This window comes from Rhineura floridana, chromosome 12 (genome assembly GCF_030035675.1).
Source record: "Rhineura floridana isolate rRhiFlo1 chromosome 12, rRhiFlo1.hap2, whole genome shotgun sequence".
NCBI lineage: Eukaryota > Metazoa > Chordata > Lepidosauria > Squamata > Rhineuridae > Rhineura > Rhineura floridana.
The window spans coordinates 11,591,421-11,863,091 of record NC_084491.1 but is presented as its reverse complement, the minus strand read 5'-3'; the positions used below and the strand labels follow the sequence as shown (position 1 = coordinate 11,863,091).

The 271,671-nt window shown below is 43.8% G+C and overlaps 2 protein-coding genes and 2 pseudogenes across 16 annotated transcripts; 2 read left to right on the top strand and 2 right to left on the bottom strand.

The window, feature by feature from the left end:
- The first annotated feature begins 14,789 nt into the window (after window positions 1–14,789).
- On the top strand, window positions 14,790–43,097 carry LETM2 (leucine zipper and EF-hand containing transmembrane protein 2). Of its 6 annotated transcripts, none has more exons than XM_061593105.1 (11): window positions 14,790–14,811; window positions 19,119–19,195; window positions 20,569–21,016; window positions 28,492–28,635; window positions 29,787–29,924; window positions 30,425–30,628; window positions 32,061–32,180; window positions 34,689–34,799; window positions 36,346–36,432; window positions 37,214–37,288; window positions 40,750–43,085. In XM_061593105.1, the coding sequence occupies exons 2-11, from the start codon at window positions 19,149–19,151 to the stop codon at window positions 40,798–40,800; spliced, it is 1,425 nt and encodes a 474-aa protein (XP_061449089.1). In that variant the 5' UTR covers window positions 14,790–14,811; window positions 19,119–19,148; the 3' UTR covers window positions 40,801–43,085. The 6 variants fall into 6 exon arrangements, with proteins under 6 accessions (XP_061449089.1, XP_061449091.1, XP_061449085.1 ...); XM_061593101.1 differs by lacking the exon at window positions 14,790–14,811 and adding an exon at window positions 14,847–14,983; XM_061593102.1 differs by lacking the exon at window positions 14,790–14,811 and adding an exon at window positions 14,991–15,081.
- A 35,117-nt stretch (window positions 43,098–78,214) lies between these two features.
- Window positions 78,215–78,333, top strand: LOC133368851 (5S ribosomal RNA; annotated as a pseudogene).
- Window positions 78,334–101,347: 23,014 nt separating this feature from the next.
- FGFR1 (fibroblast growth factor receptor 1) lies at window positions 101,348–227,387 on the bottom strand. 10 transcript variants are annotated; one of them, XM_061592556.1, is made up of 18 exons: window positions 227,367–227,387; window positions 193,339–193,561; window positions 157,138–157,401; window positions 152,622–152,705; window positions 151,228–151,403; window positions 143,838–143,961; window positions 133,991–134,181; window positions 130,771–130,921; window positions 125,952–126,154; window positions 123,832–123,977; window positions 121,119–121,240; window positions 119,042–119,152; window positions 118,244–118,434; window positions 115,480–115,602; window positions 111,313–111,383; window positions 107,978–108,115; window positions 103,200–103,305; window positions 101,348–102,657 (listed from the first exon to the last, which is right to left on the bottom strand). In XM_061592556.1, exons 2-18 carry the CDS (start codon window positions 193,427–193,429, stop codon window positions 102,481–102,483), a joined length of 2,469 nt encoding a protein of 822 aa, XP_061448540.1. In that variant the 5' UTR covers window positions 193,430–193,561; window positions 227,367–227,387; the 3' UTR covers window positions 101,348–102,480. The 10 variants fall into 10 exon arrangements, with proteins under 10 accessions (XP_061448540.1, XP_061448536.1, XP_061448541.1 ...); XM_061592552.1 differs by lacking the exon at window positions 227,367–227,387 and adding an exon at window positions 225,849–226,477; XM_061592557.1 differs by lacking the exon at window positions 227,367–227,387 and adding an exon at window positions 225,849–226,477 and having other exon boundaries at window positions 125,958–126,154.
- On the bottom strand, window positions 139,148–140,571 carry LOC133368494 (retinoblastoma-associated protein-like; annotated as a pseudogene).
- Window positions 227,388–271,671: the final 44,284 nt, after the last annotated feature.

The window sequence follows — 271,671 nt, the reverse complement described above, 5'->3', positions numbered from 1 at the left end:
TTTACCATCAAGACGTTTCTCCTAATGTTCTGCTAAAACTACCCTCCTGTAACTGAAGCCCATTAGATCTAGTCCTGCGCTCCATCTGGGGCAGCGGCAAAGAGCCTTTGCCCTTTTCTACTTGAAAGCTCTTCAGACATAGCAGGGATGGGGAACATTTCTTTGGCCCAAGGGCCACATTCCCTTCTGATCAACCTGGGGGGGGGATGTCAGTGGTGGGCAGGGATAGACAAAAGTAGGCAGAGCCATATATGTAAATTTTACATTTGTACAATAGGCTTGTGTCTGTTACATATCCACGCTCCTCACTGTCCTCCATCGAGGCAAAAATGCTTGAGGAGGGTGCGAAGCAGGGCCGGTGAGGCATGTAGCCTGGGGAGAGAGGGTTTGGCTTGGAGAGAGTCCTGAGGGCCACATAGAAAGGCCTGGAGGGCCACATTCAGCCCCCCCTAGTGTGAGATTCCCCATCCCTGAGATTTTGGAATACACTCTCATGTCTCACCTCAGGCTTCTCCAGCTAAACATACCCAGGATTTACTTTCCAAGCCAATGGCCATCTTCATGGCCTTTCTCTGAACCTGTTCCAATCTGTCTACATCGTTAAAGTGCAGCATAAGAATTGGACACAGTACTCCAGACGAAGGCAGACGAGTGCTGAATGAAGTGGAAATATAACCTCTCATGACTTGGAAATGATGCTTTTATTCATGGATCTTTTGCACCCCCATCAGACTTTTTACTTATGTTCAGCTTGTGATTGACTACAATCCCAAGATCATTTTCACATGTCCTACTGCTGAGTCGGACATTCCTCCATCCTATACCTGAGCATCTGATGTAAGTGCCTAAATGCAGAACTTTGCATTTTGGCTCAGCTGAATTTCATTTTATTAGTTTTCCATTCCAGCAAGGTATTCTTGATTTCCCCCCCCCCTTGTCTCCTGAGATGGTATGAGTGTATGTAGAAACAAATATAACATTTGCATTGAGCAGGGGGTTGGACTTAATGGCCTTATAGGCCCCTTCCAACTCTACTATTCTATGATTCTACGATTTACTTTAGTTGCTCTGCCCATTTTTGCCTCTGGCCCTTCTGCTGGCATTTTGGCCCTCAGTCGGTTGTTTGTAAGGGAATGTGGCCCTTGGGCTGAAAAAGGTTCCCTAGCCCTGCTCTGTGGTAGGGATGGAAGGATCTGTCAATTTTGGTTCACTGTCTTTCTCATTTTGCCAATCTTAAATTTGGTTCTCCGCATCTCTGCAGCAATTTGAATTTTTTTTAAAAAAAATTATATGCAGTTTTAACTTATGTACACATTTTTGCAAGCAATTTCTCCTAATGTAATGCATTTTTGTATGTTCACTAATACATGCATTTTTATGCACATTTAGCCCTAATATATGAATTTTTGCAAACATTGCTCAGTTGGAGAACTGCATCACAAAATTCAGATATATGCAAATTTCTGAAGATGGCTGAGTTTCGGTTCTCATCTTGTTTCAGAAAGTGTGAATTTGATAAACTGGGCTTTAAATGTGAACTGAATTGTATTTCTCTCCCATACTTACTCTGTTGCGTGAAAGTGGGGGAAAGTGAGAGTTCTTTAGATACAGGTCCAGAGTTGGAGGGTCATAGTATTAAGGATTGTTGAGATATAGGTGGACCTGTGCCTCCCCCAAATAAAAAGGGAAATTCAAGCAGTGGAAAAGAAGACCCTGCCTGTTTCTTAAGATCAGCTAGAGGCCTTACTCAAGTTCCCACAAATATGGTAATTAGGTTGGCAAGCACAAATGATAGGGCCTTCTCAGTGGTGGCTTTGTGGTTATGGAATTCACTTTTCTACAGAAGTGCAAAAGGCCCCCTTCAATATAGGTCTTAAAATGTTCCAATCTGCCTTTCTTTAACAATGTTATTGATGCCACCGATTCCCAAGACTTGATGCTTCCTTACAATTCTGGATTCTTACATTTTCTATTGTTCAAGCATATCTCAGTTTGATAGCATCCAGTTGTAAACCACCTTGTGAGGCAGCTTGTAAAATGCTTTTGTGTGTAAAGCTAGAAAACAGATAGTGGTTTTTCTTTTTCTAGTGTTTTGAAGGGTTTGATGTTTCACCATATGGAGGAAGGCAGGGACTGACTGAAGCAATCTTGGAATGTGAAGCAAAAGAAGCAAAATTGGGGGAGGGGCCTTAAGATTACTTCAGTGTGTTGGCATGTCATTTTAAAGATGTTTTTTAAAAATGTTTTAAAGATGTTTTGTATTTAAGATGTTTTCAAAAATGTTTTCAGTGTTTTATCACTTGTTTGCCATCCTAGGCTTCTTCTGGGAGGAAGGGTAGGGTAAACATTTAATAAATAAATAATATCCATTACAGAATGAGGTGTTAAGAGTCTGGGTGGTATAGTGGCGCAGCTCAGAAATTCTACAAACTCATTTTGTAAAGCACAGAAGGCTGTTCTAAATTCTCACGAATCAATTTACATTACAGCATCTTGTTCATTTTCTATCTCTACCTGATGGATGGCTGGCGGCTGGGTAGGAGACCCAAACTGCAGGCAGGGGTGTCATTTTTGAATGCTCGCACAGATACACAAATCCTTGCATGTAGACAACTATAGCACATCTGGCTGAAAGGCTGAGCTTAGCCCTCTGCAGAGACTTTTACATGAGGGGGTGCAGTAACGAGTTTTGTTGCTGTGGTTCCCATATGGTTCCTAGCATAGCATGAGAAAGGGGTCCTTTATTATTGGGAATGAGGGCAACAGGGGAACGACTGCGCTATACAATCCTGAATTGAGAGTAAGGAGAGATCTTTCAAACAGATAAGCCTGGGAGGAGATGGCAAGGAAAGTGAGGGGAAGGCTTTTCACAGTTTGTGTTTTCTGTGTTGGTTTCTGGTGTGTCTGTGATTAAATTACTGTAACCTGCTCAGGTTTGGAAAAGGCTACAAGTTTGTTTGGGATGAGCAAAGCAGTCAGTGGTAATGTCGAATCCATGCCATTTAGAAACAGAAATGAACAAATGGCTGAATGTATGAGTCAGATTTTTCTGACTCTGTTTTGCAGCTAACGTCAGAAATGCCTGCCTGCCGTATGATATAGAAAAGATGGGCAATGAAGACTTAAATTGGCCAATTTGTGGCACTTCTATTTACATTCTCTGTAAAAGAAAACACACACACACACACAGTGATATATGGAGGATGCCTTTTAATTACTAATAGATTGCACTTAATTACTAATGCATTGTCTGAGGCTATGATCTGAAGGCACATAAGGCCAGCTCACTGGTCTAGTCAGTGCCTGGATGGGAGACCCCCTGGGAACCATATGCAAGCCACTTTGGATTTCAATCATGAAAAGAAAGGCGGTGTATAAATGTAATACAGTAGGGCCCCACTTTACAGCGCTTCGCTTTACAGCGCTTTGCTAATACAGAGGTCTCAATTAGACGCAATTAGACTAAAGCCCCACTCATACAGTGCTTGTTTCGCTTTTACGGAGGCTTTTGGGCATCGTGCTCCATTCTATTCAATGAGTTCTGCTTTACAGCGGTTTTCGCTTTACAGCGGGGGTCCAGAACGTAACCCGCCATATGAGGCCTTACTGTAAATAAATGAATAATAATAAGAGGGAACAAGCAAGATTCTGGAGGACTGATTGCAACATCTGTCTCAGGTTCTGCTTTTAGCTGCTGGGGTTTGGCATCTGGACAAGAGACTAGGAATAAATACAATTGTTTTCTGCTATAGTTTTGGATGAAGATGCACAGGAAATCATCTGCAATTTATTCCATTCTTGCCCAAACCCAAAGCATTCAGAGCAGGCACATTTGGGAATGAAATTACTTGTATTTACGCCAAGAGGAAAGAGATGTGTTTGTGTTGCAGATAGCACCTGAACTGTATTTACATATAGGAAAGAAAGAAAGAAAGAAAGAAAGAAAGAAAGAAAGAAAGAAAGAAAGAAAGAAAGAAAGAAAGAAAGAAAGAAAGATGGGTGGGGGAGATATGAAAATAGTAATGCCTGTCATCAGGAAAAACCTAAAGTAGCAGGGAAGAGGAAATACATGTTCTGATGCAAGATGAAAGATTCTTATCAGTTGCTCAACAGAGGCTGAACGTGCATCTCCGCATTTCTCTTTTCCATAGCCACAAGCAAGTAAACAAGGTGTTTGTCTTATCAGAGTTCTTGGGTAAGCCAGACAATATCAAGATGTATTTGGAAGCAATTATTGTATTTAAAAATGGCAGGCCATCAAAAATGGAGGTGGCTTAGAAAAGACTTCCTTTGATCACCCCTTCCTTTCTTACCGATGGCCCCCGTTATTATAATTGGGTGGCCTCTTACATATCAACAGAAAAGAGAACACAGATTTGCATTAGCCACCTATGCAAAGTCAGGAGGTGTGAACCTCTTTAAGCCTGTGGGCTGCATTCCTTTATGAGCCACCTTCCGGGGGCCATGTACCAGCAGCGAGCAGGGCAACAGATGTGACTCTTACCTTTGCACGTCCACAGGAGCCCAGCGGTTTCTATGCATGCACCTCTTCATCCAAGCAAGCAAGAGGTATTATCACAGTTTAAGGACACATTCCAGCCAAGCGTGAAGTAGGCCCACTGAGGAGTGTGGCTGGAGGGAAGGTGTGTGCTGCAGAGAGTCCTGAGGGCCAGACTGAGATGCCTGGACAGTAGCATTGGCCTTCAGGCCTGAGGATCTCCATCCCAGTGATAGATGCAAATTTAGAAATAATTACTGTAATTTAAACAGAAATTACCAAAGCGGATGAGTCCAGGTGAGCTGTGTGCCTGCTCAGTCTGCTGTCTGCTAACAGTTCATGGGCATCTTCAAGGACCCTCCTGCTCTCTTACCTTTATTTTTAAACTGTAGTTGGACCTGATAGCCCATCGCATCAAAGAATGTCGTCTGTAAAGTAGGCCATGCAGCCACCCCACCATTACTTAATATTGCTGAAATGATCTTGCTTGCCAGGCAGTTGACTTGAGAAACAAAAAAGGGGTTGAAATATTTCCTTTTGGGGGCTTGTTATATTCCTTCATTTGTTTGATTTTTAGCCCGTCCTCCTTCATTTAATGATCCCAGGGCAGGTAGCCATGAAACTCAATACCATAAAACAAACATACACGCACACACAAGCAATTCAAACTACAAATACACATACAAAGATAGCACTACATCAGATAACCCCCCTCCCCCATTTATTCACCCCCTCCAAAAGGCCTAGGAGGTGAAACTTCAAGCAGTACAGAAAAATAAATAGTGTTGTCACCCAAGGGAGAAGAAGGGAGAGAACAGAGGAGCCAACACCGAGAAGACCTTATCCTATGTCACCACACTGTGAGCTTCCCTCTCTGGTGGGACCTTGAGAAGGGCCTCCCTGCAGATGTTAACTCACAGGCAGGTTGATCTAGGGATACACAATAATACAGAGAAAGAATATATGAGATTGCTTGGAATTTCCCCACCCTCCTTTGTCTCCCTTTCTTGGGGGCGAATCCCATAAAATTGGGTGGGACTTAATTCTCAGCAGCCATGCATCTGATTCAACTACATGCAGCAATAAGGGGTGGGTACTGATCCATAATAAGAATTTTTTTCTACTGCTGAATTTTTGCATGGAAAGTTTTCCACTTATAAAAATGTACTTTTTAATAAAATTAGTAACATAATGGAGAAGGACAGTGGCTCAGTGATGGAGCATCTGCTCTGCATGCAGAAGGTCCCAGGCAGCATCTCCAGGTAGGCTTGTGAGTGTACCCAGCCTGGAATACTGGAGAGCCACTGCCAGTCAGTGTAAACAGTACAGTACTGAGCTTGATGGACCAAAGGTCTGACTCAGTATAAGGCAGCTTCCTATGGTCCTATGCCAGTCAAATTGAGCAGTTTTAAAGTTGTAATTCACTTTTTTCCCAGGTGAGTATTCCTAGGAAGCATATATGATAAATAAAAATGCATAGCCCTTTGGGCATTGCTAAAATTAGCGTACTAAGTTTTTAACGTCTTCATGTTTTTTCTTGTAATTTTAAAAAAATATAAGGGAGTGTATTCTGTTGAGTAGCAAGGCCATCCAGGCTCAACCACTATAAATATGGTTGCACTATCTCTTTGCCACCACCTTTGACCATCTAGGGATGCTGTATGATCAATCTATATAGGTGGCCCCTGCAATGTGAGTGTTCCAACTATCTAAATCAGGGATAGGTAACCTTTGGTTCTCCAGATGTTGCTGAATTACAACTCTCATCATTATCCCTGACCATTGGCCACTGTTGCTGAGGCTGATGGGAATTGCATTGCAGCAACATCTGGAGGGCCAAAGGTTCCCCACATCTGCTCTAAGGGTGCTTTCACACTGCACTTGATTCCGTTATTCTGAAGATTTCTTACCAGGTAATTTGCGCATTATATTTTATCTTTCACACAACACACAAGCTAGCTCTGGAATTCTAGTGGAATGTAGTGCAAGTTTAGCGCAAATTTCCATGATAAATGATACCAGAAATAATCCATTAGCAAGGCTGGGAACCCAGATGAGTGCTGGAGTTTTTCGCTAGCTGCAGCTGCTCACATGACAGGCATCCCAGCATGCAGTGTGTTCCCGCCCTTTAGACACGTAGGGATTTTTTTTTTTTTGGCCTGACGAACGTTGTACCGGTATTCCGGCATTCCGGCATTGGCGCAGATAGCAGCAGCATTTCCCACACACACCCCTGTCTTGATACAACTAAAACAATTTAAAAAGTCAGATCCTAAAGGGAGAAGGCTTGCATGGCGATGGGATGAGATCTTAGACCTACACAGTGCGGAACAGTGCACATGTGTATAATGGGTGAGGGATGAAAACAAGCCGTATGAAAGACCATTGCGTGAAATGCTGGTATATCGGCTGAAAAAGCTGCTGTTCCTTAACACAACAGGTACTGCAGTGTGAAAGGGATTTTAGAAATTGGGACAGAAGCGTTACCTTTTTAATCCGTTAAATAATAATAATAATAATAAAATTTTATTTGTGAGTCGCCTATCTGGCCGAATAAACGGCCACTCTAGGCAACGTACAATATCATGATAAAATACAATATAACCAGAAATATAATAATTAAAATTAAACAGCATTAACAACATTAGAAACTGACCTATCCCCGGAGACCCCATAGGCCTGCCTGAATAGCCAGGTCTTTAAGGCCCGGCGAAAACCTGTCAGGGAGGGGGTGTGGCGAAGATCGAAAGGAAGGGAGTTCCAGAGGGTGGGGGCCACAATCGAAAATGCCCTCTCTCTGGTCCACACCAGCCTAGCTGTTTTAACTGATGGGACCGAGAGAAGGTCTTGTGTGGCTGATCTTGTCATGCGGCATAATTGGTGATGCTGGAGGCGCTCCTTCAGATAAACTGGGCCGGAACCGTATAGGGTTTTAAAGGTCAATACCAACACCTTGAATTGGGCCCGGTAAACAACTGGTAACCAGTGTAGATCCACTAACACCACGGTGATATGATCACGGCGATGGCTGTTCTTAATCAAGCGCGCCACCGCATTCTGTACCAGCTGTAATTTCCAGACCGTTTTCAAGGGTAACCCCACGTAGAGCGCATTACAGTAGTCTAAGCGAGAGAAGACCAGGGCATGTATCACCCATGGGAGCAGATGTACAGGAAGGCAGGGTTGTAGCCTCCGTATCAGATGTAGTTGATACCAAGCCACCCGGCTCACTGCCGAGACCTGAGCCTCCATAGACATCTGGGAGTCAAGAATGACCCCAAGGCTACGGACCTGGTCTTTCAGGGGTAATCTTACCCCATTAAACATCAGGTCTATATCCCCCAACCTTCTCTTGTCTCCCATGAGCAACACCTCAGTCTTATCGGGGTTCAGTTTCAGCCTATTCCTTCCCATCCATTCACTTACGGAATCCAGGCACTTCGTCATGGTATCCACAGCCAACTCTGGTGAAGACTTAAACGAGAGATAGAGCTGAGTGTCATCTGCATATTGGTGACACTGCAGCCCAAATCTCCTGATGATGGCTCCCAGCGGCTTTACATAGATATTGAATAGCATGGGGGAGAGGATAGATCCCTGTGGCACTCCGCAATTGAGAGGCCAGGGGTCTGAAACCTCATCCCCCAATGCCACCCGTTGATGTCTGTCTGAGAGATAGGAACGGAGCCACTGTAAAACAGTGCCCCCTATTCCCAGTCCCCCCAGGCGATCTAAAAGGATACCGTGGTCAACAGTATCGAAGGCCGCTGAGAGATCAAGAAGGACGAGGAAGGTATATTCTCCTCTATCCAATGCCCTCCTCATATCATCCACCAGGGCGACCAAGGCTGTTTCAGTTCCATGTCCAGTCCTGAAGCCCGATTGGAATGGGTCAAGATAATCTGCTTCATCCAAGTGTGTCTGTAACTGTTTGGCCACCACGCGCTCAATCACCTTGCCCAAGAATGGCAAATTAGAGACTGGGCGAAAGTTATTTAATTCTTGGGGATCCAAGGAGGACTTTTTCAAGATGGGTCTTATTACTGCCTCCTTGAGGGCTGTTGGCATTGCACCCTCTTCCAAGGATGCATTTACCACCACCCTGATCCCTTCGCTCAGCCTCTCTTTACAGCTCATAATGAGCCATGAGGGGCAAGGGTCTAGCAGACAAGTGGTTGGCTTCACAGTAGAGAGCACCTTGTCCACTTCCTCAGAAGGAAGAGGCTGAAACCGATCCCATCGGACCGGAATGCTACTGACCGCCTCTGGCTCACTTCCTGTCTCCACGGCGCACGGAATCATGCTCTTCAGTCGTTCGATTTTATCGGCAAAGTGTTTAGCAAATCTGTCACAGGAGGCTTTTGAATGCTCCATGGGTTCCTGAGCAACTGGACTGACCAGGCTACGGACCACTTGGAACAGCCTCCTGGGACAACACTCTGCAGACGCAATAGAGGCAGCAAAGAATTCTTTCTTTGTTGCCTTTGTTGCCACCTGGTAGGCAGCTATTGCTGCTCTAACCAGTGTCCCATTGTCTTCAGAGCAGGATTTCCGCCACCGGCGCTCTAGTCGTCTCACCTCCTGTCTCAGGCTCCGCAACCGTGGCGTATACCAGGGTGCTGTCTGAGCTCTGTTCAGGAGGAGAGGACATTTCGGGGCCACTCGGTCTATTGCCCTAGTGAGCTCCCTATTCCACTCCATCACCAGGGCTTCGACCGGGTGTCCTTCGGCAGGCTCCAAATCTCCCAGTGCATTCAGGAATCCTTTCGGATCCATCAGGCGCCTGGGGCGGACCATCCTAATAGGTCATTGTCCCCTGCGAAGGGTGTGTGGCATTGAGAGGTCTATATTCACCAGATAGTGATCTGACCATGACACGGGGTTAGACAAAATAGCCCCCATTTTCAGAGCACTTCCCTCCCCTCCCGAGACAAATACAAGGTCAAGAGCATGACCGGCTACATGGGTGGGCCCCATACTACTAAGGTGCAGTTCCCAGGAAGTCATGGTTTCCATGAAATTCCGAGGAGCTCCAGTGAGGACGGTCTCGGCATGCACGTTGAAGTCCCCCAAAACCAATAGGCTGGGGGCGAGCACCCGTACAGCCGAGACTACCTTGAGCACCTCGGTCAGTGAGTCTGCTGTGCAGCGGGGTGGGCTGTACACAATCAGAATCCCTAAACTGCCCTTTGGGCCCAACCTCCAGTACATGCAGTCAACAAACTTGGTCTCATGGAGAGGGGGTCTGGCGAAAACCAAGGACCCTCGATAGATGACTGCCACACCCCCTCCCCGCCTACCTACCCTCGGCTGCTGTGCGTAACAGAAACCGGCTGGGCACATGGCCTCAAGCGTAGGAGCTGAGGCCTCATCCAGCCATGTCTCTGTAATACACACCAGGTCAGCGTTCTCATCCAAGATCATATCATGGATAAGAGTTGTCTTTTGCACCACAGACCTGGCGTTACACAACAGCAGTCGAAGGTCGGAAGGAGTCCTGCTTCCCCCAGTTTTCTTCTGGTGATGGACAGGCCCGGAACAGGGGATGGATATCATGCATCTATCCCTTGTTCCCCTAAACCGGCGTGGCCTGCCATCCGTGCCTTTCCAGGATCTGCCGCCTAGCCTTTTTATATCATGGCTAAACTAACACAATCAGCCCCATGTGTGAAAGCAGCCTAAACAGTCTTATGTAGAATATCTAGCATCTCCAGCCTTTTCTTGTAGTACTGTCCTGCTTTTAGATCCTATTCTCAATTATATATATAATTAAGAATAGGATCTAAAAGCAGGACAGTACTTATATATTTCTTCTTAGGCACAAGTATGTAGTGTAACTCCAAGCAGCTTAGATAGTGGAGGTAACTATATAGTTACCTCCACTATCTAAGCTGCTTGGAGTTACACTACATACTTGTGCCTAAGAAGAAATACAAGGAAAACAAATTGCCCTATGTTGTGGAAATCAGGGGGATCCAGCTGGTTGCTACCTTGCACAGACAAATATCTGGCTCACAGCTATGACTCTCCTCCCTGGCTAGAGTTAAGGGGAAATGAAGGTGGTGGCAAAAACCTACTAAAAAGATAGAGTTGTATTATATAACTAGGTAATGCTCGGGATAGGCCCATTGAAATGAATGGGCCTAAGTTAGTCATGCTCATTCTTTTCAATTGGTCTGTTCTAAGTAGGACTAACATTACTTACACCCCATAGAATTGTGACACAACCGACCCACCTCACAAGGCAGTTGTGGGCACAGCTTCGTTTGCAAGGATATATTTGAAAGATTTGATTTATTTACAAGTGGGCAAGCAGAACCTATTGGAAGCAGTCTCCTTACAAAGTCATCAGATCTGCTAACTTTGTATCAGATCCCCAGAGAGGGCTGTGGGACCCCCTGAACCTCCTTTATTTCTGACTGAATTATTTAGGAGGATAGCAAGTAGAAGATTCACAGAGTTAGGGGCTTGCAAGAGAAAATAAAAAGCTGGATTTGCAACGTGCCTTCCGAGGCACTTCAAACTCCCAGCTCTCTCTTAGCTCATTTTTATTCTCCTGGGTACCAAAATAGCATGGAAATTGTAAGTTAAGGTAACCACCTTCTGCACTACATAAGCAGTAACCACATTTAACAGTCTCAGAGGAGACTTTGCTGGCAATGCTGCAACCTGCAGCTTGCCATCTAGTGGCAATACTGAAGTGGGCCTTCTCTGTGGTGGCCCCTGTTCTCTGGAATAGTCCCCCTGCCATCTGAGAGGCTTCATCTGTAGCCTATGTCAGATGCTTACTGAAGATGTACCATTTTGTACTGGTATTTCCATTGCTAGATCATAGTGCTTATTATTTCTAGTATTTTATCATCTGAGTATTATTATTATTATTATTATTGGGCTATTTATATTATCTGTATATGTGTACGGTTGTATGTTTTAGAGCCTTTGACTCTTTATTGTAACATATTTTACATAAAGCAAGCAGTCTATACATTGACCAAATAAACATTATGCTCAACTTAGCCTTTGCACAACCACACTTTCCTCTGGTGTTTCCTCAGTTCTTTTCATACTGGGGAAAGCCTAAAGCTCAGGACATTGCATACACACAGACAGAGGGGGGGGGGCAGTGGCACATGGTGCTCTGGTCTCCTATGTGCTTCCCATTTTGGTTAAGTCGGAATTGTTAGTCCCTGAACGTGGCCCTTCAGGTCTCTCTGCCTGGCCCTTGAGACTCTCCCCAGTCCACACCTCCTCTCTCCAGACCATACCCTTCACCGGCCCTGCTTCGCACCCTCCTCAAGTATTTCTGCCTGGCTGGAATGCACCCTTTAACTCTGATAATGCCTTTTGCTTGCCTGGATGGTGGATAAAGAGGTGTGTGTAGAAATTAGCCTACTGGACAAAGGTAAAATTGACATTCATTGCTCCACCCACTGCCTGTGGCCCCACCCACTACTGGCAGGTAGCCTCTGGAAAGAAATGCAGCCCTTGGGCTGAAAAAGGTTCGCCAAAAGATGTTTTGTTTTAATATATTTTAAGTCTGCATTTATGATATTTTACAGTGTTTTGTTTCCCGCCCTGGGCTCCAACCGGAAGGAAGGGCGGGATATAAATTATTGTTGTTGTTGTTGTTGTAAGAATAATAAGAATAATGATGATGATAAAAGCCAAATAGCAATGTCAGTGGAGGCGGGTGGCTCCAATGTCAGTGGGGCAGTGAATCCGCTCCAGGTTTTAGTCCGAACTTTCAAGTTGTCCAAGGATTCACTGCCCCACTGACATCAAAGCTGCCAGCCTCCACTGCATGTTGTGAAGCAAATCGAACACTTGCTTCATCGTGCATCCAGCTCACTGTTCAACCTACAATTACCCAGAAACTGTTGAAATGGGTTAAACAGTGGCACACATGAAGTGTGGGTGGCACACAAAGAGATGATGGGGTAAAACAACACACAATCACTTTGTTTCATGCTGGAGGCATCATGTCAGTCAGCCCTCCCATTTGGCAATGTAAGGACTGCTTCACACATCAAAAATTCCTGTATACACATCAGAAGCCACCTCTCTGCAGACATTAACACTTGCATGTGTGGGACACAACCACAAAACATGGGATCACCCTCAACTGTTTCTAAAATATCATGTGTACATCTGGCTGAGATCTAGGGCTGCAAACTAGCAGGAATATTCCTGGCCTGGCTAGAACTCCATTGTCGTCACTTATTCATCTCCCTTCCTCCTTTTCCAGTCTCCATGACAACCTTCAATGTGCCATACTAAACAAGGAGGCAAATGGGAGTGTAGCAAAGCAGAGTGTCATCACACTTATATTCCCCTCTTAGAGGAAATTATCACCATCTCGCAACACAAACATGAAAAGAGCAGAATAGCCTAGTTTGTACAACTGTCAGCAGGGTAACTGGGTTAGTCTGTTGCAGCAAAAACAACAACAAAGAGTCATGTGGCACCAAAAGGAACACATTTATTATGGCAGAAGCCTATGGTTCCCAAACTTTGTTCCCCCACGGACCACTTGAAAATTGCTGATGGTCTTGGTTGACCACTTAGCAGTTTTTCTGCCTGTTGTCACAATTGTAACATGGTTTGCTAGATGCTGTATGATCTTTACTTGTAGTTGTTGTTTTATATATATATATATTGTATTACAATTGGTATTCCACAGAATTTCAACTGTAATACATAAAACACAATACGAGGAATAAAAGCAGCAGTAAAATGAAAAGCAATTACTTTTTAAGCTGTTTTTTAAAAAGATGTTTTTAAAGATATTTTGTTTTAACTTATTTTAAGGTATTTTGTTTTTAAGATGTTTTAGAGTATTTTTAGTGCTTTTGTTTGTTGCCCTGGGCTCCTTCTGGGAGGAAGGGCAGGATATAAATTTAATTAATAAAAATACAATTAAAATCAATATGAATATTTAATATGGACATGCCATGGACCACCTGAATGAAGCGCACAGACCACCGTTTGGAAACTCCTGGCATAAACTTTTCTGGACTAAAACCTATTTCATCCAGTGCCAACCTGCATGTAACATTGTGTGTGTGTTTGTGCCAGTAGTGGGTGGGCTTTCTCCCAATGCTAACAGCAACTTCTGGGGAGTGATTATTGTCAGGATCAAAGCAAGGGAGGAAAGAGACAAACCTCCTCCCTTACTGCTGCAATCCTGATAATTATCAGTCTCTTCTGTAGTTGCTGCTACTGGCATTAAAAGAAATCTGCATCTAAAGTGCAAAGAGTCACATCTAACTGCTTGGCCCTCGAAAATTCAAACATAAGGGTGTAACAGAAAGGAAAAGCACCTGTAAACTCGGATTAAATGGAAATTAAATGCGAAATTTAACAATTAGACTAGGGTTACCAGGCTCAAGGCCTGAGAATGATTCTGTATCTTTAAGAGAAGAGAAAATTCCGCCAAGTGCAGGTTTTCTTGCAACACTGTCATGGGAAAAACCATTTCACCTTGTGGTTTTTCCCATGACACTGTTGCAACCTGCAAGAAACCTGCACTTGGCTGAATTTTCTCTTGTCTTAAAGATACAGAATCATTCTCAGGCCCTGAGCCTGGCAACCCTAAATTAGACTAAGGGACCATTTGCAGCAGAAGTAATTGGCGATAACGCTATTATCATAGCATTGCTAAGTAATAAGGAAAGACCAGGTTTTACATCAGAAGCCTGAAAAATATTTTTATGTAGTAGGTGTTTGGCTGGAAATTCAAACAAGCCCTGACCCCCAACTCTTACCTGCAATATTAGCAATAGACTACATTGCAAGGCTGTTTGTACGGCACACTCTCACAGCCACAGCCCCAACATAAAATATGGGGATAATGAATTGTATTTTCATTGAGATTGGCAAAGCAAGAACACATTTTCCGCACGAAATATTACCTGAATTAAAAAGAGCATGAACTGCTGTTTTTAGTGTTATCTTTATTTTCTGGTTGAGCACGCTGATCCTCAATCTAGATGACTAGATAAAATCTTGGATTTCTCCATTGATTTCTTTAGGCACCTTTCACTTCCTCCCTTTAAAAAAAAATAAAAATGTATATGGATCCGGAAGTCGAGTCCTTGTGCATCAGTCTACCATTCAGTCTAGGCCACAGGCTAGTCTCCGCCCGCCCAATGAGACTTCTCGCACCTTTCTCTCTCTCTCTCTCTCTCTCTCTCTCTCTCTCTCTTTCATCCTCCTCTCATCTATCGCTCGCGTTCCTATTGGTTGCATCTCAAAAAGGCCAACCCCCAACAATCACACGCGATGACCAAGGCGTAGACAGAGAGCGATAGTAGGTGGGAAGTAAGCATAGATAGATAGAGAATGTTTAGCGCTAGAGCGGTCGCGGCACCCTATTTCCGGGGGGGGTTGCGCGAGGACTGATGGGAATATCCATCTGTCCAGGAAGAGTCTGGGGCTGAAGTGGCCCGGCGCAGGGGGGAGGGGGAGCCCAGCCCTGGGCAGGAGGTGAGAAAGAGAAAGAGAGCAAAAAAAAAGTATCTTCTTTTTTGACATTTATTTCTTAAGAATGATATGCACACTGTGTGTATGTATATATATGAAAAGTAAGTGCAGTATGAAATAGAGATGTATCTGAAACTATTGGCATCCCAAATGTACTATTGGAGAAGGTGGAACATTGAACAGCTTCGGATATGTCTCTTGTTTTGTCATTCATTCATTTAATTTTCACATATAACTGTTTAGTTGTTTGACCAGTATCCTTTCAGGATATGGAGCCTACTTGTTTTCAGTGATGCTTGGTTGCTTTTAAGGTAGATTTGTAAATTAGAGGGGAGGGGGAGGCTAATCTCTCTCTCTAGGGCAGATTTTCCAACTGTCAGAGGATGGAAATTGGAGAAGGTGTGGGAGAAGAGAAATGGGGCATAATGTAATTGAGTAAGGAAACTGGTGAGACAATGGTATCTTAATTGTGAGGTGAAAGACTGAGAATTTCACAGAGAAATGTAAGCAACAATGGCTAAATGGAGCCTCCATGTACAGAGACAGTGTAGCAGATTATTTTAGGAACAAAGAACAAGGGAAGGATACCATCAGCTTTACGCCTTGGTTGAGAGTTTGCCAGAGGGATCTAACTGACCGCTTTATGGTTTGACATAACAACAACAATAAATACGTTTGTATAGTACTGTCAAGTGTCCAAAATACTTCACATGCATTTGTCTAGTTGTAATCATAACAATCCTATAAGTCGGTATTATTATTCCCTGTATCCTAGAGAATTGGCAAAAGAAAAAAAATAGCAATTGGGTCTGTTTTTGAGTGTGGTGTTCACTGAATTCTGTAGAGTTCCAGATATAGTTGTAACATGGCAGGAATAAAACTAACCAGTGATTTTAATACAGATATATTTGTGACTTTGTACTACCATCATCCTTAAGCAAACTCTGCCGTAGGTCCTTGCATAGTATTAAAAAAAGGCTGTTCTAATGTTGAGTTTGTCTTTAAAACTCTGTCCTATTTCTGTCTCTGGGGTTTCATCTTTTGGGGGTTTCCGTATTCTTATTTATTAAAAAAATTCTTACTTCATCAGTCTCAAGGTGGTGTACAACAAATTTTAAAAATACAGTACATTAAAATCAATACAGATAAAAAGAATAATACAGCTGATAGGCCAGGGCAGAGTTAAAACATAACAAGCTGCTGGAATTAAACACCCATCAAAGGGCAGCTTATGTGGGGTAATCTTTTGTATTCAGCTACTGTGCAGCATGTTCATATACTGTAGATTGGGGGCAGCCAACATTGGTGCCCTCCAGATATTGTTGGACTACAGCTCGCATCAGCCCTGACTATTGGCCATGCTAGATGGGACTGATGGGAAGGTGTCCAAAATATCTGGAGGGCCATAGGTTCCCTGCCCTGATCTAGATTAATCTTTTAGGTCTGATTCAGCAAATCAGTTATGATTCTTGTGTGTTAAAGACAACTCCTGTGTAGGGTTGCACAATCCTATCCTATTTATAACAGTTTTTCTCAAGAGTTTTGCTACCATGAGACCCTTGGGTTAGGTAGCTTTTTTTTAAGGGGTTGTCAGAATTAATGGGGAGTAAATTTATTAACAGCTATTAACCATGGTAGCTAATTGGAACATCTATGGTCAGATTCAGCAAAGCTCTGAATATTAGACAGGATAAGAAATATGGACAGGTGCTATAGCTCTGGTAGTAAGAATGGCTCGTATGCAGGTTCTGTGTTTTATTTTCTGTGTTTTTGGATAGGAAGGAAGGGAAAGACCCTGCTTGAGAACTTGAAGAGCCACTAACAGTAGGTGGTACTGGGCTTGATGCACCAATGAACTCACAGCTCCATATTTATGCATAATGAGCAAGGTCCATCGCCTTCATGTTCTGCTTGTACTTCCCAAGGCATCCGGTTGACTGTTGGATGAAATAAACATTGGTTAGATATAGCGATGCCCCCTTTCTGCTACTCAAAGCGATGGGGGAAAGTTGCACTTGCTGAAATATTCCGTCATACAGATATTAAAGATATAGCTGACTAGAACAGAATATGGCAATTCTGTATAATGGTGATAGCATCAAACTGGGGAACAAGTCTTTTCCCCGGCTACTCAGTGTTTTTTTTTGGGGGGGGGGTTGTAGCACTTCAAGAAGATCACACTTTTCTTCTGCAAGTAAATCTGTTGAGAATAACTGCCCTCATCTGCACCCCAGCTCTGTAGTAATTACTAATGGAAACTATAAAGTCTCTACTTTGCCAATACATGCCTACTGGAAGAGTTGGAGAAAACCCTTTATCACTTGCTGACCACTCAAATTATCTGGGGTCATAGTGCTTATTAAATATAATCCCAAATAGGGTCAAAGAAGAAAAAAAGAGACTTCTGTGGATTTTTAAATGCTGTGTAAGCTTAGTAAATTTAGTAGGGAATAAGATCTCATGATGGCCATGCCTCTTTCTTGAGGAACAGAACTATGGCAAGAATGGGTAGCTTGTGGACCTTCAGATGCTGTTGGACTGCAGCTCCCATTTTCTCTGACCTTTGGCCATACTGGCTGAGGCTGATGGGAGCTGCAATCCTAACAACATCTGGACAGCCGCTGGTTCTCTATCTGCTCTATTGGATTTATATACAGTGCAGTCAACAGGGTCTTAGAATTATCTGGTCTGGATGCTAGGGAAAGTGCATCAACCAAACAGGACACTCATTAGAAAATATAAATCCTGTGTTAAGGATTAGCTAATTATATAAGCAATCTAAGGCTCTTCTGTGTGAAGTCACAAACTGGTCTTTATATAGCAGAATATCTTTTTCTGCCTTCATAGTAGCTTGCTTAGGGATGCTTCACTTGGCTTTTTAAATTATGTGTACGCCTAACAGTTTAATGTGCACATAAAATATATTTTCAACCACAGCTATTAATAGACTTACATATGTGCACACCAGAGAGCATGGATTGGTGATGGTTCCCTACTGTATGGCCAAGACATGGAGAAAACACATTTGATGCTGTGCAATCCCTGAAACAGCCCTTAATCCCACGCATTTGGCTGCAAAGATGGTCTGTTCCAGATGGAAGCCATGCTTGTGAGCTTGTTTTTATTTTTTTTAAAAAAATTGTTTTTAAATTTGTATATTTGTTTGGGGTTTTTTTGAGAGCCAGTGTGGTGTAGTAGTTAAGGCTATAACCTGGGAGACCAGGGTCCAAATCCCCACATAGCCATGAAGCTCACTGGGTGACATTGGGCCAGTCACTGCCTCTCAGCCTCATGAAAACCCTATTTATAGGGTCGCCATAAGTCGGAATCGATTTGAAAGCAGTACATTTACATTTTATATTTGTTTTTGATGTTTTTAATTGCTGTGAACCGCCCAGAGAGCTTCAGCTATGGGGCGGTAAAGGTAAAGGTGTCCCCACACTTGTAGTGTGAGTCGTTTCCGACTCTTAGGGTGACGTCTTGTGACATTTACTAGGGAGACCGTATATATGGGGTGGGATTGCCAGTTCCTTTCCCGGCCTTTCTTTCCCCCCAGCATATTCCGGGTACTCATTTTACCGACCACGGATGGATGGAAGGCTGAGTGGACCTCGACCCCTTTTACTGGAGATTCAACTTCCTCCTTCCATTGGAATCGAACTCCAGCCATGAGCAGAGCTTTTGGCTGCGTTACCGCCGCTTACCACTCTGCGCCACAGAGGATCTTTATGGGGCAGTATATAAATGTAATAAATAAATAAATAGAATGCTTGCTTACCTATTGTGGTATCTGTTGTTGAAGACTAAATAACAGGTTGTGCTAAGTCGCAGTCTTATCAGTGCAAGGATTTCTGCTTGCACAACAGGACTTCCTCTCCTTTTACCCCTGTGCACCTTCTAAACCTGATCCCTCAACTCTCTGGAGCAGGTTTTGGTAGGGCTCGCAGGAGAAGAGAGGGGGGAAGTCCTTTTGCGCAAGTGAAAATTCTTGCGCTTGACAGGATGCGTTAGGTGAATACTGCCCAAAGTATTTGCCCGTTTAATGAATTTCCATTTTAAGTTGTTGATTGCTATGTTAGTTGAGTGAGTTCCCTTTTTGAGGCAACGGTCAGCTTAAAATGCTGTTTTTCATTCTTAGGCCATAGACAAAACAGACTAAACAGTGAACATGGCCTTCTACAGCTGTAACATATTCCTTGCAGTGGCTCGGTCCAGGTAAGAAATGATGCCTTTTTGTGGATTATAGTACATCAGTGTTTCAGTTGCTTAAAGCTTGGAAGAAGTGCATCATCATTGCGCTTTTGGGTTATCTTGCAATATCTGACTTTGGAGGACAACCTGGAAATGGTTACCTGCTTACTGACCTCAGTCAGAATGTGTTTACTAGCATCATGCTGTACATTTTTCACACCACTTTCCCATGTTGGAATGGTACAAGTGGATTTGGATTGTTGCTCTATTGACTAAGCTTATTTATGATAAGAGAATCGAAGAAGGAATGTCAGTAGACAGATTTAGTGAGAGGTGGGTTTTGTTAATCACCGTAACAATAATTCTCATTATTCACTCATGTACATTGTTTTCTATTCTGTAAAAATCACATTTATGGTTTAATAATAAAAAGTAACATTTCTCCAGATGTCCAGGGCTTTTATTATTAATATAATGAGAAACAGCGCCATAACTAGTGCTACAGGAGGCTAAAGCAAATAGAATTTCCGCCCAGTAAACACAATGGGTTTCAGGAATGTTAAATTGAATAGTTGGGGCCAAGAAATATATTTGCCACATCACCAGTGCTGCTCATACATGATCTTGTGCTGAGCTTGAGTGGTATTCAGGTGCGTTAAGAAGTTTAGTATACCTCTGAGGCCCAGTATAATTATATAGATTTCCAGATAAGGGCATGATCTTATCTGTGCTGTTGCAACAGACTTCAGAGATACCCAGAAGTAGCACAATTTCTCTTCTTCTGAGTGCCGTGGAAGCCCAGCATGACATCATAGACAAGACCCCATTCCCTTTGTTAAGAGAGGAGGGGGCAGTATCAGCAGCGATTACAAGATTTTATTTATTTATTATCATATTTCTACCCTGGCCTTTCTCCCGTACAAGCCCAGTCTACAACACAGTCAAAATTATAATCAACTGCAAACAAATTAAAACATTTTTAAAATAACCATACAAAATAATATCAGGCAGGAAAAATTTAAACAGTACAGCAGATAAAGAATCCTGGGCCGTTAAGCCCCAATCACCCTTCTCTAAAGGCCTGGAACAACTGTAGCACAGGGTAGAATATCTTTTGCATGCAGAAGGTCCCAGGTTCAATCCTTGCCTTATCCAGGTAGGGCTGGGAATGCCCCCTGCCTGAAACCCTTGAGAGCTGCTGCCTGTCACTATAGACAGTACAGTATAGACAGATGGACCAATGGTCTGACTTAGTAAAAGGCAGCTTCCTATGGACAGATGAGTGCATCTTTAATTGATGCTGAAGGCCTGCCAACATTTGGGCGGTACCAACATCTCTGGCTGTACCCTTGGTATTTTGTTACAGCAATGATGCTTTTGTCTCTTACCTGTTTTAGGGGACCTCATCTGCTTGTACACTCCAGCTGCTTCCCATTCTCCCCATCAGTTATATTTGCCCAGTTGGTGGATCCCCACCTTAACCGAGCATCCCTGAAGGACTCTGAGAGCCAGCAGCTACTCCACAGTGCACAGCAGGGAATCGGCTTATCTCACTTGCTAACTAAGCCCATGCGGAGGCTTCACACATCGGCTTACTGGCACCAAGAGCTTCAGGACAAACCTCCACCTAATCAAAGTACTGTAACAAAGGACACTGAGCTGGCCAAGGTTCCAGCGGACCCAGCTACAGAGACTGCCAGGAGATCATTACGCCAGAGGATTCTAGATGAACTGACGCATTATTACAATGGATTCCATTTGCTTTGGATTGACACAAAAGTTGCTGCTAGGATGATGTGGAGGCTGTTACATGGGCAAGTCCTCACTCGGAGGGAAAGGCGAAGGGTGAGCACTCAATGGACAGTTCTTGGCAGTGAGCTCCTGCCCACCAGACAAAGCAAACAAACGAACTTGTAGAGCTGTCTGGCCATAACCCTCCAAGTTTTTTGGCTCTTTCCTAATTCTTCTCCACTAGTCTGATAAGAACATAACACTTGCTTTGCTGGATCAGGTCATCTAGCCCAGCAATCTGTTTCCAACAGTGGCCTAATCTGATGCATCTTTTGAGTTCGCATGTAGAGCATGATGGTGATTGTTATCGCTGGTCTGTTTCCAGAATGTGATGCTAGGTCATAGGTGCCACATTTCCCCTTGTGCAAATGTAACCCCTCTCTTCCACACAGGTCTGAGCAAAATGCCTGTTTAGGCATGACATTTGAGAGATGGGCAGTCTCTCTGATCAGCTGGTTTCTCAGATACACTTCAGAACGGTTGATGCTACTTTTGAGGGCTGGGAGGAAAGACACAACTACATTCATAATCCTGAGATCATGTTGTTGTCCTCTTTCCACACAAAATAAAATAAGTCTGTTGAGGTTGTGCTTTTCATTCAGCCTGGCCATATAACTCTGTCCACAGTGTGCTATGATACCATTGCATCACGTGGTAAAGGAGGGGAGGGTGCAGGTACAAAGGACAGTGTGTAAACCAAAGGAATGATCTACCAAACAACCCTCCTTCCAAGGGAAGGGTTTTATTGATCTTATGTAAGCTGCCCTGGGAGCATTTTTTGGCTGAAGAGGAGGCTAAAATGCCCTAAATCAGGGATAACCAACTTGGTCCCCTCCAGCTGTTTTTGGACTACAGCCCCATCATCCTCAGCCACCATGACCATTGGTTAGGGATGTTGGGAGTTGCTGTCCAATAATATCTGGAGGACACTACATTGGCTTTCCTGGTTCTAATAAATACATTTCCATTCACTGTGCAATCCCCTAATCCCCCCGTGGTGGATGTAAGTATCCAAAAGGGATAAAGAAAAAAATTATTTTTGTGCCCTCAAACAGAACAACAAAAAGCATTATACTTTGGAATGAACCATGAAACTGGTCTAGTGTGTATCTGAGCAGCAGCAAGTCTTAGGCAAGGAGGAGGAGACTGGAAGCAATCGCTTCTGCTTTTAAAGTCACTAAAGTTTCTTTTTGCATGTGAACTGAGGAAACACTAGTCAGTTTAAATAAGTGGGAGAGAACCTTCCTCCCCTCCAACATTTTTGTATGATACCTTCCATTATCCCTAACCATTGGATGATGCTAGCTGAGACTGATGGGGACTGGAGACCTAACAGCATACTGGAAGACCACAGGTTTCCCAGCCCTGGTTTAAACAACACAGGAAAGGAGGGGGAAGACTGTGAGGTGGAAGACCCATGTACATAACATTAAAAGTTATAACATCGTTTAGCATTGCCTCCAAACCAGGCCTGAGAGCTGTTACGTCTGCAGAGATAAGTATGAATTGAAACCATTATACTAATGTATAGAGCAGTTCTGTTTGCAGTTTCTTGTCATGCATAAATTACATATTTGGTTTACTTTGATGAAATGCTAGTTTCAAAAAATGTATTAAATATTGTGTACTATCAAAGCAAATTCCTCTACAATGGAGTCCTCCAGATGTTGCTGGACTCCAACTCCCGTCAGCTGTGCCACTGGCGTCAGTAATCAAGCATGATGAGAGTTGTAGTCCAGCAACAGTAGGAGGCCCACAGGTTCCCCATCCCTACTCTACATAATTCAGTTTTAACTGCTTCTCTACGTTACATCATACATATCCGAATTTCTCTCTATTGAGATGCGTAGCAAAGTTGCGTAGCGCTGCAGAATGGAGTATTGAGCAAGCTGTGTGTGTGTGCTTGAATCTTTGCTAAGATTCTACCTTCCCTGCAAATTGGTCAGACAGAGACTTTAAGCTTTAAAATAAGAAACAACTACTTTATTCTGGAAGTACATGCTTGATAGGAAAGAGTTCTATAACTAGCTACCTAGCTATGCTGGAGCAACGAGCACTGGTCCCAGTACTCGCCCTCATCCTGGTTGAGAGGAGAGACAAAGAGAAGATGTCTGCTTCCCTCTCGAGAGAAAGAGAACACAGAGAGAGGTGGGAAGGAACTGGGATCAACATTCCTTTGCTTATCAGTCTAGCAGGAAGGGGAGAGACGGCAGGATCAAAGGGATAGGTATAGCCTCAACCAGCAAGAGGTCTAGCTCTCTAGCTACCCTTATTAACCCCATGCAGCCTCAACCCACCAAGTTGGAGTTGAACCTCATACATTCCAACACCCCTTCTCAACGAGAACTTGGTTCATTCTACAAGGTGCATCTTGCCTCGTAGTTTCTGGTGTTGGACTTTGCCCAATGGTTTGGTCAAAGCATCAGCTGTCATCTCTTCTGTTGGACAGTAGGTCATCTCTAGAAGTCCTTTCTCCCTTATGTCCTTGAGGTAGTGGAACTTTACATCAATGTGCTTCATGCGAGAACTTTGCCCTTCTGATTCTGCGAGTCTTATGCAGGCTTGATTGTCCTCAAGTATTCTGATAGGCTCCGGTTAAGATATGCCCAAGTCTCCTAGAAGCTTGCGTAGCCACAGCATTTCCTTGCATGCCTCATCAGCTGATACATATTCAGCCTCAGTAGATGAGTGTGCTACAGTCTCTTGCTTTCGACTTGTCCAGCAGATAAGTGACTGTCCATAGTAGAACAAGTTTCCACTGGTTGACTTATGATCTTTGGTGTCTCCAGCCCAGTCAGCATCAGCATATCCTAGAAGTTTAGGATCTCGAGTAGCTGATAGCTTTAGTTTCAAGTTTGCAGTGCCTTTCAGGTATCTTGCCACTCTCTTGACTGCTTCCCAGTCTTTCTTGTTTGGCAAGCTGGTTTTTCTACAAAGGTATCCCACTGCTACCGCCACGTCTGGTCTGGTTATTGTGCTGATGTACAGGAGTTTCCCTATAGCTTGTCTGTACCTTTCGTTGTCTTCCCAGGGTTGATTGTTCTGGTCTGGTTTCAAGCATCCTACTTCCATTGGTGTAGGTGCTGGATGTGCATCCTTCAGTCCTAGACTCTCAAGTAGGTCTTGAATCTTTTGTTTTTGGTTTAGAAGAAAGGATCCATCATCCTCTCTTTCAATTTGTATTCCAAGATAGTATGTGATGTCGCCTAGACATTTCACTTCAACTTCCTTGCTTAGATTATTTACTAACTCTTGCTTGTCTTGTGGATTCTCATAAGCCAATAGTAAATCATCTACATAAATCAAAATATAAGTCCATTTGTTGTTCTTGAATCTGCTATAGAGGCATTGGTCTGCTTCGCCTCTTTTATAGCCGTGTTTCAAGAGCATTTGGTTCAGTTTGTCATTCCATGCTCTTGCAGCTTGTTTCAGTCCATAGATGCTCTTTTGCAGTTTGCATACTAGGGTTTCCTTTCCTTGTATTTCAAAGCCTGGCGGTTGTTGCATGTAGATTTCCTCTTCTATTTCCCCATGCAAGAACGCAGTTTTTATATCCATGTGTTCCACCTGCATTTTCTTGTTAGCAGCAACACGAGAGTTCTGATTGTTGTATGTTTGACTACAGGAGCAAAGGTTTCATAGTAGTCTTGTCCATACTTTTGAGAGTATCCTTTGGCCACTAGTCTTGCCTTGTATCTCTCAATGTATCTCTCTGGACAGCTGTCTGCGGGAGATGCTCTAGCTGTGGATTTCCTGCTGTGAGCAGGGGGTTGGACTCAGTGGCCTACAAGTCCCCTTCCAACTCTATGATTCTATGATTCTATTCTAATGTTCCCTTCAGCATCTGGCTTTTTCTTGAATACCCACTTGCAACCTACAGCTTTCCTTCCTTGAGGAAGCTTGGTAAGTGTCCAAGTTTTGTTCTTGTGTAGAGCTTCCAGCTCTTCCTTGGCTGCCTGCCTCCACCTCTCAACTTCAGCTTTGGGTAAGGCTTCAATATCTTTCCAGGTCTCAGGCTCTGGAAGTTCATCAGCTCTCGCCAGGTAGGACAGTCTCAGTGGAGGTACACCTCTGTTGGTGCGGTTAGAGCGTCTTGGTACAGGACTCTCTGCTGCCCCTTCTGGCTGTACAGGTTCCCCTTCTTGCTCTGATTCCTCACTGTCCTCCAGTGCTGGCATGTTGCTGTAATCTGTAGTGCTGTATGGTATTTCTACTTCATCTTCTTCACTGTTGTGGTCTTGGGATGGTGCCCCTTCTGGTTGGAATGCACCTTGACCTTCATCAAAGTAGACAGCTCTTTGGATTTCAATCCTTTCTGTTTTGGGATTTAGGATTCTGTATCCCTTTTGCTTTGAAGAATATCCAGCAAAGATTCCTTCCTTTGTAGTGTTGTCCAATTTGGTTCTCTTCTGGTGTGGAATGTGACCATACACTTTTGATCCAAACACCTTTATATGAGCCAAACTGGGTATGTGCCCATACCATAATTCGAATGGAGTCTTGTTGCCATTCACCTTTGTTGGCAAACGATTTTGTAGATAGGTGGCAGTATACACTGCCTCTCCTCAGTGGTTCTGTGGGAGATTGGCATCTTCCAGCATGGATCTCACCATCTTAATAAGGGTTCTGAATTTTCTCTCTGAGACTCCGTTCTGCTCTGGGTTGTGGGGTACAATGGTTTGATGCTCAATCCTATTTTCAAGCAGAAACTGCTCGGTAGCATGTGACATGTACTCCCCTCTATTATCAGAACGTAGAATCTGTGGTTTTCTCTGAAATTTAGTGGTCACCGTTGCCACATATTCTTTGAGTTTCTGAAGCATTTGCCCCCTCCTTCAACATATATATCACAGTGAATCTTGAATAATCATCAATAAAGCTCACAATATATTTGTTTCCACCAGATGAAGTGATTGGCATTTCACAAATGTCGCTGTGAATCAACTCTAGGGGGTGCTTAGTCTTCCTTTCACTCTGCTCAGGAAAACTGGGTCTCGTCCCTTTCGCGTTAACACAGCAAGTACTTCTCCCCTTTTCTTGGCAGTGTTCAACTTTCATGCCTCTTACTAAATTATTATTTTGAAGGGTATTTATCTTTGCAATGTCTCTATGCCCTAATCTCTGATGCCATAAATGTAAACAAGACTTGTTACAGCATTCTTTCACAACATGAGCTTGTGGACCTTCCTGATCCACTTCATACATGCCTTTTCGCTTGGTAGCTGTGCATAAAATTTCACCATCTCTAGAAATTATGGAAGAATCTTGTTCAAATAGCACTTTGCATCCATTGTTTGTAGCTTCACTAACAGACACTAGGTTGTTTGAGATCCCTGGGGTCCAGAGCGCATTCCTGAGATAAATTTCCTCAGTGCCGCTTGGAGTCTGGCAAAACAGCTTAACATCTCCTTGCGCTTTTATGGGCACCCCCCTCGAATCCGCCACTGTGACGGATCCTCCACATGGGGTTAATTCCTCAGACAAATGTTTTTCTTTTATTAAATGAGCACTTGCTCCACTGTCAATATAGAATTTATTTTTATTGTAACATTTTTCAACATGGGTTACTTGAAAGCCTTTTTCATTTTTCCTTTCTGTCCCTTTAAATCCTTGTCTTTGTCCTTCAGACCTCTCTCTCTTATCACACTGGTCTTTAAGGTGTTTTTCTGAATTTGGATTCCCTTTGTTCCCGAAATCTGCATCTGACTGCCTGTCCAGCAGCTTCTTTGCTAGCTTCTTTACTTAGGAAAGAGGAGAGCTGTCCTTTTTCCGTAGCTGCTTTCAGAGAGAACTGCTCTCTCACTTCTGAAATAATCTCGTTTAGAGTTTTGTTTTGTTGTTGCATTATAAGTACAAACCTCTCCATATATTTTGGAAGAGAATCCAGGAATAAAGCAATCTGTACATTTTGGTCCAGCTGCGCTCCCGCTTCTTCTATTCCTTGGATTAACACCATAAATTTAGTAAGATGTTCCTCAAAAGAATCATCCTTCATTTGCAAATTAATAAGACTTCTTAACATTGCAATCAGATGTCCCTGGCTTTTCAGATTATGATGGGATTCAAGAGGTTTCCACATCTCTCTGCATTTTTAGAATTCATAATAAAAGGAATCTGCGAATTACTCACGGATTTAGTGATAAGATCCTGTGCTGTTTCATCTTTCTCCTTCCAAACTGTTTGCACTTCCCGAGAAGCACCTTCTCTTGGATCTGATCCTGTAATTACTTCCAACAGTTTCTGCAGAGTTTGGAAAAGTTACTTTTTTTGAACTACAACTCCCATCAGCCCAATCCAGTGGCCATGATGGCTGGGGCTGATGGGAGTTGTAGTTTAAAAAAGTAACTTTTCCAAGCTCTGAGTTTCTGTTGCCTCAGATGTTTCTTCATGCGAAATTCCCAAAGTTTCCACTCTCCGGGCTTGAGTTTCTCCATCATGCTGGCCATCCTGAAGTAAAAGCCTCAACTCTTCACTGACTAAAACTCTGAAGGTCTCTAATTTTAGCTTCCTTGATTCAAACACAATAGCTCCTTTAATTGCTCAAATCTCCATTTGCATGGCTGGGCCCATAACTTGTCGGAATTTCTCTCTATTGAGATGCGTAGCAAAGTTGCGTAGCGCGGAACAGAGAGTATTGAGCGAGCTGTGTGTGTGTGTTTGAATCTTTGCTAAGATTCTACCTTCCCTGCAAATTAGTCAGACAGAGACTTTAAGCTTTAAAATAAGAAACAACTACTTTATTCTGGAAGTACATGCTTGATAGGAAAGAGTCCTTACATCTAGCTAACTAACTATGTTGGAGCAGTCTGCACTGGTCCCAGTGCAGTTCTCATCCTGGTTGAGAGGAGAGACAAAGAGAAGATGTCTGCTTCCCTCTTGAGAGAAAGAGAAAACAGAGAGGCGGGAAGGAACTGAGATCAACATTCCTTTGCTTATCAGCCTAGTAGGAAGGGAAGAGACAGCAGGATCAAAGGGATAGGTATAGCCTCAACCAGCAAGAGGTCTAGCTCTCTAGCTACCCTTATTAACCCCCATGCAGCCTCAACCCACCAAGTTGGAGTTGAACCTCATACATTCCAACAATACAAGAGGGAGATATTGTTTTTTCCATTCTATGCTTTCAAGATTTTGTGCAAACGTCTATTTAAATGGAGATGCTGTGTGAGACACCATCTTCTTAGAATGGTTAGGTGAGCCTTAATCAATCTGAAATCAGGGTAGTTTCCAATGTTTAAATCATATCAGCATAGTTTTAGTAGAATGAAAAATAGTGGCACAATCAAGAAGTGGACACTAACTTAAATGTCCTCCAGCCATGTAGAAGATTGAAAACCCATCTAACCAAAATTATTTGAATGACTTCTTAAAAACAAGCAGGGCTGTGCACTGCTAAGCTTCCCTGGGGATGAAATTCCAGATTACCGAAGCCACTTCTGTAAAGGCCTTAGTCTTGCTGATGTCACTACCCTCCCTTAACTAGCTTCATGGGTGGAAGGAGATTGAAATATTTTGCTTTGTGTCTTCTGCAGCTGATGAGAACGTCTGCTGATCTCTTCCGGCTGGTTCCCTTTTTGGTGTTCATCATTGTGCCCTTCATGGAATTTCTGTTACCTGTATTTCTGAAACTGTTTCCTGAGATGCTGCCTTCAACCTTTGAAACCGAATCTAAAAAGGTCAGTATTAATTACAGCTCAGCCTTCAGCTCTTCATGGGGACTAGCCATGGCTTTTTACCCCAGAATCCTATGTGTAACCTGATACACGTGCCACCTGGCACAAACTTACTTAGCCTGCAATGTCCATCTTGGAACCAAGTCTAAAATGGAACAGACTTCATCTTGGAATGGAGTCCTTGTGGCTGCAACAGCCAGCCAGGCTTCCCCCCCCCTCCTCCTTTTTGTAACATCTAGCTGATGTTCTAGAATGCCTGAAAGCTTGCTCACATTTTTGTAACAGTTTATTTGTTCTTAGCTAAGGTATTGCCCAACTATGGTTTTTACAATGAAATAATAGAATAAAATAGAAGGGAACAAGAGGAACGGTCACCTTGGTGTAACTAGTAGTTCAAACAGCAGGCAGGCAAAACTGTACTTCAGTATCTCCCAGGCAACTGTAGTTGTTACATGCCTTCAAGTCGATTACAACTTATGTCAACCCTATGAATCAGCGACCTCCAACAGCATCTGTCATGAACCACCCTGTTAAAATCTTGTAAGTTCAGGTCTGTGGCTTCCTTTATGGAATCTATCCATCTCTTGTTTGGTCTTCCTCTTTTTCTACTCCCTTCTGTTTTTCCCAGCATTATTGTCTTTTCTAGTGAATCATGTCTTCGCATTATGTGTCCAAAGTATGATAACCTCAGTTTCATCATTTTAGCTTCTAGTGACAGTTATGGTTTAATTTTAACACCCAATTATTTGTCTTTTTCACAATCCATGCTAATAAAGTAGTGCCTCTTGGATGTCCCTGTCCTTTCTATCTTCTATAAATTAAAGCCATGAAAAATAACCTTCACTATAGAAACAGTCGAGCAGAAATTGACTATGTGTGAGCAAAAGGATAACACTGGCATGCCTTACAACAGGGGTAAGCTAACCTATGGCCCTCCTGCTATTATTGGACTATACCTCCCATCATCCTTGGCCATTGGCTATGGTGGCTGGGACTGATGAGAGCTGGAATCCAACAGGATCTGCAGGGCCCCAGGTTATAAGCCCTTCCTCCCTGGTGCAGCATGACAGGGTTATTGTAAGGTTTGCTGAAAAGGACTTTGAACATTCTAAAGTATTAGATAATTGCTTATTTTTATTTGTATTTGTATTAAGGAAGAAAAACAGAGAAAGAAGCTGAGTGCAAAGTTGGAACTAGCCAAATTCCTGCAGGAGACCATTGCAGAGCTGGCCAGAAGGAACAAAGCCAGTACAGGAGAAGCCACCAAGCAATTCTCTTCTTATGTTCAACAGGTACAGATTTCTGAGTAACTGTTCTAGGGGAATGTATTTGAATCCCTTCATTACAATGATGTAGGTAGGTATTGGAGACCACCTGGAAGTTATATCTTTCTATACAGGCATAGAGAAATCTTCCCTCTTCCCATTTTTAAAAAAGTTTTTACTAAGGGGTTTGTGCACTATATCAGTTGCAGTTATAGTCAATACCAAGACATGGACCCCAAATCTGGTATCAATCTATAGCAGCACATTCCTAAGCGTATACTCCCAACAGCGTTTAGAGATGTAGCAGTCCCGATGCACCCATAGAATGTACATTTTGGTCTTGCCAAGCTTCAAGACTTTTTGACAAGAGATTTCCTGCTATATTCACCTTGTCCTGAATATTATGTGCACTAAGGAAAGAATTCCCTAATTTGGGGATCACCACAAAAAAGGCCATCCCTCTTCCTTGTGGAACAGGTAGAGTAAGGGCATGTTTTTGCTAGAATCTTATCCATTGCTTTGTACAGGTTCGGCATAGTGGCCAACAGCCCAGCACCCAGGAGATTGTGCGGTTTTCCAAGCTCTTTGAGGATGAGCTAACCCTGGAACACTTGGAACGGCCGCAGCTGGTAGTCCTCTGCAAACTGCTTGAACTGCAGCCCATTGGCACCAATAACCTCCTCCGCTTCCAGCTTTTGATGAAGCTCAGGTCTATCAAAGCAGATGACGAAGTAAGAGACCGCATTGGTGAACATGGTTAACATCTCTCTGCCAGTCACTTCTCTCTTCTGACCTGCCATTTACTACCTAAGTCTACAAGGTACAGATGTGCCCAAGTATCAGGGATAGAAACATGCTGCTTTGAGCTGACAGAGTATGTGTTCCACAACCCTGTCTCTGTTATTAAACACAAAGTGGTGTGCCTGAACTCCCAAGAACCTTCATGTACTAGAAGCAGTGTTTTCTTTTTCTCCGTCAGAAGGCTCCAGTATATCTGTTGGTCTCTACATAACCTCTGGTATTCAGACAAGCTTAATGCAAGTTGCTCATGGATGTTGGAATTTAATTTTGAGGTCTTCAAGGCCCCCTCTAGTGGATAATGCAATGTGGTACTGTGCCATAACATCTCTAGTCCAACTACCCACCAAGGCCTATTTAAGTAGTTGACTGCCCACCCCTCTAACATTAGAACAATTCAACCAATGGCAGTGACAGGAGACATGAAGCCACCCCACTCCAACCAATACACTGTGAGATTGGAGCAGCTCAGCCAATGGCATTAAGAGTCAAAGCAGACACAGAGGTTTAAGATCTAGAGAAAGATTACAGAAGAGGTCAGATGGTAAAGAGGAATGTTTTTTACAGAAGAATTTAAAAGTTAGCCCATTATACTCCAGGTCTTTTAGCCTAGGTGATCAGGGACATGGTTTGTCTGAAAACTGACTCAGTGCTGTTGCACTGAATGGGCTAAAGTAAGTAACACTTTCCCTCTCACTATGGCCATTCAAGTAATCTGTAAACTTGCATTGATTTTGTGTACATACCAGCAGCTTTGAGATACTAAAACTAGGACTTTTAACCAAATAGGGAATTTTTAGTTGAACGAACTGAACTGAATGGAGAAGAGCCGTAGTGCAGTGATGGGTCCCCAGTTCAGTTCCCAGCACCTCCAGACTCTCCAGAAAAGATTCCCTTTCTGAAACCCTGGTGACCCAACTGCTAGCCGGTGGACCAATGATATCACACAGTGTAAAGCAGTTCCTATAATCATCTGCATTTTAAGGAAATCAGTTGTTAATTGATTGATCATCTGCATTTTAAGCAATATGTTTATTTTAAACTTGCACTTTGCTAAAACTTCAATATAGGTAGGTGTCTTTGGAGATATTGATGACAGCATGAGGAATTAATAAACCAAAGCTATGATTTGTTATTAGGAGGAAAGGCCAACTTTAATATTCTTTTTCTTTTAAAAAAAATAGAGTTTAAGCATCAGCATTGCCAAGCAAAGGCTGTTTGCTGTACTCTTAGTGCTTCTGTTTATATAATGTGACTGAGAGAAAAAGATTTTTCTTCTGAGTGTACCACTTTCTGAATGGGATGTGGGCTTGATTTCCAAAAGAACGAGGTGATGTTAATTTGATCTGCCTTTGCTGTGTGTAGATGATTGCCAAGGAAGGTGTTAACGGCTTGAGCGTGTCTGAGCTGCAAAGCGCGTGCAGGGCAAGAGGAATGAGGTCGCTGGGCCTCACAGAAGAGCAGCTGAAAGACCAACTCAAACAGGCATGTTGGAGAGGAGGGAGGGAGGGAGGGAGGGGGCGGGCTCCAAGAAGAAAATTGTTGCTGTTATTATTAATTAGCAATTGTTGATTACATTTCTGTTCCACCCTTCCTCCTAAAAGGAGCCCAGGGCAGCAAGCAACAAAGTAGTAAAACAACTCAATTAAAACAAAATAAAACATTAAGAACATCTAAAGAACGTGCAGCAGCTGTGAAAAAAGGCAAATTCCATGTTAGGGATCATTAGGAAAGATATTGAAAATAAAACTGCTGATCTCATATAATGATGTTACATAAATCTATGGTGCGGCCACATTTGGAATACCGTGTACAGTTCTGGTTGTCTCACCTCAAAAAGGATACTGTAGAGTTGGAAAAGGTTCAGAAAAGGGTAACCAAAATGATCAAGGGGATGGAGAGACCCCCTATGTGGACAGATTGCAGCATTTGGGGCTTTTTAGGTTAGAGAAAAGGCAAGTAAGAACTGACATGATAGAAGTGTATAAAATTATGTATGGTATGAAGAAAGTGGATAGAGAAAAGTTTTTCTCCCTTTCTCATAACACTAGAACTCGTGGACATTCAATTTTATTTATTTTTATTTATTGAATTTATTAGTCGCCCATCTGGCTGGCTGCCCAATGAAGCTGAATGTTGGAAGATTCAGGACAGACAAAAGAAAGTCTTTTTTCACACAGCGCATAGTTAAACTATGGAATTGCTCCCACAATAGGCAGTGATGGCCACCAACTTGGATGGCTTTAAAAGAGGATTAGATAAATCCATGGAGGAAAAGGCTATCAGTGGCCTCTAGCCATGATGGCTATGCTCTGCCTCCATAGTCAGAGGCAGGATGCTTCCAAATAGCAGTTGCTGGAAACTGCAGGAGAGGAGAGTGCTCTTGTGCTCAGGTCCTGTATGTCGGCTTCCCACAGGCATCTATCTGGTTTGCCACTGTGAGAACAGGATGCTGGACTAGATGGGCCATTGGCCTGATCCAGCAGAGCTCTTCTTATGTTCTTATTTGAACACTGTCACATACCCTCACAACTAGTAGTTTCTGTGTTACTGGGAATAGCATCATTACCCTGGAGAATTTGCCCATTTCATCTCCTAAATGTGCATGAAAGATATTAAAAACTTAAGCCTAAGTTTGTATTCCTCTTTCCTGTCTTTAAAGGGGACTGCACTGATTTATGGAGGAGAGAGATGGATATGTGCAGCCTCCAGGTTCAGAGACAGTTGCTGGGAAGAAATGGCGGTTGAGGGCTATTTCCTCCATGTGCTGTTTTTGGACTTCCTAGAGCTGGCCACGGTGGGAAGCAGGATGGTGGACTTTCCATTGCCAGAGGCAGTATGCCTGTATATAGGGATTGCAGGAGGAGAGAGTGCTGTTGGGCTTAGGCCCTGCTTATGGGCTTCCCACTGGGGCATCTGGTCGGCAACTATGAGAACAGGATGCTGGACTAGATGGGCCTTTGGCCTGACCTAGCAGGGCTGTTCTTATATTCTTTTGACTTAACAGATGTTTGCAACAGGACCGTTATGCTCTCTAATGGAAAGCAGCTCTAGGTCTGTGGCCAAATCCTAATTGGGCCAACTTTGGTTGCATTGGTAAACCTATCTCAATTGACTGGAACATTCATTTTTCCATTTTGAAACTCTTTAGTTTTACATATTTAAACATCATGTTCTGACTGAGCTGAGAGCCCAGGACCACCAAGCAAATCCTGAACAAATATTTGCTGAATTGGGTATCAACTGGCATGAGTCAGCAGATATCAGTGGAAGGTTCCACATGTTAGGATTAAGTCACGTTCTGAAGGATCTGAGTGCTCTCTAGCAAGACAAACAGTGCTTCAGCTTCTGAGCAACTAAATAGCAAAGTAGGCTCTCAAACCCCATCTGTTAGTTGAGAGCTAGCAGGAACTTACATAGTTTGGAACTGTGCATTCCAGCATCACTAGGTGGCCTCTAGGTGTTCCTGCTGTCTTCTCTGCCAGGAGCTTAGAGGAAAGCAAGGGGGCTCGGGTAGATGCTGAAATGGTGGAGCTCCATGTTTCAGTGTCACTTAGAGACCTTTGAGAGAATCGGGCATCTTCTTCAGCTGAGTGGTCTGCTGGGTACTTTGCTGGGACTGGACCTCAGGCTAGCATGAGTCTTTAGGATGCTGGGTGCAAGTTCCAGTAGAGCCATCTCTGTAGAGGCCCCCTTTGCCTTGGATTCTTTTTCCAAGACATCTTGGGAAAGGAACATAAGAATGAAGTATGATGTGTTTTTCAGTTTAAAAGCAAGAATGATAAGGATAGGGCAGAAGATAAAGCAGGACTGGGCAAATTGCTGAGCCACAGCCCAGGCAAAGGCCTCTGTCCAAGCAACTGTGTCAAGAAAGGCTAACCGGGATGTTGACCAATGCTCCAACACTTGTGTCCAGATTTGTCAGAGTCACTAAAACATATTTCCCTGCTACAGTTAAGTCAACATTTCTCCTTACTTCTCTTTGCTACATAGTGGCTAGATCTGCATCTAAAAGAAAACGTTCCTCCTTCTCTGTTGCTGCTTTCCCGTGCCTTATATTTGACCGACGTGAAGCCCCCACCAGTTCCTGTGAATCCAGTTGAGGTGAGTAGGCTTGACAGCAGTGGCTTTCAAAAATGGACCTAATAAGCATCCTGATGAGGAAGTTTTGCAAGGCTGACACGGATGTATTAGAACCACTGCAGCAGGTTTCTGCAAGAGGGGCAGACCCATTGTCAGGGTTGGGCAGCTGTTCCTTCCCCAGTTTTCGATCACACGTGATTATTTCTCAGGAGCAGTTCCTGCTTTAAAAAAGTATAAAGAACTAAATAAAACAAATGTTTAATACGCACCATGTTGGATCCAGCCAGGCAGAGCAATCCAAATGCCAGGGAGCCAGCCAAAGGGGGATGGGCGGAGGAGGAGCCGGCAGAAAGCTCTGCAGGATCCTCCTCCTACTTGGGAGCCATGGCCACAGCCTTGTGCTCTGGCCATGTTGGGAGCCACGCACGTGAGCCAGCATGGAAGCACCAGCTCCCACAAACAGGCCTCTTGGGGAGTAAGCATTGCCGTAGGCCCCAATGAAACTCTATTTACTCTGCCGGCCTTTTGACTGGTAAAGTTTCTGGGTGAAGAGGGACCCGGGGGAGGACTCTGACTGCGAGGGGGATCTCACGTAAGTCCCCCTTGTGGCTCCTCCCCTGCCATGCCCCCAGAATGCCCCTTCGGGGTTTCCGCTGGCTTCTGCTGGCCCTCCGTCCACCAGGGTGGCTGTTCCTGGCGGGCTTTTGGTGCCGCTGGCAGGCTCCTGCTGCAGTGGAGGGCTGTTACCAGTGGAGTCCAGCACAGTTGGGAGCCTGCTGGAGCAGCCAGGGATCCACTGCATCCAACGCACCCCAGCCCAGTGGGAAGGTGAGTTGGATTGTGCCCTCGTTAGTTGAACTTGGGTCCCATTGAAACCAATGGGACAAATTAGTCATGCCTTTTTGGTTCCCAGTGAAATAATTGGGACTTTAAGTCCAACTAACTTGCAGCAGAATCCTAAACCTATCCACACAGAAGTCCCATTGAGTCTCAGTTGGGTTTGCTTCCAAGTAAGTGTAGATAGGATTGCAAGCATAATCATAAATATATCAGCAAAGGTCAAAAGCTTGCTCTTTGCTAATCTCACTCACACCTGAAAATTGAAATGGCACCCCTGAGTGTGTTATTTAAAGATTCTCCCAGTGGCCTCTACCTGGTATTCCCAGGCAGTCTCATCCAAGTGTTGCCCAGATGATCCTGCTTCACTTCCAAGATTGGGATTGTTCAGGGTGGTATGGCTATCAATGACTGGTCTCCACCAATAAAGAGCCCCTTACAGATATGTGCAGCGTTAACTGCTTCCTTCATGACTGCTCCCAAGAATCTGATCCGAGTGCGTAAAGTCTTCCATATATTTCTTCCTTCCTGATGGCATCTGCTCATAACCCCGAGCAACACCCTTCCTTCCTTGTCTGTCCAAGTCCCCAGTATGATGTTGCAAACTCACATTAGCATTGCTGAAATGCTTTAACATTTTCCCTGAATGGATGATTGGGTTGAAGGCAGTCTTGCTTCACTGAGACCTAGGAAGCAAACAGTGACACCAAGCTTTCTGTTTTTACGTTAGCCTCTGAAGAATGAGGGTGATGTGGAAATAGATGAAGAGGATCATGAGACCTTGTTGGATTCTGCACCCGTAGTACAGGAAAGAAAGGTGATAAATTGGGAGGGGAGGATGTCCATGTTTTTTTAAACTTAGTTCTATAAGACTTTGGCTTGTAGAAAGGTTCTGGTTGTGATAACGGATGGTATTTAGATCCCAGGCTATGGTCTGAAGGCACATAAGGCCAGCTCCCTGCTGAAGCTAAGCAGGGTCAGGTCTGGTCAGTGCCTGGATGGGAGACCGCCTGGGAACCATATGTAAGCCGCCTTGGGTTTCTATCATGAAAAGAAAGGCAGGGTATAAATAAATAAATAAATATTTACTTCCAGTCCTACTCAGAGTAGACTAGTTGAAGGTAATGGACATGACTGACTTGGGTCCATTCATTTCGATGGGTCATGAGCTACTGAATTCACTAGATCAGGGGTTCCCAAACTGTGGTCATGGACCTTCAGTAGTCCACCAGCAGACCGCAACATATCTGTAAAAATAGAATTAAAAATCATGCTACATCTAGCACGGCGCATCACCGTTGTTACATCAGGCAGAAAAATTGTTAAGTGGTCCAGCAAGACCCTCAGAAATTTTCAAGTGGACCATGAGGAAAAAAGTTTGGGAACCAGTGCACTAGATAGGAGGTAACATGAACAACACTGTGGCAAAAGGATCTCTGTCCTGGCAGATGCCCCTGACAATGTGCTGACATCTCTCTCTTGAGGAATGCAGATACTCCAGCTCATCACTGCTTCCTCTCCTTCTGAATCTTTGATAAAAGCTTACAGATTTCATTTCACTGACCTCATTTCTCTCTGTGTCTGTTTCTTCCTGTAAGAGTGAAGAATTTATATTGCAACCGGCAGAGAAAATGCCAGTACCTGAGGTGTCAGTCAAGCCTCCTGCAGGAGAGGTGAGTTTTACTTCCAGATCATGGGTAATATCCAGTGCTAGTCCTACTCAGAGTAGACCCATTGAAGTTAATGGACATGGCTAACTTAGGTCCATTAATTTCAGTGGGTCTACTCTGAGTAGGACTTAGTTGAATATTGCCTAATACCTCTTATAACACATTAGGTAAATAAATTTTGAGCTGACATAACTTATGACTAGTAACCTACCAAAGAGATTTGGTTTAATTATCTGCTTCTTATCCAAACCGAACAGTTATTTAAATGACTAAGTTTGCACATTAATTATTGAGTTTTTGTTTTGTTTTGACACACTGAAGGAGATGTGAGATGGTAACGTAACATTTTATAAACAAATACTCACTTCTAGTTAGAAGAAAGTTTTTCTGTAATTTCTTTTTAATTTCACATTACCTTTTAGTAATATGAACAACTGCAAAGAAGTGCTCACTGGTGAAAATTGGCTTATTCCAATTTTAATATTAAACCTTTAGTCTCAATTCAGATATAATGTCAATCTATTGCAAAATAATCAAAAAGGCAGCTGAGAACCATGGTTTGTCTATACATTTGGAAGCTTAGACCATAGTTCATGTTCTAAACTATGGTTAGCATAAATCATGGGTTTGGCTTGAAGCCTGAACTGAGCCTTAGTTGATTTACTGATTTAAGGTTTGCAATCCTACAACAAAGTCCTACAACAGAGGACAACAAAAAGGGAAGAACAAGAGCCCTATTCCAAAAGATTAGAAAAATGGAAGGGAAATTTAAACCACGAGTAGAGATATTGAATAATCAACAGGGGAACACACTGACTGACTGAGATGAAATAAAAGGAAGATGGAAGCAATACACTGAAGAACTCTATAAAAGAAATGCAAGGATGACAGATTCATTCACGGAAGAACCATATGATGAAGAACCAGAAATTTTAGAATGTGAGGTAAAAGCTGCTCTTAAAATACTTGGAAGAAACAAATCACCAGGAACAGATGGCATACCAATAGAATTGCTACAAGCTACTGAGACTGAATCTGTCCAAATTTTGACTAAAATTTGTCAAGAAATATGGAAAACTCAAACATTGGCCACAGACTGGAAGCGTTCAATATACATCCCAATTCCAAAGAAAGGGGATCCCAGGGAATGCTGTAATTATCGAACTATTGCCGTAATATCCCATGCAAGTAAAGTAATGCTCAAGATTCTACAACAAAGGATCTTAACATATATGGAGCGAGAATTGCAGATGTCCAAGCTGGATTTAGAAAGGGAAGAGGCACCAGAGATCATATTGCAAACATATGTTGGATGATGGAACAGACCAAGGAATTTCAGAAGAAACTCACCCTGTGCTTTATAGATTACAGCAAAGCCTTTGACTGTGTTGTAGATCATGAAAAACTATGGAATGCTTTAACAGAAATGAGGTGCCACAGCATCTGATTGTCCTAATGCGCAACCAATACTCTGGACAAGAGGCTACTGTAAGAACAGAATATGGAGAAACTGATTGGTTCCCCATTGGAAAGGGTGTGAGACAGGGGTGTATTTTATCACCCTATTTGTTTAATCTGTACGCAGAACATACCATACAGAAAGCGGGATTGGACCAAGATGAAGGAGATGTGAAAATTGGAGGGAGAAATATCAATTTAAGATATGCAGACAATACCATACTATTAGCAGAAACCAGTAATGATTTGAAACGAATGCTGATGAAAGTTAAAGAGGAAAGCACAAAAGCAGGACTACAGCTGAACGTCAAAAAGACTAAAGTAATGACAACAGAAGATTTATGTAACTTTAAAGTTGACAATGAGGACATTGAACTTGTCAAGGATTATCAATACCTCAGCACAGTCATTAACCAAAATGGAGACCATAGTAAAGCAATCAGAAGAAGGCTAGGACTGGGTAGGGTAGCTGTGAGAGAACTAGAAAAGGTCCTCAAATGCAAAGATGTATCACTGATCACTAAAGTCAGGATCATTCAGGCCATGGTATTCCCAATCTCTATGTATGGATGTGAAAGTTGGACAGTGAAAAAGGCGGATAAGAGAAAAATCAACATTTGAAATGTGGTGCTGGAGGAGAGCTTTGTGGATACCATGGACTGCGAAAAAGACAAATAATTGGGTGTTAAAATTAAACCAGAACTGTCACTAGAAGCTAAAATGATGAAACTGAGGTTATCATACTTTGGACACATAATGAAATGACATGATTCACTAGAAAAGAGAATAATGCTGGAAAAAACAGAAGGGAGTAGAAAAAGAGGAAGACCAAACAAGAGATGGATTGATTCCATAAAGGAAGTCACAGACCTGAACTTACAAGATCTGAACAGGGTGGTTCATGACAGATGCTCTTGGAGGCCACTGATTCATAGGGTCGTCATAAGTCGTAATCGACTTGAAGGCAAATAACAACAACAAAGTCCTGCAAGGAGGTGTTTTATCTTGTTAGGTCCCCCCCGTAGTCCAATTAAAGCTATGCTTCTTGGCAAACATTGTGAATTTCCAAATAACTTTGCTGTTCATTTGCATGAACAAGAATCCTGGTGATTTCCCCTATTCCCTCGGCTGGGTTGTACATGCACTTGAGTGTTCTTAAACACAAAAGGGCCTGGAGCATGAGTTCTATGGTTTATAAACATGAGTTTAATGTTGCAGCGCAAACAATAGTTTTGCCTTTCAACAGCTAAAGTGGTGCCCTGCATTTGGCAAATGGGGATGTGGGAAGGAAGACTTCTATCCCAGTCCCATTGATTATAATGGCAATTTCTCCAAAGGAAAGAGTGCCACAGTTCTGCATTCTGTAACACCACAGTGGTGATGATTTTTATTTGTGAACACTCCTTCCCTGCTTAGGAAATAGGCTGAAGAATCTTAAGAATCTACTGCCAGAAGCTAGGCATGGAACTGTCAGTACAATAGCACCAGGGCCGGGTTTGCTTCTTGCACCACTGTAAAGACCCTCTCTCAGCACTGCAACTCACAGAACTAGATCATGGCTGTGAGCAGGCACCCGGGGTGGGATTAGTAAGACTTGATCACTTGCCAACAGAAAGAGATTGCTCTTGATTAGAAAATGCAGTTGCAGGCTAAAATGTACTGCCTGTAGACAGTGGTGATGCTAGAAAGCTCTTCAGATGATAAATGGGCATTTTCAGCTGCCAAAAACTGAACCACCATGAAATCAGTAGCATGCAATATTATGGCTGAACTTCAAAAGAACTGCTGCCGTTTTAGGCACAGTATAGCCATAAGTCTCCCTGGCATATGCACAGTCCTGAGCACACTTGCTTGGACGGAAGCAAGGCCTGTTGAAATAAAATGGAACTGAGCTCTTAGGTGCATTGTGCTTGGTATCAGGATGCAACCATTTACACAATTATTCCAAAACTGTATATCAACAACACTCCCTTGGTTACTCAGAATTGCCTCTTGCTCTTTTCTAGACAAAAATAGAAGCCTCTCGGAGCAGCAAAGCCAGCGCTAATGGAGTCTAGCTGTTCTCCAGCAAAGATTTGGGCATTCCAGGAAGAAAAACTCCATTCTCTGAACTTGGCAGTTTTATAGACTGGCTCCATCTGATGCACAGTCCCTGCCCCCCTCCCTTTGATCTGATCCGGGTGATTTTTCTTTGCCTCTAGGCCAGGCAAAAAAGGACCTTGCATATAGCACCAGCCTCTCATTCATTCTATCCTCTGTGGTTTAACTTATTTTGCTGTAAATGTGTACATAAACTATGACTGGGACAAGCTGTAACTTATGCAACATTGTCAGATGTTAAGATTTGTATTTCTTAAAATTTTAGTAAAGCAGTGATTTATTACTACTTTTTCCCAAACAGCTGACTAGCATCAAAGGGGTGGAACAAATGCTTTTTTGGGTGGACATTGTAGAATTCTGGCCATTCCAATACCGAAGCTGGCATACTTGGACTTTAGACTGACTTACAGCCTGATCCTAAACATGTTTACTTAAAGAAAGTAAGCTCTGGATGATTCTCTTCCAAATAAGCAAGGTTAGGATTGCGGCTCTAGCCTCACTGAAATCATTGGGATGAGTAACTTGATCAGGTGCTGCTGCAATGGCATCAGTGATCCCCTTTAATACACGTTGTGTGGGCCCCTTAAAAGTTCTGTCCCATTTGTCACAGCAATGCATACAGAACGGGGTCGGCAGCATAGTGCCTTCCAAATGTTGCTGAACTCCAAATCCCAACAGCCCCAGCCAGCACAGCCAATGGCCAAGGATGATGGGAGCTGTAGTAGTCCAACATCATTTGGAGGGCACCACATTGCCTACCCCTGATACAGAGCCTTGCTACTTTCCCTCACCACTACAATTTGTGAGAAAAGCGTCACTCCAACAACTTCTAACATGTTGCACAAGGGGCCAACATCACAGTAGGCACAGGACCGGGACATAAATTGGTTTAAATAGTAAGAATTTCAGCTAAAGTATGGATTAAGTTGTAAATATAAGACGAGCCAATAACTATTAGTAGTAATTTTGTTATCTACTTTAATTGAATTTTGGGAGTTGGGTTAACCTACGAGATATGGATATCAGACTTGACTTCTAGAAAGCAGAGAAGAGTTTGAAAACTCTTTTCTGATCAGTCTAAGAAAGGTCTGCATGCTTCTCCTAGGTGTGCCCAGCGTTAAGGGTAAGTTAAAGGTACTGTAGTCCAAAAAAGGTCAGTTTAGCATGTTTTCCAGCATAGCTGCAGCTGGGCAACCAGGCAGCCTCTAGCTAAGTAGCAAACAACCAAAATCTGAGATTTCACTTCTCAAGTACCCCAAAACAAATATTCTATTTTAATATTTATTAAGTTTCTATGTTTGTCCTTGAAATATACCCTCCTGATAGATGTGCTAGAGGACAAGAGGACATAAGCTTTTCTCTTCTGTATTTTTCAGATTCCTGAGTTATTTTCCGTGAAAAAAAAACTTTTCTCTGGGCATATTTTATTTGACTTTGTTGTTGTAACATGATTTATCTGTTTGCACAGAAAGGACTAGTTTTGTAAGCCAGACAAATCTCATGGAGCAGTCAGTTAGCTGGTGAGAGCCCAGGCAATCCTTTGAGCTTACAGCTCCAGCCTCTTTTTTCTTTTTTTTAAACAAAGCACAAGAGTGTAGCGAAAGACCATTCTGTTCTCATTTAGAGATTTCATCTGTTTGGTGTGCTGCACATGTTAACATTCATTCATCATACCTGAAGAGTCTTGCTGGAGGGCTCTGCTTGGACAGTCGTCCAATAAACAGCCGTGCTGCTCCATTGCGTGTCCTGATTTTGTTTAATTGAACAAGGGCAGCCTTCCCCAACCCAATGCCAGCTGGGTAATTTGGACTACAATTACCATCGACCCCAACCAACATGGCTGGGCTGATGGTCCAGTGCCCTCAGTGACTGGCTGATGTGCTGGGCCAGCATCTACATAGCCTGCTTCTACCTGATAACATAAGAGTGTCATTAGGGAAAGGGTATAAAAAGAAGCATTGTTCTCCATAGTGTACAAAAATTCCTTTTGTCTCTGTTATCCCTTCATAAACAAGTTTAAAAAAAGCACAACAAAAACCTGCAGGCTACAATGGTTCTTGTATACCACCAATAATAAACATAGGCTCACAGCCCACACAAACACTGCTATGCATAATGTAATGCTTAATACAGGTTAGAACAGTGGTTCCCATGGATCACTTGAAAAGTTGCTGAGGTCTGAGCAGATTGCTTAATGTTTTTTCTGCCTATAGTAGCAATTGTATCATCATCATCATCATCATCATCATCATCATCATCATCATCATCATCATCATCATCATCATCATCATCATCATCATCATCATCATCATCATCATCATCATCATCATCATCATCATCATCATCATCATCATCATCATCATCATCATCATCATCATCATCATCATCATCATCATCATCATCATCATCATCATCATCATCATCATCATCATCATCATCATCATCATCATCATCATCATCATTTATTTATACCCTGCCTTTCAACCAAAGGCCCTGAAGGTGGCTTACAAAGAAAAATAAACACAGGTATAAAAATACAATAAAAACAATACAATTTACAAAAATTAAATAACAAATAACATTATTGTTAATTAAAATTGTAAAGCACTGTGCTAAATGCTATATGGTTTCTAGTATTTTTATTGCTTCTTTTATTTCTCATATTACAGTTTAAATTCCATAGAATTCCAATGCAATGAAAGAAATAAAAGAAACAATACAAATGCAATAATGTGATGGATATGTCCTCTCCTGTCTTCAGCCACAAATCCACAGACATGCCATGGGCCATCTGAATGAAGCTTGTGGATCACTGGCGGGCCATAGACCACAGTTTAGGAACCCCTGGATTAGAAGAAACATAATAGTTCATGGTATAAAATATTAAATCATTTAATCTATAATTGCATATAAATTTGGAAAAAACACACAGGGACAGAGAATGTACTACTGGGGAATGTGGCTAATAACTGCCAGCAACAACCTAAAGAGACACCTCATATACTACTTTCAACTCCCAGTAACGCTTATTGCCTGTCTCCAAGGAAGGTAGCTGCTGTTTCTATGACCATTTTGTAGTGGCTATATGGTACAGGCTATAGCACCTGCCTTGGAAGTCTCAGTAGCTCTTCAAGGTCATGCCCAGTTAGCAGAAATGCATGTATCCCACTCCAGGGGAGAGTTGGTGAAATCCTAATAGTGAACTTGTTCACTGAGTACTGATCCTTATGTAGCCAAAACAGAACCATCCATGCTCAAATGCATTTTTAACAATGTTTTCGTGGAGTGTTCCTATTAAGAGTGCTTGCCTGCTGTCCAGTCATGCCCTTTTACATGAGATGCCATTCCCTTCCCAAAGTCAGTTGGTCAACATTCTCTAGCTACTGGGCATGCTCAGTCCTCACTGAAAAATTTGGACTCCTCCCTCTCTTTAAACTTTTTGATCTGAAGTGGGGGGGGGGTTGTTTGTACTACTGCAAACTTTGGGCCCCACTAAAGGCATGACTCCTTAGAAATGCAGAATGAACATTGTGTGGCACTTGCAGAAGTACAAGCCCTGCAGGTGAAAGTGATGGAGTCAGGATGCCTGGGGTAAGGCAATCCCTTAAGCAGACTGGCATCCTATATATAGTGCACCCATATTTGAATACTTTATGTGTTGGGTGCCACAGAAGAGTGAACAGAGAGAAAGTATTCTTCTCAAAAGATCAGTATCATCAAATGAAACTAGCAGTATATTCAGGATGAATAAGGGAAAGTATTTAATCAGCATCACATACATCATTAGTGGAATTTGTTGTTGCAGTGTGAAGTGCTCCTGTTTAGGATACTCCATTCCATTGTCCCTCCCTCCAGCTTTTCCATTCCCCCCAAGCAAATCAGCATTCAGTAGCCATTAAGCACACTCCATTCTCATTAAGCTGTTTGAGGGGTTCTCTCCCCCCAACCGCCCAATTTTTTTTAAAGACTTCTGCAAACTTTGGGGTTCCCCAAAGCCTGTTGATACCTTCCTCATACTAGATAATATGCAGTGGCTCTTGCCTCTGAACTTCGGAAGCCCAGGGAGTGATTATTATACAAACTAACATTCAGTTGGTCTATTGGTTGCAGTTAACCATAGCAACTACAATGAAGCTTCCATATTCAGAGACAGTATAGCTCTGAGTAACAGGTACAAGGGACTGGCCAATTAGCTACCAGCCTAAATTCAGGGTGGTATATAAACTTGGGACCAGGTTACCTGAAAGGTCGTCTCACTCCTTATATACCCAGTGGAACACTGCAATTTGCAGGTGAGGGCCTCCTGCAGATACCATCTCATCAGGAGGTCCGTTCCACACAAGATAGGAATTGGGCCTACCAAGCAGCCACTGTCTCTGCTGTCTTTTCAGCACTTATTGAAGACCTTCATGCAGAAGGTCTGGCATCTCTAGCTAAGGCTGGGAGAAATCCCGTGCTTGAATCCTTGGAGAGTCGCTGCCAGTTAGTGTAGACAATACTGACCTAGATGGACCAATAGACTTACTTGGTATAAGGCAGATTCCCATGTTTCTCTTCCAAAACGCCTTTTAGGAAGAGCTCTTGTCCAGTCCGTACTGAAACTATTTTAGGTGTTTTAATTGTTTTGTATGTTTGCTACCCTGGGCTCCTTTGGGAGGATGGGCAGGATATAAATTTAATAATAATTAAATGTAATAATAACAAACAAACAAACAGAAGAGGGGCAGTCACCATCATGAACCCTGTTTGTGAGCTTCCTGGAGGCACTTGCAGAATGGCAGGCTAGATTTTCATATATTTATCTATGAAAATATCTGTGTCCTGCCTTTTTCTCTTATGAAGTAGGACCTCTCTCTCTCTTTCACACACACACACGGCAGCTAACAGAATTTAAAGCACAAGAAAAAACACCAGGAAGTGAAATGAAAAATAATTAAAAACAAAACATCAGCAGCAAACCAGTACAGTGTCAATGATGCACACAAGGAATCCTGATAGAGATCATGCCCCCCCGCCTGCCAGTTCTTATGTTCTTATTATACATTGTGTGCTTCTGTTCAGCAACTCTGACTTTCAAAGCTAAAAAAAATATTGAACTCATACCAGCTTACAGCACTCACACATTTTACAAACTTAGGGTGGTATCCAATGTCAGTCCTATTCAAAGCACATCCACTGAAGTTAAGACAAGGAGCATTAGAAGGCCCATGGTAGCCAGTCAGACATTCCTGGATGGCTGCATTTAGGCCCCTGGCTAGAGGTGCACCACCTCTGTCCTAAAAACCTTTCTGGATAGCCAGAGAGGCCCTTCCCCAAACAATGTGGAAAGGCTGGTGGAAGGGCCCCAAATAAGGATCAGGTCCTAAGATGAATTAAGGAAGTGAACAAGAGAAAACTTTTCTGTTCTTTCCCTTCCCCAGTAGCTGGCCACCCCATTTCACATTGTTCAGCAGGGCTCCATGACCCTCCAGAGTGCCTTTTTGGGGGTCACAGGTAGCTGCAGTAGGGGAGGAGGGGTGGCAAACTTTCCTTCCTTAAGTAGTTTCTTAGGATCCAAGCCATAGGGCGGTATCCAATGCTAGTCCTAGTCAAGAGTAGCCCCATAAATAAATCCCTTCCTTTGCTAGTAATGGAATGCAACTGCTAACTGGAGGAAATTCCAAATGCAGTTTTAAACAGTCATTCCTACTCAGTACCCCTAGAGAGCAGCAAAATACAGCATTTCTCCAAGCAGTCATTCTTGCAAATCAGCAGGAATTTCTGGAAAAAGATTATTTCTTACATGTAAGAATAGTGATGTGTCACTGAAGGTAGTGAAAACAAACATTGAATCCCAAGGTACTAGATGCAAGAGAGAAATTATGCATCTATAAATGAAGCTCTAACACTCCAACCCCTTACCTAGGAGTAGGGATGGCAGGCTCTGCCCATTTTGTTTTCTCAGGTTCTCATTCTTTCAGTCTTCAGTTCAGTTCTCCACATTTCCATAGCAATTTTTAAAACAAAAAGTCTACATTAAAATTCTTCAGCATTGTAATGCAAATTTCTCCTACAAAATACATTTTTGTATGCAGTTCTGACTAATGTACACATTTTTGCAAGCAATTTCTCTTAATATGCATTTTTGTAAGTTACTTTCAGTAATATATTCATATTTATGCACACTTCCCCTAATATATGCATTTTTATAAACATTCTTTAGCTGGAGAACTGTATCACAAAATTCAGATAAGTGCACATGTGAAAGGATGGCTGTGTTTTGTTTCTCATATTGTTCCGGAAAGTGCTAATTTGATAGATTCAGCTTCAAATGCGAACTAAATAGAATTTCTCCCCCATCCCTATCTGAGCTTGCCTGTGCCTTCAGTCCTTTTTTAAACCTGTTTTGCATGCATATGGGAATCTTTTCCATCCTCAGCATTCTAAAGGCAATCAATCTCCTTGGCTCCTGAAACCTGTTTTGAAAACAAATAATTCAGTGTTACTGATGAAGGGAAAATACAGCATGTCTAATTTTAAGTTGGTTTTGTCAGTCACTTAAGAACATATGACTACAGGAAGAGTTCGGCTGGATCAGAGGAGACCAAATGACCATCTAATCCAGCATCCTGTTTTCAAAGTGGCCAACCAGATACCTGTGGGATGCCTGCAAGCAGGACCGGAGTACAGCAGCAGCAGTCTCCCCACTTGTGATTCCCAGCAACTGGCATTCAGAGGGATACTGCCTCCGACAGTGGAAGCAGAGCATAGTCATGAGGGCTAGTAGTCACTGCTAGCCTTCTCCTCCATGAGTTTGTCTAATCCCATTTTAAAGCCAACCAAGTTGGTGACCATCACTACACTTGTGGTAGTGAATTCCATAGTTTAACTAAGCACTCTGTGAATCTCCCACTATTTGGCTTCATTGGATGCCCTTACTGGGTTCTACTCTTATGAGAGAAGGAGAAAAACATCTCTCTATTTACTTTCTTCACATCATGCATAATTTTATACATCTCTGTCATGCCCCCTTTTACTTACCTCTTATCTGAACTAAACAGCCCCAAATATTTTAGCTTCTGCTCATAAGGGAGTTGATCATTTTGGTTGCCTTTTTCTGTAACTTTTCCAGCTTTACAACATCCTTTTTGAAGTGTGGCAACCAGAACCATACACAATATTCAACTGCAGTTGCACCTTAGATTTGTACAAAGATGTTATGATACTGACAGTTTTATTTTTAACCCCTTTCCTAATGATCCCTAACATGTTTGCCTTTTTGACAGCTGCCACACGCTGGACCAACATTTTCATCGAGCTGTCCAAGATCTCTTTCCTGGTCAATCACTGTCAGGCCCTATTAGTGTACATGTGCAGTAAGAATTTTCGTGCCCCGGTGTGCATTAATTTACATTTGCTTACATTGAATCACATCACCATTTTAATGCCCATTCACCCAGTTTAGGGAGAGATTGGAGCTCCTTGCAATCCCTTTTTGTTCTTACCACCTTGAACAATTCATCAGCAATGTCATCAGCAAACTTGGCCACCTCACTGTTCATCCCTAACTCCATGTCTTTTATGAACAAGTTTAAAACCACAGGTCCCATTGTAAGAACTGCTCATTTATTCCTGCTCTCTGCTTCTTGCCCTTTAACCTGTTATTGATCCATATCAGGACCTGTCCTCTTGTCTCATGACTGCTGTATTCAGGAGGAATATTTGGTGAGGAATTTGTCTTCATAGGAAGCTTTTTGAAAGTGTAAATACACAAGAGTTCACTGGATCTCCCCTGTCTACACTCACACTCTCAAACAGGCTAGTTAAGACAAGGCTTACACTTGTGGAAGCCATGGTGGTACAGCAAAATTTGTTCTTCTATATGTTTGGTATTTTAACTTCAACAATTTTCCTGGACTAGATGCTAAGCTAACCAGCCTGTAATTTCCTGGATCTATCCTAGATCTCCTTTTTAAAAATTGTGTAATGTTGGATACTTTCCAGTCCTTGGATATGGAGGCTAATCTCAGGGACAAGTTAAATACATTTATTAGAAGACCAGCAATTTCACATTTGAGTTTTTAAAGCACTCTTAGGTAGATGCTGTCCAGATATGGCAATTTATTTTTTATTTGTCAATAAGGCTTCAAACTTAGTCTTTTGTCACCCCTAATTTGTCTCCATTTCTCAGGTTGCCTTCCTGTGGAAGTTAGTTCAGGCACAGGGATCTCCCCTACATCTTCTGCTGTGAAGACAGATGCAAAGAATTCATTCAGCTCTCTGCAATCTCATTTTTCTCCTTTAGCACACCTTTGACTCCTTTGCCATCCAAAGCTCCAACTGCTATCCTAGCTAGTCTCCTGCTACTAAAGTATTAACAGATTTGTTTTATTTATTTATTATTTTGCTGCTGTTTTTTATAGGAGGTATCTGTCAGGATCCCACCTCAGACCACCACCTGTCAGGTCCCACCAGTCAGGATCCTGGGTTTTATTTGTTCTCTCACCAGCTCTAGCACAGATCTCGCAAGATCCCACTGCTAGGCAGCACCACCAGCCACTCCCTATTTCACAATATTGCCATAGGACTTTGCCTTAGTCCCCTTCTGGTTTATTGTTATTTTGTGTCTGGGTGCACTTGCAGGCCACAACCTCCCTGTATCTTTGTGCCTTTAAAGCATACAGCCCTGGGTTGCCCTGGATACTTCATGATACACTATCTCTTCACCGCTGCCACCATTTGATACAGTTTCTCCGCCTCGGTAAATACCCTGCCCACTCTTCTGGTCTGTGCAAGCCTCAGCCAAGGATCAGGCTTTTGGTAAACCAAGAAAATATTTATTTTTAAACACCAGGAAATAAAATTACTTATGGGATATTTAACAAGCGTATGGTTTCATATATTGTGTTACTCTTTATGTTTGTAGTCACATATAATCTGCCTCAATACCAGCCTAATACAATCCAGCCCACAACCAACAGAACTCCAATCATCAACCAACCAACCGACCCTTCTCTCAACTGTCATCCTCTCATTTATACCTCAGCCACTCAGACGCTCAGCCAATCATCATGTAGCATTCTCCAGCATTCTAGCCCATGTACTCCCCCCTCTCACTCAATCCACTTACCATATATTCTTTAATAAACCTGCACTTACCATATTTACAGTTATCAAAATACAGGGGCATCACAGTATCCAGTGTTGGTCCTACACAGAACAGACCCACTGAAATTAATAGACATGACTTACAGTCATTACTTTCAATAGGTCTACAACCCTATGTTTTTAGCAAAGTGCTTCTGAAATTCTCTTTTTTGCATCCCTTGTCTACTTGTATTTCTTTTGCCAACGTTTGTGTTACTTTTTATTCTCATTTGGACAAGACTTCCATTTCCTGAAGGAAGCCCTCTTGCTTCCTTGACTTTGCTTGTAGACATTAACAATGCTGGCATCTACTTGGTCTTGGTGGGTACCTTTCTACATTTCAGTAGAGCATTTATTGTAGTTTTGTATAAACCCCAAGTATTCAAGGAGAGACTTGACCTTTTTGACTTTCCCTTTTAATTTCCTTTTTTTTAAAAAACCAAACATTTACATCTCACACACCTGGGCACCACTTAAGATTTAGTCCAAGGTCATCTCCCCTCTGGTCAGTTTCATGACCAACTATTCTAGGGCACTGTCATTTAGGGTATATTTGTTTTGACTAGAACATGCATTTATTCAGTCTGTGCAGTGGTAATTGAAGTCACCCATTACTTCAACATTTCCACCTTTGGATGCCTCCCTAATTTTATTCTCCATCTCAAGATCACCTGGGCAGTTTGATCTATGGGTGTAATAGTACATTCCAAATACTAAATTACTCTTATGCCTGGTATTGCCCCCCACCCCAGCAATACTGGTAGTCTCTGTGTTCTTTGAAATAAAGTGGGACCATCTCCAGTACAGTGTTTCTTGTCCTCCTTATACAGTTTGTATCAAGAGATAACAGATTCTCACTTGTTCTCTCCATTTCATCAGGCTTCTGTCATGTCCACCATCAATCAATCAATCTTTATTGCGGCCAAAGGCCCATATGACAGGATTAATTACAAAAAGAAGGGTTATAAAATACATATTTGGAATTCCGACATACTAGGACCTTAAAAATCTTCAAGATTAAAATGCATAACAAACGTGAAGTTATGTCTCACATAGTACTTTTCCCGCTGGCTATATTTCATAATCATATGGAGAAAGGGGGTCCTTCATCATGATAAATGTGGGATTAGGGCTAAACCCAGGGCTGGGTTAAATAATAAGCTGTTTGTTTTAGTGGTTACGTCTAAGAGGAATCATAATGTGGAGTGATGATATGAATTATTGGAGTTAATGTACTAACATTGGAGGATACTCCAGTAGCTTGTATTGAACCTGGGGAAGGATTTAATTTTATCGTTTGGCTTTTAGTTGGGGAACCCAATTCTTCAGGATATAGATAACGCATCGCGAGCCAAGAGGCACTGGTTGTTTGCTTAGCTGTACCCGGAATCGGGTCGTAATTTTGGGGTCTAAGTAGCTCGCTTTCCTTAGCATCAGTTATAGACCTGTTTTTATTACATGGGAGGGGGTCAGCTCTGTTCGGATCAGAGGGGGAGGGGGAGGTCTTCGTAGTCTGGAGCCTCCGACCCGCAAGACTGAAATTGGGCTTGGGCCAGGGGGCTAGTAGGGGTGGAGTATTTCTGGTTACTCTTTCTACAGGTGTATGACTGAGATCGAAATCTATCTTTCTTTGAATGTGAAGAGGGATGATTAAGGGATGAATTAGAAGAGGCCTTATTTACTTGAGTCTAGCGGGGGATAGCTGAGACCGGGATGTTTCTTTCCTTAATTGTGAAAAGGAATGGTTAAAAAGTGAATTAGGGGAAGCCTTATTTACAAAATAGCATTGTATCCAGATACCATGAGTGTAAAAGTCTTCCCTGATTTTGTAAATCCACTCAGCAATGTGTGTTGATTGAAAGGTAATGATGGTGCGTCTTTCCGGAAAATGTGAATAGAAGTGAGACACATGCTTGACGCAGTTGTTAGATGAGATGTTCGGGAGATAAAGTTTAAGGTAAGATTCAAAAAGTTGTTTTATTGATGTAGTTGACCTCTGCTCCAACGACGAAGTTAGAAAGGTTACTGCTAGTTTGTCTCTTGTGAGTTGTAAATTCCAATTTGAAAAGTTACAGTGGTTGTCCGAAAGTCTGTGAGCGCCTAGGGGTTTGTTAATATCCGGGCTCCTGATTCCATATTTGGACTTTTCAGAACAAGGCTCTCTTAGAAAATTTGCATTCCCCAGTAAGGGGCTAGACTTATTTAAATGGAGAGAAGTATTTTTTTGTAACTGTTTTTGTTTTACAATCTTGCGGGAGGGAATGCTGAGATTTAGTTGAAGCGTCTAGTAGCTTATATAAGGGGTTAAAATTCATTTTCTTTGTTAGGGCAGGCTTTAAGTTCTTTATGTTCTTTGTTTTCTTCATTTTGTTAACTCTCCGAGCAGTCTGGTGTGATGAGTTAATGTTTTTAACTTTCGATTTTGGTTTCCTTATCGAGTTTCGAGAATCTTGGGTGACTGAGGTGGAGTTGGGGGAGATTTGTTTCTCCGTCAGGAATAGTCCCATAGATTTAGTCAGAGTGGTAAGTAGACTGTTCGTTTCGGTTATGTAAGCTTTTATCAAATTAAGTTCTTCTGTTACAGCTATTCCCCATCCTAACGACAGCAAGTTCAAGCCTTCCAGGCTCTGCTGTGTTGAAGGATTAATTTTGGGGTAGTTCTCTGAAGAGGCAGTCCTGGAATCTTGTGGCACATTAGTGTCATCTATAGTTAAAATTTCAGAGGGAAGCTCTTCGTCCTTCTGTGTTGGGATGCAGCCAAAGCCTGCATCCTGAAGTTCTTCAGCGAGGCTTTTAGTGCCGATATCCTCCTTAAGTGGGTTGATGGTTAATTGGTGGTCTAATGACCAGTCATGAAGGTTAGTCGGCTGTGGATGGTCATTTGAGTTATTTATTGATATATCCGGAGGGTAAGGAGAAGTAGAATTTGGTAGGCAAGGTTGGATTATTTTGGGTTGAGCTGGTTCAGGGGGGATTTTCCCTTCCCCCAAGGAGATGCCTAACTCCTGGCATTTTTTCCTGGTAAAGATCATTGTGCAATCATCAGCATAAGCCTTAAAATGGATGGCAGTAGCACAGTTCGGTCCGTTTGGATGGCTGCATTAATCACAAGGGAGGTAAATAAACTTTCCACTCTGCTAGTAAAGGGGTTTATGAATTAGTCCTAAGTATATAGCATTTATTTAGATGTTCTAAGGCATGGACATAGATATTTCACTTCAGTGTCCCATTTTTCATGCTCCTTAGCTATACGTTCTGCTTAAGGAAGTCAGTTTGATATCTTAAATACAGCTATGTTTAGGCTTTGAAGTGAAGATTATAGTGCTGGGAAAATAGCCAAGTCTTTAAACTTCATGCCGTCTCTATTTCCATGAAGCTACTAGAGTTAAAGGGTTTAAAAATTATGAGCTAAGGGAGGAAAGATATCGAGCTGGAAAAAAAGCGTCTTACCGGGACCGGGACCGGATACCCCCCCTGTCATGTCCATAATATCTTTGCTCTTCTTTAAAAGCAAGCAAGGAGACATCTATACACAGCGTCTCTCTCCAATTGTCCCTAGCACAAATTTTATCCTGTGGCACTTTGGCCTCTTAGAATTGCTATCATGTCCCCTTGCACTTTCATTGACTAGTTCTACCTGCCCCCAGTTGGGCAGTCATAAACATTTTCACCAGTGGCGGCTGGTGGCTCCATATTAGAGGGGCAGTGGAATCTGCTCCAGGTTTTAGTCAGCACCTTGGACAGCTTCTTGAAAGTTCGGATTAAAACCCACTGTCCCACTGACATGAAGCCACCAACTGCCACTGATTTTCACTCTCATCCCTTATATGGATGATTCATGCTGAGCAGGACAGCTCCTGTTGTCTTCCCCACAGCAATCAGTTTAAGAACAGATGGGCAGAGCAATCCAAACCTCCCTTACACTGGGCTGGGAGGATGGGTTGGATTAGATGGAGGTGCCTATCCTCCCAGCTCTCCTGGCTAAGCTGACTTCCCCCTTCCACCCACCAAGGTCACTGGCGGGATCCCTGCCAGCGGGAGCCAGCAGAAAGCCACAAAATGGGGGGAGGTCTGAGGGCTGGGTTGTGTAGGTCTGGGATTCACTGGATTCTGAGCCAATCTCATTGCCATTGCAAGGCAGCATCAGATCCAATCCAGAGCCAATCATTTCCTCCTCCCCACCACCACCTACTGCCATGAATGGCAGGACTATGGATGGGCAGTAGCTTGGCCACTCTGCAAAGCCCTGCTGTTGGGGAGGTTGGGCTTCCACCTGTACTATTTCTACAACTGACTGCATCAAGTTGCGAAGGATCCAAAGCTCAACCTAGTCATTTGCTTGTTTTTCAGATAATATTATACATGCAAAAAAACCCAACAACAATCAAAAGCTCAGCCAGTTCATAACAAAACAATATTATATACATTATTATACAGCCACGAGTGTGGATTTTTCGCATTCCACAAAGTTAAATTGAAAATACCCCCAAGCCATTCTGATGCTTCCCATAAACTCATTTCAAAACAAAACCTTACAAAGCTTATAGTCCTGAACTCAGAAACACTTGCTTAACAATCCTCTAAATTTTCATGGCGATACACAAAACAGTCAGAGAGAATCAAGAGTTCAAAGCCTAAAAAGAAAGAGAAAAAACCCAGAGCCCTTTTGGACTTTTTTCCTCTGAGTTCTCATAATCTGTTGAAATTCATTAAAAATCAGCCATGTTCACAGAGTACCTGTAATCCTATTACTGACCTTGCCTCATACTCTGACCTTCATCTTCTGCAGTTTAATTTTTTTTTAAATGCCTAATTTAAATTTAAAATTTTTGGCTTGAACTCAAAGATAATGTCAGCCATGCTCAGGAAGAACCAACTGTCAGTGTTCTAAAAGCCAGACACAGCTGCTGGGCTTGGCTAATCAGGGGGCCACACCCACACCAGACCTTTGTGAAAGATGGAGAATTAAATTTTGGTATGTTTGTGGGCGTTCTTTGCTTCTTTTCTGTTACTACTGTTTCTACAGAGAATCTAACCTAGAAAATTATATTTCTCTCATTATTCATCCTAGAAATCTGTGTGAAATCTATTTTTATTAATTTGAAAGCCTTTTTATTGGTCGATATCATATGATGGTGAAGATAGCCTTTTTTGTTTCAAACGAGGTTATGCTCTGTTTCTATTTTGGGCGCATTAGCAAGTTGACTCTGAAACTGCAGTTTGATGTAAAATCAGATGGACTACATTACGTTGCTACTTAAGCAATGACTCTAGCTGTTGGAAAAAAGTAAAAAACAAACGTGGCTTGCCCAAGATACATGTTTTCTGCCTGCTATGCTTAAACTACTCCATTTAAGGAAAGGTGAGCATGGTCAATTAAAACATAGAGCACACCTAGAATTTTGCTAGAATATATTTCACCTCCCACTGTTTTATCTTGTGCAAACTGAGATACTCCTCATGTCCACTGGAAACTATTCTGCAGAACAGTCAGTGCCATTATTCTGCTGTTTTTGGAGCTTTCTTTAGTGCTGCATAGTGTTGCTGTACTTCACATATTCACAGAAACAGAAGCAAAAAAAATGATTCACTATAGGAAACGTCACTAAAATTGCAAAGTAAATCAAACATATTTAAAATGACTATCTGAACTATATCAACTGTTTAAATATAGTTGCTTCCTCCCTGCTAAAACAAGATCAGCACAGCACATGTCTTGTTTCTGTTATTTGGGCTGACTGCAGGTGTTGCCACCACTCACCATATGCTCAGAGGCACATGTTACCAAATTCTTCCAAGCTACACAGGAAGGGGATTGGACTGTGAAAGACCAACCCAAATTGTGTTGCATTTTGACAAATTTGTAGGGCAGTACAATATCTCAGAGAGGAGGTCAGGTCTCCTGGTCCCCTGGTGCATTCATTATAGCTGCCCAATTTCCCCGCTTTTTAAAGTTTGATAGAAATATCTGTTAGCTATAGGCACGTTCTTAAACTGCAAGGTTTTTTGCCTATTAGTGAATATAAATAAAACCAACATGAACAGACAACATTTTCATAAAACAAGCCTTTAAAAAAGGGTCTTGGCAAATGCTTTTTTAAAAAAACAAGGCTCCATTCTGGGATATGGCCTCTGTAATTTTCCAGGCCTTTACAATAAACTTCGGCAACCCTCTCAGTAATAGGGTTAAACTTATTTCCAGAATCCAAACAGATAGCTTATGATCTGCTCAAGAGGGTATCCTGGAATTTTACCCAGAAGAGCAAGTAATAAAAGGAATGTGGTACTTGGAGTCTACTACTGACCACCCAATCAAGGAGAAGTCAAGAAAATAACTTTTGAAAAGCAAATTGCCAATGTTTCAAGGAGGCATAATGTAGTAGTAATGGGGGACTTCAATTATCCTGATATCTGTTGGGAGGCAAATTCTGCTAAACATAGCCCTTCCAAAAAATTTCTGACTTGTGTTGGAGATAACTTCCTCTTACAGAAAGTGGAGGAAGCAACCAGAGGATCAGCTATTGGACTTGATTCTAACCCACAGAGATGATTTGGTGGATGAAGTGGCAGTTACGGGAACTCTGGGGGGAAGTGACCACACCATACTTGAATTCTTGATTTTAACAGAAGCAAAAGCTGAGAGTAGCCATACGCACACCCTGGACTTCAGGGAAGCTGATTTTAATAAACTCAGAACAATTGTAAGTACGGTTCCATGGCAAGCGACCCTAATGAGAAAAGGAGTCCAAGATGGGTGGGAGTTTCTAAAAAAGGAAATTCTAAAAGCACAATGGCAAGCAATTCCAACAAGGAAAAAAGGGGGGAAACAGCAGGAGACGCTAATGTGGCTTCACAAAAGGCTTAGAGCTGACCTGAAAACAAAAAAGGACACATACAGGAAGTGGAAAGAAGGCCAGGCCACAAAAGAAGAGTACAGGCAGGTATCACGGAATTGCAGGGATGGCATCAGGAAGGCTAAAGCTGAGAATGAGCTGAGGTTAGCGAGGGATGCTAAAATCAACAAAAAAGCTTTCTTCAGGTATGTCCATAGTAAAAGACAGAGAAAAGAAATTAAATTTTATTTATACCCTGCCTTTCGGCCAAAGGCCCTCAAAGCAGCTTACAAAAAGGGCAAAAAGGAGGAACCAGGGAACTATAGACCAGTCAGCCTAACATCAATCCCTGGAAAAACTCTGGAGCAGATTATAAAGCAGTCAATCTGTAAGCACCTTGAAAACAATGCAGTGATTACTAGGAGCCAACATGGATTTATGAAGAAGAAATCCTGCCAAACTAATCTTATCTCGTTTTTTGATCAGGTAACCTCCCTTGTAGACTGTGGGAATGCTGTGGACATAATATATATTGACTTCAGCAAAGCTTTTGACAAAGTGCCCCATGATATTCTGATTAGCAAGCTATCTAAATGTGGGCTGGATGGAACAACTATCAGGTGGATCCACAGTTGGCTCCATAATCATACTCAAAGAGTGCTTCTCAATCGTTCCTTCTCAAACTGGGTGGAAGTAATGAGTGGGGTACCTCAGGACTTGGTCCTGGGTCCAGTGCTCTTCAACATTTGTATTAATTACTTGGATGAGGAGGTACAGAGCATGCTTATGAAATTTGCAGATGATACAAAATTGGGGGCACAGCTTGGAAGACAGAAACAATATTCAAAGGGACCTTGATAGGCTGAAGCATTGGGCTGAAAACAACAGAATGAAATTCAGCAGGGATAAATGCAAAGTTCTACACTTAGGAAAAGGAAACCAAATGCACAGTTATAAGATGGGGTATATTTGGCTCAGCAATACGACATGTGAGAAGGATCTTGGAATTGTCGTTGATCACAAGCTGAATATGAGCCAACAGTGTGATGTGGCTGCAAAAAAGGCAAATGCTATATTAGGCTGCATTAACAGAAGTATAGTTTCCAAATTGCATGTTTAGCCTGGAGAAGAGAAGACTAAGGGGAGGTATGATAGCACTCTTCAAGTACATGAAAGGTTGTTACACAGAAGAGGACCAGGATCTCTGCTCGATTATTCCAGAGTGCAGGACACGGAATAATGGGCTCAAGTTGCAAGAAGCCAGATTTCGACTGAACGTCAGGAAAAACTTCCTAAGTGTTGGAGCCATACGACAATGGAACCAATTACCTAGAGAGGTAGTGGGCTCTCCGACACTGGAGGCATTCAAGAGGCAGCTGGACAGCCATCTGTCAGGAATGCTTTGATTTGGATTCCTGCGTTGAGCAGGGGATTGGACTTGATGGTCTTATAGGCCCCTTCCAACTCTACTGTTCTATGATTCTAAGAGGTTGTAACAAGGAATTTCATACTGTGCACATATTATTGTTGTTATTATTATTATTTCATTTATGAATGATTTCCCAGGAGGATTTCCAAGCAATTTACAATATAATAAAACATATATAAAACAGTTTTATATATATTTAAAAAGATAAAAGAACTGCATATATTAAAACATACACACACACACATATACAGCACATACTTAAAATCAATTCAAATGCAATACAGATACCAATATATTGTTGTCAGACTCCTATTCATTACTAGGAATAGGACTATCATTTACCTTGATGCAACCTGGATCACCCTTGAGATTGGCCAAAGGAATGTTAATGGTCCAGGATGGCTAGGGAATAGTTAGAGATTTATCTGGCATGTTTTGAATGGAAAGCTATCACATGGAGAGAGTGATGCCCCCATTTAGCTGAAGGGAAGGGGCAGAGGGGGTTGCATGAGAGAGAGAGAAACACACAATAGAGGTAGTGTCTGTGCCAGGGAAAAAGAAACTGCCATTTTTGAGGGGGTCAGAGAGTCAGATAGAGATAAGATTGGCTGAAAGACACCTTTTGGGGCACAGGTACTCTCTCTCCTTGGCTTGTAGGGCTAGTACTCTGTCTGCACCCAGGGCTCTACCGTGGGTCTCCCCAGGATTTTTTTCAGGGGGCGGGGGCGGGGGCAAGGTAAAACACTGAAAGGGATGGAGCAAGCTGGATTCTCACAAAAAATCTAGACTAATGTCTGTAAATTTATCATATCTCATATTCTACAAATGTCAAGTGCACTGAGGGTTGTTAGGAGACTCCTCAGAGAGTTACAATTCCCTTACCAAACAACACTTCCCAGCCATGACTGTTGACATGGTATAAGGGTGCTTTAAATGTATGGTGTGGATGTGACCCCATACTTCTTTTGAAATGAAAGCTGGGGATTATGGCTTATCCAGGGGGGCAACTGCCTCCCTCCCACCCCCACAGACACCCATGGCTCTACTGGCACATTTGTAAATAAACATTACAAAAATATTGTAGTTCTCCAGTGATCTCTCCATCAGATGATGCCAGAGCCAAATAATGGTGCTCCTGGAATGTCTCACTGCTCAGGGGGATTGGGGAGCCCGTGGCAAGATATATTGCTCTAATGCAATCTACTGCCTGCACTGGCACCCCTTGTTCCCTGTCCCCTCTTCAGTGGGGAGGCACAAACAGTCATTTCCCCTATTATTCCTGATGTCCTTTCAGCTATTAAGTACTATCAGCATAATTGCTGGTGCAGATTGATAAAAGAGGCCTTTCTTTGCCCAAACCTGAGAACTTGCATGTTCATGCAAAGTATCTTTACTTAGGTAAGCTTCTAAAGCAGAGGTGGGGAGTCTTTTTCAGCCCAAGAGCCACATATCCTCCTGGGTGTCCTTCTGAGGGCCACATATGTTAATGTTACCTTTGTATAGTTGGCTAATGTCCACACAGACCCTTCTGTCAGTACCCACCTCCTCTCAAGTACGATTGGTGGGGATGCGGGATAGGGCCTTCTTGGTGGCGGCCCCAGGCTGTGGAATGCTCTTCCTAGGGATATAAGAATGACCCCCTCCCTGCAGTCCTTCCGGCGTCAAGCAAAGATTTTCCTATTCCAACAAGCTTTTGGTACTGACGGTTGCTAAAGTTGGGACTGCTGGGAACTGCACTACTAATGCAGAATTTTACTATTTTTAAATTGGTTTTGATTCCTTTTTATCTAGCAATGTGATTGGTTTTAATATTGGATGTAGTTTAATTTCATTTTAATGTAGATTCTGTATGTTTTAATTATATGTGCTTTTATCTGGAAGCCTCCACGAGTTCCAGTATTGGAAGGATGGCGGGATATAAATAAAGAATAACTAACTAACTAACTAACTAACTAACTCTTTATCCACCATCCAGGCACCTCAAAGGCATTATCAGAGCTGTAGGACACATTCCAGCCAGGCGAAAACACTCAGGGAGAATGTGGTGTGGGGAGAGTTATGGGAGCCAGATAGAGAGGCTTGGAGGGCCACATTCAGCCCCCAGGTTTGAGGTTCCCGACTCCTGCTCCAGCCCTGTAGCCAGCCTTCCTTAGCAGGGGAGACAGCCACATTTCTACATAAGGCATACCTGCCCGCACTGATGGAGAAGATGTGAGGACCAGGGGAAGGCAATGACTTTCCCCCTCACTCCTCCTCCATGCAAAGAGTGTGTTCACTTACAGAATGGGCTATGTAAAGGGCAAGCTAACAGGCAATTTTGTATGAACAGCAGGAATTAGATGACTGGGATTTTTTTTTGTTTCATAAGGAAAGGGATGTTAAGGATACAGTGAACAAGGGGATACCAAAAGGTGTTAACTCCTCCTTGAGGGCCCCTCCTTCTAGTCTTCTTCCTGACCTTTAGATTATCCTTCCTGTTGGACAATCAAGGGAAAACATAAGTGGCTGCTATATAAAGGACTAACTAAGTGATTGGAAACTAATAAGCCACTTAATCAAAAACGAAATCCCTCAGTGGTGTGCATAAAGCAATATAAAATAATGATCAATAATGCCCAGATAAAATCAGGAACTTTTAAAAGCAAATATACTATATTATAGATCTAGATAGGATTGTTAACATACCGTATATTCCGGCGTATAAGACAACTTTTTAACCCCGGAAAATCTTCTCCAAAGTCGGGGGTCGTCTTATACGCCGGGTGTCGTCTAAACTTATTACCCCACCTTACTTGTGCCGCTGATGACATCGTTTGCTGGCGTGGAGAGGAGTGCAGGTGTGTGTGGTCGCTGCTGGCTTGGGGTGCCGCGTTCTTTTTGCGGCCTTTGGCGCCGCGGTCTCAGGTGCTGCCGCTCTGGGTTGTGGCCCAGACGCGAGCGGTTGCAGCGCCGCCCACCGTCGTTCGCCAGGGCTCGGGTGCTGCTGTGTCGCCGCGGCCCGCGTTGTTTTGGACCATTGCTGCTGGCTCTTGTTCGGGTTGGACGGAGAGCTGACCAATCCAAGCAGGCTTTGTATACAACAACCAACCAGTGATTGGCTGGTTGTTGTATGCTGGCAAAAAAAAGGGGGGGGAAACCCCAAAATGCCACACAAGATCAGGGAGATAAAAATGTTTCAAAATGGTTTTTATTGTATAAATCTGTATTGGAACTTGCCCAACGCGTTTCAGCCCAACCAGGGCTTTCATCAGGGGATGTTTGTAAATCTAAAGAAATTTCTTTGTGTAAAAACAAAGTAACTACAGCTTTTCTCAAAAGCACCATAGGCTAAATAATTTTATAATGTTGTATGCTGGGTCAGAGCTTGGAAAAGTTACTATTTTGAACTACACAGCTCCCATCAGCCCCAGCCAGCACAGCCACTGGATTGGGCTGATGGGAGTTGTAGTTCAAAAAAGTAACTTTTCCAAGCTCCGTACAGTACAGCACCAGTATCTGTACCTGTTCATACAGTATAGCACCAGTACATACAGTACAGTATACAAATGTCCAACAGTCAAAACCCCATCATGGCTCCACCAGCAAGAAGAAAGAAATATGAAGCCAGTTTCAAACTTAAAGTTGTAAACTTTGCCATGGAACATAATAACTGCGCTGCTGCAAGACAATATGGAGTAACAGAAAAGATGGTTCGGGACTGGAAAGCAAATGAAAAAGCATTAAAGAGTATGCCAAGGGGTAAGTGTGCATTAAGAAGAGGCACCCCACATTGGCCAGAACTCGAAAAACATGTAGCAGACATGGTGAATGAGCATTGCCAAAACGGTTATGTAGTGACACGAAATAAAATACGTTTGTTTGCACTTCAGTGGGCCAAATCTAACCCAGATCACAGCAACAGATTTAAGGCCACTGTATCCTGGTGTACTAGATTCATGGGAAGGCATAATTTGGTACTGAGGCAAAAGACGAAAGTTGCCCAAAAATTACCTGCAGATCTTGATAGCAAAGTAAATAGTTTCCATCGATACGTAATACAACAGCGCACTAAACATGGCTATGCGTTAAGTAGTATTGGAAATATGGATGAAACTCCAATGAATTTTGATATGGTTGCTGTCCATCAAAAAAGTGAAAAAACAATTTTAATTAAAACAACAGGACATGAGAAGTCCAGTTTTACAGTGGTACTAGGATGCACAGCTGATGGCGCCAAACTGAGACCAATTATTATTTTTAAAAGAAAAACAATGCCGAAACTCAAGTTCTCTGTTGGTTGTTTTGTACATGTGAATGAAAAAGGCTGGATGGATGAAGAAGGGGTAAAGCTATGGCTTGATAATGTATGGAGCAGGCGACCAGGTGGACTTATTCAAAAACGTAGTCTGCTGGTGTGGGATATGTTCAGGGCTCATTTAACTCCCAGCACCAAGCAAAGGCTTGCAAGACTAAACACAGATGCGGCAGTTATTCCTGCAGGATTGACATCGTTGGTACAGCCACTGGATGTGTGCCTAAACAAGCCATTTAAAGATCGCATTCGAGAACAATGGAATGAATGGATGGTTAGCGGCGAAAAGTCATTCACAAAAGGAGGAAACATGCGTGCTCCACAGTTGGATGTTTTGTGCAAGTTTGTCATAAAAGCCTGGAATGATATTGATGCAGAAACAGTAATCAAGTCTTTCAAGAAGTGTGGCATATCAAATTCATTAGATGGTATGGAGGACGACTACTTGTGGGAAGATGAAGAGGAAGCCGAAGCTGAGACCACACCATCTGATACAGAATTCGATCCATACGATGACTGCCTTACAAATGTATCACAAGATGTCATTGATGTACTTATGATATCAGATGACAAACAGGAGGATTTTGAAGGCTTTTAAAGGGAAACTGTTTGGTTGTCAGCTTAGAAAACAAACAGCATGGCAGCTCCCATGGGTTCATTGTCTTATCCTTCCTTTCAGCTTTAGAGTGAATTAGGAAAAGTTTAATCCACTTGCACTGTTTTATGTTTACATGTTTGATGACAAACAGCCTTATGTTTGTAAGTGACAGTTTTCCTGCTAAGTACCTGCATGTCATAAGCATTTGAATTAAAATTACCATATTGAAATCAAATCTGATGTTTTTTTAATTTTTATTTGGTGTGCGTTGGAAGAGGGGTAGTCTTATACGGCGAGTATATTCCAAACTCTATATTTTAACTGGAAAAGTTGGGGGTCATCTTATACGCCCAATCGTCTTATACGCCGGAATATACGGTAATTTTAATGTGTTTATTGCTTGTACTGATCCCCCCATGCTTCACCAGATGGTCACAAAGTGGGTTACAAACACATAACCGTTAACGTCAGTACAATGCAGCATTAATTATAAAATGAAAGCACCAAAACAAACAATATCAGAGTCACAAAAGAGGTGCATAGGACAGCAATGCAGAAGAAGGGAAGACAACCTCTCAGCCAAAGGCCTGGGACAATGAGTTGTGTCTTGTCCAGATGCTGAGCGGGTGTCTAAAACAGTTATTGTGATGATACCTGCGATGTTACTAGGTTGCGAGTTCCAAAGCATATTTTAATTATTTATTATTTTATTTATATCCCACCCTTCCTCCCAGCAGGAGCCCAGTATATTTTATCAGCTGAACACAACCCTTTAGTAGTGATCGGAGAGAAATGTGTTTCAGTTACATTTAAAGCTGAATCTATCACATTTGCACTTTCTCAAACAATATGAGAACCAAAACACATCCTTCCTTCAAAATTTGTAGTGATCAAATTTCACAGTGTTGTTCTTCAACCAACCAATGTTTTCAAAAATGCATATATTAGGGGGAAATGTACATTAAAATTATTTTTTTTCCTGAAAATAACATACAAAAATTATTTTAGGAGAAACTGCTTGAAAAAATATGTAAATTAGTCAAAACTGCAGACAAAAATGTGTTCATCAGGAGACAGTCACACTAAAATGCCGAAGAATTTTCATGAGGATTTTGTTTTCTAAAAACAAATCGCACTTGATGCAGAAATGTGGAAAACTGCATTTAGGACTGGAAAAATTAGAAACTGAAAGAAATGAAAAAGAGAGCTCCTTCCACCCCTTCTTCTTGACCATCTCTTGCATCCTCCTTGCAGCTTCTTCTCCACTGTCTAAACACACAGGCAGAGACCCTGAATCCAGAAATAGGGAGCAAGGGGTAGGAGACAAGCCATGCACATCTGTCTTCCTGGCCCTTCCTTCGCAAAGCAACCTCGGCAATGCCACATGCCACAAGTTTTTGAGAACATAAGGATAGTGTAAGAAGAGCCCTGCTGGATCAGGCCAGTGGCCCACCTAGTCCAGCAAACAGTTCTCACAGTAGCCAACCAGAGGACCATGGAAAACCCGCATGCAGGACATAAGTGCGACAGCAGCACCCTCCCTACCTGCAATTCCCAGCACGGGTTCTTCTGCCTCTGACAGAGGCAGGAGAACATAGCTATTGTGGCTGGTTGTGGCCAGATGGTGCAGCCCTGGCCATTGTCGATAAACACTACAACAGGAGTGGGCAACCTGTGGCCCTAAGTCTTCACACAGCCATTGGCCTAATTCAAAAACTCTGCAAGCAATCATTTCAAGACCTCTGGCAAGAGTGATCTGTCCCTGCCATAGTGGCCTGTTGCAGAGAGAGAGAGAGAGAAGGGGTGGCCTCACTCACTTTTGTCCCTGGCCGCTGTTGGGTGCCCACCCCCACCTTACAAGAATATACCAGCACAACTGGTGTGTGTTAAGGAAAAAGAAAATGCATTTGGCTGAGCAATCATTTCGGTTCATAGGCATAATTAAGAACCGGCACACAAAACATTACCCAGAAATGAACACTCTCTTGCTCAAGAATTCAAATCTGCAAAATAAGCCAATCATTAGTGGGCGGCATAATGAAATGTTTTCTGTCATGGCAAAACTTCAAAAGATTCTGCCTGCTCCGTGGCGGCAGCCACCGCCTGAAGCATCAAAGCTTGGACCACAGGGCTACATCAGTCCAGACGGGTTCCAGCCAAGTGGAAATGAACGACATTGGCTTGAACCTCCGAACTCTTTGCTGGCTCTTTGCAGGCCAAGGTGAATTTTTAGCCCCCCACCCCACCCCTGGATAGAGGACTGTAGAAAACAATTACTAAAGGAGATGTTGTTTCAGCAGCAGAGCATCTCAGAGTTGCTTAGGTGTAAGCTGGAGGCTCCAACCCTTCCTGGCTCTCAGCCAGGCCCTGATCCCTGCAGGCACTTCCATGTGCTTTCCCTCCCTCCCAAGTAGCTTCACATGCAACTAACCAAGCATTCCCTTGGTGGCCCTAAATTCCCACCTGACCCTCTGCTCCTGTGGCCATGATGAGGAGGGTCTGAGAGTCAGCAAAGAACTCAAGCAGCTGGTGAGGAGAGAGATGGTCCTCAGGTATACAAGTCTGGATCCAATGGCTCCTCAGGGTCACTGGTAGTATGAAAACCAGCAGAGCTGGCCCACCCATTGGGAAAATGAAGCAATTGGTTGAGGCAGCAGGGGGTCATGAATTAGCACCCCTGGTCCCCTGCTTGCTTCCCTCAGCACTAGGGATGTGCTAGAATTCCACCCAAGTCAGATCTGATACCAAATTTTTCATTAATCCGCTTATTCTCTGTTGTTGTGGATTAGATTTTTCTGTAGTGATTTTCTGCAGCTATTTTTGAAAAAGGTTTTTTTTAAAAAAATCCGCCTCTAAAATGTTGATATTAAGAATGATAATTTTATCGATATTCCATGTATAGATATTTCCTTTCAAAATAATGATATTAATATCAATTTTTTGTGAGGGGAAAAATGGATTGGTGAAAGCAGCGGCTAGCGGACAAAGAACGAACTTGAGTTGATACCGGCCTGTTACAGAATGCTTTCACACTGGCAATAGCCAATGGATCCCATCCCTATGTCACCACCACAGGTTCTCTCCCTGCTTCCCTTACTTTTAATGTTTTCTCTGGCTAACATGGCAGCAGCAGACCACTGACACCTCTCCGCTTCACTCTCAGGAGGGGGAGGGGTCCTTCTTCAGAGCAAGGCATTCTAGGAGAGGTGGGCTGGGACACAGCGAGGCAGAGAGGAATGGGAGGCACACTGCTGTTGCATGAGCAGCAGGAAAACAGTACAAGTAATGGAAAGGAGTGGAAGACTAGAGGAGGGGCAGCAGTGGCTCACCTGAAGCTGCAGCTTGTTTTGTACCAGCCCTGGAGACTGTGGTGGCTGGTGCCCATTGGAACTGGTGGGGCAGAAGGCAGAGAGCCCAACAGTAGGTGGAGCCAGAGCCAACGGAACTGACTAATTCTAGTTTTGCCCCCATCCTTCTCTAGGCTGAGTTCTAAGGAGAAGGGATTTGGTAACCAGTGCCACTTTCTGGACTGGCTGTAAGTGAGAAGGCAGGCAGGTGGGGACTGGCTGAGGCTGGTAGGGCAGTGCCCCATTGCCTGGCTATCTGCTGGGGCTCTTGTTCCTCCTCTGAGGAGAGCCCAGGGTTCAGGTCTGGGCAGGGCTGAACATCAGGCACAAGAATTCAGCCTGATCTCCCTCACAGGTGATTTGTCCTTGTGTTGTCAGTCCCCTTCCCATGGGGAAGAATTCAAACACATCACCCAGCCTGAAAAAGAAAACTCAGAAAAAAACCATAGTATGCGAGTTCTGCTGATTGCATGCAGCGGCTTTCAGACTAGGAGCATTTCCAGATGACCTGTTTATGTCCTTGTCAGCCCGGTTTGATTGAGACTCAGACTCACTGGTGTGTTCTTCTCCATTATGTTTATTAAGAGATTTAAGCTTAGTGCATTTCATAGAATTTCTCACAGAACACACAGGTCTCTGCAGCTCTACACAGCGTTGCTCAGCATGGCTACTCGAGCTAATATGTTGTCGCAGCAACTTGACATGCCTCCTGAGACCACTTAAGTAGGCTTGGGGCAGGCTCGCTACTTGTGTGGGAACTGTCTCCCAGACTGGGAAAGCAAACGGGCACTCCTTCGCAGGGGCTGGGGAGAAGGCTCAGTCTGTTCATGTCTGTGCAGCTGCCAGCGCGGTTGTGGCAATGGGAGTGGAGATCGCTCCTCCAGATCCTCCTCCCTCGCATCTGGTTCCGCCCTCAACTCCTCTCCCCTTGGTCAATGGGGATGGCTGTGCCTCAGGAGGAGGCTCACAAGGAGAAACAGTCTGGGGACACAGTGAGCAGCGACTGGCTCCGTCTCTTCGGTGGCGATCAGAGCCTCTGGGGTGGGGCTGTCACTAACCAAGATGCTCTCATCCCCATCCTCACTCCATCCCCAGTCAACTCACTGAGCTCCTCCCCTGGGTCCTCATCCTCTTCCTGCCCATTTTGCCAGGAGTTCTCAACAGGGCTCATGGAAATTATTAAGCTTTCATTCTGATTTGTTTGCAGGGAGGTAGGCCACATTGAGCTTCTTGGAGGAAAGGTGGGGTGTAAATATAATAAGTAAATAATAAATGATTATGATGATAGGATAGCTTTTAATGCTAGTATCAAACATTCCTACATATGTATTTTTACTACTTGTGTTTTCCAAATTTCCGTAGAACATGTGCTATTTCCGCTGCCAGCAGACTTTTTCCTCTGAGTCAAGTCATTTTGATTTTCAACAGAAACTTTTGCTAAAGAGCCCAGCAACCCAGACAGTTGTCTGTAGAGATTTACTTCTTTCCTCCTCCCATAAACATGGAGGAGGGGAAATCACAATTTCCATCATGTGGTCAGAAATTGTGTAGGCAGCTCCCAATTTTCATTTCCTTTGCCACTTTCAGTTTGGTTTTCTTTTGCATTCACATCTCAACATTCCCAGGCCACGGACAGAATATTTAATTGCTATTTGTTGACATTGGAAAGGCAGGAATTTTTGTTTCTGTCTGTTAGCTCAGTTTTCCCCAGTGTTGTGAGATTTGCAAAGGCAGGTTGGAACAATAATAGAAGGAAACTCAGGAAGTTTCTCAAAGCAGTTTCATCTTCCCTAACTCAAACTCTAAAACTTAGTGGGCCTCCTCAAATGTAACTCCGGCACAGGACTTTTCATATATTTCTTTATCCTGAAGATCTATACCCCATCAGTCACATGATTCTCAAGTAGGGATGGGGGAGAAATTCAATTCCTTTCATATGTAAAGGTAAATCTATCAAATTTGCACTTACTGAAACCATATGAGAACCGAAATGCAGCCATCCTTCAAAAATCACACTTCTCTGAATTTTGCAGTGGAGTTCTCCAACCAGTGTTCGTAAAAATGCATATACTGGGGAAAATGTGCATAAAAATGAATACGTTAGTAAAATAACATACACAAATGCATTATATTAGGATAAATGGTTTGCAAAAATGTGTACATTAGTCAAAACTGCAGACAAAAATGTGTTTAACAGGAGAAGTTTGCACAAAAATGCTGAAGAATTTCCATGAGGATATTTTTTAATGGCAAATTGATGCAGAAATGTGAACTGAATTTAAGACTGGAAAGATGAGAAACTGAGAGAACTAACATTAGCAGATCCTTCCCCCCCATTCCAAAGTGGCAGAGAACAGGTTGTAATCATACAATCTCTCTTCCCACCGACACCCTCACCAAAGCTCACATCTCCCTCACAACCCAATAGCCATCCATCCTTTGGCTGATGGTTAGGGCCAGAGCACGCTTGCCTTTTGTTTTGCAGTCCAGGGCAACAGACAGTTGGAGCAGAGTGTTCTTTATGTAAGATGGGACTTGCATGGAAATATTACGCATCTTGACAAAACAGAAGAAAAGGAACATGAATGTACTTGTTGGGGGGAAGGGCCATAACTCAGTGGTAGAGCACCTGTTTTGCATGCAGAAGGTCTCTGGTTAGATCCCAGGCATCTCCAGGTAGGGTTGGGAAAGACTCCGTGCAGACTTGCTGCCAGTCAGTGTCAGCTTTACCATGCTAGACAGACCAGTGGTTTGACTCAGTACTGTATAAGGCAGCTTTCCTGTGTTTCTAACAGAGGAAACTGCTCAAGTCAGACCCTTTGTAGATCTAGCTTAGTATTGCTGGCCCTGACTGGCAGCAACTTGCCAGGGTTTCAGACAGGAGTCTTTCCCAGTCCCACTTGGAGATGCCGGGGATGGAATCTAGGACCTTTTGCATGCAAAGTGTGTGCTCCACCACTGAAGTATGGCCCTTCCCCAGAACAAGGGGGAAGCATGTTGCCTGCAGCCACCAATGGATGGGCCCAGATGGGTCTTCCCCTTGCTGCAGTGCTCTTCTTGGGATACAGGAGTGCAGTGACCTCCCAGTGGTCCTAAGTCCCCTGTCCAATGGACGGGGTTGGAATGTGCTTCCCTAGTTCCAACTCCAATTCAACAACAGGATATGGTCCCTGGTTTCCTGTTCTTAGGTGAAGCTGGAACAAACTAAGCTGAAAGACATTCTCCAGTTTCATTCTCTTCTCCTGATTCACCTTGAAAGATTTCTTATATTTTCCTTCCTTGCAACAGGCAAAGAATGTGCCTGGTCCCAGTGAAAAGAGGCCCCAAGGGGGTGCCTACAGTGCGGTAAGCAACTGCCCAGTGCCCACATCTTCTCAGTGGGAACTTTTGCCTCTCGCTTTGAGAATCAGGGAAAGACTTCTTGAGGAGTGGGGGTAGCCAACCAGATGCCCCAAGGAAGTCACAAGAAGCAGAGGCCAGATATTTGAAAGACAGACTCTGAAACCCTCGAAGCTTGAGAGCACTATGGTGTGGAAATCATCAAGCCAGATAGCAGTTCGGTAGGATTTCTGTTCAAAATGCATAGCCGCTAGATGGGCTGGAGAGAGACTAGCATTGGCACACGAATCTCCTGTGCAACGCCATTCATGTTTCAGGGAGGATGAAAAGTCTATCATACATAATATCTTTAACCCTATTTTTTTGCTTCTTTTCCTTTGTTTTTATCTTTTTGAGACAAAGAAATAATGTGCACTGTAACTAAAAGTATGGTGAAAAATTAAGTGGTTTTTTTAAAGCTTTCTGAGCTGTTTCACTGCTGAAGCAACACTCTCTTAGGGTTAGGGTTAGGGTTCTAGTACAGGGTGAGGAAACATCTTCAGCTGAAGGTCCACATTTCCTCCTGGGTAACCTTCCAAGGGCAACATGCCAGTTGTGGGCAGGGCCAGAGACAGAAACACATAGCCAAACACCTCTCTATATCCTCCAGATAAGCACAATCAGAGTTCAAGAACAGGCTCCCACCAGACAAAAGAGAAGGGTGCAAAGCAGGGCCAGCAAAGGGTGGCTAGGGATAGTTCTAAGGGCCAGAGAGCTGGCCCCCAGGCCTGAAGTTCCCTGCCTTTGTTTTAGTGCAAAGTGTTCCTAAACTAGGTAAACGGACAGATGCACAAACATGTTGGCCTGCTGGCAGGCTGTATCTGTGCTCTGTTTGCAGGCATGGGTGGGAATTAACTCTTCAAAAACTCTTCTCCCGCCACATGCTGCTGTGTTGCTTTTCCTCCCTTTGTGATTTCCCTCGAGTTCAAACTGAGGTCTGTATTTTCCTCCTCTGTCTTTTGAGAGTTGTGCTAGGAAGGAAGGAAGTCTTCCAGACCTGGCAGTATGTTCTCTGCACAGAGATTATTTAGCAGCTGCCTTTGGAAGGCACCAGAACCAGATATCCAAGCAGACCTGAAGGAGACGCCATTCCTCAGGGCCAGCTCTACTATTAGGCAGAGTGAGGCAGCCACCTCAGGAGGCAGATGCTGGGGGGGGGGAGGATGGCAGCCTTCCACTGGTCCCCCTTAAGTTGCCTTGCTGCTCCCAGGTGCTGTGGAGGATGCCGTCTCATCTCAAGGGTTGAAGTAAGAACAAAAGCTTGCCTGCCTTTTGCTGACCTTCCAAGTGAGGATTAGATCTCCTAGGATACCTCCAGACTGTCTGTTCGTTGCGGGAGGGATTCAAATGCATACTAGAAATTAAGGTTTGTGCAATTAAAGTAGGTTAAAGCGCTCTGTTGCCCTGGTGCTGCAAATCCACTTTAAAAACCAACAGAATTTTTGCAGACAGGAGAGTGACAGGGAAAAGCACTGGAAGTTTGGGATAAATGAATTATAACCTCCCTGCAAACAAATCAGAACATATATTCAATAATTATTTTTATTTTATTTATTTAACAAAATCTATTTACTGCTTGATTATAATCTTGAAAATATTTCTTCATTGAAATTTATAAACATTTATATAAGTAAATAATATGAATACAACAGTACAGCAATGCCCTTCCCCACACACACGATATAAGTGTTATCATTAATTAGTTTTTGAATGTTTTTAAATACCTGTTTTTAACTGTCTTTTATTGATAATTTGAGACAGCCAGTGTGGTGTAGTGGTTAAGGTGTTGGACTACAACCTGGGAGACCAGGATTCGAATCCCCACATAGCCATGAAGCTGACTGGGTGACCTTGGGCCAGTCACTGCCTCTCAGCCTCATGAAAACCCTATTCAGAGGGCCGCCATAAGTCAGAATCGACTTGAAGGCAGTACCTTTACCTTTTTATTGATAATTTCAATGCTCTATTTTATTTTTTGGTGAACTGCTTTGAGGTTTTATTACAATCAAGCAGCATATAAATTTTGTTAAATAAATAAAATAAATAATGCCTAGGTGGAATACTCTCTCTCCGCAATGTGGTCTCCTAAGAGGAATGCTTTATTTTTCTCCATAGACTGACTGGCAACCATTCACTTCTATGGTTCATGACAGATGCTCTTGGAGGTCACTGATTCATAGGGTTGCCATAAGTCATAGTCGACTTGGAGGCACATAACAACAACCACCACCTTTGTGCATTACATAGGACACAATTTCAGCTGGGGCAGGTTGTCTGAACCCTATCCAACAAACTTTACCTGCCAAAATTCCTCTTCTTTGCAACCCTGAAAGACACAAGAATGCTATTCTCCTTTGCGATCTTTGCCAAGCCGTGACTATGTGTCCTGGCCACCCCAAGTCTTTGCTCCATGTATGATGCAGTTATGGGATCTGCAGTTTGTTCAGCTGTTGCATAGAGAGCTGGAGCAAAAGATAAAAAGGCATTCCTATAAATCAAGTGTTTGGAACTGCCTTGCCCCTTTGCAGGGAGCATCCATCTTTACTAGGAGCTCAGTGGGATAGGCTGGAAGAGGGAGGGCTGCCCAAATCTTCCCAGGAACAGCTCTCAAAGGGGCCATGGCTCGCGGTTGTTAATCACTTCTGTATATGATCTGGTGGCCACATGGGATGACTAGATATTGATTTTATTGATGTTTGCACTACCTGATTAACTCCTATCTTGGCAACTCCATAAATATATTCTGCACATTCATTAGTTATTACTAAGCAGGCCACAATTTATAGAGATCACCATGTCATATTCCCCCCCTTTCATTTTAAGTTAAGACTGTATATTTTTAAAAACCTATTAAAAAGAAGTCATGTTGATATTCATCTTCCCCCATTACTCACCCACAGCTTCAACTCCACCCAATGGGAAGCCCACAAGCAGGACATGAGCGCAACAGCACTCTCCTGCTCATGGTATACCAGCAACTGGTATTCATACACATACTGCCTCTGAACTTGGGAGGCTGCCTATAGCAATCGCAGCCAGCAGTAGCTACTGTATTGATAGACCTTTCCTCCATGAATTCGTCTTAGCCACTTTTAACGCTACCTAAGCTAGTGGCCATCACTTTATCCTGTGGCAGCAAATGCTGTACATTAATTACGTGGTTGACCAGGGGTAATGATTGTCCCTGGAAAATAGAGAGCATAAGCCATCCCTCAGCCAAGGACTGGACTGTGCCATTATGCTGCCTGAGGCAGAGCAGCAGATGACTCCTGCACCCCACAAGATGCTTAGTAGTGTTGGAATAGGCAAATATTGCATGTTCACTTTAAGGGATATTTGGGAAATATCCCATGTACCTGTTTACCATAATGTAACTTCCTAATGGGTGGGGTTTAGTTAACTGACTTCCTCCTCCTTTGTCCTGGGGGATTTTTGAATATCCTCCATTGCTGATCTTCCTACCTTTGATAGAGGCCGCATGGCAAGATGCTCTCTGCTGAGTGCATCAATACAAAGACTAAGATGGACTGAGATTACTATTTTTCTTTCATCTAAACTAAAGAGCCTATGTTCCTAACATATGAAAGGTCGTAAGTAAATATTATTTTCTTTTATCTAAGAAGATTGTGTCTGTTATTTATATAGAGAAAGGTGAGGCTGGTTTATATTCTCATTCTCCTGCTTGTATTTTTACAACTCTTCTAAGAAATAGGACCAACCAAATTAGTTCCTATTTCTGTGTGTATTTTTATAATACCGAACAAGTAGTAGTGTTAGAAACAAAGGTTCTTAAGAGTAACTCACCACAAGACCATCAGTGAAGCAGTAACCAAAGCTTTATTATACGTTCTTGCAAGACCGGGTGTCCACCTGAAGGTAGGCACACTCAAGTGACATTGGTACAGTTCTTTTATCCTCTAGCCCGATGCTTCGTTCCCTCCCCTGTTTCCTCATTGGTCGAGTACTCCAGGGTTTACAGCCTATCCGTGCCGCCTATTCATGTCACATGAAGTCCCGCCCCTGTTTACATCTCCCATTACTCATAATTTTGATCCCCCATCCTCATATTTATTTTAAACCATATTTGGTATATTTCCTCCCTCTTAATCTCCCTCCTCCCTTATGTTAACCAAAGAAAAATCCCCTATTTACATCAGTCAAAGAAAAAAACCCTTCTATGTTCTATGCTAGTCAAGCGGAGCAGAATCTAACCACAAATTGCCGAAGCTGCACCTGTTTCCTGGCACTTTGTCTTATTTTAGCTTGCCACCTAGTTTCGCTGACTTCAAGCAAAAATCCCCTTCTGTCCTACTTAACTGCGTTCTTATGAAATTCTTTTTCTAGCAATTTTTAACTATTCTACATAAAGCCATACAATGTAAAAGCATTCTGTAAAAGCAACACATTTTTGTATATATCACAGTAGGGATGGGTGACTCTATCAATTTTGCTTCTCTCAATTTCTCATATTTCCAATATTTCCATCCTCCACATTTCCACATCAGTATTTTCTTTTAAAAAAAAGTCCTCATGAAAATTCATCAGCATTTTGATGCAAATTTCTCTGACTATGCACATTTTAGCATGCAATTTCCCCAGTTATACTGCATGCAAGATGTATGTTATCTTCACCAAAAATGTATGTTATTTTCCCCAATATGTGCATTTCTATGCACACTTTACCCCAGGTATATGCATTTTTGTACTTATTACTTGGAGAACTCCATTGAATCATTTTCAGAGTGGTTTAACAGTCAGTCTCTCTTCCCAGAGAACTCTGGGAATTGTAGCTTTCTGACGGGAACAAGGGTCTCCTAACAACTCTCAGCACCCTTCACAAAGTACATGTCCCAAGATTGAGGAAGCCATGACTGTTTAATGTGGAATAATAGTGGAATAAATGTATGGTGTGAATGTGGCCCTAGGTCTCACCCTGACAGCTTTCAAAATGGCTTTCAATGAGATACTTTCCAGAATATTCTGGGTGGTGCTGGCAGTTGACTGAAATTATGAACACACGTAAACACATCTTGGGAACTGAAGTTTGGGATCATTAGCTCCCTCTTCATGGCACTCTTTACCACATCCTGGTAAGGATGGGGGCTCCTATAAATATGCCAGGATAGTACATTCAGAGATGCTTCTGTCTTACCTGTCAGGGAACACAGGGGGAGCAGGTTGTTGACTGACAGGCTGGGCAGTCATAGCTGTTGACAAGCCGAGTATCTGACCCTCTGCTTAGGCTGACTTCTGGAGTGTCATTCTTCATGTTTGGCTTCGCCTGCGTGAGCAAGACCCTGTCAGCTGACAAACCTATCCTTCCTTGTGGCTCCACCACTAAATACCAAACACAGGGAATACATTGTCTGAATAATGATTGGGGTTCTTGAGACACCACCATAGGATAGCGCTGCCACTCCCCCCTACCCTTGTCAGAGCGCCTGTACTTTTAAATTACGCATAACAGGCAGGAATTCAACTGACAAAGTAACATCAAGGGAGAGGGCCTTCTCAGTGGTGGCCCCCAAATTATGGGATGATTCTATCGATGAGGTGTGCCTGGCGCCAACACTGTTATCTTTTCGGTGCCAGGTCAAGACTTTCCTCTTCTCCCAGGCATTTTAGCATGTGTTTTATATTGTTTTAAATTTTTAAATTGTGTTTTAAATTGTTTTTTTAAAAAGATGTATTTTTAAATTGTATATGTTTTTAGTTACTGTAAACCGCCCAGAGGGCTTCAACTATGGGGCGGTATACAAGTTTAATTAATTAATTAATTATTAATTATTAATTAATCCATTACCATGCATGCTTCACCTGCTGATTTCATGCCCATTATGCAGTTAATAAAAGCAGAGGAGCTCTGCTAGGAAGAAATATGGCAACCTCACCATAGAGCCAAATTAAAAGGGGAATGGGGATCCTAAACAGAAGGACCCAGTGTTTAAACCATCTTTCCCCAAAGTGCTGCCTGATAGGAGTTGTAGTCCAAAACACCTCGAGGATATCAAGTTGGGAACCCCGATTTGAACCATAAAACAAGCTCCTGCTTGCCAGTATCACACACAGACGTTACTCCATGCCAAAGCATTCTCATATGAAGTCTCTCACTTATCTGCATCCCATTCTGCATAAATGCCTAGCCAGCCAGCTGATGTCAGCTTCACTCTGTACCCTTGAGGGTCGCAAGTTGTCTATCCAGTAGAGATGGAAGGCTCTGTCAATTTCTCATTTTCCAAGCTTAAATTCAATTCTCCACATTTCTGCAGCAATTTTTAAAAAATTATCATGAAAATGCTTCACATTTTAGTGCAAATTTCTCATGAAATACATTTTTGTATGCAGTTTTGACTAATTTTTGCAAGCAATTTCTCTTAATGTAATGCATTTTTATGTCATTTTCACTAACATAGTCATTATTATGTACGTTTTCCCTTAATATGCATTTTTGAAAACATTGGTTGGTTGGAGAATTGCACTGCAAAAGTTGGGTAAGCGTGACTTTCGAAGGATGGCTGTGTTTCGGTTCTCACATTGTTTAGGAAAGTGCAAATTTGATAGATTTGGCTGTAAATGCAAACTGAATCAAATTCCTCTCCCATCCCTATCACCCAGAGATAGTGCTACCTCATAGAATCGTAGAATAGTAGAGTTGGAAGGGGCCTATAAGGCCATCAAGTCCAACCCCCTGCTTAATACAGGAATCCAAATCAAAGCATTCCTGACAGATGGCTGTCCAGCTGCCTCTTGAAGCTCCTTTAACTCACTTTAGGGGAAGCCATGGTCTTTAAAAGTATGGGTGTGTATGTGTGTGTGTGAGGAACCCAACGTGCTGTACAAAGATAAAATATACATGTATTGCTTCACTCACACCTCTGGCCCCACCATCACTGGCATGTGGCCTCCAGAAGGTTGTTCAAAAAGGAATGTTGCCCATAGGCTGAAGAAGCTTTTCCCACCCTGGTTTACAGCCACGGCTGCAAAGCAAGGTGATCAAGGCAAGGCCACTCAGTAGCTTGCTCTGCACTCATCTTACTTAGACCCATCTCCACGTAACAGACTTCTCTCTGGCTCTTTGGGGGTTGTGTTTCATGACTTGTTGAGAGGCTGTGGCGACATTGTGGCTCCAAATTACTTTTCCCTTGTGCAGTCAAATTCTTGTCCAAGGAAAGCAGAAGAATGACCACACTCAGGTTGGACACAGGGAAAATCAGTAAGGGGGTGTGTGATGTTCCTGTATTAGTGTAAATAGGGTAAGTGCTGGTTGTATAGGAGATACATGGTAAGTAGAATGAAAGAGGAAGGGGGAGTGAATGGGCAGTAGAATGCTGGATGATTGGCTGGATGTTTAAAATGGCTGACAGTATAAAAGGAAGAATGTCAGGTAAATCTGGGTGGATGTGGTGTGGATGTGAGGTGGACGTTGGTGGGTTTGAGAGAGTTGTTTGTCAGGAGAGCGTGGAGAAGGAGGGTGGTGGAGTTCGGATTAGTATTAGATAAAACCATATGCTTATGTGCCTTATGAAGAAATCTTGTTAATCTTGTTCTCTGTGTTATTTAATAAATACTTAATTTGGTTTACCAGAGGCCTGCTCCTTGGCTGGGGTTTCACAGACCAGAAGGGAGGGTGAGGTAAATAACCAAGGCTGAAGAGTGGCAAATGGTGGCAGCGGGTGAAGGGAAGAATATAACACCACAAGCAGAGCTTGGAAAAGTTACTTTTTTGAACTACAACTCCCATCAGCCCCAGCCAGCATGGCCACTGGATTGGGCTGATGGGAGTTGTAGTTCAAAAAAGTAACTTTTCCAAGCTCTGAGTCCACAAGTATTCAGAGCAAACCAGAATTATAAGCAGTCTGAGTAAATCAAAGGGATTGGGACAGCTTAAGCACGCAGTCACAGAGGTAACCTAATTGAGGGAGACTCAGGCAGAGTCTCTAGGAATACTGGTTATAGGACGTGACTGGTGGTGCTGCCTAGCAGGGGGATTTGTTGAGATCTATGCCAGAGCGGAGAGGGAAACCATAAAAAAGGACAGTCCGGACTGGTGGAGTCCCTGGTGGTGCCTAGAGACAGGCAGTAACCACGAGCAGGTAGGAACCTGACAGGGAGAGCCAGGGAAGGGCGTCACAGGGGGCAGCAGCAGCAATCTTTCAAAGAAGTGTTTCTCCTTGGCTGGAGCCAGGCAGAGTTGGGGGTTTGGCCTGCCCTTTCTAAGTCTGATGGGGCACCATGAACCAGCCTGCCCTCTCTGCCCCATCATTCACTGCGTAGCTAATGTGGAGATGCAAAATTGTTCTGTTGGTCACAGACTGCAAGATCTTTTAATATATTTTTAAACCTTTTAAAAATGTTTTTAAAGCTTTTTTACCCATGCCCATACTACCCTGAATCTGCCTGCTCTTGTCTGATCTTGGAAGCTAAGCAGGGTCAGGCCTGGTTAGTACGTGGATGGGAGACCGCGTGGGTATACCAGGTGTCGTAGGCTTAGAGGAAGCGAATGGTAGACCACCTTTGAATACCTCTTACCATGAAAACCCGATGAACACATCCAAAAGATTCACAGGGTCGCCATAAGTCATAATCGACTTTAAGGCATATAACAACAACAAGGCTTTTTTAAAAATGTTTTTAAAGATGTTTAGTTGTAATATGTTTTTAACGGTTGTTGCATTTTAATATATTTTGAAGTCTATTTTTATGATGTTTCAAAGTGTTTTTATTGCTTTTGTTTGCCGCCCTGGGCTTCTAATGGGAGAAAGGGCGGGATATAAATAAAACAAATATATAAATAAATAAGTAAAATCTTACTAAACAGCTGCTTCAAGGCCTGTGAATAATTTAGCATCCATCAATAACACCCTGATTGTAACAGTCATTGCTCAGAGGGACTTTGGTCCTCTTCCTAAGCAAGGCTGCCAGTCCAGCACCATCTCTCTCCATTAGCCATTCCCAGAATCCCAGCCCCGTGATTTCCAGGCCCAAATTGTGGCTTCTGTCTTTCTTTGGAGGAAAAGATGGCCTTAAACTTAGTTTTTTAAACTTTGGTTGTAAAGGTGGCTGAAGGCAAGATGCTGTGGTGTGGAGAGACAACCCCTGTCCACTATCATAATTCCCCAGATGCATGTATACATGACAATTAGCTTATACAAATATTTATGCAAATTTGTGTTCCAGGCCTGTGCCTTGTCTGAAGCTGGTCCTGCTCAGCAAGGGCACCTCAGCAAGCGCAGTTCCAGGTATGAGGGAGCTCTGCAGAAGTGCCTTCTGGTAGTCTCCATCCTACATTGCCAGACCCACAGCAGGCTTACCTGGCAGTAGGGGGCAGCAGCGCTCTTATCAGCACCTTTTAATTTCCCATAGTGCTCTGGAGCAAAGCTATGTCATGAGTATTATGGTAAATTTAAATGGCAACCTCCTAATTCTGTTTTTAAAGGGGGCCCAGGGCGGGCATTACTGTGAGCCCTCCTGAGGCACTGCATGCTGGTTGCACAGGGATAGGGAAGGATTTGATACAGGCTTAACTAAAAAGACACACGAGCCATTTGGAAAACAGGCCACTTCTCCATGGCCTTGGCATGTGGACTCAGTTGGCACTACCATCCAGTGTTCTTCTTTTCTTGGCATCAGGGCTCACCCATCCAGTCTGCTTGGGAGCCATTCTCTAAAGTTCAGATCTCCACCTGCCAGCTGCATGCGAGTCAGCTCTGTCACTTTACTGTATTGCCAACTCTATGGCTATTAGCCCACTGTTTGGACAGGAAAAAACAAACACTTGGCAGTTGCTGAGCATATACCCTTGAAGACGACTCGGAAACTTCAACTGGTCCAAAATGCAGCGACCAGATTACTGGCTGGGGTTCCATTTAGATTTTACATATGCACTGGAGGCTGGTGGGTCCATCTCAGTGAAGCAGTGAAATCCACTCTGGGTTTTAGTCTGAACTTTCAAGGAGCTGGCTAAGGTGTTCCAGACCCCTGATGTGTTGGAATACTATGCTAGCATTTTACTATTTTTTACTAGAACACAGCTGTTGTTCATCCCTGGGGGCTTACCTGACACATTCAGCCTGATGGGGCATGCCGATAAGTAACCACTTTGGCACCTTCAATTGAAGGATTTATTCTTCCCCTAGGAATACGTTTTGCATCCGAGCACGGTGCAGTGACGCCCGACCAAAATTAGCATATTTCACAGCCCTCTTGATGACTGTGGACAAACAGGCAGACAAGCCCATCATTGTAAGCGGATACGGATCTCTCCTCTGACAAGCAACCTCCCACAATGGGAAATAAAGATTGGCATACAGCCCCCCCCATCTCCTAGTTTAATTTAGGACTGTAAGCAAGGCCAGGGATGTTAAGTTCTCTGTTGGCTAATTTAGATCTGAAGAACAGGGCTCTCGTGTCGCCTCTGTTTATGTGGGTATGGAGGAGGGTACGCACTCTGTGGATTGACCTTCCAACTTGCTCCCCACAAGGCCAAGAACTATCAGTAATCAAGATAACTTCTAATGTGGTATAACAATCCTAATTTGGGGGGTGGGGGAGAAAGGAAACCATACGAGACACATTTAATAACTGCAATATGCAGATATGTGGATATTCCAAGTCCTGGGGCTCCATACTGCAAGAGTCTAACTTTTTAATGCCCACACAGGTTATAATGTACACTAAGCCCACATCTCATTTGAATTTTAGGCGGAATTGGTTATTTTTAGTAAGGCAACTCCATGAGCTCAGAGGGGAGTATTGTAGAAAAAGATATCCTTTTGACTTTTAAGATAAAAATAGGTTATGCAGATCATGTATTAGTTATTTTTTTTCTTTTTGTTATTTAAGTTATTTGTTTATGTTTTAATTATTTAATTAAGTTGGGAATGATCAGATGAAATGAGATTGGTATTTATATACATATATATTTATAATGTATTTAAATATTTTTGATCTGTTTCAATAACCAATAAAAAGTTAACCCCTCCCCCCAAAATAATGTGGTATAATGGTTAGAGTGTTGGACTAAGACCTGGGAGACCAGGGTTCAAATCCCCTCTTAGCCATGAAGTTCACTGCATTAGTGACCCTGGGCCAGTCCCTGGGTTGTACAATGTTCGGCCTACTCAGTAGAACCACTGAAAACAATGGACATGCTTAACTTAAGCCTGATGACTGTACACGTGGACATCACCAAATGGTCAATACAGGAATCAAATTGATTATATAATTGGTAGCAGAAGATGGAGAAGTTCCATACTTTCTGCGAAAACAAGACCAGGAGCAGACTGTGGTACAGATCATGAACTGGTCGTATCGAAAATCAGAGTAAAGCTAAAGACCAACAACAAAGCAATCATAATGCCAAAATACAATTTAAATAACTTCCCAGAAGAATATAAAGATCAAATAAGGAACAGGTTTGAGGCTTTAAACTTAGTCGACAGAGAACCAGAAGAACTATGGAGTGAAGTCAGAGACATTATCAGGGAAGAATGCAAAAAGACAATACCTCTAGTGAAAAAGAGAGAAAGACCTCAATGGATGACTGACGAAACTCTTAAAATGGTTAAAGAGAGAAGGAAAGCAAAAGGAGATAGAAATACAGTCAGAACCCTAAATGCAACAATACAACGACTAGGATATGATCCTGGATGAGGACGCAGACCTGGTGTGTATTACGGAGACATGGCTGGATGAGGCCTCAGCTCCTATACTTGAGGCCATGTGTCCAGCCGGTTTCCGATATGCACAGCAGCCGAGGATTGGGAGGCGGGGAGGGGGAGTGGCAGTTATCTACCGGGAATCTTTGTGTTTCGCCAGACCCCCTCTCCACGAGACCAAGTTTGTTGATTGCATGTACTGGAGGTTGGGCCCAAAGGGCAGTTTAGGGATTCTGCTTGTGTACCGCCCACCCCGCTGCACAGCAGAATCCCTGACTGAGGTGCTCGAGGTAGTCTCGGCTGTGCGATTGCTCTCCCCCAATCTTGTGGTGATGGGGGATTTCAACGTACATGCCGAGGCTGTCCTCACAGGAGCCCCTCAGGATTTCATGGAAACCATGACTTCCTGGCATCTGCACCTTAGTAATATAGGGCCTACCCATGTAGCCGGTCATGCTCTCAACCTTGTGTTTGTCTCGGGAGGGGAGGATAGTGCTCTGGAAATGGGGGTGAATTCTTCTAACCCCGTGTCATGGTCAGATCACTATCTGGTGAATATAGATCTCTCGATGCCACACGCCCTCCACAGGGGACAAGGACCTATTAGAATGGTCCGCCCCAGACGCCTGATGGAGCCCAAAGGATTCCTGAATGCGCTGGGGGATATGGAGCTGACTGAAGGTCGCCCAGTCGGATCCCTGGTGATGGAGTGGAATAAGGAGATCGCCAGGGCGGTGGACCGGGTGGCTCCGAAACGTCCTCTCCCCCTGAACAGAACTCAGACGGCACCTTGGTATACACCACGACTGCGGGGTCTGAGACAGGAGGTGAGATGACTTGAGCGCCGGTGGCGGAAATCTTGCACTGAAGATGATCGGACACGGGTTAGAGCAGCAATAGCTGCCTACCAGGTGGCAACAAAGGCAGCAAAGAAAAATTTCTTTGCTGCCTCTATTGCGTCGGCAGAGTGTTGTCCCAGGAGATTGTTCCAAGTGGTCCGAAGCCTGGTCGGTCCAGTTGCTCAGGAACCCATGGAACATTCTAAAATCTCCTGTGATACTTTTGCTAAACATTTTGCCGATAAAATCGAACGTCTGAAGAGCACACTTCCGCTCGCCGTGGAGACAGGAAGTGGGCCAGAGTCAGCCAGTTGCATTCCAGTCTGTTGGGATCGGTTTCAGCCTCTTCTCTCTGAGGAAGTGGACAAGGTGCTCTGTACTGTGAAGCCGACCACCTGTCTGGTTGATCCTTGCCCCTCATGGCTCATCATGAGCTGTAAAGAGAGACTGGGCGAAGGGATCAAGGCGGTGGTGAATGCATCCTTGCAAGAGGGTGCAATGCCATCAGCCCTCAAGGAAGCGGTAATAAAGCCCATCTTAAAAAAAGCGTCCTTGGATCCCCAAGAGTTAAACAACTTTCGCCCAGTCTCTAATTTACCATTCTTGGGCCAGGTGATTGAGAGGGTGGTAGCTGCGCAATTACAGACACACTTGGAGGAAACGGATTATTTAGATCCATACCAATCGGGTTTTAGGACTGGTCATGGTACGGAAACAGCCTTGGTCGCTCTGGTAGATGATATGCAGAGGGCATTGGATAGGGGTGAATACACCTTCCTTGTCCTCCTGGACCTCTCAGCGGCTTTCGATACCGTTGACCACGGTATCCTTTTAAACCGCCTAGAGGGATTAGGAATAGGAGGCACTGTCTTGCAGTGGTTCCGTTCCTATCTCTCGGATAGGCAGCAACGGGTGGCATTGGGAGATGAGGTTTCAGACCCTTGGCCTCTTCATTGTGGAGTGCCACAGGGTTGTATCCTCTCTCCCATGCTATTCAACATCTATGTGAAACTGCTGGGAGCAATCATCAGGAGTTTTGGGTTGCAGTGCCATCAGTATGCAGATGACACTCAGCTCTATCTCTCCTTTAAGTCCTCACCGGAGTTGGCTGTGAATACCATGTCCAAGTGCCTAGAATCCGTAAGTGGATGGATGGGAGAGAATAGGCTGAAGTTGAACCCCGACAAGACTGAGGTATTACTTGTGGGAGACTAAAGGAAGTTAGGAATTACTGACCTGATGCTTGATGGGGTAAGTTTACACCTGAAGGACCAGGTCCGCAGTCTTGGGGTCATACTTGACTCCCAGCTGTCCATGGAGGCTCAGATTACAGCAGTGAGCCGGGCAGCTTGGTATCAATTACATCTGATACGGAGACTGCGTCCCTATCTTCCTGTTCACCTGCTCCCTCAGGTGATACATGCCCTGGTCTCCTCTCGCTTAGACTACTGCAATGCGCTCTACATGGGGTTACCCTTGAAAACAGTCCGGAAATTACAGCTGGTACAGAACGCGGCGGCACGCTTGATTATGCATAGCCGTCGCTGGGATCATATCACCCCAGTGTTATTAGATCTTCACTGGCTACCAGTTGTCTACCGGGCCCAATTCAAGGTGTTGGTGTTGACCTTTAAAACCCTATACGGTTTTGGCCCAGTATATCTGAAGGAACGCCTCCAGAATCACCGATTGTGCCGCCTGACGAGATCAGCCTCGCAAGACCTTCTCTCGGTCCCACCGGTGAGAACAGCTAGGCTGGTACGGACCAGAGAGAGGGCATTCTCTGTTGTGGCCCCCACCCTCTGGAACTCTCTCCCTTTCGATCTCAGACATGCTCCCTCCCTGTCCAGCTATCGCTGAGCCTTGAAGACCTGGCTGTTCAGGCAGGCCTACAAGATTGGGACAGATTAATTTATGTTCTGAATTAATGAATGGGTTTTTTTTTAGCTTAAAATTTGATTATGTTGATCTATATGTATTGTTTTTATTCTTGTTGTTCGTCGCCTAGAGTGTCCCTAACCCAGACAGATAGGCGGCTGAAAAATAAAATTTATTTATTTATTTATTTATTTAGTACGTAGGGACAACGGAACTATTACAATAGTTCAGAGCTTGGAAAAGTTACTTTTTTGAACTACAACTCCCATCAGCCCAATCCAGTGGCCATGCTGGCTGGGGCTGATGGTGGTTGTAGTTCAAAAAAGTAACTTTTCCAAGCTCTGCAATAGTTATTGTATAGAAATAGAATAGGACAACAAAAAGGGAAGAACAAGAGCCCTATTCCAAAATGTTAGAGAAATGAAAGGGAAATTTAAACCAAGAGTAGGGATGTTGAATAATCAATAGGGGAACACACTGACTGACTGAGATGAAATAAAAGGAAGATGGAAGCAATACATTGAAGAACTCTATAAAAGCGATGCCAGGATGACAGACTCATTCATGGAGGAACCGTATGATGAAGAACCAGAAATTCTAGAATGTGAGGTGAAAGCTGCTCTTAAAATACTTGGAAGAAACAAAGCACCAGGAACAGATGGCATACCAACAGAGTTGCTACAAGCTACTGAGACTGTCCAAATTTTGACTAAAATCTGTCAAGAAATATGGAAAACTAAACAATGGCCCACAGACTGGAAGCTTTCCATATACATCCCAATTCCAAAGAAAGGGGATCCCAGGGAATGCAGTAATTATTGAACTATTGCCTTAATATCCCATGCAAGTAAAGTAATGCTCGAGATTCTACAACAAAGGCCTTTACCATATATGGAGCAAGAAATGCCAGACGTCCAAGCTGGATTTGGAAAGGAAGGAGGCACCAGAGATCATATCGCAAACATACGTTGCATAATGGAACAGACCAAGGAATTTCAGAGGAAAATCACCCTGTGCTTTATAGATTACAGCAAAGCCTTTGACTGTGTAGATCATGAAAAACTATGGAATGCTTTAAAAGAAATGGGTGTGTGTGACGCCCTTCCCTGGCTCTCCCTGTCAGGTTCCTACCTGCTTGTGGCTACTACCTTTCACTAGGCACCACCAGGGACTCCACCAGTCTGGACTGTCCTTTTTATGGTTTCTCTCTCCGCTCTAGCACAGATCTCACTAGATCCCTCTGCTAGGCAGCACCACCAGTCACGTCCTATAACCAATGTTCCCAGAGACTTTGCCTGAGCCTCTCTCTATCTGGTTACTTTTGTGACTCCGTGCTTATGCTGTTCCCAACCCCTTTGTATATATATAGATAACTCATATAACTCTGGGTTGCGCTGGATACTTGTAATGTTATTATTCTTCTCTTCACCACTGCCACCATTCGTTACTGTTTCCCTTCAGCCTTGGTAATTACCTTGCCCTCCCTTCTGGTCTGTATATTTCCCAGCCAAGGATCAAGCCTTTGGTAAACCAAAATAGTATTTATTAAATATCAGAAATAACAAGATTACTTTTATAATGGTACATAAGCATATGGTTTCATCTATTCCTGTGATACTTGTCTTATTTATTTATTTATTTATTTAAAAAATTTCTATCCCGCTCTCTTTCCAAAGGATTCAGAGCGGCATTTACAAAATAGTCATAAAACAATTGATATTAAATAACAAAGTAAAACAGTATCTCACAATTTAAAAGCAGAACAAAATAAAAAGGTTTTCAGCTGCCGACGAAAAATTAAAAGGGAGGAAGAAAGGCGTATTTCTTGAGGTAAATTATTCCATAAAGTAGGGGCAATCACAGAAAACGTCTTATTTCTAACATTGGACAGATGAATTCGGGAAAAAGGAGGAATGGTGAGGGTCGAGTCTAGGGCCGATCTCAAGAGCCGAGGGGGTTCATTAGAAGAGATCCGGTTAGCTAAATAAGAGGGGCCCAAACCATGTAGCGCTTTAAAAGTTAAAATTTTAAATTGTATCCGGTAAGAAACAGGCAGCCAACGAAGTTGTTGAAGGAGTGGTGTAGTGTGGGCTTGCCAGTTAGCTCCTGTTATCATTAAAACTGATGCTCTTTGCACCATTCTAAGTTGTTGCAGTATTCTTTGGGGGAGCCCAATATAAAGAGAATTGCGATAATCTAGACGAGAAGTGATCAACGCATGGGTCACTTTAGCTAGATCAGCAGTCTCCAGAAATGGGCGAAGTTGACGAACTAATTTTAATTGGGTAAAGGCACTTCTAGAGACTGCCGAGACCTGTGCCTCCAAAGTCAAGGCTGAGTCCAGGAGGACGCCCAAGCTCCGGACTTGTGACTTTAGTGGCAAAGTAATTCCATCCAGTATTGGGTGATTTTCAATTGCTAAATCCAGATTACAACTGACTAAAAGTACTTCAGTTTTAGTTGGATTTAATTTCAATTTATTAAGACGCATCCAAGACATCACTGCGGACAAACATAGATTTAAAGGTTGGATAGCCTCTTTGGCATTGGGGGGAAAAGAAAAATAAGGTTGGGTATCGTCCGCATATTGATGAAAGCGAACTCCAAATTTACGTATAATCTCTCCGAGCGGTTTCATGTATATGTTGAATAAAAGAGGTGATAGTACTGAACCCTGAGGGACTCCATATTGCAAAGGCAGGGGGTCGGAATAAAAGTTTCCGAGGTGAACTCTCTGAGATCTGCCTTCCAGGAAGGAGCGCAGCCATTGCAACGCAGTGCCTTGTATTCCCATCCCTGAGAGGCGGTCAAGGAGAATAGTATGGTCAATAGTGTCGAAGGCCGCCGATAAATCGAGAAGAATCAGTAGAGAAACATTCCCTTTATCTAATTCTATTCTGAGGTCATCGACAAATGCAACTAGGGCCGTTTCAGTCCCATATCCCGGTCTAAAACCGGATTGTAGAGGGTCAAAAAGGTTATTATCATTTACAAAACATTGAAGTTGATTAAAAATAGCTCGTTCAATGATTTTGCTTAAGAATGGTAAGTTGGAGACTGGACGGAAATTATCAAAATTGGAAGGGTTTAAAGAAGATTTTTTTAAAAGAGGAACAACCGTGGCTTCTTTTAGACAGTTGGGGAGAGAACCTTGTTTTATGGAGGCATTAATTATCAGACAGATCCAATTGGCCAGGTCCTTCCTAGATTGTTTTATAAGCTAGGAAGGGCAAGGGTCAAGAGGGCAAGATGTAGGTCTCATCCCACTCAGTAGTTTGTCAATATCGTCTGGAGAAGTAAATCGAAAAGAATCCAATATAATGGGGTCAGTGGTATCAGGAGGGACAATTTGCAAATCTGCAACAGGATTAGTGTCCAATGAGGAACAAATCTGTGCGACCTTATTTTGGAAAAAGGTAGCAAACTCTTGACATCGAATCTGGGAATGATCAACAGTGTTCTCATGGCGCTTCGGGTTTAAAAGAGAGTTAACAATCCGATAAAGTTCTTTAGGTTGATTGTCAGCGGAAGTAATAGCAGCAGAATAAAAAGTTCTTTGAGCTGATCATCTCACTGCTATATAAGTCTTTAAGTAATTTTTCGCACAAATTTGGTCAGTTAACTAGAACTCCAATTCCCTCTTTCTCCACACTCTCCTAACATCCACCACCAAACACCTTCTTCCTCTCACATCCACCAACTAACACCCACACTAACATCCACCAACTAACATCCACCGACTAACATCCCTCCAGATTCAACTGTCATTCTTCCATTTATACTCCCAGCCATTCAAACGCTCAGCCAATCATCCAGCATTCTACTGCTCATCTACTCCCCCCTCCTCTTTCACTCCACTTACCATATATCTTCTATACAAACAGCACTTACCATATGTACATTAATACAGGAACATCACAGGGTGCCACAGCATCTGATTGTCGTGATGCGCAACCTATACTCTGGACAAGAGGCTACTGTGAGGACAGAATATGGAGAAACTGATTGGTTCCCCATCGGAAAGGGTGTGAGACGGGTGTATTTTGTTACCCTATTTATTTAATCTATATGCAGAACATATCATACGGAAAGCGGGATTGGACCAAGATGAAGGAGATGTGAAAATTGGAGGGGAAAATACCAAAAATTTAAGATATGCAGACGATACCATACTACTAGCAGAAACCAGTAATGATTTGTTTTTTTTTTCAATTAATTTTTATTCAAATTTTCAAAACCAAAACAATACAAAAAGAAAAAACACAAATCAATAACTAATACAATAAAAAAAGAAAAAAATATTAAAATATTTACTTCCGGTTTGTCGTAGTTCAGCTATAAGTCTATAATATATAACAAGCCTGTCTCTTAATAGATTATAAAATCACCTTCCTCCAGCGGTTATCAAATCTCATTAACATCATATCATTTTATTCTTCCACAAAAAGTCAAAGAGAAGTTTCCAATCCTTGAGATATATGTCCATCAATTTTTTTTCTAGATAAACATGTCAATTAATCCAACTCATCAAGTCTACTAAGTCCAGTAATTTCAAATCGCTCTTCTTCCATTATCCGTGTTGGTTCCATCTTCCATCTTCCATCTTTACGCACCCAATAATCTTGCTGTCATAGTCATATAGTAAGAGTCTGATAGGAATATCCTTTATCACAGATATTTCCTTGCCATCAATTCCGAACATATCACTGAAGTATTGTTGCAAAGCCGCATCTCTGTTCCTCTTTTTTACAGAATACACTAGCACATCTCTTGAAGATTTTTCCATTGACACAAAACAGGGATTAATTCTGTTAACTTTCTCCATTTCAAGTTCCATCAAATCCTTCCAGTCCAGGAATTTTTTCGAACCGATAATATCTTTATCTCCAATCTCTTCATCAATTCCTTCAGGGACAGCGCTGAGTTCCAGACCGTAATATTTGTCTCCAGGATCCATCACAGCCAGGAAATCCAAATCTTTTTCCATGTCCATATTTAATCCAATCTCCATAGTTTGAACCTTGCCTTTAATTTTTCTTTCATCCTTTTTTGGTTTTCCAGGTCTATCTTTATTCTCCTTTCTCATAGAATCCTGAATTTCTTTCAGCTCCTGTCTCATTTCGTCAAATTCAATTCTCAACGCTTGACTATTATTTCTCAGTTCTTGTTTTATTGAATTAATCCCATTCATTATTTTCTGAAACATGTCTAAAGATAAAGTCCCTTCTTGTACATCCATAATCTTCTTAATTGTCATTCTTAAAACCAAAGGAACAAAACTCCTTCAATTTTCAATGTCCCAAGCAAAGAGCAGTTTATTTCTTTATCCAGTTACAAAGGAGTTAATCTTTCAAACCACACTCTAGACAGCCCTTATCTCTTATATGCCCAGAAGTGTGAAAACAGCTTTAGTTCACAGCGTCCAAATAACTAGTAGCAGAAAGAATGAGCAGATTCGTCAAAAAAAAAAAGTAGACCAGAAAAAATAGTGCCAGACATATATTACATAAAAGTCTTATAAATCAAAAAGATTTTTCTTTTCTCTTCCAATCAGAAACCCCTCATCCGTTGTAATCTTTATAATGCTAATTTCCATGTCAGCTTTTTGCAATAAAAAAAAGATAGGCTATTTTTATTTTCTTCCCCCTTAGTTCCATGAGTAAAAGAGAAAGTTTTGGCTCACCCAGGTTTTCTTAATTGCTGGTTCTTTGACAAATCTCTTTAGCTGTATAGATATCAAAATAATGAGCGTAGACAGGAGAATGCTTGCCTGTTAGTCTGCTTTTCTTTGAAGAAAAAAAAACGGGTCACTTATTCAGCTGAGCTAGCTAGAAATCCTTGCTCCATCCGAGCTGCTGGAATACCTTCTTTCACAGACAATTCTGACGAATTCCAGTCTCTAACAAACACAACAAAGCTGTGTGGGAAATCTCACGTTTCTTCCTTATCCGGAAGAAATTATCCCCAGTCAAAAAAAACCCTTCTGACTGGATTTAAAACTGAAAAAGTTTCATCCAAGATGGGAGCCCGTCTCAGAGGCTGCACAGGCGGAGGGATCCTCCTGGGAAGTCCAGAAACCAGTAATGATTTGAAACGAATGCTGATGAAAGTTAAAGAGGAAAGCACAAAAGCAAGACTTTAGCTGAACATCAAAAAGACTAAAGTAATGACAACAGAAGATTTATGTAACTTTAAAGTTGACAATGAGGACATTGAACTTGTCAAGGATTATCAATACCTCTGCATAGTCATTAACGAAAATGGAGACAATAGTCAAGAAATCAGAAGAAGGCTAGGATTGGGGAGGACAGCTATGAGAGAACTAGAAAAGGTCCTCAAATGCAAAGATGTATCACTGAACACTAAAGTCAGGATCATTCAGACCATGGTATTCCCGATCTCTATGTATGGATGTGAAAGTTGGACAGTGAAAAAGGTGGATAAGAGAAAGATCAACTCATTTGAAATGTGGTGTTGGAGGAGAGCTTTGCGCATATCATGGACTGAGAAAATGACAAATAATTGGGTGTTAGAACAAATTAAACCATAACTGTCACTAGAAGCTAAAATGATGAAACTGAGGTTATCATACTTCGGACACATAATGCGAAGACATGATTCACTAGAAAAGACAATAATGCTGGGAAAAACAGAAAGGAGTAGAAAAAGAGGAAGGCCAAACAAGCGATGGATTGATTCCATAAAGGAAGCCACAGACCTGAACTTACAAGATCTGAACAGGGTGGTTCACAACTGATGCTCTTGGAGGTTGCTGATTCATAGGGTCACCATAAGTCGTAGTCGACTTAAAGGCACATAACAACAACAACTTAAGCCTCTTAATTTCAGTAGGTCTGCTCTGAATAGGACTACCATTGGAAGCAACCTACTGCAGGGGTAGGCAATGTGATGCCCTCCAGATGTTGCTGGACTCCAAATCCCATCATCCCTGACTGTTGGCTGAGTTGGGAGTTGGAGTCCATAACATCTGAAAGGCACCACATTGGCTACCCCTGACCTACTGTCTGTCAGCCTAACCTACCTCACAGGATTGTTGTTCCGTGGATAAAATGGGAGAGGGAGAACCAAGCACACCACCTTGAGCTCCTAGAAGGAAAGGTGGGATATAAATGGAATAATAAATAGCCTGATGCCCTCCAGAAGTTTTATAACTCCTTCAGCCAGCACAGCTGTATGATGCTGGGGCTGATGGGAGCACAACTGTGTAGGCTGGGGCTGATGGGAGCTGTAGTCCAAAAAAATCCGGAGGGCACAAGGTTAGCCTACGCAAAGAGACCAATGCATCCTAATCAGTTCACATTGGATTAAGGAGAAAACCACTCTCACCCAGAGCTTGGAAGATTACCATTACAATTACATGGCCCCCAAAAGTAGTAATTACCGTCACAATTACAATTGCTCTGAAAGTAACTGATTACTTTACTTTTTCTCAAAAGTAATCACTACAATTAAATTTCAGTTACTTTAAAAAAAAATGCCTACAAGGTGCTGGCCTTGGCTGCTGCAGTGTAGCCTAAAACAACACTGAAAATAAACGCACACATACAGAAGTAGTAGAATAATTCTTTTTATCCATAAGATAGCAATGGTGGTCTCTCTGCTGGTAAGGAAGGTGGTGAGGGAAGCAGAGGCCTCAGCTCATATCTTTGCACGTCAAGCCAAGTGCAACCCCCCCCCCTACTCAGCCAGCAAGCATAATCTCTCTTACTTAACCTCCTGGACCCTGCCCTGCCACCCAAGCAAACATTTCCCCAAGATGCAAAAAAGTTAAAATACTGCAAATGCAGCACAGTAACCAGAGAGGGTTGTGGAGGCCACTTTGTGTGCCAAGTGCAAACACAGTATTTACACACACACACACACACACACACACACACACACACACACACACACACACACACACACACACATTGTCATCTTTCACCTCCATAGTTCTTTATCTCCATTCTGCTGCTGCCTTCTTCACCTTTTTAAATTTATTTTATTTATTATTTGATTTATATCCCTCCCTTCCTCCCAGCAGGAGTCCATGTTTTTGCCCTCTGGCTCCTTTTTCTCTCTACTCCATTTGTCTCCACCACCATTGTTTTCTCCACTCCACCCCTGTCTTGCTCTCCACCTCCTCTCTCGTTGCCTCCTACCCACCGACAGAGCATGAGGGAAGAGTGACGCTGCACAGAAGCCCAGTTTGAGGCACATGATTTTCATCCACAAGTCAGAGGAGCAGAAGACTTCCCCTGCTTCTTCCCCAAAAGTAATGCTGGAAACATTACAATTACTCCACAAAAGTAATAAAATTACTCGTAGTTCTATTACAATCAAAATGTAAAGGAATTACCCACTTGTTCCTCAAAAAAGTAATGAATTACAAGTAATTCGTTACTTGTAACTTGTAACATTACTTGTTACTTGTAACAAATTACTTCCAAGCTCTGCACTCACCTAAGGAGGAAGGGGAACTAGTCTTACAATCCAGGCCTGCTCTTGAAAGACTGACACCTCATAATAGTTAAGTTCCCATAATACTAGAGAATGTTCAAGCCATAATGGTGCCTCTAGCAAAAAATGGAAGCAACATCTTCCAGGCTGATCAAAACCATTAAAACTTCAATTTTCTGCTTTTTAATTATACCCCCAGATCTGCCACATCATCCAGCCTAATGGTCAGAGGTGTGTGTCCACTTGGTGCCACAGTGGAGGTCAAATACTTGCACTTTTTTTGCAAGGGTTATTTGTCTTTGGAAGTTTTTCATCTTCACGTTCTATCTGTTTACTTCTGACTGGAGTTCTGCTGTTACACCAGAGCAGGTCTCTGCTCTGGAGCAACTGTGGCAGCTTTGCAGTTGCATTCTCATAAACGCTTCCTGTTTGTGCTCTTCCAAACTTACTCTGCCGTCACCCCTTGAAGAATTTCTGAAGAGCTCTTGGTTTCTTCCAGCTCTGCAACCTGTTTTGTTAGGACGGCCTGTACTCCTTTCCTTGGTCTCAGTGTCCATAAGGGCAAACATCACCATCTGCATTGTTCTTCTGGGACAGAGCAGATTTAATATGTGCACCCCCACTAAAGCTTTGCAGAGGGAATGGAGGCTCCAACATTGTTTCTGTCAGCCAATGCGTGACCCTCCTGGTTGTATCAGCAAATGCAGGAAATTAGCCATGGGTTGTGAGGGCCAGATGTTTTGGCAGTGCCTAGTGCACTGCTTTTCTCTCATGAAATAGCTTCATCCCAAGGACAGCTGAGCTCTAGTTACATCCTGAAATGTGACCAATTGAGCATGGAAGTTTAACTGCATCCCTGCTGGACCAGAAGGCAAATACCTCCCAGGGAAGTGAGCCTTGTTTTCATATCCCCTTGGGTACAGAGCTGGCTGAACTCATTGAGGCCTCAACTGGCTGCTCCAGTCAAACTTCATTCTTCTCCTAAAAAACAACAAGGGGGGGTCTTATAACTGCTTTGTATCTGTTGCTGTTACACAGATGGGCTGGTTCCTTCAGCCTTGACTGTGTTTCTGGCTGGGACAAGCTAAATCACATCACTGCAGGCTACGGACTCCTCTCACCGACTAGGCCCAGCACCAGAATGTTACAGGCCTCTTGCAACACAAATCTTCGCTGACACCCCCCCGCCCAGTCCTGGGGGGTTCCTACTGGCCCTGCAGCTGAGCAGTGACGTGTGTGCTTCAAAACAGAACAAAAACATAAACATTGGAAACCCTGGATTCTGTGACATGGATAAATAAATTATGTAGCTCAGATTTTCTTAGCTTGAATAACTTATTCTGCAAGCCATGAGCAGAGACTTTTAGTCAATAAAATCTAGTAATGTCTACTACAGGGGTTGCCTGTAGGTGTCTATGAACACCTTCGATGGCACCCACAAAAAGTCTCAGTAAATATCCCCCCCCCAAATCCGCAATGCACAAGAGACAGATCTTCTTGCTCAATTCCTGTTTGCACTGGCTCAACCTCTCCTACATTGAACATACACCCTTAACCATGCCTACATTTCATTGGATGCCAGGATTGGACACTCACTTTCTCATCCATTCTGACCTGAGAAGGGCAAAAAGCTTCTGTTTCTGAGTGAGTGCAGCAGTGGCTAATGTAGGTGCCTCTCGCCCCCCCCCACATACCCACTGGTGGGGGTGGGCTGATGGCAGGGGATGCTCACACCATCTGGTGGTCCTGCCTCTTTTCTGCTCTTTTAGATGTGGGTGGCAGCCATTTTGTGTTATGCCACACACCCTATGGCAGCCATTTTGTGGCTGGCACCCACAGTTCTTTCTCAAGATTCCAAATGTGCCCACAGGCCCAAAAATGTTGGCAACTCCCGGTATACTACACTAACTGATAACAACAGGTATCTGAAGTATCTGGCAAGTGCTTCCATGTCACCAGCTACTGAAAAATTTAACTGAAAATGGCAGGGATTGAACCTAGGACTTTCTGCATGCAAAACTGGAACTCTACCACTGAGCTATGTCCCCCTTGGGAGAAACATAGGAAGCTGCCTGTACATCCCAGGTCAGGCTCTTTGCCCATATAACCCAGGACTGTCTACTCTGGCCACATCTCTATACTATACATTTAAAGTAGTATTCTTCGACTGTAAACATTCATGACTTCTGCTTCACACACACACCCAAATCCTGTGAACTGTAGTTTGTTACAGGTGCTGAGAGTTGGTAAGAGACACCTATTCCCCTCACAGAGCTACAGTTTTCAAAGTTCTCTGGGGACTGATTGTTAAGCTACTCTGGAAATTGCAGCTCTTTGAGGGCAATAGGGGTTTCCTATCAATGCTCAGAACGCTTCACAAACTGCCCTTCCCAGGATTCTTTGGGGGAAGTCATGGCTGTTTAAAGTGGTATATTACTGCTTTCAATGAATGGAATAGATGGGGGGCCTCTGACAAGCAGCGGTTCTCCAGGGTCACTGGCAGAGACTAGTCTTTCCCATCACTTTCCACTTGATCCTTTAACTGAAGAATCTAGGGATTGAAATGAGGGCCTTTTGCATGCAAAGCAGGCACCCTACCACTGAGCTATGCTTGCTCCCACACCACCCCCACAATGAGATTTTTGCAGTTACATGGTCAAAAAAAGAAAAGAACAGAGAGGGATATCCTTAGGTCGGTTGAGGGACTGTCGCTCAGTGATTATCACACATTTTTTTTGGTCTGACAATAGTTTATTTATTTATTACATTTATATACCGCCCCATAGCTGAAGCTCTCTGGGCAGTTTACAGCAATTAAAAACATTAAAGACAAATATATAAATTTTAAAACACAAAAAACAATTTAAAAAAATTTAAAAATTTTTTAAAAACACATGCTAAAATGCCTGGGAGAAGAGGAAAGTCTTGACCTGGTGCCGAAAAGATAACTGTGTTGGCGTCAGGCACACTTTGTCAGAGAAATCATTCCATAATTTGGGGGCCATCACTGAGAAGGCCCTCTCCCTTGTTGCCAGCCTCCCAGCTTCCCTCAAGAGTAGGCACCTGGAGAAGGGCCTTGGATGTGGAGCATAGTGTACGGGTGGGTTCATGTCGGGAGAGGCATTCCATCAGGTATTGTGGTCCTAAGCCATGTAAGGCTTTATAGATTAAAACCAGCACCTTGAATCGAGCTCAGAATAGCTGAAGGCAGAATGATGCCCCCCCACCCATATGGAGCACATATGGATCATAACACAGCAAGACATTTCTTACATTGATTATAAGGAAAATCCTGATGAAATAAGGGCTTCCTCTCCCTCCACTCTCATCGTCTCTCCCAGACCTTCTGAAAGAGTCCTTGTTGCTCACTGCATTGATCAGCTTCACAAGGTACTATTATGAGGTACAATGGCCCAGGTCGCACATCACAGTAAACCATAATTAACTGCCCCTCTTCACTCATGCTGGGAGTAAACAAAACATGATTTCTGGCTTAGTGTTAAGTCTAAACCAGGGATTGTGGTTTGTAACACTTCAAAACAAACCACCATCAGCAAAGAACAAACCTTGGCTACAGATCATGTTTTTTTGGAAATGAAATAAAAACAAACAAATGATCCCTAGTTCGGATTATCATGCTAACCCATATTGACTGTTTCCTTACAATGTGAGAGCAGGGAGTAGCTTGTCCACAATAATCCCAAAGGAAAGGGCTGTAATGCAGTAGTATTGCACATGCTTTGCATGCAAAAGGTCCCAAGTTCAGTCCCTGGCATCTCCAAGCACATCTGGGAGAGACCCATCCTGAAACCCTAGAGAACCGTTGCTGGTCAGTGTAGACACTACTGAACTAGATGGGCCAAGTGCCTGACTTCTTATAAGGCAGCTTTCTATGTTCCTATATACTGTGAGATGAAGATCTCAAACAAATTTCTCCTCAAAGGCTTACGCTCAAACTCTAACAAATTTGAAGTTTGCTCTCTGGAGGCAGTTGTGCAGAATTCAGTGGTACACCTTCCACTCAGTTATATCTTTCCTTCCCATTCCATCTGGATTTTTCTGAATGTGACATTTTCAAATTGGTTTTGACAGTTCAGTGGAAAAATGCATGCTACAGTGTCCTTCACTACTGAAAAGTAATTAGTACCATACACAGAACCCCACATCAATTAAAAGCAGACATCTTTTACTGAAAAACCAATTTCATTCCATATCAGCATTTCCCACTTGGGGACATCGTTTTACGCTTTCAGATCTGCATTTGAAATAGTGATGCTTCCAGTTTGTTCCACTACCCAAATTATACAGTTCTCCCAACAGCCACATTGAGATTAATACTTTTTTCCCCTACTTAGCAATAATTTTCATTAAACACCTCCCACCCTGCACAGGGTTATAAATTCTACTCACAATAGACCACTGAAATTAATTACCTTAAATCAGTCATGTCCATTAACTTCAGTGGGTCTACTCTGAGTAGAAATAGCATTAGTTATAATCCATAGAGCAAGACAAATTAAAAATCTATTTTGGTGAGGGCTTAGAACAGGAGCAGAGAAACGTTTTTTCCTCTGTCAAACACTGCATCCTTTAAAGGTAATTGTTGGGGGTCAAATCCTGGTGGTGAGCCAAAAGTGGGCAAGGACACCCAACCTTTCTCTCCCCCCCCCCGTCTCACACATACATCTTCTCCCTTCTAAGCCTTAGGAGCTCTTAAGTGCTGCACCCTCCAAAAGTGTGAAATCAAGTCAACATAAGACAATCATGATTTTTTTCATGAATACATATGTGGGTTTACACAGTAGTGAGATTGGTGGCTTTTAACTTGTTCATAACTGACCTGGAGTTAAGGATGAGCAGTACAGTTTGTTTCCAGGTCCAATTCAAGGGGCTCGTGTAAGTGTTTAAAGTCCTAAATGACTTAGGTCCCAAATATCTGAAAGACTGCCTCCTTCCCTACAGATCCTCTTGGGTGTTGAGATCAGCAGAGGGGGCCCTTTTGGTAGTTCTGCCACCCTCATAAGCTCAGAGGGATGGCCCTGGAGACCTCTGGGTGAAGGGCAAGTCATAAATTCTAATAATAATAATTTCTGCAGCAATTTGTTTTTTTTAAATCTCCAGCGTTTTAGTGCAAATTTCTCCTAATAAACACATTTTTGTGGGGAGTTTTGACTAATGTACACATTTTTGCAAGCATATTTGCATGTTATTTTCACTCATACGTTTGTTTTTAGGCACACTTTCCCCTAATATATCAATTTTTGTAATCATTGTTGGGAGACCCCTATTCTTCTCACAGAGCTACAGTTTGTCACAGTGGTTTAACAGTCACTTCCTTCCCCAGAAAACTCGAATTGTAGCTCTGTGAGGGAAACAGGAATCGTCTGATAGCTTTCATTACCCTTCACAAACTACACTTCCCAGGATTCTTTGAGGGAAGCCATGACTGTTTAAAGTGGAATAAATGGCTGGTGTGATTGTGCGCATAGTGATGACTACCAACTTAGTCAGCTTTCAAAGGATATTAGACAAATTAATGGAGGATAAGGCTATCAATGGCTGCTAGTCATGATGACTACATTCTCCCTCCAGTATCAGTGATGATATGCCTCAAAACACCAGTTGCTGGGAATCCTGAGTTGAGGAAGACAACCGTGTGCATGTCCTGCTCATGAGCTTCCCAGAGGCATGTGTTTCTGACTGCTCTGGAGGCCATAGGGTGGAGGAGGATAGTCCATTAGAGCAAATGGGACACTGCCCCACCAACAAGTGTACCCACCTGAGTTTGCTCAACTAGTCCACAGGGCAGCCCTCGCTGTCAGCCTTCTTTCCTTAAGTCTTGCCATTGTACAACTCAGCAAGGAGGAGGATGGGGACAAAATAAGAATTAGTTAGCTCTGCTGACTATTGGCTCTGCCTACTGTTGCTCCTTGATTTCAGTTCAATGGGCATCAGCCACCACTGCCAATGGGTGTGAGATAAGTTGTTAGAAATGGGTGGCAGCAGAGTGCCAAGACATTCCAAAGTACAGGCAGGCAGAAGATCCCTTCTCCCATGTGGTGTTTGTGTGTGTGTGTTGTCTCTAGGTCTTCACCTATGTGCAGTTGTCATGCACAGGTTCTGGTGTGTGTATGCCTGGCTCTCTGTGAGTCACATAAACATTTATACTTGTGCTTATCTGCTTGTGGCTTGACCACTTAATTAATGCATGTTTAATTAGCCCCCTAGTCCATGGCTTGGCTGACTTTTGAGTTAGCCGTTCTGCATGTCCTCTGCCAAGAATTCAGTGATTATCTTCAGGACTGGACTTATCTTTGGAGCTTATATTTATTTATATCCCATCTCTCCTCCAAGGAACTCAGGATTCCATACATGGTTCTCTGCCTCCCCATTTTATTCTCACAACATCCCTGTGAGGCAGGTTAGACAGTGACTGGCCCAAAGTCACCCAGGAGACTCCATGGCTGAGTGGTGATTTGAACCCTGGTCTCCCAGGTCCTACCCTGACTCTAACCTCTACACCTCACAGGCTTTCTGCTCTGTAAATAAACATTTTCTTGAATGTCTTCTAAATGCTTAGCTTCTTAACAAACATCAGGCATGGGTGGTAACTGCATGATGAACAGAACATTTTTATGGCTTTTCTCTCCCCCCCTTCCCCAAGTGTCCATTTCATGAGTGGCTTCACCCATGTTGCCCCTCAGTGACTGAGTTACCATTTTATGACTTGCTCTGGCTGGTAGATCCTGAGGCTCTGGTAAAAAAAAGAAAAAACAAGTGGATTCCACAGGCCTGCCTGCTCTTGCCTTCTAGATGCTCAAGTCCATAGGCCAAAACACAGATTCTGGGCTTCAAATAAAATATGTATCATTTACATAAATTTGTATGATTTATTCTCATTTTGCCCATAAGAAAAAGAAAGCACATGAAAGGGAGGGAACAGGAATATCAGCTAGCATGAGGAGGGCTCTGGGACTGTTAAAATCTTTTAAAAAATTTACAAGGATACCAAATTGGTTACAGAATTTTTTAAAAGCACAATAATCTGACTCCATACAAAGGCAGGGCAAGCTTTCAAGTATGACTGGCACAACTCTGGCTTCCACAATACCAGGAAATGAACTCTGGGGAATTGCCTCTGAGGAGAAAGTGGGAAGAAAGTTTGGGAGTCTGGGTGTCATCTTGGGAGACAACTGCTCTGTTGATTCCTCAGGAAAAGTGAACATGTATAGAGCAGCCTCCCATCAGCCCTAGGCAGCACAGCCATGCTGATGGAGTGGATGGGAGTTGTTATCCAAGACATCTGGAGGGCACCAGCTTGATGAAGGCTGATGTAGTGAGTGCTGGAAGAGTTCAGAGCACTGGAATGGGGAATGGTCTTTTCCCACCTTGTGGTTCAACCTGTATAGCTCTAGGTAAGGCTTACTGAGGGGGAGATCTTTTCGATGGGGGGGGGAGAAGAGGAGAGGAAAGGATGGCTTGTTTCCAATGCAGAACTAAGCAAGCATTCCATCAGCACAAGAATTTACACTTGCACAACAGGACTTTGCCCCATAAATCTGTTCTGGGAGTTCACCAGAGCATATTTGGGGAGGGTATGAGGCATGCACAGGGCAAGGCAAGGGTGAACACCAATGCTCAAGCACTGTTGGGACACTTACTTAGCGCTGTACTGGATACAAACCAATGCTGCTGGCTGTTTGGAGAAGACCCAAATAAGGCTTTAGGGCCAAAATAGATGTAGATGTACTGCCCTCAAGTCGATTCCGACTTACGGCGACCCTATGAATAGGGTTTTCATGAGGCTGAGAGGCAGTGACTTGCCCAAGATCACTCAGTGAGCTTCATGGCTGTGTGGGGATTTGAACCGTAGTCTCACAGGTCGTAGTCCAGCACCTTAACCACTACACCACACTGGTTCTCTGGGCCAAAATAGCCACTGGAAAAAAGGTGCTAGAAAATTAAAATACTGACCATTTGGCTATGTTGCTCCTATGCATAAAAAAAGACAGAAAAGAGAACCAAAAAGGAGACTGTATGTTGACTCATCTTGTATGGACATGCAAGTCTCCACGGCTCATTTTAAGGCACTCACGGAGCTCCTCTTTGGCACTGCCCAAAGAGGGGAAAGGTTCACTTGACCAAAATGACAAATTGGTGCTGAGAGCCTGGAGCAGGATCCGAGGCAGCTCTTGAGCTGGTCTTGCTCTTAGTTCCATGTTGCCAAAGCCTGTCAAGAATCAGCTGGGAGCAGCTTGCTCTGGCAACGTCAGTTTCCACCCCCTAAAAGGGCAAGAGCCGTTTGTATGTTCAAAACACTCACACACAAAATCCACTGATAAGACTGGAAAAAGGGGTCCCCCTTCTCATTGGGCTGGGCTAGCTTCTCATCCCCATTGTGAGCCAAGATTCTCAACCCAGCAACTGAACTATTATTGGCACACTCCTTTCTTGCACCAACATGGTAAAATGAATGTTTTCCATCTGGGCATCAAATCCAAAGGCTGCTCAGAGTTCCTCAGTGGGTAGAGAGGGGGCCAGAGCAGAAATTAATGGTCAGGTAGGAAGGGGGAACAGACGAAAGGGAGGCGGATATAATTTCACGACAACAACTTTCTAAAATTCATCAATGTTACCGAGAAAAATCACCATTTAATATAACTCTATATAAAACTGAAGCAGCAGCAATTTTTATTGAAGTACCTAATTTAGAACATAATTTAAAAACAAAAAAACCAGCAAATGTAGCAAAATATATGATTTGTTTTTATAGCAACTGATACCTACCAGCCACTAGTAACTTACTACCAAAGTGATATTATCTCTGGTAACAGCCATTTAAAAAAAAAAAAAGACAAGTAAATATATAATTAATATTTATACATTTTGCAGCTATGTACATAAGATGTTTGTCTTTAATCTTCCAAGCACTGGCTTCATTTGGCTGCATCCTGTATGTTTTAATGTCAAGTGCTGTGAAGATGTGCAATATTGTTTGTACCTGGTCGTTTTCCGAGTTTGGTCAGCAAAGAACAAATCAAGGCTGCCAACCCTATGCACATTTTGCCTGGGAGGAAGCCCCATGTGAATAGTGGGACTTGCTCCCTGTATGGACATGTGTATGATTGCGCTGTACTGGAATTAGGAAGCTATCACAGGTGTGGATTCCAGGCTGGTACCATAGACGATAGGCACTCAAACCACAGATGCTGCTGCTTGTCTGAACTTAAGATGTTCCAGTTTACAGCTGAATCAAGAGTGTCCTGGGGCCAGAGGCTTTGCACCTCAGCTCTGCTGTTAGCTTATTGAGCTGTCAGAAGTTCGGTTGCTTGGATTTGGAAGTAAGAGAGCAGAAAATGATCCCTCCTCTTCAAAGGAATGTTATTCTCTCCAGAATCCTTTTCAGAGAAGGGACAACATGTTGCTGTCTATGCACTGGCACTTGGGTCAGCTTTTTTGTTTAGTCACTGGCCAAAAAGGGGGGGGGGATCATAGTTCAACTTTAATCCATAGGAAATATTAACGCAGATTCCCTACAAATATCTCTTCCAGAGATCGAGGGCTTGCGATAATGGCAGCTTTGAGAAGATGGTGGTGTGAGTTTGGTTATTCAACATGGAGTCTCCACAGTTCATTAATACAACAGCTAAAAGGTGACTGATGGCTGCCCCAAGTGGCTCTCTACCACCAGTCCAGCTGGAAGGGAAGTGCGCACACATACGCACGAGCATCACTCACACACACACACACCACGCTTGAACGCACAGAGGGTTCGCAAACTTCCCGACAGAAGTTGCAATATCAGCACCTTTTGAGTCCGCCATTGGCAAGCTGAGGTGGGTGCTTGGGAAGGCATGGCTCATCAAGAAGGGGATCGTGGGAAAACACAGAGTCCTCTCCAGAAGAGCAGGTTGAGCTGCGGGTGTCTGGAAAACTGGGAGAATACTGGTCCAGGGGCATGGAAAGGTCCAGGTATTCCTAGAGGGAATGAAAGAAACATGAGGGCTATTTATTTATTTATTGTATTTATATACCGCCCCATAGCCGAAGCTCTCTGGGCGGTTTACAGTATTGTTTTTAGGGGAAGCTTAAGGGCTAGCTTTTCATACTGTCCCAGGAATTGGAGCCCAGAAGACAGAGGAATGGAGCCATAAAGAGACAAATGTCCATGAAAGAGCCCCAGAGAGTGAGACTGGCCTAAAAGCTACACTGAGCCAGTTCAACCTGAATTTCTCCATCCCCAGAGAAAAGTAGGCTTACTGCAAAGAAGGCACCAAAATAGAGTCTGCTCCAGTGAACCTCTCCAGTGTAGCCATCAACCCTAGGCCCCAAAGTCAGAAAGAAGATCCAGAAGGCACCAAAAACCAGGGATTCCAAGGATGCTGTTCCATGCAAGGGTTAAGCTTTGAACCAATGGTTCAGTTAGAAACAAGCAGAGAGCTCCTCGCAGCCTCACAGAAAGACAGAATGACACTCTCCAAAATGGAGGAGTGTGGTCTTCAGAAGAAGGCATCTTTTACCTGGTTAGAAGTCATGGCCACAATCCTGTCTAAGTCTTCTACCAGCTGCTTAAATGTGGGTCTCTGGGAGGGAACAGCATGCCAGCAATCTCGCATCATCATGTACCTGGGCAGAGAGGACAATGAATGAAAGCATGTCCCAGGCAACACAGAACCCAAAAGAGAGAGACAGATCAAAAGCCACATCAGTAGCATGAGGAAGGAAGATGTCTAGGAATCCTCAGTGCCATGCCTAGAGCATATATTTCTCAATGGTACAGACTGTAGGACTCCTGGGTGAAGGACCGGATAGCTTCCAGGTCTGTACAGCATTCCACACGGTTTTGTTGCTGTACAGATATTAAGGCCTCATGAATGAAAACCCAGCAGCTTTCACTGAATGTTGAGATTAGCGGATCCTGCATTTAAAAAAAAATGGTATTCTATTCACAAAGGAAGAAAATGAGAATGCGAGTTAGATTCTATTTACGGTTAAAAACCAGATAAACTTTCTGGTGTTCTGGTTCATAGGAGGGGTGTGGAGAGAGGGATGAGAGTTACAATCTGCACAGCCCTCGATAACTTGCCTCATGCTGCCCCACCTGTGTTACTACCCCCAGCATTCCATGCATCACAATCTCCCCTTCTGCCTCTATCCTACTGGGTCAGCTCTAGGTCCTTGAGGGCCTCTGGGTAGAATACCATCAGGCCCTCTGCTTCTGATCAGGCAGGGTCCTGCTCAAAAAGTGAGAACCTGTTCCAGTGTCCCCAGCTCTAATGGTGCAGGAACTTAGGAAGCGGGTTCTCACTTCACTGGACCCATGAACTGCTGGGGTTTTCCTCTATTCCTCTTCAACAGACACACAACGGAATTCAGATTTGTGCAGCCGCCACCCCCTTCGATTTTGCAACAAGGACCTATTTTATAAATCTTCTAGTATATGCAACTTCAGTTACTTATTCCAATAGCAGAATTTGATGATGAAGCATGTTTAGCATAGAGTTTCAGAACACCCAACCGAACATGGGACAAACCCATGCAACTGGGGAAAATAGTGAAACTTTTATTTTCCTATGTTATAAACAGATTCAAGAAAAGCAACAGATTCTGTCAAAGCCGTGAATGCTAAATGGAACCTCTGGGTACAGAGGCAGTAGATGGCAGAATATCAGGTTCTGTGAGTAGGCAGCAGGACAAGGCCATCACTCTCAGGTCCTCTCATCACTCTGCTTGGATGCCAGGGGTGGGGAAGTCCTGGCCCAAAGGAGGAGAAGGTCCTCTAGAACTCCTAGGGCCACCAGCTGTTTAGGGAACCAACTGAGAGGGAACAAGCCCTTGAAGTAGTGCAAAACTTCTGCAAGAGCTCCTTCCTCTGCAAGAAGATCAAAGCAAAGTGGGAAATGTCTCAACAAAGAAGTAGTCTTGTATTCCTTGCTTATATGGAAAAAGTGTCCATGCATTTTGTAATGGCATGCATGCAATTTTCAGGATGCCAACTGTATTTTGAAATCGTAGGCTGTAGGTCACTTGTGAACTGATGTTATTTGCATTCTTTTGGTGGGATTACAGAGTTCTTTTTGCTTTTTGTAGGATCAGGACAGGTAAAGGATGTTAGAAAGCTTTTTCTTTCTTTTTTCTTTCTTACAAACTTTGTAAAACAAGAAGTCCAGAGAGAATGGAGGGTGAAACTTGAGTGGAGTTACTAACAATAAATGCCAGTTTCCTGGGAAATAAGCTCTGTGCATGCATGTGTGTTTGTGTTAAGGATGTGTGATAAAATGTTGGTCTGACACCACCCACTAATGGAATGTGGCCCCAAAGGCTTTCCACCCAGGTGATGTGGCCCTTCCCTCAAAAAAGGTTCTCCACTCTTTGTGTAGCCAACTTTCCAGAGGCATCTGGTTGGCCACTTTTGGAAAACCACATGCTCACTGACATGGACTTCATGAACAGGATGCTCAGTGAGAAAGCACTTCTTCACATAGCACAGAGGTAAGCTATAGAATTTGCTCCCACAGGACGCAGTGATGGCCACCACTTGATGGCTGTCAAACTGGATTAGACAAATACGTGGAGGATAAGGCTATCATGGCTACTAGCCATGATGGCTATGCTCTGCCTCCATAGTTCTTCTGAGTACCAGTTGCTGGAAATGTTAGGCAGGGAGAGTGCTCCTGTGCTGAGGTCTTGCTTTTGGGATTCCCAGTGGGATCCGACTGGCCTTGGTGAGAGCAGGATGCTGGACTAGATGGGCCACTGGCCTGATCCAGCAGGCTCTTCTTATGTTTCTTACTCAAACCCAGCAGGGCTTCTCTTCTTAACCAATGCAGCATGACCATTTAACATGATCACTGCTATTCCTTAACACAGTCTTCTCCAATCTCATGGCCTCCAAATGTTTTGGACAGCAATTTGTGCTGGCTGGAGCTAATGGGCATGTAGTCCAAAGCATCTGGAGGGCACCAGGTTGGCCAAGGCTACCCTAACACATATAACTATCAATCTCTCTGGGTAACCTTGGCCCAGTCATAGTGTCTCAGCCTAATGTACCTCACGGGGTTGTTGTGAAGATAAAATGGAGAGGAAGAGAACCATGTAAGCCATCTTGAGCTCCTTGGAGGAAAGGTGCAATATAAATGGAACAAACAAATTTGCAAAATGGTTTATGATCTTTATTGCTCACCGATTGCTTTTAAACTACTGAAAATAAATGCACACTGTTTGTTAATTGTTGGTTGTTGCTTTTTATAAATACGAGTCAAAATAATCAACAACTATTTGCTGATGAAGATTTTCCAGTGTTAAAGGTAAGTATAATTTCTGCTATTAGCTTGTAGACTAATGATAAAGGAGTGCATGTATGATGGTAATTTAATATGAAGCAGGTTGTTACACTGATGAGGCTTGGACCCTTTGGTAGGCTTTCTGTGCATGCCAACCAAGGAAAATGCAATGCCAAAAATGTGTTTATTTGAGCTTGCAGTGATGGTAGTTGGTTACACTTTGTGTGAGCTGCTTTCTTAGCGCTGAGCACCAACCCTTCTCATTAAAAGGCAGAGGAGGGGAGAGGGGAGGACAGAATCTCTTGACAATGGCCACTGGCAGGGTTGGCTAGGACAACGTGGGAAGGGACCGAGGTTCTTTCAAGAGAAAAGACTGAGTTAGTCCCCAATGAAGCAGCCTTACTCTGGGTCAGTTTGGGTTACTGTCCTGCTGAGAAAAACAAAAATAAAAAGGAGAGGAAGTCTTTGTTTATTATCATGCAGAGCTTTCAGCAGGGCTGGGAAAATAATGCTGAACTCCTGCCAGTCACTATAATATGCATCTGCCAGTCAGCGGGAGGTTCTGTTATGTTGTGCCAGGCTGCTGAGCTTGACAGGACTCAACATGGGCTCTGCTGCAAGCTTGGCAATGAACAAAACTTCTCAGGGGACTTCATATTATCGAAACAGGCTGACCTTGGGATGCAGAGCAGCAACTGGACAGAGACCGTTGGGTTCAGAGCACCCCTCTTCCCGCCTGCAAAGATAATCTACCAAGGCTCTGTTCCATATGCCCTCTCAATGGAAAGTTCAAATATTTGGAGTAGAGACTTCACAGCTATAGCCCCAAGGCTGTGGAATGGCCTCTTAGAAGAAGAGGAATTGCTAAATTAACAGTTCTCTTGACTTGTTTTGGTGGGAGGGGGGCAGAGAGAGAAGCATGAAGCTTGTTTGCTTAGCATTTGGGATGGAGGATAAGGATATCAACAGTACCTAGTTATAACGGACAGGATCAAAAGCACTGGCTATGGAGCTCATGTCTTGCTTGTGGGCTTCTAAAGGCATCTGGTTGGTTGCTGTGAGAAGTAGGGGATCGCATCCAATGCTAATCCTACTCAGAGTAGACCCATTCTGCCCCCAAATCCTGCCCTGATGGCACCAATGTTCCAGAAGGTTCCACTTCGGCAATCTGTTCACAGATATCCTCTGGCCAGCTCAAAGTGGCAATAGCCTTTGAGCCAGGAAGGAGTTAAGAGCTGTAGGGATGGCAATGTTTGTGCAGTTCTCTCTTCCCTCCTCCCCACATGAACAGTTCGTTGGCTGCATATTGTGCTTTCAACACTTTAAAAACCAAAGTCCTTGGGGAAGTGAGGTTAATTGTTAAACCACTCTGGGAACTGGAGCTCTGTGAGGGGAATAGGGGTCTCCTAATTACTCTCAGCACCCTTAAAAAACTACAGCTCCCAGGATTCTTTGGAGGAAGGCATGACTGTTTAAAGTGGTATGAAACTGCTTTAAATGCATAGTACAGATGGGGCCTGAAAATTATTATAGTATTTATTAAATTTATATCTTGCCCTTCCTCCCAGTAGGAGCCCAGGGCGGCAACCAAAAACACTAAAAACACTCTAAATCATCATAAAACAGACATTAAAATATATTGAAACAAACCATATTTCAAAACATATTAAAATAAATCTTTAAAAAGCTTTAAAAAATCTCAAAAAGCAATTCCAGCACAGACGCAGACTGGGATAGGTCTCTACTTAAAAGGCTTGTTGAAAGAGGAAGGTCTTCAGCAGGCGTCGAAAAGATAACAGAGATGGCACCTGCCTAATATTTAAGGGGAGGGAATCCCAAAGGGAAGGTGCCACTACACTAAAGGTCCGCTTCCTACGTTGTACCTGAAAGTGGGGCCTGAAAGTGCACTGTCTCCCCTCCTTGCCAGATACCAATAGAATTCCCATGATTTGAAAGCTGGACATGCCGCCTGCCCTCCTCTCTGCCCCCCAAAAGAGCCAGGAGGAGACACTCACAGTTCATTGGTACAATTGCTGGGCTTGTCCATTCGATGCCCCTCTTTCAGCAGCTTGAAGAGCTCCTCCACTGGCACTCCTGGGTATGGCGATCCACCCAGTGTGAAGATCTCCCACAGCAGAACGCCGAAGGACCATCTGACCCAAGGGCAAAGACACCATGTGTTAAAATGTTAATTGCTCTCTCTCTCTCTCTGCCCAGGTCATCTAGTGAGCTTCCTGGAGGAGTGATGATTTGAACCCTGGTCTCCCAGGTCCTAGTCTGACATTCTAAGCAAAGGGTAGCCAATGTGGTTCCCTCCAGATGTTACTGGGCTACAGTTCCCATCATCCCTGACTACTGGGCATGGTGGGTGGGACTGATGGGAGTTGGAGTCAAACAATGGGTTGGTATTCAGCTAAGTCCTACTCAGAGTAGACCCACTGAAACTAATGAACCTAAGCTAGTCATGTCCATTAACTTCACTCGGTCTACTCTGAGTAAGACTAGTGCTGAATCCCATCCCAAATCTGGAGGGCGCCATGTTGGCTACCTCTGCTCTAACCAATGGGGCTCTCAACATCATCTATCTGATAGAAAAGCACAACACCAAATTCAGATATGACACATATTCAGCTGTGTGGCATAACAGTCTGCCTCAGCTTCTCCACCATTGACCTCCCTCTTAAGAGCACGAGGGAAGGAGGGAGTTACATTAAGATGCCAGGACACACTTGTTCTCCAAATCATCTCATGAAGGTTCCGTTCCGCCCCTTTAGTGGAACTAAAAGTTCTCCATATATGGCAGTTTTGTTTGGGCTTTAGCTTTTTATTTTAAAAAATCTGTATTTTAAAAAACTGTTTTTCTCAACTATGTTTTCCCTGTCCTCACAGTGCTATTTCTTCATGGTTTTTATCCTTTAAATTACAATGTTTTAAATGGAATAGTTTTATTGTACTGCGAGCTGCTTCAAGGACTTGGCTCAGCAATACGACATGTGAGAAGGGTCTTGGAATTGTCATTGATCGCAAGCTGAATATGAGCCAACAGTGCGATGTGGCTGCAAAAAAGGCAAATGCTATATTAGACTGCATTAAGAGAAGTATAGTTTCCAAATTGCATGAAGTATTAGTTCCCCTCTATTCAGCACTGCTTAGGCCTCATCTTGAGTACTGCATCCAGTTCTGGTTTCCGCACTTCAAGAAGGATGCCGACAAACTGGAACAGGTTCAGAGGAGGGCAACAAGGATGATCAGGGGACTGGAAACCAAGCCCTATGAGGAGAGACTGAAAGAACTGGGCATGTTTAGCCTGGAGAAGAGAAGACTGAGGGGAGATATGATAGCACTCTTCAAGAAAGGTTGTCACATAGAGAAGGGCTGGGACTTCTCGATCGTCCCAGAGTGCAGGACATGGAATAATGGGCTCAAGTTGCAGGAAGCCAGATTTCGACTGGACATCAGGAAAAACTTCCTAACTGTTAGAGCAGCCTTTCCCAACCAGTGTGCCTCCAATGTTGTTGGACCACAACTCCCATCAGCCTCAGCCAGCATTGCCAATGGTCAGGAAGATGGGAGTTGTGGTCCAACAACATCTGAAGGCACACTGGTTGGGAAAGGCTGTGTTAGAGCCATACGACAATGGAACCAATTATCTAGAAGGGTTGTGGGCTCTCTGACACTGTAGGCATTCAAGAGGCAGTTGGGCAGCCATCTGTCAGGAATGCTTCAATTTGGATTCCTGCATTGCGCAGGGGGTTGGACTTGATGGCCTTATAGGCCCCTTCCAACTCTACTATTCTATGATTCTATGACTTTGGGTTTCATGTGTGTCAAATAATGGGATATAAATTGCATCGATGAAGTCAGGGCTGGCCCTACCATTAGGCAGAAGGAGAAAGCTGCCTTAGGCAGCAGATTTTGAGGGGCAAAAAATGGGCAGAGCTGTGTGTGCCCCCTAAGCTTGCTTGTTGCCCTCAGGTGCAGCGGAGAATGCTTTGAAGTAAGTTTAAAGTGTCATTCCAGATGACTTCTCTATGTATAACTGAGCTCTGTGTGTGTGTGTGTGTGTGTGTGTGTGTGTGTGTGTGTGTGTGTGTGTGTGTGTGTGTGTGAGTGAGAGAGAGAGAGAGAGAGAGAGAGAGAGAGAGAGAGAGAGAGAGAGAGAGAGAGAACCATTTTGTTCTTTGCCCCAGGCAGCAAAATGTCTTGGCCTGGCTCTGAATAAAGCTAAATAGTGCAAAGCACATTGCAAATTCAGTGCTGTGTACATGGTGGGAATCATAGCAGAAATGTAAACAGGTTGTGCTTGTTTGGCTTGAGAAAAAAATAACCCTGCTGGATTAGAACAAGAAGCCTATGACCCCAGCATCTGTTTCCAACAACAGCCAACCAGATGTTACCAGATGTTTCCAGATAGCCCACAAGGAAAGCACGAAGGAAACAGCCTTCCCCGAGAGGATTGCCTGGGGGTACCCCAACACCTGATATCTAGTGGTAGACTACCTATGTACATGGAGGATCTAGATAGCTTCATTCCTATGAGAGAGCTATGTGTTCATTCATAAGTCTGTCTCACTTCTGCCTTAATCTGAATTTTTAAAAACATCTGCACAAATACTCGTTTTGAATGTGCTTCCTCACCAAAGCATTTCTAAACATAGAAATACCCTTTATGAACCAGTATAATCCATTTAAAAAAAAAGGTATTCTTGTGGAAGTGAAATGAACGTTATTTTCAACAAACAGAAGAAGTGGGAGTTTGGATTAGCATAAGACTGGAATTGGCAGCAGGATTCAGACAAACAAACCTCTCTGCCAAATAACACACAGACTGAAAACCCTGTTCCTGCTTGTAAGAATGAGCATTTCATTAAGCTAAGATGAATTACAGACTAGCAACAATAATAGCATTATTTATTATGCTGTTTCACCTTTGGGAATCTTATCCAACATACCAGGCCTAATTGAAGATGCCAGAAGGTTAAAGAGGCTACTATCTGCATACAAAAGGGAGGGAAATCAGACAAGCAGGGCCCTAAGCAAAGATGCCCGCCAAGGAAGAGCCATAACCATAATGACTCATCAAGGAGTGGGATTGGAGCTCAGCTGCAAATACAGTGGCACCAAAGGCTTAGCAGATGACAGTTGAAGGCAAAAACCGGGCGGTTTGTACGGAGAAAGTCTTTGCCTCAATTCCTGGCATCTCCAGTCTGAGAAAGGATCTCATGGAAGCTGGACTGGGGGGAAATCTTTGCCTTAGAGCCACAGCCAGTTACATTAGACACTATAAGCTAGATGAATCAATGCCTGGCTTACTTTAGGTTCATATACCAATAGCAAAAAAGATACTCACACGTCACTCTGATGGGTGTATATCCTGTCAAACAAAGCCTCAGGGGCCATCCACTTGACCGGCAAGCGACCCTAGAAAATAGGAAAGACCAGGATGTCAGCCCAAAGCCACACAGAAGAGAGGAGAGTAAGGGAGAGGTTAATTGATTTACTATTGATAAGTTTGCTGCCATGGGCTCCTTTGGAGGAAGGGCAGGATAATAAATAATGCTATTATTATTGTTAGTCTCTTGCTACCCGAAGGTCTCCAAGCACCTCACAACACTTAAAAATATAAATAAATACATTATACCATAGAACAAAAACAACCCTGTAAGAGCCACAGGAAGCTTTGGCAGCACATTAATGACAAACAAACAATTATAAGGGGAGAGACAACACAATACAGAGGTGCTGCATTGCTTTGAATTTAGCAGAGTGCTTCAGGTCTGCTCTGTTTTGCAAACTTGTCCCACTACTCTATTATTAGAGTACACTGATTATACTTAGGGGATATAGTTGACTGTTAGTTTCCAGGATAGGAAGGAAACTTCCCCCAGGCTACAAGTGTCTGGAGATCCAGGAAGACTTTTCAGTTTTCCCTGAAGCATGTGGTTTGTCTCACTTGCTTGAGTCATCTGAAGCTATTTTTCATTTCATTTTCATTTTATTAAATTTATATACCGCCCATAGCCGAAGCTCCCTGGGCAGTTCACAACAATCAACATAAAATACAATAAAATACAATGAAACACATATTTAAAACAGTCTTTAAAAGCTTAAAATTTAAAGTTTAAAAACAAACATTTTTACACATACTAAAATGCCTGGGAAAAGAGGAAAGTTTTAACCTGGCGCCGAAAAGATAGTAATGTCGGCGCCAGGCGTACCTCGTCAGGAAGACTATTCCATAATTTGGGGGCCGCCACTGAGAAGGCCCTCTTTCTTGTCGCCACCCTCCAAGCCTCCCTCTGAGTAGGCACCCGGAGGAGGGTCTTCGATGCTGAGCATAGCGTACGGGTAGGTTCATATCGGGAGAGGCGTTCCATCAGGTATCGTGGTCCCACGCCGTATAAGGCTTTATAGGTTAAAACCAGCACCTTGAACCGGGCCCGGAAACATATAGGCAGCCAATGCAAGCGGGCCAGAATCGGTGTTATATGTTCGGACCGCCTGGTCCCCGTTATCAATCTGGCTGCTGCATTTTGCACGAGCTGCAGTTTCCGAACCGTCTTCAAAGGCAGCCCCACATAGAGCACATTGCAGTAATCTAGTTTAGAGGTTACCAGAGCATGGACAACTGAAGTGAGGTCATCCCTATCCAGATAGGGGTGAAGTTGGGCCACCAAACGAAGTTGGTAAAAGGCACTCCGTGCCACCAAGGCTACTTGATCCTCAAGTGACAGTGAAGGTTCTAAAAGAACTCCCAAACTACGAACCTGCTCCTTCAGGGGGAGTGTAACCCCATCCAGAACAGGTTGAACATCCACCATCCGGTCGGGAGAACCTCCCACTAACAGCATCTCGGTCTATGGGATCTGCAGGTTATTTCCATATTCAGAATTAGATCCAGAATAAGTTTATTTTCTCATACTGCTAGGCCATAACAGAACAATACAAAAAAAAATGAACACTTCTAACCTCCCCCCAAAAACAACCATGTGTACAGCTAAAAAAAGGGGGTACAAGCTGCAAAGGCACAGGAGGCAATGGCTACTTCCACACTGGACTGTGGAACAGCCACAGTTTATATTCCCCTTTCATGTTTTCCACTGTTCAACGTCGACATCTTCTTTTTTGGAGAGGAGAAAAATCTGACTTGTTTGTAACTCAAAAGGAATAGCTGTGCAATTTCCTCTGGTGCAGATGACCTATCACACTGCTATCCTGGTCTAGAATATGAACCTTTGACCCCCCCAGATGTTGCTGAAAAATAGCTTCTATCAGTCCTAACAAGCATGACGGATGGCCAGGGATGATGGCAGTTGTAATTCTGCAACATCTGAAGGGCCAAAGGTTCCCCACACTTGATCTAGTGTCTTCTAACCATTTCCCTCTCTATAGTCTGTCTTTCCTCTCTAGGAATTAGCAATCACTTCAACCCTTCCTTTTCTAAACAACTTTACCTTTACATTCTTTTTATCTGCTCTTCTCCTCCCCCCACTCCGCAACTACAGTGGGAGAAGAATCACGTTTGGAAGTGCAGTGTTGGGAGAGGGAATATTTAACGCTTCTCCCCCCCCCCCAATAGTCTCAGCCAAAAAGGCCTCCTTCCAACATTTGGGGGCTGGGGAAAGGAGGACTGCTGACTTGGCTACAGAATGTTAAAAATACAGAAACAGAATTGCTATGCCATTTAGATTTATTAGTTGTTTGTTACCCAAAGGTATACAAGCAACTGAGCAACTTCCAGCTTAAAGCAGAACAACAATGATTTGGTGCTGCTACATTGTCTATTTCTGGAAGTACCCAATGTTTTATTTTGACTAGTTCTGTTGGCTAGCAAAAAATTGATATTTAACTCTTGTTTCCGTATACATATGACATTACAAGAAACATGGTAAGCTCCCCATAACACCTTAATTATGTATACAGTGTTTCAAAAGGAATCAGATCAACTATGCAATATTCAAAAGGGTATCTACTGAAACAGAAGAAGCGCTGGTGCTTTCTTAAATGATACTTAAGATAAAAAACCTCCTTCCATAATCATTAATCAATTTAAACATGTAACACTACAGGGCAGCCCTTCCCATCAGATTGCATGAATACATCTTTCAATCCACTTTAATATTGTGCTTCTGGCTGAACGCCAGCCAAGTATGCATGAGAAAACCCATGAGATTTAATTAAAGCATTATGTTCTCTAGCACAAAGTATTTCCTTTAGAGATGCATTTTGAAACTTGGTCCTGAATTTCAATTAATTGATCCAAAATGGGTCACCAGTGTGGTGTCTATGGGTGCCATGGTACCCTTGAGGTTTGCTCCATGAAGCCTCTGTCCCCTTGGTCCTAAGTGATGGGGGTGGTTTCTTTTTTCTCCCTTGACAAATATACGCCGTTGAAGGGGGAAGGAGGAAAAGCAGTAGCATAGCAGCAGGTTCCCTTCATGACAGTCACACCATGCCCTTTCACAGCAACCCTCCTTTTCCACTTTCCCTCGTCTCCCTTGCTCTCCCTGTCATCTCACAAGTCCACACTCCACTACAACAGATGTCCCCAGGAGCCAATCAGCATAAAAGGGAGGCTGTGTGTTAGCTACTGAGAAGAATCTTCTCAGTGACTGACTCACCTCTTTTCACTCTAATTGGCTCCCATCAGCTCCATGGACTCCTTGGGAAGCCACAAAACTGGATTTTCCACCCAGCTTTGGTTTCTTACCGCTACCTGGGACTTGCAGAAGCAAAATAAATTAAAGCTAATGTACATGCATTTTCTTAACATGTATAACTTATATAGAATTTAGTTTTTCTTAACAAATAATTGTGTGTGTTTAAATTGGAGTGGGGAACCTCTGGCCCACAGTCCAGATTTGGTACATCAGGACTCCCCATTCAACCTATATCAGCCAAGCCCCACTCTTATCTGTCCTACAACTGATGTAATACATGGAATCAAGTTTGGGGCAGGAAAGTGTGGAGCACTGCCTGTACAGCTCCTAGGGCAATGTTTCACAAGTGCGCAACCAACAGCTGATTGTCAGGCATTTGGGAAGCCCTGTGGAAAGTGCTGCATGCTGACAGGTGTCAATCATCTCATGTCATTATGACATGACCACCTGCCAAAGTTGGTGCGTGGGAGGTGGGGGCAGATAAAGAGGTTCTTCACCCCTGATTTATATGGAGAGGGAAGGAGAGGCCCACACATCTCACCTTCCCTCCGGGGAGCTAAAAGCATACAGTAGCCCTCTTCAGGCATTCCTCTCTCCTGATTGACATTGCATAGGGGAGGAAGTGGGGATGAGTATGCAATGTTAATTGCATGGAGGAAGAAAAACCTGAAAAGGACTGATCTACTATCCAGGCACTGGCCAGTCCCAGACCTCCTTAGGTTCAGAAAGGTTTCTGCATTGCACCAAATGCAAATATGAGATAACTACACATTTTCTGCAAAGAATACACACTGGCTGTGTTACGTGGTAATCATAGCTCAGAATGACTGACTCCTTCTCCTGGATATGCCACTCACATTTGTTGTCTTCTTATAGTAATCTATGTGATGAATGTCTCGAGCCAGGCCAAAATCAGCAATCTTCATCACACTGTCTTCAGTCACCAACACATTCCTGGCAGCCAGATCTCGGTGGATGCACTAAGGATAAGACACAGATTGTTAGAGACCTCCAAGAATGAAACAGCCCAGGAAGGCCGTGGCATATTCCTCACTGTAGGAATTGTAGTGCAGGCTGAAGTGCAGGCTGAAAATAAAGTATTGGGCATAATAGAAAAAAAGGAAAGTTCTGTGCCAAGATAACCTGCAGCCTGTATTTATGATGGAAACCAAGCAAATATGAATGACTTCTCTTACGCAAGGGACTACTCAGGTCCCAGCAGCCTTACATAACTCCTCGTCATGAGGGAAAGAAACTCACTTTTCAGAAATTTGAACACTGAGGGTTGTATCCAATGTAGCACCAAGTTAAAGTCACTTAGCAGTATACTTGTTCTGCTGGCAAAGTGTTTTCCTCCAGTGGAACGTTGTTCAAGAGAATGCATACGCAGCTTAATAGTAACTTTGCAGCACGATAGACTGCACAGTCTGTTGCACAATGAATTTCTACTAGCTGTTATTGCACTGGATTCCCGTTGCACAATATTAAAACTCACTGTTGAGCTAGTGGACAGAGAACGTTGGCAACAGCCTTGATGCTCTTGAGAAGCTGCACTTGCTGCCCAATTACTTCATTACGCATTTTTGTTTGCACTTCAATAGAACTCTGCATACAAGTTATAAATCCAATCAAATAATAAGCAAATTTCAATCCATTTCAATCAGGTTTCAGGCCCGGTTTTGGCACGGAGACGGCCTTGGTCGCCCTGTACGATGACCTTTGTCGGGAGAAAGACAGAGGGAGTGTAACTCTGTTAATTCTCCTTGATCTCTCAGCAGCTTTTGATACCATCAACCATGGTATCCTTCTGGGGAGGCTTGCGGATTTGGGAGTTGGAGGTACTGCTTGGCGGTGGTTCCGCTCCTATCTTGCAGGCCGTCTCCAGAAAGTGGTGCTTGGGGAGCACTACTCGATGCCCTGGGCGCTTCAATATGGAGTTCCGCAGGGATCAGTTCTGTCCCCCATGCTCTTTAACATCTATATGAAGCCGTTGGGTGCGGTCATTAGGAGTTTTGGAGTGCGTTCTCATCAGTATGCTGATGATACGCAGCTCTACTTCTCCTTTTCATCTTCCTCAGGTGAGGCCGTCAAGGTGCTAAACCGATGCCTGGCCGCGATAATGGACTGGATGAGAGCGAACAAATTGAAACTCAATCCAGACAAGACTGAGATGCTGTTAGTAAATGGATCCCCTGACCAGATGGATGTTCGACCTGTTCTGGATGAGGTTACACTCCCCTTGAAGGATCAAGTGCGCAGCTTGGGAGTCCTTTTGGACCTGTCCTTGTCACTTGAGGCGCAGGTGGCCTCAGTGGCACGGAGTGCTTTTTGCCAACTTAGGCTGGTGGCCCAGCTACGCCCATATCTGGACAGGGAACATCTTACTTCAGTTGTTCATGCTCTGGTAACCTCAAAATTGGACTACTGCAATGCACTATACGTGGGGTTGCCCTTGAAGACGGTTTGGAAGCTGCAGCTCGTGCAGAATGCAGCGGCCAGATTAATAACTGGAACCAAGCGGTCGGAGCACATAACACCGATTCTGGCCCACTTGCACTGGCTGCCTATATGTTTCCGGGCCCAATTCAAGGTGCCGGTTTTAACCTATAAAGCCTTACATGGCATGGGCCCGCAATACCTGATGAAATGTCTCTCCCGATATGAACCTACCCGTACACTGCGCTCAACATCGAAGGCCCTCCTCCGGGTGCCTACTCACAGAGACGCCCGGAAGGCGACTACAAGAAAGAGGGCCTTCTCGGTGGTGGCCCCCGAACTATGGAACACCCTTCCTGACGAGGTTTGCCTGGCACCTACATTACTATCCTTTCGGCGCCAGGTGAAAACCTTCCTCTTTGCCCAGGCATTTTAATGTTTAATATTTTTAACACTCAATATATTAATATTTTAGTATTTGTATTTGATGTTTTAACAGACAGTGATATGATACATCCTTTTGTAACTTGATGACCAGTTGGTTTTTAAATTATATGTGAAGTGTTTTTATTTGATGTACACCGCCCAGAGAGCTTTGCTATGGGCGGTATAAAAGCCGAAACAAACAAACAAACAAACAAACAAACAAACAAACAAACAAGCAAACAAACAAGCAAACAAACAAGCAAACAAACAAGCAAGCAAAAGAGGGCATTGGTTTTCTACATGCCTGTGTTCAAAAAAGGTAGCATCCAAATGTCAGCACAACCCTTCTGCCCCTTTTGCAGCAGACAATGTACAGAATTCCCTACCCTTAAATATTAGATGAGCACTGTCTATATAAGTCTTTTCAGCACCTATCGAAAACCTTCCTCTTCCAGCAAGTCTTTTAAGTAGAGACATTTATGCCAGTCTGCATCTATATGAGAACTGTTGTTAAGATGTTTTTGTTTTAAAGATGTTTTTAACATGCTTTGTTTAAAATACGTTGATATTTTTATTGTTTTATCACCTTTTGTTTGCAGTTCTGGACTCCTTTTAAGTCTGGGGGGGGGGAGGATATAAATTTCATTCATTCATTAGCTGGTGCCTGCCTTTGGTTGCCTCCACAGCAGCCCCTTCAATAACTCTCTCCTTCTTGTCTAACTGTGCATACTACCATTCCTTCCTGATATTATTGCTCACCTTTTTGGATGCAAGGTATTCCATGCCTCGGGCAACTTGGTACGTGCAGGACACCAGGTCTTTGAAAGAGAGCTGTTCTTCTGGGATGTGGGTGGGGTTGTAGCAATATTCCATGCCTGGGGGGCGCCGAGCCTGCAGGTATTCCCTCAGGTTCCCTTTGGATGCATACTCCACTATCACATACAGTGGACCTGATGCAGAGAAGACAGACTTTTATTCAGATAGTGACACAGCCCTAGTCCTAATACACTCTGACATTTCTGGTATCCAACTGAACATGGTCATTTTGTGTGGCAAGCAATGAGTGGCAGGAAGAGGGAGAGGATTTGCACTAGAGCGGTACAAGGAGAATATAACTCTCCATGTCTGTATCACGACCTGGTCATCTGTGTAGTTTTTCCCTGTGGAAGTGGGGTTTGCTTAGGTCTATGCTGATCTACTCCACAGTGCTTTATAATAAATCAGGGGACCCACACTCTTTTTCACAGAACTCAGTGCTTACCACACAGACATTCCTCTGGTTCCTCAACACTTTTCCAACTGACTTTGGAATGGTAAGACCACACAACCATTCTCAAGTAAGAATACAGAATTCTGCTTTATACCAAATCAAACCACTGATCCATCTAGCCCAGTACTGCCTACTCTGACTGGCAGCATCTCTTCCCCATCAGCTGCTACCTGTTCCTTTTAACTGGAAGGGTCAAGGATTGAACTGGGGACATTTTGCATGCAAAGCAGGTGCTCTATCATTGAGCAGCCATCTCTCTTTCCTAGGAAGGTACGTTCAGCTCTTACCATCCTGAGTACAAGCTCCAAGAAGGTTGATGATGTTCTTATGCTTGCCGATCATCTTCATCATCTCCATCTCAGAGATCAAGTCTGACAGATCTTTTTCTGTGGCGTCGGCTGAGGAAGAAAAACACATCGTTCCTGGTGGTTAGGACTAAGGACAGCTCAAGGAGGACTTAGCAACGAGAGCTCCTGGGCCAAATCTGCCCCGTCACCTCACCCCTGAGAAGTGGTGTCTGACCCTACAACTGCCGCCCTAGGGATGAAGGTAAGAGTAGAGAAAGTGAAACTGGCTGCAGCTTAAGAAAGGTATCAACAAATTGGAACGTGTCCAGAATAGGACAACAAAGAAAGTGAGGGGCCTGGAGATCAAGTCTTATGATGATTGCAATTAAGCAATATATAAATTGTCTAAAGAAATAAATAAAAGTTTGAAGGAGTTGTGTATGTTTAGCCTGGAGGTGAGATGACTAAGGTGATACGATACCCATCTTCAAATACTGAAGGGATGACACTTAGATGATGGACACAAAATTTGTTCTTGGTTGTTCTAGAAGGTAGAATATGAACCAGTGGGTTCAAATGACAAGGTAGACAGGGTTTATACTAAACATTAGGAAGAAGTTTCTAATGGTACAAGCTGTTTGATGGTGGAATGGACTGCCTTTGAAGGTGTTAAAACAGTGGTAGAGAACATTTGGTCCTCCAGAGGTAGAGGTTGGATGGCCACCTATCAGGCGTGCTGTAATAGTTCCTACATCAACAGGGGTTGCACAGGATGGCCTTTGAGGTACCTTCCAACTCTGTGATTCTATTGACACACTGCCCCTTTCCACTCCTTTCTGCTGGATCATCTCAGGCTGCAGCATTGCTGAAGCTCAGCAGGTGTGGACTTGGACAGGAGACCATTGGGAGCCCCACATCAGAGTAGAATAGAAAATAAATAATAAGCAATTGTAAATGTAGCTGGTGAGTTGGAGGAATGGATATATGGCTTGGGGAAACTCCAGAACACATTCCTCCCTTATGATATCACCATTTGGATAGACACACAAATCTCTTGGCTGCCTAGAGGCATGTATAAATGAATTTCTGCAAAATAACTGGAATGGTGGCAAGCAGAGCTCTGATATTGCAATTGGTGATGTTTCTATTTACAGAATTACTTTTATGAATTTTCTTTTTTTCTTATTTTAATTTACTTTTTGCAAATATAGCAGAAGAAACATTGTCAGCTGGCATTAACAATAAAAACATTCCAGCCACCTTGACTTAAATGTTATAAATTAATATAGACAGAGAGTTTATAATTGTCAATCACACTTGGATACCTATTTGGACTGCCTACATTTCTGCATTTTTTTCAACTGAACTGGAGTCTGGCATTGACCAGACTGGCATGTAACTCTATGCCAAACCATGGCTTAGCACAAAAGTACGGGTTCCTGGAAAGGAGACCATGGCTGCTTTGCTCCTCTCTGATCCTATTGCTGCTACACTGCTCTGAGCTAAGCCAGGGTTTGTTTCAACATGTTACCTGAACCCCAGCTCATGATTTGTCTCACTCCAGACAAATCATGAGCTGAAACGGGGGTTTGCTCTTGATTCATAGCTTGTGGTTTGTTTGGATGCATTCCAGTGTGGCACAAACACTTAAGGAGGTGGCAAAGCAGGGCTGGTGAGCAGTACGGCCTGGGAAGAGATAGTGTGGTTGGGGAGAGTCCCAAGGGCCAGATAGAGAGGCCTGGAGGACTGCATTAGGCCCCCAGATTTCCTATCCCTGTTCCTGAGGAAAGAACCTCAGCTACCTGATTATTAGTTGCTCTTTTCTGTAGAAGCTATGAAATCCATTTTGGGATGCAGTAATCACCTAATGTTGCAATCATCAACTGATGAACCTAACCAGCCCATAGATGAAAATATTTACAAATTTTAAAAAACACAGACTTAAGACCCTTAATGGCACAAAGTCAGCGATTGCCCCTCAAGAGTCACCTGCAACAAAGGAAATGTGCAGCTCTTTCAGATTTGGAAAGAAACATGGAGCAACCTGGAGAAAAGCCACATGAAGGTCACTACTTACATTTTAGCATCTTCACTGCCACTTTGGTCACTCGGTTTGGCTTGTCCTTGTCTAGCCCTATTGCCTCAGCAAGCACCACCTGTCCAAAGCAGCCTTCCCCCAATGGTTTACCCAGAATCAGCCTAGAAGGAAGAGAAAAGGAAGTTACAGTAGGGAGGGGCCAATTCATCCGCAAGGAGGCTAATTCATTTGCAATCTAACCAGTTGCAATTCAGTTGCAATCTAGCCAGCTTCAACATTCAGCTCAATTTCTGCTCATTTATATTGGCTGAACACCCAATAGAAATTTCCTCCTTCTTCTTTGGGAGCCTTTGCAGATCGTTCTGGCTCTGGCAATCTGGACCTAATCATCTGAGGCTGGGATAGAATTTTACCCTTAAAGACACAACTATAAGTGGTGTTTTTGCCTTCCGATACAAAAACAGTGAAGAGAGGCCAGATATTACAGCTTTCCAGTTTTCTGAACAATTCATTTGTACAACATGGATGGAGAACCCTGTGGCCCTCCAAATGTTCTCCCCATCATCCCTGACCATTGGCCATGCTGGCTAGGGCTGATGGATGTTGGAATCCAACAACATCTGTTAGATGACGGGTTCCCCATCCCTGGATTACAATGAAAGTTCAGAATCAAACAGTGGGTATTTTAGACACCGGCTCTACTTAAACTGGGGGAATAATAACTTAAGGTGGAATTTCCAAGCGCACATCACAAAACTGTAATACAAATCAGCAGAATCAAGTAGTAAAACTTTTACAGGATTGTACCACTTCAAGCTGTATCTGAAAGGTTACATGCTTGAATGCTCTCCTCAAAAAAGAACAGCCTAGCATGCATATCAAAAGCTATCATGCCAGAGAGAATGTTTTAGCCGTCCTAGTATGTTCTCTGACATACTGTTTTTCTATGCACAGAGAGTTTTTGACACAGAGGAGCATTCAAAAGAGTAATACTTACCTGCAGACTGAATGATGTATATTAGCAAAGACCATTTGATTCCACTGACTCTACAACCGGGCCAGCACAACTTGTGGCCACCATGCTAAACTCAGCTAGGTTTGTGTTTGCAGTCCTAGGCAGGCAGCAGCAGGTCATTAATCAGATCCCTGATGGAACACATCACCAGGCCTGCTCATAGAAGCCAGGTATAAACTGATCCTAAATTACATTAACACTCCATAAACTAGCTAGCTGAGCTTCTATATCTCAATTTAAAAGAAGGGCCAAACGAGACAAACCTTTAGAGATCTATGATTGGGTCTCCTGTCTCTTTAAATCAGGGATGGGGAACCTTTTGCAGACTAAGGGCCATAATCTGGGCAATCTTCCGGGGGACACATTCCTAGTGGTGGGCAGGGCCAGAGACAAAAGTGGGCATGGCAACAAACCTAAATTTTACCTTTTGTACAGTAGGCTAGTTTCTACACACACTCACAAACGCTTCTCTGCCCTCCATCCAGGTAACCAAGAGGCGTTATTGGAGTTCATGGACACATTCCAGCCAAGCAAAATCACTCAAGGAGTATATGACGGAAGGGCTGGGGAGAACCTGGGAGAGTACTGAGAGCTGCTTAAGAGAGACCTGGAGGGCTGCATTTGGCCCCCGGGCCCGAGGTTTCCCATCCCTGCTTTAAATGTTTGTACACAGCAACTGAGGGTGGAGAAGCGCAATCTGCACCAGGAAACGGCACAGGGGAAAGGGTTAACCAGCCTCCTCCCCAGTTGAGAGAACTGACCCTGGCTCTAAAGTACTTTGTGGTACCTATTTCAATGTATTATATACTGCATATGTGTATCTGTTCCTCTAGACGTGGTCCACTAGCTCATCAGATTGACTAGCCAGTTGAGTCTCTCCTTCCACACCTATTGCTCACCTCAACTTTGCCCCATAACTCCCAGTAGCCACAATACCACTGAGTCCCAGCCACCACATTCAATATATAGCAAATGTTTATGCGTGTATATACGTGTGTGAGATTTTTAAAGCATCTAAACAGCACTTCAGACATGTTGGTTCTGGATCCTGGGATGATGCAGAAACCACATAATTATGACAGTGATAAACAAAAATAAACACATGGAGAGACTGAAGTCTTAAACATTTTTATGTCATCTTCTTGAGGTGCTCTGATGCAATTCTCACAGAAAGCCGAATTTTTTGCTTTGAGACTTCAATATTGATGTTTTGTTAGATATTGTAAAAATACATACACACATATTAAAAGCTCTGCTGGATCATGCTAAAGGCTCAATTAGCCCAGCACCCAGTTCTTACAATGGCCAACCAGATGCACCAAAGGGAAGCCTGCAAGCAGGACCTGAGTGCAACACCCCCACCATTTTTGGAATCCTGCATATGAGCAATTGTACATTCTTCTCCACTTCTTGTGAAAGAATATTCTGTCCCCAGATTATGAACAATACCACCACTTTCCACATCTGCCATTTTCTGCCTTATTGTGAAATCCAACATTTCTAGAGGTTTTTTTTGGTTCTGCTTCTGAAATTTCTTCTGCGTAAGGGAAAGGATTTCCTGCTCACCTCCCCTCAGAGGGCCAAATCACCAAGCCATGAACAATGGCTTTTTCCAACTGGCATAAGGAAAGTTAGAGATAAGCCAATGGACACAAAATCTTGTCTCCCACTGAGGGCACAGATAAGAAAAAGGCATCAAATATCCCTGATTGGCTGAGTAAGAGGGGAGTTTGTTACCTGTCTCTGGGAAGCTCCCAACGGGGGTCTTCTGGCAGCTCATACTCAGAGACACCCGCCAGCATTGGGGTCCCACTGGAGGAAAGCCGTGAGGGGCGCACAAGCATCACACCTGAGTTCATGGAGGAACTCGAATCAGCCGACACCTGCAGTGGAAGGAAGGAGAGAGTGGGGGTTACCTTCGGTAAAGTCCCCAGGAGTTTGTCTCTGGTAAGGAAAAGAGCTGCCCACCTCCAAGCAGACTATACTTTTCATTCTCGAAACTGGGTCCTTGCTGCTGTAAACAAATGTGGTTCACTAGGGCTAATAAAGTACCTCCCCAAACTTATCCAGTCCCTCACCTCCCCCTACAGCCACATGACAGTTCAGAGAGCCCAGTAGTCAGGGCCGCCTGTATTCTGTGATCTGCATCGTAGAAGTGTAGAATTTGGTTCTGGGTGTCCAATTCAGCATCCAAAAGAATCTCAACTTTCTTTCTTTCTTTTTTATAATAACAAGCTGCCAGCCATTCTGATTGCAAAAAAATGCCTGAAATGCTTGGTATAATTTCAGAAGTGATATGCACAACTGCAGGACTTCCAGTGACTGGGGGAAGGGAGGGATATATGCAAATCTGTTTAATATGCAATAATTATACTGGCCAAAGGATTCCATTTTCCTCTGCACAGAATTTAGATTTGTTTTTAGTACAGAATTTGTGTTACCTGATAAGGTCAGATTGCAAAAGCTGCACAGGGACTATTAAAAGTGATGTAAATAATTACAGTAACAATCATGACTATACTGAGGATTGCCAGAGCTTCTATTGTCAAAACCTTAAACAATGCCAAGGAACAGTCCTTGTAGTTTGTGCTTCTATGTCCTCTATGTCCCCATGACCAGCTCTCTTTTCTCTGCTCCTGTCTCGAAAAAGCAAGTCTTGGCTACCACTGCTTCTCTCCCTTTCATTTGCCTCAATTGTGGCCTCCTCTTCCCATAACCAGCAAAGCTGGGCCCTCTGCCTCAGGCACATTGCAAACTTAGAATGAGGAAATGACCCAAAGGCCAGCTTGTCTAACTCAACTCTGCTTTAGTGCAGGGCAAGTTAACCACCAGACCTCATGGATCAACCTGCACAATCCAGACCAGAGTGTACTGCAAAAGAGAGAGCAGGTACTGCTGCAGAAAGGTGCCTGCAGGCAAGTTGATCTAGGTGACTTGAGGGAGAACAAATTTCCCCAATGGCCAGCAGCCATCGTCTCCTCCGCTCTTTGGCTCTGTTGCTGAGCTACTTTGGACTCAATGTGGCTGGGGGAAGAGACTGGAAAGAGGCACACTCCTAATTCTGTTCACTTCTTTCAGGCCATCAGGAGGCACATTTGAGCTGCCTGGAAGCCACAGCAGATACCCCAAGTGTCTCATACAGGCCTGCAAACTTGTAACCCACCAAACTGAACACAGTCCACCTGTATACTGCTTGACAACCCCCCCTTTTTTGAAGCCTCCAATGGACAGCAAAATGAAGATGTTTAAATCAAGACCTTGATGGACTATTGTAAAGTAGCACTCATCTTGATGGGCCACAAGTTATGTGGGCCCTCTTTAACTTAATGTGGAATGTCACAAGCCACAGTCTGCCCAGCTCTAATCTATGCTGACACCACTATCCAAGCACCTTCACAACTTGCACGACCTGTCTTTTTTGTTTTTTCAAATCTAGAAAGCATACAGTCAAAAGTGCCTTCAAGATGTGGAAACTGCTTCTCTGTTTTCCCCCTAGGGAAATGGTGGGGAACCTGTGGAGATGTTGGACTCCAATCCCCATGAGACCCAACCAAGATGACCAATGGTCAGGGTTGATGGGAGTTGTAGTACAGCAACTTCTGGGTGGTCATAAGTTTCCCAACTCTGCCCTATGGGCTTGTCTCAATAGGGATAGCCAACATGCTGCTCTCCAAATGTTGTTGGACTACAACAAGCTCATCATTCCTGACCAATGGCCACGTCGGCTGGGGCTGATGAGAGTTGGAATCAAACAACATCTGGAGGGCCACGGGTTGTTCATCCCCGAATCAGACTCAAGCAGGCAAGGCTCTTGCAAGGAGAGTGGTAGGGTACAATCAAACCCCCTATCTACTTTCTGTTACCTGTCTGCGCAGGGGGATGCTCTTAGCCAGTTTATGCACAGCCAGCTGGCTGTTGAAGTCTGACTTCTTTGTAGTGCTCTTCATCTTGTATATGATGACGGTCACAACCATGCAAGAGATGAGGAAGCCTCCTGTGCAGTAAATTATGATTTCCAGGTACAGAGGGGATGTCATCATAGCTGGCTTGTCTTCAATAGCTGGGTCAGTGAAAAAAACCCACAAAAAACAAAAACACAAACACACACAATAGGCACCCATTCAACTGCAATGAAAAACAACACCCCAAAACTGGGGTCAAGAGGAAAGAGTAAGGCAGAGAGGAAATGCTGCTTTGCATTCCTAAGATACAAGGCATTTGCTGCCCGCACTCCCTGTGGCAGCTAGATGTACTCCCCAGATACAAAGAAGGGTAATGGACATGCAAGTGGACTGAGTGACATCTTCAAAGCCAGAGCAGGTGGAGAAGGACACGCGGGTCCCTTTTTGCATGAAGCTATTCCTTGTTGCTTCTGCACTCCCCCCCCCCATGGCTTCTAGATATAGACAAGCTCTAGGTAAAGGAGGAGGCCAAACCAAGGTGCTTTCATGGGTTTGTTTCTCTAGGATCTAAATCTCTTTTGGGAAACAAACCAGCATGCACTTAAGGGATATGGAAATCGGCTTCCATAACAGAATCCTAGGTTTGATTTCACTGTTTAGAAGAGACTAATTAAACACAATGTGGGGATCTGTGAAAAAAATATCCTGCCTTTTTTTAAGGGTACTTGGGGTGACAGAGCTGAAGGGCAGCGCACACTGCTGCTCCCTCTGCCTCCCAGGATCATCATCATGGCATGGGAGAGGCCAACCTAGCCCCATCCATCAGCCAAAGAGGGAACAGCTGCAGGGAGCTTGCTTTGTTCCTCCCTGCCAGAAACAGCACCTATAAGAACTGTGCAATCAAGAACTAGTGCCCAACTTTGCTTTTTGCCTTCACCCTCCCAATCCCCTTTTCCTTTTGTGCTGTGTCTTTTAGATGGTACGTCTGAGGGCAGAGACTGTCTTATTGTTGATCACTGTAAGCAGCCCTGGGAGCTTTTTCCAGCTGAAGAGCTGGATAAAAATACTTTGGATAATTAAATCCCCACCCCCACCCCAAGTGCAAACAGCAGACTGGAGAGGAAGGGTGATTTGAATTAGGAAAACAGCACAAGGGAAAAGAGCGATGGCAGTGACTTTCATGGGTGGAACTACTTACACCAGCCTACACCAAGCTGATGCCTTCTAGATGTTTTGGATTTCAATTTCTCCCTTGCATGGCTGAAGGGAGTTGTAGTCCACAACATTGGCAGAGCACTCAGCTGGCTTACATTTTTACAGAGAAGACTGGGGCAACAATGCACATCAAAGAAGTAATTTCAAAGGATTGCGGGGGGGGAGATTATGATAGGGTGGCTACTGAGTGGGAGGTCAAAAGAGCATATGCATAAAATGAGTGCTTAGATAAACATGGCTGAAATCTGTTTGTGACTTCCAAACCCATTTCTTTGGAAAAGCCATGCAGCATTGAGGACCACATCTCAGCTGCCAATCAAACCTTTCAGAACCACATGGGCAGTGCCTACAAGAGATGGGTCAATAGTGTCTGAATCTATCACCTAATCTGTTGAACCACTTCTTGCAGGTCTTGTCCAGAAATATTCTCAGCAGCCCGGACAAGTATAAAGTACTTTTCAGGATGATAAAACAGTGCCTTTACCTGGGGCCTTTCTAGTTTTAGCAGCAACAGCAGCAGCTTAACGCTTGCTTGCATGGAGAAAACCATTAGCAAGAAAGCACAAACTTTGCATCATTTAACTTGTTATGCACAGGTTATGGAGAGGACACTGAAGAGTGTGGTGTGTGTGTGTGTGAGAGAGAGAGAGAGAGAGAGAGAGAGAGAGAGAGAGAGAGAGAGAGAGAGAGAGAGAGATGGATTAACATGTGATTGAAAGGAAAGGAACTATCACCATCTTACCCTGTTCAGATCACAGGGCTCTGAATTGGGTACAGGCTTCAGAAAAGAAAGAAAAGACTGATAACACAGAAAGTTTTTCCTTGTATGTGTCCAACTCACACTCAACACCAAATAAGCAGAGCTGAATGAGAGCCCACAAAACAGGAGTTTATGCAAAGTATAATCCAAAAGAGAATGCAGGAGTAACAGCAGAGACTTCCACTCAGCGAAAGGCAGATTCCATTTCCTTTCAAGGCAAGGCCACAGAGGAACAAAGCCATATTTGGGATCTTATGGGAAAACAAGCACACAGATGTTTGGAAGCCCCATTTCTTATTCTCAGTTCTTGGGGGATTAGGAGCCAGAGTGCCTCCATTTTCTCACAGCCACCCTAAACAGAGATGAATCCAGCTACGAAAAAGGCCGTATCCACCCAAGTCTCCCAGGCTTGTGCATTATTTTTTCAACCCCCCCCCACTTTTTTTGCTGTAACCCAGAAAGAATAAGTTGCATTAATCTCTAGGTAAACGCAAACTTACTTGAAGGCAACACCTGCAGACCTCCTGTGACCAGGAGGTAAAACAGTAATCTATTGACATGTGTGCATATCTGTGTAAGCCAGCTGTTTTCTTCACATGGATGTATGGATAAAAGGGCCAACTACTGCAAGTTAGCTTCCAAAGCCTTCAGTTCTAGAATCGGAACTTCACCATAGCAAGACTCCTATGTCAAGAGCAAAGTTCTGAACTTTTCCAAAACAGAGACAAATCATTTGCCAGAGCACAGTCATATCCCAGGCATGGGAGTGCACATGTATGCCAGTGTGGGGAGTAGGTGCTCTATTAAAATGTGTGTGTGTTGGGGGGGGGAGCTGCATCCCTGTTTTTAAGCACCATCAAACAAACCTGCTCTGGTGGTACACGACTACTCTGTTACACTGACTGCAGCCCATTAGTTGCCTTTTGACCCCATTTTAAACTTGCAAAATCTGGGTTGGGGATGAGATCTAAAGAGGAATTTGCACATATATCACGTTGGAAATCTGGGATCCCAAAACACCTAGTGCTGCTAACCCCTGACTCCAGCATGCAGAATGTAGGTGGCTTGTGATCTCCCCAAATCCACCCACATATGTCCATTGGGACTGCATTTTCGATCTTGTTGGGCACAGCAGGGCTTCCGTTTTAGCACTAGCAGATGCAACAGTTCTCTCTTCTCCTAGCTGAGAAGGTGGCAAAGAGCATGGACAGAAGTGACATTGCCCAAGAGAATGGAACCAGCCCTGCTGGAACACCTGGACCTCACCTCCGGTTAAAGTCACACTGGAAATTCACAATGCCTTGGTCTGAGAGAGCCACCAGATGTGCAGATGGATAGTCCCAATTTGGCAGGGACCAAACAGGAGCAGATGGCTCATTGATGGGCACATCAGGGATGTTTCAACTGCCATGTTCCAACCAGATTTGTTGCTAAACGACCCACTCTCCTCCCACTTTTTTGGGCCACTTTGCCACTCCTCCCTCCCTGCCTTCAAAATGGCTGGCTCCTGCAGACCACGACAGGCTCATTGCCAAACCTAGAAGAGGACAGCAAAGAGGCAGAGAAAGGAACAGAACCAGTATATACCTTCCAGAACCGTCAACCATGCAGAGTGGTGGGAGATCCCAATAGAATTACCCGCCAAACATGTATACTGCCCAGCATCCTCAAAGGAGACATTCCTTAAGTGAAGGACTTCCATTTCTTTGTCAGTTGTGTTAACACCAGCCGTCTAGAAAGGGGGAAAAAATGGAAGCAAAAAGGGGGAGGAAAAAATAGGACGAGCAAAAACGTAAGACCCCTTTAGGAACCAAGGTGCAGGAGGAGAAGGAGGAGGGAAGGGGATAACATGCCCCCCGAGACCTCCTAAGGAACACAGAAACCATGGCAGACCTATTGTAACAGAGAGCCTTAGGACAACCTCTGATCCAGGCTGACCTAAAGAGGCAGTGTTAAAAACCCTTCACCAAACTGAATTTCCCTGCCCATCTGAACATGCTGGTGATGGACCACATGGAAAAATTAACCTTAGGTGGAGAAGGACCAGCTTAGTTTCATGGGATGGGAACAGACAAAGGGATGGATGGGGATGAGAGGGCAAGAGAAGAGAGCAGGGTCAAAGTCAAGATGTGACATGCCACTAGACGAAGGGAGAGGCCATGCTGCTTCAAAGAGGGATACGCAAGAGAAATTGCTATGTTTCTTTTGTCAGGGAGAGTAAAGATACTCCTAAGAACTCAACATCAGATATACACCCCCCCCCAGGTTTCCGAGTTTTAATTGGAACATCTATTAATTGGTGACAGCCAATTTAAAATCGGCAGGGCTGCACAATTAAAGGGTACCAACATGCATTTTTATGTGGTTTTTATTCTGCTGGCTCAAAAGGACACCTATATTTAGATTCTGACAATAGTTAAATCAATTTAATTAACTGGTTACCACCAATCAGATGATTAAAGCATTTCTCTGGCAGCCTTAGAAAAATATACAGAAGCCGATGCAGTAAAGCTTAGCTTGGTGTTTGAGCAGAATGACCTGGGGAATGATTTCTCACATTGGCTGAATGAATACAGGGAGAAGGTGAAGAAAGGACGAAGAAGGGAATGATCTGTTAGAAAGAGGAACAGGATGAGGGCACAAAACTAAGCTGACCAGCCCCCTTCTGAGGATTTTTTCCATGGCTTATGGCACCAGAAACAGAGAAGAAACAGGAGAGCCACAAGAGTTTGGTTTTTCCCACCACTAAGGACTGACTGTCCAAGCAAGAGCCCCCAAAGTGGCATTCTTCCCGTTTACCTTCAGCCATGGGTCTGGTGACGGTCAGCCACGCAGACTGGTTAGCCTCACCAATATAATTGGAAACCTTACAAACATACTCCCCACTCTCAGCCTCTGTCACATTATACAGGGTCAGCACCTCCGCATCGGAGCTATTAATTCCCGAGCTCTAGAACAAGACCAATAACACAGGAGTCACTCAGCGGCCAGCGGATGGGCATCACTGCTCCGAGATCAACAACAGCAATCATATTAGCATCTCCTTGTGCCCTCGCCCACAAGCAAGAGGTGCAAGGCAGGAAGGCTCAAACTCTCTGCTTGCCCCCACTTCAGCCCCTTGAGGACCACCCATAAGCAGAGCTGGCACCTCTCACTTCAGGGAAATCTCCTGGGGCCACAAGCTGCATATAATAATAATAATAAAATTTTATTTGTGAGTCACCTATCTGGCCGAATTAACGGCCACTCTAGGCGACGTACATGTACATGTTAAATACAATAAAAACCAATGAAAACCACCAACAATAATTAATATACCAATATTAAAAGCAACCCACCCCAGAGATCCCATAGGCCTGCCTGAACAGCCAAGTCTTCAAGGCCCGGCGGAAACCTATCAGGGAAGGGGCATGGCGAAGGTCAAAAGGAAGGGAATTCCAGAGGGTGGGGGCCACAATCGAAAATGTCCGCTCTCTGGTCCGCACCAGCCTCGCTATCTTAACTGGTGGAACCGAGAGAAGGTCTTGTGTGGCTGATCTCGTCAGGCGGCATAATTGGTAATGCTGGAGGCGCTCCTTCAGATAAACTGGGCCGAAACCGTATAGGGCTTTGAAGGTCAATACCAACACCTTGAATTGGGCCCGGTAAACAACTGGTAGCCAGTGCATCCATCTCAAGTCTCACCTAAAAATACTGCTGATGCTAAATGAACAGCAGTACTAAATAACTGGGCAGCAGGGCTAAGTTCTTTAGATTCTAGAACCTGGAGAACTTGCTAAACTGCCATACAGTTAAAAAAAACACCGCAAACCAAGATTTTTACTTATTTTTAGCATATATAAAAGATACAGTAGGGCCCCACTCATATAGCAGGTTACGTTCCGGACCCCCGCTGTAAAGCGAAAACTGCTGTAAAGCGGATCCCATTGACTTACATTGACCAAAATGGTGCCCGGCGGCAAAAAACCGCCGTAAAAGCAGAACAAGCACTGTAAAGCGGGACCTTTCTACAATTCACAACCGCTGTATTAGCGAAACGCTAATACTGTAAAGCGGGGCCCTACTGTATACATATATATATATATATATTATATATATATGTCATAGAATAAGACGTATTAGATAACTTATTATAAAAAGTTAACAAACATGAAAGCCCACTCCCTTCCTCACTGTTCATCATATATCTTATTTCCCATCCATGTCAATATGCTAACAATTTGCAGCAAAAAACAACAGATCCTCATGGCACCTTAAAGACTAACAAATAATCACCATCAACACTGTTATGTTAACAGCCACTCTGATTGTTTTACATGCATTTAAGCTATAGTACCCACAACAAAACAATGACCAAAGTCTGTATTATCGTACTTCATTACCCTCTGATTTTACTGCTAATATTTCTTTCTCTTTGTATCCACGTGTACATAATCTGGTGAAGCAGACTCTATTCCACAAAATCTTATGCCATAATAAATTTATTAATCTTTAATGTGCCACAAGACTGTTGGTTGAACATGCTAGCAGGTAGCTTATATTTATCTATTTATCCAGTATTTTTTAAATATATATATCATCGTTTTGGTGCCATGCTAAATAGTACTTGAGGCCCTATTTGTGCATAAATTTCCCAGTTTTAACACCCACATATACGCGCTGTTTGCTGGGATAAATTGGTCCAACACTGAGGCACCCCAGGCTTTTCTACCCAATTCTCTCTCAGGGGTTTAGCATCCTTCTAATAAGCCTGCTGTGCAGTTTTAAAAAAGGCACATTTGTATCTTGATGGGCAGACTTTAGTATCGCTACCAAACTGGATTCTGCTTGCTGTCAGAACCCCAAGACATGGGGTGTGAGCTTTTGCACAGCCGTAAGTAGAAAAGTGGGCCCCTGAGGCAAATGTGAGTTGTGGCAATACAACTTCCTTACTAAAGGATATGAATTAAATTCCGAACACATCCTCCTCAGTACCAGCAGAACCACATTTGCTCTGTTTAAATTTGGAGAAGGTGTTGGTGTGCTGGCTGTTCTTCCCTGACCTGACCACACCTTTCATCTCACTTAGGAATGGGCTGCAGGCCTGCACAATTTTGTCATGCACACTGACAGATGCACACCCAAGCTAAACACAGTCCAGTCCAGTCCAGTCCAGTCTAAACCATAGACTGTGGTTGTCCTGGTGCTCAACCAACACCTATTTTGCAAATTAGAGGCAGGAATACATGGCTGGTGGCTAAGCTTAGCTTAGTACATGACACTGACTGCATCCAGATGGAACAATAAACCATGGTTCATTGCTACATAGCCTAGCCTAACCTCCTCTCAGGCTCACATACTCCCTCCCTCCTCTTCCCATATGGCCATGTGTAGGAGTTTGGAAACTTTTGCTTCTGCTTTTAATTAATTTCAGCTTGTTGTTTCACCTGAACCAAGGGATCATGATTCAACACTGTTATAGCTTCATAACTCACTATCTGAAGTTGGTCCGTTTGGAAACCATACTTGGTGTTAAACTAACATTCCCAGTTCAGTCAAAATATTTAGCTGGAGTTAACTACAAGCAAAAGCAAAAGCCTCCAAATTACTCTTGCTAGCCATGGTGGTGGGGAAGGAAGGAGCAAATGAATCCAGAAGGAAACTAGGCTTCTTCACCTGGTGCTAAACATGTTTTGCTGTTATGTCTGAACGCGGCCAGGTTGTGCTGGGCTGTGGTGCAGCATCCAAGCGGAACTCCTTTGGGGAGGAACAACAGAGTTTACTGCCCTTCCACTGCTACTTCCCTTTTGCATACTTTGCTGTAACACTTCTGCAAAAGGGGAGAAAAGTGTTAAGTTCCAGAATTTGCTGATTTGACTCAGATTGGCCAATCAACCGATTAGAAAAGATTCTCCCGCCAGCATCAAATTAAAACAGCCTTCTCCCCAACTTGTATATGCCTCCCTCCCAAGGCTGAGGAAACAAGACCCATATTAACAAAAATGCCACACACCAATCAAAATAGTGGGGTTTTTTCTACCTTCAAGACCTGCACATAAGGCAAGTTATTTGGACCAATCTTGCTCCCATTGACCTCAATGTGCTTCAGCCATTGGATGTGGGGCTGAGGGTCGCTGTAGACTTTGCAAACAAATTCCACGTTGCTACCCAGGGAGACAGTCTTGTTAGCCGGGAGCCCAGCTTGTAGGATAGGCCGGTGAGGTGACCTCTCTGGAAGAGATATGGGAGGAAATGGTTTCAGACAAACTGCACAAGGAAGAACGGAGAGATGAAGACTCGATTACCTATTTATTTATATTATTATTAATATTAGTATTATTGGTACTTATTACCCACCCTTCAACAGCAGATCCCAGGGTGGGTCAGGCTTATTCTAAGCTTTTTCTCTTACTGCACAAGCAGCCAGCACACTACCCACCCCCAAAAGTAATTAGTCCCATAATATACTGTTAATATAAGGTTATGAAGATTTGAAAGGAAACAGTATTTATCTTCATTTTCTATTTATCTTTTCTCATCTATTTCTTTTTTAGACACTACATAGCTCCTTATTAAATCCCATCAGCTCACCTGCACAAAAGTCTATTTCACACTGCACAATTTTTTTGACAATGGACAAAATGCGTCTAGCTGCACATTAGAATAAACTCTAATCTAGGACAGGTTACAACAATTTAAATTCAATATTAAAAACAGTTAAAACAAATTACAATCACTGAACAGGGTTTGTTTAAAACACTTATGTACTGCCCTCCAACCAGATGGTTCCTAGTTGTTGTTTTAAATAAAAGCAACAAAATAAATAAATAATAAATAACAGACAAAACAACCAGTAAGACCAGCGACTGAAATAGCAAGATTACAATAAAACCAAAACTTTAAAGAGTCTGGGAGAGCCAAAAGATATTTGCCTAGAACCGAAAAGATTACAAAATAGGCACCAAATGAGCCTCTCTGGGGAAGCACAAATGGGGTGCAACTACTGAGAAGGCCCTTTCCCTGGCCTCCATCAGCCTCATCTCAGATGGTGCTTGCTTATTTCCAAACATCCCAACCTACCCTACCCTGATATTTCTGAATTTCTACTGCCCTTATTCCCTTCCTACCCAATCCTGGAAGCCATTCTATTGGTCTGAGGGAAGAGGCAAGCATGTTGCAGTTGCCTAGCAAGCAGCATCTTTCTCCCTAACCACACGAGGGCAGTACAGGCTGATCATTGCCCCACCAACCTCAGTCTGCCCTCAGATGGCCCATACTTGTCTTCTTTGTTACAACCAATCAGGGGGTGACTGTGGCTGCCATTGCTTTGGATCTGCCCGTGACACCCTCAGGCTCCACCTACAGTTGGTCTCCCAGCCTTCCGCCCTACCAGCCCAAGTGGGCACCACCCACCACTGCCTAAGGACAGAGGGGAAGAGCAGCAGATTTTGTTCATTCTCAGGGTGTCTAGGAGGTTAGGCCTTACCAAAGAGCACCACCTGGACTTCAGAACTCCTATGAGGTGCCCTCTAACACAGCTTTGGTGATACAGGAGCTGCTCAGAGATGGCTCCTTCCAGACACTGCTGAGGCAATATTGGAAACCTGAACATGTGCGGGTGCAGCCAACAACCACTATACTGGTGTGATAAGGAGCTACGACGACAGCCTCCCTATGATTTGTGTTGAACTTCTAAATTACCTCAGCATCATGAGCGAGAGCCATATGGCAGCACCTGCTACATTTCTGAGACCTTTAACTCATGTATACACTTGCCAGACACAGAGAAACCCCCTTCATGTATTCCTCATGTGAAGGGATGTTGTGTGATTACTGAGGAGTGGAGTCATGCTCCTGGTTCTGCCTTTGGTGGTGGGCACCACCTTGCCTGGCCCCACCTGCAAGATGTCCACATGTTAGCATGGTTGTCTGTAGTGAAAAAGCCTACCGACACCATACATTTAAAGCACTCTTATATCACTTTAGCAGTTGCGGAGAATTCTGGGAACTGAATTTTGTTAAGGGGCTTGGGAATTGTAGTTCTGTGAGGTCAGCATCTTTAACAAACTACACTTCATTCTCCATGACTGTTAAAGTGATATAAGAATGCTTGTGTGGATGTGATTCCGTGAGCCGCTTCATGGACATCTGGAAGTGCGGTTCAGCCCTGTGTCCAATGAAAGGGCCAGGAGAGCGTGAGGTAGTGCTCCCCAGTAACTGTGTAATGATCCCTTCGCACAAAGGGGAACATAGTTTTCATTCAAATTAGGACTCATGAAACAGGAACCACTACGCAAAAAATGTTTGGCCCTGCCTGGCCCTCCTTTGTTTGGTTCAAGAAAGCTGTGAAGCGATCAAGTGAACATTAACAACTAGTCAGGTGCAGATCAGAAGTTGGACACCAACTTCCCAGAAACAAAGAGAATTAGGCTGGCAGGCACGGAAATGAAAGCTCCTGCAGCAGTCTGCGACCCTCACATCTTCACTTGTGATGTGACAAAGCAGGGATTAAGAAGTTATTTTCCCCCCTTCGTTGCTAGAGTCTGGAGCCAGGATTTATTTTTCATCCTAGCCAGTCACTTATTAAAAATATGAAGGGAATACTTCCTCCTCTAATCCTCCTACTTAAGGATCCTTGATGTGTGTGGGCCCTCTATATCCTAAAATCATATTCCACTTCCTGAAGTAAATATCACAGGACCGGCCCTTTCTGTGCCAAAGGCTCTCAATGCCTCGAATTAAAGAGCATACTTTCTGCAGTGCTTCACAGGGCTCTCCTGAACCAGCCAGAAACAGGCCTTGCCAGAGATCTGAGGGTCTGAGCCAGAGATTGCCACTGCACTTCAGAGCCCAATCCCAAAACCTTTTTCTTTTAACCATCTATTAATCAATTTTTCCAAAATACCAAAAACCAAAAATGAACTATCCTCACATGGTGAGCACAGCATTCGTTGTACATAGAAAACAGACATCAAGTAAATCATAATGATTACAGACAAAAGAACAAAAGATAAATTAAATCACGTGACTGGAAGATCAAACCAACTAACTGCCCGTTTGCCACATATTAAAGCTACAAAAACCAAACCATAAAGTTTTGGCGGTACTACACTGTGAGATGGTATTGTTATGTCTGACATCAAGATGTAGAGGATACAGTCAAATCATTGGGGAATATTTTGCTGTTTCTGCAGGAGATTCAGCATGGGAAAAATAGGGAGACCACATGTTGGAAGAAAAGGTAACTGCCACTTTCAATCACACCCACATTAATTAGATTTGCAAGAACTTAAAAGACTCCATAGTTTCATATTTTCCAATCACAGACACAGTTGTGAGCCCCCACCTCAGCCCCTGCATTTAATAACAATAACTATCTATTTATACTGAAATGGAGCCTGTTTATCTAGTTTTGGAATGACAAGGTACAGAACGTAATTCAGTCACAGGCTTTCATAGGTATAGTTTGATGATAATCTTTTTTTCTTTCAGCCACTCATTTTTTTTGTCTCTTCATGCTTCTCTTATCAGAACTTACATGGGTTATTCAATTATATATATATAGTATTTCATATAGTTTTTAACTGAATGTGTTTTGTTTTGGAAAGTTTTTGTATATGCAATCTCATAAAAATAAATGGGGGGAGTAGTAGAAATTTTCTGTCCTTTTACCACCCTGACTGTGAGCATGAGGGGATGGGTAAAGAGGCATCAATGGGCAATTAATATGCACCAAAGAAGCCTGAGCGGATGAAGTGATGTGATTGAAGCGGCCCCTCTTTCCCCTTATCTCCTGAAGAAACCTCGGCCACCTGGGCTCAGCAGACCCAACTTACAGTTTGAAAAAGGGGAATGCAGAGGGATCTGAGCCTTTCTAAACTCCATTTGACCCAGAAAGAAATCCAGGTCACACACAAGCAAAAAAGAATAAGTTACACAGCACCCCCCACAGCTTGCCAAATGCTCCTGGGATTTCCATTGTCTCTTTGGGGGCTACATTACAATACTCTAAAAAGGCAGCTCTGACATTTAGAATTCAGTTGGGGTATGGAAAAGCTAGAAGGCTGGATTTGGGGTGGGGGGTGGGAGGCAGGATTCATAAATAGCAAACCACAAAACAGCAGAGGAGGTGATTGTTAAGCACCCTGAGATTGTTGGCTTAAGGATGGGATATAAATAATCTAAATCAAAAATTAAACAAACATAAGAAGTTGCTTTATACCTTGTCAGACCATCAAGTTCAATATGTCAGCTCTGACTGGAAGCGGCTCTCCAGGGTTTCAGATAGACGTTTTCCGAGCCCTACCTAGAGATACCAAGAACTGAACATGGGACCTTCTGCATGCAACACAAGGGCCATAGCTCAGTGGGAGCACATACATTGCATGCAGAAGGCCCCAGCTTCAGTCCTCGGCACCTCTAGGTAGGGCTGGGAGAGAACCCTGCCTGAAACCCTGGAGAGCTGCTGCCATCATTGAGTAGACAATACTGAGCTTGGTTGACTGTTGGCCTGACTTGTCCTATGTCCTCCACTTCATCATTCTGGATTTGTGTTTACCTTGGAACTATAAACCTGTAGCTGTAGGCTGCCTTGGGTCACGGCAGCAAGAGGATGAGAAGCATCTGAAGCGTTTGTTAAGACTCCAGATGACCAAAGCACAAGGCTTAGCCTTTCAGCAGAACTGAGGCACAACCCTATTCGCTCAAAAGCTTTTGCAGACCTGTACAGAGCGAGGCCAGCAGCAATACCAGGATCCAGACCTTGATACCGCGTTCTTCAGACAATACAGTCAGTTACATGTGGTAAAGAAGCCTGCCCCAATCTGATGTACTCCAGAGGTTTTGGACTACAATTCCTATCAGTCCCAGCCGGGATGGCTGTGCTGGCTGGGCCTGACGGGGATCGTAGTCCAAACCATCTGGAGTGCCCCTCATTGGGGAAGGATGAGTTAAAAGTGATGAGCAAGAGGTTGATGTCCCATGGACAGAAGAAACTGCTTTGCTGATCAGGAAAGGGCAGAATGCCAGGGGTCACATATTTATATCAAGCCGGCCAATCCAGAGGCTTCATAGGGTCTGTCAATCACATGACCTAATTGCTTCTATGCCTGAAAATGGCTCCAAGTCCCAGGCAAACAGTGGCTCAGTCAAGTTTAGACCTCCTGGTCTCCTCCAGGAGCGATGGAGGAGAAGATCTTTAGATGTTAAAGTACAAGTCAAGGGCTTGTAAGTTAAGTACGTTGATGATCCATGGGAAAGACAAATCTGTTTCCATATTCATACTGTCAGTTTGTGAAGCATTCCTTGAGATGATGTAAGTAGCCATGACAACCTCAAGAGCACAGGTCAACAGAGATGTATGAAAGATGTTATTCAAAAGTTTGCTAAAATTATGAACTGACAGGTGTTTTTCTTCTGACATTAAGATGGATTCCAAGTATAACCGTATACCAAGCCCATACCTCTGTGATCCAATTTCAGCACATCCCTGGCCAACTGCTCTGGAAAATTTCTCTTTGAAGACACAACTCAGTTTTCCTATGCTTTCCAATATGCTTTGCATAAGATTCACAGTACAATTATTAAAATATGAGAGAAGGTTATCTGACAGTTTATCACTTGCAGAGTTTAAAATCATCATTAACTACTGGATATTATTCATTGCAGCCCAAATAGGGGTCTGTGGAAGTACATCAGGAGAATCTTCACCTGAGTTTTTGTTGTTGGTGGTGTAATCTCCAACTCTGAACATTCAGTGTGATCATATTGTAAAGTTTCATTTTTCTCTAAAAATAATCTTGCATCAATATCCTTGTTTTTCAAATACATTTCTTCATATCTGCCTGACAGATTCTCAACTTCTGGAAGTCTACTGAAAGGTGTAATACCCAAAGAGTTCAAGAATGGAATAAAACTAGTGAAGTAAACATTTTTCATCTCATCCAAATTACAATTATATTCTTTACAAAGTTCTTCAATAATCTTTATCTCTGTATCCGTTTTTAACGTACGTATAACATACATTCTCACCTTGCCTGCTAGTTCAAGTTGAGCCATTACTAGACATTGCATTCAGAGATTTGTATGGTTTGTTGAGTACTCCAACAGTCTGATAAAATAATCAAGAGCACAAAGCAGTAACTGGAAGGAAATAAACAAATCTTCCATCTATAGTATTTTTCCTTTTGCCTACAGGAACATGATCCAGCACAGTTTTAGAACTAATGAAGAACTTAGGTCAGTGTAAGTTTGGTCATCAGAACAGTCAACATAGATAAGTCCACAAGGCCTTTCAAACTTCTAATATAGAGCAAACAGTACATCATATTTTTTCTTCAGGTGTGATATAGTACTATCCATTTTAGTACTAATGGTGTCCATCTTGACATCCATTCTTTAACCATATGAACACATTTGCCCATGCTAATACTGACACATTTCAGAAGCTCTGTAAAAGCGAATGTCATCTCATCCAGATCAACTGCTGCTGTAAAAATACAGATCCCCCACCATTCTTTTTTCAGATTGCACTCTACAACTCCATCCAGATGCTTTTTCATAAATCTTCCAAGCAGTTAGTCTCACATTGTCCATTACTTGCAGAGCATTGCATAGGGCAACAAAGTCTGTTTCAGCAAGTGGAAGCCTGTTGGGGACCAGTGTCATAGTGGAGTCACTTGCAGGATCCAGGCCATCACTCTGGCTTGCTGGTGGAGCTTCCATTTCCTTGCAGGCCCTGGTCGGCACCATACTGGACACAGAGATGTTTGATCTCAAATTCAAGCAACTGCCTGAAGAAACTGACTCATGACAGGTTTTCCTGCTGCTCTTCCAACCATCGTCTTCCCCCCATATCTTTCTCGAACCGCAGGAAAAAACTGATGTTAGTATGTATCACTTTATTTCAAAACTTGGTACGCTGCCCTTGCTGCGTTTGGGGGCCCTCCTGCTCATTCTGCTGGGTGAGGCCGTAGACATCTGCCCCAAGGTCCAGCGCTGAGGGCACCACTGCAGGCACGTTATTGTCCAAACAGTTTACTAGAGGATGGTCCTGCTGCAAACCATGAAATTTTGTGAGCAGCCCAGAGCATTTAGGTTACAAGGCAGCTATATAAATCCAGCAAATCCATACAAAAATAAGTAAGTTATTTTATAGTTCAAGTGCCAGAGGTCCCTGGTGAAGCCTTTTCTGTGGTCACATGTCCTATGCTACCTATTCTGGGGGCCTCAAATGCACTTGAAACTGCCATAACACAGCATCCATTGAAGGCAATAAAGGAGAACTAAGCAGGTGAGATCCTTGACAGGAAAGTGGGGTTTGAGTTTGGGGTGGGATAGGTAGAAAACATGGCAACCTATTCATTTGAAGTCAAAGGTCAAACAAACCTAATGAGGGCCTAGCTGATTAACAAAGAGCCTGCCACTGTGGTGAGTGAGCATTAACAAACCCCTTTGTTCCCCCATGCAGACTATTCCCTTCAGTTTGCTCAGTGTAATCAAATTAAATTGCATTCTTAATGGTTCATTTAGTGGCACTTAGAGCAACTCCACAAGTGGAACGGCAGAAATCAGCCTGCCTGGGTTGGGAATTAAGGCTAATAAGGATATTAATTGGGGAGGGTGGCGAGGAGGAGAGACAGTTTCTGTCTGGCCCCTGAAATTATCATAAATGTAAAATAAAAAATAATAAAACCCATACGCTTGGGCTGCTGAGCCAGATACTTGGGCCCACCCAGTGCAGAAAAGCTGGTTGGGCTTGTGGGCAAATAAAAAATGCACACCTTAGGCCAGCCTTTCCCAACCAGTGTGCCTCCAGATGTTGTTGGACCACAACCCCAACCAGCCTCAGCTAGCATTGCCAATTGTCAGGAAAGATGGGAGTTGTGGTCCAACAAACATCTGGAGGCACACTGGTTGGGAAGGCTGCCTTAGGCCAATCACAGTCTGCACACAGAGACAACTAAAAGCCAAAAAATAAAATTCATCCAGCTACTTTCTCCTATCCCTTTTAGTCACTAAGCCACAGACATCCGGCTACTTCAGAGAGCTGCTGTCTACTCAATCCAAGTGCCTTCCAAGGAGCAAAGGAAGTGGAACAATAAATAGCTCTATATGAAGATAAGAACCAACAAGCTGAATCAGATCAAGATTCATCTCATCCAGGCTTCTTAGTACCCACTTGGATTGTCACCAGTGGTGAGTAAAAACCATCTCCAGGCAACAAGAAAGGGGAGCTTATGTGAACTGGCTCTCAGGCTGCCAGAGTACCACAAACTTTTATAATTTATTTTTATATATGTGTACCCCACTTTTCTATTATTTACATTAAAAACAATTTAACAACCCCTGGTTAAAACCCCCATCATATTTATACTCCACTTTGCTATTATTTACATTCAAAATACCTCACAAACCTGTTAAAACTCAAAATACCTCATATTAAGACTCGGATGAAATTAGCCTAACAGAGGGTGGAAAGCAGCATCAGTCAATCAGTTAAAAGATCCAACACAGCAATCCCTAAAATCTCAAAAGGCATGCTGAAAACAGGTGGGTCTTCAGTGCCTGCCTACATACTAGAAGAAGCAGCCTGACAGATCTCCACAGGAATCATGTTACTGGATCAATGTTTCTGTGATACTAGCAAATACCAGATCTGTGATTTTCACTATGCAATCTATCAATGTAAGTTGTAATTTAGTGATGTTTCAGGGGGACTCCTTGTAAAGTAAAGTAAATTCAGGAGGATCCATTTAATGATACTGGATCTGATTTTTACCCAGGCCTCCATGAAAAAGCAAAGAACCTGTGCATGTACACCTGTGCACTCTCTCTCGATCTGTTGGGAGTAGGGTGGGGGAGATAGAACCAGAGGGCTGTGCTCCCGGCACACTCAAAATCTGAAATGTGTCTACAGGCACAAAAAGGTTGGTGACCCCTGAAGATGCTCTTGAACCCCCTCCTCCCAGCCTCTCGAAACAGTATAGTATCAGACATGGAAATAAAAGCAAAAGTGCCTAATCTTGCAATATTTTAAATTAGCTTTTTAAATTGTATTTTAAATTGTATTTGTTTTTAGTTACTGTAAACCGCCCAGAGAGCTTCAGCTATGGGGCGGTATAAAAGTATAATAAATAAATAAATATGTACTCCAGCTGGAGAATCTGGTATTATGCTATGCATGCATTTGCACACACACAGGCTCTTTCTATTGCTACTTTTTAAATTTTGTAATTCTGACAATTTCTAGTGGGGAAGGATTGTAGCTCCATGGTAGAACACATGCTTGTGTGCAGAAGGTCCTAAATTCCATCCCCGTCATCTCCAGGTAGGGCTGGGAGAGACTCCTGTCTGGAACCCTGGAGTGCCACTGCCAGTCAGTGTAGACAATACTGAGCTAGATGGACCAACGGTCTGACTCAGTATAAGGCAGCTTCCTATGTTCCAACTCTTTTGGCCTATTCATGGAGGCATATGATTGCATCTTTGTTTTTTGTAAACTGCTTATTCTACAATCAAAAATGTTGTTAAATAAAATAAATACATCTCCTGTTCTGATGCTTTCATATTACTCCTACTTCAACCATCTACTCTTCACTCACCAGAAATTCACCCACCAGAAACCCCAACACTGCTGCTGGCCCTGCGGCAATATTGGCTGCAGAGGCAAGAGTAGCAGACCAAGTAGCATGCTGAGATGGAAGTAGGAATCAGTCAATAGTCTAAAGGAGGAGCCGCTGCCTTCAAAAGCAGAAGCTGAATGTTCCCATAATCCTACCTCTGGAACAAGAAGATTATCTTTCTAGGTAGGAATTTATAGCAAACATCTACGACTCCCCGCTCTTTCAAGCCTCCCCATCTCCCTTCCTTTATCCAGATCTCCTTACCGACTACATCAAGCTGGTAGGTGTGGTTGATGGTTCCGTACTTGTTCTCCACAATGCAGGTGTAATTGCCTTTATCTGATGGCACAACTGAGTCCATGATGATACTCCAGGTTGCATGACGAACCTGTGGGAAAGAGGATACAGACTGTTCAGGAAGGTTACCTGCTGATAAATGGCTGTGAAGGAGGAGGGAGGGAGGGATGAACTGCTCTGGCCTCTTTTGCCTTTTCATCTTAGAGCAGGGCCAAAGGTCTCGCCAGCTCCTGTGCCGTTTGTTCTAGACTGCACGTAATTGCAGTCTGAGGTCATGTTTCCCCGTTTTCGTTATACAGAGGGAGTAATTGCTGCCAGCTGCCGGGCTGACCACAGAGCCAGCTACATGTGGAAACTGATATTATTGACGAGTGGGACGAGTTTCCTTGGCCAGCACAGGAACCGGTCCTGAAATTCCTCTAGCTGGTCTCCCACACACAAAAAGGCTCACCATGCCCATGTCTAGCCAGGGTGGTGCAGATTATGCACGTCACAGATGAATTCATTTGCACAAGCACCACATATAGCATAGAATTTGGATTTACACAATCCCATCTTTAAACTTTTATTTATTCATTTAATGGATTTATATCTCACATTGAAAACCCTTGCAAGACAGCTCACAAAACAGTCAGTTATCCACGCTCTGGTAACCTCAAGACTGGACTACTGCAATGCGCTCTACGTGGGGCTACCTTTGAAGACGGTTCGGAAACTGCAGCTCGTGCAAAATGCTGCGGCCCGATTGTTGACTAGGACCAAACGATCTGAACATATAACACCTGTTCTGGCCCGTTTGCACTGGCTGCCTATATGTTTCCGGGCCAGATTCAAAGTGTTGGTCTTGACCTATAAAGCCTTACACGGCGCGGGTTTGCAATACCTGATGGAACGCCTCTCCCGATATGAACCTACCCATACACTGCGTGCAACATGGAAGGCCCTCCTCCGGGTCCCGACTCATAGAGAGGCTCGGAGGATGACGACAAGATCTAGGGCCTTCTCAGTGGTGGCCCCCGAACTATGGAACAGTGTACCTGACGAGGTGCGCCTGGCGCCAACATTGCTTTCTTTTCGGCGCCGGGTTAAAACGTACCTCTTTTCCCAGGCATTTTAATATATTTTAGTATATTTATAACACTCTGGTATACTAAATTAATTGTGTAATATGTTTTTAGCTTTGAGAATTGTTATTATGTGTGTGGTAATTATTATGTGATTTTATCTTATTGTATTTTTATATCTATGTTGTTCACCGCCCAGAGAGCCGTTGGCTGTGGGCTGTATAGAAACTGAATAAATAATAATAATAATAATAATAATATATACAAATTTAAAAACAGACCAGTAAGTTAAAACAATTAAAGATACCATGAGCGAAGTCACAGACGGGGAACCTGTGGCTGTTCAGATGTTGTTAAGAGTTTTGCTCCCTTTAGTCCCAGCCAGCATGGCCAACAGTCAGGGGTGATGTGAGCTGTAGTCCAGCAGCATCTTGGAGGGCCACAGGTTCCCCACCCCTGAGCTAAGGGGAACAAGAAAAAAACACACACACAAAAATATTAACCTTCATGATTTAAGAATAATTTACTGAATGTGTGTGGATGCTCAGTGATGGCTCAGAAACAAAACATACATAGAAAATACAAAGAAAACTTGCATGGCAGGTTGAATCCCCTCTCTCACATGATAACTTCCTATGTGCAGGGTGTTCTTTTCATGGGGGAGCATTCTTAAATGCAAGCTCACACCACAGCCTCACACTATGGAGTGGCACAATTCAAGAGAAACTCTGCTGCTGGATTCTGCTGACTGTAAAAACAGGGCTGGTGTTAGCAGCTGGCATCCTAGGGCAACTGCCAATGTCCTGGTGCCCTAGGAGGAAGGGGAATGTTGTAAAAATGGTTTCAGCTTAAAAGTCCCACACATGTTTTATGTTGATATTGTGGCAGCAACTTCTGCTTAGATTCTCATTCCTCCCTTGTTTCCAGATTTCTGGACCAGATACAGACACAGAGCTCCATCCAGGAATGGAGTGAGATCAACAAAGTAGTAACTGTGGCTGAATTTCTAGTAACTCATTAGACTTTCTTGAGACAACAGCCAGTTTCTAGAGTTAATTCATCTAATAGTCACCCTTCCAGCCATCCACTTATCCCTGGGTTAACCTACATGGAAAGAGGGTGCCCATTCCTTTATGAACTTGAGCAGGAGGAAATCCTGCAGAAGTAGCTGTCCTGGAACTCTTTAAAGAAACAGGTACTATCTCCTTAGGTTGGTATGTAGACATAGTGAAGTTTAGGGCATAGTGTCAGCTAGTTCACACTGCACCACACACTAGTCTTGTTGCAAATGCTAAAGAAGTTTTTTGTCATTGACTATACCCAGCAAGTCAATCAGGCTGTGGACACACCATACATGTAAAACACATTTAAAGTACATTGCTTCATCCAAAGAATCTTAGGAACTGCAATCTACCCTGCACAGAGCTACACTTCCCAGCAGTGCCCTTAACAAACTATAATTTGCAACAGAATATCATGTGCTGCAAATGTGCTTTAAATGCATGGTGTGTATGTAGCCTCAGTATTAAGGACTGCTTAAAGCCCATAGAGCTCTGGAACCTGAATAAAGCTTGTAGATCAACACCATCACCCAGAATTGAGGTCAAGTTCAGCGTATGGTACCTAGATGTGTAGAAAGGCCTTCCAAACACTTGAGAATCATGGATATTCCAGCGATATATGTTTAACAATGTGAGGGAATACTCCAAGCCATCACTCCTCAATATATACTGATGGGTAGGGACTCCATGCCTAAGCCATAACTGAGCCAAGACAAATCCCTTCTTTCCATTCTTAAGGTGAGGCATTCGACTACAAATTGAAGAATTAGTTTTAACCGGGGATGGGGAACCTCAGGTCTGGGGGCTAAATGTGGCCCTCCAGGCTTCCCTATCTGGCCCTTAGAACTGTCCCTGGACCATACCCATCACTGACCCTGCTTCACACCCTGAGTGTTTCTGCCTGGCTAGAATGTGTCTTTGAATTCTGACAATTCCTCTTGCTTTGGATGGAAAACAGAGGTACCAGTATGGGTAAAAACTAGCCTACAGTGCAAAGATACCATTTACATCTGTTGCTCCACCCACTTTTGATTCCAGCCCACCCACCACTGGTCCTCAAAAGGTTGCCTAAGGGAGTGTGGTCCTCAGGCTGAAAAGGTTCCCCCACCCCAGGCTTCAACCAAAGAAGCTTATGGCTGCTCTGGCCTTCCCACAGTATTCGCCACAGGGCTTCCAAGTTGGAGTGTGCTACAAGTAGTTAATTTATTTATTATTTATTTAATTTAATTTATATACCGCCCTAAGCCCGAAGGCTCTCTGGGCGGTGTACAGAAAGATAAAAACAAGCACAATATATGAATACAATAAATACAATGAATCAAGAAACAAAACAACAAACAATAAAAGAACCAAACAACATCCAGAATACAAAATAATGATGAAAATGCTATTAAAACACACTTTAAAATGCCTGGGAGTATAAAAAGGTTTTCACCTGACGCCGAAAAGATAGTAGTGTCGGCGCCAGGCGCACCTCATCGGGAAGGCTGTTCCACAGTTCGGGGGCCACCATGGAAAAGGCCCTAGTTCTGAGCTTCTCGATGGGATGGCACTCGGAGGAGGGCCTTAGATGTTGAGCGCAGTGTACGGGTAGGTTCATATTGGGAGAGGCGTTCCACCAGGTATTGCGGTCCCATGCCGTGTAGGGCTTTATAGGTCAGAACCAGCACTTTGAATCTAGCCCGGAAACAAATAGGAAGCCAGTGCAGACGGGCCAGAACAGGTGTTATATGAGCGGACCTTCTGGTCCGCGTCAACAATCTGGCCGCTGCATTCTGGACTAACTGTAGTTTCCGAACAGTCTTCAAGGGCAGCCCAACGTAGAGCGCATTGCAGTAGTCTAGTCTAGAAGTTACCAGAGCATGAACAACTGAGGCGAGGTCATCACTGTCCAGATAGGGACGTAGCTGGGCTACCAAACGAACACTGCCAGTTATCCAAAGTCTATGAACCCTGCCCTCATAGCAGCAGACACTGGTTCACTGGGGCTAGCAAGGCACTGCTCCTCCTGTCTTAGACTGCCTTCAGCCACCCTGCACCTGGCTGTCAGCTTCCTCCTCCTCCTCCTCCTCCTCCTCCTCCTCCTCCTCAGTTTCAGTGTAGAACTCAGCAGGTACAAAACTAGATAGGTACAAAACTAGAATTAGGCCACATCCATATCACACCTTTATTCCACTTTAAACAATTGTGGCTTCCCTCAAAGAATCCTGGGAAATGTAGTTTGTGAAGGCTGCTGAGAGCTGTTAGGAGACTCCTATTCTCACAGAGCTTCCCAGGATTCTTTAGGGAAAGAAGCCATGACTGTTTAAAGTGGAATGATAGCGGAATAAATGTATGGTGTGAATATGGTCCTTGCTGCCCCTGCCTGTTGTCGGCTCTGGCTCCACTTACTGTTGGGCTCCTCTACTTCCGCCCTATGGACACCAGCCAGCATTACCTCATAGTGGGCAAGATCCTGACCTGAGCATTTTTTTTTGCCTTGCTATCTATTAGGTTAAATGGCTTTGGGCAAGAGCCTTTCCTCAGGTGGAGCTTGAGCAGGTCTCCCACAGGTGAGGCGTGGCATTCCACCTCCCACTGCAGCTGCTACCAAGGTTTGCTGGGACTACGGGCAAGCTAAGCCAGCAGAGCTTCAAAAAGAGCAGAGGGATTAAAACTACGGGAGGTGCAGCAATGACTTTCTCTGGAAAGAGTCATTACTTCCAGGAAGTGACAAGGAGCCGTTGCTTGATCAGGTTCAGGCTAGGAGAAAAATGACAGATTCATTAAAGTCACTATTGATTCCTCAGGCACAGTCTCTCTGACCAGACGCAAAGATTAAATAGGGGGAAAAGAAGGACAGGATGGCTCCTACCTGTGTTGGCGGCTGTGGCTAAAGGAGTTTTATTATTAGCGCAGGGTACTGGGCTAAGCTAGCAGTGGGAGGTGTAGAGGCCGTGCTGTGCTTGTGAGTCACTCCAGATGGAAACAAGTTGTTCTAACTGGAGGCAAATGGATGAAGCATCCAAGGCGAGCCAGCAGCACCCGCTAGCAAGTGCCAGAATGACTTCTGCATTGTCGCACTTTCAGCCAAGACGCCTCCGCTTGGCTTTGAAGAGGTTCGGAGATGACGAGACCAAATCTAGCTGGCGGCAGGCCTTGCTTGCAAGACATGTGGAGGACACTTTTCAAGCTGTAACAGGCACTTAATCTGTCAATGAAGCTGATGTGGCATAAGGAGCCCAGGGGAAGAAATGACAATGAGTCATCAACAGATTACAGATTTTGTTGATTAATCACCTGCTTTACAAACAATCACTTAATTGATTAAATCTTACATAATAATATTCCACACCTGTAGAAATCTGCTTTCCCTTTCCAAACCATTCTGTTGACAAGGGCAGGGTAAGTATATTATTACTATGAGTATGTCTACATTTATATCTCATTTTTGCTCCAAGGAGCTCCAAGGAGCGGCATACATGGCTCTCCCTCTCTCCATTTTATCCTCTCCACGACCCTGCAAAGTGTGTTAGACTGAGACTGACCCCAAGGTCATCTAGCAAGCTTCCTGGCTGAGTGGGGATCTGAACCCTGGTCTCCCAGGTCCTAGTCCGACACTCTAATCCAGCCTTTCCCAACTAGTGGGCCACCAGATGTTGTTGGACCACAACTCCCATCAGCCTCAGCCAGCATTGCCAATGGTCAGGAAAGATGGGAATTGTGGTCCAACAACATCTGGTGGGCCACTAGTTGGGAAATGCTGCTCTAATCCAAGTTAGCCAAAGTGGTTCCTTCCAGATGTTATTGGACTACAGCTCCCATCACACCTGGAGGGCACCATGTTGACTATTCCTGCTCTAACCACTTCATGCAAGGATGGGGGAACCTTTTTCAGTCTGAGGGCTGCTCTGCCTTCCAGGAAACCTACTGAGGGCCACGTGCCAGTGGTAGGTGGGGCCAGTGGCAAACATGGGTGGAGCTATGAATGTAAATTTTACCTTGCATAGTAGGTTAGTTTCTACATACATTCTCACTTCTCTATATCCTCCATCCTGGCAAGCAAGAGGCATTCCCAGAGTTTGAGGACAGATTGTAGCCAAGCAAAAATGCTCAGGGTGTGAAGCAGAGTCAGTGAGGGTTGTGGCTTAGAGAGAGTTCTGACGGAGAGGCCTGGAGGGCTGCATTTGGTCCCTGGGCCTGAGGTTTCTCACCAGTGACTTAATGCTAAAATGGAATGGAAGGCAACAGGCTGTGTCTGGAGAATCTGCAATGTTTTACCCAAAGGAACCCCCCCCACCACACACACCATCATTTATTCCAAGGAATGGCATGGGGGAACTTTACTGCTTCCTCCTCCTTTATGAACCATTGGTGCCACTGTGGCATCATCTGTCATTCCCCACTAAATGAGGGAAGTATGAGATAGCTTACCATTTTTCTTAAAAAATAAACTACCATTCCTTGTTAAAAGAGAAAAGCTGTCTTTTTACTCACCTATACACATACATTTCTCTTAGACCAATCAACTAAAGCAGCGGTTCCCAAACTTTGAACCCCTTGAAAATTGCTGACAGTCTTGGTGGACCACTTAATCATTTTTCTGCTTGTTGTAGCTTGTTGTTCTAGCATTGTGCTAGATGCTGTATTATTTTTAATTGTGTTTTTATTGCTTCTTTCATTTCTTATATTGTATTTTATTGTTTTACAATTTGAATTCCATAGAATAAAATACAAGATAAGCAATAAAAATACAAGCAGAAATCAGTATGAATATTTGATATGGACACTTTGTGGACCACCTGAATGAAGCTTGTGGGCCACTGGTGGCTCAGGGACCACAGTAGGGGAACCCCTGAACTAAAGCTTGATTAATTTACCAATTAAACAAATTAAAAAGGCAGCAGCCCTGGAGAAAGCTCTTCTTTTTCATTAGCACCTTAAAATATGGGCATTTCACCTGAATGTACCAGACATGAGTATCGCCCTGCCAACAGATACATTTTTATCTTCACCTTTACTATGAAACTTATGAGAAACTTATGGCACATTTCTTACATGGTCCTAGAGAAGACCCTAAAAAAACTCAAACTCAAATCCACTTCAGCACCTTGGACAGCTCCTTGAAAGTTCAGACTAAAACCCGGAGCAGATTCCACTGCCCCACTGACATGTCACCACCAACTGCCACTGCTCAGAGCCTCCTCTGTTCTCTTCAGAGGGGCTCCAGGGGCAGACAACAGAGACTCCTACCTTATATCCACCTATACGATGGTCAGGTTTGAATTCCTTGCCATTCTTCAGCCAATGCAGCGAAGGGGTGGGTGTCCCACTAGATGGACACCTAAATTTCACGGTCTTGGCAGCTGGGACAGCATGAAGCTTCTTCTCCATCTTCTCAGGATATGTCCAGTAAGGTGGAATGGCTTCTGAAGGAGATGCCCCCCCCAAAAAAAACCCCAGAAAAAGGAAGACAGACAGACATGGGAGTAAGTTGGGCTTCTCCAATATTTAGCACATGGTGAAGGGGGAGAGATGCATGGCATTGGGAAGTACATGTCTTGTGACTAGAAAGCAGTGCAATTCTCCCTTCTCAAAGAAAAAAACCCCCCATCAGGTATGGCAGGAGTTGAACTGGGTTCCCAGTTCTCTGCACCACTAGAACTGCTGCTCAGAAGAAGCAACTTCTGAATGTTCAAGATGGGATACTTTTACACAGCCCAGAATCCTCCTGGTCCCCAAAACCAGGTGATACTGGAGAACCAATTGCGTCCCATTTCTGCTGCTCTACCCCCAGAATGGAGAATTTGTTGCTGAAGAAGACTAGATCTGTGCCACTACTGTAAGTGCCTGCTTGCCACCTAGCCCATCTTATACTTGCCTGTCAGTATGCCCCAGGAACTTGTCAGCCCTTGGACATAAGCGTGTGACACAGAGGTTAGACATGGTTGCCAAGATGATAGACAGTTCACCACCACCCAAGGAGAATGAGACATGAGTACTTCCTTCTGATTACCCATAGGAGGAGGGAGTGTTGTTGACTGAGTTAGTTTGTGACACTTTAAGGCAGGGCTGTGGAGTCGGTACGCCAAACCTTCGACTCCGACTCCACCCAAAATTGCTTCCAACTCCACAGTCCTGGAAAGGGTTGTAAATGTCTTTTTAAATTGGAAGCTCTCATAGGAGCATTTTTATCACTGCCTGAATATGCGCTGATCTTGGCATCACAGCATTTGTCTTCATCTGGGTCCTGCGTCATACACTGACACACAAAATGTTTTCCACCTTGAGATATGGTGAAATGCTCAACTACAGCTGACTTCATGGGAAGCTTCTTTGACATTTTGTATTTATATTTTTAAAAATTTGTCAATCAAAATTTATTTTGAAGCCGGAGTCGGTACATTTCTTCCGACTCCGACTCCATCTCCACCCAAAATTGCTTCCGACTCCACGACTCCGTCTCCACAGCCCTGCTTCAAGGGCAAAAAATAAGTGGAATTGCAGGCAGCACAGGAGAGTGTCCACAAGCAGATCTCAGCTGGAAAAGCATCACAGCTACCAACCGAGTTTGTAAGACAAAACACCTATCTGTGTTCGGGACTTGTAGCTGACAAGTTACATTAACTGATTAATCTCACACGTACGATTTGGTTTGGAGTTATCTGCCTCCTTCTCCTCTGAGGAGGAATCATCGTCATCATCATCATCTTCGGCAGATGGAAGAGCATCTGGAAAAGAAAGTAGGTGACGTCAGTTTGAGTTGAGGGCATGCTAGCCTGCAATGATGCAGGCGAAGGGAAGTATGTGTTGCACTGTAAGCTGTTCTAGTGGAGACATTACAGCTGTGACTCTCTTCAGCCATACACACACACCCCTTCCATAACAAGGATGATGCTGGGCGCTTGCCTGTGAGATCATGTTACACCAATTCTACAACAGCTGCACTAGTTACCAATTTGCTCCCAGGCACAATTCAAAGTATTGGAAGCTACTTATAAAGTCCTAAATGTCTTAGGCACAGGATATCTTAGAAACACATCCCTGGAACTCTCTGCCCATTACTTTCGGCACCTGCTTAAAGTATTTCTGTTTAGGCAAGCCTATCCAGACATATAATACTAATGTATGTTAATCTCTTTTTAAGTCTACCGCAGTTTCGATCATTTAAAAAAATGTTTTGAATTACTTGTTCTTAATAGCTTTTATTGATAATTCTAATGTTCTTTGTAAACCACTTAGAGGTTGTTGGTTTTTTTTTTACAAACAAGTGGTATATACATTTTGTTAAATAAAATAAATAAAAATCTTGCCCCTTCCCTTCAGGAGTGGCCCTTCTCTGTGACACATCTAGGGTAGAAGCACATTTGAGTGGGATGAAGGGGGCCTTCTCAGTGGCTACACCCTGAATATGGAACACCTTTGTCCTGTAAAGTGTGATTGGCTCCCTCCCTTCCTGTTTTTTTGCTGCTTGTTAAAGATGGTTTTATTCCAGGAGGCTTTTGCTTATGTGGCAAATAATGTTTCTATGTTTTGGTTTTAACTGCTGACCCTGTCTCAATTGTTGTTTTGATAAAACAGTAATTTTTGAAATGTTGTGTTGCTGCCCTGAGTGGTACTTTTGCAACAGGATGGCAGAATATAAATGTTTAACTAAAAATACAACTTAAGGAAATCAGGATCCACTGGACTGTTGGTGCTCTGCTGGGCCTCGTAGGACAGTAAGTGGGAATTGGAGGAGATGGAAAACTACAGGACACCAAAGAGGATTATCTGGGTGAGAACAGGCTCATAAACGTGCAGGCAATTTTGCTGACTTTATGCTGAACCTCAGAGACAGCTTGCTGCTTCCAGAGACTCTCACTGGCTCAGTGATGCAAGGATAAGCCCCTTGCCTCAATCTTGGAACTGGTGGACAGACGCTTGTCCCTGCAGTTGCAGTGACCCTCAGCGGTGCTCAGGGTGCCTCAAAAGTGCAGGGAGGGACAGAGTTTTTGGCAAGCACACATTTCAGCTGGCTACTAAAGCTAGGCAGAGTTTGTAGATGCTTGTGGTTGGGTTGGCAATTCAGGAGACTTTTTGGCATGAGTGGGAAACATTTGGCCCTCCAGATGTTGCTGAACTACAAATCTCATTAGCCCCAGCATTGCCAGTGGCTAGGGATAATGGGAGTTGTAGTTCAGCAACATTGGGAGGGCCAAAGGTTCCCCTCACCTGCTTTTAGTCTGTCACTCCATATGGATTATCAACTCTATCAAACAAACAGCTTAGCACATGCAAGAATTGTGCCTGGGCCATACCACCTCAGCCTGGAGATGAAAGATCACATGCTTCCTGTTTGTGTTTTTTTTTGCAAGGGGGGGAATCCATAAAGCTAGCATGTCAGGAGATGTCTAGAATTCTCCTTGTTATCAGTTTTGCTGCAAGCAGAATATTTCTTTAAATATGCAGATGTTCTGAAACATGTGATTCTCCTCACTCCCTGTCTGCTATCAGTAACCTGAAGTAGCATAGTCCAGGAAAAAGTTTTATCCTGTGATGAATTGTTTGTCTAGACAGAATCTCATAATGACAACGAGAGTGGGAAAAGTGGGGGTTTCCCCACCCTGCAATTTACAATCACGGTTCGATCGTGCAATTTGGTATCCCAACACATAATGCAAATTTAGCAAATTTGTGTAATTCCTTATTTTGTATAATTTTTTCTGCAAGAAGTTATTTGTGGGAAGCAGCAAAGATGGTGCTTCACGCAAAGCCACTGGAATTCTTACTGAACCACCCCTCTCTGGTTTCTGAGCTTTCAGCGGGCTTTGCCCACATCTATAACCATAAGGGCTAAAAACTAGATTAAAAAAAAAAGCCAAGATGCTCAAGAAAGCGAATACTGTACCCACTTAATGCGTTCTAGACTTTTTCCGTAACCACAGAATTGCATCATACACAGAACTTTGTCGTTGTTGGAGTTGTTACTGTAGAGTTTCCAATGCCCACATCATTTTTTTCTGCTCCACCATGGTCTCTGGTCAAACTGGGGATTTGCCAGTCTTTGTAGCACTTTCAAGCACAACCTAGGAAAACTGAAACGCTCTCTTGGAAGCACAACCAGCGCTTCCTGCCTTAGATGTGTGCTCACTGTACTGTGACTATCCTGGGAACCTATTAGATTATGTCCACAATAAGTAATTTTCTTCCTTCAGCATGACCCCACATGGGTTTGGCACTTTAAGAACTGTGGAGTCTTTTAAAGGATGACATCTCCATCACTGTTTTGGGCTTTGTCCACGGACAGCCAACCCGGTTGGAAGACCTCTGTGAAGCCTCTGGGCTACAACTTACAAACAGTATATAGTGCAGCCTCCTGCAACCATGGTGGTAGATGCCCCCAGACTCAAGCAAAAGGACCTATGGCTTCTGTCAACAGCCAAAACAAGGGCCCTGGGGAACCCACCTTTCCAAGATCTGCAGGGAATTGCAAGGGGATGGGGGGCTGATCTCAGAGCTGGGAGGGGAGGGTCTTCTACCAGCAAGGCGAGAACCCTCCAAGGCTGCCCATAGAGCTAACCCTTTTGGTGTCATCGTATCAGCATATTATTTCAAGGATGTATCTAATGAAGCCTAACTAAAGGAAGGGATTTAGAAAGGACAGTAAATAGCAGCTAGCCCTAAATGATATTTTCTCTTCCTGTCAAAAGCAAAGGGCCCACGGGAATATTACTTGATCACAGAGCTTGGAAGTAATCTGTTACTTTTTTGAGGAATGAGTGGGTAATTCCTTTACATTTTGATTGTAATAGGAGTGATTTTATTACTTTTGTGGAGCAATTGTAATTTTTCCAGCATTATATTTGGGCATTATTTGGGGGGGGGGAGTGGGGAAGTCTTCTGCTCCTCTGATTTGTGGATGAAAATCATGTGCCTCAAACTGTGCTTCTGTGCAGCATCGCTCTTCCCTCATGCTCTGTGGGTGGGTGGGAGGAGGTGGAGAGCGAGACAGGGTGGAGTGGAGAAAACAATGGATGGTGGTGGTGAAGAATAGAGTGGAGGGAGAAAGGAGCTGGAGGGCAAAAACATGGATAAAGGAGGCAGCAGCAGAATGGAGATAAAGAACTGTGGAGGTGAAAGATGACGTGTGTGTGTGCACGCGTGCGTGGAGGGCAGGGTCTGGGAGGTGGTTAAGTGAGAGAGATTGTGCTTGCTGGCTGAGTGGGGAGGGGGTTGCACTTGGCTTGATGTGCAGAGATCTGAGTAGTGGCCTTCCCTTACCAGTGGAGAGGCCACCATTTCTACTGTATGGATAAAAAGAATTATTCTACTACCTCTGTATGTGTGTGTTTATTTTTAATGTTGTTTTAGGCTACTTAGATGTGCAGCAGCCAAGGCCAGCAACTTGTAGGCATTTTTTTAAAACAGTAACCGAAATGTAATTGTAGCGATTATTTTTGAGAAAAAGCAAAGTAATCAGTTACTTTCAGAGCAATTGTAATTGTAACAGTAATTACTACTTTTTTGGGGCCATGTAATTGTAACTGTAATTTATTACTTTTTAAAAGTAATCTTCCAAGCTCTGCTAGGGCTTAATTTGAGCCTGGACCCATTTTCATGCCAGGGCTAAGCACGTAAAGTGATACCAAAGACAAGATGGCTTTTAAGCGCAGGAAGCTCCCACATACACCCCAGATCACGGGAAGGACTTCTGAGTCAGAGCGTATGACTTCCAGACAAGTTTGTACTCAAGCGCTTCTCATGTTAAGAATTGGGCAATGCTGCCAACAACCCTGCAGAAAGCAGGCTAAGCTGCGAAACCAGGAGACTTGCTCACAACGAAGAAGAGAACCCAGAACTGGGTTTTGCTGCAGTCAGAGTGGACACTATCTGCTATGCCAGAGGTGGGGAACCTGTGGCCCTCCTGATGCTGATGGAGTCCATCTCCCATTAGCCCCAGCCAGCATGGCCAGTGGTCAGAGCTGTAGTCCTGAAACATCTGGAGGGCCATAGATTAGCCACTCCTGAGTGATGCCAACACTGCTTTGAGCTGAATGCACCTTGGACAGCTCCTTGAAAGTTCAGACTAAAACCTGGAGTGAATTCAGTGCCCGACTGACATTGGAGCCACCAGCCTCCACTGTTGATGTCACTCATCCCTGCAGCTGGCCTGCTACAAACCTGAGACATTCACGGAGAAGTAGGTGGTCTCGCTTCCAGAGGGGCTGTTGGTCATGCAGGCATAAAGCCCTGAGTCCTCTGGCACGGCGTCCCTGACCTCCACCTCCTCCCCTGTGATGCGCGTCCGGTTGTTCTCTGAGAGCTGGACCCCATCTCGAATCCAGTTGATGCTCTGCACATCATCCCGTAGCCGGCAGCGCAACTGGAGGAGGTCGCCAGGGTGAGCCGAATAAGACTCCACTTCAATGCTTGTTTTGGGCAGAACTGGAAATGTTAGAGGAGACAAAAGAGACAGAGAGGGGAAAAAACAAGGGGGAAGCAAGGTGTGAATGGTTTATTGCAGATGCATTATTCTGGCAGCATGCAAACTCTGGGGGAGAGGGCATCCCTCCTACAGTCGTAAAACACAGGCCTCAGCTGCCATGCGAGTCGTTTGGAAGAGCAGAGGGAGCAAGAGTTTGGGATGGAGATTGTCGTTTTTCATTATCAGTACAGTGCCATCGATGTACACAGTGCTCTGTTTTTTAAAACATGTTATCAGAAACCAACTGCAGCCACAAAGCATCGTGCTGCAAAGGGCAAGCGTCTGATCGAGCCCAAGACAAAATAGCAGGGTGAGATGGAAAATCCAACTCCAGGAGGAGCTGCACCTTCCTGAAGCTCAGCAGCTAGCAAACTGGCCTCCATAAAGCCTTCAGAGCAGGAAGGGCATAGAGGCAGCAGGGGTTAAAAGCATGTGCAAAGAACTATAAAGCCCATTCAACTTTCGTTGCATGGTCCATCGGCATGGGCTTCTCCATTAAGTCATTGTTTCCTCATTGCTTGCTTACACAGTTATGGGGTAGTTCGTACAAACAGCTCGGCATGGTGTTAAACCTTTCCTTGGCAGCACCAGTTCACCTCCAGGTGGAGAGGCAGGGACTGCAAAGTTAAGTATTTCTTCACATAAATAAATGCAAGCTGAAAACTAGATTTCAGGGTGAAGAGTTCTAGTCTTGCTTTCTCCCTGACACATGCCAGGAATTGTTTTCAGGGGGAAATACTTAACCTTGTCACCCCACCTCTCCATTTGCAACAGTATACTCCAAGAACCACATCTACTGTTTGCTAGACATAGAATCCTGCAAAACGAGGACACGGGTGTTCTGCTGAAACATTCATTTTACCATCTTGGGTTATTTGCTGTGTTTCTTTATAGAATGGTGAGAGGCACTCATCGGCAGTTACAACTCTGCAATTGTTAATATAATCATTTATCTCAAGATGAAAGCGGTGGGATAAGAGCAGCTGATCTTGATGGATAATCAACCCGCAGCTTGCCTCAACCTCAGAGTTACCCCTAAGCACATGCCAACAAAACTGTAGTTTGAAGTAAATTCAGGTAGTGATATCCCAAGGCAGACAGCACGGCAGGGGGAGGTGTGAATACAACTTATGAAAGGATATTCAGACTAACTTGTAGTTTGATTTTCCAAAATGGAGAGGTTTTTGGAGTCTACAGTTTCAGAAACAAGCCTCCTCCCCACCCTTTTTTGCCTCCAACATCTTGACACATACATATCTAGACAGTAGCATAGTGGCAAATTCAGAAGTGCAGGGTCCCATCATGACAGTCACACCATACCCATCATGGCAACACCCCCTTTTCCACATCTCCCTTGCTCTCCCTGTCATCTCGCAAGTCCACACTCCACTACAACAGACATTCCTGGGAGCCACCAGCATAAAGGAGAGGCTGTGTGTTAGCTACTGAGAAGAGTTTTCTCGGTGGCTGACTCACCTCCTTTCACTTTGATCGGCTCCAATCAGCATAAAAGGACAAGGACTCTTCTCAGTGGCTAACACCCTCCCTTTTCATGCTGACTGGCTCATACATAGGGACCTGGCTGGGATCCTGCTTCCCAAAAAAGTAACAGGTCTACAATCCCCCATGACCTCAGGTGACTACACACCTGTATCTAGGTAATTCTCTCTCCCCTGCATCCCAAATATGAAGGTAGTAGAGTCGTGTAAACATTAACAAGGTTACTCAACTACCTGCCTACCAATGTTAGTCATCAGTCACCTAACACAACAACCACAAAAAAAAACCAATTCCTGGTTGCCTAAAGATGATTCTTACTCACCACATTCAGTACAATGAAACACCCAAGGGAGAAAGAGCAAATACAACAAAGCTTCCTGTTTCTGTAGCGGAATGCATCGTTTTAGCTATAAGGGATAGAAACTTGATTTTTAAAAATATTAAACTTGAGATTCTTAGACTACTGAATTCTGAACCATTTGCTGAATGCTATGCTACCCTAGAATACATGCAGCTCTAAATTAACTCCTGCTGAAAATAAAAGGCAGGCAGCATCCTATGCTGGAATGTTACACTGAAATTATTTGACCCAGGAGAGCACTTTGAGAAAGGAAGGAGAAGGGTTGTAATTAGGCTTGGCCTCTGGCTGCAATCTCAACCATTTTTAAAGCAGAACCTGCCAGAGAGATTCTCAGTGGTAGTATAAATGCCTGACACGCAGAAGGCCCCCAGTTCAATCTCTGTTATCTCCAGCTGGAACTAACTCAGGTAGCAGGCCTGGGAAAGACCTCTAAATGAGACTTTGGAGAGCCATGAACAGTCAAGAGGTCTCAATCAGGGCTGGGGAACCTGTGGCTTTCCAGATGTTGCTGGACTACAGCTCCCATTATCCTTGGCCATTAGCCATGATGGCTGGGGCTGATGAGAGATAGGAGCCCAACAACATCTGGAGGACCACAGGTTCCCCTTCCCTGGACTACATAGACCACTTGGTAGAAGGCAGCTTCGTATGTTCATAACCTGGCAGTAGGATGTATAACCACTCTGTTATTTTAACAGGATGTTTTAGTTATGTGTTTATCTACTCTCATTTTTATATTGTTGTGTGGATGGGGTTATTTTAAATTGGGCTAAAAACATTCTGTAAGGAAAATTTTCAATAAAATGAGCTCACATTTCTGAAGTTGAAAGGCTACCAAGTGGTGTGATTATAACCTTCAAGAATACCCAATCAATCAATCAATCAATCAATCAATCTCTAGCAGCTTTTCAATGTCTCTTGTTTCTTTATCAACCTAAAGAACATAAAACAGGAGGGAGAAGCATGGGGACGTTTGCTTCCTTAGAAGTCATTTCCATCACTCTGATAATCAAAGACAAGGACTGAAGCTACCACCATAGTTTTTGAAGCTTGGAGTGGTTGGCACCTTTCCCCAACACCACCCCTGGACATCCCTGGGACACGCATAGGGGCCAGGACCAAGACGGATTCATAGATTTTTTTAATACGCTGAGCCCAAAGGCAACCACATACATGCCAAGCAAAAAACTGCTCGTCTTCTAAATGCTCTAAAAATTTACTACATAATTTTGTCCTACGTGTTACATAACGCATTAACAAAATCTGTTGCCAAGTTGCTGAATAGAGCACCCGGACCTGACACAGACATATTACACCTGTGCCGATGGGATTGCACTACCTACCTGTCAGCTACCAAGCCAGGTTCAAGGTCTTATTTCTTACATATAAAGCTCCAAACAACTCAGGACCAAGTTACCCGAAAGACTGTCTACCTCTGTACAGCCGTACAGACCTGTGAGCTCACTGAGATCATCTGGGGAAATTTTATTTGTGTCACTGTACCCTACAGAATAATGTCACAGAGAGGTGAGCCGAAAATGGGCATTTTCCGCCATTGCCCCTGCACTGTGGAATGCCCTTCCTTCTGCCATACAGAAGCATCATCTATCAGTTGCTTCAGTCATCTAGCAAATACATTATCTTTTTGTCTTGGCTTTCCCCAGTTCAAACGATTGGACCCTATAATTACTGTATTTCTGTTTTATGATACTGCTTTATTGTTTTTACGTTGTATTTTTGTACACCACTTAGAGGTTTTTAAATATTAAGTGTTTTAGAAATGGTTTTAAATAAATCTTTTTTTAAAAAAAAAAAGTATTTCAAAGTGCTTCACATATATTGTTGGTTAGCCTTACAACAATCCAGTATGGAGGTTACTATGGTTACTGAGAGATAAGGGAAGAAAACTGCACATCTTCAAAAGAGGTTCCTTTATTAATCCTTCAAATTCCAGAACTCGGTTCCGATTCTGGAAACAAGTTCTGTGGATGAGTTCTGACACAAAATAAGCTCTGGTACTAAGAGTTCAACTTCTACTTCACCACAGACTTAATTCGATGGGCCTTGGCCACATTACTATACTACTGACCTAGCTGCCTCATGGGGATAATGTAAGAATTACTGACAAGGTTTTGAAGTGGCATGTATGTTTAAAGATAAGCATCAGTAGAAGGGTGGGCACTGGGACATTGTTCACAATGTTACACCTGTTCATGCTGTGATCTTTGGAATGCCAACCAAACTGGCATTTGCAGGGAACATCCAAGGCGACTTAACAAGGCATTCCTATTCCTATGCTTTGCAATTCAAAACAGAAGCAAGACAAGTTCCAGTCAAGCCTTCTAAGCGTTGTTTTGCTGAGGAAAACTGGGCAAGTTTAAAACATAGTGGGGGAGGCGAAGGGGTCCACTGACAGAAAAACTGTAAAACAATGTGCTACTTTGCCCATATCTCTGAATCCAGACCATTATCTTGCCGTTGTATGTAACACATCCCAACTAAGCTTTTCAAGGAGCTTTGCATTAGAACTCACTGCATCCCATGAACAACAGAGTAAAAGCAAGCTTCTAATTAAGCGTGTTCCCTCCAACCTTTTGTGGCATCTTAGTGCTCAAACGCAAACCTTTCATAAAGCAAATCATTATTGACCTTGTTTGCATTTGCAGGGCTAACTCTGTAACTGGTTTAGGTCAGTACAGCTGGAAATGCTGCAATCCTATCCCCACTTAGCTGGGAGTAAGCCCCACTGAACTCAATGGGACCTACCTTTGGAGTAGGCACAGATAGCTGCAAGCCTATGCCTAGACACACCTGCAAGTATGCCCCACTGAACACAGTGGAATGTATGGACTAACAATTGTAGGACTGTACTGCTTATCTTTTTATTCTTTTTTTAAATCTAGTGGTATTTGTGGTGGGGAGCAGTTTCACTAATTATATATACAGAGAGTTCAACTGATCTTTTCTTTTCTTACAAGTAACCAGGGAGGTGGTAGCATCAAGGGACAGCCAAAGCAAAGAGCTCCACAGCAGCTGCCTGTGCTATCATGGCCAAAGGGGATGGAGCCAAGATAAACAGCTCCTTGAAGCCTGGGAGCCTGGCCAGCAAACAGAGTACAACACCGGCATCTAGTGTGGTGCAGTAGCTTAGAGTGCTGGACTAGGACCTGGGAGACCAGAGGGTTCAAATCCCTGCTCAGCCATGAAGCTCATTCGGAGACCTTGGGCCAAGTCAGCCTAACCTACCTCACAGGATTGCTGTGAGGATAAAAGGGGGGAGGGGAAGAACTCTGCATGCCACCTTGAGCTCCTTGGAGGAAAGGTGGGATGTATATATGGAATAGTCACCAACTATGCCGCCCAACAAGATCCGCCACGCAGGGCCTTCTCTCAATCCCACCAACAAAAGTAGTTAGGTTGGTGGGGACTAGAGAGAGGGCTTTTTCGGTGGCGGCCCCCACTCTCTGGAATTCCCTCCCGTTCGATCTTCGACATGCCCCTTCCCTGGATACCTTCCGCCAAGCATTAAAAACTTGGCTGTTTGGTCAGGCCTTTGAGACTATCGGGATGGGCTAATTATATACTCAATCCCCGCTGCTATGTATTACAATTGCTGCTATTCTGTCACTGATGATTATTTGTATTTTATTGTATTTATTGTATTTACTGTATTTTGTATTTTATTGAATTTAATATGTACGCCGCCTAGAGTGGCTTCAGCCAGATAGTATAATAGATATTATAATAGATACTACTCCCAGATATAATAATAGATAATAATAATAATAATAATAATAATAATAATAATAATAATAATAATAATAATAATAATAATAATAATAATAAATTAAGTGTTGCTGCTGCCTCCTCTCTCCCCTTGCATTACCTGGGCTGGATGCACAGTCTGGCAGCAGCAGGGATCGGATGAAGATAAGCAGCTCCTTGGGTCAGCACGCCCAACAAAGAGTGTGCAAAGCAGGAGGAGGAGGTGCAGCCTCCTCTCTCTCTCTCCTTGTGCTGCCTGGGACTGGCTGCTCAGTTCAGTGGTGGCAGGGACCCAACTGATCCCCCCTCAAAAGCAGCTACCCAGCCAGCATACCCAGCAAAAACAGGTTGCAATGCAGTGGCAGCAGCCTCCTCTCTCCCTATCTTCATGTTCAGACCACTGGCTGCTTAGCTTGGAAAGACCCAGTAAAGCATCTGTTTTGTATGCAGACAGGTTTTATTCCTGGTTTTATCAGGTATGGCTGGAAAGAAAAACCCTGGAGAGCTGCTGCCAGTCAGTGTAGACAATATGGAGCGAGATGGACCAAGAGTCTGACTCAGTATAAAGTAGCTTCCTGTTTGGTGGCAGCTCAGGTTGGTTGGAAGTCAGTGGTTTTTTTTGTTAAGAGGTTGGTGGGCCACATCCACATCAGACATTTATTCCACTTTTAACTGTCATGACTTCCCCCAAAGAATCCTGGGTAGTGTAGTCTGTGAAGGGTGCTGAGTGGAGATGGACTGCCTTTAAGTCAATCTCGACTTATGAATAGGGTTTTCATGGTAAGCGGTATTCAGAGGGGGTTTACCATTGCCTTCCTCTGAGGCTGAGAGGCAGTGACCGGCCCAAGGTCACCCAGTGAGCTTCATAGCTGTGTGGGGATTTGAACCATGGTCTCCCAGGTCATAGTCCAACACTCTAACCACTACACCACATTTGCTCTCGAGTGTTATTAGGAGATGCCCTATTCCCCTGACAGAGCTTCAGTGGCCAGAATGGTTTAACAGTAAGACCCTCTTCTCAGAGAACTCTGAGAATTGTAGTTCTATGAGGAAAAGAGGGGTCTACTCACAACTCTCAGCACCCTTCACAAACTACACTTCCCAGGATTAGCCAGAACTGTTTAAAATGGAATAAATGTCTGGTGTGGATGTGGCCTAGGGCTATAGCAAGAAGGCACACTGGAGAGCTGGACACCACATATCAAGGGTTGGCAACAGTCCGTCCTGAAAGTGTAGGCCTTCAGCAGCTGATCGACCATGCCAAACCCTGATGCTGACTGTGTCCACACATAACTTGGGTAACATGTCAAGGGCCGCTGTGATATATTGGTTCGCAAACATAGGTTTGCTCCACTTCTTTTCCCAAAAACATTTTCAAGCACATACTTTAGCACCTTTAAGGTGTACCCCTAAATAAGGTAAGGGAATGGCAACTTGCCTAAGGCCACCAATCAAGCTGATGAATGGAGTGTTACATGAACTGAGGACTTTCTAAAAATCACAGGTCTTAGCCTTTGCTGCACCATCTCCCCTTGCCAATATGATTAAATATTAAATCTGCCAAGAATAATCTAGCAGGGCTCACTTCCCAGCTGCCATTAAATGGAACACCATGGTCTGGAGGTCCATATATAACCCTTTGACCCACAGTCAGCTCCAGGTTTGAGGAGGCCATTGGCAAAGTACCCTCTGATAGGCCCAACCTACACTAGTCCCACCCCATTTATGTGGTTGCAGCGCCAGATGCTGCCATTTAAATTTTGCACAATGCCCAGGAATAGCATTATGGGAACTTAAAATGGAGGCTCTGGGACCCAGCTGTTCTCTTAAAAGGACAGCAGGCATCAGCACTGGGATCAAGGATGCTGAGTGTTAAAACCAGCCCTGTATTCACCATTTTGGAGCTGTTCACATGATATTTTGCCCTCGGGAATGTACCCAGGGAGACAGAGAGTGAATAAAATGAACTGGAGGTTCCCACAATGTGGGACTTGCCAGTTCACTTGTTCCAGCGAGAGGCATATGGGAGGGAGTGTGTAGAGCCAAGAACTACTCCTTGTCGATCACCGGGTACAATTCTGGAGCAAAGTATCATCCAAACAGGCCAGTGATTAGTTCTACTGTTATTCCTCCTCTGTGAAGGGTCCTGTTAAGAGCCTAGAAGGTTGTGCTTGCAATACCTTCTCAGCTTCCCTCCACTTCTACCGCAATCACTTCAGCATGCGTTATCTCAAGCAAACTGAGCTCTGGACAGTACAACCCATTCAAGTCGTAGCATACTGGAGTTGCAGCCAGAGTGGTAAATCATTGTTGTTGTTTTTTAAAAAAGGCCCCACTGCTGGGAAAGGTTGGTTTCAAGGATGTCTCCAGTTATTCGTTGCCATCCAGAGAATTCCAAGCGTGAGAATATATTCAGAGAGAAGGGAAGCAGCTGCCACGAAACCCAACATTTGTTTGAAGAGCACAAAGATCCCATTTTTCTTCTCCTTCCACAGCTCTCCAGCTTGGCTCTGCTTGCCCTCAACCTGGCTAGTTCCTCTCTAACCCAGAAAGAAAGAAAAAACAAGAAGGGCAGATGGAGGGAAGACAAGAGAGGAACGCTGATACAGCGCAAAAATCTGCTCCAGCTGATCTTGCCATTGCAAGAATTGGTTTCTTCTTCCCTCCGAATCACTAGATTCCACTGTTTTCCTTTCTTTTCTTTCTTTTTAAAAAACAACAAAGCTTCTATCACTCACAGCATTGAAGAAAAAAATAATGTAACTATGAAGACTGTGGCCACAAAGGTCAGAGACACAACAGGTGCTCTGAATAAGAATTCTACAGATAAGAGTTCCACTTTCATCCACCAAATGTTGCATAACTTTTGTTCCCTTGGGACAAGTGCAGACTAATCTTGCACGCTGCTAAAAACCTCTCTAAAGTGTGTTGCAGGATGGTGTGCAAAAACAGCAGCTAATGAACAACATTAACACTTATATGAACGAGTGGATCACTCCAAAAAACATTTAAGGCCATCTTCAATATTTCCCTTTTCATCCCCCATTACAATAACATACCAGAAACAAAACAGACTTGAAAAATAACCAAGTTTGTTTCTTTACTTGGAACTCCACTAATTAAAATTGGCTGATCAAAATGTAATTAATTAAATTACCAGTGAAACGGATTAATACCACGCTTACAGCTCTACTTTTGAGACAAGACTGAAGGTTTAGTATAAGGACAGGCAACAGTCCACACAGACCTTAGCTCCTGATCTAGAGAATAAACTAAACAGTGACCCAGATTATACAGCTGTTTGGATGAATAGGCAATGGCAAAGTTAAAAGTGCTATACGTACAGAGACTGCATTGAGAATCAAGATAAACCAAATGTATTTTGATGGGAGCAAGACACAGGCTCACTCTGCACACAACACTAGGCCAAACCACGGCTTAGTGCAAATACACAAGCGTGCAGGCTCCCAGAGAGGAGATTGTGGCTGCTTTGCCCCTCCTCCAGTGCTGCTAAGAGCTTTGGCTTTGCATGTTGTTCAAACCCAGGCTCGCAGTTTGTCACCTCCAGACAAACCATGAACTGCAAACCAAGAACAAACCTTGGCTATAGTTTGTGCTTTATCTGCAACAGGACAAAGTATGAGCCCGGGTATGAACAACACATGAAGCCAAGCCATAGCTTAGCAAAGCAGCCGTGATATCTTCTCTGAGTGCCCATGTGTTCACACTAAGCCATTGCTTGGCTTAACGTTACATGCAAACCAGGTCACACTGAGCCTTGGGCTTATATGTACCTCTTCCTTTTCCTTATTTGAAACAACCATATTTAAAATTAAACACACTTTGTAACAAACCATAGTTAAGATTAAACACAGAGGACAAAAAGGAAGGGGGGCTGTGCAAGAGAAAAACACGCTGAAGTTCTTTCCCATCATGGTTTATCGTGATGTCCGATAGACAATATTTTATTCATGTAGATATTTACAAATGTTTAGCCTATGGAGGTCTGGCCAAAGGATTGTTTTTCTCTAGTCATCAAGGTTCATCAAGATTTTCCTCATACCATGCATCCATACAGTAAACCTGTAAGATAGGCCTCAACTAATCCCCCCCTTTGTTTTTTAAAAGATGAGGAACAGATAGGCTGAAAAAGACAACAGCCCAGTCTAACATCACCTAGTCAGCCCCTGGCAGAACCAAGATATTAAAAAGTATATTTTTAAAAACCTAAAAATATGAACCCAGGATTCCCAGTTTCAAGGCTGAGAGGATCTCAACACATCTCCTGGTCCCTGGTTTTATGCCAAATTGCATGGCTTCCCCATCCAAGGGGGATGCTTCCTTACACAGGGTAGGAAGCTGCCTTACACTGAGTTAGACCATTGGTCCATCCAGCTCAGTACTGTCCACACTGACTGGAAGAGGCCCCCTGGGGTTTCAGGCAGGAGTCTCTCCCAGCCCTACCTGGAGATGCCGGGGATTGAACTACTTCTGCATGCAAAGCATGTGCTCTTAACACTGAGCCTTCCCATCTCTGTGACTGTCAAGTTTTTTGACAGATTCCTCCAGCTTCTCTGGGACACTTCTTATGGTCAGCCCCTTCATGCCCGCAGTGACCCCAAGGATGCAGGTCGATCAATGTCCCCCTCCACATCAAAACATGACTTTCTTATAAAAGGGCATCCTCTTTTTCTCAAAATGCAACTCAAAAAAGTTGACAGCAAACATATCTTTTAAAAAATCATATTTTATTTTTATTTTTTGTTGATGTATTGCTATGTTTTTTTGACTTTGTTTTGTCTTTTGAAAAATTTGAATAAAAATTATTAAAAAAAATAAAAAATAAAAAAATCATTTGTGTTAACGTGAAATTGGAATTTTATAGAAGCAAACATGTCAAAGCCTTTGCATTTCTTAACACTCATTGTAGCCATCTACCAGACATTTGAATTAAAGGGTGCATTTTTATGTTAAAAAGATGCACTGGGGAATCACTTATCTTCTAAGGTTTAGGATTATAAATGAAGCAATAACTCACATATTTATACAGCCACAAGAGTGGCTGTATACTATAATCAGCATGGATTTTTTGCATTCCGCAACGTTGAATCAAAAACACCCTCCATGCCATTCTGATGCTTTCCATAAGCTCATTTCAAAACAAAACCTTACAAAACATCTAGCCCTGAACTCAGAAACGCTTGCTTAACAATCCTCTAAATTTTCATGGAGATAGACAAAGCAGAGAATCGAGAGTTCAAAGTGTAAAAAGAGAGAGAGAGAAACCCAGACCCCTTTTGGACTTTTTTCTGTCAGTTCTCATAATCTGTTGAAATTAATAAAAAATTAGCCATGTTCACAGAGTACCTGTAATCCTATTATTGACCTTGCCCCATACTCTCACCTTCATCGTCTGCAGTTTAAAAGGTAAGAAAAATGACTGACTGATTTTTAATTAATTTAAGAAACTGAGTATTGAATTCAATGATAATGTCAGGCATGCTCAGTAAGAACCAACTGTCAGTGTTCTAAAGTCAGACTAACAGCTGTTTGGCTTGCCTAATCAGGGGGCCACATCCATACCAAACCTTTATTTCACTTTAGACAGTCATAGCTTCCCCCAAAGAATTGTGGGAAGTGTAGTTTGTGAAGGGTACTGAGAGGAGACTCCTATTCCTCTGACAGAGCTCCAGCAGCCAGAGTGGTTTAACAGTCAGCCACTCCGATTGAAGCTCTGTGAGGGGAACACTCTGTGAGGGCTTCTCTTAGCAACTCTCAGCACCCTTCACTAACTACATTTCCCACGGATTCTTTGGGAGAAGCCATGACTGTCTAAAGTGAAATAAAAGTCTGGTGTGGATGCGGCCAGGGACAGCTTTGGTTTAAATTTCGGTGGGAGGCTACATGTGCCTACTGTAGAATAAAAAGGTGGGGGAAATGCTGAAAAAGAATGATACTGTTCACAATGTTTTCCTTTTGGAAAGGAAAGAGGCTTCCCGTCTGCCCAATGCCCACCCACCCAATCTCCTCCTTCCTCCCCATCCCCTTCTTGCCCTCCTCCTCCCCTCCCTGCCCCTCCCCCAGCTCAATTTCACCTATCCTAAGTAAATCCCACTGAACTCAAAAAGCATGCAAATGAACAAACCCATCCTCCCCTACTCCTCTCTCCTATTTCCTCCCTCTTCTCCCCTCAACCTTCATTCACCCCTCCCTTCCAATCTCCTCCTTTCCCTCCCCTCCACCCTCCTCCTCCCCCTTGGTCAGTTTTTCCTATTTTAGGATTATGACCTGGGAGACCAGGGTTCAAATCCCCACACAGCCATGAAGCTCACTGGGTGACCTTGGGCCGGTCACTGCCTCTCAGCCTCAGAGGAATGGTAAACCACCCCTGAATACCACTTACCATGAAAATAGCGTCACCATAAGTCGGAATCGACTTGAAGGCAGTCCATTTCATTGTCAAGCATGATTGCACAGGTGTAAATCCCACTGAACTCAATAAGCATGCAAATGATCAAACCTGCCTTTCTCCCTCCCATTACCTTCCTTTTGCCCCTTCTCTCCTCCTTCCTTCATCCCTCCTCCTCCTCCTCTTCCAATCCCCTCTTTGCCCCCCCATCCTTCTGCTCCCCTCTCCCCCCTTCCTTTTGCCCTCTCCTCTCCTCTCCCCCTCTCCCATGGTCAGTTTTACCTATCCTATCCATGACTGCATGTGAGTAAATCCCACTGAACTCAATATGCATGCAAAGATCAGACCTGCCTTTCCCCTCCTTCCCCTCTCCTCTCCCTTCTTTCTCCCCTCCCCTCTTCCTTCTTTCTCCGCCCACTCCAGCCCTCCCTCCCTCTCCTCCCTCCCCTCCAGTCAGTTTTACATATGTTAAGCATGATTGCATGGGAATAAATCCCAATGAACTCAATAAGCATGCAAATGATCAGACCCGCCTTCCCCCTCCTTCCCCCTCCTCTTCCTTCCTCCTCCCTTCTTCCTGTCCTCCTCCTTCCTTCTTGCACCTCCCCCTGCCCACTCTAGGCCTCCCTCCCCATGGTCAATTTCACCATCCTAAGCATGATTGCAGGGGACTAAATCCCACTGAACTCAATAATGCAAATGATCAAATCTGCCCTTTCCCTCCCCCTCCTGCCCGCTCCCATCCCCCTCCTCTCCTCCCCGTTCCCTGTGATCAGTTTCACCTATCCTAAGCATGAATTCAGGGGAGTAAATCCCACTGAACTCAATAAGCATGCAAATGATCAATCAATTCTCAGCAAGCTTGCACAGGATCCCATTTCTTACCTCCCGGATTAAAAAGCAGAGAAATTCACTAATAGGCAAAAAGCTTTATGGTTTAAGAACATACCTATCGCCCACAGATATTTCTATCAAACTTTAAAAAGCAGGGAAATTGGGCAGCTATTGTGAATGCACCAAGGGAGCAGGAGACCTGACCTCCTCTCTGAGATATTGTACTGCCCTACAAATTTGTCAAAATGAAACACAATTTGGGTTGGTCTTTCACAGTCCAATCCACTTCCTATGTAGCTTGGAAGAATTTGGTAACATGTGCCTCTGAGCATATGGTGAGTGACGGCAATACCTGCAATCAGCCCAAATAATAGAAGACGTGCTGTGCTGATCTTATTTTAGCAGGGAGGAAGCAACAATATTAAGACAGTTGATACAGTTCAGATAGTCACTTTAAATACGTTTAATTTACATTGCAATTTTATAGTGAAGTTTCCTATAGTAAATCATTTTCTGTTGCTTCTGTTTCTGTGAATATGTGAACTACAGCAACACGTTGCAACACTAAAAAGAAAAGGTCCAAAAACAATTGTGGAATAATGGCACTGACTGTTCTGCAGAATAGTTTCCAGTGGACATGAGGAATGATCTTGGGCAGGCCAAGTTTGTTTTTTCCAACAGCTAGAGTTACTGCTTAAGGAGCAGCATAAATCAATCTGATTTTACATCAAACTGCAGTTTCAGATTCAATGCTAATGCGCCCGAAATAGAATAAACCTCCAGTTTGAAACACAAAAGGCTGTCTTCATCATCATATGACACTGACTAATAAAAAGGCTTTGAAATTAATAAAAATAAATTTGACACAGATTTCTGGGATGAATAATGAGAGAAATAATTTCCTAGGTTAGATTCTCTGTAGAAACAGTAGTAACACAGAAAAGAAGCAAAGTAAAAAACATCATACAAGAAGAAGAACAAACATACAAAAATGTAATTCTCCATCTTTGGAGATGGCAGGTGTTGCCACCACTCACCATATGCTCAGAGGCACATGTTACCAAATTCTCCCAAGCTACACAGGAAGTGGATTGGACTGTGAAAGACCAACCCAAATTGTGGTTGCATTTTGACAATTTTGTAGGGTAGTACAATATCTCAGAGAGGAGGTCAGCTGCTCCCCTGGTGTATTCACTATAGCTGCCCAATTTCCCTGCTTTTTAAAGTTTGACAGAAATATCAGTGGGTTATAGGTACATTCTTAAACCGCAAGGTTATTTTGCCTATTAGTGAATCATATTTATTACTTGTGGACTTCTCACAGGACGAATGCACTAGCAAGTCACCACGGGTGCTAGAATCCAGGCAACGCCACCCTGTATTTCCATAGGATGGTGATTTCCAAACTTTTTTTTTGTCATGATCCACTTGAAAATTGCTGCGGGTCTTGCCAGGCCATGAAATAATTTTTCTGCCTGTTGTAACAATTGTAATGTGCTGTGCTAGATGTGAGATTTTTAATTCTGTTTTTACAGATGCACCACAGACCACCTGAATGAAACATGTGGATCACTGATGGTTGCAGACCATAGTTTGGTAACCCCTGCCCTAGGATCATCCATGGTGCCCAGATGGATTATCTTGTACTCCCATTTTTGTTCTACAAATATCTGACTTCTGCAATGTATTCAGTTCTCAAATTATGAATATTTTCAAGTACTAACCAAATGACATGGTCATTTAGTTTCTATCTCAGAAAAAGAAACACCACTTTGCTCAGTTAACTATCAGCCCTTTAAGTTCTGGACACTGAGTTCTGAGTAAATGTGAAACAGGGTCAGGCTGTAAGCCCTGCTTTGCTCAGTATGACTTATTTCCAAACGAGCGTGCATAGCACTAAAGCCTCAGCCTTCATGTAAATCAGGTGTGGGGGACCTTTGACCCCCTCAATGTTGCTGAACTACAACTCCCATCATCCCTGGTCATTGGCCATGACTGATGGAGTTGATGGGAACTGTAGTTCAGCAGGAGGGCCAAAGGTTCCCCATAATTGATGTAAATGATCTTAAGAGATTGGTCTGTGAGCGGCTGTATTTCTGAAGTACATGTGCACAAAGGTTTTGGATTATACTCCTAGGTTATAAATCAGTGTATTTTAATTGATTTCCAATTAGAATACCTGCTTGTTCAGGAGGCACATTAATTTCAGAATGGAAAACTTTGTTTAAACTGGTTGGGTTTTGTTTTTGGGTTTTTTTGTGAAAACTGCCTTGATTTAAAAATAAATAGCTTAAAATCATTCCATTGTGCCCAAATGACAATACATAAAGTGCGAGGGTGTGGGCAAAATGCTCAGAGAACCATCACAAGATGACAGTCGGCTGTCCTCTCAGCTCCTAGCATTGAAAGCACATGCTCTGCCCCAACGGTTGCTCGAGGGATGCTTGAGGCTGAACGTTGTTCTCAACAGCTACTACGTCCTATAGTTTCATTTCCCACCCCTAGACATTATCAGAATTAAAGCTGGTGCCAGGAGAAAAGAAAAATGTTTTCAAAATTATCTGGAAGGACGCATCCTTATACAAGTTGGCTCTGCTCTGACCCACAAGCTGGAAATTTGTTCCAGATTGCTTTCTACCTGCAAAGCAGCTTGGTTTACTGCATGGCAGTCAGAGATTGTACCTGCCTTTGGCTGCCTGTTGCCTATTCTGTAACACGTTTTACAAGAGGGTCACTTTGAAAAGGTCAACTCCACCCAACATTCCTGTCTCCTGCTGCGATCCTCTTAAACCTGATCTTCAAAGTAATACTAAGCAGATGAAATTATGCATAATGTCTCTGCACATTAGACAGTGGGCTGTCAGGACTTTAGGGTACGAGATCCAAAAGGGAGAGGCTGTATCAGTCTGTGTACAGCACTTTTCAACAGAGGTTTTGTAGGTATGGCCCAAGTGCAGAATCAACAAATAAGAAGCACGATTGAATTTCTTCTTCTGTTACACAACTTGACAAATCGCTACACACACTTGATCCAGTACAAAACCTAGTCCTTCAAAACTGTCTAAGAGCTCATCCTACTTTTATGCCATTGTTTCCCATTATACCCCAGTTTGGGATTTTCACTCCAACACTACCACCCTCCCCCTGCAAGTCTCTTGCTCTTGTAAACAGTATCTCCCTGCTGCCCCCTATGCTCAGAATCCCCCTCCCAGGGTATCTACATGGTGTTACTTTTCTCTCCGTTTTCCCTGCAAAGCCTGGCTTCTCCATAAAGCCTTTGGCTTAACCTCTTAGTCCTTACCCTAAACTGAAATAAGTACCCTAAACTGAAATAACCCTAAGTACATGAAACATCATTCTCGCATATACTTCCAGTTGCCTTTGCTCCTATCATCCCCTTGTCATCTGCCTTGCTCTTTAAAGGTAGATTGTCAGCTAGGCAAGGCAGGGATCTGTCTTTTCCTTTAGGATATAGAGTGCTAAGCACTACATTATTTATTTATTTATAATTTAAGTTATATCCTGCCCTTCCTCCCAGCAGGAGTCCAGGGCGGCATTATTTGATGACGGATCATGTTTATGATCATCATGATGACTGAAAACTTCCAAACAGAATAGCAAAATGGGCCAATGGACAATTTAAGTTTCTTTGTAATGCAGTAACTGTTGAACTCTGAGATACTGGAACTAAGTTTGATGCCCATGTGCACTAAACTCCCATGACCAATGGAAGCTCAAAGTGAAGAGATGCTTTTCTCTCTGCGATAGACAGCAAGTTCTCTCCCAGCCCCAGTTGATGAGAGAAGGAAGTCAGAGGGCAAAGGCAGGCTGCTGCCCTTTGGTAACCTAGAGCGCAGGCTGGAAAGAGACGTGGTGGGAACTCGGAGAGAATGTATTCACAGGCTAATGACCATATCCAGCTTCACTAGCCCCTCCAAGAGAAGGGAGACGACACAATCTAAGCCAGAGGATGCAGCCTCAAGGTATTTTAAATTGATTAGCAGTTCCAAAACATAACCTCACCATCTGAGCTAAAGGGAAATCATGGCCAAGTTTATACATACACGTACGTCGCTGGATTTCTCTACACTTCATTACTGTACATTGGATGATTGGCAGCTAAACACATGCACTGATTGCATAGCACTATGTTTGTGTAGTGACGCAAGTTTTATCTGTGGTGCTCTCTACATATATAGGAAGCTGCCATGTGCTGAGGCTGCTGGACCTTTTAATATTTGCACATGAGGCAAAAATTCAGCAGATACAGCTTTTCCCAAACCCAAATGTATAGAGCCGGGTAGCAACAGCAGAAATCTACAGACGCAATGAGAAATGGTCTTTAGAATTGCCTGTATACAGGCAAGTGGTGTAGAAATAAAATAAATATTTCAGTCATAGTCACCATCGCCACATTTTCCCCAGCCACTCAGCATCCTTTCCCTGCAGTTCAGCAAAATAGGCTTTTTTTGTTTTTGGCGGGGTGACTGTACTTGAAGAAGGAAGGGTCATCTGGGTCGCAGTGGAGCCTCGGCCCACTCCTCCAGTTGCCTAGGTGATGAGCCTACTTCCTCTTTGTGCGACACCCACACCTGAATTGAGCTAAATCTTAGAGGTGCTTTGGGGCGGGTCAAGGCTACACAAGAGAAAACAGGTTGCAAGTGCATAAACATGCCCCTTCCTGCAGATTCCTCCTTGCTTCAAATCCCTCTAACCCTTTTGAGATAGGCCAGACCCATGAATAATGCTGCTGCTTTCTCACTTGTGCATGTTAATTAAGGGGAACCCCGTTTGATCGCTGGGCCCTGTCAGGCTCAAATGTCTCTTTCATACAACTTTGCTGTTTTTGTAATTTAAGGCAGCGACCAGGTGCAGCTCTGATCAGAGCAGGGCTCAGCCAACTGGTGGCCGGAGACAACTCCAGGCCCCAGAGCTGATCCTCCTCTGCCGGCTCTTGAACATGCTCCCCCCCCAGCCCTCTCCCCATTTCTAACAAATGTTTAATAAGCCAGATGATCTCTCTGCTCCTTTGTATTTGCTCCTATTGTGTAGGGAGACGCCTGGGGCAGTTCCAGGGCTCTGAGAAAAGCTTCAGTCCATAATAGAGCCTCTGGTAATCACCCTACAGTTCACATCCAAGAAATTACCATAACACTGGGTGAAAGGCTGGACTCCTCTCTCATTCTCAGAGTTCTTTTTTTGGGGGGGGGGGTTAAAAAGAGAAGACTAGTAGTTTTTTTGTATTTATTAATAATTGCCTGTGTTCCTATTAAACACTATCAAATATAGATACAGATAGAAATGTCATGCTACTGGAAGTTGCGCAATAATAATTTAGGGGGGGAATGGAAAACAGCAGTGGCTAACAGAAGAATATAATAAAGTGCTGTTTCAAACAGAAAACCTATCTAGTAGGCCTGTGCAAAGCCTCCCAACCCCAGGCAATCAATTCAAAGCCTGATTCAGTCCAGATCGATTCAGGCTCTGAATTGGAATTGAAATTCAGAAATCAAAACTGTCCTTCCATTCACTTGCATAAGGAAACCAAAATAGCCATAACCTTTTCTTTTTTTCCACAGGTGCATGAAATTTGGAGACATGGTAGCGTCTCAAGAAGGAATTTACCCTGCCAAATTACAGACAGATAGATCCAGGGTTTTTTTTGTCCTAGACCCCTTGAAAGTTTGCCTTTATACATAAGAGAGCCAGTGTGGCGTAGTGGTAAGCCTGTATAGTCAGTTGAGTGCTCATATTGTCTGTGTCTAACTTGACATGCATGCAATAGCACCCAGGTTTTCAGACAAAAGTCTTTCTCAGCGCTATCTGGAGATGCTGGCGAGGGAACCTGGGATCTTTTGCCTGCAAAGCAGGCTCTCTTCTATTAGTAATAGTCTTTCCCTACTTCAGCTCCATTCATGATTGGCTATACAGAGGCACTCAAATTGCTTTGCAGCATCTGGTGGGGCCACTGTGAGGAATCAGGACACACAGTTAGACGGGCCTTTGGTTTGACCCAGCAGGGCTCTTCTTCTATCCCATATTAGGATATTATGGGCCTATGATATCACAAAATGACCATTCTTACCAAACCCAAAGATGCATGGATAGGACCAGTTTATCCACATAACAATTGCGTAAACTCACCTCAAGGTAAACAAGTAGACTGTTGCATGCTATTTGCGGTTGCATACACATACTTCAGTGACAGAGAAACAGAAACAGAGATGATTGATGGAAGCCACAAAATGCCCATCCACACTACATTACCCAAGGGATTTGGAAGAGAGTGTCTTTTAATACCCAGCGCCTGAGGCTGTAACACAAGATTCTCAGCCCGGGACCTGCTCAGAGCGTGCTGAGGGGTAGGGGGTGGGGACATACTCAGTCTGCACAGAGCTAGATGTTGAAGGGGCAGATCCTACCAGGAGTGGTCACATAATGGTTTTGAAACAAGCCTGAAAATTACAGGCACAATGGCACGTCCAAAAGCTCTATGCTGCACTTCTGACAAATTTTACTGCAGTTTTGAAATGGAATTAAATCCCAAATTTAGTCTGGTTAAGGCCAGACCAGATGTCAAAACTAACAGGTTCTTAGAGCTGTCATTAGCTTTCCAAGGGTCTCAAGAGGAGGCACAGGGGAAAAAAGAAAGAAATTTCGGGGCCATCCACCCAGCCCAAGCCCAGTTCTAGGTGAACAAAGAGTGAACTCATTGGCAAGAAAACTGGGGGCGGGGGCGGAGGCGGAGAAGGAGCAGTACAGATTAACCTTTTGTCTTTTGGTATTTAGCCAGGGCTTCAATACAGGCATTTTTCAGCCCTTTTTTTTTTTTTTTTTGCATGCATGCAAATGGCCCTGTGCCAGACTAGGCCATCTGAATGTAAAACCTTCTGCATTCAGGGCCCTCACAAAACAGTGTAAACTGCTATTATTTGCCAGGACAGATTGAAATAATGCATCCAACAAAGAGATGCAGCGAACAATAAAGAACTGAATGGCTGAAATCAGCAGGTCCCCTTGCCGGTTGCCATGGAAACCCCACCAGGGCTTACTAAAGGTATTTCCTGAAGAAAAAGCATGCACAGGCCCAACAACTCTGCTAATCCCAACAGGAAGCGCTTACTAGGCCTCTGGGGACTGCCCTCTTTCTATGATGTGGGGGGAACCCCCCTCCCAGTTGGCCTTTCCTCAAGGCTGGCTATGATCTGTTTGCTGGGGAGGGACTGCTGAGTATGTTATCCAAATCTACCCCCCAACTCCTTTTCCAGTCTCTTCTTACACAGAGACACACTCACGCACGCAACTTCTGTTTCTTGTTATGGCAAACAGTTTTTGGTGGTTGATGCTGCCCCGCTGGAGGGCATGCTTCCCTCTATGTTCTCTCTCAGTACACCCTCGACCAGCACACCCCCATCCCCAAATTATAACATGGAAACGTTCCAGACTGTTGTCTGGTTTATAAACTCCAGCCTCTGCCAAACATTAACGAAGGGAAGTGGTTTGACACACGACAGTGCGCAAGAACAGGAGCTGTCCGTGCTCAAGTGCCAACAGAAGTTCACAAGAGTTGGAGCAGGAGGGACGATCTGAATTGTGTTGGAATGGATCACTTGTGCAACTTTGGACCCGTTCAGGTTCTCATGAATGGAGGGTTTGGAGAGTAGTCTGTTCCCCCCCCCCGTGTGTTAGACATCACACATTATTCCTAGGGCCTGTGCATATTTTTAGGTTACTCGCTTCTGCAAGCCAACTTGTTGTAGGAACAAGTTTTTGAACTGTGATCTGGTGGGATCCTGGGGTTCCTTGGAAACTTGTTAGCCATGACTCCATGAGAAGATCACCAATTGCGGGCAAGCGTCCCTGGAAGATCATTTGCCTACCCCTACTAGTATTTTCCCACAATGTGGAGGCACAGGAGCATTGAGTATACTCAAGGGACACACTTCATGTAACAGTGAGGCCACACGGCCACTAGTAGTCCAAGTGTTGGTAACCCCAAGGCTGGATTATTGCAACATGCTGTATGGGAGGCTGGTCTGAAAGCTCCAGCTGATGCAGAATGAGGCAGCGAGACTGCTGATAGGGTTACATGTTGTACGTGTGGTTTTTTGTGTGGTTTTTATTGTACTGTAATTGCTGAAAACTGCTTTGATTTTTTAAAATGAAATTGCCGTGTACAAATATTTTATCAACAAATAGTACCAAGGGCAAACAAAGAGTGCTTCTTTAGCAACATGCCCAGCACTGTCTTCATGCAACACATACTTAACGCTTTGCATTTGCCACCACAAGATATAGTGATGGCTACTAGCTTACATGGCTTTAAAAGGATGAATACACAAATTTAGGGAGCAGGAGAGATCTAAATGGCTAATAGTAAGGATGGTTTAGAGGCAACTGAATACCAGCTGCTGGGAAACATATGAGCCTGTTGGGTCAGGCCAATGGCCCATCTAGTCCAGCATCCTGTTCTCACAGTGGCCAATCAGATACCTATAAGAAGCCTGCAAGCAGGACCTAAGCACAAGAGCACTCTCCCCTGCTGTGGCTTTCAGCAACCGGTATTCAGAAGCATGCTGTCTCTGCCCATGGAGGCAGAGCATAACTATCATGGCCAGTAGCTATTGATAACCTTATCCTACATATATTTGTGTAATCCCCTTTTAAAGCCGTCCAAGTTGGTGGCCATCACAGCCTCCTATAAGATCAAATTCCATAGTTTAACTATGCACTGCATGAAGAACTTAACAGAAGGAGTTGTCATGGCCCCGTCAGAGGACTCATCGGACGAGGATGACTCGGGAGTAAAGCAGCGGACCCAGAAGGAGAAATGGAGGAAACTCCTGAGAACCCAGCTCCTCCTCCCCCTCAGCTGCACAGCACCCCAGACACAGCTGAAGCCCTTCAGCCAGACGCAGACAGTGAACAGGATACTCCCCCCTCACCTGCAGAACGTAGACAACAGAAGGTCAGGCAGAAGAGGGGCAAGCCTGTGCACTTAAGGCCAAAACGCTGATGGCTCACACCTGCTGACAAACCTGCTCCTTAAAAGTCAAACCTTGGCTTCAGCTTGTTGCTGACTACAACGTCAGGCGTGACCACTGTGTGTCTTCCTATCCCCTGAACCTTGACTTGGACTGATCTCTCGGCAAACTAGACCCGGACCTTCACTGACATCTCTTCTGGATTTCTGGCTTGGCACGTAAGCTTTGAACGGCCTCTGCCCTTATCTCGCTTCCTCCTTGCTAGCCTGGCAGATTTATAGCCAAGCTGCCGGCTGAGGACTTACGGCCTGGCAATTACCAAGGAATCTCCAGCCCTGCCTGCACCCCAACCGACACTGCTGTCTCAGTGAAGAGCTGACAGGAGTTAAATTTAACAGGGGTAAGTGCAAAGTTCTACACCTAGGAGAAAGAAACCAAATGCACACTTATAGGATGGGGGATGCATGGCTCAACAATACTACATGCAAGAAAGATCTTGGAATTGTTGTCGATCACAACCGGAATATGAGCCAACAGTGCAATGTGGAAACAAAAAAGTAATATGCTATTTTAGGCTGCATTAACAGAAGCATAGTTTCCAAATGGCGTGAAGTACTAGTTCCCCTCTATTTGGCACTGGTTAGGTCTCATCTTGAGTACTGCATCCAGTTCTGGACACCGCACTTTAAGAAGGATGCAGACAAACTGGTTCAATGGAACCAGTTACCTAGGGAGGTAGTGGGCTCTCCAACAATGAAGATGCATTCAAGAGACAGCTGGACAGCCATCTGTCAGGTATGTTTTAGCTTGGATTCCTGCACTGAGCAGGGGGTTGGACTCCATGGCCTTATAGGACCCTTCCAACTCTACTATTCTATGAACTACTTTCGTCTGGCCTGAATCTTCCAACATTGAGCTTCAGTGGATGTTCATGAGTGAAGGAGAAAAACTTGCTCTGTGCCATGCAAAATTTATACACTTCTACCGGATGGCGGATGTCCAACATGTCCTTGATGGGATTACACTCTCCCTGAAGGAACAGGTTTGTAGCTTGGAGGCTCTCCTAGAACCATCTCTGTCACTTGAGGCTCAGGTAGCGTCAGTGGCACGGAGTGCCTTCTACCAACTCCGGTTGGTGGCCCAGCTACATCCCTATCTGGACAAGGATAACCTGGCTTCAGTTGTCCATGCTCTGGTAACCTCCAAGTTAGATTACTGCAATGTGCTCTACGTGGGGCTGCTTTTGAAGACGGTTCAGAAACTGCAGCTTGTGCAAAATGCAGCGGCTAGATTTGTAACAGGGACCAGACGGTTTGAACATATAAAACCGATTCTGGCCCGCTTGCATTGGCTGCCTGTATGTTTCCGAGCTCGATTCAAAGTGCTGGTTTTAACCTATAAAGCCTTACACGGCTTGGGACCACAATACCTGACAGAACGCCTCTTCTGACACGAACCCACCCGTACACTACACTCAATATCAAAGGCCCTCCTCCAGGTGCCTACTCGGAGGGAAGCTGGGTGGCTGGCAACAAGGGAGAGGGCCTTCTCAGTGGTGGCCCCCAAATAATGGAATGATTTCTCTGAAGAAGTGTGCCTGGTGCCAACACTGTTATCTTTTCAGCGCCAGGTCAAGACTTTCTTCTTCTCCCAAGGCATTTTAGCATGTGTTTTTAAATTGCTTTTTAAAAAATGTGTTTTTAAATTTGTATATTTGTTTTTAATGTTTTTAATTGTTGTAAACCGCCCAGAGATCTTCGGCTATGGGGCGGTATATAAATGCAAGCAATAAATAGATAGACAGACAGACAGACAGACAGATACCATGCCTCCTCTTACTTGCCTTCCTTGTCTCTAAACTAAAGATCCCTAAACACTATAACTTTTCCTCATAACCCTAACCCTAACCCTAGGGGAGTTCGTTCTTCAAAGGGAAGGAATGGGGAATATGTTGTCCTAGTGATGTTAGCACACACCCATTAGCCCCAGCCGTTGTGCCTTCTTGCTCTGCCTGTGGGCTTTCTGGAGAGATCTTGTTGGCTGCTGTGGAAAATAGGACACCAGACTAGATGGCCCTTTGTTCTGATCCTGTAGGGATCTTCTGTCCCAGAATCCTCTGAAACACATGGGGCTCTGACAGATGTTATAACCCTGGCCTTGAGCTTAGAGTCGGAGAAGCCGGCTGAATCCAAGGGTGCTGCACCACCAACCCGGGAAACTGGACCGGTCTCTTGATCCTGGTGGGTTGGAGTCCGTACAGCCTGAGGCTGTTAATGCAGAGCTAGGAATGGACAAATCTATCGATTCCAGTTTCTTATTTTTCTATTCTTCAAAAGTTTCATTCAGATGGTCCACGGCATGTTGGTGGATTGGTGGTTAAAGATGGAGGACTTTAATTGATTTGGATTGATTCTTAATAGTGTATTTATTTATTTATCTGTCTTTTTATTGCTTCTTTTATTCCTTTTATTGTATTTTATTTATTACAATCGGAATTCCATGGAATTCGAATTTTATTACAACATATAAAAAATAGAAGCAGCAATAAAAATACTATTAAAAATCATACAGCATCTAGCACGGTGCATTACCATTGCTACAATAGGCAGAAAAATCATTTAGGGGCCCACCAAGACCCTCAGCAATTTTCAAGTGGTTCATAGGAAGAAAAGGTTGGGGACCACTGCTATAGAGGAGAGTGAATTTCAGTCTTCTGACCTTAGTCATTAAGTTCTTTCTCACTTGCAAAGTGACTTCAGCTCTTTGGCTTCTATCCAACGTAGCACGAAGTAACTGTCCCATCAAGACATTGCTTGTGCAATGGAACTTCTTCCTTCCTTTGCAATGGGTGAATGTTCACATAATTCCTATGCCCGCATAGTCGGAATTAAGCAGATTTTTCACCGGTCCTAGCCTGCAGCCTGTTGCTTGCCCCACCATGTGGCATCTCCTCTTCCTGTTCCTCCTCTATGGTCTGGCACTTCTCCAGGAGGCTTTTGCCACTGCAGCTGCTACATCCTTCCATCCAGGGAGGGCCCCTTCTCTCCTGCCTCCTCCTTTTCTGTGATGCTGGGAGTGAGTAGGGCAGCACACAGCAGATCGGATCAGCGGGAAGGGAATCCCATCCCTAGGCAAGAGTCTAAAACTGTACCACTTCTTCAACTGGGAGGCTTATGGCCCAGGAACCTTGCCAGTGAACTACCTGTCTGTGCTTAGTGCAGAGGTAGCCAATTTGGTGCTTTCCAGTTGTTGCTGGACTACAACTCCCATCTATCTGAGTCCTCGCCATGCTGACTGAGGCTGATGGGATTTGGAGTCCAATATCATCTGTAGGGCACCATGTTGGCTAACCTTGTCTTTGTGCTAGGTTCGTCTTTAAAAAAGGACTGAGCTATGCAGTGTTAGCCCTTGGGAATGGCAGGCAGTATGAAGCTTCCTGATTGGCCAGGCCTGGTATAAATACTATAACCTGGCCTCCTGCCTTTTCCGGCTCAGTACAGTAGGGCCCCGCTTCTCAGCGCCCTGCTTTTCGGCATTCTGCTAATACGGCACCAGCGGGGCGATCAGCTGGAGGGGGGGCTGGAGCTCCCCGCACTCCAGCTGATCGCACCGGAAGAGGGGAAGATCAGCTGTAGCGTGCTACAGCTGATCTCCTCTTCTGGCGCAATCAGACTCGCGCCCGAGCTGATCGCGCCTAAGGAGGGGAAGATCTGATCTTTTCCTCCTCTGGTGCGATCAGCGGGTTAGGTTCCAGACCCCCGCGCTACAGCTGATCTGCTTTCCAGTGGTTTTCACTTTCCGGCGGGGGTCTGGAACCTAACCTGATTAGGGTTGCCAGGTCTCTGGTTTTCTGCCGGAGTCTCAGGGAAAATGGGGTCGTCTCCGGCCTCCGGCCATATGTCAGTCAAACTGGTGGATCTCCGGCTTTGTAGCGGCCCCCTCAGCCACGCATGCGTGAAGAGGCGGTGGCTGTGGAGGCCAGGCTGGGCTGGCTCCTCCTTAGGCCCGGAGCCAGTTCCCCTGCTCCGGAAAGGAAAAGAACTCTTTCCGGTGGCAGCTCAAGCTTAGCAGCCCCGCAGAGCTGGCTCGCCCGGTGGAGAGAAGGCAGCGACTCTCGCCTGGATTCAGAGACCCCAATTGCTTCGGCTAGCGGAGCCCAAATGCACAGGAAACTGTTCAAGGTGAGGCTGCCTTGATTTAGCCCTGTCCACTTTGGAACCCATTTCCTCGCTTTCGTGTTATCCCTCCCCTCCCTCGTCGCTTCTCCCTTTCCCTCTCTGCCCACCCCCTTTCCCTGGTAATAAAAACATGTATGCCCTCCTGCCCACATTCTAGCAACCGGGAATGTGCCAAGCGCCGCAGCAGGCAGCTGCTGCCACCCACTCGCCTTGTCTTGCCTTGCCTTGCCCTGCCCCCTCGCACAATGCAACGGACCCCCACCCCGGAATCCTGCGCCCCCTCCTCTTTCCCTTGGGAAAAAGGGGTGAGTCGGCGAGGAAGGGGGCTCTCTTTCAGCCTCCCCCCCTCAATTCAGGGCTCCTAAAGGCTCCCGGTCTCCTCTCCCCGCCCGCCAAGCCCCCGATCGGAGGGGGCAAGGCTGGCATCGGCCGGCCTCCCTTACCTTCCCCTCGCCTGCTGGTCCCCGGCCGGCCCGTGCGGTGCCTGGGGTGCGCGCCTCCGCCGCCTGCGATGCAGCCACTTGCGGCTGTCAACCTCTCACTCAGCCCCTTCCTGCCGATTGCAGCTCTCACACACTCACATGCACCCGCTCTCACACACACGGCGCCAGGAGGGAGCGCGGCGGCACAGTCAGACAGGCGGAGCCGGACTCGGCGAAGCTGGCGGGCGAACACTCACGCCCGGAGCCGCCACCGCGCGTGCGTGCGTGCCCACACACCGAGCGAGGCAGCCCGAGCCGCTGCTACAGTCCGAGCGGGAGCTGCAGCTGCAGCTTCTCCGAGCAGCATGCTCTGGGAGGGTGGCGTGGGTAGCTTGCTGGCTGGCCGGCCGATGCCAGCCTTCCCCCCCCGATCGGGGGCTTGGCGGGCGGGGAGAGGAGACCGGGAGCCTTTGGGAGCCCTGACTGTGCCGCCGCGCTCCCTCCCGGCACCGTGTGTGTGAGAGCGGGTGCATGTGCATATCTTTCCAGCATTCTGGTTTTTGACCTCCTTTTTATATATCCCTAAAAGTGTTGAACTGTGACCTGGCAGACCAGGGTTTGAATCTCCACACAGCCATGAAGCTCACTGGGTGACCTTGGGCCAGTCACTGCCTCTCAGACTCAGAGGAAGGCAATAGTAAACCACCTCTGTCTGAATACTGCTTACCATGAAGATCCTATCTGGGATCAACTTGAAGGCAGTCCATTTCCATTTTGCATCACCCTAAGCTTGTGAGAAAGAATGACCTTGTCACTTCAGATGGACCTAGGAACACCCTATTTTAGATAAGATTTCTATTTTAATCTCCAGAGAATTTTTTTTTGAATGGTATGCTCCAAGCAACTGTGGTTGATACAATGTATCATGTTTAATGATGTCACTAGGGCCCGCCCCGTGACGTCACTAGGGCCCGCCCCGTGACGTCACTAGGGCCCGCCCCCATTTTCTCAGGTTTTTGGATGGTTCCGACCTGGCAACCCTAAACCTGATGTATGAGTGGGGCCCTACTGTATATAGTAGTTCCTTCTGCCTGCTGCACTTCAGCCTTCTTGGAACATAAAAAAAGCCCTGCCAGATCAAGGCAAACAGTCCATCTAGCCTAGCAGCCTGTTTTGCACAGTAGTAGATGCCTCTGGAAAGCCTACAAAAGCAGGACCTGAATGTAATAGCGTTCTCCCTCCCACAGTTGTTCCCCAGCAGCTGGAATTCACAGGGCTGGGCCCATCTTTTCTCTGCCACTGCTCTGCCCCAATTGCTCCCTGCTTACATTTTCTTCTACAGTGGCAGGACTGGCCATCTCTTTGCCTCCTCAGGCTCTCTGCCTCAGACCAAGGAAGGGCTAAGGGTCCTTTTTCAGAGCAAGGTGTTGTGGGCAAGGTGGCCCAGGAGACTTGCACTGCAGTGGCTTTGCCACAGCAGCTGGAGAAATGCAGTTAAAAGTTTGAAGTTACTTTAAAGTTTCAAGTGTGTGTTTCGAAGAACTTCTAGTCATCGTGGCAACATGGGAGTGGTGCAGGCACTCTCCTCCCACTCAGAATGTTTGGCCCTGAGGAAAGGCCCCCTTCCTCAGTGTATGAGGTGCCAATGTGTGTATGGGCCTGAAAGGTGCACATTTACCATACCCCATCCCTACTGTTTGAGGCAATTGCTTCAGTTTACCTAATGATAGGACTAGCCCCAATTGTTCAGGCCCACGCTGCCTCTCTCTGATTGCATATATTCACCATGACTAGTAACCATCAATAGATTTTCCTCCATGAATGCGTTTAATCTTCTTTTACAGCCATCTAAGCCTCCAGCTCAAGTAACTGATCTCAGGTTCGAGTACAGCCACCTATGGTTCTAGTCTGACTGTGAGAGAAGCAAGGCTGGCATTCAGTTCAAATGCTGTCATTTCCTTATCCCACAATAGGAGAATGGAAGGCCAAATCACAGCAGTGCAGTCAAACTCTGCAGTATCCGTGCAGCAGGCGGTGCTACTGCACAGGTCTCTCTGTGTAGGTCAGTTGTGAGAATCTTTGGCCCACCAGATGTTGCTGAACTACAACTCCTATCATCCCTGGTCATTGGCCATGCTTGCTGGGGCTGATGGGAGTTGTAGTTCAGCAACTTCTAGAGGGCCAAAAGTTTCTCACACGTGATGCAGGTTAAACAACCAGCACCCCAGTTTTGAAGGAAGGAAATGTGGTTTATTTACTAAAGGATCCTTTCCCATGCACATTCTGCGTTTCTGGTTTAGCATGACAGCAGTAAGCTACTATATATAGGCAACTCTTAAGATGTGGAAATAGCTAAATATGCCTAATAAATTATAGCAAACAGTTGGGAGACATTTGGAAACAGGGTTATCTAGGGATAAGATTCAATGGAGAATGAGCTTATTGACAGGGGAAAGCATGCCACATACTCCACACAGTCTCAAGTTTCCAGTCCAGGAGAAATATTTACTATGCAAGGACTGTAAACATAACACCCCCTGCCCCAGTTCCCCACCTGGCATATCCCTATGCCACAGAAACCAGCTGGCACAAGTCCACACACAGCCTGCTGAAACCTTGCCAACAAAAAGGATGAGGGGGAGGAAGAGGAGAAAGGGTACACTTTATGAAGTGGGGGCAGCGCAACAAGAGGCATACACATCAATATTATGAACACTTACATATATATAAAAAGAGCAGTGTACTCAAAAGTGAAGATTCCCCCAAACATCAAGATGTATGAATGCTGACATGAAAACAACAACAATAAGCACACTTATCTTCCCGAATCCACATGCTGTCATACTGAAAACAGAATCCTTGCTTGAAAGGCATCTGTGATGTCATCTGTTTATAGGGACATTATTCATGTTAAGTAGTGCTTGAGAGTGAGTAAAATGAGTAACAGGGTGTGAGCATTTGCATATGGGTGGAGATTGGCTGAGAGAGTGGGGGGGAGAAGTGTGAGATGTTTAGGGGTGAGTGGTAGTAAGGGGGAGAAGAAAAGTTAGGAGGAAGGGTTCAGGTTCAGTTAGATCTGTGGCAGTTGAAGATGGAGATAAAAAAAGATGGAGGGTCTAGGGTTTGAGTGGGGTCTAGGCAGAGCTAGAGTATGAATGTGAGAGGAAATAATTAGCAGTTATAGAATTAGTAAAAGCTAGTGGCTTAAATACATGTGCTGGAGAATAAAGTGGCTTTGCATTGTGAAATAGCTTTCAAATGTGAAAAAATACATGTACTGTTGTCTTCATTATCTCACGCCTATTGCTTGATGACTACCCAAGAGGGAAAGTCATATAGATGAAATAAAGAGATTAACACATGTCGTTGCATCCTCATATGCTAAAGAGAACAAGGATTTGACCTAAAGTAAAGGTCCTGGTGACAGCAGTGCTCAGATAAGGTGTTGCCTGCTGAAGGAAAGCCAGGTCTAGTAAAACTGAGTGCTGCCATTGAAAGAAAAGAGCAGCGATGCCACAGCATCCGTCAAAGGTCCAAGGAAGCTTTCCAGAAAGCTGTAACCCAGCCCAAATAGGGCTTGAATGTATCCGAGGTAGAGATATGGCACTGCCAAAGGGTAGGCCCATCTACCTCGGCTGTCTCCAAGATAAGCTATATTTTGGTACATCACTAACTCTAGACCAGCCAATTACTCCAGGCAGACCAGTGAGCAATGGAATACTCTAACCCACCAGGCAACCAGTGCATCTCTCATTTTTCCAGTCTTGTTTCCAACATGGGCAGCATTAGGGCTGCACGGTAACTACAGGTTGCCCTTGAATAACACACAAAAGTAGCCTCCCCCCCAACCTGGTGCCCTCCAGATATCTAGCACTACAGCTCTCATCAGCCCCAGCCAGCAAAACTATGCTGGCTGGGGCTGCCGGTCATTGCAGTCCAAATGTCTGGAGGGCACCAGGTTGGGGAAGGCTACACTGAAGTGTGAAGCTCTTTCAGGTTGCAATAGAGAAGAGCTGATTCAGTGGCAGGTAGCCCACTACTACTGATCTTTCCCAACTATGTGCATTGGTTGGGATATTCTAGGCCAGAGAAGAGGAACCTGTGGTCCTTCAAGATGGTGCTGGACTCCACCTCTCATCAGCTCCAGGCAGCACACCCAGTGGGTCACAAATGATGGAAGATGGAGTCCAACAACACCTGGAAGGACCACAGGTTGCCTATCCCTGTCCTAGGCTATGCTCTCAGTTCTCAGGGAGTGACTGCAATGCCCAGAAGGCCTGGCCACCAGTGCATTCTGTAAACTTTGAGCGTTGCCCTGAAAACATGCCCCTGAATCTTCTGCAAGGCACAGAGTTCTCAGGAAGGGACGCTGATGCGTGAAATGTTCCATTAAAAAGGCACAACATTTGAAAAACACTGACCTTAATTATTCATTTCCCATTTGTTCTAGGTTTTTTGTTTGCTTGTTTGTTTTAAAAATACCTGTGCTTTACATCTTTCCCTATGGAGTTTGGAAAGAGGTTGGCTATAGACCCTTCTGAGGGTCAGATTTCTAGGGCTCATCTAACTGTTGTCCTCACTCCTGTCCTCAGCAGGAGCTGCAACGGAGAGCAGAGGGACCTTGTTCTGTTTTCAGGAGTTCAGCCAGGACAGTATAAATCCAATACCTCTCCCCACCCTTCACCCCTCAGGAAAAAAGGAGTTGTAAAAACATTGGCCCAGCTGCTAAGCATGATCTCTGACCTTTGGGCTGCTCGGGAACTTCTTTGGCTCCCCACATCTACAATCTCCCTTGACCACAGGCTAGTAATTATTCACAGCCTCTGACACAAATCAGTAACTGATGCTCTTTGTCCTTTAGCCCAGCTGATACGTCTCACTTTATGCTCACCTGCTTCACAACAAAGGCTCTGCACACACCGTACAGAGTTCAAGCACATTTCCCCCCCCCCCCCGCCCGCCTGAATCCTGGAAACTGTAGTTTGTTAAGGGCGCTGGGAAGTATGCTTGTTGGTTTCTTGTTGCTTGTTAATATTGTACTTGTCGTTTTGCAAACAATAAAAATTAATTGCATATGGGATTCCAACAGTCACTCACTCTGGGAAATTCACACACAAGGAATGAAGGTATGGGACGTGTTATGAATTTTTCTCCAGTGACTGGTATTCAGAGACAAAATCAATAGAGGCAAACGGAAACTAATGGAGATGCTGTCTTGGGGCTAGCTTCCAACAAGAAGAAAATGTGTGAAGCTGAGTTTGCAAGTAAAATAATACCCTTCAGTTTGGACAGTTATGGGATGGTTCATCTTATCATACAACATTTGAAGTAATACTGAATACAATGCCATTACAATAGATGTAATCATGCAACTGGCTGGGATCCCTCTGCCCCTTCCCTCCTGACAAATCTCAGAGACACTTTCTCTGAGCATGCATTTCCCTTAAGAGAGGAAGTCTCCCCCCCCCCAAAAAAAATGAATGTAGAAGAGTGTAGACGATTGGCTGCAGCTCTGTGTCAAGTACAGATACACAGTTGCATGTGCAAGATTATTTATTTATTATTACATTTATGACCCACCTTTCCTCCAAGGAGCTCAAGGCGGTCTCCTCCCTCTCCATGTTATCCTCACAACAACCCTGTGAGGTAGGTTAGGCTGAGAGACTGTGACTGGCCCAAGGTCACCCAGTGAGCTTCATGGCTAAGCAGGGATTTGAACCCTGGTCTTCCAGGTCCTAGGCCAACGCTCTAACCACTATACCACACTGGGTCTCTGCAACCACATCCTGGGTGCAATAGCCCACAGAAAGCAGAGAAGCATGCAAAATTGGAAACATTAAAAGCTGGAAATGTCCAGAGGAAGAAACAAGTTATATTCATAACTGGTGATTTTCATTTGTGTGAGGTTTTTTAAAACTATATATCACCTTAGGGGCCATGTGGGCAAAAAGGTGATTCATAAACAGTTTTGATTAATAAATAAAATATTAAATTCCAAAAATTATTTTGCCATAGAATAAGAACTAGAATAGCTAACAAATTTAACAGTTCAATTGAACCCTTTATTATTTTTATTCATTTATCCTAAATCAGCTGGGGAAGAGTTGTGAGCTCAATGACAGAACATCTCAGAAGGTCCCAGGTTCCATCCCTGGGATCTCCAGGTAGAGCTGGGAATGTCCCCCATCTGAAACCCTGGAGAGCCACTGCCAGTCAATGTAGAGTAGTTGTGGGGAACCTTTGGCCCTCCCATAGAATATTGCTGAACTACAACTCCCATTATCCCTTGCCATTGGCCATGCTTGCTGGAGCTGATGAGAGGAGTTGTTCAGCAACATCTGGAGGTCCAAAGGTTCCCCACACCTGGTGGATACCAAGCTAGATAAACCTGTGGTGTGACTCAGTATAAGGCAGCTACACTTGGTTCCTGTCGTCTACCCAGAATAAGTATTATATATGGCAGCCGTTGCCAACCTGATGCGCTCCAGATGTTTTGAACTACAACTCCCATCGTCCTCAGCTAATATGCTGGCTTGGGTTTACGGGGGTTGTAGCCCAAAAGGAGAGCACCAGGTTGGTAAAGGCAGATATACAGTAACAGCCACAAAAATGTTACGCTAAATCTGAAAAACAAGCTACTGACCCTGCAGTACACGAGTGGGAAAATAAAATGTAGGAACATGTTGTTATGGCAAAACTAACTCTATTCAAAAATAATACCCCCCAATGGAATTCATTTATGGAATATTAGAATACAGCCCATAAATCACCTGATATTGCATGTTTAATATGTTGCAATTATTGTTTATTTTTGAGTTAAGATATGTGTCTGTGTGAATATTTTTTTAATATTAATAAAAATATAACTTCATACACACACACATATATACACATACATACATGATGTCTTGAGGATATTTTGTTTTGCTGGCTGATGTGAAAGGACTGGTAAACTCACCTACCAGACAAATGGATAAGAGCAAGAAGACGCTGCAGAACAATCAAGGCACATTTCTTGCCTACTGCTGCACCCTTCCCAACTTAATTCTGATTTTACTACCATGGTAATTACTTAAATTGCTGCCCTGACCACATACAGTTTCAAACAGATCTAATTCTCTTTATTTGCCCAAGGTATGACCCATACTTGGCCTTTTTGATCACATGCCTTCAATCATAATTCCCATTTCCCCTTTAAGAGTAAGTATCTTACATGCATAGTAGTCATATGGAGATTTCAAGTACTGATTTGCACATCTTACCTGGATTCTTGAGGTTCTAATCTGAAGGTTCAGACACATTTAGATTAGAATCCAGATAACTCAGGCATGCAAAAAACCAACTGTTAGTTCTACTTGCTGTTGCTATGCACGAACAAGATTAAACTTTATTTCCACACTACTATCTTATCTGGACTCTTGAGGTTCTTCTCTAAAGATGCTTGGATCTTTAGATTGGGAAGTCAAGGATCCAGATACTTAACTGCCACGTTCAGACCAAAAGGATTGGGGACCAGGCTGGTCCCACACAAACAGAGGCAGCTGGAAGATACAAACACTCAGTTTCATTTTAAAATGACTCTTCAGTCCAACATACATATACCTCTTTGCCCATGCCCATATATCTCACGAACAGAGATCATCCAATTGCCTGAATATTTTTTCTACATCTGCTGAAGCAACTTTACTTTTTTTGAAAAAACAAACAAACTAAGATGAGAACAGGTAGAGACAAAATTCTACAGATATTTATTACTTGCATGTGGGATTCTGGACAATGAAGCTTAAAACTGGGTGCCATAGGCCACTATGATCCATAAAGGCATGGGGCTGGGCTTTCAGGTCATGTTGTGCCAACATCTAATAAAGTCTCTCTTATATTCTATTAGGTCTGCTGGAGACAAAACTGCAACATACCAAGCTCTGTAAATCAGCCAGTTTGGTCTTCACTCTGGCAGGATTTGGCCCAGTAATTCTAGAAGGCCCAAGGGCAGCCAAGGCTCAAATTTTAAGGGGAGTCTCATGAAGCTTCCTTCTCCTCTATGAGCTTACAACAGGTGTGGGGAACCTTTTTCAGCCCGAAGTCCGCATTCTTTTCTTGGCAACCTTCTGAGGACCACATGTCATTGGTGGACAGAGCAATGAATGAAAATTTTACCTCTCTGCTGCCCTCCATCCAGATAGGCAAGAGGCATCATCAGAGTTCAAGGAAACTTTCCAACCAGGCAAAAATTCTCAAGGAGTAGGTACATAAGAGAACCAGTGAGGGGGGCAGCCTGGGGAAGAGGTGGTGCGACTAAGAAGAATCCTGAGGGCCAGATAACCTAACAGGACCTTCTGCCCACTACATGCCAGTGTGTAACAGTGGTTGGGATGTTGGACTAGGACCTGGGAGACCAGGGTTCAAAATCCCTGCTGAGCATAAAGCTCATTAGGTGACCTTGAGCTAGTCACTGCCTCTCAGCCTAACCTACCTCACAGGGTTGTTGTGTGGTAAAATTGAGAGGGGGAGAACCATGTGCACCACCTTGAGCTCCTTGGAGAAAAGGTGGAATATAAATGTAATTAGGAATACACTTTATGCCCCTGATCCAGCCACTCACCTCAGGCCAGAAAATAGTCACTCCAGGTATGAATTTGGATACAGTTGCCTCCAGCCCAAACCTGGCCCTGAGAAAAGGGACCAAAGCCATGCATGTGCAATCAATCCCCTGCTATACAAAAGTGCCTTTCACATCTCCTGCCAGCCACCAACAGGCATTCTTACAGGATCCAGCCTCTTCAAGAGAAGCACTTCTTCCAAAACAGACGCAAATGCACCGTTTGACGAACGTGCCTGGGCAATAGGATCAACAAATCCCAGCAACAAACCCTCATCCCACCTTTTTCAAGACAGACACACAACAGAAGAAATGTTCAACATCTGTTCACTAGCCAAAGTTTAATCTCCAACAATTCTAAGTGTCAGATAACAGACTGCAAAACAAATGGCTTTGATGAGTTTTTTTTAATTGTTAAAAAAAGCAACCCTCTCATTCCTTTCAAAATATCCATACAGAGTTCATAGCTGTGTGTTTAAAATCCTGTTTCAGAAAAGAGGCATTAAAAAAAGAGGGCACAGAGGGCAGTCTCTCAGCCCCCACAACCTTTATTTCAGAGCTTGTAAACTGAGCTGGTTAACCATCTACTTTGAAATTACCTCCATTACTCAAATGAAAAATGTTAGAAGAATGCATTTACCCACAACATTTTTGTACGTGCAGATACTTTAAAAATGTATTTGTTCCTAAATATTCCTGGAGTGGTATTAAGGCAATGCAACTTTGTTGTTGTGAATTCTCCATCATGTTCCTTCTGAGCCATCAACAGCACAAGAATACAACTCAGGTGAAAACTGAAGCAAATCTATGCCTGGCAATGGCACAAGAGATACTAGCACTCCTACCTTGCTCTGGCAGAGTTTGTGCTGGTCTCGCAGTGGACAGCGTGGCTGTGACCAGCACAGCCCAAAGAATGAGGTACTTCCAGGTAAACATCCCAGTTCTCCTGCTACTGGTTGGCGACTGAGCTCTCAGACTCCATGAGGGCTTGGCGCTTAGGTTCCTGTTAGCAAAATGGAGAGGGTGGTGCGTTTCTCTCTTGTCCTCCAAGGTGAAAGTCTTCAGACACTGTTAAGTAGAAAACAACAGAATTAATGTACAGGAAATCAATTGTTCTGCTGTCCTCAATATTGCAATTATTTTCTTCAATAGTCTAAGATCAGAACTATTTGTAGTGTTTACTACAGCAGATCCACAAAGCTATACACCTTGAATTTGTTTAGATATGAAAATGCACAATGTTGGGAATTGCACTTCTGTGAGGATGAAGGAGCCTGAATCTATTTTTAAAAAGGGCTAGGGAACTCCCAGACATTGCTGGACTCCAATTCCCAGAATGCCTGACTTCTGGCCCTGCTAGCTGGGACTGATGGGAGCTGGGAGTCCAACAGTAGCTGGAGGGCCACAGGATCCCCAGCTCTGCTACAAAATCTCAAGACAGAGTTCTCAACTCCTCACCTGACTAAAATTCCCAGAATTCTTTGGGAACTGTTAAAAGGACTGTTAAAATAGCAGCTGGAAGCTGGTCATGTGCACAGATGCTGCTCTGTCTGTAAGTATCAGTAGAGACAATGGTTATTAGTTCCAAATAAAGGTATATGCTAAAACTATGTATAAAATGGTATTGCATTAAGTAACATAAACAAATCTTCCGTTACTGTTGCTGCTGGATTTTTTCTAAATGGACCAACACTGCCGGCTGCGGTTTAATCAGTGAAAATTTATCTGTGATGGCCTATCTATACACAGTGTCACCCAATGTTGGAGTCATCAAATGATTGTCAGACTGGGAACTGGGAGACCAGGGTTCAAATCCCTGTTTAGCCATGAAGCTCACTGGGTGACCATGGGCCAGTCACTCTCTCTCAGCCTAACCTACCTCACAGGGTTGTTGTGAGGATAAAATCAGGAGAGGAGAACGATATCTGAAAGCCACCTTGAGCTCCCTGGAGGAAAGGTGGGATATAAATGTAGTAATAATAATAATAACAACAGCAACAGCAACTGAGTTGTGGAACAGCCTCCCCGAAGAGGTACGCCTGGCGCCTACACTTTTATCTTTCCGGCGCCAGGTAAAGACCTTTTTATGCTCCCAGGCATTTTAATTTTCTTAACCATTTTAATCTTTTAATCCGTATTTTTAATTTTTGTCGTATTGTGTTTTTGTAGTGTTTTTTGTTGTTTGTTTGTATATGTTTTTATGATTTTTATTATGATATATTGTATTTTATCTTGTTTGTTCACCGCCCTGAGAGCTATTCTGCTAAGGGCGGTATATAAATTGAAATAATAAAAATAAACAATAAACATGCATACATACACAAGCCTTAAGACTCCTATAACAGAGGGTGTCCCTCTAGTGCACATCTCCCATTTCCCAATGGCTTTTTGAGAATACAGAAGCAAAAACAGAGTAGCCATATGTGCACCCTGGACTTCAGGAAAGCTGATTTTAATAAACTCAGAACAATTGTAAATATGGTTCCAGGGCAAGCGACCCTAATGAGAAAAGGAGTCCAAGATGGGTGGGAGTTTCTAAAAAAGGAAATTCTAAAAGCGCAATGGCAAGCAATTCCAACAAGGAAAAAAGGAGGAAAACAGAAAAAGAAGCCAATGTGGCTTCACAAAAAGCTTAGAGAGGACCTGAAAACAAAAAAGGACACATACAGGAAGTAGAAAGAAGGCCAGGCCACAAAGGAAGAATACAGGCAGGTATCACGGAATTGCAGGGATGGCGTCAGGCAGGCTAAAGCTGAGAATGAGCTGAGGCTAGCGAGAGATGCTAAAAGCAACAAAAAAGCTTTCTTCAGGAATGTCCATAGTAAAAGACAGGGAAAAGAAATGGTGGCACAGCTACTCAATGGGGATGGCAAAATGACAACAGATGACAAAGAAAAGGCAGAAGTCCTCAATTCCTACTTTGGCTCCGTCTTCTCCTAAGAAAAGGTCTATGACCCTCCCAGGAAACATGAAGTAGAAGGGGCAGGATTGGAGCTTGAGATTGATAGACAAACGATCAAGGAATACCTAATCACTTTGAACGAGTTCAAATCAGCAGGGCCCGATAAACTGCATCCTAGAGTATTGAAAGAACTGGCTGAAGAACTCTCAGAACCGCTGTCTATCATGCAGGACTGGTGAAGTGCCGGATGACTGGAGGAGAGCAAATGTTTCCCTATCTTCAAAAAGGGCAAAAAGGAGGATCAGGGGAACTACAGACCAGTCAGCCTAACATCAATCCCTGGAAAAACTCTGGAGCAGATTATAAAGCAGTCAATCTGTAAGCACCTTGAAAACAATGCAGTGATTACTAGGAGCCAATATGGATTTATGAAGAACAAATCCTGCCAAACTAATCTTATCTCGGTTTTTGATTGGGTAACCTCCCTTGTAGACTGTTGGGAGGCATAGCTAATACCGTGGAAGACAGAAAAAAAATTCAAAGGGACCTTGATAGGCTGGAGCATTGGGCTGAAAACAACAGAATGAAGTTCAACAGGGATAAATGCAAAGTTCTACACTTAGGAAAAAGAAACCAAATGCAGTTATAAAATGGGGAATACTTGGCTTCGCAATATGACATATGAGAAAGATCTTGGAATTGTCATTGATCACAAGCTGAATATGAGCCAACAGTGCGATGTGGCTGCAAAAAAGGCAAATGCTGCATTAGGCTGCATTAACAGAAGTATAGTTTCCAAATCGCATGAAGTATTAGTTCCCCTCTATTCAGCACTGGTTAGCCCTCATCTTGAGTACTGCATCCAGTTCTGGTCTCCACACTTCAAGAAGGATGCAGAGAAACTGGAACAGGTTCAGAGGAGGGCAACAAAGATGATGAGGGGACTGCAAACAAAGCCCTATGAGGAGAGACTGAAAGAACTGAGCATGTTTAGCCTGGAGAAGAGAAGACTGAGGGGAGATATGATAGCACTCTTCAAGTACATGAAAGGTTGTCACACAGAGGAGGGCCGGGATCTCTTCTCGATTGTCCCAGAGTGCAGGAGACGGAATAATGGGCTCAAGTTGCAGGAAGCCCGATTTCGACTGAACATCAGGAAAAACTTCCTAACTGTTGGAGCCATACGACAATGGAACCAATTACCTAGAGAGGTAGCGGGCTCTCTGACCCTGGAGGCATTCGAGAGGCAGCTGGACAGCCATCTGTCGGGAATGCTTTGATTTGGATTCCTATATTGAACAGGGGGTTGGACTTGATGGCCTTATAGGTCCCTTCCAACTCTACTATTCTATGATTCTATGAATACTTTCTTGTAACTGTTTATAGCTACTTCAAGAGCAATGGAACTCACAAGCCCACAATACAACTGCCTGTATGCAATAAGTCTTTTTGGAAAGGTCAACTGGGATAAATCCACTACTCTAATTGAACAGAATCAAAACACACTGTCCTTCTCTTCTGTATTGTTGTACAGAAAACCTCAGTGAACAAAGTAGATGCATTCCTGGACATTACTTCTTTAACAGAAACTTTGGTACCAGAAGTAGGAATAACATGGAAAGAACAGGAATAGGTTCCTACACCTGTCCATAGATGGTGGAGGCAGCTTCAATAGGGGCTTTAAAGGGTGCCCACCCGACACCCACCCACTCCCCCTCCTCCTCTGAATTGTATTGGAACTTTCCCTCCCCAGCCCTGGGAGAAAGCAAGAGATCTCTTTAATGTAAAGCAAACACACAAGTTAGTCAGTTTCACCTTAAAGCAAAGGCACAGGCTTGAAAGTTTATATATAGCAAAGCAGGCTTGAAAGTTTATATATAGCAAAGCAGGCTTGAAAGTTTATATATAGCAAAGCAAAGCCACAGGCTAGTCAGTTTCACCTTAAAGCAAAAGGCACAGATTTGAAAGTTTATCCATAGCAAACCAATGCTAGTCAGTTTCACCTTAAAAAAGCCTTTCTCAAAAGGAGCTTCCTTCCTGGAGGATATGTTAACTGAGGTATTACTGTACATACTTTCATGCCTAAAAACAGATCATTACAGTTGACAGAAGAAATTGACAACCAAGAAAATCAGAACGTGGCTGATATTCAGGCATATATGCAATACGCCAGAATATCACCCACATAGTTTATTGTGATTTTGTTGGCTGTCACTTTCTCTTCTCAACTGTAATGACGTGATGTTGATGAACCTTTGGTCATGTTCAAGCATTCACCTAAACAGATGACTTCTTAAACACTTGAACGGGGGGGGGGCAGGAGTGAGCACACAATCCACAACCCCAATGACTTCTCTTTAGACCTTCACACATTTGACACAAAAGACTGAAAACTTTCACTTCCTGTTCAAACTAATCAAAGTTTCTTCTTACTTGGGAGGGGGAGAGAAAGAAGTCTGGTTAGTTAAAACCCTTGTTCAGCCAAGCCATGATCAAACCATTGTTTATGATCTAGGCTTGTTTAAACCAAACTGACCAGGAGTTCAAACAAACCAGAATTCCCACCCGCTCCAGTTTGGACATTTGAGAAACTGTGCGTAGTTTAAAAATGGAACTGAAAGTTTTCAATCTGCTCTTTATTGCTGTATCAGACAAGAGGAATAGGGAGAGCGGGAGCTCAAAGCTTGCTGCTTCTTGTGCACAGAACACTAAACTGTGGCTTTGTGTTACATCTAAACACAGTTCTCCTGAATGTGGAAGCCACTTTGTTTGCCAAATAATCATACTGAGAGGATGCTGAAAGCAAGGGATTGCAGTGCCAACTGATGACTCACTATAGCATTAATTGTAGATAAAAGATGCCAGTCAATTTCAAAAAGCAATAACAAATTGAGGAATTGGACATGAATGCTCGGTTGAGGAATTAGATACAGCACCATCACTAGAATATAGGATCTTGTGAAAGCAAGACAGCCAGTTAAAAGCCTAGCAAGTTAAAAAACCAAACACAGACCAAGCAAATGAAAGCAAAATCCTTATGCCAGTGGTGGACAGAAAAGAGGAGGTGGGGATTAATTTAGTAAAAACAGAGAACAGCATTGCTTTGGGCAATGGGACCTTCTGATGACATCTAAATAAGGGTTAAATGCCAAGGGAGGTTTGGGGAAACAAGGAAATTTGTGCCACTGAAGGTTTAATTGTTTGCAACACCAACTGGTTTTATAAACTACTATCATCCAACAGAAAGTTCATTTCAATCTTCTCTTTAATTGGCAGTCCCTAATTAAAGCCTCAAGGGCTAAGGACTAGGCCACCTTTTGGAGGCTGGTGGCCAGGGGATGGCCCAAAACCTCCGTCAATTTAGACTATCACATCCCTGTGAACACTTGGGAACTGCATTTTTATAATATCTATGCAAGGGGACAGAAACAACTTCAGTCAGCTGAGAATTGTATAAATGATCTCCCTGATTGGTCTCCTGTTTCCGTTAAGGAAGTCACCAACCTAATTGCCAATCTGAAGCTGGGCAAAGCTCCAGGGCCGGACAACATCCCCCCTGAAGTATTCAAAACCAATATAGAGTGGTGGGCCCCTGTGCTGGCAGCACTTTTCATGAGCATTGACCATACTGCTTGCATCCCAGAGGACTGGGGCCTTGTCATCATCATTCCAATTTATAAAAAGGGCAAACGATCTGATCCTGCCAATTACAGACCCATCAGTCTGTTGAACATCGTTAGTAAGTTATACGCCAGCCACTTACATGAGAAATTACAAAATTGGCTGGAGCAGGAAAACATTTTGGCAGATGAGCAAGCTGGATTCAGAGCGGGGTGCTCTACTATGGATCATGGGCTTGTTCTTCAGCACTTGGTGGAAAAATATACAATCAAACTGGGGGAAGCCCTCTATGCAGCCTTTACTGATTTCAAGTCGGCCTTTGACCTGATACCAGGAGACAGACTCTGGGAAAAACTTGCGGCCACTAACATTGATAGACGCCTGCTAGCACTTATACGATGTTTATATGAAAATACCCAACTACGTATAAGGTGCAACAGAGCCGGCCACCTGTCTAGGCCCATTCCTATTTTCAAGGGTGTTAAACAGGGATGCATTCTAGTCCCTATTTTGTTTAACTTCTATATAAACTCCCTGGTCAAAAGTCTGGCATCTCTGTCAAACAGGACTCTGTCTATCCTCTATGCTGATGATGCAGTTCTCCTATCCTTGACAAGTACTGGTCTGAGACGCTTGTTGAGTGTGCTTGCCAGTTATTGTAACAAAGAACTATTGGTAATTAACCATGATAAATTGAAGGTTGTGGTGTTCACCAGGAAGAGGGTGAAGCACCGTTGGCAGTTAAATGGTCTCCCGATAGAACAAGTAACATCTTACAGGTACTTAAGGGTAACATTACACTCATCCGGGACATGGCATCTGCAAATAAAAAATGCCACTGCCAACGCACAGAGGAGCACGAAGGCTCTCCTTTCTTTTTTCTATACTAAAGGAGGGCAGCAAGTTCCATCTGCCGTACAGGTATTTGTCGCTAAAGTTATTGCCCAATTGTTATATGGCTCCCAGAAAAGTGTCTACGACAAATATGCCCCATTCAAAACTGTCCAAACTAAATTCTTGAGGTCCAAATTGGGCACCCCATGCTGTGTCCCCAATACCATCCTGTGTCTTGAAGCTGGGCTCCTCTCGATAGAGTCCCGCATATGGATGAACAAGATTAACTATTGGTTGAAAATGATGTTTTTACCAGTGGGATTGGCCCCTCTGATATTGACTGATGTCTTTCAGTCGAAATGGAAAAAAACCTTAAACACGAAACTTTTAAGTTTAGGATTATCCCTTTCTATTCTTCTGCTAGGCCTCTCTAAAGCTAAAATAGTCATTCTCCAGAGAATCTCTGACATTGATTTTCAAAGTCATCTCTCCCTAGCTGCTGCTTATCCCGGTTTTAGATTCAACATAGGGGCTTTTGCACCCGCACATTATTTGGCCACCCTGCCTACCCCTATACTTAGAAAAGCATTCACATTGGCTAAGTTTAATGTTTTACCATCGGCACTTTTGGATGGCAGGTACCAAAAAACTCCGTTTGCTGAGCATGTATGCCCTTGTGATGCAGGAGTAGTAGAGTCTGTGGGCCATGTTTTACTCTATTGTGTTTTTTATCGTGACCTTCAACTCGTGCTAATTACCCCGATTTTACAAAAAATCCCAGGCAGGGACGAGGCATTTTATGTCAAATACCTTTTATCCGATCAAATTCCCCAAGTCTCAGCCAAGGTTGCCAGCTTTTGTGCTGCAGCCATTACATGCCGAAGAGCACTGTTAACCCAACAGCTCATACAGGCATGAGAACTGGCTTTTAAATAGAGCTTGTTTTAGAATTGTTAATGTTGTATTGTATTGATATTTTGATGTTCTGATGATTTGCATTTGCATGCTGGTCTTTGACCGTAATAAATTTCATTCATTCATTCATTCATTCAATCAATCTTCTCTTTGATAATAAGCATCTTCAAAAGGATTAATCACACCATTCTATCAAATTTTAATCTTAAGGGGCAACACAAAATGATTAGTTAAAAAATGGGAAAAGTGACACAGGAAAAGCCAGTGGAAGCAAACTGGTTCACTGAACCTTTCACATATATTTGTGGGAATCACTGAAAACTGCCATGCAAAGTCATTAGCCTTTGATATGACATGCAGATTTAGATACATTCCTCAGAACAGTTTAGACAGGTGCTGGAAAGGGGTGGTCAAGGTACTTATTCGTAAATGTAAAAACACACAAGGTCGCTGGCATCCAGTGTGGAACTAATTAAAACTGTAGATCAGACTTAACAATATGTTTGTTTGTATAGTACATTTACATCCAATCTTCCTTTCATCATGTAACACAAGGTGATGTAGATGAGGTTCACAGGTGGTTTCCCATCCAGACACTGACCAGACCCATCCCTGCTTAGCTTTAGCAACCATTTCATGGGGCCAAAGCAGAAGCTGGGGAGGGATCAAATAATACAATCACGTAAAGCACAGCAGAATAACCAGCTAAGGCAGATTGGAAAGACGACAGAGCACTAAATCAGCATTCCCAGGCTGGTGCCCTCTAGCTGGTGGCTGGGGCTGATGGGACTCGGAGTTCAAAACATCTGGGGGGCACCAGGTTGGGGAACAGTGCACTAAGTCCTGCTGAGATGCACAGGATGCTCTGGGGTTTTTTACTTCTCATGGCACAGAGTTTGGAAATTACTACCTTATTAGTCATCAGCTGGAGAAGACGGCACATGGTCATAACTGTTACAGCTGCCTTGGTCTCTGCTGCAAGCTTTTAACTGTTATTTATTGTTATGAATTTGTGCCTAATTCTACCGCTAAGCAGGTCCTCAAGGCAACCCACAAAATTAAAAAAGTACAGTGCCAAAGAACGATTAAAATAAATATAAACTAGATGCATTAGATTTTCTGCTGTTAATCCGGGACTTCCGGGAAGGGTGACTTAGCCTGTGCCTGCTTTTGAGACGGGCTCCTGCCTCAAAAGAAGCTTATTCAGATATACCAGTCAGATTTTTTTTTTTTTGACTGATTAAACTTCTCCCGGGTAGGGAGAAACGAAGAGATTAACCTCAAAGCCTATTTTTGTTGGGACGACCAGATCTCATTAATTTATGGGACGAGGTCCAGCCGACGAAGGTGGGACGGATTTTCAACAACAAGCTCTATCTGATAAAGCGAACGTTCATCTTATCTTCTAAGAGAGAACGCACTAACAGGCAAGCACCCTTCTTTCTATATTTTTCTTTTACTTGACTTAAATTGTTGCTGTTTAAAAGAGATTTGCCAGATTGATCGGTTTTTGACATCTCACTGGGGAGCCATAACTTCTCTCTGCTACTCACTAATTAATAGCTTATCTCTGTTTTTGTTGCAAAAAGCTGTCCTGGATTTGCATTCTAAAGATATACACAGAAGAGGGATTTCTATTCCAGATTTTTATTTTGAAGAATATTATATTGTCTGAGACTACTCTCTTTTTGGTCTATTTTATTTTGACGAATCTGTTTCCTGACGACCGCCATTAATTGTTTCGATCCTGGGAACTGCATTTTGTTTACTTAAGCATGGAGAGATAAGGCTGTCTGCTCTGTTTATACTGTGATGTCACCAAGTTTGGAGTATTAACCCAATTGTTGCTGAAATAAGAAGTGGTTTTCCTATATTTTTCTTTTAAAATGGCAATTAAGAAAGTGGCTGAGAATCTGGAAATAACTATGTTTCAGAAAATAATGGATGAGATTGAGATAACGAAACAAAACCTGCGACAGGGTTGTAAGGAGCTGAAAATTGAATTGAGTAAAATGAAGCAGGAGATTAAAGATATAGGGGTCCCTGTGAGAGAGGTGACCCTGGAGATTGGAACAAACGTGGAACAGGAAAAAGATTTGGAGTCTATGGACTTTAGAAACAAAATCTATTGTTTGGAGACACAGGAGATTAAAGACATAGGGGTCCTTGTGAGAGAGGAGACCCTGGAGACTGGAACAGGGGTCCCTGTGAGAGAGGAGACCCTGGAGACTGGAACAGGGGTCCCTGTGAGAGAGGAGATCCCGGAGATTGGAACAATCGTGGAACAGGAACAAGATTTGGAGTCTATGGACTTTAGAAATAAAATCTATTGTTTGGAACTCAATGTTATCTCTGAAGAAATTAATGAAGATTCTAGAGATAAAGTTATCAATGGCATGGATAATCTTCTGGACTGGAATGATGTGATGGAGCCCAATATAGAGAAAATCTATGGAATTAACTGCAGCCATGTGACAATGGAAAAACTTTCAAGAGATGACCCAGTGTATTTTGAAAAAAAGAACAGAGATATGATTTTACAGCAGTATTTCAGCAACCTATTCAGAATGGATGGCAAGAAAATATTTGGGATAGAGGTAATTCCCATCAGACTCTTACTATATGACTATGGCTTTGACAGCAAGATTATTATGGAATACTGATAATGGAAGATTGGATACTGAAATTACTGGACTTAACAAGACTACTGAAGATGGAAGATGGAAAATGGAACTAATAGGGATAATAGAACAATGGCTACTGAAATTACTGAACCTAACAGATTCTGATGTGATGGATTAATTGAAATGTTTATTTTGACTATGGTTATGACAATAAGATTATCATAATTAGTAATGAGATGGATTAATCGATATGCTTATCTGGAAAAAAAAATTGATAGATATATTTCTTAAAGAATTGAAACCTCTCTTTGACTTTTTGTGGAAAGAATAAAGTAATGTTTATGAGATTTGATGATTAAGTAAGATAACTACTGGAGGAAAGTGATTTTATAATATGACTTAAGAGACAGGATTGTTATATATTATAGACTTATAACTGATTTGATCTTTGACAAATGGGAAGTCAATATTTTACTCTTTATTTTTTCTTTTTGTTTTTTTTTTTTCTTTTTTTCTTTTTGTTTAACTATTTTTGATTTTGTTTTTTGTCTTTGAATGTTTTATGATTTCGTCTTGTATGTTTTATGAAAATCTGAATAAAAATTATTGAAAAAAAAAAAAGATTTTCTGCTGTTAATCCAAAGAAAGAACCAAGACTATCCTCCAAAATACCCTCTTTAAAACTGAGGAAGGGCCGTAGCTCAGTGGCAGAGCATCTGCTTTGCATACAGAAGGTCCCAGGTTCAATTCCCAGCATTTTCAGTTAGGACTGGGAGAGACTCCCTGCTTGAAACCCTGGAGAGCTGCTGCCGGTCAGTGTAGACAATAGTGAGCTAGATGGACCAAAAGGTCTGGCTTGATATAAGGCAGGTTTCTATGTTCCTGCCTTTGCCAACCTTTTTTCTTTCTCTGCTTGCCTCCTGAACCAACTCCGACTGGGGCACTTGGAGGAGAGTATTTGCTGACAGCCTCAGTGCGTGGGCAGGCTTATGAAACAGCTGGGCCCTGGGTGCCAAGGCATCTTTGTAAAGGCACATGGGATGGTGGGAAAGTGCCTGTACAGAAGCTGGAAGTCTGACAAAACCCTGCTTGGTTATCTTGCTCTCCAAAACCATGGCGCCTGGGACTTGTGTACTGATCCAGACAGTTAAACAAACGCTGGCACCAGGCTTTGGAACAAGAGACCAGCCACGAGACCCAGATCTCGCATTTTTAAAATAGTTGACGTAAAATGTTGAAACGTTTTGTTAAAGAGTGAAAAATACTTGGCCGAAGAGGCTTTCACATTTTCAGGAAATGACTGCCCCATCTCCAAATGATTTCATTTATCACAAGCATACTCACTACTCCGAGACAGAGCGTAATGGGGAATTCTCACTACTACAGCTCCTTTCTAGAATAAACCTGCTGAACGGAAGGAGAGGGTGAAGGTCTGCAAACAGGGCGGGGGGAAAAAGCTGGAGCGGCTTAGAGTTGGCTTGAGGCCCAAAATTCTTCTCCCCTGAAACAGCTCAAGGATGGCTCAGGGAAGAGTCACTGGGAAACCCGTTCTGGCTTCCCTGAACTCCAGGTTCATACAGTATTTCGAACATGAATCCCAAGGACGAGTCACGAGTGGTGATGTGTCTGTCCTTTAGGCAACGCAGAAAAGAGGCTCTGGAGACTCTGAAGTGGCGTCAGCAGGAAAACATGCAGTTTGCAGCCAAACGGGAACTGGACCAGGAGAAGGGGAGGGGATGTGTGTGTGTGTGTGTGTGTGTGAGTGAGAGAGAGAGGGAGAGGGAGAGGGAGAGGGAGAGGGAGAGAAGCAAGCCACAGAGTCCTGGTGAAGAGTAAGGAACAACAACAAAAGGAGCCGGTTCTGTGTTGATTTTAATGCAAACAACCCATCAGTCCACAAACTACCGATGAAACTATCATTTTGAACTTTGTACAGAACTGCTTAACCTTTAAAAGAATGAGCAAAGGAAAGAGGTTACATAAAATCAAGAGGATTTACAATGCAATCTGATGTGTGACTGCTGCTCAGAAGTGAGTCTCGCTTTTTAGTTCAATGGAAATTAATCCCAGGGTTAGGTGGTGGGTAGAGTATTTCAGCCTCACTATTAAAAGTATTTAGGAGGTCTATCATGTGAAGATCGAAGTAAGCAGCAGTATAAGCGGGGTGGGGTGGGGGATCTCTTGTAGGTGCTGCAGGTCATCATTCTCTTTGAAGTCACAAACCTGCATCTGGGCTAGGGATGGGATCCATTGACCAGTAACGGTTCAAAAGAATTCAGTTGACCTAACAGGCTGGCTTCAATTCGAGTTCGTTCTGTATCTGCTAGCTGCTGCTTTTACTGATCTGTGGTGTTTTTTGCTCAGAAAAAATATCAATATTAATATTGATATTTTAAAGGAAATATCAGTATTTCCTTCAAACTATCAATATTTCCTTTAAAAGGAATTATTGACAAACAACATCTGGAGGGCCAAAGGTTCCCCAGCCTTGTCTTACAGTCTCCTGTTACTATTCTTCCTCCTCCTCATTGCTACCACCTGCTTACTTGCCAGTCAATCAGCAAGCAAGCAGTGGCATCTACTGTTCCTCCTCCTCCTCACCATCGCCAGGCCAGAGCAAGATGCAGATGAACAAGCAGGCTGCAATAGTGAAGAGATGAGAGAAGATCCAAGGGGCCTTTGTCAAGAGGCCCCCTGCTTGGGTGTAGACCCTCCACAGTTGCCTGATCATATCAAGTACTGATACCACCCCTGAACCGGCCTAGGCTTACCACCTTAGTGAGAACAAAGCCTTGGTTTTGGCCTTGAAGCTCCTTGAGGGACTGACTGCTAAAACAACTCCGATAACTATGGCTCTGTAAAGAGATGAGGAATCTCCTAACTGTCTGCACCCTTCACAAACCACTCTTCCCAGCCAAGACTGTTTAAAGTGGATTAATAGTGGAATGAATGTATAGTGTGGATGTGGCCTAGAGCAGGTGTGGGGAACTTTTGGCCTTCCAGATGTTGTTTAACTCCCATCATCCCTAGCCACTGGCCATGCTTGTTGGGGCTGATGGGAGTTGTAGTTCAGCAACAGCTAGAATGCCAAAGGTTCTTCAAACCTGATCTAGAGCATCAACCATTTGTCACCTGCTTAAAGACAGTTGATGGATTTTAGCAGACTAACCAACTTGCTTACAAGAAAAACACAAATTGTTCTAAAGAAAAATAAAAAAATGCTTTTGGATTATGCACACACATCATAGCAGACCTCCCTTCAGATGAGCTGCTTCCCCTTCTCTCTCTCACTAACTCTCTCACACACTTCTCTCTTCTGAAATGGTGCTTGCCCAACATCCAGCTGCTGGTGTTGCCTCTCCCTCCCCTCAGCCACTACCACAGGGCTACTCAAAAACCATCCTACCCCAAGAGTAGGAAAGAATTCATTTTCAGAAAACTTTTCTTGCCCCTTGTCTATGCTGCATTATTATTTAGTTTTATAATTGATTCCTGTTTTAATATTTCCGTGTAAACCACTTTGTGAGGTTCACCTGAAAAACAGCGTATCGTTCAAAAAATACAGATTGACTGACAAGTTCTAGCTATTAAATTAAAAAGCTGCTGCCCTTAACTAATCAGAGGCATCATTTCAGTTGATTCATCGATATCTAACCATGGTAGGCCACTTCTGCACTATACCTTTAAAGCAGCATCATACCACTATAAACAGTCATGGCTTCTACCAAAGAATCATGGGAAGCGTAGTTTGTTAGGAGACCCCTGTTCCCCGGATGACCGCACCCAACGGTTTCATGTAGATGTTGAACAGCATGGGGGACAGAACTGACCCCTTCGGGACCCCATACTGGAGAGTCCAGGGTGCCGAGTAATGTTCCCCAAGCACCACCTTCTGGAGGCGACCTGCCAAGTAGGAGTGGAACCACCGCAATGCAGTCCCTCCCACTCCCAACTCAGCCAGTCTCCCAAGAAGGATACCATGGTAGATGGTATCGAAAGCCGCTAAGAGATCAAGGAGAATCAACAGAGTCACACTCCCCTTGTCTCTCTCCCGACAGAGGTCATCATACAGGGTGACCAAGGCTGTTTCTGTGCCAAAACCTGGCCTGAAACCCGACTGAAATGGATCCAGATAATCGGTCTCATCCAAGAGTGTCTGGAGCTGGCCTGCAACCACTCGTTTTTAAAATGGTATCATAGTGCTTTAAATGTAGGGTGCAGATGTGGCCTACATGACTAAACTCTGCAGTCCTAAAAAGGTAATAGTAACTGGATTTTTACAGACAGGCACTGCCTCCAACCTGCTCCTCACAGGACACCTACGAACAAACAAACGCCCTTCACAGGACACCTACCTGGTTGTTGCACCAAAACCAGCAACAGACAAACCTTGCCTCTCCCTGCCTCCCACTCTTTACAGCTTGAGCTGCAGCAGGGGCCAGTGAACTCAGGTGGATGCTTGTAGGAGCATAAAGGTGCAGCTCTTCTTAGTATTTACAGTCTTTATATATAAACCTGAACAGCACAGCCATCCATTTCAGAGGGCTGGAATGCAAACAGCACCACCCTTTAGTTCCTTCCTTCCTTCCTCCCCATGTGGGGGAAATCTGCCTACCGCTCACCTCCAGCTTGCTTTCCCACCCCCTCACTCCCAACCCCTGCACATCCTCCTTGTTGAAAGACTTTAGTTGTTCAGCAGATGTGTTAGAATACCACAGGCTGGTTCAGACATGTGCCAACCGTGCCTTCTCCTCTTGACCACCCCAGTGCGACAAGGAAAGGTTCAGATGCACCCATCAGCACATGGATAAAGCAACAGGCAACCTCCAAGCACACATGTGAGGTTCATGCGTGCCCATTGGCACATGGATGAAATAGCAGGCAATCTCCAAGTACACACATTTATCACTAACGCACCATTCTCGTATCTTGGTATTTCAAGACATTTCCACCACAAACACAGGAAACAGCTAAAAAATAATACCACTGGTGTATACAAATACTTCGCCACATCATCCCAGGCCATGTGTGGACTCCACACCACACCACAGAGGAAAAGAGGGGGGCAGGCCAAAATGGAACAGACTCTCAGACTGGTCTTGGAGAAAACAGATTGTTGCTTGCTAACACCAATGTGCTTTTTGCCCCTTGCGATCATGGTGTTGGGCAGGTGAAGCATAACTTCGTAGACAACACAAAAAAATCCACCGGCCTCGGCCATTATTTCCTCCACTGGAAAGTGCATGCTGGAATGAGGCTGGGAGGGAGATAGGGAAGGCAGGTGCAAAGGAAGAGGAGCTGGACCTCTCGCAGGTATTTTAGCTGTGGGCAGGAAGGGAAAGTAACATCAATTCGCAGGTGGGGGCAACGGAACCAGCACAGGAACACTGAGTCAGGCCATTGGTCCATCTAGCTCAACACTGTCCACACTAACTAGCAGCAGCTGTCCAGGGTTTCAGGAGGACTCTCTTAGCCCTACCTGGAGGTGCTGGGGACTGAACCTGGGACCTTCTGCATGCAAGGCAGGTGCGCTGCCACTGAGCTACGGGCCTTCTCCAAAGTACTCACAGGCTACCACCACTTGGCCATTTGCCTATGCAAGGACTAGGCACTACCCACCACTTACTTTGGTGTAAGTAATCTGCAGGAGCTGCGGTTCCCTAATCCCTGGTGAGGATTTGAATCCCACTTACACAGGAACATGGGAAGCTGCCTTCTACTGAGTCAGGCCATTGGTCCATCTAGCTCAGTTGGTCTGCATTGACTGGCTTTCTTTTAGGGTTCTCTCCCAGGGGTCTCTCCCAGCCCTACCCGGAGATTGAACTTGGAACCTGCTGCACGTGAGGCAGATGCTGTACCACTGAGCTACGGCCCCTCCCCGATTACCAGTTTAACTGTCATCTTTTCCCCCATAGAATCAGGAGAGATACAGATTTGTAGGGATGCCACGGATTCTGTTGGAGATTCTTACCCATCACTCGCTGAACTACAGTTCCCATGGTTCCATGGGGACACAAAAAACTACTAAAGACGTTTCTACTGCAGATATGTCCTTAGAGCGGTTTCAGATGGGGCAGCATTCTAGCAGAGCAGATGCGAGTGGCTTGCCTGAATGCTTTCTGTGCCGTTTTGCAATGACCTTTGTTTTAGCAAATAAAGTGTGAACCAACTGACCTCCTGCACTGCTGCTTTGATATCCACAGAGGAAACACAGCAAGCTCCCCACCTTCTAGCAAGATGTGGGAACCGCACCCATGTTCCATTGCTCACACCTCATCATGGAAGAGATTGACAACAGCGGAGGAAAAAGAGATGAGATGCAGGGCCCCCACTAGCTCTGCCGAGAAGCCGAGCTGCTCCCTCCATCACCTGTCAGCAGCCATTGTACCAGGCTGTAGCAGTGGTCAGAAGAGAAGGGTTGCAGGGCCATTCCCACAGTCACAGCTGAGAGATCAGAAACTCTTGGCTCCTCCTCGTGAACTTCTCTACCCTAGCTGATCATTGGAAGAATTTGTAAGTAACCTGAGTTTGCTTATTTCCTCTTCCCTCCCAATTCATGTTCCTTTCGTGTCATGTCTTTTTGGAATGCAAGCCAGAGACCTGGGACTCCTTTTTTTAAAAAAAAGTGATCTATAAGCCACTCTAGGAGCATATTTTGACTGAGCAGGATAAACATGGTTTAAATAAATAAGACACTGAGCTACAAATCAGGAAGCCCCCAGTTCAAATGCTGAACCTGTGCTAGATGGCCTTAGACAAGCCACTCTCCCTCAGCCTCTCTCATCTGCAATATGGTAAAGTAATAACAGGGCCTTTCTTTACAGGGTTGTATTCTTATTATTCAGACATTATATCATAAGCACAAGAGGTGGACTTGTAAATCACCAATATTTCTGTTGTTCTCCCAATATGCATTTTGTTTAAATAAATGTTAAGACAGAAGCTAATGGGTCCCATCTCGCAGGTTCCCCCCACCTGCTACATGCCAATAGCAAACTTGTTCTCCAATTGTGGATCCTTACATACCCATCCATGCACAAGACGGAGACATTGGCAGGTTGGGGAAAGATTTGCAGAAGTAGAAAAATATTTAGAATCATAGAATAGTAGAGTTGGAAGGGGCCTATAAGGCCATCAAGTCCGACCCCCCTGCTCAATGCAGGAATCCAAATCAAAGCATTCCCGACAGATAGCTGTCCAGCCGCCTCTTGAATGCCTCCTGTGTCGGAGAGCCCACTACCTCTCTAGGTAATTGATTCCATTGTCGTATGGCTCTAACAGTTAGGAAGTTTTTCCTGATGCCTGGCTTCCTGCAACTTGAGCCCCTTATTCCGTGTCCTGCACTCTGGGACGATCGAGAAGAGATCCCAGCCCTCCTCTATGTGACAACCTTTCATGTACTTGAAGAGTGCTCAGTCTTCTCTTCTCCAGGCTAAACATGCCCAATTCTTTCAGTCTCTCCTCATAGGGCTTTGTTTCCAGTCCCCTGATAATCCTGATAATAATTCCAGGGAAAACACAGCCCAATGGGTACAGAATGTTGATGACTGATGGGGAGGGAGTAGAATGGATGGAAAAGGACATGGCAGCCTGGCTAGAACCCTACACAATGCACTCCATATTACAGCATTTTGTTGCAAGTCCTACTTGCCATATGAACCAATCGGGACCCATTTGGTATCTGAGGCCCTTCTTCATGTGCCCTCCAAGGGAGGTGTGGAGGGTAGTAACACAAGAACAGGCCTTTTCAGTGGTGGCTCCTCGCTGATGGAATGCTCTCCCCAGGGAGGCACGCCTGGCATCAGGCAAAAACATTTATCTTATCCCAGACATTTGGCTCTTAATTTTGGATGTTGTAGCCTTTTTTAGTGGGTGGGTTGTCTCACCGCTGTTATATTTATGTGTTTTTAACTTTTTGTTTTGCTTAAGTTTTTTACTGGTTTAACTTTTTTATTGATTGTAAGTTGTTTGGGGTTCATTTTTGTGAAGAAAAGCAACAAACAAATAAAATAAATAAATAATAGAATCGGCTCTTGTCAGAACAGATTAGCATAAGATGGTTGGTTCAGCTCCTCACTCGAAAGGCTTCCTTAAAGAGCCAGGCTCTAGTCTAGACAGTAGATGGGGCCTTAGGGATCTCTCTAGGGAGGTCATACCAGACTGTCAGCACTACAACAGAAAAGGCTTCTTTTTGCTTAACTGCTGAACCTCAACCGGAGATGGGGATAGGACCCAAATCAGGACCTCAGGCGTTGAAGTGTATTCTGGAGGGCACAGACTGGAGAAGGCAAGCCATAAAGATACTTCTAGGGCTTTAAAGAAAGTTTCCAGAATCAATTCAAGGTTCTGGTTCTTACAGGTACCTAATGCAAATCAAACAGGACCAGAGTTATATGCTCCGTTCATCTTAACTGGGACCAGACAACAGTATGGTGGTGACATTTTTTATTTATATGATTTTGAAAATTGCGCATCATTAAGAGAGCTTTCCAGAGTGGTTTATACATACTTACATACCATTAAAACAACATTTTATACAAACTAAAACTCTGCATACAAAAGCTCCCATTTCAAACCAACAATTATGAGGGAGCATTGCAAATGATCGCCACCAGAAACAGCATTACTCTGTTCCAAGAGGTGTGTCTTCATACCACACCTGAAACTAAATGAAGAGGGGACCAGCTACACTTCTGGGGGGAAGGAATTCCATCAACAGGGTGGCACAACCAAGAGGCCCTTTCTTTCTGTCCCTGCCCCACAGACTGAGCTCATCAGTGGGACTGCGAGAAGGACTTTCCCAGAAGATCAAAAAGCCCAGGCTGGCAGATAACAGGAAAGGCAGTTCTGCAGGTACTCAGGACCCAAGTCATGTTAGATCAGAGATAAGGAACCTCAGGCCTGAGGGTCTAATGCTTCCCTTGGAACTCTCCCCTCACTGGCCTTGCTTCACACACTGCTTGTGTGCTTTTTCCTGGCGTGAATATGTACTCAATTCTGATAAAGACTCTTGCTTGTCTAGAGGGTGGGTGTCTCTCTGTGTGTAGAAACTAGCCTACTACTGTCCATTGCACTTCCCTCTTTTGCTTCTGGCCTTGCTCAGCACTCACATGTGGTCCTCCAGAAGGTTATCCAGAATGGAATGTGGCCCTCGGGCTGAGAAGGGTTCCCCACCTTGGTTTCAGATCAATAGAAGATTCAGGACCCTTTTCACAGGCACTTTCTCTTGGACAGAAAAGAGGTCTGGTTGAACCCTGGGCCAGCAGTAGTTCTAGAAGCTCCAATGTGCACAAAAAGATCATTTTAGATCCTTCTCATCTCTACTCCAGGGCAAAGCCAAGAATATAAAACAGATAAATCCGGCTGACTTCTGCTGCCAACTCACTCCGTGTACCTTGAACACAAACAGCCTTGAGGCTTGCTTTTGTTTGGTTACAGGATTAGCTCTCAATATTTTACATAGAGGGAGGGGGAAAAAAAATAAATCGAAGAGAGGCCTCTGGGTGATTTAGCTACAGTGGAAACTTTAACTCACCACCTGGCTCCTTCTATGTCATCAGCCTGCTCCGTGGGCCCAGCTATCTGATGTGTGCTAAAACAAGACTTCCAAACAGGCCCACAGGAAGCCTAAAATAAAGCCATGGCAATTACCACAGGACAAAAAAAGTCCAAGAATATTCTGAGGTTAAAAAGGAGGATGAATGGGAGGATGAAAGAGACACAACATACATCAGCTTTCCCCAACCTTGCGCCTTCCAGATGCTGTGGACTATAATTCCCATAAGCCCCAACTGGCATGGCTAATAGTTAGGTGCAGTCCAGAGCTGTAGTCCAAAAGCATCTGAAGGGCATCAGGTTAAGGATGGCTGGCTGCCATAGATGCCGCCTCCTTTATTTATTTAATCCTCAATATCCACTGCTAGTCACTAACCTACAAGCTCTCATGACCAGAGCATGCTCCAAAACAAAAGTATCCCTAAACAGGTGCAGAGTTTATTTTGCTCTCATAAGAACAACCCTGCTGAATCAGACCCAAAGACCATTTAGAGCCAGGGTGTGGAACTTCAGGCCAAGGTCCCCAATGTGGCCCTCTAAGCCAGCCTTTGGGTCCCCAGATGTTGCTGGACTACAGTTCCCATCATTCCTGACAACTGGCCATGCAGGCTGGGGCGGATGGGAGTTGTAGTCCAACAACAAATGAGGACCCAAAGGTTGGGAAAGGCTCCTCTAGGCCTCTCAGTCTAGGCCTCTGGGCTCTGGTCCTGCTCCACAACGGCCTGGAATAAGTCCTTCAACTGTGATAATGCCTCTTGCTTGACTGAATGGAGAGATGCATTGGTATAAACCTTGTGACTTGTGTGTGGCTGTATGAAAGAGTCACATATGTTGCTCTGCCCAGTTCGTTACCTCTGGCCCCACCCACCCCTGGTATTTTAGTTTTATTTTGTATTACTACTGCATTTATATCCCACCTTTCATCCCAGGAGCTCAAGGTGGTATATGTGGTTCTTCTCCACCCTCCCCATTTTATTCTCACAACAACCCTGTGAGGTAAGGCTGAAAGAGAATGACTGGCCCAAGGGCACCCAGTGAGCTTCATGGCCGAGTCGGGATTGGAACCCTGGTCTTCCAGGTCCTAATCTGACACTCTAACCACTACACTGCACTGGCCCCCGAAAGCTTACCAATGAGGGAATGCACTCCTCCCTGAAAATGTTCCATGCTGGCTGGGGCTGATGGGAGCTGTAGTCCAAAACATCTGGAGGGCACCAGGCTGGGGCAGGTTGCATTCACTTTGTGTAAAGTTTACAACAACTCTGAGGGGCAGTTCACTGTTTTCCACATCACCTCCATTCTGAAGATGGGTGAGGCTGGGAGAGAGCTGGTTATCTATGGGCACTTAGTGAATCTGTGACACAAGTGAGATTTGAACGAGAAGCCTTGATTCACAGCTCAGCTTCTTAGCAACTGTGCTGTACCAGCCCTCATTAGGAACCTGGGGGGGGGATTCCAAACTCCCTACCGGTTTACAAAGGCTGCATTCACACCATACATTTATTCCACTATTATTCCACTTCAAACAGTTGGCTTCCCCCAAAGAATCCTGGGAAATGTAGTTTGTTAAGAGTGCTGAGAGTGCTCACAGACCTGCAAATCCCAAAGTTCCCTGGGAAGAGGGATTGATGGTTAAACCACTCTGAGAATTGTAGCTCTGTGCAATTAGGAATCTCCTAACAACTCTCAGCATACTTAAACTATATTTCCCATGATTCTTTAGGGAAGCCATGACTGTTTAATGTGGGATAACAGTGGAATAAATGTATGGTGTGAACGTGGCCAAATACTTCCTAGCCCAGTCACCTGGAAACGATAGTCCCCACAGGACACCAGGCACATGGCCATTTACATACTGGTGAATTCGTATAGCACACAAAACGTTGCACCTGATTTCCTAGTCAAGCCTTTCCCAGATTGTATGCCCAACCACTTATGGAACAATTAGCAAGCTGATTTAAAAACAAGAGTCAGAAGGAAAATAAAAAAGCTTTCCTGAGGGCTTTGTACACCTCTGTCAGGCCAGAAACAATTTGCTTAAATAAAACATCTTTAATTGCATTGGGGACAGGGGAAGGAAACCACACCAATTAATGGATAAAGCAGATTCAGGAAAGTCAACATCCAGGTATGCAAAACGCAACCAACAGCCACCTCGCAGGGATGTGTACTGAGGCCAACACAGAGCATAAATGGAACCCTATACTGCAATTCGCAAAAAAAAATTCCCCCTGCCCACAAGGCAGGCCTCCCAGCAAAGTGCCCTGATCTCCCTTGGAGCACACAGGATCTGCCACATATATCCTGCTGAGTGGGAGGCTGCCCCTAAGCCACTGCCTGGCCGCCCAAAGGCTTCTGGACCGTCTCTCTCTCCTACCATATTACCATATTGCTTTCTATGTGCCCGGGGGTGGGGAGGAACCTTTTTGACCTGGCGGGCCAGATCTTTCTCTCTCACACCCCTGTGGGCTGATTCTGACAAGTGGACTCGTCTGTCAATCATCTAACATCATGACACCAGGTGACCAAAAGGTGGGTGGTTCTGCCCACCTGTCAAAGTTGACCTGTGGGGGTGGGATCCTGATTCGCCAGCACATTCCCTGCAGGGAACACACTGGAGAAGCAGACTCAAGCAGGACTGCACTCTCCGCTCACCAGCTGGTGAGCAGAGAATGCAATCCTGCTGGCTGCAGGGTTCTTGCTTCACCAGCATATTCCCGTAACATGTGCCTTGCTGGTCTGCACAGGATATGCAGAGGCCAGCAGAAAGCTGCACCAGCCAGGTGCAAGAGAAGTTGAGTGAGACAAGGGGGAAAGCTACAAAAGCAGGTTAAGGCCTAAGGACACAAGAAAAGCCTGCTGTATCAGGCTGCAGCCCATCGAGTCCAGCATCATGTTCTCACTGTGGCCAAACAGATGCCCACGGGAAGCCCACAAGCAGGACATGAGTGCAAGAGCACTGTCCCCTCCTGCAGTTTCCAGCAACTGGTATTCAGAAGCATACTGCCCCCGACTGTGGAGGTAGAAGATAGCCATTGTGGCTAGTAACCACTGATACCATCCTCCTCCATGAATGTTTCTAATCCTCTTTTAAAGCCATCCAAGTTGGTGAGCCTCACTTCCCTCGTCTAGGAGTGAATTCTGTGGCTTAATTGTGTGCTGTATGAAGAAATATTATCTTTTGTCTGCCCTGAATCTTCCAACATTCAGCTTCCTTGGATGTCCGTAAGTTCTAGTGTTATGAGAGAGGGAGAAAAACTTCTCTCTCCACTCTCTCCATGCCATGCATAATTTTATAAACTTCTGTCAAGTCACCTCTTACTTGCATTTTCTCTAAACTAAAATCAGTCAGCTCTGATTTACTCCTCAGGCAACAGAATACCCAGCAGTGGCAGCAGAGGAGCACACCAACTGGGCACCCAAGTGGCTGGCCCAGAAGACAGACGCAGGTCCAGCCAAAGATAACTGAATGACTGATAGGGGGAGATCCAAAATGGCACCCACTCTCTTCTTCCTCCTTCTAACTAACACAGAGCCCAATTCACTGGGCAGTCCTCTTGACCAGCTGCTGTTCATTTCAATGGGGCTTGCACAGGTGGATTGGGCTATCTGTCTGCCTTCCTCTCTGCTGCTATTAATGCTGCCCAAAATGGCTGCCTATCTGGGCTGTCTCCAAAACAAGTTCTGAATCAGTGTAGGCTTTTAAAAGGGACAAACGGTCCTAGGGTACAGGCACCCAAGAAAAATCCTGTCTCTTCTGAAAACGAGAAAGGCCTCTCTGCCAGAGACCCGGGCCGTGCACTCCTTAGGATAGGAACTGCATGTAATGGAGGACTCTTACCCCCACTCCCCTAGGCAGCGACTAGTTCCCAGGCTGTGGCTTCTTTTCTATTCCAGTCAGGGACTATCTTGATGTATTTTAATCCTCTCTGAAGGCGACAATGGAGGGGCACCAATGCATGCCAGCCATCCCTGAGATTATGGAAGGAAAGTGCTCATGTGTGTGTTGCTGGGGGGTGGGGAGAGAGAGAGAAGATGGCCTCCTGCCAAAGAAATATGTGACAGGCCTCAACAGAGCCAAGACTTGGCAAGCTCCCCATTCCTCTCTCTTCCTTCCCTTCTGCCTGATCATTTACATTGAGAAAAGCTGAGGGAAGCAAAGAGTCTGCAGGAATCCGTGTGTTCAGGTTTGACTATGCGTTTCAAACCCTCTCCCCTTTATGGGGTGGCTTCTGAACATTTTTTAAAGTGTATTGGGCTGTGGTCAACTAAGTCCTACCCACTGAAATGAATGAACCAAAGTTAGTCATGCCCATTAACTTCAATGGGTCTACTCTGAGTAGGGTTAGCATTGAATAAGATTGTATCTATGGGATTTAATAGGTTCCCTTGCTGACCAAAGGCACCTGAGGTGACATCCAACATTAAAAACTAGGAAAATAGCTCTTTATTCAATAGACTTCACACAATGCCCACATCTTCATAACATTAGGGGGGCTGCAGATTGCCACAAACATAATGTTGCCACCCCACCCAGGGAGTTCTTTTCCCCTGCTCTAACCAAGTCATTTTCAGCCTGCATTGCTATGGACTCTGGGGTTCCTCTGAGGCTTTGCAAGTTCCTCAGTGAGCAGATCAATAATGGCAGACAAGCTCCTCTGGATGACAGCTGCACCTGCAGCATAACATACCTTTCCATGGAATAAGCAAGCCCAAAGAAAAGTTGGGTGCATTCCAGGACAGGGGTTGGCAGAAGGTAGATCGGGATCTAGTGGTAGATCTCTGGACAATTTGCAGAAGATCAACCAGGTTTTTCTAATTCCCAACAGTTTTAAGAACAAAAAAGGGCTTTTTTGAGGTTCCTAAATCAGGCTGTGGGGTGGGGTAGGGGCCAGGACTAAATTTTGGTTTGAAAAAGCAGTGAGCTCATTTCTGACACTAAAATAAATATCCTGGGTTCAGCACCCTGTTCTTGAATTCCAAACTTATGCCTGCCCCCCCAGCCAATTTCCCCAATTGTGGTTGAACCTCAGGGTTCTTGTAAAAAAGAAAGCAGATTCCACAAGACTGAAGTCTGCCTGCCCCTATTCTAGGACACAGTTCATGTGGGGCTTCAATGAGGTAAGATATGCTTGGCTAGTGCATTGTGTAAACTGAGGTGGACACTTCCAGAGATCACTTTCCAGATACAGAAAATCCATGGCAAATGAATCATTGTGGAAGGGGTTCCATAAGGGAGGATGTTTGAAAGCTACCAAACCAGCGCAGTAGCAGTTTCTCTAGTTATTTATTTATTTATTTTGTATCCCGCCCTTCCTCCCAGTACAAGGATCTGAATTCAGAAGTCCCTTACTTCAAAATGGTGGACTTAGGCAAGCTTCCACCAGCAATATCAGAATAAAATCGCCCTCCCTTGCAGGGATAATAAGATAATGTATATGAAGTGCTTTGAAACCACAAAAACACACTCTGTATTATTACCATAATCCTAAACTTATTTACCCAGAAAGAAATCCAACGGGTTTACACGGGACTTCACCTCCAAAGAAGCTCTCTGAAGAAATGTTACCAGCACGACACACTTCAGACATCTTAACCAGGCTTCCTGGGAACTAGCTCAAGAAATGGAAGCACCAGCAACCAACAAAATTTTCAGCTGCCTGGAAAAATTAAAATTTAAGAGTTCCCAGGACTGAGTTATAGCCATTTGGGGGAGTGTATACAGTGAACAGAAATTAAATTAGGGGTTGAGGAAGAAAGCTTGTAGATGTGAAATCCGCATTTTGAAAAACTTACCAGTTTCAACTATTTCTCACTGCAAAACAATCTCACACAAACAGCACACAACACCTGATTTCTTAAGACCAAGTCATACTTTGCTACATTATCACAAATTTTGTTCCAGGAAAATCTAAACGGCAACTTCTTTGAAATATATTTGCTAAATATATTTAGCAATAAATTTGCTAATTAAGCATATTTGCATATATTATCTACCTAGTTTACATAATTATGCTAGAAAGGGCAAGGTGCTGGTGCTAGACAATAACCCCTGGCCTTGGGAAAACTTGCCCACTCACCTCTCCCCTTTAGCTTGATATTTCCGGGCACAGCATGCGCACATTCAAGCTTATCTTTGCAGCCATAAGGACTAGGAACCTGCTTTAAGGCAGGGGTGAGGGGTGGGGGGTAAGATGCTCAGAAGTCAGGGGGTAGGAACTCAGAAGTAGGGAGCTCAGTGACAGAGCACCTGCTTTTATTTGTCTGTTTCAATATTAAACAAATAATGTTAAAACTTTTCAACATAAAAAAATAATGGTGGCAAACAACATTTGTACATACTGTTTTTCACACAAAAGTTCCCAGACTGAATTCCCAGCATCTCCAGTTAAAAGGATGAGGTAGCAGATGATGGAAAAAATTCTGCCTAAGATCCTGGAGAGTCATCACCACTTAGAGAAGCCTACAGCGGCCTAAATGGACCAATGGCCTGATTCAGTATAAAGCAGTTTCCTATGAAACTTTCATTTTTGCATGCAATACACACAGCCCCAGATTAAAGCTCAAGGGTAGCTTGGAAAAATTTATTGAGATGGTTAATGAGGTAGAGAGTGGGCGGCGGATCCATATCTGTAGCAAAAACGAAAAGAAAAAAGAATGGATTGTCACTAAAAAAGTCACTAAAAAATGAATTAGTATAATAACTAATGAATTGTAGCAAGGTACTCTTCCTATCTAGACTTTTGTTTCTAATATAGCTGTATATTATTTCTGCCTATACTCTGAATGACAGTATGAATAACGATGGTTTATTTATTTGTAATACTGACTTTGGTAAATTCAATAATATAAAAAAGGGTAGCATGGTAAAGGAAGCCTTGATTTTCTAGCTCTCGAATTCAAAGCCCAACAGAGCTTGAGAAAATCTTTGCCAAGTATTTCCTTCCAACTTAACCTTACTCATGGCCCCACGGTCACATCCTGCTCAGTCAAGGTAAATGAGCACTGGTCCACTCATGCTGAACATGTGAAATGACTCCATTAAAAAAAAAACATTGCCTTTGAGGCAATGCATGAAGGCATAAAACTTATTTCTGGGATGCTTAATCTGTGGCAACTCATTCACACAAACGTCGCTTGTTTGAGTCATCAAGCTACGAACATGCATCTGAGAACCAGCCACTTGCAGAGAGAAGAATCGCAGAAACAGAATGAACCCAAAAGGCACATCAAGCCAAAGAACAGCCTGCCAAGAAGCAGAACAATCCATCTGCCAACCACTCCCCACAAGAGCAATCTATGCAGTTTAGCCAGGGACAGCCAGCTCCTGCAGAAACATAAGAAGAGTCCTGCTAGATCAGACCAAAGGTCTACCTATCTACTACCTGTTTTTTATAGCATACAGCCAGATGCCAATAGGAAGCAATAGCTCTCTCCTGCCATTGCTCTCCTGCAAGCTGTTATTCAGAGGTACTGTCCCTAGAGTCAGTATACAGACCGTAGGACTAACAGCCATTGATAGCCTTATCCTCTATGTAATTCTCTAATCCCATTTTAAAGCCAGCTAATTGGCGGCCATCACTACATCCTACAGGAGCCAAGTCCACAGTTTAACTATATGCTATGGGAAGCAGTATTTTCCTCTGCCTGTTCTGAATCCCCCACTATTCAGCTTTGTTGGATGACCTCTGACTCAGGTGTTATTATCTCTGTATCCATAGGAACATGGGAAGCTTCTTCTGGTCTGTGACCGTAATAAATGATTCATTCATTCACAGGAAGCTGCCTTATACTGAGTCAGTCCATTGGTCCATCTGGCTCAGTACTGCCTACATTGACTGCCAGTGGCTCTCCAGGGTTTGGGGCAGGAGTCTCTCCCAGCCCTACCTGGAGATGACAGGGATTGAACCTGAGACCCTCTGCATGCAAGGCGGATGCTCTGCCACTGAGCTACAGCCCTTCAATCCAATCAATTCACTTCTTCTAACCATGCACCTTTTATAATCCTCTTATCATGTCCCCACCCCTCTTTCCTCATCTTTTTTTCTAAGCTAACAAACCCAAACGTTCTAACCTTTCCTCATAGAATTGCTCCAGCTCTCTGATCAGTTTGGCAGCCCTTTCTTAGTTCTATAACTACTTATACCCAACATGGAATATTACACTGCTTTTTCATATAAAAACAACTTTGAGCTGCAATACCTTGATTAAAATTGGGCAGGGCTATCAAGTACCAGGTATTGTCATTTCTGCGGCCAGATCACAAACCCGAGGGACACTGATTTGCAATCTCTGAACTAGACCCGAGGAAAGAACCTGGCCCATCCATTTCAGCTACAACAGCGCCCTTGATTGAAAGCGTTTGTAAGACAGCACCACCACCAGCTTCATCCAGCTGGGAAAACAAAGCTCTGATCTGTATGAGATCAGTAAAGAAAATTCCAGCTGCTTTGATCCCAAGGAAAGGAAAAGCTAGAGAACAGATATTAACATAAATTGGTCCAATTAAATGTATCACAATGAAAGAAAATAAAGCTTTGAATTTCCCAGAGGTTTTTGTCTGGCAGAATGGGAAAATGAAGCAGATTTTTGACATATCCAGGATGTTAAAACAGCTCATAAGCTTCAGCTAGCTAATATACTATATACAAACCCTGTATCTCTGCTAAGTAGCACTCCATCAGACTACCATTGAAGTATTGCAGATGACTGACAGCTCAAACCCTGGACACAAAACCTCAACTTACTTTAATGGGCTTAAGAACACAACCTTAGAATTTGCCATAAACAAGAAAAAACAAGTACCCTGTCCCTGTCTATAGGTAGGGACCAGCTACCTCTTCCATTCTGTTCAAAAAGAGCAATATCTAATTCAGAAGCTTGCATATGTAACATAGTATTTTCACCAAAATAAACTGATTGAATAGGTGGTGTTAATCTGCTCAACTTCACATTCCATAAAAAGTCTGGCTCTATCTGCGCATTTTGTTGAATACCAGAGAGATGAGCGCATAGTAGAGGATCAGCACTGGAGGAGGAGTAGAATATGCATCTCTGCATTTAAAGGACTAGCAAATACTTCATTGCAGACTCCTCAAACCTGATGCCCACCAGCTGTGTTGGACTACAACTCCCATCAGCCCAGCCAGCAAGACCAATGATCAGCAATGATGGGGTTTGTAGTCCAAAAACAGCCAGAGGGCACCAGGTTGGCAAAGAGTGATTTAAGGCTTGACATTCTCCAGCTCTGACCACCTTCCCAGTTTTGATTTCTGTTGACCAAGAAGAGCCTCCACTTTTCTATTTGCCATGATGTCGCTTCCTTCCTCTCAAAATTCACTTCTGAAGTCTCCTCTTGGATCGCTACTGCTTCCCCTTATTTACTGCTCCATCACAAACCAACTGTGCACTAAGGATTGCCAACGTGGCACCCTTAGGTTCACATGCACCCTGAGGCCTCCCCTGGAACCCAAAGCCTTTCCTCCCCCTTGACACCAAAATTAGGGTTGAAAGAAGCATGCTACTGTAACCAGTATAACAGATTGCAGCTTATGTTGCACTTCCCACAAGGCCTTCTCTATTTTACAAATGTGCCAAAGGGCCTAAAAAAGTTCTGCCCCATTGTCTGTCAGTTGCTAGGCTCTCAGCATCCCTAATCGCTTCTGGGCATGGATTCTATCGTGTCTGCATACATGGGGATTAACATCAGGGCAACAAGAATGGACTTTAGTGCCCTAACGGGCCACTAAGAGACCTATACTTTGAGCCTGGAAGGGCAAATACCCACCAACTATTATCCAATTGGTTGAGGACTTAAACACCCTTGCTACATTTGTGCATACTTTCTGCAAACACCAACTTTGTTTGGATACATATTTGGACAGCATACAGTATACTGATCCATGTGTAAACTAAAATGGAGGCATAGAAGCTTAAATGTTTGTTAATGTGAGCTGATGGGGGGCTCTCCCCCCTTTTTTCCTTCTTTCTTTTTTTCTTCTTCTTAATGAAATCGCAAAACAAATTTTTAAAAATGGTGTCTACAGTCTACCCAGCACACAACACGCTGTTAGCAATAAACATGCACTAAAAGAATAGCAACGGTAGTAATAAGGTTACAATGACTGTCCCAGGACAATATCTGAAGGCTCACAATTAAAAAAAAAACTTGGCTAGATCCTCTTAGGGTTGGCTTTCCACAGCAGTAGATGCAGGCTTGCAGCTGACTTCCTATTCATACTTCTAGAGCAAAGGAAGAGAAACTTTATCAGCTGGGGGGCCACTTTCCCTCCTGGCAACCGTCCAGGGGCCACATGCCAGGGATGGGCAGAGCCAGAGGCAAAAATGGGAGAAACAACTAATGTAAATTTTGCCTTTGTACAATAAGCTAGTTTCTACACCCCCTCCTCTGTCCTCCGCCCAGGCAAACAAGAAATTATCAGAGTTCAAGAACACACTCTAGCCTGACAAAAACACTCCAGGAGGGGGCAAAACAGGGCTGGGGAGGGTGTATGGGCTGGGAAGAATCCTAAGGGCCAGATGGAGAGGGCTGGAGGGCCACATGTGACCTCAGGCCTGAGGCTCCTTAGCTTTGTACTACAGGCTAAGCCTGCTAACCAAATTATTATTATTATTATTATTTATTACATTTGTATACCGCCACATAGCTGAAGTTCTCTGGGCAGTTTACAACAATTAAAAACATTAAAAACAAATATACAAGTTTAAAAACACATTCTTAAAAACAATTTAAAAACACATGCTAAAACGCCTGGGAGAAGAGGAAAGTCTTGAAATTGGGATTTTCTTTTGACTATACATGCTTCTATTTGCACATGATTGTGTCAGATCTCCAAAGCAGGCAGCCTCCAGTCTGTATTGGCAAAAAAAATCCCAGAAGGAGAGCTGCACTAAGTCTCTCAAAGTCTTGTGGTACCTGAAAGGCTAGCAAATTTACCGTGACGTAAGCTTCTGCAGGCCAAGCCAACTTGACTCTACGTCTACTGCTACGGAAAACAACTCTACACAGATCTAGCAAGGTTTTTTTTATCCTGATACAAAGATGGCCTGTTCTTTTCTTGTATACATTTGGGCTTTGCCCAGGAATGTCACATACTAACTGGAGTTTCAGGGCCTTTTGGTCCCACTGTTTACATCCCCCTCCCCAGCACACATATTACTGCCAACTGAGGATAATATTTCATGAGAAGGAGGCTCTAGAGTCCACAAAATCTCATGCCACAAGTAAACCTCCTAGCCTTTCAGATGCCACAAGACTCTTTTTTACATCTAACACAACCATGCTCTCTTCCCCATAAATGCCTGCAAAAGCTCCCGCTTCAAGCCAAGCATGGCACAGGGAGGATGCATTCCTTTCTCTGAACTAGCCTTTAATAAAGGAAGGGACCAGATTTTTCAAGCCCAGGAAGAAATAGACATCCCAGTGGGGCCTTTGATGCCTGCTTGCTCACGTACCCTAACCCCTGTATTTTATACATAGAGAGAAAAACCCTCTCCCCTTCCCCCAGCCTTCCTGGACAAATAGATTTTAAATGTTAACAGGTGGCAGCACGCTGTAAAGTCCGTATCTTGGATCTGTCCAAACTGTGCACAGAGCCACATCCAGCGATATGGCACACCATTCCAGCAACTAAATTTATGGGAGAAAACTCCCATAAAGGAGGGGATGGCTAGATCCCTCTCACCCCCCCCAAGGTGGACTGGCACCAAGACCTACTTTATAGGTGCCACCTGCCTTCAGGCTGGCAACTGGGAGGGGGGGAGAGCATGTGCTCCTGGGGACTACCTTGGTGATCCTTGACCTCAGTAAATATCACACCTTGGTATTGTTTGGCGATGAATCAATTTAGAATAACTTCCCCTCAATAGTAACAATCATTCCTATTCAACACAGCACCATTCATGGGCTTGATGCTCTACAAAAGAGACAAGAAGTCCCTGCCCCCAACATTTTACAATCTAAATATTGACAGTGGAGGAGACAACAGATAGAAGCGTCCAGGCAAGAAACCATAAGCAAAGGCAGTTATCTTTCCTACTTTTTTTTTCTTTTTGTCATGGATAAGGATTAAAACCAAAGGCTTCAATGGGCTGGCATTGTAGTTCTCGCCTTGCCCATGAAAAGCGTTTGTTTCAAAATCAAACAGTAACACCAGGCGGATTCGCAGAATTTCTCTCGCCCCCAAACTGGTTTAACCACCAAACACGACTGTCCACTGTTGATAAAAAGCATCTCCGAGCCCGTGAAAAGCTCCATCCCCTCCCCAGAAGCATAAGGCAGGCACCGCGGCAGAAGAGAATTCAAGCTAGGAGGATGCGGCCCAGCGGCTCCTCCCGCATTGGAGAAACCGACGGGCAAGGTGGCAAAGCTTTCCCCGCTCCAGCCACCTCGGCGGACGGCAAGCGGGGCGTGTGAGAAACAACTGCATCAACCAGCCTTGTTGCGGATTCGGCGTCTTCCCAAGCACGGGGTTCCCCTCCCCCGTCATACAGAACCGTAAACAAACAAACACCCCCAGAGCCCCTCCAGACAAGGCGGGGAGGGGGGCTGGTTTCCAGAGGCCCCGGAGTCGCAAGAGTCGCTTGCACCGCCAGGAGCCAAACGCCGGGGGCGATGGCGAACTTGGTTCAGCTGGAAAGCCGCGGGAAGTTTGCCAGCTTCTCTCCTTCTTCTTTTCCTCCTCCTCCTCCTCAAACTTCCAGGAGAAAGACGACCGGTGGGGGGGAGTCTAGGACCCCTGCTCCGGCACCGACGGCCAAGGTCGTGCCTTTCCTGCGCCTCCGGGCGGAAACCAAAAAGTTTGGGGGGAAAGTTTCTCCAGCCGTGGCCGGCCGAGCGCTGCTGCAGGAGCAGCAACTCACGCGCCAAGTTAGGAGGACTTACCGCGCTGGCTTGGCCCGCGCCCCGGAGGGTGGAGAGAAGGAAGGGGGTTGCCCCCCTCCGACACCTACGGCGGCAGCAGCGGCCCCAACAGGTCCCGAGGGCCGCGCTGCGGATGGGCAGCGCGGCGGCAGCAGCACCAACAGCGCAAACGCGCGCAGACACAAAAAGCCACCCCGGCGAGAAACAATAGGCGGACAGGCGCGCGGCTCTCCTCGGCGAAGCAGCGGCAGCCCTTTTCCAACCTCCCGGGATGGGGGCCGGGATCAGCAGGGAGGCGGCGCCTAAAGAGCTGGAAGGCGGCGCCTAAAGAGCTGGAGGCGGCGGCAGAGCGCTCTGCGCCGCCGACTCTCCGTCGTGGTGCGCTCTCCGCAGCGCAGCGGCTTCCGCTGGCTCGGGCAGCTGGTGCCCAAGGCGAGTCCTTCCCTAGCCCGGCGCAGGAGAGGAGCGAGCGAGCGAGCCGGACTGAGTCACTCCCACAGCTCCAGGCCGGCCCACAGCTCCAGGCCGGCCCCTCCCCGCCTCTCCTCCTGCTTCTATGCCTCCGTCTCTCTCGCCGCAGCCTCAGTGCTGCCGCTGCCCCGCCGCTGCTCGCCGGATAGAGACGGGGACCTGGATCTAGCGAGCGCTTCCAAGGAGGCAACCTCTCCTCTCTCGCCCCAGGCCAAGCCTTTTTTGATGAGGTTGTTTCACTGGGAAGGAATTCATTAGGGAGGGGTTTATTCTTCACATGAGGCTGCGATCCTCATCCCGCTTACCTGGGAGGAAACCCCACTGATTCCAACAGGACTTACTTCTGAGTAGACATGGTTAGGATCGTGCTGTGACTGAAGACAGACTCGCTTGCCCCTCTCCTAGCCCGACCCTGTTCATGTTTACTCACAAGAAAGCACATAGAATTAAACGAAGTTTACTCCCAAATCCCAAATAAACCTTAGATTATCTCTCCTACTTTTAGACTGTAAATTGCTCGGGGCAGAGCCTTCTTACTGGAAAGCACACTGTTGGGATGGCGCCATATAACTAATGGTGGTGATGATAAAGTAAACATAGGGTTACAGCCTATGCATGTTTTCTCAGAGGAAAGCCCAGTAGTGTAGCGGCAAATTCAGGAGCACAGGGTTCCTTCCTGATACATAGTCCCTCCCCTCCCTTGCCCTCCTTTTTTTTGCGGCAGGATTGAGAATGAGATCCTTGTCAATGCCTTCTCTCACAACAGCAGAGGTCCCTAGGAGCCAATAAGCAGGAAAGGGGGGAGTACCAGCTACTGAAAAGAGTCTTCTCAGTGGCTGACTCACCTCTTTTCACTCTTTAGGAACCGTGCTCCCAACAAAGTGAGGAGTCTAAGACAGCCCCCTGACCCCAGACCACTACACCCTTGGGAAAGCCCCACTCATTACTATGGTACTAACTCCCTAGGAAGTAGTTGTGTCCTCAGGGTTGAGCTTTAGGGCAGATGTCCAGAGCCCTACTCAGCAGCATGAGCAGGGGAGTCTCCCAAAGGCAGCAGGGCTGGCTTACCTCATTTTGAAGAAGTGCACATCACCATCTAAAGAGCTCCTCCCCATGAAACCATTACGTCTAAAATCACCTGACCGCACCACAGCTAGTAAGGGCAAAGTCCTATGCCTGCTTGCTTGAGAATACCCTCACTGATCTCAAAGTGGATCTAGAGCAAGCTGTATATGTGTCCCAGACTGGAACTCAGTCAAAGGAACATAGGAAGCTGCATTTTACTGACTCAGACAAGGCATTTTTAAGTAATAAATAGTTGTGTATCCAAATGGACACCCAGGCCTAGCTGTTGGACGCAAATGGACACATAAAATGTAATCAATGAACCAGGTCCAAGAACACAAATTCGGACTGGAAGCCACTGAAACACTGACTAGAGGTAAACAGTAGAAAATGGGGACACATTGCACAATAATTCTTAGGGTTCTTACAAGCCACCAATCTTTTCAAAAAAACTTCTTAACAAATTCTCCCTGTGCACTGTGATGTCTAGCTCTCGGTATCTTCATTTAGAAATTCTGCTACAGCAGGAGGTGGATCATAAGCAGCAATTTTTAATTTTAATTTGCTTTTTAATTCATGCATTTACTACTAGTTTACTAGTAAGAATTTTGCTAGTCTAGTAACTTGTGTAAATGCACTTGCAAGGTTGTATTCACTCCCTGGGTTTTGTGTGTGTTTTAGTTTGAACCGCTTTTGCCTCAGGCCAGATGTCCGGGCTTCTAGGTCTTGTATGAGAGACTTCAACATGCAAGCCGTTTGAATGAAAACTGGACACCTAGTGACAATTCCTTGAAAAATGTCTCAATAACATCTGCACTGACTGGCAGTGGCTCTTCAGAGTTTCAGGCAGGTTTCTTGCCGAGCCCTGTCTGGAGATCGCAATGACAGGGAATGTACCTGGGACCTTCTCATGCACAGCAAGTGCTCTGCCACTGAGCTCCGGCCCTGCCCTTGTCTTGCATCTGTTTCTTCAGATGTGAGACCCACTCTGTTCAATGAGACTTACTCCACAATAAGTGTGCAAGTAAATACCATTTAATTCGGAGTGACTTACTTTTAAGCAAACAGGCTTAGGATCAAGGCTTTCTTAGGATCAAGGCTGAGGATCAAGAAGCGTTCTGAGCAAGTTGGAAAGAAATTCTCTAGTGGATGAAGCTCGCACCTGCCTAGAACAACTGTTATTTCCATAAGTATGTAGTTAGAGTGACCCTTCCACCTTTCTTTTGAGCTCAAGCAGTTTACAACAGGCTCTTGAAATTCTCTCCCTTAGTGCCAGGGATATGGAAGCTGTCCAGTGGTAAAGGAACTCTGCACAAGCTCAAAGGCATTGCCTTTAATATTGTTCTTTATACTTCAAGGCTTAAACTCTAGTAATTAAAAAAACCCTACAGGCCACGATTAAGCCTTGGTGAGCCCCGCTGGTGGCATAGGAATGTGCAAGAGTACATCGGAAGCTGCCTTACACTGAGTCAGACCATCAGTCCATCTAGTTCAATACTATCTACTGACTGACAGCAAGTGTCCAGGGCTGGAGTCTTTTCCCTTCCCTACCTTGAAATGTGCATCAAAAGTGGGACTTTCTGCATGCAGCACATGTGCTCTACCACTGAGCTATTTCCTTCCCCAGTGAGCTGCAATCTCTTCAGCCTGATTCTATGCATGTTTACTCAGAAGGCTCACTGAGCTCAGTCAGACCTACTCTTGTGTAAGTGTGCGCTGGGTTGCAACTTCAGCATATTTCAACACTGAGCATTCCCATCTAAGGTTGTCAATGCCATCTGGAAGGATGGGGGCAAAACATACCCCCCATGCTAGCTAAACAAGATCTGTTGAATTTCTGCCTGTTATGTGGCTGTTAAAAGCACAGTAAAAGGAAAAAATGACAAGACATTCTTTCCTCCTCTTTCTGGAAGAGTAAATGGTTCCCACCTAGGAATTCCTTGCAGTATGAAGTCCTGATTGGCATCCATTTCACTCCATCTTTGCCAGTACTGGTGGGGTGGGGTGGGGTGGGGTGGGGTGGGGTGGGAATGTTTAAAGTGTTTGCTGACCCAATGCTGCAGTTTTTATTTGGCACACTCTATTTCTTTTTCTTCCATTAAAAGAAAAATCAATGGTCAGACATAAATCAGAAAAGCTGGGTATATAAAATTGGCCCTGATTCAAGCCTTTAAGCATGAACGAAGATAGCCTTTTTATTTAAAGCAGGGGCTGCCATGCTTTGTTGGCCCATGAGCACATTTGCAAACCGAAGAAAGTGTTATGGGCACCACAAATACAATGCAACCAAGCACACACCACACAACCATTTATATCGGCTATAACAGCAGGGTCCTTCTAAGCCTAAGGGGAGTGGGGGAAGGAGAGTGCAGGTACAGATATACATCCAAGCACCATAGTGGCAAGCCCAGATTTAAAACATTTTTACTCTGCTCCTCACCCAAAAGGGCTCCCAGAGTGGTTTACAGACTATGGAGGGAGGGACGACCCAGGACAGTCCCTGCCCTCAAGCTTGTAATATAAAAGACAACACACAAAAGGAAGAAGCGATGTGAAGGGAGGAGGAAAAAAGCAAACTTGGAATCTATACTCAAAGTTACAGTTTTTATAACAACCAGCCAGGATGGAAACAGGTCAGGCAGCCTCATGGAGTAGTCACTTGTCCTAGGTGGTGGCAGGTTTTCCCAAAGTAACAGCCCAGTTTCCCTTCTCTCCCTCTCTTCTGCAGCCTGACAGAATGGCAGCACCAGCAATTGCTGAGGAATCCATGTGGAATTTAGATGTGCAAAGGGGATTGATATCCAAGCTAACTTGACAGCCACTTTCAGAGGGAAGAGTGATGGCCAGTCCTGTGACCAGTCACATGCTTGGAGGAGGCCCAAATGTGAGGTCACACAAGACAGCTGAGACTGGTGGCAGATTCTGGCATAGTTATGAGGGGCATTGGCCCTCTCTGGTCCTCTTTTCTCCTGAGTTTGTACCTCTCAGGAGCCACCACCATCACCACTCACTCTACCAGTCCTCAAGGACTAACAGCCCTTTTTTAAAAAATGAAAAAGGAAAGGATCAAATAAGGGAGGGAACATGCACAAACCAAATCTAGACTTTGCCAGTTTATACGATGTAAATACGATGCTTGCATGCTATTACAAGTCTAAAGGGCTACAGGAAGCTTTGTCACAGATTGTGGAACACTTCGAAATGATAAACTGTGATTTGTTCTAAACCTTCTCATGTAAACCGCCTGGGGGAGGGGGGAAAGTGAAATAGAAATGTGTTTAATAAATAAAACAAAGAAAAGGAGCTACTTAGTGTACTCTGGGTCTAAGCCTCATAGGGGTTTAAGAGTCCACACCAACACTTCGAACTGGCCCTGCAAACCATGTGGTGCAGTATGGTTTACAGGAGGTGTAATAAGTTTGCATCAGACCACACCTGTCAACATGTGAGAAGCAGCTTTTTGATTTGATTGAAGTTTCTGGACCATTTTCATCAAAGGCAGCCCCTTTTGTAGGAGACAACCAGGAACCCACATGATAAAAAAGATACCTGCATTGCCTTGTAGGATCACACCAGCCTCTCTATATAGGCAGGGGGCCCAGGTAATTTGCAGAAACCCAAGCCAGAAGACACAGCATGTCAAGGAGTGCCAAAGCTGTTAACATATGCGCTTCCTTGCCAACTTGTGCTTTTCTTTGCCAATTGCCCCCCAGCAGCAGTTTTTCAACCCTTTACAAATTGGATACAGCTTGACAGAATTCAATAAATAACAGTCAGAAGGGAAAGGAGAACTCAGAAGCAAATGTGCAGAAGTAAAAATTGTTGGTTCCTGGGAAATGTAGCAAATTGCTTGTTCCTCTGCAGAAACTTGGTATTTTAAAAAAGCCAGCTCAAAATAACTTAAGGGGTTTCCAGTCCTCTCTCCCCCCACACACACTTTGACCACTTGCAATCTCACTGCTGAAACATGTGCAAAATAGACAATTCCCACTGAAAAACATCAAGCCAGTGTGCAGTTGCTGCAAAAAAGACAAGTGGGAGAGGCTAATTCAGTGCTGGAGATCATTAAAAAAGAGATTAGAAACAATACTAATATTGTATGGCTTTATACAAATGCAGCCGCACCTGGAATACCATGTACTGTTCTGGTCACCACACCACAAAAAGGTGGAAGTGATGGAAAAGAGCAACCGAAATGATCAAATGGTTTGAAACAGGAATAGGTAACCTTTTTGGCCTGGCAGGCCAGATCTTTGTTTCCCTTGCCAACTTTGACAGGTCAATCGTCTGGCATCATGTTGTCAGATGATTGATGCATGGCTTGTCCCACTCACCTGTCACGTAGGGGAGGGGAGGAAGATACTGCCTAAGCAAGATTTATTTATTTGTTTGTTTTATTAATTTTATATTGCCCTTCCTCCCAGGGTGGCAAACAAAAACACTAAAAGCACTTTAAAACATCCTAAAAACAAAAGACTTTAATATATGTTAAAACAAAACATCTTTAAAATATTAAAACAAAACATCTTTGTAAAAAAGTTTTAAAAACATCTAAAAAAGTAATTCCAGTAGAGACAGAGACTTTGATAAGGTCTCTACTTAAAAGGCTTGTTGAAAGAGGAAGGTCTTCAGTAGGTGATGAAAAGATAACAGAGATGGCGCCTGTCTAATATTTAAGGGGAGGGAATTCCAAACTGTTGGTGCCACAGCACTAAAGGTCCACTTCCTATGTTGTGTGTAATGGACCTCCTGATAAGATGGTATCTGCAGGAGGTCCTCACCTGCAAAGCACAGTGATTGACTGGGTATATAAGGGATAAGACAGTCTTTCAGGTATCCTGGTCCCAAGCTGCATAGGGCTTTGTACACCAAACCTAGAGTGGTGAGGTCAATCCTGCTTTCTGCAGGGCTCAAGCATGCCAGCCAGTTCCCAGTGGTAACTTACTGGTGCACCCAAACCAAGCAGGACTGAATTCCCCATGCATCAGCTGATGAGCAGGGAGTTCAATCCTACTTGGGCAGTATCTCCCCTGCCAGACAGTGAGCAGTGTTGCTGAGGCTCAGAGGCTTCATGGCTGCCAAGCAAAAACGTCAAGGGTGCCATAGCGCCCATGGGCACCATGTTGACAAGCCCTGCTGTAGTTTAGACTCCCACTGGTTATATTGCCAGGTTTGATCATATTATGTCTGAGATATTTTGCCAGTTTGTTGTGCATGTATTAGTTTTGCTTTCTGCTATGCCTCTGGCTGATCACCATTGCTTTGTCAAATCTCAGTTGAATCTATTGTGGTCTGGCCCAGGTGATGAGGCAGGGAACCTGTCTCAGTGTATGTTAGACTGAACAGGAGAAAATTTGGCTGGAGGCAAGAAATAGCTTTTAAGAGATTTGAGAGTGGTTTGAAGGAGGTTTTGCTTTCCAGGGTGTTCACATATATTTCTGTTCTCCCATTCTTCCTGGTGGTGGCTAAACAGGTTTTGCTTTTGCATGTTTTTGAAACAATGCAAAAAACCTGCACAACCTGTTTGAACATAAGCAAAAGTAGAATTAGGGTTCACACCCTAAGCAGAAAATCTGAATAACCTGAATCACCTTCAACTCTGGATAAAAAGCCCTGTAGCCTTAACCTCTTCATGTGGGTGCAGTTCCAGAGTATTGTCACATTGGATTGAAATGGCCTTCAAGTCAATCCCAACTTATGGCGGCCCTGCGAATAGGGTTTTCATGGTAAGCGGTATTCAGAGGGGGTTTACCATTGCCTTCCTCTGAGGCTGAGAGGCAGTGACTGGCCCAAGGTCACCCAGTGAGCTTCATGGCTGTGTGGGGATGTGAACCCTGGTCTCCCAGGTCCTTGTCCAACACCTTAACCACTACACCACTTATTTTATGATAGCTAATTATCATGACCACCAATCTACTAAATGGGAGTGTAATTAAGTAATTAAGTTTAATGTTGTGACCACAGTTCATAAGACAGCAAATCAAAACATACACAAGACCATTAATACCTCATAAATCCAGTAGAATTTATAAGCATTATAACATCATAGGAGTCAACCTATTGTCTTCATTCAGTGCCATCTGAAACCAGGGAAAATCTAAAGGGCACGTTCGCTTCCACTAATTAATACAGGGGTTCAGTAGGGATGGGGAAGAAATTCAATTCAGTTCACATTTAAAGGTGAATCAACCTAATTTGCAGTTCCTGACACAACATACAAACTTAAATGCAGTGATTCTTTGAAATTTGCACTTCTCCAGATTTTGCAGTGCAGTTCTCCAACTAAGTAATGTGTAATGCATATCCCAGGATAAAATGTGCACATAAATGCATATATTGGTGAAAATAACAAACAAAGAAGGCATCATATTAGGGGAAATTGCTTGCAGGAATGTGTATATTAGTCAAAGTTGCATACAAAAATATGTGTATTTGGAAAAATCCACACTAAAATGCTGATTAATTTTCATGAGGACATTGTTTTTAAGTGAATTAGCAAACTGAAGTGGAAAGTGGAGAACTGAACTTAAGAAAGTTTGAGAAAAATGAGACACCAAACTGACGTATTATTCACCCACCCCTACATAGGAGCTAGGAATTGAAAGATTTGTCTGTTTCAGTTCTCTCAATTTCTCATTTTTCCAATCTTAAATTCAGTTCTCCACATTTATGCAGCAATTTGTGATTTTAAAAAAATCCTCATGAAAATTCTTCAGCATTTTAGTGGGAATTTCTCCTAATAAACACATTTTTGTAGAGTTTTGAAGTACACATTTTTGCAAGAAATTTCTTGCCATATAATGCATTTTTGCATGTTATTTTCATTCATATATTTATTTTTATGCATACTTTCCTTTAACATATGCATTTCTGTAAACATTGTAAACATTAGCAAACTGCATGGCAACATTTGAATAAGTGCTAATTTTGAAGGATGGCTGCGCTTCGGTTTTCATATTGTTTCAGAACATGCAAATTTGATAAATTCAGCTTGAAATGCGAATTGAATTGACATCCTTGCCCATTCCTACATACGACCCACACTAGGAAGTCATTCAAGCAAGCTCCTTTGAAATGTATGGGGACGTAGCTCTGAGAGAAATGCATATAATGTGTTGCTTTTTCAGAATATGTTAAGGATAAATAAAATGTGTGATTTTTATTGTTAAGAATAAATGGTTAATAGGTTAATAGACTGTTTGCAGTAGATAATTCTATAGAAGCTGGAGTTAACGTAGATAGAGAAAAGGGGCTTTTTCTTAGAATAGGACATCTGTCTGAAGTTCAAACAAAGCAGCCAGAACAGACAGTTTGTGGGCAAGTTCCACTTTAAAATAGACAGGGGATTTACACTTGACTAATTCAGCTGATGTTTTTAGCCCTTCATTGCTTTGTTTGAGGTAAAGGGAGTTTTTATGCTTAGTTAATGAGGAGGGGAGGAGAGTAAAATACCATATATGGGAAATAATAAATAAGGGTATAAGGTAGCCTAAAACTGAGGAGTGGGAGATGTAAACAGGGGAGGAGTTTCATGTGACAGGGACAGGCGGATCTGATAGGCTGTGAACCCTGGAAGTACCTGACCAATGGGGAAAACAGGGGAGGGCATGAAGCGTCGGGCTAGGGGATAAAAGATTTGTACCAATGTCATTTGGGTGTGTCTGCCTTCTGGTAGGACACCCGTCCTTGCAAGAACGAAAATAAAAGCTTTTAAAACTGATTCACACTTGTCTCTGTCGTGGGTCTTCCACAGGAGACCATTTTTGGGGTCTCATAGGGGGTTTTTCCCTTAAGGAAAACCACGTTAAAACCACGTTTCTTACAGATGGGGGCTCGTCCGGGATCCAGTCCTTGAAGTGACCACTGGTCCTAGTTCTACTGTGGGAAGACACGTCCTGTTGACCTTTCAATAGTCCCAGGTAGTAAAGGAGACAGTTTGGTTCTTCAACTGACAAAACGTCCCAGGACCTAATTTAATAGACCAGACATTGTGAATCAAGGGGAAATTCTTTGGGTGTGGGTTTCTTGGAAGGAAAAGACCTGGAACGGTAGGCACACCGCCTAGACACCCGTAAAAGGACCAGGCAACTCTGTGCGCACGGACCAAGGTAAGAAAAACACAAGGGTTTTGGGTTAAGTATTACTTTGGTGGTCAGGGAAACCAAGACAGAAGGAACGGGTGTTTCTTCGGAAGTCTTTTGGGTTAACGGAGTCCCTTGAGCCCCTTGAGTGGATTCTCTTGGGTTCCTTGAGAGTAATATCTCTTGGAAGAAATGTCACTTGGGAAGTGATATTTTGTCTTGGTAGAGGGATTAAAAACCCCTCTCGAAGTCTCTTGGGTTAACGGAGTCCCTTGAGCCCCTTGAGTGGATTCTCTTGGGTTAAAGGACTGGACCTTACTAGTCTGTGTAAAACAGAATAAAGTGGGGATTAAAGTCCCGGGCTGGACCTTGTCATCTTGTTTGTAAAACAGGAAGAGGAAGGTACTAGCCTTAAAAGTGTGAGTGTGTGTCAGATCTGAATGTGTGTGACTGAGACGTGTCCTGGACACGAAATGATTATAGAGTGGTGAAAAAGTTGAAAGAAAGGTCTGATTCTAAGATGAACTATGTAAAACTATCTAAATCAAACATAGTGACTGACATTATGTAGTCAGAGAATAAGGAAGAAACATCTGAGGACTCAAAGCCGCATTGGTCCTATGTACAATTAATATTCCAGACAATTATGATGTCACCTCATAAAAAAAAACTTATAGTAAAAGAAATTTATATGTACATAATGGAAAATTATCCCTATTACAGGACCATAGACAAGTCATGGCAGAATTCAATACGTCATACTCTCTCTGTGAGTTGTCATTTCATCAAAACACCACGTTCTCCAGAAGAACCAGGCAGAGGGTGTTTTTGGAAAATAAACCCTTATTTTGATAATAAATTGAGAAAAAGACGACCAAAAATAGTATCCTGTCCTGGAATTCCACCAGGAATTCCTTGTTTCAGAAAGAATTCGGTCCTCCCTAGTCACCTTGAATCTGTTCGTCCAACAGTGATTCAAGGCCCAACTAATATTTGTAATACAGGTCCCTTAGACATACTGGCAGACCAGGCCTGTACATTAACTCCTCTCCCATCAAAACGTCAGAATAAAGAGGACATAGGTATAGGAATAAAGAACAAGGAAGAAGTAAGAGTCAAATCATGTCACAGATTAATGAATCAAAGAACAGTGGGATTTGAAATTGTGAATCAAATTCAGGATGTGGACTCCACACCATACTAGGAAAGGATTTACTAGTAGAATTGGCCATAAATTTGGAAATTTGAAATGAACAGATTGTAACTATTAGTAAGAAACAGGGAATAATAATGACTATTCTACACAAAGGAAGTCACAGAGGGATACAAGTTATGGATGTATGGGTGTTTATACAGTAACTAAACAAGTTAGTTAATGAAAAGGCGAAAGAAACTGCCTTACAGTCAGAACCAATCACAATTAATATATTAGTATAGAAATTGTCCCCAGTTTCATCAAACAGGAAATAAAACAATTAGAAAATTAGGTTTGAATAATCATTTGGTGTTGTTGGTGTTGGGAATTAAGGATGTGACAAAAGAGATGGACAATGTTGTGAAGTTAAGTCAAGGCCATTAATTTAAGGATCCAATAAGGGTGAGAATTGTGGTCTGGACATTGTACATGTGTTAGAAAGGGTGGTGTGAGACAGGTAATATCCACAACCACAGAAAACAAATTAAATAAGGAAAAGGAAGAAAAGGAAAATTTAGGAGAAGGCTGTGTCCTTCACTCCAGTGTTTTCAATTGAGAGGTGGAGAAAGTTGTTAGATAAAGAGTGGAATTTGAAACTGGGAACCAAGTGCAGGAGGTCATATTAGGAAGTTAGAATTCAGACCAAAATTAATGCACCCAAGTTAAGATAAACCCCACAACCCATCCTCTGGATTTTGTAAGGAGATCCCAAACATTATCGAGGATTTGTTGTGGAGAAAAATGAACTGAGAAAAAAAAAAAGTAAAATGTGTATAAAGGTGGTCAGTTTTACCCACTTGTCATTTTTGCAGTAGAAAATAAGAAAATAAAATGTCCAAAATGTATGAGAAATATGGTATGTTTCCAGTAGAATTCTTATCTTTGTGGCATACTCATATAAACACTTAAAGCAAAAAAGCAACAGTTCCTAGAAAAAAAGAATCTTTGATTTAGAATTAAAATCATTAAAATGACTTTAGAAGGTAGGACTTGGTTTTCCAGTTTTGACAACTAGGTCCCTCTGAATAAGAAGATTCTGATAAGTTATAGGGTGAATATAAATTTTATTTGGATTATTAGTGTAGGGCCAATTATTTTAAAAATTATGGAACTACCATATGATTTTACATGTATATCCCTTTTGAGGGAAATTACTCTATTCTACCCCTTTGTTGTCTAATGAGTAAGGATTTATGTATAAATTAGGAAAACTTGGAATGTTTCTCAGTAGTTATGAAGTAGTGCCTGAGTGGGGACACTCACTCAAGATTAAAAATAATTGGAATAGGCAATATTTGGTTAAAAGTACATACTCCCAGGAAAGTAAATAATGTCATGAGAAGAGAAAGAGGAGTCATGACTATAGTAATTACATATAAGAAGATGAGATATAAATGAATTTGACTGATTTAATTAGGAAATAATGTTATAAATATTGCTAAATTAAATACAATTTTAAAATAAATTGTTAGATGAAAAACACTAAGAAATTCTGTTTACAGAATTGGCATATGTGTATACTTTAATCATTTGATAGGATAAAAATCATATTAATGTTAGTTTATAAAAAGTAAAGGAGAGATATTTAAGAAACTAAAAGGTATCCCTACTGTAGAAACTTCACACCCAGGCGTCTACTGAATGGACTTTCAGCTGTGCCAGTTTCCTTGAAATCCAGTCCAACGGTCATCTGGAAAGTCCAGATGTGAACGGGCTTTTGGGGTAACATCCAGTTGAAGAGATTACTTCATTTCGGTCTCTCTCTCTCTCAATTGAGTGGCAGGGACTTTCCCAGCTGAGCAGATCGCTCGGGGGAAGGTTCACATGCGTGTGTTATTTTTTTTTACTACAGCCTGACATTTGGCTTGAGAGAAAGAACTTGAAACAAAACTTCTGCTTTTTAATATTTAAAATGGGGAAACTAGTAATTTGATAAATTGTTCCAGGACAGGCTGAAAAGACCACCCTTTTAGAAAATGCCCACAAAGGAACTGTTTCTGTGATAACAGACAGATTCCTATTTATGGACCAAGGAGGAAGTGCCTGTTTGTGATAACGTTATAAGATAAGGGGCAATATAATTATAAAATCAGTGTGGGTTTTAAATTTGATAATAATAAGTGTTAAATAGTGGAGTCCTTTGTGGGGGGAAAGTCATTGTGTCTGGTCCGATGGATGTGGCAGGTGGCCAACTGCCTAGACCAGTGGACCTAGACTGATGTTGTCCTTTCAATGGATTCTTATCTGTATACTGTTTTGCCAGGAAAAAGGGGGTATATGTGAGGGCATGTAAACTTCATGGCAGGACAGTGTCTGGTTATTTATGTGAGAATTTCACTCTAAGGGAATTCTCTGTTTTGTTTTGTTTAGGAATAGGGTAAAATGGAATATTTATATATCTATCTGGTATTGCCCTGAGACACCCTTTAACTATAGAAAATTACTCTCCTTAAGTTGGGGGGTGTTTTTGGATAATATCAGAGATAATCATGGTATTAAAATTATTTGTATTTTTTTATGTTAGTTTTGTTTTGGGTCATGACAAGGATGGTGGACATTCACTTCATGGCCCAGGGTTTCAAGACTCATTACAGTCTGACCCTCCTTTTGCATGTTCATATATTATGGCTATTATACATTTTGTAACTGTTACTGTATATATGAGTTGGAGATTATAGACTACCATGTTTGGGGGTGTGGGGAACACACTAACCTTTGGGACCAAGGATCAGTTATTGAAAATTTAGATACTGGCATTATTTTCTTTTATATCCTCCCTAAGGAAAAGAAAGGGGGGGACCTTTGGCCCAAACCCCATCGTTGGAGTCTGCTGTTGATAAGACACAAAGAAATTCGTGGACAGACATCACGACTACTTCTTTGGAAAAACTCCTACAGAATGGATTTAGAGGATCAAAACTGGACAGATAAGGAGAGATTTGAGACTTTATTAATTCCAGAATTAGATACTTGGAGTTCAGGGTGGGAATGAAAGGGAACTTGGGTTAGGACCCCTTTTAAGGAATAAGATTGAATGACAAATGGGAAGGTTACCTGTTATTTGTATACAAGAAACCTGGACACTTAAGACCAAGGGTTCTAGTACAAATACCCCTCGAGATTGAAACGACACCTAATAGAATACCCCCAGGTAGGGGTTAAATGTATAATGATCCCTGAAGTAATTTGTACAGGAATTGTTTGGATTGTAGTTGCAATAATAATAATAATAATTTGTCTGTTGAACATTTTCTTATATTTCTGGTTTTGTGAAGAGATCACCAGAGATGAAGAGATGGATTAGTCTGAGTAATGTGAAAGTTAGAATGAGAGTTGTGTTACTTGGGAGAAAATAACATTTGGAATGTTGTTTTCAGATAATAATACTCCCATCAGAAAAAAAAGAGCCAAAAATGCCCAAGAAAAGTCATCCAGTCCACACAGATTGACCTCCATAGGATAAAAGTCATGGAAGTTCAGGATGGGCAGTTTGAATAGGAATAGCAATAGGAATAAGTGTTAATCCTTATGTTTATATTGTTTAACCAGAAAAGGGGAAATATATGTCAAAATATAAAATTCATGATAATGGTGAGAAAGCGGCAGGCGGCCAATAATGCCAGTCAGAAGGTCCGGACCCAGAAAATTAACATGGCCTTTATGGCTCTCCGCACCCTCATCCCCCTTAAGCCCGTCTCCAAGATTGAGACACTGTGCCTGGCTTCCAGCTACATCGCCCACTTGACCAATGTCCTGCTGTTAGGCGAGGACAGTGAGGAGGGACAACCCTGCCTCAACACCCTCTACAACACCAGGGGCAAGATGGAAGACAAACAGGCTAGGACCATATGCGTATTCTGCCTTAACAACCAGAGGAAGAAGAAGGGGGCAGCCGGCAGAAGTCTGGTAGGAGGCAGAGGGGCGAGACAGGAGTTTATGAGAAGATAGAGCGAGACTAAATTTCAGTTTGGTTAGGACGGTCCTAGCCCATGTGCTTATATTCAAAATAGAGACAGAATATGGAGAAATAAAATGCCTGGGTAGAATGAGTAAAATATATATTCGAACTGCTATGCTTGTGCAGCAGGCAGGCCAATGGCACAAATAGCTCCCTCCTCTATAGAAGGACCAAACAGTACCACTAAAATAAGTTGCCTGTTGACTCTGTACCAGCATGAGAATGCCTGGAACAATGAGACCCTGTCAAGAGCTTTCCCACCAGTTCCCAGCCTTAAAACCTAGAAGACTAAGGACACCTTCAGTGTTCGCAAGAGTTTCTAGGACTCACTCAAGAGGTGGGAACTTTGGATGGTTGTACAGGAGATGGGTTGAGTAGTTCTTCTCACCCTCAGGTAACAAGGGCAGACTTATTGTGGTATTGTTGAGGTGGAACATGACAGGCTATCCTTCCTAAAAACTGGACAGGGACATGTGCTATAGCACAATTGGCAAAAACCATTTACCTTGGCATTTGAACAAACTAAAATGTTTAGTAGAAGAAATAAAAGAGAGGCAATAGATTCCTCAATTGATAAAGGTATTTATATAGACTCAATCAGGTATAGATGACCAACTTACTGGGTGGTTGGAGTCCAAGTTTGGAAAATGGAAGGGATGGATTTTATATATTTACCTCATTGATAATAGTAGCAGGGGTATTGATTGTTGTAGGATGTTGCATCACACCATGTGTACGAGGGTTAGCACAGAAACTAATAGAGACAGCTGTAACTAAACAGATGCCTTTGGAACCTCCTCCTTATAATGAAAATATGTTACTTTTAGCAGAACCAGAAGGAGATTCTCAATCCTCCCAGGAAGCTCGATGTGAGACCATGTTAGAAGAGTTCAACAGAAGCATGAGAATTTAATGAAAAAGACAACAGAAAAATTATAAAATAAAAGAGGGGGGATTGAGAGAAATGCATATAATGTGTTGCTTTTTCAGAATATGTTAAGGATAAATAAAATGTGTGATTTTTATTGTTAAGAATAAATGGTTAATAGGTTAATAGACTGTTTGCAGTAGATAATTCTATAGAAGCTGGAGTTAACGTAGATAGAGAAAAGGGGCTTTTTCTTAGAATAGGACATCTGTCTGAAGTTCAAACAAAGCAGCCAGAACAGACAGTTTGTGGTCAAGTTCCACTTTAAAATAGACAGGGGATTTACACTTGACTAATTCAGCTGATGTTTTTAGCCCTTCATTGCTTTGTTTGATGTAAAGGGAGTTTTTATGCTTAGTTAATGAGGAGGGGAGGGGAGTAAAATACCATATATGGGAAATAATAAATAAGGGTATAAGGTAGCCTAAAACTGAGGAGTGGGAGATGTAAACAGGAGAGGAGTTTCATGTGACAGGGACAGGCGGATCTGATAGGCTGTGAACCCTGGAAGTACCTGACCAATGGGGAAAACAGGGGAGGGCATGAAGCGTCGGGCTAGGGGATAAAAGATTTGTACCAATGTCATTTGGGTGTGTCTGCCTTCTGGTAGGACACCCGTCCTTGCAAGAACGAAAATAAAAGCTTTTAAAACTGATTCACACTTGTCTCTGTCGTGGGTCTTCCACAGGAGACCATTTTTGGGGTCTCATAGGGGGTTTTTCCCTTAAGGAAAACCACATTAAAACCACGTTTCTTACAGCTCCTCTTCATTTCAGTGAGGACTTTCCTTGGGTCTGAACAGGGTGTCTGTCTCAATTTGCTACTCTTAAAGGTGGCTCAGATCCACCTTACCGCATATGAAGGGATGGACAGATCAGGCTATTTCCGGTCTGTGTCGGTTTCATATGTGTTCATTCCTACACTTTTTGTCCTATTTCTGCAGTAATGTGCATTAAAAATATCTGCATGAAAATTTGTACTGAAATACTTTTTTTTCAGATGGAGCCAAAGTTCCCAAGGTTTGGATTAAATACATATTTTTGAAGGCATTTTCTCACAAAATGCACATATGTAAACTATTTTGTCCTAAAGTACAGTACACATTTTATATACATTTTAGTGTGTTTTTGAGCCAAAACTGTGTTGCAAAATTCACAGAAGTGCAAAATCTGAATGATAGGTGTTCTTTGATCCACAGATTAGTCCAGGAGGTTAAGATCAGTTCAGTTCATGTGGGAATTAGTAAAGAATGGGTTCTCAAGCATCCCAGCCTTCCCAGCAGGGCCACCTCTATAAGGACATGGTCTTTGGCACTAAGGCTTTGTGGACTGCCTGGCACAAAACTGTCTCACCCGGCTCAACCCCTGCTATCCTTATTCCCCCTCATCTCCCAAACCTGTCCACTGGGAAACCACCGGGCAGCATGCGGGCTCTCCCTGCCTGCTCCTCACAACACTCTTTCCTCTGGGAGAATAAAGCAGCAGCTGCAAAGAAGATGAAGATCACAGGACAATAGAACTGTTCCCCCCTCCTCCTGAGTCCTGACCTTAGGTTGCCCAGGGAGGGGCTCTGCTAAAAGGGTCTTTTCAACCCCCAAATTTGGAATTTAAAAAACAAAGGAGACAAATGGAGGGTCCTTTTGGAGCTGGGGCAAGGTGGGGGACCAAAGCTTCTCCTCAACCCTGAGATCAAAATGACAAAAGACACCCCTTTAAACAGCTGGCTGGGTTCTCACTCACTCCATATGGAATGGATACACAGTAAGGCTCCATCTACACTATATGTTTAAAGCTGTATCATATCACTTTGAACAGTCATGGTCCCCCCAAAGAATTCTGGGAACTGTAGTTTGTTATGTGTGCTGAGAGTTCTTAGGAGACCCCTATTGCCTTCACAAATTACAATTCCCAGATTAGTTTAACATTCCATCCTTTTCCCCAGGGAACTCTTAAGAACTGTAGCTCTGTGAAGAGAATAGGGATCTCCTAAAAAAGCTCAATACCCTTAACAAATCTACAGTTCCCAGGATACTTTTTTTTGGGGGGGGAGCCATGACTTTTTAAAGTGCTGTAAAAGTTATTTAAATGTATGTAGTATATATGGGCCTAAGAGTGCTCAGTTTACATGCAGCAGCCTGTTGCAAAGGAAAACGGAAGGAATAAGGTAGTCCAACTATAGTGCCCAGGTGGCTTGAAAACGCATTTAGAAACAGCAAGAGAAGGGTTGTGGCTCAGTGGTACAGCATCCGGTCTTGCATACAGAAAGGTCCAGGTTCAATCCCCAGCATCCCTAGGTAGGGCTGGGAGATAGCCCAGCCTGAAATCCTCAAGAGCTGCTGCCAGTCAATGGTCTGATTCAGTAGAAGGCAGTGTCCTGTGTTCATAACAGTATCTTATATAGCCCTTCAGAGCAGAGGTGAGGAACCTGGGGCCCTCCAGATGTTGGACTCCCAACTAGGGATGGTGGAGAAATTTAATTTTGTTTGCATTTTAATGAGAAACTACCTAATTCACAGTTCTCAAACCAAAACACAACCAAAACACAGCTATCCTTCAATATGTGCACTTCTCTGAATTTCTTGATGCAGCTGTCCAACCAAACAATACGTACAAAAATGCAGATATAAGGGAGAAATGTATACAAAAGCATGTACATTTGTGAAAATAACAAATAAAAACTGCATTATATCAGAGAAAGTTGCTTGCAAAAATATTATATTAGTCAAAACGACATACAAACGTGTGTTTATTAGGAGACATCCACATTAAAATGCTGATGAATTTTCATGAGGGTTTTAAAAAAAATTTGCAAATTGTTGTGGAAATGTGAAGAACTGAATTTAAGACTGGAAAAATGAGAAACAGGAGAAACAGAGTGAAACTAACGGACAGATTCATCTGTCCTTTCTCCCACCTCCCTTCAGCCTCGGCCAATGGTTGGGGATGATGGGGTAGTTTTGAAGGGTTCAAATGTCTTCAGATACAATGTGGTGTGTTTACTAATGACATTTATATTCCCCCTTTCCTCCAAGCACTCCAAGGCAACCCACAGGGTTCCATCCTCCTTTTTTGCTGTACAACAACCCTGCAATTGCCTCAAAACACAACAGCACCAAACAGGAAGAAAAGGAACTCAAAAGCAAAGTCAAGGAGATATCATCTGCTTTTAAGGAGAAATAATAAATCAGGTGTGCATGTATGCACTTGATCAACAGATCTAAGCGGTTTACTAGAAAAATTCAATAAAGTTAAAAGCAAGTAATTAAAAACATGTGAAAGACAATAAATTCAGTAAACTAAAAAAAGATTAAAACACATCAACATCTACATGTCTGGATAAGCTTGCCTAAATAGAAATGTTTTAAGGAGGCATTGAAAATAATACAGCAAAGGCTCCAGCCTAATGTCAATAGGCAGGGAGTTCCAAAGTGTAGGTGCTGCAACTAAATGAATGATTTCTTACAAATGCGGAATGAGTATTATGTGGCATCTGTAACAGTGCCAGTCTGCAGGTCGAAGCACTTGAGTGGGCACACATAGGGTAAGGCGATCATTCAAGTAAATTAAAAATATTCCTTTTCTCAGTTGGTAGAACACAAGGTCAGTTCCAGGTTTGAGGAAATCCTTGGCAAAATGCCTTTGCTTGGGTCCCTCCTAGGTCAGTAAGGCCCCAGCCACAGGCTTGCCTGGTGGTGAGAGCTGTGGGTGACCTCGGGAAATTAAAATGGGGGGCCTCAATAGAGGTGGCCATTTTAATTTCCCACAGTGCCTTATACTGATACTACATCAGGGTGCTTACAAATTTCAGTGGCTGCCTGTCACCAAATAAGCCCACAGCTGGGGGCAGAGGTCAGTGGGCCCTGCCAGGCTGTGGAGACCTGTCAACTGCCCAAGAGTGCCAGTCTGGGGCTGGAAGAATAAGAGTGACAACAGACTACTGGGAGATCTGGCCATTATATTGTGGCAACCTCTAAACTGGATTACTGAAGTATGTTCTAGATGGGTCTGCCTGGTAGGGAGGGGGGAGGGGGTTGAGAGGGGAAAAGGCAAATATAGGCTTCAGAGCAAAAGCAAACAATTCAAAGAGAGAACAGGAATCAGCTTGGCCAGGCAGGAGGTAAGCTGCCTGCTCCAAGCAGAATTGCTAGCCTGCAATTGTCACATACCAAGGAGCTCATTAAGTAACATCACATGATGGTTTATTGTCTGCAGACAACAATCAGACCAGATAGTTACACTGTGGTGTTTGCAGCCAGACCAACACTTAATGCTGTTCTCCCAGTCTGAAGTGCCCATGAGGGGAGCCACTTATAACACTGCTATTTGCCTCTCCCATAGCAGCGTTAAATGATCATTATCCCTCTTTGGGGCCTTCAAGATAGCATCCAAAGTCTGGGCAGGGGGTTGATTTAGCACTCCAGTCCACACTTGAAACCAGCCCGCTGCCGCTGACTAGACCCCCATTTTCATTTTCCTGATTCTGCTAAAGTGTCTTGAGTCTCAAGATGAGGAGCACGTGGCTCAACCAGGCCTGACAAGGCAACATCGAGGCCAGAACTGCTATCTGACAACTCTTTTGGATGGATGATGGTTCCAGAAAGGCCCACTTGCTTTGCCAAGCTGCATTCCACCCCCCTTCCCATTTTGGCCACTGAGAATGCACATCAACATTCTTAAAACACGCATATTCCAAGTGCCAGGCTGTGGGGGTGAGTGAGTTGCATGCTCTGCAGATTGCTCCCCTGATGTACAGGGCCACAGCCACACTATACATTTAAAGTACTCTTATATTACTTAACTCGTATACCACTTTAGGAGTCATGGCTTCCCCCAACAAATCCTGCGAATGGTGCTGAGAGTTGTTAGGAGATCCCCTTCCCCTCGCATAGCTACAATTCCCAGGATGGTTTAACAATCAATCCCTCTTGAGATTTTGTTTGAAATAGCTGACTACTGCTGCAACTGGTCATCTGTATAACTGCAGCCTCTCAGGAAAGAACCTTCCAGAGCTAACTGGGCTCCGCCTATGCAGCCTAGTCATTGGCTCCTCCTGGGCAGGAGAGAGTATAAAGAACTTCCTTTTCCAGCTGAGCTTTGTTTGAATAAGAAGCTCTACCTGAACTTTAGTGTGTCTTCCATGTCTGGCCTTGCTCTATGGTTTGTCCTCTGATCCTGATTGCGCTTTGGTCTTTCTCCTGGCTTTTCTCTGTCTCCTGATTGCTGTCACATCTTGATTGCCCTTTGTTCCTGGCTCCCAACGCTATGCGAGTGTATTTTGCTGCCTGAGGTCAAGGGCATGATGGTGCTCCTGCCCCTATTCCAAATATAAAAGCTGACTGGTTTGGCACCTGCATTTTACTTCAATGTTGGCATTTGGAGAGCATAATCTGTTGCATCAGGGGCCCTTAGGCTATTAGGGTCTTGTTCCTCCAACATAGGGGAGTGACTTGGGGAGCTCAGAAGGAATAGCTGAGGAGGCTGCCATCCCCACTCCCCAAGCATGTTGCCTTAGGGCTCATCCAGACGACTGTATAATGTGTGACATGATCGCTTTGTGTATTCATTATTTTTCGGTCGTCCATATGACATCACACGCTTTTGCACATTCGCATGGTTAAATCCGCTTTGGCATTACCGCAAGAAATGCGATTTGTTTTTTTAAACTGGTAATCATCCGCTGCAACATTAGGGGCTCGGATGCAATACTGCAGACTTTAGAGCAGGAGGAGTTCTGTGGGCAGTCATTGGGCATTTCCCCATTCCCCTTTCCTCATTTCCAGCCAATCACGTATTTTTGCATGTGCGTGAATGTCCGGGGAAAGCCAGGGAAAACGGAACCAATCAGAGGAATGGTGTGGTGTTGGGTGGGGGGCGGGGGCTCAGCAACTTCTACTGCACAGATGCAAAAAAACGCAATTGCGCAGAATCAGCAACAGCCATCAATTTTTAGCCAGCCTGCGAACTGGGTGGCCGCTCAGGGTGAAATCTGCAATTGTGGTTGTTTGTAAAGCCCCCCTTTTCCTGGCTGGTCTCACTCAAGTGTAGCTGGTTGGTGCAGGGAGCTCGCTTTGCTCTTTCCTCCTTGCTCGGAGACAGACAGACACGCACAGGCACACACAGTAGAGATAAGCGAGAGCCTGGCACTTTGCAAAGGGCCACGGGAAGGAAAGAGAGAAGGAGGGGAGGTGAAGGCAAGAGCATCAAGTTTTGCCCAAAGTGGTTGGGAAGCTGCTGGGAAGCCTCTCTCGGTGGCTGTTCCCTTATGCTGCGCCTCCAAGAGCGAGAGGCAGGCAGAGAGAGAGAGAATGGGGAAACTGTCATATGCGAAAAGGCAAAACTACATGCATTCAGTTTTGCAATATAACGCAAATACAGGAATACAGAGAGAGCGCCCCGAGAGTGCTCAAAGGAGGCTCTTGAAGGACAGCCTGCAAAAGGCTCAGATCAATGACCAGTTGAAATGCAGTAGCCTTCCTTGCTTCCTTCACTCTCTTTTTCACTCGCTCCCTGGATATCCTTCAGTTGCACCCTCGTTTGCCCAGCACATGTGCGCCGGGTCGAGACAGGAGTTAGGCCAGGCACTGTTCTGGGCTTATACAAATATATAACTGTGTGTGTGTGTGTGTGTGTGTGTGTGTGTCCAAAGACGGCTTGAGACAGATCAGGTTTCCTACACTACCCTCCCCCGCAAAAAAAAAACCCAAAGAAAATGGGGGCAATACAGTCCTAAGCTTGCCATTGCCTTAGCTGCACAAGGCAGATATTTAATAGTTGTAAGTGGAGCTGCACAAGAGCCAAAAACTTGGAGAACTCCAGAATGTTTGCTATGCATAAAGGCAAAAACACAAACATTCGTTTTTGCGTAATATTGCAAATATAAGCACCTGGAGACACACACACACACCCCAACCGACCCTGCTCCAGAGTGGTGAGTGGCAAGGAACTCCATTACAGCCACAGGAAATTCAAACTTTCACACTCTTATGCGCCTTATTGTGCTTCGTTGCAAAGGGGGAGAGGAGCATACGTAATATTTTGCGGACCAATCGGCTGATAGGGGGGAGTGTTATGGGCGGAGCTGGGAAAAAGCGAGAAGAAGTACGAGTCCTCCCGCTGCATGTGCGGGCGCAAAAAAAGCATTTTTTTAATTGGGAAAGAGCAAACAAACAGGCACAGTGAGGACTGTCAGATGACGAACCGGATATGGAAAACGTGGGTTATCTCGCTGCGTTTGGATGAGCCCTTACTCTGCCTAATAATGGCTCCCCTTGAGGTTGGTTAAGAGGGTGCAGCTAGCAGCTAGGTCGCTTGTGGAGGCAAACTACTATCAGCATATAACACTTTGCTTGTGAGATTTGCACTGGCTGCTGATCTGCTACCTGCCCAAGTTTAAAGTTTTGGTACAAGACTGCCTTCTCAATCATCTCAGAATACAGGACACACAATAAGAGGCTCAAGTTACAGGAAGCCAGATCAGCTGAACATCAGGGAAAACTTCTTAACTGTTAGAGTGGTATAACAATGGAACCAATGACCTGGGGAGGTGGTAGGCTCTCCAACACTGGAGGAATTAAAGAGGCAGCTGGACAGCCACCTGTGAGGGATGCTTTAAGTTGGATTCCTGCATTGAGCAGGGGGTTGAATTAGATGGCCTTGCAGGCCCCTTCCAACTCTACAATTCTATGACTCTGTGAAGTGGGTCACTGTGGTCTGAGGGAGAGCTTTTTCTACAAGTTGCAAAGACCTCAGAAGCCCACTCCGCAGTAACTCAGTGCATGCTCATCTTCTGTGGAACAGCATTCCTGTCTGAATGTGAAGGTGCTCACGACCTGCGCGTTCTGGGCTTTCTCAGCTAGATGAATCTGTCTCTGCCATGAGGGTCTACTTTGTATTGTGGTTTTTTAAAAATTGCTGTTATTTTCTGTGCTGTTTGTAGCTGTTCTTTGGCTATTTTATTCTGTTTTGTACATTGCCTTGAGACATATATATGAAATGCATAATAATAATAATAATAATAAATGGTGTTGGCCCCCAACTCTCTTCAGACCACTGCACACAGCCCAGCCAGGACAGATCTGCAGCCAGCTCAGCAATACCCGGATACCTTTCTAGCAATTACTCAGATCTTTCTGATGTAAGAGAACAGAGTGATCAGCAGTTGAATTTCTCTTGCAAATCATTGCCTCTGCCCACTCCTTTCCAGCACCCATCCATGCTGAGCGCAGGAGTCTCTTTAATTTGCTCTGAGGTTCGCAGTGAACCCTTGGATGCATGGTCCGTGGCTTGCATCCTGGGAGATAATTATTCAGTACAGTGTACTCTCTGCTTGAGATGAGTCTGACTTCTGGCCTCTCATTGATTTGCAGAAGGAAATTAATTTGTGGCAAGGATCAGCTTGAATGCATGAGTGTCATGGACTCCTTTTATTCGGCCCTCTTTGTGGCTCCACCTTGCACAATGCTTTTTGGGGCAGAAGCATTCATCAAGGACCCTGCCTTTTCCCATCAACTGAAGTCCTCTTTCTATGACTACCAATGGCAAGAGTAAGCTGATGCAGTCAGTTGTAGAGTACCACTGCAAGATTTGGAGCAGATGAGTATCACCTTAAGCTAAAAGGTTTTGAAGATTCAAACATTTTTTGGACTAAATACTTTCAAAGAAGGTGAGGGGAGTGCTTTATTTCCTTCAAAAGGAGAATGCCGGGACTTGCGTCTGTGTGAATATCTTGGGGGAAGGACCGTAGCTCAATGACGGAGAATCTACTTTGCATGCAAACGGTCCCAGGTTCAATTTCTGGAGTCTCCAGGTAAGGCTGGAAATAAGTCCTTCCTAAAACCCGGAGAGCTGCAGCCATTCAGAGCAGATGATTCTGAGCTAGATGGACCAATGGTCTGACTCAGTGTAGGGCAGCTTCCTGTGTTCCTCTGCCATAGGCCTGATTTTTTTTAAAAAAAATTCTGTGTGTATAAGGGCTGCAGTTGCACAATGGACAGGAAAGGGTGTCCTGCATATGCTCAGAGGCATTTTTCTTTATTGCAAAATATGACTTCAGATCTGTTTCTTTAATGGAGGAACATGGACACTCATGGGACAGAGTGTTACTAAATGTCAAGAAGGAGGCATGGGCCTACAAGGACAAGACTAACAGTATGCATACATGCCCCCTTCCAAGGTGCTCAGGACAGCTACATGACTGGAAATCCCCATTCTATCCTCACAACAATCCTGTGAGATAGGTTAGGCTATGGGACAGTGACTGAGTGGCTCAAGGTCAATTGGTGAGCTTTATAGCTGAGCACGGATTTGAATATGAGCCTGTCTAGTTTCAGCCTGACACTGTGAGCTGGGAGTGGGGAACCTTCTCGGTCCAGCGGGCCAGATCCTTATCACTCCACACCCCTGTGGGCCAACTTTGACAGGTGGGCGGGACAACTCACATGTCAATCAACACTGACCTCATAAGGGCATGAGGTGATTGACACCTGTCAAAGTCCCTTGCACAGTGCTTCCCAAATGCCTGACAACCACCTGGCTCTCAGGTGTTTGGGAAGCAGTGTATAAAGTGCTTTGCAAGGCCTGTGCTCAGCGCTTCCTAAGCGCAATGGGGCTTTGCAGGCGCTAACCACTATATCACACTGGCCAGAACCTGCAAGATTTTTCTCTCTCTCCACTAATTAGGAGCATAGGAAGCTGCCTTATACTGAGTCAGGCCACTGGTCCATCTAGTCTAGTATTGTCTATACTGACTGGCTGGGGCTCTCTAGAGTTTCAGACAGATGTTCCCAGCCCTACCTATAATGTCGTTTCATCCCTTATTCACCTTTTTTCTATACTAAATACTGTGGTGGCTGTTGGGGCGGAAGGCAGGGAGCCCAAACAGTAGTTGGAGCCTGAACCAATCAGCGGCAAAGCCCACTAATTCTAGTTTTGTCCCCATTCTCCTCCCTGCTCAGTTCTACAGTGGCAACACTGAGACTCAGGAAGAGAAAGTTGGCAGTCAGTGTCTCTGCCACCTGGACTGGTTTGTAAGCAAGAAGGCAGAGAGGTAGGTGAGCTGGATGAGGGCAGATTGAGGTTGGTGGGCAGCTGGCTCACTTGCCCTAGTGGACCAGCCTCCACTGGCTAAATACCACCCACCCACTCACACACCCCAATTGTAACCATTCCTCATGGGGGAGTTGCTCCAGCGCTTGATAATCTTGCTTGCCATATTCTTACACATTCTTTTTGTGTAATCAGTTTTCTTCTGTATGCAGCTGAGCTCTGGCCAGCCAGGGAAAAGGAAAATTGTTATTAACCTCATCTACAATTCACGGAAGCCAAAGTACTTTGACTTAAGTCAATTTAGCTCCATTGAAGTCGATGGCAGTAGATGACCTCAAAAATGATGTGCTTGGCAAGACTGCTCACTCTCGTCCCAGGCATGAGGCCAGGGATGTTAATGGGAAATGGATGCAAAGAGCAAAACAGCACTGCAAAATGTGAGGGGAGGCTCCGGTGACACGTCAGCAGTTTCAGGCAACAGGAGTGGTGGTGAAGCACATATAGCCCTCATTCTTTGAGTGGCAAGAAACCTCTGGACCTCTCCCCTACACAAGACACATACATACAATCTTGCTTTGGTTGGGGGGTGGGGAAGGGACAGCAAGAAGATCTTACAACTTTCCTAGAATTAAAAGCTCATATTTCCATTGGAAGGGCTGCTTCAGGATTGGAAAACTAATTGTAACCTAGTCCCTGTAATGAAGTCCTGTAAAAAGTTCTGTTCTGATTTGTCCAACTAACAAAATCACCTAGTATATGTATATGAGAACCAGAAAAACATGGGTAGACATCACCATAGTCTGGAACAGATTTTCTAGATGCCAACTTTCAAAATGGCTGCCACTGAATTTTATCTGCACCTATTTCAGCTCCAAGAACACTTATAGACATCATTCTGGTGTCTAAATACTGTATATGTTTTTTGGGTCAAGGAATTCAGTGATAAGGTCTTACAATAATATGGATGTTCGATTTTATGGTAAACAGGTTTCATGTTATTTATTAAATATAAATAATCGTGAACAGTAACATATATGAAATTCTGATTACCTGATATTAAATGTGTGTTATTAAATAAATTTCTCTGTCTTAAACGGGGGATATTAGCTCAGTTGGGTGGTTTAGGGAACTTTGACGTTCCCCCCCCCGCACCATTCTGAGATATGCCAGATCTTTTTTTAATGAAAGTTGTGTTTTCAGTTAAATAGAAATAGTAAGTCAAACGTCACCCCCCAGCCACCCAGAAAGCCTAACCTGGAAGCTTCCATAAGGGAGCAGCAAGTTTCACCTGGCCTGGTCTGGTTGATATACATAAGAAGAGCCCTTCTGGATCAGGCCAATAGCCCATCTAGTCCAGCATTCTGTTCTAACAGTGGCTGCCTAGATGGCTATGGGAAGCCCGCAAGCACAACCTGAGCGCAACAGTGCACTTCCCACTTGTGATTCCCTGCAATGGGGATTCAGAGGCATCTGATTAAATGGCCTCCTTTCTGGTCTGGCTAGTCCTCTTGTACCATTTTGGTAAGGACAAAGTGAACAAACTGAATGCCCAGATGAGCCCCCAAACGGCAAAGGTACCCAGATATAGGGTTGCTATATTCCAGTTCCACAAATCCGGGCAGGCTAATTTGCATATTATGCAAATTATTTGCATATTATTTGCATATTAATATTTGAATTGTCCGGTTGTTTTGTTCTTGTGCCTAGGAATTACCACGAAAAACTGGGGAAAGATGTGAGAAAACTTTTTTTAAAAAGCAACATTTTCAGCCTTAAATACCTAGACTCTAGTTTCCAACACTATGGAGTATTTATTGATTGATTAAGAGGATTTATATCCTGCCCTTCTGCTGTTAAAAACAGAGCTCAGCACAGCTTACAAATATAATAAAAACAATAAAAATACACAATCAATATAAAAACATAATAAAAACACAAAATAGCAACAAACATAAAGTAAGTCAGGGCACCAGTACGGTTAACCATATACGATATATTTCAAAGATGTGGTGGGTGGAGAAAAACAAGAAGCCAAAATGTTATGAAAAGGAGTCTTTCACACCATACGCTCCGTTCTAAATACTGTTGCAGCAAGTTTTACAAGTTCCTCCAGTATTCCACTGGTGCAGGCACTCAGACATTCAAAGTATCTGTATGTTTCTTAGGTTTTATAAAAGCAGAGCTTTGCTTAACTCAAAACTTCTTCTCCCTTTGATCAACCACATCTGCACAGGTTCCACCTCCACACTCAAAATGAAACTGGGCCTGGAAGTGTGCAACAACCCCACACATATCTTGCTAATTAGATTACCAATGCCAGGATGTCTGTCTTATCGACTACTCTCCTGCTCCCCCCCCCCCAGACATCATGAAAGACCCAGTCCTGTGCTCAGAAAGAAAAAAAATATCTGGTCCTCTTCAAAGTACTGATAAGCCTGTTGTTTTAATTAAAATAGTAATTATAAATTCTTGCTCTTATCACTAATGGGAGTTAATTATCTTGCATATTCTGCTGTTGCTTCTATGGCTGTAACGGAGTGAGGTTAAAGATAAGTGAAATGCATATAGGAAAAAAAAAACAGAAGGCAGTAACACTTTCCTAAATGTAATACCATACCAACCACAACAAGATTCGTATGAGTAAGGCAGAAAACTCAGCATCCCACAACCAGTCAGGATTCATAACCAAAAACCCAACCTAAAAAAATCCTAGCAGCCAGTCAGCCAAGGTCACAGAAATCCCCATGCAGCACAACCTGACCTGGGGACTGCAGTTAATGCAGAATGCTGCAGCACAATTGCTGACATGAGTGAGATCCTATCAGCACATAATACCTCTGCTCTGAAATCTGCATTGGTTGCTGATTTGCTACCAGGCCAAGTTCAAGCTGTGCTTTCCGTGTTATGGGTGCCACATAGTACTTGTTCTGCTCTTGTAAGAAATCAGTCCTGTAAAGTGGCAGCACCTACACTTTGGAACTCCTTGCCTATTGACATTAGGGAGACGCCTTTTTTCAGCACCTGCTAAAATCAGTTTTCTTGAGGCAAGCCTCTCCAGGCATGTGGAAGCTATTGTGTTTTTAAATCTGTTTTTAACTCATTGTTCGTTTTATTATTTTGAGTGTTTTTAAGTATCTGTCCTTAACACTTTTGCCAATAATTGTATTGTTTTAATTCTTTTTGTAAACCGCTTTGAGATTTTTTACAATAAAGCGGTATATAAATGTTGTAAATAAAAATAAATAGATGTTGGAGTCACTGTGGCCCTTGAGTCTCTTCCCACTTTTAGGAACCAAGGAATCTGCCTTATTCTGATTCAGGCCGTTTCGTACCGTGATTTCTTAAATGCAATACCATACCAACCACAACAAGATTCCTATGAGTAAGGCAGAAAACTAAGCATCTCACAACCAGTCAGGATTCCTAACAAAAAACCAAAAATAGGATAAATGAAGAAATATTTATATAAGCATGACTATCAAATATATTTATTATTTACACAAACTGTAAAGATATTTATAGTGCAATCCTAGGTTTATTTATTCAGAAGCAAGTCCCAGTGTATTCAGTGGGGCTTACTCAAACAGGGATAGAAATGCAACCTCAAGTGATAAGCAACTTGATACACACAACCCAAAATTCCGAATCATGCCACTTTACGCTGTTTTGCAACTGTTTATACTTGTTTTTATGCTTATTGGATTTTAAATGGCTTTATTTCTTGTTGTGAGCTGCTTTGGTTTCCAACCCTACCTCACAGGGTTGTTGGAAAGACTCCACACACACACACACACACACACACACACACACACACACACACACACACACACACACTGCAGATGTATAAATACATACAGCCCATATAATAGTTTATTGTCAAACCAGTTGGTCATTGCAGAAAAATTAGTATTAGTTTAAAAAAAAGTATTAGTTTCCTACAGAATAAAAACTGTAATACCTAAGTAAGCCCTGCCTACTTGCTTTAAAATAGGACTGGAGGAGGGGGGGAACAGAAAGAGTTAGAACACAAACACAATTCTTTTGTACATTCACTCCAAAGTCCCATTGATTTTCAGCACATTCATAACTATGTCTACTCAAAAGTAAGTCCTATTGAATTCAGTGGGATTTACTCTGGGCATATGGGACTAGCAATGTTTTTACCCTCACAAAAGCAAGTATTGGGAAGGTTTTGAAAACACTGCTCAGGATCTGACTCCTGCACACAAGAGGAAAAGAAACTGAAATGTATATACTTACCCAATTTATGAGATTTTCAGATAAACGGGGGGGGGAACCACCATTTTGTTTTCTAGACACTGCCTCAGGTCAATGAAACTGAAACACAACCCTGGCTTCACTGATTGGCTGCAATCCTGAATGGGCGGGGTTAAAGCTAAGAAGTGCTATAGTATACAGTACTGTTTAAAGAAAGATTTAACAGTCGGGGGCGGCTGATGTTTTTATGTATATCTGGAGAACCGGACCACCTAGAAACTTAATTTTTAAAAAAATTAATGCTGAGAATCCGGGCCACCTAAGGAGCTAGCTGGGCGCTGGGTGGCATGCAAAGAATCTGCTCGCCTTGTGAATTTAGGGGCCATCTGGTTATCCCTTCTCCCAGCTGCAACCCCCCCAAAAAAGTTGCCCCCCACCATTGTAGCAGGAAGCAACCAGTTGGCCTTACCTTCAGTGGCAGCATATAGAAAGGGGGGAGAAATTCAACTCTGTTTGCATTTTAATGAGAAACTATCTAATTTGCTCTTTCTCAAACCAATACTCCAACCAAAGCACAGATATCCGTTGAAATTCACCCTTTTCTGAATTTTGCAGTGCCGTTCAACTAAACAATGTATACAGAAAGGCATATATTAGGGGGAAGTGTGCACAAAAATGCACATATTTTTGAAAATAATACAAAAATGCATTTCTTTTCGGTTTAACAGTGAGGTCTCAAAACACGGAAGATAACCATAGATAGGGAACCAGTACTAGTAGCCTCAGAAAGCAACAGGGACCTTGCCAGTAGTGTAGTGGCAAATCTAGAAGTGCAGGGTCCCTTCACAGCCACACCTCCCTTTATTTGCTGCTGGGTTGAGAATGAGATCCTTGTTAATACCTTCTCCCACAACAACAGACATTCCTAGGAGCCGATAAGCATGAAAGGGGAGAAGGTTAGCTGCTTAGGAGAGTCTTCTCAGTGGGTGACTCACCTCCTTTCACTCTGACTGGCTCCAATCAGTAGGAAAGGACAAGGAAACATGTTGGAAGACTCTTCTCAGTGGCTAGCACATTCTCTTTCCATGCTGATTGGCTCATAGAATATTGGAGACATAGGGACCCTGGTAGGACCTTGCTCCCAAAAAAGTAAGTGGTCTAAGACTCTCTGAGACCTCAGATGACTACACCCCTGATCCTTGCCCATTTGCTGAGTTCTGGAAACCAGACAATGGAAGCATCCCTACTTTGCAGCTGCAAAGATTCCATTGCGTGATAATCTGATAACAGCCTTTTCTGCACGCTGTCATTTCGGAGTTCAACTGACTGCTCCTTTCATGAGGAGAAAGACTGTAATTATGTGTCTTTTGCCCCTGGGCTGTGATTTCTCTCCCACTGGCGGGAGGGTGGGTTGGATTCCCTCCCCCTTTCCCCCATTCTTTCTTTCTCACCACCCTCGGATATTTATAGTGGAAAAACCACAGCTGAGCAATGAAAACAACTGGAGTATGGCCTTTCCTCTTGAAGGTTAAAATGACAGCAAGACAAAAACAAACAGAAAAGAACTCTGGAGTCTCTAGTGCAATGTGTGTGTATGTGCATGTGCGCATGTGTGTGTGTATGCAGCTTGGTGGCTCTAGGGAATTCAGAAAACTGGCCGTTCAGCCTCCTCAATTGCCCCAGATAACTACAGAGCTATATCCCATCGAGAGAGCCAGTGTGGTGTAGTGGTTAAGGTGCTGGGAGACCAGGGTTCAAATCCCCACACAGCCATGAAGCTCACTGGGTGACCTTGGGCCAGTCACAGGCTCTCAGCCTCAGAGGCAGGCGATGGGAAACCACCTCTGAATACTGCTTACCATGGAAACCCTATTTGTAGGGTCACCATAAGTCGGAATCGACTTGAAGGCAATCCATTTCCATTTTCATATCCCATAGATGTGAGCTATGGAGATAAGGGAAGGGGAAGACAGTTGATTCACTTTGCTTTTTAAAGACAAATGTATTTAATTCGCTCTTGCCAAAACAACGGGTAAAACACAGGCATCCTTCAAAATCCACACTTCTCCAGATTTTGCAGTTCTGTTCTCCAGGCGCGTAATGTGTACCAAAAAAATATGCATATACTGGGGCAAAGTGTGCATTAAAATGCATATATCCATGAAATAATGTACAAGGATGCACTATATTAGGGGAAATTGCTTTGCAAAAATGTTCATATTGGGCAGAATTGAATACAAAAATGTGTATTATTAGGAGAAATTCAACTAAAATGCTGATGAATCTTCAGATTGACAGACTTGCCCATCCCTACTCAGGATTACACCTGCTAACTTTTTCTCTCCAGGCAAAACCTTCTGGGCCTTACCTGTTGCATGAAAAGCAGAAATTCAGCAGGTGAAAACTTTTCCTCAGCTTTGCATGTGCATATTGCCAAAAATGTCACCTGTGGAATTTCTGCTTGACAAACCTGTTAAAGGCGCTCTACCGTGAAAAACAAAAGGTAGCTGTCATAGTCAGGAATGAACAAAATGGAAGATCATTGATTGGAGTAAGGGCTGATTGGGAAGATGGGCAAAGAAACTCACAGGGATGGAACTTTCGTATAACGGGTTTGTGGTGGGGATGGGCGAATCTTTCAATTTTGGGCTGTCTTAGTTTTTCATTTTTTTCTAATCTTAAATTCAGTTCTCACATTTCTGCAGCAACTTGCAATTTTTAAAAAATACTGAAAGTTCATCAGCATTTTAATATATATTTATCTTAACATACACATTTTTGTATGCACTTTGTATGTAGTTTCATGTACAGGTTTGCAATCAATTTTCCCTAATGCAATGCATTTTTGTATTATTTTCAAAAATATGTGCATTTTTGTGCACACTTCCCCCTAATATATGCCTTTCTGTATACATTGTTTAGTTGAACGGCACTGCAAAATTCAGAAAAGGGTGAATTTCAACGGATACCTGTGCTTTGGTTGGAGTATTGGTTTGAGAAAGAGCAAATTAGATAGTTTCTCATTAAAATGCAAACAGAGTTGAATTTCTCCCCCCTTTCTACATGCTGCCACTGAAGGTAAGGCCAACTGGTTGCTTCCTGCTACAATGGTGGGGGGCAACTTTTTTGGGGGGGTTGCAGCTGGGAGAAGGGATAACCTTCAACAATCGACCCACCACCTGTGGCTGTAATTTATTTTGAAAAATGAGATGTAGCTTCACACTAGGCAATAATAATAATAATAATAAATCATTACCCGTCCTTCACAAAAAGATCCCAGGACAACAATTTAAAAATACAGCATTAAAAACAATTAACAACAACCTAAACTCACAAAACAAGATGCCACGCACAAGATGTCATTTGACCCTGGCCACACTATTTTCCCCCCTGGTCTGAAGAGTCAGAGGCAGCATGCTTCTGAATACCAGTTGATGGAAATTGCAGGAGGGGAAAGTTCTGTTGCACTCAGGTCCTGCTTGCAGGCCTCCTGTGGGCATCGGGTTGGCCACTGTGATAACAGGACGCTGGACTAGATGGGCCACTGGCCGGATCCAGTAGGGATCTTCTTATGTTCTTATGTAAGATCCTATCCATTTCTTCAACTACTCAGTCCCTCCCTATCTGCGAGCGAGTGATTCCATTTCAGCTGATGAGGCTAGAAGCTTTCAGGTGCAGTTCCCTGTGCCTAGGTTCTCTTGTCCAGTGTAATCCAAGCTCAGTGACCCAGCCTTTGGCCGGGCTGTGTGTGACAGTTGAGTGATTGTATGTCACTCAATATGGCAAACTTGCCAGCTCAGGAATGTCCAGCCTTGCCTGTGGTGCTTGCAGCAGTGCAACCTGTTCTTGGGACTGAGCCAGGCCAGCGGAGCACAAGGATGTCTGGAGTGGGGGGAGGGATGTGATTCAAAGATCATGTTTCCCAATCACACAAGAATGTGAAAATCGGAGGAAAGGGATGAGGAAGCTGGGGGAATAAGCAGTGGTGAGGTGGTACATGTTGAAGTGCAGCCACGCTGTATGACAAGCCTTTTTGGGAGGCCTTTGCATCACGGTTGCTTCTCTAAGGTTTTACATTTTCTGGTTTTTTTAGGGGGGGTGTTCCCCCATGAGATTTGAATTTTCTGAAGTTTTACATTTGCAGGGTTTAATTTACGTTTTAAATTTTGTATATTTTTTGTTGTTGCAAGCCACTTTGAGACCTAGACAGTAGAAATTGGGATATAATTTTATAAAATAAATAAATAAGGTTATACAACAAAAATAAACTTTTGACGTGCAGACATTATGGCTTCAATACCAAACAGTGGTGGCTGGTGGCTCCATGTCAGTGGGGCAGTCGAATCCGCTCTGGGTTTTAGTCTGAATTCTCAAGGGGCTCAGCTGATTTGGTGAGTACCTCTCTGAGAAAAGCTAATTCATTTGGCATGCAGAGGACTGGCAAGTAGCATCCCAGCAGGTGACTTCATCGTCCTTGCTGTAAAATAAATGGTGGCTCCTCCCTACTCCACTACCCCACTGGGAACCAGATAAAACAGTGGCTCTCAAACGTTCCACTCCTGAAGCACCCCCCCCCCAGAGCCAGTGGTGTTGTAGGGGTAGGACTTTGGGGCAGATGTGCATGGCCCCACTCAAGCAGGAAGGCCCCCAGTCACAGCAGAAGTCAATGATGGCAAGGGGAAGAGCCATAGCTCAGTGGTAGAGCATCTATTGCTTTGCATGCAGAAGGTCACAGGTTCGTAGTCAGCATCTCCAGTTAGGGCTGGGAAAGGTTCCCTATCTGAAACCTTCGAGAGCCGTTGCCAGTCAGTGTAGACAATACTGAGCTAGATGGACCAATGGGTTGACTCAGTATAAGGCAGCTCCCTATGTTCCTATGAATCCTCCCTGTGATACGTCATCTGACGAGGAATGTCTTCAAGGGAATCCCTGGGCACCGTGGAGGATTCTGGGGAGTGCTCTCGGGTGCAGGCCCAGCTGCTGCAGGGTGCTGAGCTGGCCTGTTGGGCCTCATCCTGGTTTGGGGAAAAGCTGATCTCCATGCCACAAAAAGCTTTACCAGCCATTTATACAATTTAGTTTTGTTTATTTCCTCAGCTTGCGTTTTGCCTCTCTATAAACATATAATCAGGATGGGTGACCTGTCTTATCTGCATAGAGGTGTTTTTGGCTTTTATTGATTGATTTTAATTGGTTTTCCTGTAAGGCACTTGGCGTCAATTTTGTGAGGAAAATGTAAATGTAATGCCTTCAAGTCGATTCCAACTTATGGCCACCCTGTGAGGCTGAGAGGCAGTGACTGGCCCAGTGAGATTCATGGCTATGTGGGGATTCGAACCCTGGTCTTCCAGGTCGTAGTCCAACACCTTAACCACTGCACCACACTGGCTCTCTTCGTGACTAACAAATATAATAAATAAATAAATAAATAACAGAAACCAACCAACAATACAGTAGAGGCCATGTCACTGCTAAAAATACAGAAACACCCCAAGTAGCTCCCCTCCATTTCCCCCCCTAGTGGTCTCATGTCACAGTGGTGCAGTAAGTTACGCAGTTCTTAGGGGTGGCCGGATCTGTCGATTTTGGTTTCTCTCCAATTTTCATTTTTTCCAATCTTAAATGTAATTCTCCACATTTTCATATCAATTTGTGATTTTTTCACACATGCACACACAAAATATTCTCAGAAAAAATCACCAGCAATTTAGTGTGCACTTCTCCCAATATACACATTTTAATGAATTTTTGTTATACTCATGGTTATACATATGGTAATACACCCTCTCCTTTAACATATACAGTTTTGTTTGGTTGGAGAATTGCATTGCCAAATTTGGAGAAGTCCAAATTTCAGAGAATAGCTGCTTTTCAATTCCTGTATTCTTTTGGGAAGTATGAATTCAGCAGCTTCATGCTGAAATGCAAACAGAACCAACTCCCCCGTCCTTACCTTAAAAAAAGGTCCTCATTAAAATTCATCAGCATTTTAATGCAAATGTCTCCAGATATATACATTTTTGTATGCAATTTGCCAGACATAAACATCTTTGCAAGCAATTTCCCCAAACAAAATGCTTCTTTTAAAAGTTATTTTTATAGTAATATATGGATTTTAGGCACACTTTCTCTGGAGTATATGCATTTTTATACACATTACATGATTGAAGAACTGCATTGAAAGGTTTGGAGAAATATGGGTTCTGAAGGATGACTGCATTTCAGTTCATGCGTTATTTCAGAAGTGTGGAATTAAATATATTTGACTTTAAACGTGAAGGGAACTGTCGTGAGATATGCTAGCAGGAGATGGAGCAATGCACAGGAGTGGGGTGAGGAAGACTTGGACTGAGACATTCCCATCGGGGAAGGACTCAGCAAAGGGGGAGACATCGAAGCAGCCCCTGCTTCGGATGCTGACGGGTCACCACCAGCCATCCCAGACATCTCCCAGGACAGGCCCCCAGACCGGCCGCCCACTCCTCTGCCTGACCGGCCTGTCCCTACACCTGCGCCACAACCAGACAGTTCTCCCCCAACAGGAGAACGGGACAGAAGCCGAGGCCTCCCCTTTGCCCAGGTCCAGAAGGCAGATGCGGTGGCAGATTCAACAAACCCAGCTCAGGAGGAGTCAGTGCATTCACACATGCCTCCAACTATGACTCGGGGTACATGCAAGTGGGGGGTGCCCTGCCCAACTTAAGCTGGAATGGGGAAGGGTTAGTTGCTGAGTCCACGTTTTATTGCTGCCAAATTGTGTCTAATTAGACAGGGATGCTGAGTTCTGAGTAAGCCGTAGGTAGATTCATGAAGCACTCTGAAGTGAAGTTTTCCATTACTTCAATAAAAGAAAAAACTACATCTGTGTACAGCTGTGTCTAAGTTCCTCAAGTTTGGGTAGGACAGGAACCAAATTTCTCCCTCATCCCTAGCAGCTTCTAAAGGCAGAAAAAAAAATGGGGGGGGTTTACCCAGAGTAATAATAGTGATGTGAGTCTTCTGGAAATGGTGAATCAGAATTAGGACAATTTGCATCGTTAATGAGAATGCATGTTTCTTTTACTTGCATTTAGTAAACAAATCTAAACACTGAAACTGTCAAGCTTGTCTGGTATTGTTATCTGCTATTGGCATCCATTCATTACTACTAATGAACTTAGGAAAATCTATTAATTGTTACGAATGAACTTAGGAAAATCTATTCATTGTTGCTAATGAACTTATGAAAGTTCCACAGAAAAATAAAACACTGGGAAAATATTGGCCACGTACCACAGAGTGATACAGACAGATTTGCCAAAAGTTTAATGGGATTTCTTTTATTGCCTCTGAACAAATTGCTGGGATTTCTGCCCCCTCCCCATAAAAGTCAGAAGCATCATTTTTACTCAAGGTGCATGCTTGAACTGTGCCCTAGGCCAGCCTTCCCCAAGTGTTTTGAACTACAACTCCCATTCGTCCCAGCATCACACAGCTGCGCTGGCTGGGGGTGATGAGTATTGTAGTCCAAAACATCTGGAGGGCACCGGGTTGGGGCAGGTTGTATTAGGACCCAGCACACGTAAGATTACTAGATGCATGTGCCTGATTCCTTCATAACTTCTTCCTTCTTGGGGGGGAGGGGGGGAGGGCAGCAGCAAAGTAATATGGTGATATGGCAGTAGCTGGTCCTTGATTATGTTCAGAATCAGGGCTGTAGTCGTTCAGGGTCCCGTGGAGACTTAGACCCCTTACTTTTGGGGGGAGTCAGGCCTTAGCAGGGTCCCTGTGTGTCAAAGACCCTATGAGCCAATCAGCATGATAGGGGAGTGTGTAACCCACTGAGAAGAATCCCAATGAGTGTCAATGGCAAGCAAGCCTTTATTAGTTCCTACTTCAAAAAACCAAGACCAGTTGTGGATAGTGAGGATTCTGTCACTGCAAAAGAAGAAAAAGTGAACCCTGAGAATAGCATCCCATCTACATCATCAAACAGTTTGGTAGCAGCAGGAGATAAAATCTGTAGACACTGACTCTAGTAATTCAAGCAATATCTCTGACAGTGATGGCCAGACAAATGGTGACAGCAGGATTCAAGACTGGCCAGAATATTCCATTCACTAATAGGCAAAAAAACCCTTGCGGCTTAAGAAAGTACCTATAGCCAACACATATGGTGAGTGGTGGCTACACTTGCAATCAGGACTACATCTCTAAAGATGGAGAATTGCATTTTTTGTATGTTTGTTGGTGTTCTAACTTTACTTCTTTCTTTTGTTACTACTGTTTCTGTAGAGAATCTAACCTAGAAAATTACATTTCTCTCATTATTTATCCTAGAAATCCGTGTCAAATTTATTTCAATTAATTTCAAAGCTTTTTTATTGGTCAGTGTCATATGATGGTGAAGACAGCCTTTTGTGTTTCAGACGAGGTTATGTTCTGTTTCTATTTTGGGTGCATTAACAGTTGAATCTGAAACTGCAGTTTGATGTAAAATCAGATGGATTACAATATGTTGCTACTTAAGCAATGACTCTAGCTGTTGGAAAAAACAAACTTGGCCTGCCCAAAATGCATGTTTTCAGCCTGCTATGTTTAAACCACTCCACTTAAGCAAATGTGGGCAATTAAAAACATAGAGCACACCTAGAATTTTGCTAGAATATATTTCACCTCCCACTATTTTATCTTGTGCAACCTGAAAGACCAACCCAAATTGTGTTTGCCTTTTGACAAATTTGTAGGGCAGTTAAATATCTCAGAGGTCAGGTCTCCTGCTCCCCTGGTGCATTCACTATAGCTGCACAATTTCCCTGTTTTTTAAAGTTTGATAGAAATACCTGCTGGCTATAGGTATGTTCTTAAACCACAAGGTCATTTTGCCTATTAATGAATTTCTATGCTTTTTAATCTGCGAGGTAAGAAATGGGATCCTGTGCAAGTTTGCTGAGAATGGATTGATCATTTGCATGCTTATTGAGTTCAATGGGATTTATTCCCCTGCAATCATGCTTAGGATAGGTGAAACTGACTATGGGAGAGGGAGAGGGGAGGAGGAGGGCAGGTTTGATCATTTGCATGTTTATTGAGTTCAGTGCAATTTACTCCTGTGCCATCATGCTTAGGATAGGTGAAACTGACCATGGGGGAGAGAGGGCGGGCTGGAGTGTGCAGGAGAGGAGGAAGGCAGAGGGGAGGGGAGGAAGAAGGGAAGAGGAAGGAAGAGGAGAGGGGAAGGAGAGACGGAAAGAGAGGAGAGAGGAGGAAGGGGGAGGAGAAACCCAGGTCTGATCATTTGCATGCTTATTGAGTTCAATGGGATTTAGTCTTGTACAATCATGCTTAAGATAGGTAAAACTGACCATGGGAGAAGAGGAGAAGGAAGAGGGGAGAGGAGAGGGAAGGAGGAAGGGAAGGGAGAGGGCCGGGGAAGGAGGGGGAGAGGATTGGAAGGGGGAGGGGTGGGAGAGATGAAGGAAGGGGGAGGGAATGGGCAAGCGGGAGGAGATAGGAAGGAAGAGTAGGGGAGGGCAAATTTGATCATTTGCATGCTTTTTGATTTCAGTGGGAGTTACTCCTGTACAATCATGCTTAGGAAAAGCAAAAATGAACCTGGGGGAAAGGCAGAGGGGGAAGAGAGGGAAGGGGGAGAGAAGGGGAGGAAGGGGAGGGATAGGGAGGAAGGGGGAAGGGACAAGTTTGGGTGGGTGGGCACTGGGCAGAGGGAAAGCCCCTTTCCTTTCCAAAAGGAAAACATTGTGAATAGTATCATTCTTTTTCAGGGTTTCCCCACCGTTTTATTCCACAGCAGGCACATGTAGTCTCCAACCCAAATTTAAACCAAAGCTTTCCCTGGCCACATCCACACCAGACTTTTATTTCACTTTAGACAGTGATGGCTTCTCCCAAAGAATCCTGGGAAGTGTAGTTTGTGAAAGGTGCTGAGAATTGCTAGAAGAGGCCCTGTTCCCTTCACAGAGCTACAATCCCCCGAAGAGGGTCTGACTGTTAAACCCCTCTGGCCGCTGGAGCTCTGTCGGGGGAATAGAAATCTCCTAACAACTCTCAGCACCCTTCACAAACTACACTTCCCAGAATTCTTTGGGGGCAGCTATGACTGTTTAAAGTGGAATAAATGTCTGGTGTGGGTGTGGCCCCCTGATTAGCCAAGCCAAGCAGTTGTGAGTCTGGCTTTTAGAACACTGACAGTTGGTTCTTACTGAGCATGCCTGGGCCTATTCTTGACTCCAATGATAAATTAATTAAATTAACTAAAAACCAGCCAAGCATTTTTTAAACTTTTAAACTGCAGAAGATGAAGGTCAGAGTATAGGGCAAGGTCAGTAATAGGATTACATGTAGTCTGTGAACATGGCTGATTTTTAATTAATTTCAACAAATTATGGGACCATGGACAGAAAAAAGTCCAACAGGATTTCCCCCCCTCTTTTAAACTCTCTGTTCTCTCTGAGTGTTTTGTGTATCGCCATGAAAACATAGAGGGTTGTTAAGCAAGCGTTTCTGAGTTCAGGATGGTAAGTTTTGTGAGTTTTGTTTTGAAATGAGCTTATGGGAAGCAGCAAAATGGCATGGGGGCTATTTTCAATTTAATGTTGCGAAATGCAAAAAAATTATGCTGGCTGTATAGAAGGGGGCTGTATAATAATCTTAGAAGGCGTGACTTTGATTATTATGAAGGGACCTTGCACTTCTGAATTTGCCACTATACTGCTGTTTACGCGGTGGCATTATCAGAGGCTGCTTCCACACTAGGTGTTTCATGTGGAATTATAATTATTTTTATTACTAGGAATTATCCTGCTTTGTTCACTCACTTTTTATGGAGCTTCCACACAATGGTGTCATCCAGACTGCGCATGGTGGAGCTCTGCCCTACTTAGCCTAATGGACCAACCTCCACTGGTGTCATAAGAATTTAAGGCATCCGATGAAACAAACAAACAAAAAATCCTGTAGCCAATACCTGGTTTGTGATATATGAATGACCTGGTTGCAGTACTAAGAATCCATCTAGAAGAATGCTAAGTTCCTATGACAAAAGGCTACAGGTAACTAGGGATGGCAGAAAAGTTTGATTCAGTTCACACTTAAACATACCTAATTCACACTTTCCAAAACAATCTGAGAATAGAAACATAGCAATCCTTTGAAATTTGCACTTCTTTGCAGTGCAGTTCTTCAGCCATGTAATGTGTACCAAAAGGCATATACTGGAGTAAAGTGTTCATAAAATGCATATACTAGTGAAAATAATATACAAAAATGCATTCTATTAAGGAACATTGCTTTGCAAACGTGTATATCAGCCAGTGTGGTGTAATGGTGAGAGTGTTGGACTAGGACCTTGGAGACCAGGATTCAAATCCCTGCTTGGCCATGAAGCTTTCAGGGTGACCTTGGGCCAGTCACAGTCTCTCAGGCTAACCTACCTCATAGGGTTGTTGTGAGGATAAAATTGGGAGGAGGGAGAACCATGTTTGTATGCCACCTTGAGCTTCTTGGAGGAAAGGTGGGATATACATGTACTGAAAAAATTAGAATTGCATACAAAAAAGTATATATTAGGAGAAATTCACACGACAATACTAATGAACTTTCGTGAGGACTTAAAAAAACCTGGCATGCTGATGTGACAATGTGGAGAACTGAGCTTTAGACTGGGAAAGTGAAAAACTGAGAGCAACTGAAATTGACAGTTCTGCCCATCCCTACAGACAACTGATGATCACAGTGGAACCCTCGCTCTGGACGGGAAATTGCATATTCCCATCACCAACACATTTTGCAATCTGAGTGCTGTGGAAACACTGTTTCCTTGCGCTACCTTGAGGGACAACATTTGGATTCTCTGCAGCAACTGAGGCAACAGCTGTGCTGCTTTGAAGACAGATGTCTGGGTCCTCCACAACAACTGAGCAACAGCTGCACATTTTTTGCTGCTAAAATGATCATATGGAAGATGTCAGGGAGGGAAGGTCTTGAGGGATAGGCTTTCTGTGTTTATCCACAGCAGCGGTTGAGGCAAAGTTTGATTAGAAACATAGGAAATTGCTTTGTACCAAATCAGACCATTGGTCCATCTATCTACACTGACAGCTGTACAGCTTTCCAGTTTTCAGGGCTTTTCCAGGCAAGACGTCCTGATTTCTTTGCACAAAATCTGAGTGGAGGTTACACAATGCTGTTTATTGAGCATTCATTCTGATTTCATAGAATCATAGAATAGTAGAGTTGGAAGGGGCCTAAAAGGCCATTGAGTCCAGCCTCCTGCTCAATTTGTTTGTGTGGAGGTCATTTGATGTCACCCAAGTCTTAGAACCATAGAAAAGTAGAGTTGGAAGGGGCCAGAGCTTGGAAGTAACTAGTTACAAATAACTAGTTACTTGTAATTTATTACTTTTTTGAGTAACGAGTGAGTAACTTCATTACATTTTGCTGGTAATAGAACGAGTAGTAACTTCATTACTTTTGAGCTGGAACTGTAACGTTTCCAGATTTACTTTTGGGCATTACTTGGGGGGGGGAGCAGGGGAAGTCTTCTGCTCCTCTGATTTGTGGATAAAACTCATGTGCTTCAAATTGGGCTTCTGTGCAGCGTCGCTCTTCCCTCGTGCTCTATGGGTGCTTAAGAGGCGACGAGGGAGGTGGTGGAGAGTGAGATGGGGTGGAGTGGAGAAAACAATAGTTTTAAAAAATGGATGGTGGTGGTGAAGAATGGAGTGGAGGGGGAAAGGAGCCAGCGGGCAAGAACATGGATAAAGGAGGACTTAAGAAGAGCCTTCTGGATCCAACAAGTGGCCCATGTAGCATAGCATCCTGTTCTCACAGTGGCCAATCATATGCCCTAAAGGGAAGCCCATAAGCAGGACCTCAGTGCACCAGCAGCACTCTCCTCACCTGTAATTCCAGCAACTGATATTCAGAAGCATACTGTCTCTGACAGTGGAAGTAGATCATAGCTATCATTGTGAGGTGCTGCTGACAGCTTTATCCTCCATGAATTTGTCTAATCCTCTTTTAAAGCCATCCAAGTTGGTGCCCATCACTGGTAGTAAATTCCATAGTTTCACTATATGCTGGGCAAGACCACATTTTTAATTGCAGGAGGATAACGTTTATGCTGGTGGATTACTTTTGATATGTGCATTTTCTGTTTACCTACATTATGTCTCTTAAATTCTGCTTCTGGCAGTTCAGTTTGTGCATGCATGTCTACCCAATGAGTTCAATGGGACTTACTTCCTGGTAAGTATGTACAGGATTAAGTTACCTCTAAGCTATACTGTTGACAAAAAAAATTACAAAGGCAACTAGTAGAGTACAGGTACTAAAGTTTGCATTTTTCTTTGATGATAGGGGATTGCCATATTGATCAAAATGTGTTTTAGTTGAAAGGGGTGCTGCGTTGTTTTTTACAGCACAACACAGGCATGCCTTTAAGTGCTGCTGTAGAACGCCTGTTCAGTACTGATGGCAACATAATCTGTAAAAAGACATCCCTTGTCTGACGTGCTCTTTGAGCATCCTGCTCTTTTGAGATATAACAGAAATGTATTGTAAAAGCAGCATTTCAAATGTAAAATTTGATTTCAAGTGAATTATATGTGTGTTGGGGTATCATCATTGCTGCGGGTGGGGTGGTGGATGTGAGATTCTGTTATGCCATTCTGTTAATCTTACAGATAACAAAATTTATTCTACTACCCTCTCTGTGTGTGTTCTTATTTTTAAAGTCGTTTTAGGCTACTTATATGTGCAGCAGCCAAGGCCAGCACCTTGTAGGCATTTTTTTTAAAGTAACTAAAATGTAATTGTAGTGATTACTTTTGAGTAAAAGTAAAGTAGTCAGTTACTTTCAGAGCAATTGTAATTGTAACGGTAATTACTGCCTTTTGGGGCCATGTAACTGTAGCTGTAATTTATTACTTTTTAAAAGTAATCTTCCAAGCTCTGGAAGGGGCCTATAAGGCCATCAAGTCCAATGCAAGAATCCAACTTAAAGCATACCCGACAGGTGGCTCTCCAGCTGCCTCCAGTGTTGGAGAGCCTGCCACCATTGTCATACCACTTTAACAGTTAAAAGGTTTTTCCTGATGTTCAGCTGAATTCTGGCTTCTTGTAACTTGAGTCCATTATTCCATGTCATGGGAAGAACATAGGAAGCTGCCTCATACCAAGTCAGATCATGGGTCCATCCAGCTCAGGACTGTCTGCACTGATTGGCAGTTAGGGATGGAAGGATCTGTCCATTTCAGTTCTCTCCGTTTCTCATTTTTCCAATCCTAAAATTCAGTTCTCCACATTTCTGCAGCAATTTGTGATTTTTTTAAAAAAGAAGATCCTCATAAAAATTCTACAGCATTTTAATGCAAATTTCTACTAATAAACATACTTTTGTAGGCAGTTTGGACTAATGAACAAATTTTTGCAAGCAATTTTCATATGCATTTTGGTATATTATTTTCACTCATCTGTTCATTTTTATGCACACTTTCCCCTCATATATGCATGTTTGTAAATACTGTTTGGTTGGCAAACTATTGCAAAATTTGAGTAGGTGCAAATTTCAAAGGATGGCTATGTTTTGTTACTCATATTGTTTTGGAATGTGCGAATTTGATAGATTCAGTTTATCTGAAGGAGCACCTCCAGCATCACCAATTATGCTGCCTGACGAGATCAGCCACACAAGACCTTCTCTCGGTTCCACCAGTTAAAACAGCGAGACTGGTACGGACCAGAGAGAGGGCATTTTCGATTGTGGCCCCCACCCTCTGGAATTCCCTTCCTCTCGATCTTCGCCATGCCCCTTCCCTAATAGGTTTCTGCCGGGCCTTGAAAACCTGGCTATTCAGGCAGGCCTATGGGATCTCTGGGACGGGTTAGTTATTAATGTTGTTATTAATTGGTAGAGTGGTGTTAGATGAATGATGGTCTTATTGATTGTTTATTGTATTTTATTGTATTAATGTACGTCGCCTAGAGTGGCCGTTAATTCGGCCAGATAGGCGACTCATAAATAACATATTATTATTATTATTATTATTATTATTATTATTATAAATAAAAACTGAATCAAATTTCTACCCCATCCTTAGTCTACACTGACTGGCAGTGGCTCTCCAGAGTTTCACATAAGGAGTCTCTCCTAGCCCTACCTGGAGAGCAGATGCTCTTCCACTGAGCTACGGGTCTTCCCTGCAACATCACCATTCCATGCTAGCATACAATTGTATCATACCGCCAAAGAGTGGCAGGCTGGAAGAGCCTTTCTTAGGCATACTTGGAGATTGGAATTAAATGGCATGCAAAGCCTGTGCTGTACACTAAGCGGCAGCCATTTGCCAACCATGATGAACATAGGAGCCTGCCTTATGCTGAGTTAGACCATTGGTCCAGCTAGCTCAGTATTGCTAGCACTGGCTGCAGACAGCTCTTCAGGGTTCTCAAGAGGCATTTTCCCCAACCTTACCTTGAGATACTGGGGATTGAACCTGAAACTTTTTGCTTGCAAAGCAGGTGCTCTGCCACTGAGCTACAGCCCTTCCTTTACCAACGGTGTTGATACATAACCAGTTTTAAAACATTTGAGGCTACATTATTTGATTATTGGCCTCCAGCATACCCAAGTTTTGGGGCTGATTCCCATATTATGCTTGTGTATGCAAGCAGATTCATAGCCAAAAATGAGGAACTCCACCTTTGCTACCTGATAAATATTTGTTTTTGTTTTATTTAGTAAAACTTGTATACCGCTTGATTGTAAAAAACAAAAATCTAAGTGGTTTATATATGTAGGGATGGGAGAGACATTTGATTCAGTTCACGTGTAAAGGCAAATCTACCTAATTTGTACTTTCGGAAACAATATGTAAACTGAAA

Bases quoted from the DNA above. Each gene is read 5' to 3' on its own strand.
- LETM2 (XM_061593105.1), top strand. From the start codon at position 19,149: ATGGCCTTCTACAGCTGTAACATATTCCTTGCAGTGGCTCGGTCCAG. The intron at 30,629-32,060 runs GTAAGAGACCGC...TGCTGTGTGTAG, and splicing joins CTATCAAAGCAGATGACGAA to ATGATTGCCAAGGAAGGTGT. The intron at 34,800-36,345 runs GTGAGTAGGCTT...TTTTTACGTTAG, and splicing joins TTCCTGTGAATCCAGTTGAG to CCTCTGAAGAATGAGGGTGA.
- FGFR1 (XM_061592556.1), bottom strand. From the start codon at position 193,429: ATGTTTACCTGGAAGTACCTCATTCTTTGGGCTGTGCTGGTCACAGCC. The intron at 126,155-130,770 runs GTAAACGGGAAG...TCACTGACCCAG, and splicing joins CACCAGACCCATGGCTGAAG to CTATTGAAGACAAGCCAGCT. The intron at 123,978-125,951 runs GAAAGTAGATAG...CTTCCACTGCAG, and splicing joins CCCTGCGCAGACAGGTAACA to GTGTCGGCTGATTCGAGTTC.